The 237249-nt window shown below is 32.9% G+C and overlaps 34 protein-coding genes, 1 long non-coding RNA gene, 2 other non-coding genes and 1 pseudogene across 59 annotated transcripts in view; 18 read left to right on the top strand and 20 right to left on the bottom strand.

The window, feature by feature from the left end:
* Nucleotides 1–1499: 1499 nt before the first annotated feature.
* LOC121224007 (small nucleolar RNA snoR1) lies at nucleotides 1500–1591 on the bottom strand. The gene has a single exon (XR_005921470.1). It is a non-coding gene; the product is annotated as a small nucleolar RNA snoR1 (small nucleolar RNA).
* Nucleotides 1592–5018: 3427 nt separating this feature from the next.
* Nucleotides 5019–9110, top strand: LOC107911228 (uncharacterized). The gene is made up of 2 exons (XM_016839103.2): nucleotides 5019–5103; nucleotides 8330–9110. Exon 2 carries the CDS (start codon nucleotides 8340–8342, stop codon nucleotides 8865–8867), a length of 528 nt encoding a protein of 175 aa, XP_016694592.1. The 5' UTR covers nucleotides 5019–5103; nucleotides 8330–8339; the 3' UTR covers nucleotides 8868–9110.
* Nucleotides 9111–15417: 6307 nt separating this feature from the next.
* On the top strand, nucleotides 15418–20600 carry LOC107911776 (proline-rich protein 4). Of its 2 annotated transcripts, XM_016839700.2 has the most exons (4): nucleotides 15418–15627; nucleotides 17561–17836; nucleotides 18379–18657; nucleotides 19235–20600. In XM_016839700.2, the coding sequence occupies exons 2-4, from the start codon at nucleotides 17579–17581 to the stop codon at nucleotides 20396–20398; spliced, it is 1701 nt and encodes a 566-aa protein (XP_016695189.1). In that variant the 5' UTR covers nucleotides 15418–15627; nucleotides 17561–17578; the 3' UTR covers nucleotides 20399–20600. The 2 variants fall into 2 exon arrangements, with proteins under 2 accessions (XP_016695189.1, XP_040961660.1); XM_041105726.1 differs by lacking the exon at nucleotides 15418–15627 and having other exon boundaries at nucleotides 17531–17836.
* Nucleotides 20601–34540: 13940 nt separating this feature from the next.
* LOC107911774 (zinc finger CCCH domain-containing protein 41) lies at nucleotides 34541–39936 on the top strand. The gene is made up of 5 exons (XM_016839697.2): nucleotides 34541–35681; nucleotides 35755–35864; nucleotides 36722–37936; nucleotides 38272–38583; nucleotides 39022–39936. Exons 1-5 carry the CDS (start codon nucleotides 35240–35242, stop codon nucleotides 39493–39495), a joined length of 2553 nt encoding a protein of 850 aa, XP_016695186.1. The 5' UTR covers nucleotides 34541–35239; the 3' UTR covers nucleotides 39496–39936.
* A 161-nt stretch (nucleotides 39937–40097) lies between these two features.
* On the bottom strand, nucleotides 40098–42351 carry LOC107911775 (pentatricopeptide repeat-containing protein At5g40400). 2 transcript variants are annotated; one of them, XM_016839699.2, is made up of 2 exons: nucleotides 40501–42343; nucleotides 40351–40424 (listed from the first exon to the last, which is right to left on the bottom strand). In XM_016839699.2, exons 1-2 carry the CDS (start codon nucleotides 42035–42037, stop codon nucleotides 40372–40374), a joined length of 1590 nt encoding a protein of 529 aa, XP_016695188.2. In that variant the 5' UTR covers nucleotides 42038–42343; the 3' UTR covers nucleotides 40351–40371. The 2 variants fall into 2 exon arrangements, with proteins under 2 accessions (XP_016695187.2, XP_016695188.2); XM_016839698.2 differs by having other exon boundaries at nucleotides 40098–42351.
* A 2583-nt stretch (nucleotides 42352–44934) lies between these two features.
* Nucleotides 44935–46688, bottom strand: LOC107911227 (LOB domain-containing protein 25). Its single transcript, XM_016839102.2, has 2 exons — nucleotides 46336–46688; nucleotides 44935–45625 (listed from the first exon to the last, which is right to left on the bottom strand). Exon 2 carries the CDS (start codon nucleotides 45613–45615, stop codon nucleotides 45124–45126), a length of 492 nt encoding a protein of 163 aa, XP_016694591.1. The 5' UTR covers nucleotides 45616–45625; nucleotides 46336–46688; the 3' UTR covers nucleotides 44935–45123.
* Nucleotides 46689–47717: 1029 nt separating this feature from the next.
* On the bottom strand, nucleotides 47718–48494 carry LOC107910863 (uncharacterized). Its single transcript, XM_016838788.1, has one exon. The coding sequence runs from the start codon at nucleotides 48492–48494 to the stop codon at nucleotides 47718–47720; it is 777 nt and encodes a 258-aa protein (XP_016694277.1).
* Nucleotides 48495–65134: 16640 nt separating this feature from the next.
* On the top strand, nucleotides 65135–70180 carry LOC107911772 (mitogen-activated protein kinase kinase 3-like). Of its 3 annotated transcripts, none has more exons than XM_016839695.2 (11): nucleotides 65135–65307; nucleotides 65741–65891; nucleotides 65993–66247; nucleotides 66372–66590; nucleotides 66673–66810; nucleotides 66983–67150; nucleotides 67261–67374; nucleotides 67663–67770; nucleotides 68262–68353; nucleotides 68723–69112; nucleotides 69679–70180. In XM_016839695.2, exons 2-10 carry the CDS (start codon nucleotides 65790–65792, stop codon nucleotides 69081–69083), a joined length of 1557 nt encoding a protein of 518 aa, XP_016695184.2. In that variant the 5' UTR covers nucleotides 65135–65307; nucleotides 65741–65789; the 3' UTR covers nucleotides 69084–69112; nucleotides 69679–70180.
* Nucleotides 69456–74854, bottom strand: LOC107911773 (denticleless protein homolog). The gene is made up of 16 exons (XM_016839696.2): nucleotides 74698–74854; nucleotides 74501–74607; nucleotides 74251–74359; nucleotides 74076–74140; nucleotides 73536–73574; nucleotides 73341–73437; nucleotides 73169–73265; nucleotides 72858–72921; nucleotides 72711–72787; nucleotides 72518–72599; nucleotides 71506–71570; nucleotides 71270–71354; nucleotides 71011–71079; nucleotides 70855–70922; nucleotides 70284–70332; nucleotides 69456–70091 (listed from the first exon to the last, which is right to left on the bottom strand). The coding sequence occupies exons 1-16, from the start codon at nucleotides 74768–74770 to the stop codon at nucleotides 69702–69704; spliced, it is 1536 nt and encodes a 511-aa protein (XP_016695185.1). The 5' UTR covers nucleotides 74771–74854; the 3' UTR covers nucleotides 69456–69701.
* A 10040-nt stretch (nucleotides 74855–84894) lies between these two features.
* LOC107911771 (serine/threonine-protein kinase D6PK) lies at nucleotides 84895–89235 on the top strand. Of its 2 annotated transcripts, none has more exons than XM_016839692.2 (3): nucleotides 84895–85397; nucleotides 85858–87326; nucleotides 88276–89235. In XM_016839692.2, exons 2-3 carry the CDS (start codon nucleotides 85882–85884, stop codon nucleotides 89147–89149), a joined length of 2319 nt encoding a protein of 772 aa, XP_016695181.2. In that variant the 5' UTR covers nucleotides 84895–85397; nucleotides 85858–85881; the 3' UTR covers nucleotides 89150–89235. The 2 variants fall into 2 exon arrangements, with proteins under 2 accessions (XP_016695181.2, XP_016695180.2); XM_016839691.2 differs by having other exon boundaries at nucleotides 85739–87326.
* A 534-nt stretch (nucleotides 89236–89769) lies between these two features.
* LOC107910862 (SUPPRESSOR OF GAMMA RESPONSE 1) lies at nucleotides 89770–92297 on the top strand. 2 transcript variants are annotated; one of them, XM_016838787.2, is made up of 6 exons: nucleotides 89781–89916; nucleotides 90437–90563; nucleotides 90656–90842; nucleotides 90927–91411; nucleotides 91504–91800; nucleotides 91878–92297. In XM_016838787.2, the coding sequence occupies exons 1-6, from the start codon at nucleotides 89909–89911 to the stop codon at nucleotides 91929–91931; spliced, it is 1158 nt and encodes a 385-aa protein (XP_016694276.1). In that variant the 5' UTR covers nucleotides 89781–89908; the 3' UTR covers nucleotides 91932–92297. The 2 variants fall into 2 exon arrangements, with proteins under 2 accessions (XP_040961659.1, XP_016694276.1); XM_041105725.1 differs by having other exon boundaries at nucleotides 89770–89916; nucleotides 90656–91411; nucleotides 91878–92177.
* A 722-nt stretch (nucleotides 92298–93019) lies between these two features.
* Nucleotides 93020–97280, top strand: LOC107911769 (SAGA-associated factor 29 homolog A). The gene is made up of 9 exons (XM_016839690.2): nucleotides 93020–93411; nucleotides 94662–94755; nucleotides 94978–95054; nucleotides 95774–95883; nucleotides 95974–96056; nucleotides 96134–96187; nucleotides 96560–96713; nucleotides 96862–96875; nucleotides 97054–97280. The coding sequence occupies exons 1-9, from the start codon at nucleotides 93294–93296 to the stop codon at nucleotides 97154–97156; spliced, it is 807 nt and encodes a 268-aa protein (XP_016695179.1). The 5' UTR covers nucleotides 93020–93293; the 3' UTR covers nucleotides 97157–97280.
* Nucleotides 97281–108849: 11569 nt separating this feature from the next.
* LOC107911768 (cystinosin homolog) lies at nucleotides 108850–111478 on the top strand. The gene is made up of 8 exons (XM_016839689.2): nucleotides 108850–109144; nucleotides 109240–109372; nucleotides 109660–109749; nucleotides 109844–109968; nucleotides 110064–110106; nucleotides 110479–110596; nucleotides 110687–110736; nucleotides 111085–111478. Exons 1-8 carry the CDS (start codon nucleotides 109026–109028, stop codon nucleotides 111229–111231), a joined length of 825 nt encoding a protein of 274 aa, XP_016695178.2. The 5' UTR covers nucleotides 108850–109025; the 3' UTR covers nucleotides 111232–111478.
* A 1460-nt stretch (nucleotides 111479–112938) lies between these two features.
* LOC107910860 (uncharacterized) lies at nucleotides 112939–113520 on the top strand. Its single transcript, XM_016838786.1, has one exon. It carries the CDS (start codon nucleotides 112939–112941, stop codon nucleotides 113518–113520), a length of 582 nt encoding a protein of 193 aa, XP_016694275.1.
* A 631-nt stretch (nucleotides 113521–114151) lies between these two features.
* LOC107911767 (protein WVD2-like 7) lies at nucleotides 114152–117385 on the bottom strand. 2 transcript variants are annotated; one of them, XM_041105724.1, is made up of 5 exons: nucleotides 117219–117385; nucleotides 114935–115792; nucleotides 114784–114842; nucleotides 114628–114702; nucleotides 114152–114427 (listed from the first exon to the last, which is right to left on the bottom strand). In XM_041105724.1, exons 1-5 carry the CDS (start codon nucleotides 117285–117287, stop codon nucleotides 114394–114396), a joined length of 1095 nt encoding a protein of 364 aa, XP_040961658.1. In that variant the 5' UTR covers nucleotides 117288–117385; the 3' UTR covers nucleotides 114152–114393. The 2 variants fall into 2 exon arrangements, with proteins under 2 accessions (XP_040961658.1, XP_016695177.1); XM_016839688.2 differs by having other exon boundaries at nucleotides 114152–114214; nucleotides 117219–117382.
* A 2693-nt stretch (nucleotides 117386–120078) lies between these two features.
* On the bottom strand, nucleotides 120079–120151 carry TRNAV-UAC (transfer RNA valine (anticodon UAC)). The gene has a single exon. It is a non-coding gene; the product is annotated as a tRNA-Val (tRNA).
* A 560-nt stretch (nucleotides 120152–120711) lies between these two features.
* On the bottom strand, nucleotides 120712–123567 carry LOC107911766 (alpha-soluble NSF attachment protein 2). The gene is made up of 9 exons (XM_016839687.2): nucleotides 123316–123567; nucleotides 122742–122791; nucleotides 122569–122641; nucleotides 122417–122496; nucleotides 121869–122020; nucleotides 121530–121689; nucleotides 121410–121457; nucleotides 121091–121171; nucleotides 120712–121008 (listed from the first exon to the last, which is right to left on the bottom strand). The coding sequence occupies exons 1-9, from the start codon at nucleotides 123458–123460 to the stop codon at nucleotides 120928–120930; spliced, it is 870 nt and encodes a 289-aa protein (XP_016695176.1). The 5' UTR covers nucleotides 123461–123567; the 3' UTR covers nucleotides 120712–120927.
* A 3512-nt stretch (nucleotides 123568–127079) lies between these two features.
* LOC107910859 (myb-related protein 315) lies at nucleotides 127080–128193 on the bottom strand. Its single transcript, XM_016838785.2, has 3 exons — nucleotides 127961–128193; nucleotides 127764–127893; nucleotides 127080–127624 (listed from the first exon to the last, which is right to left on the bottom strand). The coding sequence occupies exons 1-3, from the start codon at nucleotides 128091–128093 to the stop codon at nucleotides 127126–127128; spliced, it is 762 nt and encodes a 253-aa protein (XP_016694274.1). The 5' UTR covers nucleotides 128094–128193; the 3' UTR covers nucleotides 127080–127125.
* Nucleotides 128194–131643: 3450 nt separating this feature from the next.
* On the top strand, nucleotides 131644–133389 carry LOC107911765 (E3 ubiquitin-protein ligase TRIM7). Its single transcript, XM_016839685.2, has 6 exons — nucleotides 131644–131973; nucleotides 132078–132160; nucleotides 132249–132406; nucleotides 132512–132561; nucleotides 132677–132751; nucleotides 132844–133389. Exons 1-6 carry the CDS (start codon nucleotides 131669–131671, stop codon nucleotides 133280–133282), a joined length of 1110 nt encoding a protein of 369 aa, XP_016695174.1. The 5' UTR covers nucleotides 131644–131668; the 3' UTR covers nucleotides 133283–133389.
* A 1036-nt stretch (nucleotides 133390–134425) lies between these two features.
* LOC107911764 (probable carboxylesterase 11) lies at nucleotides 134426–137282 on the bottom strand. Of its 2 annotated transcripts, XM_016839684.2 has the most exons (3): nucleotides 136074–137276; nucleotides 134886–135261; nucleotides 134426–134801 (listed from the first exon to the last, which is right to left on the bottom strand). In XM_016839684.2, the coding sequence occupies exons 1-3, from the start codon at nucleotides 136865–136867 to the stop codon at nucleotides 134724–134726; spliced, it is 1248 nt and encodes a 415-aa protein (XP_016695173.2). In that variant the 5' UTR covers nucleotides 136868–137276; the 3' UTR covers nucleotides 134426–134723. The 2 variants fall into 2 exon arrangements, with proteins under 2 accessions (XP_016695173.2, XP_016695172.2); XM_016839683.2 differs by having other exon boundaries at nucleotides 134426–135261; nucleotides 136074–137282.
* Nucleotides 137283–138128: 846 nt separating this feature from the next.
* On the bottom strand, nucleotides 138129–142209 carry LOC107911761 (serine/threonine protein phosphatase 2A 57 kDa regulatory subunit B' theta isoform-like; annotated as a pseudogene).
* A 5366-nt stretch (nucleotides 142210–147575) lies between these two features.
* On the bottom strand, nucleotides 147576–153342 carry LOC107911760 (AUGMIN subunit 6). Its single transcript, XM_016839676.2, has 13 exons — nucleotides 152820–153342; nucleotides 152679–152735; nucleotides 152511–152605; nucleotides 152138–152288; nucleotides 151820–151945; nucleotides 151109–151265; nucleotides 150958–151018; nucleotides 150614–150872; nucleotides 150018–150143; nucleotides 149205–149366; nucleotides 148832–149084; nucleotides 148226–148702; nucleotides 147576–148021 (listed from the first exon to the last, which is right to left on the bottom strand). Exons 1-13 carry the CDS (start codon nucleotides 153033–153035, stop codon nucleotides 147981–147983), a joined length of 2181 nt encoding a protein of 726 aa, XP_016695165.1. The 5' UTR covers nucleotides 153036–153342; the 3' UTR covers nucleotides 147576–147980.
* Nucleotides 153343–158126: 4784 nt separating this feature from the next.
* LOC107911757 (glyceraldehyde-3-phosphate dehydrogenase 2, cytosolic) lies at nucleotides 158127–160986 on the top strand. The gene is made up of 11 exons (XM_016839673.2): nucleotides 158127–158350; nucleotides 158444–158544; nucleotides 158903–159018; nucleotides 159127–159226; nucleotides 159398–159544; nucleotides 159630–159690; nucleotides 159768–159865; nucleotides 160017–160159; nucleotides 160302–160385; nucleotides 160517–160606; nucleotides 160724–160986. Exons 1-11 carry the CDS (start codon nucleotides 158323–158325, stop codon nucleotides 160767–160769), a joined length of 1014 nt encoding a protein of 337 aa, XP_016695162.1. The 5' UTR covers nucleotides 158127–158322; the 3' UTR covers nucleotides 160770–160986.
* Nucleotides 160987–161970: 984 nt separating this feature from the next.
* On the bottom strand, nucleotides 161971–176614 carry LOC107911754 (actin-histidine N-methyltransferase). 8 transcript variants are annotated; one of them, XR_005920989.1, is made up of 13 exons: nucleotides 176034–176610; nucleotides 175868–175943; nucleotides 169577–169782; nucleotides 169395–169481; nucleotides 169210–169302; nucleotides 168793–168947; nucleotides 168573–168657; nucleotides 168261–168347; nucleotides 168063–168182; nucleotides 167648–167749; nucleotides 167386–167556; nucleotides 164903–166350; nucleotides 163632–164797 (listed from the first exon to the last, which is right to left on the bottom strand). XR_005920989.1 is itself a non-coding variant. In XM_016839667.2 (12 exons), exons 1-11 carry the CDS (start codon nucleotides 176346–176348, stop codon nucleotides 167389–167391), a joined length of 1494 nt encoding a protein of 497 aa, XP_016695156.1. In that variant the 5' UTR covers nucleotides 176349–176610; the 3' UTR covers nucleotides 161971–162560; nucleotides 167386–167388. The 8 variants fall into 8 exon arrangements, 4 of the variants coding, with proteins under 4 accessions (XP_016695156.1, XP_040961654.1, XP_016695155.1 ...); XM_016839667.2 differs by lacking the exons at nucleotides 163632–164797; nucleotides 164903–166350 and adding an exon at nucleotides 161971–162560; XM_041105720.1 differs by having other exon boundaries at nucleotides 163632–166350.
* LOC107911753 (serine/threonine-protein phosphatase 6 regulatory ankyrin repeat subunit B) lies at nucleotides 163763–166158 on the top strand. Its single transcript, XM_016839664.2, has 2 exons — nucleotides 163763–164473; nucleotides 164555–166158. The coding sequence occupies exons 1-2, from the start codon at nucleotides 163763–163765 to the stop codon at nucleotides 165866–165868; spliced, it is 2025 nt and encodes a 674-aa protein (XP_016695153.1). The 3' UTR covers nucleotides 165869–166158.
* Nucleotides 176615–176644: 30 nt separating the features above from the next.
* LOC121223677 (uncharacterized) lies at nucleotides 176645–178084 on the top strand. Its single transcript, XR_005920993.1, has 2 exons — nucleotides 176645–177101; nucleotides 177529–178084. It is a non-coding gene; the product is annotated as an uncharacterized lncRNA (long non-coding RNA).
* On the bottom strand, nucleotides 177270–178366 carry LOC107911759 (mitochondrial pyruvate carrier 1). The gene is made up of 5 exons (XM_016839675.2): nucleotides 178233–178366; nucleotides 177980–178083; nucleotides 177815–177869; nucleotides 177552–177687; nucleotides 177270–177471 (listed from the first exon to the last, which is right to left on the bottom strand). Exons 2-5 carry the CDS (start codon nucleotides 178070–178072, stop codon nucleotides 177417–177419), a joined length of 339 nt encoding a protein of 112 aa, XP_016695164.1. The 5' UTR covers nucleotides 178073–178083; nucleotides 178233–178366; the 3' UTR covers nucleotides 177270–177416.
* Nucleotides 178367–179342: 976 nt separating this feature from the next.
* LOC107911756 (uncharacterized) lies at nucleotides 179343–182754 on the bottom strand. Of its 5 annotated transcripts, none has more exons than XM_016839669.2 (9): nucleotides 182333–182754; nucleotides 182195–182252; nucleotides 181804–181871; nucleotides 181525–181704; nucleotides 181204–181300; nucleotides 180352–180461; nucleotides 180128–180261; nucleotides 179865–180046; nucleotides 179343–179605 (listed from the first exon to the last, which is right to left on the bottom strand). In XM_016839669.2, exons 1-8 carry the CDS (start codon nucleotides 182576–182578, stop codon nucleotides 179923–179925), a joined length of 1017 nt encoding a protein of 338 aa, XP_016695158.1. In that variant the 5' UTR covers nucleotides 182579–182754; the 3' UTR covers nucleotides 179343–179605; nucleotides 179865–179922. The 5 variants fall into 5 exon arrangements, with proteins under 5 accessions (XP_016695158.1, XP_040961656.1, XP_016695160.1 ...); XM_041105722.1 differs by having other exon boundaries at nucleotides 180128–180204; XM_016839671.2 differs by having other exon boundaries at nucleotides 180128–180204; nucleotides 181804–181874; nucleotides 182333–182722.
* A 664-nt stretch (nucleotides 182755–183418) lies between these two features.
* On the bottom strand, nucleotides 183419–186306 carry LOC107911758 (B2 protein). The gene is made up of 6 exons (XM_016839674.2): nucleotides 186101–186306; nucleotides 184866–185446; nucleotides 184582–184682; nucleotides 184105–184188; nucleotides 183895–184005; nucleotides 183419–183776 (listed from the first exon to the last, which is right to left on the bottom strand). The coding sequence occupies exons 2-6, from the start codon at nucleotides 185434–185436 to the stop codon at nucleotides 183732–183734; spliced, it is 912 nt and encodes a 303-aa protein (XP_016695163.1). The 5' UTR covers nucleotides 185437–185446; nucleotides 186101–186306; the 3' UTR covers nucleotides 183419–183731.
* Nucleotides 186307–190462: 4156 nt separating this feature from the next.
* LOC107911752 (protein transport protein Sec61 subunit gamma) lies at nucleotides 190463–191933 on the bottom strand. Of its 2 annotated transcripts, none has more exons than XM_016839663.2 (3): nucleotides 191737–191933; nucleotides 191528–191648; nucleotides 190463–190643 (listed from the first exon to the last, which is right to left on the bottom strand). In XM_016839663.2, the coding sequence occupies exons 1-2, from the start codon at nucleotides 191828–191830 to the stop codon at nucleotides 191533–191535; spliced, it is 210 nt and encodes a 69-aa protein (XP_016695152.1). In that variant the 5' UTR covers nucleotides 191831–191933; the 3' UTR covers nucleotides 190463–190643; nucleotides 191528–191532. The 2 variants fall into 2 exon arrangements, with proteins under 2 accessions (XP_016695152.1, XP_016695151.1); XM_016839662.2 differs by having other exon boundaries at nucleotides 191533–191648.
* Nucleotides 191934–196109: 4176 nt separating this feature from the next.
* On the top strand, nucleotides 196110–200635 carry LOC107911751 (putative serine/threonine-protein kinase). 2 transcript variants are annotated; one of them, XM_041105719.1, is made up of 8 exons: nucleotides 196110–197209; nucleotides 197742–197941; nucleotides 198040–198245; nucleotides 198740–198866; nucleotides 199039–199110; nucleotides 199331–199517; nucleotides 199595–199727; nucleotides 200091–200635. In XM_041105719.1, exons 2-8 carry the CDS (start codon nucleotides 197791–197793, stop codon nucleotides 200352–200354), a joined length of 1140 nt encoding a protein of 379 aa, XP_040961653.1. In that variant the 5' UTR covers nucleotides 196110–197209; nucleotides 197742–197790; the 3' UTR covers nucleotides 200355–200635. The 2 variants fall into 2 exon arrangements, with proteins under 2 accessions (XP_040961653.1, XP_040961652.1); XM_041105718.1 differs by having other exon boundaries at nucleotides 196126–197209; nucleotides 199307–199517.
* A 1053-nt stretch (nucleotides 200636–201688) lies between these two features.
* LOC107911750 (rRNA-processing protein UTP23 homolog) lies at nucleotides 201689–204613 on the top strand. Its single transcript, XM_016839661.2, has 6 exons — nucleotides 201689–202052; nucleotides 202147–202227; nucleotides 202453–202573; nucleotides 202928–203230; nucleotides 203733–203798; nucleotides 203962–204613. The coding sequence occupies exons 1-6, from the start codon at nucleotides 201862–201864 to the stop codon at nucleotides 204049–204051; spliced, it is 852 nt and encodes a 283-aa protein (XP_016695150.1). The 5' UTR covers nucleotides 201689–201861; the 3' UTR covers nucleotides 204052–204613.
* Nucleotides 204614–211721: 7108 nt separating this feature from the next.
* LOC107911748 (LRR receptor-like serine/threonine-protein kinase RPK2) lies at nucleotides 211722–215966 on the top strand. Its single transcript, XM_016839656.2, has 3 exons — nucleotides 211722–215266; nucleotides 215442–215519; nucleotides 215636–215966. The coding sequence occupies exon 1, from the start codon at nucleotides 212153–212155 to the stop codon at nucleotides 215189–215191; it is 3039 nt and encodes a 1012-aa protein (XP_016695145.1). The 5' UTR covers nucleotides 211722–212152; the 3' UTR covers nucleotides 215192–215266; nucleotides 215442–215519; nucleotides 215636–215966.
* On the bottom strand, nucleotides 215892–222956 carry LOC107911749 (uncharacterized). Of its 2 annotated transcripts, XM_016839659.2 has the most exons (11): nucleotides 222658–222899; nucleotides 221707–221775; nucleotides 221088–221444; nucleotides 220861–220997; nucleotides 220473–220586; nucleotides 220279–220362; nucleotides 219807–219983; nucleotides 218889–219045; nucleotides 218255–218415; nucleotides 218045–218171; nucleotides 215892–217767 (listed from the first exon to the last, which is right to left on the bottom strand). In XM_016839659.2, exons 3-11 carry the CDS (start codon nucleotides 221403–221405, stop codon nucleotides 216406–216408), a joined length of 2637 nt encoding a protein of 878 aa, XP_016695148.2. In that variant the 5' UTR covers nucleotides 221406–221444; nucleotides 221707–221775; nucleotides 222658–222899; the 3' UTR covers nucleotides 215892–216405. The 2 variants fall into 2 exon arrangements, with proteins under 2 accessions (XP_016695148.2, XP_016695146.2); XM_016839657.2 differs by lacking the exon at nucleotides 221707–221775 and having other exon boundaries at nucleotides 222658–222956.
* A 3639-nt stretch (nucleotides 222957–226595) lies between these two features.
* On the top strand, nucleotides 226596–228083 carry LOC107911747 (protein COFACTOR ASSEMBLY OF COMPLEX C SUBUNIT B CCB1, chloroplastic). Its single transcript, XM_016839655.2, has 4 exons — nucleotides 226596–227087; nucleotides 227199–227323; nucleotides 227452–227604; nucleotides 227725–228083. Exons 1-4 carry the CDS (start codon nucleotides 226737–226739, stop codon nucleotides 227909–227911), a joined length of 816 nt encoding a protein of 271 aa, XP_016695144.1. The 5' UTR covers nucleotides 226596–226736; the 3' UTR covers nucleotides 227912–228083.
* Nucleotides 228084–228278: 195 nt separating this feature from the next.
* On the bottom strand, nucleotides 228279–230505 carry LOC107911745 (cytochrome b-c1 complex subunit Rieske-4, mitochondrial). The gene is made up of 2 exons (XM_016839654.2): nucleotides 230121–230505; nucleotides 228279–229143 (listed from the first exon to the last, which is right to left on the bottom strand). Exons 1-2 carry the CDS (start codon nucleotides 230305–230307, stop codon nucleotides 228500–228502), a joined length of 831 nt encoding a protein of 276 aa, XP_016695143.1. The 5' UTR covers nucleotides 230308–230505; the 3' UTR covers nucleotides 228279–228499.
* A 4079-nt stretch (nucleotides 230506–234584) lies between these two features.
* On the top strand, nucleotides 234585–235601 carry LOC107911743 (light-regulated protein 1, chloroplastic). Its single transcript, XM_016839652.2, has 3 exons — nucleotides 234585–235007; nucleotides 235103–235261; nucleotides 235364–235601. Exons 1-3 carry the CDS (start codon nucleotides 234817–234819, stop codon nucleotides 235437–235439), a joined length of 426 nt encoding a protein of 141 aa, XP_016695141.1. The 5' UTR covers nucleotides 234585–234816; the 3' UTR covers nucleotides 235440–235601.
* A 956-nt stretch (nucleotides 235602–236557) lies between these two features.
* Nucleotides 236558–237249, bottom strand: part of LOC107911744 (transcription factor ICE1) — a 2859-nt gene continuing 2167 nt past the window's right edge. Inside the window, exon 4 of the mRNA XM_016839653.2 lies at nucleotides 236558–236862. Coding sequence (XP_016695142.1) covers nucleotides 236779–236862 — 84 coding nt within the window. The 3' untranslated portion in view covers nucleotides 236558–236778. The remainder of the gene's footprint in view (nucleotides 236863–237249) is intronic.

Genomic DNA, 237249 nt, shown 5'->3' with positions numbered 1-237249 from the left:
AAAACTTACTTTTAAAAGTTGAAAGCCAAAAAATTAAAATGAGTTAAATTAAAAATTAAAGTTTGAATTTTAGCTTGATTAGGATTGGTATTGTTGTTAGTGTAAGAGGTTGTGGATTCGAGTGTGTCAAAATGTATTATTATCTTATTTAAAGGTTGGAAAGGGGTTATGCATTGTATCAAAAATAGCAGATTTATAAGAACTTATAATGATATTAATATTAAAAGAAAAAATCAAAGTTTTTGTTGTATAGCTTAAAAAATTAATTTAACTTTTTAAAAATACATACTTTTTGAGTAGGTTAAAATCTACTATAGATTTTAGTACTCTTCACAAATTTAGAATTTAAACTCTATACTTTTATCAATTAAGTCCTTTTTAATTTTTAAATTTTAAATTTAATTATTAACTGTGTTAAACTTGTTAGTGTGACATTTTAAAGAAAAACACTCGTTTAGTAGGAATATAAAAATTTGTTGTCAATGATTCATGTTTAAGGGTCTTTAACGTGTCAGTCAATTTTTATGGCTAATCAATATAGAATGTTTAAAAAGCAGTGTTGCATAGGATCCAACTTGTCAGGCTTATGGTTGCGAGTTAGAAATGATATTGCACGTTTTACGTGACGTGACTGAGTTTGCATAGGCTATTAGATTTCGGGTCTTACTTGCTCATTGCGTGGCCGGCTTTCCTGCATCGAGGTCTACTGATTGGATAGTTGGCAACATTCGAAATTGCCTTAACATTGTGACGCCTGGTTTGGAATGGGGCTTACTCTTTGGTATGTTGGCTTGGTGTCTATTGCATACTCGTAACAAATTGGTTTTTACTGAAGAGAACGTGTTGCCTGAGGAAATTATTTCTTATTGTCGTGCTTTGTCCACAGATGTTTTGAAGGCAGACCAATATACGTATGTTGGTGCTGACAGTTTGGGTTTGAATGCTCACTTGCTAGCTCCAGATATTGGATGGGTTAAGCTCAATTGTGATGGAGTGATATACCCGATTTCGAATGAAGCATCTCCTACTGGATCACCATGGTAACTAGTTAACGGATTCAGCGGGTATTTGGGGATGAGCTCGATGCTGCAAGCGAAATTACACGCTATTAGAGAGGGGCTGCTGGTTGCCTGATCTGCTGGTTTTCGACAGGTCATTGTTGAGACTGATTGTGCCCATTATAACATATATCAATTCTTCTCTGAAAGCTTCAATTGCGCTGGGGGTGATTAGTAGTATAGGGGAGCTGTGCAATCGACAATAAAACATACAATTTAGACAGGTCTGACGGGAGGCAAACTGTGCTACAGATTAATATGGCCAATTTTTTCAGTCATTGTAAGGTATGAAGCTGAGCTGACAAGTTGTCCACGCAAGAAGATGTCTATTACCTTTCTTAATAATTAAAAAAATTAAAAAATCGAATAATATTAAAAACTAAAAAAGAAAATCCCAGTGCAAAAGAAACCCCAAAAAAGGAAATTGAGAGAATTCAAAAAGAATCAGAGAGTTTGCTACCTCTGCTCAAAGAAAAGCTTTCTCATACAAGGGGTGTCAGAAATTATAAAAAAAAGCACTCTTCATCGTTGCCTTCATATCATTAATTTCTTTCTTTCTTTCTTTCTCTTTTGTTTACCTTAAATGAAAAAAAAAAAGAAGAAAAAGGAATGAACAAAGAAAAACGGCAGTGGAGGAATTGATACCGTGAATGAGGGATTTAGGGTACGTTTGGTTCACTGTAATGGAATATAGTTATAATGGAATAAAGCCGTAATCAGCAAGGAATGACTGTCAGTGTTTTTGAGGTGAGAATTTGGTGAGCGTAAAATAGGATTCTTCAAGCACCGAATCAGTAATCGGCGGAAAGGAGAGAATAGAAATCAACAAATTTCTCTGCATAAGCCCGGAATGGAATACACCTATAATAAGATATTTTATTGAACCAAACAGTTGTTTGTGTGGGCCTATAGAATAGATTTGTAATGGCTATTACATTGAACGAAACATTACTTTAGGGTTTTAAGTTTTAACCGTTTGATCCGAGAAGAATTTGGGGATGAATTTTATAAGTTTTTTTAATGGGCTTTTTGGATTTTTTTTGTTCAAAATGGGCTTTTTAGGTTGGAAGATACTTTTATAATATTTTTTAGACAAAGTTGTTTGGTAAACTATACCATTAGTTACTAAATTATGGGTAAATTTTTTGTTTTGGTCAATTAAAAAAATTAAAAATTTGATCATTAAATTATTTAAAAGTTTTCGTTCAAGTCACTGGACTGTTAAAACCGATGCTATATCTTTATCTATTTGCATTGTCTGCACCAATCGAAAGCTCTCTTTCTCCTATATTTTATAGTTATTTTTTTATGAAACAACTTTAAATGTTATAAATCTGTGAACTAAAATTCAAATAATTTTTTCTTCAATTTTCGACACTGATTGTTAGATTGACTTAGATCATCACTTGTAGCTTGATGGCAAAAAAAAAAAAAACTTCATAGCCCAATGACTTAAATGAAATTTTGAATAGTTCAGTGACTTAAATGAAACCATTTGAATAGTTTAGTGACCAAATTGTAATTTTTTTAGTTAAGTTACCAAAATAAAAATTTACCCTTAATTTAGTGACTAATGGTGTAATTTACCCAAAAATAAATTATTGGGAAAGTGGCTAGAAAATTATGAAATCGTAAAATTGAATTTCAAGAGATATATGTTCAAATTGCTTTGCTTTCAATTTTTGTATATTGAATTTTGACAAATTATGTCTATGGGACAAAAACTCAAAACGTTACTTAAAACTGCTATGATCATCCAGTAGACTTAAGATGAGGAATCTGGTGTTTCCGCATGATGCTGGATTTTATGGAGTTTCTTTGGGGAAAAAGGTTAGAAAATTGTTTTTGCAACATTGACTTTTGTCTTCAAAGGAACAAAATGAAAAAATGTCCTCGAGAAAGAAAACAAACAATGAAAGTAGAAATAGAAAACACTTTTCTCCCAAAAAACAAACTCTCTAAACCAGTTAGCTAGCATCATCCGAAGACACCAGATTCTCCATCTAGGCTTGAGGAATTGAGCGATCCCCCTCCTGATTTCTACAAGCATCCACCATCCCGGTTCAAATATGTGAACCTCACGTACCATTAGTTTAAAATTATGATAAAAGAATTATTATTTTTGGTATTTTTTATGGTCCATATTCAAGGTTCGTAGTTGTCCCTCCCAACAATGTCATCTTTAAAGCTTGAATATGAATTCTCTCCTCAAGAGTGCAATATACCTTACTATTACACGTAACTTTAAATAAACTTTTAAATAATATATCTCGTTAGCCTCACTATTTACTTTAACTTAAACCATTACATTTAAATTTTATTTAAATGTAATGGATACGATAAACATGTTACATCACTTAAATTAATCACAACAAATTTTAAATGAATGCGCATCATTTAATTAAGCCCACCTTACAAAATAATTATTAAATAATATTTTTAATATATTCTACACTAGATTTGATCATGGGTTGGATCGATATAAAATTTTAAGTCTATTTTTCAGGCTTGGATTCGGCTCGAAAAATAGACTTAAAATTTTGCCCAAACTTGAACCAGATTAAAAATGCTAAATTCGAGCTTAATACGACCTGCTCATATTAAAAAAAAAGTAAGATTATTATTTTTATATAAAACAAATTTAAAAATATAATACATCTAATACATTAAAAATATTAAAATAAATATTTCCCAATAAATTAAAAACACATAAAATAAGTTTTTATACTTAAATAACACTAAGATAATTGCAACTTAGTAAACAAGTGCATCTAAAATAGTATCAAAATTAACAATAGAACAATAGTTATATAATATTCAAACAATAACAACAAAATAGTAACTTTATAGTAATGAAATCACAGCAAAATAGCAACGAAATAACAACAAATCAACAACGAAATAATAACAGAATAAAAGATTTAAACTGATTCGAATTAAATCGAGTCAAGGCTAAGTCAGAAATCTCATTTAAAGCTAGCCACATGTAAAAATCGAACATTAACTTTTTATTCAAACTTATTTTTTTAGATATATTTTGACTTCAATCCTCCGAGGCTTAGAGCCTGAGCAATTCACCCGACCATCATAACTTGTACTCCACCTGCCCTGGCCAATTCCCCTAAAAGCAAAAAGTAATAACTGTTAGAAGTGGGGGAAGAGCTTAAATAAAGAAGAGTGAAAAAAGTGGGACAATTCCCTATATTTGCTGTCATCGGGACTTATCAAATTCTTTTATTCTACGCTTTCTCCACTATTACTCAATAATTCAAGGATCTAAGACCCTTATTATTACATAATTACATTAATTAAATATAATACGACCAAAAAATAAGTAATTATTATAAATACATTAAAATACCAATTTTTTATATAATACGAATTATACTTTTTTAACTAATATTGGATTGTCAAAATCTATGTTAACATAAAATATTTTTAATATATGTCAGAAGAAAAATAAACACAATATAATTATATAACCGAATCATTTGATTATATATTAACTTGTAACACATTGAATTAATCATGTAACTGTCTTTCTTCTAACAAAAAAAGAAAACCCATTCATTGAATACATTATAGTTTCATTACTGCTTATTCCCAATATTTCTTTCACTATTTTCTAGAAAGAGTTTTTAGAGCATTAATATATTAGAGATAATATTTCGAAATTTGGAAATGATATTATTAGAAAAAAAAGCATAGTTACGAATTTTAAAATAAATTTAAAAAATATCAATAAAAATATAATACATGAGATAGTTTTTAAATGGATAATTTTTTTTTATCCTTCTTAAAATTAACTATTCCTTTTTAATCCTTTTAAAAATACCTGAAATTCAGGAAGAGAGAGAGAGAGAGAGAGTGGAGCTCTGATTCTCATGTTGAGGAAATGCTAGAAAACCAAAGAGCTTAAAAAGCTCATTCTGATTTTGAGATCACATCAAAAGCTTTTCTTTCTTTCTTTTTTCCTTTAAAAGAAAATTCGTCACCATTATTTCCCCTCGAAAGCTAAAAACAGGAGCAGCCAATCCAACCAAAGGTAAGTTCATGTTAATATATTTCATCATGAAATCAATCATAATGCATAAAAAAAAAAAATCTCGAGTGTGATTTGTATCTTATTAGATTTTTCATTTTATAAATTAAAATTTTCGATCAAATTTGATTATATTTAACTTGGTATATTATATTTAAATTTTATTTATATACTCGATTATACTCTATATTTTGAAATTTAACTTTTAGAATACTATTTCAGTTTTTTTTATTTACTAAAATTATTATTTTTGCTTTTACAAAAAAATGTGTTTTTTAATGGTAAACTACGATTCCTTCTAACACTTATAATAATTATTTTAAAATTTTAATCTTATTTTCTTTTCTCTTTTTTTTAATTGCGAGTTTTGTGAACGGTTCATCTTTCGTTTTTTTATGAGCTTAAATAAACAATAAAAAAAATACAATAATTTTATGGGGGGGAGGGATTGTTAATAAGCATGTAGTGACATGGATTAAAAATGATAAATACAGAAAGAAAAGTTGATAAATGCATTATTCTTTTCGAGTTCAGTAAGAATATATTTCTAAAATAATTATTAAATAATTCTTAGCTGGATTTTATAGAGACCATGTACGTTTTTCTTCTGTCTTTTAAATTTCCTTTTTCATTGATAAGACATTAAACAAATGTTGGCATTTCAAAAAAGAAAAACTAAAAATATTAAATATATTTGATTTTTAAGCGTTACAAAATAATTTCAGTATATCACAAACATTATTACTTCGTTTGTTTTATGATTTTAATTTTTTTTAAAGTTAAGAAAATGAAGAATAATTTTGTGAATTTGATTAATTAATCCTATAACATTAATTAAAGATAAATAAAATAACATTAAAGTGAAGACTGTCACATTTAGGTGTATTTGATAAATTATTAAAGTTACTGTCACATTTAGGTGTATTTGATAAATTATTAAAGTTTTTAAATATATTTTTTTAACATTTAATATTTTAAATATATTTGATAATTATTTTAATTTTTTACTTCATATAATATTTTCAACAATAAAGTGTAACTACTTATGTAAAAAATATTAAATTGATTTTATTTTATTAAAAATTAAAATAAAATATTTAAAAAAATAAGATATTCAAATTATCATATTTATTTTTAATCCAAAACTATTCAAAATAATATAAAATATTATATTAGTAAGATTAAAATTTAGAACTAAATATTTTTTTATTTTACTAATCGTTTTTTTAATATAAATTTAGCACTTTTAAAATTTAGCTATAAAAAAATTAGTACTTAATTTTTTAGCACTTAAGTTTTCAGTTTATCAAATACACCCTAATATACCATTTATGTTAAATTATAAAAATAAATAATATATTAATAATATTTTTCTTAAATATCATCATAAATAATGTTTAATGTTCTAATATATATACCGTTATCGTATCTTGAGTAGACCTGCTTATGGGTTGAGCCGCTCGCCTAGACCCAAAGGCCCATTTGGAAAATGGGTTCAGTAAAAATTTAAGCTTTTTTTCTATATAGGTCGGGCTTTGGGTAAAATTTATTGGCCCGAGCTTGGTCCTGATATTATGTTATAAAACAATACTATATTAATCATATATGTTAAATAATAATTATATATATTTATATTTATATTTATATTAAATTACTCACTTAATAACAATTAAACTTATTACCCAAAACCTAAAAAGAATTACCCAACTAAAAATATTAAATATTATATTTAATACAATAAAATATTTATATATTTATTTGTGTTTTTTAATACAATAAAAAAAGTTATTATATTTATAGTATTGTTTTTAATATAAATACTGATAACAAATTTATTTTAGCATTTTTTTAGTCATTATTTTTTTTAATTTAATTTTAAATAAAATTTAATCTTAAAAATTAAATATGGACGGGCCAAATCTAAATTTTTTTTAGTCAAGTTTGAAAAAAATAAATCCATTTCTTGTTTATATTATTTCTATAACTTATCAACATTTTTCAGATTTTGGTATCACAACATTGTTGGGATCAAAGTTTAAAAAAAATTTTAAATATTGCTTTATTCCAATATGAAATAATGGAAAGTATCGATGTTGTGGGTCTAGTGACATGGAACTTTATGTACTTTAAGTGAAGCTTTTAAGTTTTGTTGATAGAAAATATAACGTTAATGGTTGAATTTATCCAATAATAAATTTAATTATAATTTAATGTGATTATTGAAGATTAAAAAATTTAATATATATAGTGTTCGTAAATAAATAAAATTTATTTTTTATTTAATGTTATGTGCTAATCACTCAAGATAGTAATATGTTATATTAGTATCCCGTTAAAAAAAATAAAATTTTTAATAGTATTGACTAATTCACACAATTATTTTATTTAAAATGATTAAATTAAAAAAAACCAAAATTGAACCGACTTTATTTTAAAGAGATCAGGGAGGTAATTTTACCCTTGTTTCAAAACTAAAATAGGTACGCCGAAAGAGACAGACATTTGCTTATTTATTTATGTAATTCAAAACTAAAATAGGTACGCCGAAAGAGACAGACATTTGCTTATTTATTTATGTAATTTATTATGATCAGTAGTAATAGGAAATGGAAAGAAAAATATTATTGAACGGGGTATTACTGTCTCCGGTGTCTCGTCTCAGTCACATTTCCATTTTCAAGCACCCCACGCCTTCCTTCTTTTTTCTTTAATTTTCTTGTTCGTGTTACATATTTTTTAAATTATTTTTGGGCTCATATTTTAATTATTTTTTCGTTAATAGTATTATATCTACCATTTTTACTATTTAAGCTAAAAAAGCTTTAAATCACAAGACAAACTTGGTTACAAGGAAATTTTATTTTAAAAAAAAAAGGAAATAAGTTGGCATTTTATTGTAATTTAAGAAACTTTCCATTGTTGTTAACCTGCTAAAAACAGGGAGGTTTAGGTAATCTCAGAAAATTTTACAAAAATTGCATATCAAAATTCCACGCGCCCAATCCAAATTCTCACACACTCTCCATCTATGTCAAACCTTCATTGGTTCTTCATCTCACCCCCACTTATGCGCGTGAGGTTTCCGGTTAACTACAAGTGTTGCTGAATTATTACAGAGATAAAAATGCATGTAAGAAGGGGGGAGGGGACTCAGTTCACTGTACATATAACTTTATAGCATTTAAAAAAAAAATAAAGCTCTAAAAACTTTCATCTCAACATTGTACAGATTTTATTCAATGCGTCAGATTTTAGAGAGAGAGAGGAAGAGAGAAATGATTGAAGAAATTCAAATGGAGGGGAATTCACATAGAGGAAAAGGAAGATCTGCAAGGAAAAAGAAGAACGCCATTGATGAAGGAGAAAAAGAAGGTGGGGATTTGATGGAGTGTTCAGGCAAGTATTGTGGATCATGCACCGCTGCTGTAATCGCCGATTGTGTCGCAATCTGTTGTTGCCCTTGTGCTTTGCTCAACTTTTTGACACTTGCATTGATTAAGCTACCGTGGAAGATGGGGAGGAGGTGTTTGGGGTTCGGGAAAATGAAGAGAAAACGCAAGAAAACAAGTGGTACTGTTAATGAAGGTGACGGGAATTTCAAAGGGAGGGTAAGGGTAGAACAGGAAATCTGGGAATTTCCAGCAGGATTTGAAGAAGAAGAAGAAATGGGGAAATTTGGTGCCAGATTTGAAGCCGAGAGTGTTTGGTTAGAGCTGTATCAGATTGGCCATTGGGGTTTTGGGAGGGTTTCTTTCACTGGTATTTAATCTTTTTCTTTGTTTAAAAAAAATAAAAATATATGTACATTTGTACTTAGGATTTTGTAAAGTTTGAAAGTTTTCAGAATTATTTTCTCGGAAAAAAGAGGGGGTATTTTAGTTTAGGGTGGGAAAATTAACATCAGAATTTAGCTGGGATTTTCTCCCTTGATTAGATTAATACATGGTAATTTGTAAGGAATTCGTAAGAAAAACATTATATATATAGTAGTTTTTATAATTTCTCCTGCATTTGTGATTGTTTGAATTGTAGTTAATAATAAAAACTTGTAATATTAGGATCTTTGACTTTAAACTCTAGGATTTATGTTTGAGTTGTAGTAAATTTTTATTTTTATTTTTATTTTACAAATCATAAGCTACGCTCTGATTATTGAAACATTATGTAGCACGAAATCTAGCATGCATAATCTCAAATTTATCACATGATAGAGGTTCTCAATCCTCAAAGGTTCTCGTGAAACTAAAAACCTGTTATCTAAAGGTGTATTAATTGTTGGATTACATGCGGAGCGCCCCAACAGATGGATAGGTTGAGTTGATCAATTCTGATGGAAAACTTTTTACTATCTAATATTTTAGACATTATATCTAGATGACATTAAAAAAATGAATCTAGATAACATTCAAGAAATATAAAGTCAAAATAGGTAGATACGTAGAAAGAGAAAATGATTTGAAAAACAAGACATCCAGATGCAAACGAATTGCAAAGTGAAACTATCATCAAATCAATAATCAACTATGGAAATAATCATGATGTGATCAATGATGAATGCAACCATTAATAAAGACAAGCTACCATTAAAGCAAGTCAATGACGTGAAAAAAATCATTAATTCAACTATGCAACATGAAAAAAACCATGTTCATGACAAAGATAAGATCCTTATCAACAAACTGTGCGGGATTCAAAAAGAATTAAATAGAGTTTTGTAATTATATTATAAATAGAGGATGAAAGAGTCTAAACAAGACATCGATTGTAACCTTACCTTTCTTTTCTTTTCTTTACTTTTCTTATATAGATCGTAAAAAATTTTCCTTTTGCTCTTGTAAAACCCTTAAAGATTTCCGCAAAAATACCTAAAGACATAAAAATATCTATCTATCGAAGAAGACAAACTAGATATAAACCTTCCGTTATCTGTTTCGGCTATTTAGGCGACCTTTAACTGCTTGATTTCATGCGAAGCACCCAACAAGTGGGTAGGCCAGGTGGACCATTTGTGATAGAGGAGCCCATGATGAAGGAAGTAGACAATGTGGATTAATCCTATTAGATATATCTTTTAGGAATGGAAAGTGATTGGGTGGGAAGAATGTCACGTCAAACGCTCTAAAAAAATAGATAAGGTACGTTGATCCACATCGGAAAGAATATGAAATTCTTGGGGTATATAAGCCCATCCTATTAGACAACATCTTTGCGAGGCTTGTGATACAATCTTAACCATAAAAGTTGATGTTGAGTTAGTCCATCTAAATACAATTTTCTTCCAATCAACCCTTGTAGTATTGCAGTCTCGAAAGTGCATGTAAATTTCAAATTTACCCCCACAAAGCATACATGATGTATTTGTAGCCGAAGCAAATCTTCAACTCGTTGCTGGGACTTGACTCCTATTATTAGGAGTGGTTAAACTTCAGTTAAAACAGATCGAATTGATCTATTTTAGTAAAAGAATATATATAAATTTTGATTATTTCGGTTAATCGATCGAATTAATCGAAATATTTAAGTTCAGTTAATTTTTAAAAAATTTAGTTCAATTAATGGTTAAAAAATTAAAATTTTTGATTAATTTCAATTAATACTAATTATGTTCAATTAACTGTTTGAACATCCTAAATATTATACTATATGTTAGAATTGTGTGACCCAAATTCTAAGAGATTGCTTGCAAGTCAAGTTAAACAAAAATATATTTTCTTTCTAGAAGATTTAGTATTTATTAGTATAATATATTTAGCATTTATTAGTATAGTTTATTTGACTTACTAATTTAGCCTATAAATAGGCTCCTTTACAATCTTAGAATTAAGAGACACCCATTAGATTAGAACTCATAACACATTCAGAGAATTTTGTGTTTACGTTTGAGGGTTCTTTGTTTTTCGGGTTTTCGGGGTTTAGTTTTTATCTCCATCTTTTGTACTCTTCATTCTTTTGCCATTATAGTAAAATTATCTTTGCCCGTGATTTTTTATCCTCTTTTGAGGGGTTTTTCCACGTTAAATTTGTGTGTTCATCTTCTCAATTTCTTCTACTATTTTTACTTGTTCGTTGCTTAATCGGGACGATCCTAACAAGTGGTATCAGAGCTAGTTTAACTTTCATAGATCAGCCCGGTCAGAGATGGCAGCAACAAGGTTTGAAATTGAGAAGTTCGATGGTGAGACAAATTTCAATCTGTGGCAAGTTCGGATGATGGCAATTCTAGTTCAAAATGGCTTGAAAAAGGTTGTTACAGGGAAAAAGCCTGAGAATCTAAATCAAACAGAATAAGAAGAGCTTGATGAAAAGGCCTTGTCTGCAATCCAGTTGTGCCTCGCGAATACAGTATTGCAGGAGGTATTGATGGAGAAGACCTCATTCGCCTTGTGGAAAAGGTTAGAAACTCTTTATGCGACTAAGTCTCTGGCTAACCGTTTAGTGTTGAAACAATGTCTATTTACGTTTCGCATGAACGAAGGTGAGCTTCTTAAAGATCACATCAGTCAATTCATTACTCTTTTAAATGATTTAAAGAACGTTGAGGTTCATATTGACGATGAAGATCAAGCTATGCTATTATTGTGCTCTTTACCCTCTTCATACAAGTCTTTCAGGGAGACCCTGATTTATGGCAGAGACAAACTCTCGTTCAAAGATGTGAAGGGTCATTTGTTGAGTAGAGACAAACTCGACAATGAGTTTGATTTGAATAGCAAAGCAGATAGACAAGCTTCCGTTTTGGTAGCATCAAAGAAACGAGACAAAAGGTGTCGCTATTGCAAAAAGTTAGGTCACGTCAAAGCAGATTGTTATAAACTGCGAAATAAAAGAGCTGCTGAGAGTAACGAGGAAGATGTAGCTGGTGCTAATTTGGTCGATGAAGGCGGTGATGATTTCTTGTTAGTGTCAACGAGCGATAACTCCAAGCTTACGTCTGAGTGGATCCTAGATTCAGGATGTTCTTTCCACATGTGTCCCAATAGAGAATGGTTCTCCACATACAGTTCAGTTGAAGGTGGAGTTGTGCACATGGGAAACGATTCATCTAGTAAAATAATCGGTATTGGTACTGTTAAAATTAGGATACACGATGGGACGATTAGGACACTCTCAGATGTCAGGTATGTACCTGATTTACGAAAGAATCTCATCTCATTGAGTATTTTAGACTTGAAAGGATGCAGAATCAACATCGAGTCGAGCAACATTAAAGTATCTCGTGGAGCTCTCGTTTTGTTAAAAGGTAAAAGAACCGGCAGTCTTTATATTCTAGAAGGTTCTACAGTGACCGGTGAAATCAGACATCCCTCGTCCGTTACGGAGTCAAAGTCAACTCATTTGAAGCGGAGGCAACTTGGTCATAGGAGGGAAAAAGGTATGACCGTTTCGTTGAAGAGAGGTTCTCTTTTGGATGCAGGTTTTGAAAAGTTAGGGCACTGTATTCGTGAAAATCAGACCCGGGTTAGTTTTGATTTGGCAGTGCACGAGTCGAAGGCTAGAAGTCTTCCAGCTTCTAAGCATAGATTCGACTCAGTTAATTCCCTGCATAGTTCAAGATAGGCCCGTGGCGGGTTTTGGCAAAGATGGCATTGAAAGAATTCGTGTCAAGGTGGAGATTGTTAGAATTGTGTGACCCAAATTCTAAGAGATTGCTTGCAAGTCAAGTTAAACAAAAATATATTTTCTTTCTAGAAGATTTAGTATTTATTAGTATAATATATTTAGCATTTATTAGTATAGTTTATTTGACTTACTAATTTAGCCTATAAATAGGCTCCTTTATAATCTTAGAATTAAGAGACACTCATTAGATTAGAACTCATAACACATTCAGAGAATTTTGTGTTTACGTTTGAGGGTTCTTTGTTTTTCGGGTTTTCGGGGTTTAGTTTTTATCTCCATCTTTTGTACTCTTCATTCTTTTGTCATTATAGTAAAATTATCTTTGCCCGTGGTTTTTTATCCTCTTTTGAGGGGTTTTTCCACGTTAAATTTGTGTGTTCATCTTCTCAATTTCTTCTACTATTTTTACTTGTTCGTTGCTTAATCGGGACGATCCTAACACTATATTTTTATAAATGTATTTAATCTTACCTTTTGGATGATATTAATCAAGATGATATAAATAGATAATAGAGTATTTATTTTTAAAGTGATTTGAAAAATAATATAAAATCCAATGAGTAGATAATTTGTTAGCTTTAAAAAATAATTTAAAAAAGTATTATAATTATAGTTTTTAAAAAATACTTTTAAAACATTTTTTAAAATGTTACCATTTATCAATTAATTGTTATCATTTTTGTGTAAAATAAGAAAAGTTAACTAAACAAGAAATCTTATCACTTGCGTATGCGTATGCGTATGAAAACCATGAATTTAAAATACAGATGTGTGTTTAAGAAATACATACAAAAAAATAGTGAAATGTATAGTTTGAAACTAATTAATCATAATAACACATGAAATATGTATAATATTAAAATAAAAAATAGATTAAATTGTGAGTAAAACGAAATTAAAACACATAAATACATCAAATTAACAATATTAAATGCACTACAAATTTTTTTATCACAGTGTTGTTATCAATTGTGAAATGGTGTTGAATTGACTTGTGACACCAACTCAATGGTGACATAATTTATATACACAAATTTGGTGAGGAAATAACATTCCAAGTTAAAAGTTAATATTTTTAAAGTTTACTAAAGAATTATTATTGGTGTAGTGCTAATAACTAATTTGTTTATAAATTCATTAAATATAGATTTAATCCCTAAATATGTTAATTGTAGTTTTTTTATTATTTAAAAATTATATAAATGCATGAAAAAATAAAAAGACTACCAAAATAATAATAGTAGTAATTTAATAAAAATATATTAATACTTTATTAATCGAATTGGTATTATTAACCATTAACACCAATCTAATCAATATCTTATTAATAATATAAATATTAGTAAGTTACGCGTAACACTTGTTACAATATTAAAACGATACATTACATTGTTACTTAAAATGTTTGTATATCTTATTATATAATATACATTAAATTTATACCTTATAAAAACAAACTTTCAACAATAATTTTTTTAAAATTTGATATATTTTAAAGTTTTTAATTGGTTATAAGCTCCATGTTATCAAATAACTTGTTTTCTCTCTCTCTCTCTTTCTTGGTCATGGTGATTCCAAATCTGATTAGAACCGGTAGTTTTTTACCAGAAGCTTGTAATTTAGTTTTTGATGCAGTTAGGGAAAACAATTCTTAATTGTTGGTACCAAAAATAAAGTCGTTGATTCGGTAGCGCGGGCTGCAATAAGGGCTCGGTGTCATTATGTTAATAAAAAATGGCTCAGTTGTATGATAACAAATTGATCCACTACAGAAACGAGGCTTCATAAGTTCGGGAACTTGAGAACAGAACAAAAGACGGGGGACTCAACCGTCTTTCGAAAAGAGATGCAACTATGTTGAAGAGACAATTATCTCGCTTGCAAACAGATCTGGGCGGGATTAAATATATGACGAGATTTCCTGATATTGTAATCATCGTTGATCATCAAGAAGAATATACGGCTCTGTGAGAATGTATCACTTTGGGAATTCCAACAATTTGTTTAATCGATACAAATAGCAATCCTGATCTAGCAGATATTTCGATTCCAACAAATGATGACGCTATAGCTTCAATTCAATTAATTCTTAACAAATTAGTCATCGTCGTTCGTTTTAGATAAATTAAGTGAAGTAGTCAAATTAGAATGTGACATGTAGACAAAATAGGGACCTTCCACTTTAATAATTCTAAATTTTTTTTAGAAAAACTTAAAAATTCCAGGAAAAATATAAGAAATATATATTATAAAAATTTAAAAATTAATGTATATAATTCAAAAATAAAAATAAGAAATTAGCTAATATTTCAAAAAATTAAAAAATGGGAAAATATTAAAAAAATAAAAAAATAAAAAATTATCGATGTTGATCAATAACGATGCAATGAGAGCCATTTGTTTGAATTTTTATAATATTTTTTCCCTTTTCCAAAATTTTGAAATCTAAATATTCTTTTAATTTTCGAATTTTATTCATATTCAATTTTTGAATTTCTATAATATATATTTTTAAAAATATATATTTTTTGAATTTTTAAATTAATTAAGGAAAAAGATTAAAGCGAGATCAGGAATTTTTTAAAAAGTTAAAATTAAATTATAGTTTTTATGATAATAAAAATATAATTTTGTTGTTTTAATAATCTATATATTTATTAAGCGAATTTATTAGTTGAACGTGTCACATATTTTGACACTGTTAAAGAACCTAAATTTGATCGGGGTTGGGTCGAAAAGACTACAAATGTACTGCGGCTTCCTACCTCTTCGGTCTTTCTTTCGTAGAAAACACTGCAAAAGTGATAGAATAGAAAAACTAAAAAATAGCAAAAAGTAAAAAATAAAAATCTTATTTCTTCTCGAAAGTGCGATCCTCGTTCATCTTCTTCGAACCGGCGCCGTCAGGTACTTCGATTGCCATAAATTCTCGCTTCATATTATCATATCTGATTTTTATTTTTGTGGTTTTAATTGGTTCTCTCGATCCCTTGATAAAAGAAGGGGTGGGAATTAGGGTTCTAAGTTATCGTTTACCACCTTTCCCAATTTTAGGGTTAGGGTTTTGATTCCTTATTAGCAGAATATGATGGAGATTTTTTTTCACGTTGTTCTTGAACCTGAGTTTGATTGAATGCGAATGTAGAGTTTTTGGGTTGTTAGTTTATTCTCGATTTTAATGCTTTTGTTTCAAATTAAAATAAATAAATAAAATATAAGGACCAAATTCAATAAAAATGTAATATTAAGTTATTGTATAATGCAAATTGACTTGTAACTCATAAGATATTATAATAAAAATTTCTAACATTCAAATTTGTCAGAAGATGGAAAAGAACTCGATCATGATGCTAAAATGTAATAACTTAATGTCGGAGTTGAAAGTTTCACTAGTCTATCGAGATAGGATACAATTAGTGATATTACCGCGACTGAGCAATCAAAGTAGTGAAAATGGCTTTGTGTTAGGCTCTAAGTGGTGAGAATTGACAAAATTTTTAGAGAAGTGACAATTATAAGCAAGATCTTATATAAAAACCACATAATTAATCAACATTGCTTGGATTTAAATGTCTCATACATGCATATATTTAAAAATTCTCCAATTTCCTTGTCTCTGGATGGTCCTAACAGTATCATATCCTTTTGCCTGTTTTTTGAGATGCATCAGTCACCGATGCTTAAAAATGAAGAGTCAACGCAACTTAAAGAGTAAAGTCAAATAAATGAACGAGACAACATTATAAAATCAACATAAATTTGAATCAAAGTTACTTGAACACAAAATTTCATGATTTCAAGGTCTTCTTTTTCCTTTCTTTTTGTTATTAACACAGAATGTCATTAGCAAGGACAAACTATAAAAGCATAGGAGAAAATGATTAGTCTGTGTCCACCATTTTAGCTGTGTTTGGTAGCTGGTTCTAGTGTTTCAAGCAAAAGAAAAACTGAAACATTTTCCTACACTTTTAACCTCCAGAGAAATGGTTCTCTTTAACGAAGCAAAAGCAGAACAGAGTGTTTTGCTAAACTGTTCAGCCATAAGAGAAATGGTTCTAGTTATTAAAACAAAAACAGGACTGACACTGAACATTTTGCTTGACTGATTAGCTGCCTGATAATAAGGGTCTAGTTTTTACCTATTTATAAAGAACGAAAAAGAATCTCATAAATGAACTGACTTTTCCATCTCTCACTTATTATCCATTCATGGAATCATAAAGCCATTGTTTAAGAATTGCAATGGACAAAGGAGAAATTTGTGAATGATCCTAGTGCTGTAATCTAGGATCAGGAGATGTGAATGATGTTTCTTTACAGATATCATTTTTGATACATTGACATACAAATTTTCAACTTCACAAGCAGGTCACATGCTTTCTTCGTTTTAGTTTTTATTTTCTTAATATATGTTTCTTAGATAGGCTAATTTTTTTTCTTGTTCACAAATTAACAATATCTATTTTTTTTACCCAATAATATTTATAGGCATGTTTGGGGTTTTCTCTCTCTTTTTTTTAATGGATGTATTAGTTCACTTTTTTTTTGGATTATATTTAATAAACTCCATTTTCTATGCACTCTTGGAGTTTTAAATTTCTATCAACAGGAATAAGAATCTAACATATGTTCTCTTTGTTATATTAATTTTTTTAGTATTTTTTTATTATTCCTTACAGAAATGTGTTATTTTGCTAAATTTACTAGTGAAAATTTACCATGTATCGGAGATAATTCTATTTAAACAGTATAAAAACTGGATTAATTCAACCCTTAAAAAAGAGAAAAAACCAAAACCAAAACCAAATAATTGAAGAACTTCTTAATGAATGCATTGCAGTTCTTGGAAGAGCAAATAATGGACTTAACATCCTCATCTTCTTCACCTCCCCAAAATTCCAGCAAAGATTTTGTCAATATGATTAATCACCATCAAAATGAAGATATTCACAATCAAGGCTCTGGGTTTAGTTCTGGTAATAAAGGGATTAATAACAAAGAAGAGATCCTTCCCAGCTATGATTTCCAGCCACTCCGACCTGTTTCAGCTAGCCTTGATGCCCTGGGAGTTAATAATAATTCCAGGTCTTGCAGTTCAATTGATGCTAAAATTAAGGTAAATCTTTAACCTCCTATTTTTTCTACTTTTTTGTTATTTAAAGTTTGGGTTTTCCGAGGAATTTATTTTTTAGTTTTATTTTGTGTTATTGTTTGATCAATAGATATATATGTATATTTTCAAATTGATTCAATTAAAGTTGCTTGTAAACTTTTTTTTTCTTCAATTTTTTTAGTTTTGTGGGATTATTTTATAAAATGTAGTTTGAGTAATGATCTTATGTATCTGGTGATAATTTTTTAGAAGTTAACCTTACTATGTACTACTTGGAGTATTTTTTATAATTTTTGGGATTTATTCAATGAAATGTGGTTTGATTAATAATCTTCTGGGTTTGGAATTAATTTTTGACAGTTAACCTTACTACATGTGAGTTTTTTGAGATTGCTATTTTTTTGGTTAATGACTTTTTCTTTTTTGTTATGGTTAGATTAGTAAACTTTTATTGGTATCAACTTAATTTCTTAGTAGTTAAGAGATACAGTTGGGTTTCTTCTACTGCATTATTGTTTACCTGTATTTTTCCTTGCTTTGGGCAGAAGTATGGTTCTCTTGACTCTATTGAACCTGTAAAAGACATTTTAGAAAAGGACCAAAAAGGCTTTGACACATCTTTAGTGGCTGCAATTGATCGAACCATGAAGAAACATACTGATAATTTGATGCACATGTTAGAAGGTGTTGGTGACCGACTTACACAGCTGGAGAGTAGAACCAGTAACCTTGAGACTTCTGTGGATGATTTAAAGATGTCTGTAGGAAACAATCATGGAAGCATTGATGGGAAAATGAGACAGCTGGAGAACATTTTAAAAGAGGTATTTTCTTTTTTTTGGAAAAGTAAAAGAGATGTTTTCTTAAACAAACTTATGGTATTTGGTTTTGTTGTGGCTGCCGTTGGTATGTAACGGAAGAATTAGATGTAAATTGTTTAGCTTGTTAGCTCAAGTCCCACAGCTGTGATTGATGATGATTTTAAGAGCTGTCAGAAATAGATCTACGTAGTGTATTTTTTTAGCTCAAGTGGCCGTTATTGACTTAGCAGTCAAATAAGTAAATTGCATAGGTATCCTTGATATATTATATGAAGTTGTCACACCATCTAAACACTTGATTTTGTGTTATGTTCTTGGTCTCTTTAAATTGGAACCTGATTGTCTATATCGCTCTATGTCTTCATCCATTATCAAGAAATCATATCTAGATTCCAAAGCTAAGGTGGATTTCTCATCCACTTTCACTAAATCCTAGGGATATGTTATTCACCAGCAAGATCTTCTTGTGACTCCATAGAAAATATGTCTGATTATTCATGGCACTTAAGAGACTTGCTAAGAGGAGTAATTTGATCACTGGTTTGAGTGATTATTTCTTGTTTTGACCAATCATGTGCAGGTGCAAACAGAGGTGCATGTTGTAAAAGAAAAGCAGGAGAGTGTTGAAGCTCTTTTACAGCATGCAAAGCTGCAGGAGACCAAGATGGACCAGCCATCAGAAACTCATAACACTGCACATATAGGTTCCATGCAACAAGCTGCATCTGCTCCTTTTCAATCTCACCAACAGCTTCCATTGGCTGCCTCTTTTCCGCAATCGCTTTCTTCCGTTCCTCCTCCTCCGCCTCCTACTGTTCCTCCTCCAGCTCTTCCCCAGCAAAATTTGCCACCTCCAGTCCAGCATCCAGACCAATTCCCTCAGAGCCAAGTTCCTTCTGTCCCTCAACGAGATGCTTACTATACTCCCCCTGCCCAAACTCAGGAGATTCCAAGTCAGCAATTCTCGATGCCTCCTACTCAGCAAGTTCCTTCTGTCCCTCAGCGAGATGCTTACTATCCACCGCCTGGCCAAACTCAGGAGGCTCCAAGTCAACACTTCCCAATGCCTCCTACACAGCAGCAACATCCCCCTCCTGCAGCACCGACTCATCAGCCATATCAACCGGCCCCTCCACTGCAGTACTCTCAACCACCACAGCCCCTTCAAGGCCAACCTTCCATGGGCCACCATCCTGATGAGGCAGCTTATGTTCCTTCTCAGACCTATCCACCAAACCTGCGCCAGCCACCCTCTCAGCAACCCAGTGGCCCTCCGTCCTCCCAACAGTATTTTGGGACTCCACCTCAAATGCATGAGCCACCATCTCGAAGGCCTGGTCCAGGATTTTCTACTGGATATGTCCCACAATCTGGGCCTAGTGAACAATATGCTTATGGTGGATCACCTCCACAGTATGGCAGTGCCTCCCCAATGAAATTGCAGCAGCTCCCCTCTTCTACTGGAAGTGGTTATCCGCAGCTTCCGACAGCTAGGGTACTACCACATGCATTACCTACTGTATCCGGGGGTGGTGGTGAATCAGCTCCGTCTGGACCTGGAAACAGGGTTCCCATTGATGATGTGGTGGACAAGGTAACCGGCATGGGATTTCCTAGAGACCATGTTAGAGCAACAGTTAGAAAGTTGACGGAGAATGGCCAGTCGGTTGACCTCAATGTGGTGTTGGATAAGCTAATGAATGATAGTGATATACAGCCACCGAGAGCTTGGTTTGGCAGGTAAACCTGTGGTATCTTTAATTCAGTCATGTATAGAAATTATCACTTGATTCTCATTGTACTTGTTTGGAGCTCAAGGGCCTATTTCACTCCCTCTTAATTGCTTTTAGGTTTTCCACTTACCCCTCTTTTTCACCTTTCTTGTTTGACTGTCGAGGTTTTCTTTTTAAATAACATTTGTGTATACTTCAATAATTTGAATTGAATTGTGAACTTTTCATTTTGTTAACAATGACCCCCCTCCCAAAAAACACGTGATTCTTGGGATGTTAATCGAATTTAAACAAATCTGCTTTTGAATTTTTTTTTACAAACTTCGAATAAGTTCCTAGAAAATGTGAATGGAGTTCAAACATGATTTATGGCATGATTTTAGGTAAGTTTGCTTAAAATTATTATTTATGAATAGAAATATGTCAGTTATTCTTTTTAGATAATTATGTCGAATAAATTTGGATAAATTTCGGAGAGTAAGGATCTACCATATTTCAAGAATTTATAATGGAGTTGTCGGTATTATGGTTAAAGCTTCCGGAAGTTTAAGTTTGTAGGTATACGAAGATCTCCCGATTACGATAAAAGGATTATTATCTGCTGATTTAGTTCGGTCGATACCGAATTAAGGTTTAGCCGATTAATATTTTCGTTTTATGTTATTATTTTTTACTAAAAAAATGCAAATATTAATGATATAAAAGAAGTTTCTATAATAAAATAGTGTTTTGAGTGTCTGACTCTAAGATTAAGATTCAATTTATTATTTTGCATTATTAATATTCAACAATTCATCATTAAATGTGTAAGATTTATTTATGAAAATCATCTTATAAATGTCGATTAAATATATATTGAATAATAATGGAATAGAGTTAATTTCGGTTATAGATTAAAAAATTTAAAAAGAAATTTTTGGTTTGTGATCTAATTTGAGTAAAAGTCTAAATTCTCAACATTAAACCATTGGTTAGTTTTTGATACAAAAGATTGAATTATTGAAGATTAGAATTTTTATCTTTGCGATTAAAAAAGTTATGTTGTATTTATTTATTTTTATTTTGTATACATATCAAGTAATAGCAGGTGACTATTCTCCAAGACACCAAAACTTCATGAAAGCAAACATACTAATGAAACAAGCAACAAATGAAAAGAAAAAGGCACAATAAAATTTCCACACAATGTGTTTTAGTAAATGTTTTCAGAGTGTTTAATTATTTTTTAATTAAATGATTACAAATGAGGGAAAGACTTTTATTTATAGTTGAGTTCCTTTTAATTTAACAATACAGTTTAAACTACATCAACGACTGAGATAGCCGTGGAGATGCACGGGTTGGATAGAGTGTTGCGGCAATTCAAGTTCAGGTAAATGATTTCATCAGACATTGAAGATCTGCATCATATCGACTTGTGGGAGAGAGAGAACGGATGAGCATTGACTTACATTCCACGCGCAATATATCAACATTTGGAACAATAGGTACAAGTTTTTACCTACTCGCGAGACTATTGTCGCTCCGGAGTTAGCCTACTATCTGGAGTACAGGTCATGGTTTATGGTACATGGCAAGCCATATCTGATAGGTGAAAAGGCGAGGGGTAGGCAACCACATATGAGGAGGCCACGACGGGTGCCTAGGCATCCAAAGTCTGGCAGAGTTGCCAAGACAGGTCCATCGTATACACCTATGCAAGAACCAACATCGATGATCGCACCATACCTGGTTAGTATGACTCGACTTATTCTAGTGCTTATACTAACCCCGTCATTTTTATACAAGCACCGCATATTACACCACATTTTTCTGTTTCTACTTTGATGCCAAGTTTTATTTATGGACCTCCGTCTCCGGTATATTACACGCTGATGCCATCGATGTTTCAGAAGACAACAATGTAGCTGAAGACGTATAGTCCATTTATGTTTAGGGCACCGACCGAAAGTCTAATCATTATGTCATCGGTGTATGAAACACAATATAGTTGTACCTCTTATGTCAATGGTGTCGTAAACATCTTTGGGATAATTGTTCTACTAAGGTGGACCATCTTCGCAACCACCTATTCCTAGAACAGTACACGATGCAATCGAGGAGTAACCGATCGCAATCAACTACGGATGAAGACGAAGAAGATGAGAGGCCGAGACCACAACTTGTACTGAAGGTTGAACCAAAAAGGAATTTGACTCGCAACCGCCGACCACCCCGATGTGGCACACATTCTGACCGGGGATTGGATTGATTTATTTTTTTGTACTTCTCATGTAAATTTTTAAATAAATATGAAATGAAATATGAAATGTTTTTATTATATCAATGTTGTACATCCTTATGTTTATAAATAAATATTGTTTTTGCATCAAAATTGATTGTCGTTGTCATTTCATATTATTAAATCAAGTCTGCACGGGAACAATGGAACAAAGTCGTATATTTTATTGATTTGTATAGTATAATAAAAATGCGTGTTTATAAATTACAACAAACTTTGAGTATGAATGAAAAAATCAACAAACAAATTGCAGTTAAAAAATTAATAAATATGTTAATGAGATGTTGTCATTATATCATCTCGTCGATATGGACATGACGATATTGTATACCTTAGGTTCCTACACCACCCACATAGCCTCGATTGGTTTGTCTTCTCCTGAATATCCATGTTGTCGCGTATCCGTGTCGATGTCGATCGACCTTTTAGTTTGTGACGCAATGATTTGTCTAGTAACAAGTTGAATGGAGCGCTCGATATTGGCAACCACATACCTTCAATTGGGGACGGTGAAAATACAATTCTTCACACGTTATACATGTGTTCTAGTTTGTACATTTCGTCCACAAAGCTCATGTGATCTAAACGTTGATTGCTACATGTTGAAATTGCATGAACACATGGAAAACAAAGTGCGTCAAATCTCCTACAGTTGCAGGTCCGTTCTCTCAAGTGTACACGGTACGCTCCCTCGGCGATACCTCGGTCCAGTTTGTCGAACTCCGTAACCTGAAACAATAGATAATCGCACGAGTGACACACTAGATGCATACAGTTTGCTCGTGTTGTAGCATTACTAATTTCTTTCAGTACGTCCTCACTCTAAACATGGTTGCCCTTCATTTGTTCAACATATTTCTCCGCTTGTTTTGAAAAAAGTTCAGCTAAACGAAAATATATTTATTTGACAATCGAAGTTATCAACAAATGACGCGTTCTCTTCAATACGAAACATATAATAAACTTAAAAAATATAAAAAAAACTCAAAACCCTAAATCAAAAACCTTAAAAATTATAAAACTTTAACCCTACTCTAAAAAAACCCCTAAACCTAAACCTATAAAAACGACAGGAAAATGCTTCCGATTTAGCTGATGTGGCAAAAAGCAATTTTAGATGAAAGTATTTTTTACAAATTAACTTAAAACACTTACAGGAGTGTTTTAATTATTTCAATCTAATCCCATCATAAAAAAACCCCTAATCCGATAACTTTTTTTTTTAAAATAAGTATTTTTCAGATATCCTATCCCTCCTCCCACACCTTCGGCAAAGCCTCCAAAAATATTCTCATAAACCCCTCTACCCCTTGATTATATCTTTATTACAATCCTGCCCTCGCCTCCCTTCTCTCCACATTTTCTTTTTTCTCTTTCTATTCCCGAAATACCCCTCCATCGTCCCCTAAATTACCTTCTCTTATTTCTGCGTCGGGTGTCGGATTCAATCGGGAATCAGAACATATCTCCGAAGACATCGCTCCTTCTGTTCTTCTAGAATATTCTGTAATTTCTTTTGCTCCCTAATTTATATAATTTATTTATTTGTGAAAACTAGAAACTTTTTTTCTAATTATTCGAATTTCGTCTGAATTTCTAAAATTGTAAATGTGGAAATCCATAGGTTTAAGAGCTCAGTTTTAATATATTTTTAGTAGTTTTTGGGTTAGTTTTTGCATCTTTAGATATTGTTCTTTGATTAATCTACTAAATTTACGCTAAAATTTTCGTCGTTTTCAGCATTATTGTACTTTAAGTTGGAAATTATAGTGAAATTTTTGTAATTAACTAATCGATGTTGTTGCAGTAACTGATTGCTGAATGCCTATTATACAGCTCGTTTTTTTTTTTTAATTTTTTGTTTTTGGGCCATGATATTTGTGTTGGAGCTGACTGTTATTTTGTAGGATTGAATTTTCACTGGTGTGTGGATTATTGAAATGATTTTTTACTGTTGCACGATCAAGCACGATCAGTGGCATATTATTTGGTTAAGTTTTTCTTTTTGAGGTTTCGAAATGGTAAATTCAGTATATGACTGTATGCTAATTTGATAATTTCGAAGAATTTTGAGCTAAAAAGAATTTTGACCATTTCGATCTTCAAATAGTGTTTTTGTTAAAGGCATTTGGTTTAGGCTTAATTTGGATGGATAGTGTGTTTACCTCCGATGAGGTTAAAAACAGCAGTGGCGGTGAGATTAGTTACTGTAGCGGTGAGATTGGATACTGTAGCAGTGAGATTAGAAACAGCGGTGGAGTGGGTGTTTGAATTCAAACGCAACTGTAGCGGTGAAGTGAAAATAGAAAATGACTTTTAAGGACATTAAATTAAAAATGATATATAATAGAAGTTTTTAAAATTATTTAACAATTACAAAATTAATAAATGATTAAAAATTATTACAATTATATTTATTTTCAATAATAAATAATTAAAAATGAATTAAAACTAGAGAAAAATTCAAAAAAATATTTTATTTAATATTTCAAAATTAATCATATATTTAATTATAGGAGAAAAACGAATTACATGTAGTCCGGATTACATGAGTTGGCTTTTTTAGCAAAAAACTAAGGAGAAAAAGAAAAAACGAATGCAAAGAAGTTTGAACAAGAAGAAAACTGAATTTGATTTCAAAAAATCAGATCTTTTTCATTGACTTGAGAAGCATTTATGTTACAATGAAATATAGCAGTTAACTAATGTATAACTGCTCCCAAAGCCTAGATAGAATTACAAACAAAATGTAGCTGACATACCAGCTATAACATCAAACATAAATCAACAACTACTCCTACAAACTTTTAAGTATAAATTACATTGCAACTAAATCAAGTTACAAATGAACAAAATAAACAAAATGCTGCTGCTTATCTGGTTCAGCTAGGATGCTGGTCTGCATGCTGGTTTGCTACTGGTTTCCTGTTACAACAAATTAAGTAATGCATCAAATTAATGTTGGTATTCAAGCAACAAATTAAGTAATGCATCAAAGTATCAATATATGAAGAATACTCTCAACTTCCTAGTCTTGAAAGCTGAGAAGATAGCAATAGAGATGCCATGAACACTTCGAAATCATAATTATGAATGAACTACAGGCTGATGTCATTGATATGTAAGTAGCAGATTTATATCAAACCATTGAAAACACAAGCGTGATAGCAGAAATGGAGTCCTTGCTGAAAGCAACTGCCAGACTACAGATACAACTGCAATTTCCCTTCTTTTATACCAATTTATCAGATACCAATGATCATTACTTTATCTTGTTGGATCATTTAAGCTCTTCAGCTACTGATACAGCATAAGAGGAAGTCCAGCAGCTGGAGCTGCTACAAATAGACTCACATACTAATAATATGTATATATCTATCCTTCTTGTTATATAACAACTAACAGGCTCCCGATTCAGGGATAGCCTATCTCTGCTTGATGAATCTGCAATCCAAATGAAAAACGAAGTTTGAAAATACCTGCAAATCCAAAATGTTATAAGCATTCCCAGACTCATCAAATTCGCATGGTAAGTTTGGAGCATATCTCCTCAGCTCATCTACAATGAATTGGTAGTGGTAAACACCAAATGGGAGCATCTTCATGATAATGAAATCTTTACCCAAAGAGTGCGAGGGTTCTCTGAAAGGAGAAGAAATAAAAGTTACTGCAACTTAGATTGTGAAAAGAAAACTGCTCAAGCTAAAGAATGGAACTTCAAACATAGACACCATAATAGAGATTCCAGTACATGGTCTTCCAATTGTCCCATGATCCAGTAATAGCTACTTGCTTGCCACCAAAACACCATGTTATCATCACTGCTCTCTTCTGCTCTTGGTGGAAATCCTTGTAGCGCGTAGACTTTTGTACCAGTGGATGATTTCGGATTTGCATCATTTGACCAGGTCTGAGCAAGGGAGCCTCAGAGATCTGGAGAAAGAATTGCAACTCGATTGGATTTTCCATTACATGTATCTCTATCAACGTGTGTCCTTAGATATGCCAAATCATGTGGTAGATAATAGAAAGCCTTCATAAACAAGCTTTTCTTTTCTTTTCTTTTTTACGAATGTTGTACAAATTTTCAAGCAATTTCATTTCCTTTTAGCATAATATGCAGAAACCGATCTCCTTCAAGTTTACAGCATAACCAGGGACATTAAGAGTAGAATGACACCATGCCAATGGTTTTTAAGGCCAAAACTGTTAGTTTTGCAACAATGAATATTGCTATAAAGTTTAACCCTTCTAACATGAAAGCATGTAACAAGAAGTCAACAAGCATCATTGTATCACCTTAAAGATTCAAATGGAAAGATATCGTACATACAGTGAAATAAAATATTCCATTTACGCAAAACAACAACTATTATGATAAAGAAACAAAGAATTAAAAGCCTATTCCTTCGAAGCAAATGAGAATACAGAAATGCAGACCATAAAATAGGCTGTAAATTTGAGACCCTACAAACATAGCAGGGTAGCAGTAACTAGTAAGAGCCAAGGTTTCTAGCTCAGGGCACCCAATCCCTGCCTTCAATACACCTAGTGTTCCATGAGTTATGCAGAAAGTAAAAGGTTTATCTTTTCTACGATCTCAGCAACCATAGATGATATAAAATTATCTTTTTTGGTAATGATTAAAGAGGCAAGCAGCCAAATTTAAGAGGGGGGAAAAGAAAAACAAGACAAAAGGTACAAGAATACATGATCTAACTGTTTTTGCACGTAAGAAGCAACATTAAAATTTGTATGGCAATGTTCCAATCTATGTGCAGCAGTAGAATATAGTATAGTCGAAGCACAATGAAAAGGGAAGTATAAACTGAAATGATTCTTTAGAGAGCTAGTAATGCATCCCAGGCTCTCATTTTTCTTCTTGAATTAAACAATTCCGAACATTCTGGCCATCATACTGAAGAAGCCTCATATTAGCATGTGTGAATGATCTAATTCAAGATAGCACTGCATTTTCATACACTATTTGGTGACAGTTCAAAGATAAATGTTGCGTCTCCATTCAATATAGGCCAAAGATTCCACCTATCTACCATTTGGTTCTTTGAAATGATTTAAATCTTGAAGCATGTTGAGATCCTTTTCATGCACTGATCTTAACTGTAAATCTAATGCTGAGAAGAGAAGATGAAGAATGGAAGAAGAAAAAGGAATGAAGAACGGAAGAAGGAGAAGGAGCCTTACCTGGATGAAGGAGGAACCGGAATGTTGGAATATTTTCAAATATTTATAGTATCCCAATAACTATAAATGAATGGGTGTAATTAATCAAAAGATAAAACTTTTGGTCATTGGTCAAAAGTTATATCATTTGATTTTTTAAAAAAGAATTATAACTATTCAAAAAATATTATTTGAATAGTTACAAAATTAAATGAATAATTATTATTATTTATTTATTCATAAAGACACCTATTGAAAGATGTCTCTATGAAGAGACATGAAAATTCCTATAAATAGGAATGAGATTTCATTTTGAAATCATATCAACAAATTCTAATATTATTTCTTCTCTTCCTTCATTTTCTAATATTATTAGATTATTCTATAAAGTATTGCTGCAGAAATCCATTGTAGAAATTGAGTTTTTGTTATACATTACTCAGTGCATAGTAGACTATTCTCGTCAGTGCAAAATGCAAATAGTCATTGGCTTCATTGTATCCTCGAGGTTAATTTGCTTGGAACTCGTTTGCACACTGAAGATAAGTGGGGGCGAATATAACCTTAAAGATAGTGGCTTGATACATGCCTTGGAGCCTGTCCTATTTCTTCTTTTTCTTTTCGAGTTCCGATCGTGTGTTCGAGTTTTTTCCTTACCGGAGTTTTGTACTAACAATTTTAAGGTTATATTTCATGATGACTACCACAACACATGAAAGTGGAACACTAAGGGAGTTGGCTTCCAACTTTGTTAAACTTGATCGTTTTGATGGTGGCAATTTTCGACGATGGCAGAAAAAGATGCACTTTTTGTAATCAACTTTGAAGATTGCTTATGTTTTGGATACTTCAAGACCTGAAGAGAATGAAAATGAATCTGTTGCTGCAACCCGAGAAAGACAAAAATGGGACAATGCTGATTACATGTGCATGGGCCACATATTGAATGGTTTATCTGATGGTTTGTTCGACACCTACCAAAACGACGTCACCGCTAAAGAATTATGGGACAAATTGGAGGCAAGATACTTGACAGAAGATGTTACAAGTAAGAAATTTCTTGTCAGTCGTTTCAATAATTATCAAATGGTTGATGGTCGTTCTGTTATGGAACAATTTCGTGATATTGAAAAGATGCTGAATCAATTTAAGCAATATGATATGAAAATGGATGAAATGATTGTGGTATCCTCCATAATAGACAAACTTCCTCCATCTTGGAAAGACTTTAAAAGAAGTCTAAAACATAAGAAAGAGGAAATATCTCTTGAGGCTTTGGCAAATCATCTTCGTATTGAAGAAGAGTATCGAAAACAAGATCAGAACCTAAATTCTGAAAATGCCAAAGTACATGTTACGGAGGAAGTACAGACTACTAAACCATTCAAGAGAAAGTTCAATCAGACTGATAGAGCACCTAAGTTCAAAAAGAAACAAAAGGGCTCATGCTATCATCTTCTAAGGCTGATAATAACGAAAAGTTCGTTGCAATGATATCTGAAATTAATATGGCACAAGATGATAATACATGGTGGATTGATACCGGAGCAACCAAACATGTGTGCAAAGACAAAAGCATGTTCACAAAGTTCACACAATGTGAAAATGACAATGTCTTGTACATGGGAAATTCTTCCACCGCAACAATTAAAGGCAAAGGGTCTGTTGAACTACAATTCACTTCTGGAAAGGTTTTAACCTTAAATGATGTATATTATGTACCAGAAGTTAGGAAAAATTTAGTGTCTGGAAGTCTGTTGAATAAGTTTGGTTTCAAACTTGTTTTTGAGGCAGATAAGTTTATTTTGTCTAAGGGAGGAATTTTTGTGGGAAAAGGGTATATGTATGAAAGCATGTTCAAACTTAATATTATTAATAAGAATAAAAATACTATTTCTGCTTATATGGTTGAATCATTTTGTTTGTGGCATTATAGATTAGGTCATTTGAATTATAGAAAATTGAATGACATGTATAAATTAGATTTAATTCCTGTTTTTAATAATAATATTGAAAAATGCAATACCTGTATGTTGACTAAAATTACAAGAAATCCTTTCCCTAAGGTTAAAAGGAAAACAAAATTGCTTGATTTGATACATAGTGATTTATGTGACTTGCATAATACTCCTACATTAGGTGGAAAGAAATATTTTGTTACTTTTATTGATGATTGTTCTAGATATTGTTATGTATATTTATTGCATTCAAAAGATGAAGCGCTTGATAAATTTAAAGTTTATAAATCTGAAGTTGAACTTCAGTGTGAATCATTTATCAAGTGCTTAAGATCGGATAGAGGTGGAGAATACTATAATCCAAGTTATTTTGAACTCACTGGAATTGTCCATCAAGTTTCAGCCCCTTACACACCACAACAAAATGGTGTAGCTGAAAGGAAAAATAGAGTCTTGATTGAAATGGTAAATTCAATGTTATCATATTCAGGTCTTGGACAGGGTTTTTGGGGAGAAGCTGTTCTAACAGCTTGTCATATATTGAATAGAGTTCCTAATAAGGAAACTAAAATAACCCCCTATGAACAATGGAAGAAAAGGAAACCAAACCTTAATTATTTAAAGGTTTGGGGTTGTAGAGCTATTGTAAAAGTTCCAACACCTAAACGTAAAAAGTTAGGTGAAAGAGGAATTGAATGCATATTTATAGGTTATGCACATAATAGCAAGGCATATAGGTTCATAGTAATTGAACCAAATGATTCAATTTCAATTAATACGGTTATTGAATCAAGAGATGCTATTTTTGATGAAAATAGATTTAATTCTATATCAAGACAATTACAACCACAACAATTGATTCATTCTTCAAATGAGAATGAGATTCCATTGAAACAAATTGATAATAATGATGAATCTTGTCAAGAATTAAGAAGAAGTAAGAGGATTAAAAAGGTTAAAGATTTTGGACCAGATTTCATTATGTTTCTTGTAGAAGGAAAAGGTGAAAGTATATGCAATAAGATACCTTATTGTTATAATACCGAATCTGATCCTATTACATTTGAAGAAGCAGTGAAATCTCAAGACTCTGCTTTTTGGAAAGAAGCAATAAATGATGAAATGGATTCAATAATGGGAAATCAAACTTGGATCTTAATTGATCTTCCACCAGGTTCCAAACCAATAGGTTGTAAATGGATCTTCAAAAAGAAAATGAAGGTCGATGGAACCATTGATAAATTTAGAGCAAGGTTGGTAGCAAAAGGTTTTACACAAAGACAAGGTATTGATTACTTTGATACCTATGCTCCAGTAGCAAGAATTGCTACAATTAAACTATTAATATCACTTACCTCTATATATAATTTGGTTGTTCACCAAATGGATGTTAAAACTGCATTTTTAAATGGTGAATTGGAAGAGGAAGTGTACATGGAGCAACCGGAAGGATTTGTTGTTCCAGGACAAGAGCATAAGGTATGTAAGCTTGTTAAATCTTTATATGGGCTTAAACAAGCACCAAAACAATGGCACCAAAAGTTTGACAAGGTTGTTTTAGCTAATGGCTATAAAATAAATGAATCCGATAAGTGCATATATAGTAAATTTGATAATGGAAAGGGTGTTATAATTTGCTTATATGTAGATGACATGCTCATTTTTGGCACGGATTTGGAACAAATAGAAAACACAAAGAAATTCTTGTCAAACAACTTTGCTATGAAGGATATGGGTGTAGCAGATGTTATTCTTGGGATTAAAATAACCCGAGATGAAAGCACTATAGCTTTATCACAATCACATTACATTGAAAATGTGCTTAAAAAGTTTGATCTTTTCAACTGTATACCAGCATCTACACCCATGGATCCTCAATTAAAATTAGTATCTAATGCTGGTAGGAAAATTGATCAATTGAAATATGCAAGTCTAATTGGTTGTCTTATGTACATAATGACTTGTACAAGACCAGATATTGCATATGCTATTGGAAAATTGAGTAGATACACAAGTAATCCAAGTAGTTTGCATTGGCAAGCTTTAAATAGAGTACTTAGGTACTTAAAGAAAACTATTAACTATGGATTGTGTTATAATGGATATCCTCTAGTTTTAGAAGGGTATTCGGATGCTAGTTGGATTACAAGTTTGGAAGATCATGCATCTACTAGTGGGTGGATCTTCATTCTTGGTGGAGGAGTCATTTTTTGGGGTTCCAAGAAACAAACATGTATTACTAATTCCACCATGGCAGCAGAATTTATTGCATTAGCCGCCGCATCTAAAGAAGCAGAATGGTTAAGAAATTTGCTTTATGATGTACCTTTATGGCTTAAGCCAATTTCACCTATTTCTATCCGTTGTGATAGTGAGGCTACTCTAGCAAAGGTATATAGCCAAGTATATAATGGAAAGTCTAGACACATTGGATTAAGACATAGTTATGTCTGACAATTAATCTCTGATGGAGTAATCACTATTAATTATGTGAGGTCAAGTGAAAATTTGGCAGATCCTTTGACAAAAAGTCTTGCCAGAGATGCAGTAAAAAGGACCTCAAAAGGGATGGGACTCAAGCCTATTAATTAGAGTCACCCATGATGGAAACTCGACTCAACGCTTGGTATAACGTCAAGTCTTGAGTTCAATGAGACAAAGTACATCATTAGTATGTGACTGTTAGCACTATAAATAAATCCATCCTAAGATTAAAGTGCTAGGTACCCGTAATGATAAGGGAAGGATGAGTAATGTACTCTTAATAGACCCATAACATAAATATGTTAGAGTGTTATAATTACGGGAACACTTTTGATGGGATCTACCTATGTGAGTGGAAGTGTGGCCGCTTCTAGGAGCTTAAGGGCTTGGCTCTGACAGCACTCATGAAAAGAGGACATAGACACATGGCTATAATAGTGTCCCTAGATATTATGCATTGACTGATGTTGAAATCATTGTGTGAGATGTGTTCAGTTAATCAAATGGAATAGTTGGTTCAAAGCTTAGTCTACCATATAATTTCGATTAACTTTAACATGTTTTCACTAAGTGAAGGTTCAATCGTAAGACACCTTTATTTATGCAAATTGATTTCCAAGAATATCAAAATCTAAATATTTTGAAAATGGGGGAGATTGTTGGAATATTTTCAAATATTTATAGTATCCCAATAACTATAAATGAATGGGTGTAATTAATCAAAAGATAAAACTTTTGGTCATTGGTCAAAAATTATATCATTTGATTTTTAAAAAAGAATTATAACTATTCAAAAAATATTATTTGAATAGTTACAAAATTAAATGAATAATTATTATTATTTATTTATTCATAAAGACACCTATTGAAAGATGTCTCTATGAAGAGACATGAAAATTCCTATAAATAGGAATGGGATTTTATTTGGAAATCATATCAACAAATTCTAATATTATTTCTTCTCTTCCTTCATTTTCTAATATTATTAGATTATTCTATAAAGTATTGCTGCAGAAATCCTTTGTAGAAATTGAGTTTTTGTTATACATTACTCAGTGCATAGTGGACTATTCTCGTCAGTGCAAAACGCAAATAGTCATTGGCTTCATTGTATCCTCGAGGTTAATTTGCTTGGAACTCGTTTGCACACTGAAGATAAGTGGGGGCGAATATAACCTTAAAGATAGTGGCTTGATACACGCCTTGGAGCCTGTCCTATTTCTTCTTTTTCTTTTCGAGTTCCGATCGTGTGTTCGAGTTTTTTCCTTACCGGAGTTTTGTACTAACACGGAAGAGGTCCTTGACCAAACTGATTTGCAACCCAAGGGGAAGGGGAAAGGGGAGAAGAAGGGTAACAAAACATCAGAAAAGCCGTAAGCTTTTACAAGTTATCAAACAGAAGAAACACAAGAAATAATATATGGGTAAAAGAGGAAAAGAAAAAGCAACTGAAGTTGCTAAATTTTTACTGGACCAAATATCTCCAGTTGATTTGGGGCTGACCAACGTGGTGGAGATGGCTTCTCACCGGACTGGCATGCTGAACCAAACGGCTGACCAGTGAGGCTGCTACCATTTTTTCCCCCAAACTGCACCTCACTGGTATGCAATGACAAACCAAAGGAAGCCTTAGTCAGCTGTTCTTTGGTATTCATGTTAGTCTGAGTTTTAGGCATTTGCATGACTCGGTTTTGTTGACCATAGAGGTCTTCTTTAGGGAGCTTAAAACCACATATCTTCAAATAGATTTTTTTTTGGTAAAGGTATTTGGTTTATTGAGGATGTTCTTTGGTATTCATGTTAGCATGAGTTCTGGGCATTTGAATGAGTTGGTTTTAGTGAGCATAAGGTTTTCTTGGAGTTTATACTTCATATGAATCATATTTTTTTGAAAATATTACACAAAGAGGTTCATCTCCGAAGTCAGTAATGACACGCTTTTGATGGAGACTAAAAAGTACTGTTAGATGTCAGACATACCAACTTGCCAGTGTCCAACTATGGTGATACAGGTATATCTCCGTTCTTTTTGAGTTCCAAAACATTTGGGTTTGAAATTGAAAACTAGCTTCTAGTATTGGATATGGTCCTATGGCAGTTTCTTTGCACTGAATGTAATATTTCTTAGTTGATACTTGGGCTGGAAAATGGAGTTATTGCAATATCAGGAACCTCATTAAGAGGCATTAGAAATGCAGTCAGCCTCTATAGAAGCTATCTTATTGGCCTTGCTGCTCAAATTGATTCTTTGTTTCTTGGTTCTTGAGTTATATGAATTTCGTTTGGACATGTGGTTTTTAATGTAAGTGCATCAGAATTTGTGTTAAAACTTAAAAACAGATTAATCTTCTTAAGGAACAAACACAGTTCAATCAAAGCTATAGATTGATAAGTTGAAAGAGATTGTTTATGGATTCAACTTCTGTAGCATATTGATGTCTGCTTGTTGAACCAGTATTGGTGTAATGCATGTTGGGTTATATACATGAGCTCTTAAGCTGGTTACTACCGTTCTAATGGTTGTAATAGATTATGTTCTGTTGTCTGTGATGCTATAGATCCATTCATGTAAATGTCCTTAACATCTGCAAATTTAATTTGCATTTTGTATGAATTGCTTTCTTCAATACTGTTTTTTGTTGTTTTACCTACCTTAACTCTTTCCCAGTTCCTAGGTTTTTGTTCAAATTGCTTCTCAAGTTGTTTGACTACTGCATCAGGTTAGAGTTTAGAGCTTTGCATGCTCTAAAAGAACACAGATTTATTATTTATTTCAAAAGGATCCAACGGAGCTGAAAGTTTCATCACCTAAACTTGGTGGTGGTTCTCTTCCTGATTGCATCAGTGATCCAGAGGAGAAAGAGGTCAGTGATGAGGATGATGATGATCGCAACCATAAGCATCGCAGGCGAGACAGACACCCTCAATCATTAGAGAGAGATTCTATGGACCCACTATTTACAAGACCATACGGAAAGCACAAGAAACCTTTTGAAAATGGACATCCAGTCAGAGAAAATGTATCTCTAGCAGGTGAAGCCTGGAAAAATTCTAATGGTTTGCCTTCAGAAAATGACTTGACATCTAAGTTTGATAGAAAACACCCTGGATTTGCATCACTTCCTCGAGGAAATTTGGATCTGAACCAGAGAATTAGGTCAAACCAAATATTCAACAGAGATTCTGGTCCTGGTAGGGGAAGAGGAAGGGATAACGCTTCTTGGAATCAACATGATTCTAGGTTCAACTTTGTTGATATTGCTTCTCAAATGGTTCAGCCAGGTTCTGTTGCTCCAGGTCTCTTCGCAAGAAGGGGATTACAAAATGTTTCAATTGCACAAAGCCCATCATGGAGCACCTTTGGGCTTATGCCGGGAATACCTAATGGTAGCCTAGATACACTCCATCCTCTTGGTTTACAAGGGATTCTCAGGCCACTGACGAATTCTTCGTTGAATAGGTGCATTCCTCGCCAATGTTGTTGAGACTGAGGAGCGTGGATTTTGTCTAAGAGGAGATATGTGCCCAATGGAGCATGGTATCAATCGTATTGTTGTTGAAGATGTTCAGGTATGCATTTTGATAATGTGATCGCTTATAAAGTGAGCCTTCACCAAATTGCTAAAAAACTGTCATGTGGCAATTTAGTTTCACTGATGACCAGCCTGGTAGGTTGCCATATTCCTCCACTTTATCATCTCTGGTTGTCAACAAAAACCATAGGGTGAACAATGTGTTGAAAATGTTTTTGATTGTTTTGTTCCTTTTTTAACACCTTCTAATTGCTTTTGTTGGCATTACATTGCTGCAGTGCCACCAGAGGCAGGGTTTAACCTTGTGCTTTGTTGTTATGTTTTAGTCTAAATATTCTAATTCTGCAAAATATTCTCATGTTACTTTCTAATATTTTTGCATAACACCTAGTAACTGTATTTGCTGTCATACGTATTTTCCCTTCTACTTTTTCTTATCTTCTATTTAATTTTCAACAATTCCTTAACCAACGAAAATAACATGCATGCTGCATACATCATCTGCTTCTACTCTTTCTGCTAGATTAGCTTCCTTGCCATTGGTCTTTAAATATCTTCTTCAAGGGAAGCCCCCTGAAGAATATGGCGGTGTTATGCCAAGAAACTTCATGCTTATAGATCAATTATATGCGTTAAGCATTGATTAAGTGTACCACATTAATAGGGATCTCTGCAGTTGTACTTCTCTAACATCATTGGTATTTGCTCCATATTCTATATTGACTGGTGGAGTGGGTTCTTTTGCAATTAATGGTGTCATTTAACTTATCATCTTATTCATAATATATACACCATTCTGAAATCCAAGTAGGGAAGTTCCTTCCTTGGCTTTGATTCTTAAACAGCTAGCATTCACCATTTGTTCTACATAACAGTAACTTTTCTGATTTGCAGAGTCTGTCACAGTTTAACCTTCCTGTTGCAGTTCCAACTGCAAAATTATTGCCAACACCTGCTGGACCTGGAGCACTACCTTCAGGTGTTCCTCCTTCAACCACTTTGATGAACAGCAAGGATCTACACAGCAAAAGCTGCAAGCCTGGAATGACTGAGGAAGACTTAGGTATGAATGATACTTGTTCTACCAGTGCAAGTGGTGCTGATTTGTATGATCCTGATCAACCCTTGTGGAATAACAATGGCCTGGAAGCATCAGCTGCACTCTCAGGACTACATTCACCCACGATTGATGAAGCAGAATCCTTGCTAAATGATGATATCTCTGATCATCATCATGGTAGGTTATGTGATAGTACTCATGATATATTGCCAATTAAAAGCACTGGGTCAGAGGGCACAAATTTTTCTGTTTGGGGTAGAAGTGGTAGCTCAAGAAGTAGAATAAATACAAAAGATAAAATTGACCTCACACCCTTGGACTGTCTTGAGAATGAAACCAAGGTAGAACAACAAGCCTTTCCTACCTCTCAAGTTACTTTGAGTCATTTGAAGTGGATCAGCAGTGAGGATGATGGATCCAAAGTTGTGGATTCATCATTGAAGTCACAGCCTGATAGTTTATGTAATAACAGAAAACCAACTCAAAAGGCACTGCGTACACTGTTTGTCAATGGGATTCCCCAGAAAAGCAACAAAAGAGAGGCCCTTCTTTCTCATTTTCGTAAGTTTGGAGAGGTTATTGACATTTATATTCCACTAAATAGTGAACGGGCCTTTGTACAGTTTTCAAGGAGGGAAGAGGCAGAAGCTTCTCTGAAGGCACCCGATGCTGTAATGGGTAACCGCTTTATTAAGCTCTGGTGCACAAATCGGGATAGAGTACCTGATGGTGGCATAAACAGTGGCAGTGGTGTGTCAGTAACTTCACGTGGTCTAACAGCTTCTGTTATTCCAGCTCAGCCTGCTGCTAATAGAGGAAAAGATAATTTTCAACCTATTCCCCAGAAGAGCAATGTTATCCATGGTGTTGATCTGCCTTCTCTGAATTCCCCCAAGCTTCATAGCATGAATGGTCTCATGATTCCTCCTGCACCGCGGAAAAAATTAGAGACTTTGGAGCAGATGAAAGAGGAACTACGCAAGAAGCAGGAACTGCTGGAACAGAAGCGGAAGGACTTCCAGCGCCAGTTGGACAAACTTGAGAAACAAGTACTGGGAACTTAGTTTACTTTTATATACTATATTCCTAAATATGCAGTATTTTGAGTAATTTTACATCTCAAGAATCTTATGTGTAGAAATCAGGTTCAGAAGTTTCATGTTCATGGTATTTTTGAAATCAATCAGAATGCTATTGGCGGTTGCCAAATGGGCATTGTCAAACATGCATGCCTTTTTTTTTCCAATAGCTCGACTGCATGTACATGCTGATTCAAGTTGAGAGAGAATGTTGAAATAGAACATTAGGTTTTTTAAACTATAAATGTGGGATATGATCCCATATTAAGGCAGGTTGAACATTTGTTTATTTCCACCTTTTGCAGTCTAGTGGTGTCAAAGGTGATACTGAACAAGCTGCCAAGAGGCAAAAGGTGGACATTGCGGCTGATCCTGCAAACGCTTCAACTCCAAGATCCTCTGGACCTTGTGCTTCTGCTGCAACACCATGCACAATGGGGGTGACAGATACGGACAAATCAACAGAGAATATTCTGTCCCACAGTCCTAAATCAAAGCGGCAGTCTTGTCAATCAGCACCAGTAGGCATCCATCCATTCGTGTTGAATAAATACAAATTGGATAACAGACCTACTGCTTTTAGAGTTATTTCACCATTGCCTCCTGATTTTGCACATGTGAGTTGCTCTCTCCTTTTCCTCGTCTGAGGATATTGTTTTCTGGCTCCATCTTTTGTGAGGATGAAATTTACAATGATTCATCATCTTTTATATATTGAAAATGAAAAGATGAAATAAGCACATTTTGCAAAAAATCTATGTCTCTTGTGCTCAGATGTTAGGGATGCATGTGTCCGGCATGGATATATTCAATTTCTCCAAGTTTTTCATGTATTCGGAAAAACATAGGCAGATCATATCCCTATACCTATGTGTGTATGTGTTGGATATAGGTGTTAGGCTCAAGTACTTGAAAAGAAAAATGATTAGTCATATAGTAGCATAACTTATTAGTATGTCTAGTTATTTGTAAATTATTCCAAAGTTCTTCGCTTAATGGCATAAAACTCGATTGGCTCTTCTGTTTTTCATTGTCGTCAATGAAACAATTATTAGGTCAATGTTTTGAAGCACTTCTCACAATATGGTGATCTTTTCTCTGTGGAGCTGGAAGATGTGGAAAATGAAGATGATGTTATGGTATCTGAGACACTGAATGATTGCTCAGCTCATATAACTTACAGCACATGCCGCTCGGCAGAAAAGGCATATGCAAATAGTAAATGCTGGCAGGGTCACAATTTGCAGTTTTCATGGTTGATATCTAGCAATTCAATCAATGATCCGATTAGCAAAGAAACTTCTTCCGCACCAAAGGAGCCTTTGGAAGCTGATGATAACCAGACAGAAGAAAAATTAGCATGCAGCATCTCCCAAGAAGTTGCGTCAGACGATGGGGAATCTAAGAATTCTGATGTAAAGAGTTTTGTAAAGCATAAGTATTTAGCTGAAGTTTCAGAGCATAGTCCATCTCCAACATCTAGAAGAAAAATTAGCACGCAGCATCTCCCAAGAAGTTGCGTCAGATGATGGGGAATCTAAGAATTCTGATGTAAAGAGTTTTGTGGAGCATAAGTATTTAGCTGAAGTTTCAGAGCATAGTCCATCTCCAACACCTAGAGTGAAAGAGTAGTCACCTAAAGGCAAAGCATGTTAAATATAGGGGGCTGTTTCTGGTTTTTTACAGTAAGGTAAAGTATTCAATTTGTTGAAGTCTAGTTGCCACCAAGGTTTAACAGTTTCACTTGAGTAGCAAATTGTGTTGTCTTTTGAGATTAATTTTGTAGGACCAAAAGGATTAAAAGAATAGGAAAAAAGAACAATACATTAAGATTTTATTACATGAAAAATGATTGGGAACTGATTCCCATTGTAGTTGGGAGTTTGGGCTCATTTTAAGATAGGAAATTAGGTATATAACCATGCAATATTTCCTCAGTTAAAAAACCTATATATTTAAGGGTCGAATTATTTATCCATCTCAATAGACTTGTATGAGTTAGTTCTTGAAGAAGACCAACAGACTTGTATGAGTTAGCTCTTGAAGAAGACCAACTTGATTCACTAATGATTTTTTTAAATTTAAATTTATTATTCAATAACTCTTTTCTAAAAGGTAAAAAGATTGAGGATGAAATGAAATATTTGTACATTGAAATTATAAGCAACCGGCTGGTTATTGCAGCTAAGAACCAAGCAACTTCTGCTTATACAATCTCTTGGCTTTCAATAAACCATGGATTACATATTTGCATGTCAAGCTATTAGGTGCAAACCCTAGTTTCATCATTCTATCTTGAAGCTCCATTAACTTCTCCATATCACCACTCTCTGTATATGTACTCACAAGAACATTGTAGCTTTCGGTATCAAAAATCCGGAATTTCTTGGCAAAGAAGCTCAATATTAACTCTGCTTTATCAATATCCATTTGGTCGCAGTAGCACTGGATAAGCACCCTGCATATGTGTGGATCCGGAAGGATATCAGATTTAAGCATTTCTTCCATCAAGGATTCTGCTTCGTGAGTTTTACCTATTCTACATGATGAGCATATAAGAGCTCTGTATGCAACAAGATTGACTTTTATTCTCTTACGAACCATCTCAGCTTTTACGAGCAATGCATCGGCCACATTATTGCATCTGCAGAACGTTTCGATCAATTCGTTATAGATATCTGGTTTGGGTACATAACCATCCTGAGAGATTCTCCCAAGGATATTCTTTGCAGCGAATGGTCGATCCTCACGACATAAAGAAACAATCAAAAAATCATAAATGCTGGATGATATGGAAACCCCAAATCTCCTTAGCTCTACAACCAAATTCAAAGCTGAAACCAACCTTCCCTGTTTTCCATATCCTTCCACGAGAACTCGACAAGTAAAACTATCAGGGGAAATCCCATTTCCTATCATCTCATGCACCAAATATTTCGACTCTTGCATCCTCCCCTCCTTGCAATAACCAGAAATAAGAGTATTATACGACACAATGTCCGGATTCAATCCTCGATGAACCATTCTATGGAATAACTGATGTGCCTCTCTCACCCTCCCTTCTTTACAAAGACCGTTCATCAGTGCGGTATATGAAACCAAATCTGGCACAACACCTCTCCGATACATAATCCGATACAAATAGAATGCATCATTGAGTCTCTCTTTCCTACAATAGCTACTAATCAGTGTATTATAGGTCACCAAATCAGGATCAAACCCTTCTTCTTCCATCCTCTCCAAGAACTCATTAACCTTATCAACATTCCCATCTTTGCAAAAAACATTAGTCAATATATTAAAAGTGTACGAATTTGGTCGAATCCCGACTCTCCCCATCTCTTCATACACTAACCAACACTGATCAATAAAATTCAACCTCAACAATCCATTCAAAAGACAATTGCAAGTGATCACAGAGGGCAAATAGCCGACTTCCAAAACGTTCGTAAAGGTTCTAATCGCTTCTTTAACCATACCCTTTCTCACATAACCCTTAATAAGCATATCAAAAACAACAGGATCAAAGTTACAATCTTTACTACAGCTCACCAAACTTTCAAAAAGATCTTCACAATTTGAACAGTCTTTAACAAAATCAATCAATTCACATAACAAGTTCATTGCCAAAGAGAAATTTTTAGACCAAGCCAATATATGAACAATGTAACAGTAGTTATGTGAAGAAAGTTTAATACCCAGATCGTTTTTCACCCAGTTGAAGAAGGTTAAAGCTGAAGAACAGTCAGACTGGAATCTTAATAATACCCTTGTGATTTCATGACAGCCCAAATGAGGAATAAGGGGTTTTATGTGATTTTGGAGAAGGGTTAATTGAGAATTGTTTTGTTTGAGAGAGGATGAAATGAGGTCTATTATTTTATTAGGGTTTCGGGTTTCAGGAAGAAGATTGTAAAGTGGATTTAAGAGCGGTTTACACTGAGAGTTTTCAATGGTTTGAAGTGAAGAAGCTGAGGATGAAGAAAAGGGTAATTTTGTTATGAAGTTCCCATAGAAATTGGCTGAGTTTACTAGGCTCTGGTTTAAGGCACTGAGCGAAGCTCGAGTCATGAAGAAGAAAAAGATAGAGAAAGAGCAAGGTATCTTCAGCAGCAAATAAACAAAACAAAAAGTGCTATAATGACCCCTTAAGCTCACTGCTGAACCATGAAGAAACCAAATTGAAGACTACGCATCATTACAAATATCACTAATTTTAGTAGGAAACCTGAAAATTTGCTCAAATTCAAGCCATCAAAGTTAGCGGGAAACTAGAAACTCTTACCCAAAGCAGCAAAGAGCACAATCAACCCGAAATCAGAATTTGATATGAAGGGTACGTTGCTGAAAAGAGACCTGCTTTGCATTGCGGGGAAGCCCTCCTAGGCTCCTACTAGATGTGAAGAACCATACATACAATATCTGGCAGGTTTTTTGGGCTAATAGGTCCATGAATTTGGCAGATTTAGAATTGTTAGTGGCCCAAGAGAGGTACACGAATTGATGGCCTACTGGTTGATTCTTCTGGCGTATAATTTGAAATGGATAATATAATTTTTCACCTTCAACTCGCAACTAGGTCTATTTTGATATTTAAATTTTTTTATTTTGTTATTTGAATTTGACAATTAGATTTATTTTGATTTATAGATTTAGATTTTGTCAAAGATTTAATGATGTGACTAATATTCTTAGAACATGACTAAATTAGATGGACCAATTGGACTAAGAATTGACTGGTATATTGTTCCAAATAAAGGGGTTGAATCGATTGAATCAGAAACGACTTGAAACTTGTAAAAATTGAAAAAGTACAAAAATCGGTAGTTGAATAGATTGAATCGTTTTAATAATTTAAATTTTTTTATGAATTTTTAGTTATTTATTTAATTATTTTTGGTCCAACAGTTGAATCGATCAAATCGTTTGAGTAGAAAATCAGAAGTCTAATCGGTTCAACCACTAGTTTGGTTATTAGAACATTGTATGTAACACTTTAGTATTGTACTATATTATCACCTGAAAATTTATATAATTTTTTAAATTTTTTGAGTGATAATGTGCACAATCTGAAAGTGTTACATCATCAAACTTTTATATTTTTTCAAGTTTCAATGACTAAAATGAATCAAATTATCAAATTCAAGTACCAAAGTAAATTAAAAAAATACATATACCACATTAGACTTAATTACGAAATTCAGAGACTAAAAATTATATTATCCCAATTTAAAACCAGCAAATATGAATATAAATTTAAAAATTTTAATAAACATGAACACTAAGTTAGTTCATATTGGTTTCACTTACAAGTGTCAACCCAAGTTTATATGCAACGTTGAAGTTAATTTTCAAGTATTTTTTTGTACTACTACTCAGTGGCGAAGCCAGGAAGAGATGGCAGGGTTTGGAGCCTTCCAAATTAAAAAAAATTCTATTTAGATATTTTTATAATATATAAAATTTTAAATTAGTAATAATAAAATTACACTTTAACCCCCAAATGATAAAAATTTGATTCAATCTTTTAAAAATTATAAAAAAATATATAAACTATTAAAATAATAAAATTACATTTTTATTACTATAAAAATATAAAGTCCTTATCCATCAACTTTTTTTTGTTTTTTTACTTAGCCCTACTACTCCTATCTATACTGAGAAAACCAAGCAATACGTACCTTTTATATTTTTATAATGGTTCTGATTCCTTTCATGCACCCTAGTTTTTGTTTGTTTGTTTATTTATAATCATGTTAGGTTGAACAATATTATATATTAGTATGGTGCATTGTTGTAACAAATTTATTTAAAAAATATATAAATTAAATATAATCTTGATTGAAATAATACAATTAATATAAAAAAATAAAAATAAAAATAAAAATAATTAATAATTTTACAACTAAATTAAAATTTATTGATAAGTGACATTAATTTAAATAATAGTATACATATCAAGATATTTACATTGTTACTTTGTCTGTACTTTGATGAATCATGTTCTGAAATTGTATTTATATTATGTTATTGAAAAATTAAATGTTAATTTTTTTATTGAATTTATACTGTAAAATTGTTTGATACATTAGTAAAAATTAAGTTTTAAATATAATTTTGTTATTTGATAAAAAATAAATATTAGGTTAATTATCAAATATTACTTAATATTTTCAACGAAGCTAACTACCTATTTATCTTAATTCAATATTTTATTATTAAATAAAAAAATAAAATATCAACCAACAGATTTAAAATATTAAATATTAAATGATTTGTAAGCATTTTTTTTTCATTTCGCATATTACCTACTACCAAGAAGTTTATATAAATCCAGATGCCTTGCTGATGACTCAGTAGTAGACGTGCAAAATTATTTGAAAACAAGTAAATAGATAGATAATCTTATGAAGTTTCACTTGGGAAAATAAAAGAAAAATCACTTTAGTTTTTTGCTGAAGATTATATATAATATATACATCTATAGTGTTTTATCACCTCAAAATCATGTATATAATCACAGCACAGTTGAAATTAGGTTTGTGTTGCTGTATACTGTCAAGGAAAGGAAAGAAGAGGAGAAAATTCAGAAAGTAGATCAAAGATTAAATTGTAATGATCATCAGAAAAGTTTGGAAGGTGGTAATAATGCAAACATGATGTTAGAGCATCAAAATGATTGCATCTCTATCATTTAATTATAAATTAAAACCAATACAGATGATTAAGAACCCCTTACTTTATATAAGCTGCACGCCCACATATAAACTATGGAAGGTTGGTGGTAGCTTCAAGAGTAGAGTACTGAACATGAAATGATCAGTGCCTTATAAAACTATTGTCAGCAACAAATAATATGGGAAATTTTTACATTAATCTGGGTTTGGCTTTCTATATCCGGACTGCTTAAACTCAACCAAAATAATGAAAAATGAACCTTATAATGCTAGCTTCAAAACCTTCTCGCATCATAACTTCAGGTATAGAATCATTGAATAAATATAGCAAAAACAGTGCATGAAATGACATATATATATATGGAGATCATGAAGATACCATAATATCACAATTATCACCTATGAGATTCCATAAATAGAAAACCCTAAAGCTAGCATAGTTTTTGCTTTATTTAATTACAAGACACTTCAATTCAACCATCAAAGGCTTCCACCATCTGATCTTCCATTGCCTTCATAAGGTTCATTCCAGTGAGGATTAGGGTAGTAAATATTACCAGAAGTATTATGATGAAAACAAGTTCTTCCCATTGGCGGTGGCATTTCATTGCAGTTGCAGGTGGCGGTGGCATATCGGATTAAATCAGCATGTATGGCATCCAATTCCCTTTGGAGTCTCAAAACTTGTCTTTGGAGAATGGAAATGGCTCCAACACAGCCATAAACAGGATCTTTCAACCTTGCTTCAGCTTCATATGCAAGGGAGTTCACTGCATCTTCTCTTTGATGGGGTGCTACTTCATTGATCAGTTTGCTAACATTGCTTGCACCAAATATTTTGTGAACATTGATAAATTTCTGGGGTTCTTCAGGTGGAAAATAGGGTGCAAAAACACAATCTGGCATGCATTTTCTCCTCAAGAACTTGCAGGCAGCACATGGAAAATTTGATGAATGGCTGGAAGAAGCCATTTTTCTCTGCCTGCGATTTGCAAAGCATAAATCAAAGCATTATAATTTGTCTGTTTCAACCATAATTCTATCTCTTCTTTTTATCAACTTATGTTCTCACATATTATCTTTTCATATTTTTAAACTGGAAAAAAAGGGGGGGGCCTTCTAACAAGTAGGTTAAGTACAAGAAATTGCTTAAGAAAAACCCTTTCTGGCTCTCTTCCATTTTCTTTTCAAACAACTTTTGATTTTTCTCACCTGCCAAGCAGCTTTTATTGAATTTAAATACCACACTGTCAGAAACATTTTCTTCTTAAAAATTGTAGACCCCCAAGAAAAAGTCAAAAAATAAACCAAGAAAACAAAAAACATGCATCATTACATTAACATGCACAGATTCTATGGTTCTTTCTTGAATTTGGTCAAACATGTTGCAAAAATTGAAACAAAACCCTTTCATCCCATATCCCATGAGGACCACAAAATTTCCCAATATTCCAAATTTCCAATAATATGATAGATCGTTTTTTTCATGTGAAAGAAACATATATACACACATAAACTTAGTTTTCAAATTCTTTGTGGGAAATAGCTTAATCATCACCATATAATAAGCAAGCATGACACAAGTAAATATCTTCAAATGAAACAAAAGGAAAGGGAGAAAAACCAGAAGAAGAATCTGTATAAATATAAAAAGCATTAAGCTAAATTAGGGTGTTTTGTAGCTGAAGTTACCTATTTATATGATTAGGGTTCTTTCAAGAAATCTCTGTCCTTTTGCCTTGTTCGTCACTTTGTCCCAATGAAAAAGAAAAAGGACTATGGAACCATAGAAAAGATGAAACCCTAGTTCCAGGAAAGGGAGAGAGAGGCCTGCAAATAAACAAAGTGAGAAAAGGTAAGGAAGATTGAAGAAAAAGAAGCATAGGCAAAGAGCATTTTGAGTGAGGAATAATGTTTAAAAAAAAAAGGCAAAAGAGAGAGGGGTAATACTGGGGGCTAAGGCTACCAAGGGATCACCTTGACACTGTACTTATAATAATAATATGAAATTAAACCACTGCTCAAGAAACTGTGTACTGAAATCAAATACTCGCATCTCTGTCTCCCTATAACAAATGAAATGTATGTGTATATATATATACATATATATAAATGCTAAAGTTTCATTGTTGCGGCTACGACAAATAGCACTTGTCAAAACCAGATTAGCAAATTATCACAAACTGTCATATACATATATAACTTGTAATGTGATGTCAACTGATCATCCAATAAACACTTGTTAACTTTTTTTTTTCTTTTATAAACTATAAACAAACACTTGTCAACTCAATAATCAATAGGGTTGGTTAAACAGATTCTTTCCAATTATTTTTCATGAGTGAAGTTAGAAAATATTTTTAGAGAGTTCAAAATTAAATTGTAATTTTTGCGATTATAAAAATATAATTTTAAATAATTAAATTAAAATTATATTATTTTTAAGAGGATTAAAATATAATTTTATTTTTATTATTTTAAAATTTTAAAAATTTTAAAAGACTAAAAAAAATGTTCTATTTTAGGGGCAAGCCCCTGCCGGCTCCTCTAGATTCGCCCATCTTTATATATGACTCCATATAATATGATGCAAGTTAGAGAGTATACTATGCGTCTATACTTGTATTAAGCATTTAATTTTTTTTTGAAAGGTAAAACCGTGATTTCCATAAACCAAAACCAAAATCAGAGTGCAGCTTTAATCAAAAACAAAACCATCTGAAATCAACAAAAACTAAAAAACAGGAAACCCGGTAGAAAAACTTCAGAACATCCTTGAATCTTTTTCGTTGAACTGAATCATAGCCTACAATGTAAGAATCAGGCCAGTCCGAATGAACCCATCCAAATCAGTCATCCGTTTGGGAAGCCTCTCTCATCTCTTCTGCAACCACCATGTCCCTTACTGCTGACGGGGAATCCTCCATCCAAAAGGTATTTTCCGATCTGCAACTCCCCTCCCTTGCAATAAAGTGTGCCACCCGATTAGCTTCCCTTCTTACATGTTTAAAGCTAAGTTGATGAAAAAATCGCCCCATCGATTTGATATCTAAGATGACAGAATCCAAGTTTGCTCAACCAAACCCTTCCTGGTTAATTTTCTCAATTACCGTTCTCGAATCTCCTTCAACTTCCACTGTGGTAAACCCCGTCTCTTTGGCAAAAAGAAGCCCTTGAAAGCAAGCAACAGCTTCTGCCATGAATGCATCTAAGACATTGTCATGATGAGTAACTCCACTTCCCATTACCTTTCCTCTCCCATCTCTAATAATAAAACCTGAACATGATTTGTTTGTTTGGGTTTTGTAGGCTGCATCAAAGTTCAGTTTAACCCATGGCTCTTGAGGTGGTCTCCAACAGTCTGAACCCACTGCCTTTATTACAGGTAATTTCTCATTCAACACTTTCAATTCTTCAACCATGCTTAGAATTTTTGCTATTGTACTCTGCCTTGTTGTTGAGATACCTTCCATCACTTGTTTGTTACGAGCCCACCATATTGCCCAAATTGCTATGACCACCTTCTCCCATATCCTCTCTGCCTTATGTTGAACCAGGTGAATAAACCAATGCCAAAAAATCTCCAAATTCAAATTACTATCCCAGGAAATGCCTATTCCATCCCAAATTTCTTTTACATTATTACAATCTGCGACCACATGTAGCAAAGATTCTGAACCCAGATTGCATCGAGAACAAATTGCAGAGTTTCTAATCCTTCGATTAAACAGTACTTGGCCTGTTGGCAAAAATCTTCTTAGAGCTCGCCACATCGTAATTTTGATCTTAGCAGGTATAGATAAAGACCACAATTTTTTGAACACCATTTGGATATCCTCTGATATTTCCATAGTGTCGCTTTGAGACATGAGCATTTAATTAATTGACTTAGTGTCGACAATTAATCATGTATCAATATAGTTAGAAAATTATTAAAATATTATTTTGTATAGAAAATTATATTATTATGAAAGTATTTTTTATTTTTTATGTTTATTTATATAAAATTAATAAAAACTCATCAATACTAAAATTTAAACCCGTAACATAATAAATTTTAAATATTTAATTTTACAATTTCAACCAAAAATTGATTTAATTCTTATATAAAAATTTAATAAATATATTTATTATCTTTTGTTTCCACCAACACCATGAGATATATTTTTGCTTAGACAAAGTCATAATTTAATGGCATATAATGAAAATATCTTCCAAAATGATAGCATCTTCTATACATTCTTTTTACTTTACAAATGTAAACAAATTTCTATCTTTTGAACTATCAAATTCAAATTAAAACATTAAGATAAACTATCAAAATAGTTAATTTTGTTTGTCTCAAGGTATATTTTAGTCATTTATGTTTAAAATGTTACGTTTTAGTCACTTACATATTATTGTGTTGTAACATTTTAGTTATTGAACCGCTAATTTTCGTTAATAGTATAACGGTAAGCTGATGTGACACGTTAAATCATTATTTCAAATGAAAATTTTAGGTTAAATTATACAATCGGCTCCTATATTTTTTTTGTTTTGAGCAATTTAATTTTTTCTTTTATGTTTTTAACTTTTTTTTTCTTTTTTTTTCTATACTCTTCTGCTTCTCCCTCTATTTTCCTCCCTTCTCCATTTCTTTCAACATAGTTTTTCTATATTTTCCATTTGTTAAAATTAGTCCCTGTACTTTTATTTTTTTGAACAATTTAATTTTTTCTTTTTATTTCTTTATTTGTTAAAGCTAAATATCTTTGATTACTTAAAAAAACTACATTAAAAGAAATGGAGAAGGGAGGAAAACAAAGGGAAAAGCAGAAGAGAATGGAAAATAAAGGAAAAAAGAAAGAAAGTTAAAAGAACATAAAATAAAAGAATTAAATTGCTCAAAATAAAAAAATATAGGGATCAATTGTATAATTTAACCTAAAATTTTCGTTTGAAATGATGATTTAATGTGCCACATCAGCTTATCGTTACACTATTAACGACAATTAACGGTTTAGTGACTAAAATGTAACTTGAGGCAAACAAAAGTGACTATTTTAATAGTTTACCCAAACATCAATTATAAAGACATCTAATGTTGTAAAGAAAATTAATTACATTGGATGGTTTGTTGAACTTGTGAAATTAAAAACTACACAATCATCATATAATTATTCGCATTATATTTTGAAAACAACATACCAACCAAAAGGGTATGATTATGATGTTAGATCATATAATATTCATCTTGACAATGAATTATCTACATAATATGATAAAATATGTATCACAAATACAAAGCTATAACTCAGTTGGTAGAGCACCTCTTTTACACGTACGCCAATGTTTTTCAAGGAAGACTATCATGCAATAAAAAAATTGAGCCTTTTGAGAAATCAATGTCTTACTCCATTACTTTGAAAGAAGAAAAAGAGACAATTTACAAGCTTAAATATAAATTGTAAAATTAACATAAAAATTATTAAAAATAAATTACCACATAATTATCCACATTATACCTTAAAATTGAGAATTAAAAGAAAAGGTTTATTCTTGGCTGGTGACATGTTTATGTTTATCCATAAATAAATGGATAGAAAAGAAATAAAAGGAGTGGCCTGTCTTTTAATATTGTTAATGGTTTATGTCGGTCGAAAATGCATTGTATCATATTCATAGCTATTCATTTCTAAATTATTCGTCTGAATATCGTACATATATATTATTCAACAGTCAATGTTTTCGTCCTACACTAAAATGCAAAAATTGAGAACGTAGTGGATATTGCTTATTACCAAATGTTATTTTAGGGCATGATCAAATAATTAAGTAAGGATATATATTAAATTAAATGATTTATATTTTTTTTTATTTCTCAAAGTGTTTATTGGAGCGAGCTCAATGATTAATCTTCCACATTCTATAAACCCATTAATGAGTAAATGCTGGCCACGAGTTTTGAAACTGTTTCATACCCAGAACGAGGATTGAACCCTCAATTACAAATTAAGGTAGGAAAGACCCTTGTCATCTCACTTAACTCTTGTGATTATTAAATGATTTATATTTAGTGTCCTAGTAATGTATAATTTATACATCATCAAAACACAATGATGATACATCATAAAAAATTTTAAACTTAAGTTTACTTAATTTTATTTATACTATATATAATGTGTTTGATAGAATTGATGTCAATATGTTATAAGTCAACTCAATAGCAATTCGATTAATAAAATTACTTAAAAATCCATTTTTAATAAAGTAATAGATATTAATGCAATAATATTTTCGATTTTTATTATTTTTATATAAAATATTTAAATAAAATAATTAAAATAAAATATCTAAACATTATAACCATTCCACTATTGTACTTATAATCAGTTGTTAATTTTTTTTAAAAATATATAATTATATTAATTCATTACTTAGGTATAAAATTCTACATTCACAATTCATCAAATATTAAACCTAAAATAAATATATCATTGATGAAAGAAAAGATAAGTTTAAGCATATAAGAGGAGCTAGAATCATAATTTAGATTCTACAGCACACTTCAATTCTTAACTTAATAAAGATTCGAAGAATAATACCTTATTAATAAAATTTCTGAGTATCACAGGTTAATCGAATATCAATTCAGTTAAGAAATTATGGAAATGTCTTTCTATAATTAAAATAAATTATTATTCAATGGTATTTTAATCTTCTCATTTAAAAAAAATAAAAAAAAAAATATGTATATGGTAGAATTAGAACCCACGCCAATTTGATGAGTAAAACTTTAAATTTGTCACTCAACCAAAATTATATTTTTAATGTTTTTTTTGTACATTTTATATGTACGATTTATTATCTTTACCAGTTGTATATTTATACTATTAATAAAACCCCTGATTGAGCTGCTGTTATGAGTCAACCGAGTACCAATTCGGTTAGGAAAATTATAAAAATGTCCTGTAATTAAGATAATTTATATTATTCGAGAGTATTTTAGTCTTTTCATTTTAACAAGAATCAATAAAAAAAACATACATATACATATATATATGATGGGATTTGAACCCATGTCAAATAAATTAGTAAAACTTCAAATTTATCACCCAACCCAAGCTTCATTTTAATTTATTTTATACGTTCTTACTAATGTTGTTAATTGAACGATTGATGGCAACATCGTGACAAACAATTGTAGTGCATTTAATATTGTTAATTTGATTTATTTATGTGTTTAAATTTCATTTTACTCACAATTTAATCTATTTTTTATTTTTATCTTATACATATTTTATGTGTTATTATAATTAATTAGTTTCAAACTACATATTTCATTATTTATTAAATGTTATTTTTAAACACACATCCATACAGATATACATGTAATAGAATTTTTAATATGAATAAATAAAGAGAAGTTGGAAATGTTACGTCTTACTTTTTTTTTTATAAAATACATATAATTTACGTACATACGTAAAACATGTGTCTATTTTTTACTAGTGACCTGCGTATATAATGTATAATTAATTGTGATAGTCGAAATAATATGAAGGTACAAACAAGTTTATTTAAATTAAAAGATGGAGTTAGTGTAACCAATGATTGAAGATGATGATAATCTAAATTAGATTATGGGCTACGATGATTATGATTATGATACATTGGATTGGATATCTCACTACCTCTACTTTTTCTTTCTTTCTTTTTTTTGCAATGCATGCGCTTTACGGCCATATTCTCCATTTGCAAGGTATAATGTATAATATAGATTTTTCCATAAAGTGGATTTTGGGTAGGATATTTCTATTATTTAATTATATATAACATTCTTTTTAAAATTTTATTATAGGTTCTGATAATATTTTTTTTTGACATAATGCTTAGAACTATTAATAGCTCTTCTTTAACCCATTAATAGGAAGATAATGCATTTCAATGCACTTTTCTACAATTAATTAAACTAAAACTCAATCAATATATATAACCTTATTTAAATAGTAAAACGACTGGACACGCTAACAATAATAAGTTTGTACATATATTTTCTTTTCCGAAATTAAGCCACAAAGATCTCTATTGATTGCTCTAATTTCGTAATCAAATAATTTAATTGCATAAAGTATTTTTTTTCTATCATAACATTTACGCAATAATGCAATGATTGCTTAAGAAAATAATAATGGGGAGATTCAAATCCAAATTATGGCGATAAAACATGTTACATTTTTAAAGAAATATTTTAAGTTAAAACTTTGGAAATAAAGATAATTATAAATATAAAAAAATTAATTTTCATTAAAAAATATGAAAGATGCTTTAATTCTAAGAAAAACAATAAATACATTTAGAATTTACTAAAAATAGTTTTATACTATAAAATTGTCTTTAGCTATCCTTAATGACAGTATTTAATGTTATTAAATATTAATTTAAGATGCAATTTATAATTAAGTTAAATTAATTTTTCTAATAAAATATATAGTAATTTGAATTCAGTTAAATTTGTTTAGAGGTGTTCACGGGTTAAATAGGATTAGATTCGGGTCAGACTTAAGCACGATATTAATATATTTTAAGCACGAAAATCTTACCCAAACTCATGCATATTTGTAAATATTTATTAAAATTTTATAAACAGGCAATCAAACATTTTTAGTATGTTTATATTATAATATTATTTATTACAACAAATTTAGCTTTTATGCGTCAGACGAGTCTAATTTTTTTCGGATTTGGGTGAGTAGTTTAACCCATAAATAGGTTTAGATTTATTATATCATTTTTTTATTGGTTTAAAGTTATTCAATACATTATTATCATATTTCAAAATGTTTAAAACAAATGTGAATAATATATATATATTGAATGTGTCTATATACCTTTAAAACAAATGTTGTCCTTAGTAAAAAACATAAATATACGGTTTGTGAAGTTTTTTTTTTATAAACATGTTTCACAAACAAATTAAATATATGAAATGTGTTTTATAAATATAATAAAAAAAGTTAAAAAATATAATAAGACATATGTCATATTTTTAATTTGTTTATAAAGTCTAAAAAATTTCCATAAATTACATATGAGATAATTTTTTTATACATACTTGAACTAAACTTATTTGAGAATTAAGCTATTCACTTAAACTTGAAAATTAACATAATATTTAGAAGGGTTTAAATGAAAATATTAAACTTGAAAAATGAGTTTTGAAAAAAAAATGTCTATTTAAAATATTAATTTAAGAGTTAATTACACCAAACATCCTTAAAAATCTTGTTTGAAATTGGTTTTTGAACTTCTAAACGATCTAATTACATCCCAAACTATCAAAATTCTATCATTATTAAATTAGTTAATATAACCATTAAATGACACATAGTTTGATGATGATTGGTTCATATAAAAATAATTGGCTTTTTTTTTTCGCCTCAACAACACTCATATTATTACTAAATAATAAAAAAACTGATATCATCTCTAGTACTAAACATAACCAACACAAAAAATAAGAATCTTTTAGAGGAAGGAAGGATCAATGTAAGCAAGTAAGATGGATTTCGCCTACAGTTGGTTATTGGATTGTTAATTGTGATGGTGCCTTCAATTTATTATCGAAGGAAGTTGGAATTGGGGTGATCATTTAGAGATTCTATGGGTGCTTTAGTTGCTGAGAAGGGAAGAAGTTTCTTAGCTAGCTCTACCCTTGAAGTTGAGGCTCTTGCTATGCATAAAGGTTTGTTACTTGCTGACAACAAGGGATTCAGAAATACAAAAGTTGAGATGAACTCTAAAGTTTTGTACAAAGAGATCATTATTATTAAAGGATAGGGTTATTGGTGTATTTGTCCAATTGTAAAGAATATGTTGGGTATGATACAAAGGCTTGATAGTACACGTTTTGTTTATGAAGAGAAGCCAACAGAGTTGCAGATTAGGTTGCATCTCAATTCAGGAAGGTTGCATCTCAATTCAGGAGGAGGATATGTGCCTTTCTAACTGGGTGGATTCATCCCATCTTCTCTGGTTCCTATTCTGAGTTGAGATGAATTACCAACGCCCCATTGAGTGTATTTTCTTAATCGAAATCTTAGAGATAATCTATAACACTTCTCTAAAAGATTCTTATTTTTTGTGTTGGTTATGTCTGGTACTAGAGATGATATATGTTTCTTTTATTCAGTAATAATATGAGTTCTATTGAGGAGAAAAAAAATGTCAATTATTTTTGTATGCACCAATCATCATCAAACTATAGCCATCATTTTAAATTGGTTCATAAACATGAAAATATTCTCATTACATCTCAAATGATTGAAGTTATATTAATTATGTCATTCTATTATTAAAATATTCAATTTAATCATTAAATGATATGTCAAATCTTATGTGATTTAATTTAAAATGAAATTTTTAACAAAAAGTGAAACGTTGCCACATAACTTTTAAAAGTAAAAACTAAAAAAAAAGTAAAACTAGAAAAGAGAGAGAGAGTAAACAATAAATCTTCTATAAAATTTTCGAAAATCTCAAAACTAATATTTTTAAAAATCTATTTTTGCAATATTCAGTTCTTTAAAAAGTCACTTTAAATTATGTCATATAAAATTGTTGATACATTTTTAAATGGCTTATTTTCCATTCAAAATTACTTATTCAAAATTTAATATTTTTATTAAATATTTTTGAAATTATTATATAGATGAATTGAATTTTGAATAAGTAATTTTATCGAATTAGTGACTAATTAAGATATAAAGATTAAATCGTAAAAGTGAAAAAAAATTAATTGCTAAATTTTTGATTTGTTAAAAGGCTTAAGTGATAATTTAACAAGATTTTAAATGGAAAATAGGTCATTTTTAAATATATGGGACGGTTGGTAGATGTTTCTTTTCTTTTATATTAAAAAATTGTTTTAATTAAATAAATATTATATGTTTAAAATATGAAAACAAAAGCCAGTTTTATCTTTCTTTCTCCTCCACCGTTTGCATTAGCTAAAGGAACCAAAGTATTGGCCTAAGGGTTTCAAGCTTACCATCTCCAATTGGTTAGTCTAATTTAGTCATTTTCTTGAAATTTTTATATTTTTAAGGTTCAAGAGCTTGATTTAGCTAGCTCGGGTAAAATATTGTAAAACTGTTAAAATTTATAAAAGTTGTCATTGTTGAATATTGAAACTTTTGGTGCTAAATTGTTAGATTTTAAGCTTAGATATGAAAAAGGACTAATTTGTAAAGTGAAAATTGTTAGTTTTGAACTTAAGGACTAAAGTGTAAATATTTCAAAATTTATATGAATTTTATGTAATTATAGATAATTTAGGGTTATAGAATGATGAAATCGAAATCGGATTGAAAAACAAAGCTTAAATGTGAAAGATATAGCTATTTTGGTTTTAGGGGATAAATTGAATAAAATGCAATACTTTAGGGGACATCCAAAAAATAAAATTGAATTGATACATGTTTATAATAGGCTATTAAAAGATATTTAGAATTGATAAATTGAAATTAATTATTATAGGTCGGGATTTGAATCAATCGAAAGATAATTGAAGAAAAGGCAAAATTGTAGATTAGTCCTCGATGTTTCATTTGTTGTTGTTCTTGTCAGGTAAGTTCATATGGGACTTACTTTATTAGTTCATGTTATGTTTGTATTATATTGTTTTACCTATTAGTTCGAAATGTTAGGTGAATAATGTTTTTTAACATCAAAGGGACTAAATCATAAACATGAAATAAATGACTATTATGAATAAATACATGATAATGATTAAATTTGAAATTGATATATAATTGAGTAGTATGTATATGATGATGTTACAGGGTTAAGAATGTATATGGATTGTAATTCGAAATGTGAAAAGTGGTTATATAGTTTCAAGGTTTGAAATGATATAGAAATGATAACAGTGCCCATGTGAACTTAGTAAACGATTAAGATATGAATGGAATGCAATTAAGGTTTAAAAAGAAATCGAGTGCTGGTCAGGGGTTTCTTTATCGATGACTAAGATCGAGGATGTGTTGTGAATTCTCGACAACTTAAGTAAGCAGCATCAAATAAAGTTTGCAAAAGTAAACCTGACCTATAGCTTGTGTGAGCTACCCAAATATCACAACATGTGTGAGTAAATCAAATTATTCCTATCGATGGTTGAGATTCAGCACATGTTGTGAATTCTTGACAGCTTGAGTGAGCAGCATCAAATAAATTAGTCTCGTGTATAAGTAAACCAACTCTACAATTTGTGGAAATAAATTAGTCTCGTGTATCCGAATTTAAATCGCTATAGTTCTCCGAAAAAGAAAACGAAAATTATACGGTAATGAAATGATTGAATGTGAATTTCATTGATGTGTTTTAGTATCGAACAAAGTTGAATAGTATGACGTAAAGTAATTTGGTTGTACATATATATGAATTTAAATCTCATGATCTTGTTATGTGAAGTACTAACGTATAGGTTGTCTTATGGAATGGTTTATGAATATATAAATAAGGATGCCAATGATATGCCATATTGTGCCTTTGTGTTTCAATTACTTAAATTGTTATAATGACAAGGTAAGTTAAGTTAATTTATTATGAGATTACTAAGCATTTGATATGCTTACTCTATTTCATTTTTTGTTTCTGTAGTGGTCATTTTGCGGAATGCGTCAATCGGATCGGATCGAATTGTATCGGAGCTCACACTATCCAATTTTTGATTCAGTAGATTTTTAAACGATCCGAACACAATTATATGGCGTGTATATAGGAGTTGTGTTGTGTATGTGCTTATTTTGAATGTTCTTGAATTTGATCCTTGAATATGCTTGATTTTATACCTTAAACAAAGTTTGAAAATGAATGGTTATAGGTTATGCATATAAATGTGCATATTGGTAACATGTTTAGCTATATTTGAAATATATGAATAACCGAATTGAGAATGAAATGGTTGAGTTAGATGATGCAATTGAGGGGTATCAAATGTTTGAATAGTTGATGATTTCATAGGTTGTTATGGTTTTACAAAGTGTCTAATTGATGTGTAATGACTTGGATGATCTTGCGAATGGTTAAATGGCTGCCTTGGTATATTTTTTAGATTGGCTTTGTGTAGGTTTAAGTGTTCATTTATGCACCAAACGAACTATTGGTTTGGTTTGACACGAAATATATATCAATTTGTCAAAATTTACCAAAAATAAGGTTCTCATCATGACGTGGAATATCCATCGTTGCAACATCGTTCAATAGTTTGTGACATCGCAATGTCGTATGGCTTGATGTCGTGACGTGACAAATTATTTGGCAACGTCATGACGTCAAGCCCAACTTTTAAAATTTTACAATTTGGTCATAATTCGTGCTTAGATCACCAAGAGAGCTTTCGTAAGCTCGATCAAGGTTTGGATTTATTTGTGTATCATTGTATTTGAGTGCTTATGACATGGTTGAATATTTTAGAATTTATTTATGATATATATTTGATTTGAAATTTTAAGAATGTTGCAAAAAGGTCCCTATTCGATCTCGGGTTAACTTTAAAGCATTCCTATGCCCATATAAGACCTGGAAAAGAATGTTCAAGATATTCAATGTTGTATTGTTATTGATTGCATGATAGATTATGTGAAATGATGGTTTTACTGTGAAATTATTCGTAGTTACTCCGGCAACGAATGTGGCATCCTATTGCTCGAACCCGGCAATCGGGTCGAGTAAAAGGTATTACATGAATCTCCTTAATAGCTCTAGCAATAATTTCACAGACTTTACTTGGATGATTAAGCCCAGAAATATCCCTAAACTCAATGACCTCGATTCCTTGAGGAAATCTCTCCAAATGTTCACCTCATTCCCATTAAAATCATGCCAAATAATATTTTCCTTGAGAAAATCTTTACCCTCAAGCAGGTTATTCCAAACCCATGAAGTTCTAGATCTCTTTCGAGCTTCCATAAAAGAACCATTAGTAAAGTACCTACCCTTAAAGATCTTTACCTAGTACAAATTAGGTTGTTGGAGAAGCCTCTAGCATTGTTTAGCGAGCAGAGACTTGTTCAATAGATTGAAATCTCTGAAGCCTATACCTTCTTTTCCTTTTCTCACAGTTAACTCCAACCAATTAAGCCAATGTATTTTCTTTTCTTCTTGACATTGTCCCTTCCAAAATTTTTCAATCTCGTCATTAATCCCATTGCACACTTTTTTTGGAACCTTAAAGCATTGCATAACATATATTAGAACATCACTGGCATTTGCCTTGATCAAGACTTTCTTTCCACTTTGAGACAACAATTGTTGCTACCAGACTTGTAATTTCCCCTTGAACCTCTCCTTTAAAAACTCCATAGCTTTGCATTTTATCTTGCCCCAGAGAGATGAAATCCCAAGATAAGATCCAAGATTTGTTATAACTTTAGCCTGCAATCCATCAGCCACTTTCTTTCTTATCGCATCAGTGGTATTGGAACTAAAGATGGCACTGGACTTTTGAAAGTTAACTTCTTGTCTTGAAGCTTTGCAATAAAACCTGCAAAATTTTCTTCATCTCTTTACAATTTATTGCATCAACTTTAATAAGAACAATGAGTTGTCATCAAAAAGCAAATGTGAAAGAATATGACTTTCCTTTCCTAACTTAAGACCTCTAAGACTACCAGACTCAATAGATTTGTTTACAAGCCTAGACAATCATTAATGACAACAAGAACAGGTAAGGGAATAAAGGATTCCCTTGTCTAATATCTCTAGATAGGAAGAAAGTAACAAATTGTTTATGATAAAGGATGAAAGCGAAAGAGGATCATATTCAAGTTGTTCAATTCATTTGGATCTGACTTGAAAGGAAAATATCAAATACATTTAGAAAAAAACGAAATAAAAAATAACTAAAACAAGATATTTAAGAACAAAAAGTAAATATTCAAAACAATAAATAAATAAACAAAAAAAATTAAAAGTGGAAGATGAATCAAATAAACTTGTAACACCCTCTAACCCTAAACTGTCACCGAAACAGGGTTATGGAGCATTACCAGACATATCGGATAACTTATAACTAATTCACAAATAAATAACAGACATAGCATACTTTAATCATTTTCATTTCATATTTATATAAATTATGTCATTTTAGTTCCAATTCATACTTATAACCAATTTAAACATCATTCTACAACCGTAATAACAAAACTCTTATACTTAACCTATACATCACCTAGGTACATGCCACATTATCAAAACAAAGGTACATCACTAAAATTTCTCTGAGGTGGGGATTGCTCTGGATGCTGGACCGGACACTGACTTTCTACTAACCTGTGCACAGAAACAACCGTACGCTGAGTATAGGTATACTCAGTGGTATTACCATAATTCAAATTAATAACATTAATCGATAAATTATATAAATTTAATTTATGTCTACAATTATTCATTAATTATCTCATACTTTAAATCAACTTGATAATTAATAACAATAAACAATATTTCAAATCTTGTATTTAATTGTATTCATACCTTATTTCACTATCTCAATTCCATTGGATTTTTCACATCTCATTCCAATAGCTCATTTCAATTCATGTACAATTCATTCAATTTATCACTATATTCAATATCAATTCTATTACAATTTGTACTCATTAATATCATATAACAAAAATTTATTCTTAATCACATCATGAACTTTGGGTTCATATCTTCAAATCTCATATCTCGATTTTCAATTCACCTATCAACTCACAATTTCACTTTCTCATTTCTTTCCATAGCTCAATCAATCACACTTATTCAAATTTTCTCATTCCAATTATTTACCCCTATTAACAAGACTCGGACATTGGCGGATACACGGATCTAACCAAACACACCAGAATGGCACCCAATGCCTCATCGGATAGTTCGAAGCAATAAAGTGACACCCAGTATCTCATCGGCAGAGCCGAAGAAAGTTGGTACCCAGTACCTCATCGAATCTATCCGAAGTAACAGTATGGCACCCCGTGTCTCATCGACTCAAAGTCAAAGTATCCCTGAACACTTCCAATCCTATGGCATGCCAACTATATCCGACTCAGCCCGACTAGTTAACAGGGTATTCAAATCATTTTTTTATTTCAAATTCACTTTCAATTCAATCACAATTCAATTCAGATTTACTTCCCACTTTCTAATCAATATACAATTCAATACCAATACATATTTCAGATATTCACATATAATCATACTTCGGTTCTATTCAAACCACTTTTCAATCAATACACAATTCACATATTCACACATATTCATAATTTAATTCACTTTTATTCAATTCATATACAATTCAATATCATTTAATTCAATATCGGTATTCACCTTTTTTTTCTTTACTAAACATATTATTCAAAATTCAACAATTGCTATTAATAAATTCAATACCAATACGTATTTATCATTCAATTCAATCGTGATACTTACCTCAATTTGCTTATCATATATATTAATTTAAAATTTAACAATTAATAATTAAATTTGAATTATAGTAATACGAACCGAAATTTCTCTCGAGTCACTCCTTGTTCGCCTTCTCCTTTCCTTTCTCGGACAATGACTCTTGCATGACATTAGCTACATAATTAAACAATTAAAAATCATTAATACACAATTTCATTAAAATATTTCCATTTATACCTAAACTTTACCTAAATTCTAATTTAATCCCTTATCAATGCTAATTTTATTTTTCCAATCTAACTCCATATTCTCTCTTAATTCTTACTATAAACTCATATTAACTCTTCATTTCCACCATAAATCCCTAACTTCAAAATTTTCTCAATTTAATCTCTATTAATTCAACTTATGTTTTATTTTACAAATTAACCTTTTACTAACTTCTAACTTGAAATTCAATCAATTTAATCCCTAATTCATCAATTAATTCAACATGAAAAACATATAAAAATTTACTAACTTTGAAAATTTCAACTTAAATCAAGTAGTATTTTGTTCTAGGATTCTAAAAATATCAAAATTATAAGAAAATGAGCTAAATTAACTTACCAATTGAGCTTGGAACTTCAAAACCCCAATTCTCCTTCTCTGTTTCGTTTTTCAATTCTGTTTCTTTCTCTTTTATTTCTTGTTTTATTATTATAATAATATAATATAACAATATACTTATTATTTAAGTAAACATAATATATAATATATATATTTTAAATTAAAAATATCTTATATATTTCTTTTCTTATGCCGCCTCAATTTAGGCTGATGGCATAATTGCCTATTTGGTCCTTTTAACTTTCTTTAATTTATAATTAAACTTTTATCTCTATTGCAATTTAATCCTTTTTCATAATTAACCTCAATTTAGACAAATTCACTTAATTAAAACCTAATTAACTACACAACTAACTTTGTAAATATTTATCATAAATATTTACGAGTCCATTTTACCGAAATGGAGTCTCGGGAATATTTTTTTTCAATTTTATCCTTTTTAATCAATTAACCATCGAAACGTTAAAATTTCTTAACGAAACTTTAATACTACCTTAATGACACTCCGTAAATATTTCAATTTATAATATCGAGGTCTCGATACCTAGTTTTCGACCCAATTTACCTAATAATTTCTTTTAAATCACAAAATTCACTAATTTAAAAATATTTCTAAAATCACGCTTAACTTATAATTATTAATTAATAAATTTTTCTAACTTTTTCATCGAATTTAGTGATCTCAAATCACTGTTTTGACACTATTGAAAATTGGGCTGTTACAAAACCGATTAATAGATGGGTAAGTGTTTAATTGAACCCTTTAATATATAAATCCCAACAAACTCAATTAATGGTTTTAATCATCCCTTTAAGGAATAATCCTTAGCAAATTGAATGATGATGAATGAATTCTCATGACCCTTTGAAGAAAATCGAGAAGAAAACTACTTCTAATTGAAAATTTTATTAATGAAAACAATTGTGTATCTAATGAACAATGAAGAGGCATTTATATATGATAACTAATTAAATCCAAGTAAAACTTTAAAGTATAATGAAACTCTAATTAATCTATGATAGGCGTCGAAACCACCAAAAATAATTCCTACAAAATAACTCTAAATAGTAGTAAAGAGTGGTAGTAGGGTTGAGCCCACAAGGATTTGTGTTCTAATCAACTTTCGTGTTTAACTTGTGATCAGAATTTCTGTCGTGTCGATAGTCGTGGCTATAGTTGTGCCCACAACTCCAAACAGACCTGCTAAAAAATAAACAAATAAATCAGGGGAGTTTTGAAATGTTTAGAAACTAAATAATTGAAACAACATAAATAAATAATTAAATAAATTAGAAATTAAATTGGAAATTAAATTTGGATTTTTTAATCAAAGATAATAAGCCTTAGCCCTAGACTCAGTGGATTTCGGATTTTTGAATCGATCCTTGAAAATTAATTTTCTCCTCCAAACAATAAGCTGGTTATAGCAGTTAAGAACGTCATAACCACCAATTCTTCTTCTCGTAGTTGGTCTGGTACGACCTGCAAACCAACCTTTACCGATTATCTAATCGAGATACACGTGTTCCCGGTTTAAGATTACGGCAGCCTTGCGCTCTGAAGAATCGAACTCGAATTAACAGTCTCAATCGCGTGGGTCGTTTAAACCCGTTCACTTATTCCTTGATTTGTTCTCGGAGATCCGAATACAGCACGGCTGACTCGTTTCTCCAACTGTCAGCAGACACGACTCCAACCCAACATGCACTTTTTCGACTTGAAATCGAGTTAACTTTAAGGGATGAGTTAACTTTAAGGGATGAGTTAACTTTAAGGGATGAGTTGTCAATCTCGATACTTAGGAAAGATGTGAAAACAGTTTGGAATGATTTTTAGTACGGATACGTATCTCACGATTCCCGACCGGAAAGAATACCGACCTAAAGCTAAAATAGAATTTAGTGAAATATGAATTTAATCATGCTTGTAGGTAATGGAAGGTGATTTGATGATAATGGAGGAAATTGAAAAAAGAAAGGACATAGAAGGCAATTAAACGAATTTTGAAATAACAAAAAAATGGAAATGGAAGTAACAGAACTTCACGCCCAAATTGGAAGAAAAAAAAAGAATAACTCCTCTTTAATTCTAAATGAAAATCAAAATGTAAAATTAAATGTGTCTTTCCTAAGTACATTAAAGTCCTATTTATACACATGGTATTTACTAATTTTGGCTTTAACCACTTCAACACATAATTAAAATTAAATAAATAAAATAAGATTTTTCTATTTTTGGCTTTTTTTACATTTTTTATTCAGCCTCACTTTATTGATTGTGTTTCAATTTGGTCCTTTTCTGCTCGTTTTTTACTCTTAGCGTCCTAATTGCATCCCTAACAAGATTAAAACATAAAAGCACTAAATCAGCAGGGATCAATTCAAAAATAAACCGAATTAAACACAAAATTTCATGCAAATTAACATGTTATCAATCTAAAATTAAATATTATTCTTTGACTAATAAACATACAATTGCTAAACAACTTAAAATACTTGAAAATATATTTAAAATTCAAAATAAATAAATAATAAAACCTAATAAATACAATATTTGGCTCATATATAATAAAATTAAACCCAATATTATTTAAACTTGAATTAAAAGCTCGAAATTCATAATTTACCATAATAATCCCGTCCAGAAATTCTGTTCGCGCAGTTTTCATTAAAATGGTTACAATTTGAGCTCCCGAGCTTGAAATTGAGTGATTTAAAGTGCGTTTTGAAGCTAAAAGATAGATTTTCGAATTCTATGAAGACATCTCAACTCAAAAATGCATTGATCACATCCAAAAAGTCGTCGCAAGTTGATTGATTTTACAATTTTAAAAATTGGCCACTTTTGTAAATGAAATTTAATAAATTTCAACCCATCCATACATGTATCAATTTACCATTAACAAAAAGATTGTAGGAAACAAATGACAAGCACTCCAAAGAATAAGATCCAATCCCATTTTAATCATTATAGCTTCTAAAAAAACCCCTCCACCCTCACATGCTTTATCCATATCAACCGCTCTTCTTAAATTTCAGATGATGAAAGGTTTCATTAGCAACTAGGATATTATCATGAATAATTCTGTTCTCCACAAAAGCACTTTGGTTCGAAGTGATACACCTCCCCATAAGCTCTTTCTGTTTGTCATTACTTTCGATATGATTTTATAAGCAAAATTGCAGCAACTGATAGGACTGACTTGAGTTATTTCTTCAAGTCGTTTCACCTTTGGAATAAGCACGATACTAGTCTGATTTAGTTCTCGAAGCATACGGCCATTTTGGAAAAAGTTCTTCACCGTACAACAAATGCTCTCCTTAATAATATCCCAAAACTGCTGAAAAAATGCACCACAGAAACCATCAGGCCCAGGAGCCTTCAGGGCCCCATCTAAAACACAGTTGCGACAATTTCCTCTTCAGTCACTTCTGAAACTGGTGGGCTAGAACTGAGTCTAGATCATTGGGCCGAGATTCAACACTATAATCGAGATTTGGGAACAGTTATTACAATTTTCATGGTGGTTGTCTGTACATTAGTCAAAAGATAACAACTGCAAACAAGATAACTGCATCGAACTGAACTCCTGCGTCGGATTGGGAAGATAGAAACTAAAACAAGTAACTATATCCTCTGATGATAATTCTCTACTTTTTTGCTGATTTTAAAGTTTTTCAATTTGAATTTTTAATGCTATTCTTATACAAGTTTCCAATTCTGTTATAGTTCTTCCGTTTTTTTAACTCAATATCCACTGATTTTTAGAAGAAAGCTTACAAGTTTTTCTTTTTCTTTTTCCCCCTTTCTGATTTCATGGGAATTTGAATTGGATCGTTGTTTCATTCGATGGGCAATGATAATTACAGAACAATTATCCCTTAATTTCGTTAGATTAGTGAATCACGGTTGGTTAATTTGAAATTCCTTGTGCGTGGGCAGTAAAATCTGTTCAATTATTTCCTTTTTCTTTATTGTTAGGGAATTTTTGTTTGTTAAAGACATGTTATTACAAGATTTTTATGAGATAATGAGACTGGTTCTGCATTTGGACAGTGTGAGAACGAATGCATCATTGTCGAATTTACTGTCATAGTGAGTTATAATGTCGGGATTAGAAGAGTTAAGGAAGAAGCTAGCGCCTCTGTTTGATTCCGAGAAGGGATTCTCGGCTGGATCAACACTTGATCCTTATGATTCTTACATGGTAAACTTCGCCATCGATGAGTTTTATGTGATTATGAAGCTAGTTTTTATCCTTATGATGATTCTTACATAAAATGTTTCTGTTTTGGGATTTCTTTGAAGCTGTCGGATAGTGGAACTGTCAACTTGTTGAGTAGATCTTATGGAGTGTATAACATTAATGAGCTTGGATTGCAAAAATGCACATCTTCACCTGTGGACGAAACGGATCAAGGTGAAAAGACGTATCGGTGTGCATCTCATGAGATGCGGATATTCGGGGCAATAGGTAGTGGTGCAAGCAGTGTTGTTCAAAGAGCTATGCATATTCCATCTCATAGAATTCTTGCATTGAAGAAAATTAATATATTTGAGAAGGTAATTTTGTTACAAAGATATGCTTGTTTTTCGTTTAAAAATCGGCTAGATTTATTTCAATCATGAAGAGCACCATGGGGTTTATAGATTTGGTTTATATCCGAGTTACATTTTTGCATATTAGGAGAAAAGACAACAACTTTTGACAGAAATACGGACACTTTGTGAAGCACCCTGTTCTGAGGGTCTGGTGGAATTCCATGGAGCTTTCTATTCCCCGGACTCGGGACAAATAAGCATAGCTTTAGAATACATGGATGGAGGGTCACTGGCAGATATCTTAAGATTGAAGAAAAGTATACCAGAACCAGTCCTTTCATCTATGTTTCAGAAGCTCCTGCAGGTAATAACATCTCATCTTGTTCCGGGATCGGCCTATATATGCTACATATTTTTAAGTTGAAACCACATTTCCTATCATCTAGGGACTAAGCTACTTGCATGGAGTTAGGCATTTGGTTCACAGAGACATCAAGCCTGCAAATTTGCTCGTAAATCTTAAAGGGGAGCCCAAAATAACAGATTTTGGCATAAGTGCTGGCCTAGATAATTCAATGGCAATGGTTAGTGATTAGATATTAATCAGTTCATGCTTGATTTTTTTCTTTGCTATCATTACGTTTGATTATTTTAGTTTATTAAAGAGATGTCTTTGCTGGAGTTGCTCTCAAAGATGATAATCAGTTATTAAAATCTATGATAAATGTCTAACAACTGCTTCGGACTTGTTACCAGTGTGCTACCTTTGTCGGAACTGTTACATACATGTCACCCGAGCGAATTCGAAATGAGAGTTATTCTTATCCTGCTGATATATGGAGCCTTGGTCTTGCTCTCTTTGAGTGCGGAACTGGAGAATTTCCATATATGGCTAATGAAGGACCTGTTAATCTCATGTTGCAGGTAATATACCAGTGCCTTTAATACAGAACTTGACATTGAATGTTGCTTGAAACTTATATTATTTTTTAGTTCATTTAATCTGACATTATAATTTCTGAATTTCATGGAAGATCTTGGATGATCCTTCCCCATCACCGCCAAAACACAAATTTTCACCAGAGTTCTGTTCATTTATCGATGCTTGCCTGCAGAAGGATGCAGATGCCAGACCAACAGCTGAGCAGGTAACTTATACTCGATGAATATATGACCTATGTTACTCAGATTCGGTTGTAAGTACCAAACATGGTTATGTATCTGACATGGGTATGTTCAATTTTTCTAAGATTTCCATGTATTTTGAGAGTCCTTAGAGCCTGGCTGATCATATCCCTGTACCTATGTCCAGACGAATATGTGTTAGATACAATTGGCAGACGTAGGTACTTAAAAGAAAAACGAAAAGTTGGAACAACATAACATGTGACAATTTGAGCTTAACAATATGCTGAATTGATATTGTCTGATTGCAGCTTCTTTCCCACCCATTTATCAAAAAGCATGAGCATGATACAGTAGACCTAGCAGCATTTGTTCGAAGTGTTTTTGATCCAACTCAAAGACTGAAAGATTTGGCTGATGTGAGTATATGAACTCGTATTTTAGATTATATTCCAAAAGTTAAACACATGTTTGGTATTTTCATTGTGGCATAGGACGTAGGCACGAAGTTTGAGATATTTAAACTTGAAATATTGTCCATATTGTTACATAATAGTATAGCATTTCAAGGTTCTTACTTTAGGGGCATATAGGACCTCAAATGCTGCTGCGGATTAGATGGTCAAAGTTAGAATATCAATCATACATTATGGCGGTTGGCAGATCAATATCTGTTAAAAGAATTCTCTGTTAGTTTGCATCCATTTACTTTCGCTGTCTAATATCCGTATTGAGCATCTTTTTCAAAACTTTGGAGGTAAGATAATAGAACAGGTTGTCTGGTTATAATATGGTTAAGCATTCAAGGTAAAATATTTGATTTAACATTGAAAAGTTACTGGAACTTGGAATTTGTGTATTGTTTATCTTTTTTTATTTTTTTAATGGATACTAATGTTTGCATGATCAGATGTTGACATTACACTATTACTTACTATTTGATGGACCGGACGAAAACTGGCAGCATGCAAGGACCCTATACAATGAAGATTCGACTTTTAGGTAATGAACTAGCAACTGATAGATTTCCTATCATTTTTTTCATGGTAAATCAGTGGAATAATTCTCATGCTTACATATTTCATGCTTTTTAGTTCTCTTCAGGTTTCAATAACATTATGGTTCTTAATTAATTTACTTTTATTCTTCCGATAAATGTATCAATATGGTTATAAATACCCCATTAGAGTAATCTCGATCAAAAACATTTCTGCAGAAGAAGATACCATTTAAAAGCTTTACAGTTGAATGTTCATATGGCAAAAGTATTTTAGTTATGGAATATGTTTGAATACGGTTAAATTTTTTTGGGCAGCCTGATGTGGCTTTATGGTTTGCATTACTAAGAGGAATTTCTTTTTATATATTCAGTTTCTCAGGGAAGCAGTTTGTTGGTCCAAATGATATCCATGCAAAGTTGTCCAGTATCCGGGGCACATTAGCAGGTGACTGGCCCCCTGAAAAGCTTGTACATGTTGTAGAAAAACTCCAATGTCGTGCTCATGGTCAAGACGGAGTAGCAATCCGTGTCTCAGGATCCTTCATTATTGGAAATCAGTTTCTAATTTGTGGGGATGGTTTACAAGTAGAGGGCATGCCTAACTTTAAAGATCTTTCTATCGATATCCCTAGTAAGCGAATGGGTACATTTCAGGAACAATTTATAATGGAACCAGGAAATGTCATTGGTCGCTACTTTATAGCTAAACAAGAGCTTTACATTATTCAATAGACGAACTACGAGCATGCTCTCCGCTTGAGGTTAGTAGTTCTTGACTTGTTCACAAAGTTTACATTAACATTCGGTTTCATCTTGCTACCGGATTGATTATTGCAGTCATGGAATGAGAAATTTCCTCATTTTTGAGCTAAATTACTTTTTTCTTATTACAGTTTCTACAACTTTTTCAACTTCTTCCATTGACTGTTGATCTCATGTAGTGCATGTTGGTATCACGTATATTGGTGTAAACCACATGTTCTGCTTTTGAAACATATAAGTATTGCCATTGTTATCGATGTTATTTGCTGGACTTACCATACAGACATGTGTAGACCGACTGATAATGACTTTTATTATCTGTATTCAATTTTATCCGTGATATATTTAAATAATCATATACATACCCTATATTGATACTTGAATGTGTCAAACACAAATAAACACCCATGTGTTTTTACAGTTGGCTGTTTAGTGATTAATTGACCTCTCAAGATTACATGTGTATATTATCATATACATAGAGTCCGAGCAACAATTAAACCTATGGATTAGAATTTAGAAGGAACTTGAGTTGCCCATCTGAATTTCAAGTACTTTTATACAGTCTGGTTCAATGTGGCGCAAGTTTCATTGAATGGCTAGAAAGTAATCGCGGATGGTCTTCCGTTTCAACGAGGAAGGAGGATTCAGCACTGAAGTCGGACTCCTCATTGAGGCTTCAGGTGTTTTCTCAAAGGTTTCATTTGAGTCTGAACTTGATGGGAACTTTTTCTTCTGGGCTTCAGGAGTTCTAAGTAAAGATGCAGTGGCAGGACTTGATGAGTAAATTTGGGGTGCTTCATCTGAAGAATATGAACTACCAGTACCAGGTTGCTTTATTTGATCCATTGGTTCTACAGTCTCATTCACCAATAGCTTACTACTTTCTGCGCTTGGAACTGCCATTACTCTTCTTCGGACAGAAGATGGCAATCTTGTGCTTGAGCAGTATCTGGGTTCAATGTTCCATAGTCGAACCTGAAAATTGTACGCAGTTCTGGTTAGAACTGAGAAGCATAAAAATTTCCAAATAATGTTCAATCTCAGCACATGCCATTTAAATTCAAGTGTGAATATCGTATACAAACATGCTTAAAACATGCAAGTTTTTTTTCTTTTTGAAATTTTCACACAGATTTTAGACGCAAATATAACAAGCTCAACACTGACCGTGAAATCATCTGAACAGGTTGCTATCTTCCCAATTTCAGATGGGCACCTGCAGAATATGAAGAAAAGAAAGATATAACATTTAAAACTAACATTCTAGCAATATGGGGCTAAAACTTAGTTTCATAAACCATGCAGCTTTAGGCAAAAATTTAATTTCATATCTGCCTAAATTAACTTAATTTTTAAAAGTTAAATTTCAGAAAAGAAATTCTCTAAACCATCAAAAGTAAAAGCAGACTCAAGTGAAAAAGCAACCAACAAATAACAAAAATTATAAAAATAACACAAGAAAAATCTTTGAACTATCACAAATCTAACGATACAATTTAAATGACATCGATAGTCGAAATTAAAATCTATCTACAAAATGAGAGTCTAAAGAATTTAAACTCTATACAAATTTATGTTCTAAAATTATAAAATTAACCATAATAATTCAAAATTTTACTAATGTATTCAAATAGATAGATTTCTATTTGCATTCATCATAAATTTCGATCTGTGACCAATAACATAATGACATAATAAAAACAAAACAATAACAATGGTTGCAATGAAAGGAAATTACCAATCTACTGCCGTAACTTCTCCTTTATGACTTTTCAAGATGATAGGCTCCGCTAGAGGCTTGTTTACCTGCTTTCCATTGTTAGCTATATTATGTTCTGAAATAAAAACAAGAAATATTTATTCCAAACATATATTTTCATTTTAAGAACCCAACCTTCCATATGTAAGCATCTCCATCACTTGAACCACTTAATACATGATCCCCATCTGGACTGATTGCAGCCTGCAATTTCATATATATTCAAAGTATAGGAGAAATTAGCAATCAAACAAAAGAAATCATCTGCAATTGCATGTTCAATTTTCTTTCCATTTATTTTGAGGATTTTGTTAAGATACCCGAATATGCGCTGGGACCGAACATGGATACTTCAAACATAGATGAATAGTACATAAAATTAAGTAGAACGTACGTTTACATAAAAAGATTCTATTTGGCATCCAGAGAAAGTGTGAATCGGGCCCTTATCAAGCTGAAGTACATTATACAAATATATCCTGGTAAAAAAGAAAGAAAATTGCAGCCGAATTAGACATAACAGTTAATGTAATGATGTTTTTAGTTAGTGCAAAGCCAAATTAAACAAATTCTGGCTGTACGGTAAGTACAATCAGACTTAAAGAAACAGATGCTTGTCAGATTCATTACCTGTTATCCATGCAAGATGCTGTGAGAAATACTCCTTTCAAATCCTGGGACAAGCTAGATATACCCTGAAATGGTAACATTAACATGTTCAATATGAATAACTCTAGTTAAAATTCTATCTATGAATCTATGTTGCTCGAATTTAAGTGTGAGTTGAATATAAAAATGCATCTGACACTACGTTCAATCTTATTAGTTTTTTTATGCATTTGAAGAACCGTATCCTTATACCCATATAACATTAGATATGAATGTTAAGCATGACTCAAAAATGAGAGTAGATGTGAGCAGCTATAAATCTCAATTTAAGAGTGAGCGTTTGATCGAATCGAGTTGAATGAGTGAAAAAATTTCAAATTAATCAAATTGATAAATACTATTTTATCATCCTAACTCGATTTGAAATTTTTTTCGAATCAAATCGAGTAAATGAAATTTGAGTCAAAGTAAATCGAATAAAATTGTTTGAGTTAAATTAAAAAATTAAACATATCAAATTAAAATCTTGTTATAATATAACTAATTTCATGTTAGAGCACGTAAATTTAAAGCAATATATAATTCAAAAATTTTTCAAAGCAAAATAATAAAAAAACAAGATATTTTAATATGATAAACTTAAATAATTAATTAACTTATTTAAATCCCAAAATTATTATTTTAGAATTTTTTTAAAATTTAACTTTTTTATATATTTTTAGAATTTTTTAAGATTTTTATAATATTTTAAAAATATATAAAATTTGGAATTTTTATAAATATTTTAATTTTTAATTATTTTAAAAAATTAAAATTATTTTGAATTGTTTTTGTTAAGATAGACTCATTTGTTAATTTTCAAAATTAACAAGAAGTAAAAAAATATTTATACCTATCAGTTGTGCAATATTCAATGGACAATTAACAGTAGCTTGCTGGGTTGGACACCAATATTCCTTTCATGTATGGGAGTGAATTTTCTTATTTAGTAAAATACTGTTTTTGAAATATATTGCGGGATAGAAAATCCAACCTTTTGAGTTGAAGACTCTGGATGTGGACATGCCTGAGTAACATTAGATTTCAGATTTCTGGTATCCCAGAACTTCACAACACTGAAACAACCACCAGGATTAAGCGGGAGAGGGTATTAAGTAAGCATGATATAGCATATGCACAAGAACTCAAAACTTGATCTTAGTAATGTCACTGAGCTTCTAACGTACCTGTCTGCTGCTCCAGATGTGGCAATGGAAATCTCATCTTTGAGATAAATAACTGATGTAATGCTGGCAGCAGCAGCCTGAAAAGATATAAATAAAGCATTAAAATTTGCTTACAGTATATTGAATAAACCTCAGCAGTGAGCAAACCTTGCCACGCCTCCCCCGCCTTGCTTGAGATGAAAGATGAGCTCCTTTCACCATGGAAGTTGATCTGAATCAGGTGAAAATAACAACGAATGGAGGTATTATTTCCTAATATCACAAATATAAACTCCTAGGCTCAATTTCATTTTTAAAGTATCCATATCCGACAATCGTGTTTGATCCATATATACAAAGATATGATCTCTAAGAATCTTTTGCGTATATGAAAATACTTTTAAAAAATCATATAAATACTCTCACACAAAAAACATAGTCCTAGACCATGTATGAGAAAATAAGTTGCAACAACTTACGGATGGCATACTTCATCACATCTACTTTTCGAGTTACTCTTGCATCTTAGATCCCAAATGGCAAAGGACCCATCTCTCGACCCAGAGAGAACAAGATCTGTTGGACAATCAATGGTAAATGGCCAGCTCTTTCTGAACAAACAAGGAAAAGAAATATGTTCAAGAGAGCTACCAGAATTGGTTGGATGAGAACTCAAACATTTAACACTTCCCGTATGCCCCATCAACACTCCTGCGCATTTCTTATCCTGAGCATCCCATACCTTTATCTGCACAATGTTCAAAAGGAAAATTAGTTCATTTGGTTTCTTTGTTTCTTTCTCATTGAAGCAATAAAATAAACTGTTTTCTACACATGGCTACTTACAGTTTGATCCCCTGAAGCTGTTAAAATGTGGGTATCTTCCTGCAAGAAATATCAGAATATTAGCATAAAAAAAGCATAAATGCATTGGCTAGAAGATTTTGTATGGTAATTATCTCTTCGGTTCAACCAAAAATAGGTTTAATAGATACGAACTGATGTTACTCGCATTTGGACGTAGTATCAAATATGAGTGAGTGTATCTTGAAAGGTTATATTAATTTTCGAAAATATACATTTGACATGAGTGTAATGAAAAGCAAGAGCAATATAGGCATATACAGCACTCCTCTATCCTTGATGATTATTTCAAAAGATTGGTATCAACCATCCCAAGGATGTTTTACAACCAACAATTTTTAATGCAAGCACAAGAACTATTCTCAGGAGTCTAAAGCCTGACGATATATGATAGTTCTAAGATATGTATTTATAGGACTGCCTATCTAACATGGATAATATCTTCATTTGAAGTTTCAAGCTGAAGCTACTAGCTTATGTCCAATTCATAATTGCGTAGAAAGAATAAAAAGTGTGACCTACCTTGATCCAACATACATCAAATATGGCGTTGTGATGTGCTAGCCAATCATCGATTCTTGCTTTTTCTATACAAAATTTATTAGGTGAAAGAAAACACCATTATTAGAACTGAAAGTAAAAGTGGTATTTGAAGACGAAATAAATTGGATTTTAATGAAAATCCTGACAATCTAACCTGCATTTTCATGATAAGATGCAGCAGAAGAAAGCTCCCGCCGAGAATCAAACAGGTTTACATATCCAGCCTCATCAGATACAGCGAAAATATGGGAATTTTTACTTGCCTGAAATTAGGGATTTCATTCAAAATACAATAATTTTTATTAAAATCACTTACACTCTTTTTACATGGGGAAAAAACATATACTCCATAAATTAAATATTATTTGTACAGTTTTAATAAACTAACAAAAAAAAAAGAGTACCTTACAAAAGGAGACGGCCAAAGGAGGCGTTTCTAAAACATTGTTTTCAATCGCTCCGATTTCAGTAAAATCCGAAGCTAATTCGTCAATCCATGCTCGTTTTCTAACTGAATTTTTTCCATAAAATTGAAATAATCTTAGATAGATTTCTTTGAAAAGAAATTCAAGATATGAAAATAGAGAAAAATAAGCCTTACCTCGAAAGGTACTGAGTTCTCTGGATCTGATACTGTGGAAAAAATATTGGAAAGTTGACGAATCGGTTCGCATTTCTTCTTTTTTTTCTGCAGAAATCACGAGCTCAAAGAGAGATCTAAAGAAGACGATATTAGAAAGAAAAATGAAATTATTTGGAGATTGAAATGTTTTATATATTTCATTTGGATTACGCGCGAGGGAATGTTTGGCCGTGGTTTGAGCTGGCGGGAAATTTCAAATTTCTTTTTTCGCAGTTTACCGGCAGTTTCTCGCTGAAAAATAAAAAATAAAAATACTGGTAGAATTCATACTTAATTACCAAAAATAGTTTTCAAGTTAGATGGGGTAACTTTTAAGGTTAAAATTTGTGAAATTTGATCCTTATAGGAGTTCAAAATTTAATCTTTTTACTTTTTCAATTTAAAAATTTTAATTTAACTGTTGACATTAATGGTAGTTTCTGTCAAATTTTATTAATTTAATATATTTATTTTATGTCAATCATATATCATATTATTGAGGATAACTTAATCAAAATTTTAAAATGACAATTTAAAAAAAAAAACTTACAATTTTAATGATCAAACTTAAATTTTAAAATAAAAAATAAAAAAAATTAATTTTTCAAATACAAAATTTAAATTTTATTTTTTATCAAATTACGAAAACTAACATCACATTTTAACCCAATTTTAAATATGTAATCGACCAACCTTTTCTTACCGTCATTTATTAGCCTCGTTGCCTCAATATATATAAGAAATAAAAATCATCGATATTTACATTATTGGTGATTCTTTTGAGTGTTGATTAATTAGTGAATGTTGAGAATAAAATCTTGTTCTGATAAAATAAAAATAAAGGTAAATTATATCGGATATTGCTCTAAAACTGTATTGCTTTTATTTTGGTCACTTTAATTAAAATGATTGTTCGAATTATTTGTTACTTTTAAAATTTTCGATAATCCATTAATGGATTGTTGGTGTGGGCTTGTTTTTTATTTTATTTTTTACTTTTAACTAAAGTTAAGTACCTCTTTATTATAATTATTCCAAAACATCATTTTAAGGTTTGTTTGGAACATGAATATTTCAATGATGACATCATTATCATTTAAATGCTCTTTAAGGATGGTGACTCTAATGATGACAACAATTAACCATGGCTATAATCCCCACCCTTTACGATGAGTTTGTCTGCAAACATAATAGAACCAGCCACTTTTTCAATGTTGAAACCTCTGAAATGTAATCTATTTTTAATATTGAGATTTTTTTTTCCTCTATTTGATTGTCGAAAAATAAAGAGAAAAAAGAAACTCGAATCTTGAGTTTTAGAATCAAACAAGTGAATTAGCTAAAGCTAGACTTAGGGTCTGTTTGATTGCCAGTAAAATGTTTTTCGTAAAATGATTTCTGAAAATATTTTACTTTTCTGTAAAATGATTTACTGGAAAATATTTTCTGGTGTTTGATTGAATCTGTGTAAAATATTTGTTACTGGCAGATTTCTTGAAAATATTTTTCGAAAAAGTTATTTTTACATATATTAATATTTATTAATAAATTTTTATATTTTAAATTTTTTTACATATATTGCAATGATTTATTTATAATAATACTCAATTATTAAGCTACAATATTAATCGTTATAAATTGAAAAAACTAATATCAAATAAATTATTTGTAATTGTGTTAAAAAAAATAAGTATTGAATAATTAAAAAAACAAGTTACTGGAAAATCGAAAAACAGAAGCAGTTTTCTACCGGAAATGAAGGAAGGAATGAAAGAGGCGATAGAGAGGAAAGCATGGAAAATGTCTTACGGAAATTGGAAGGGTAAGACATTTTCCCTAAAATGTAACTCATTTTCTCTTGTTTTGGAGTTCATTTTCCAAATGGAAAATGTTTTCTGCCAATCAAACGCTGGAAAAATTGGAAATGATTTTCCGGAAAATCAATTCCGTCAATCAAACAGACCCTTAGTCAAGGTTATTATTTTACCTCTTTTTTTATTTTTCATACCCCTAATGAACAAATCGAATAATGAAAATCCTAATATCGAAATTCAATTTAAAAAATGTCAAAGAAAAAGAAGAAAAAAACCGCTTTACGCCTATACTTTAAGGAGCATTTTTGAGTTTAGAAAGTTTTTTTTTTTTTTAAGTGAAAGAGTAATATTTCCGGTAGCTTGTTTGGTCAATTTTGTACAATCCCTTAACAATTTTGATGGTCGGTGGTTGTTTTATTATTCATTCTAGAATCTTTTTATCGAAGAGATCTTTGATATAAGGTTATGATGGAAAATTTGTAGATCTAGTTAACAATATATAAAAAGTAAATTTAATTGGTTATTTTACATGAATGATTTTCGTTTTTTTAAACAAATGATACGTTAATAATTTCTGCTTCGTCAAAAACTTTAACTTGGTAATGGTAATCGGTGGCAGTAAGGTGGTAGATGGTGTTATGCTAACAAGTAGGCTCATCGGAAATGGTGTGGGTATGGTCATGGTCCGTATTGAATTCCCTATTCTTAAAGATGATTCAAATATTGATGATGTCACCATTGAAATATTCATATTGCAAATAAAAAAACAGTTTTCGACTAATTACAAATATGTCTTTAGCTTTAGTAAAAAAAAATACCACTTTAGCAATCCATTGTGGATTAATAGATTTTTAACAACGGTGACAAATTCAAATAATTGTCTTAATTAGAGTAACTAAATTGATAAAAAAATTAAAGTGACCAAAATAGGAGCAACTCTATTCTAAAATAAACTACAATATAATCTACCCTGAAAATAAAATCTTGTTAATGTAATTACAAGTGTCACTAATGTGTGATTTTTGTCAATAAAAAATTTCAGAAAAACTTTAATGGAAAAAAATCATATTTACATTTAAATTTAAATGTCAATATATATATTTATAAAAAAAAATAAGCATTTATAAGTATACGCAAAAAAAAATTCATATTCACATTAAATTTAAATGTTAGTTTATATACTTATTGAAAAGGGCTATGATAATATTTTATTAATTCAAAATCTTTATTAATTGCTTAAAAGAACACTTAATTATAAAAGTTACTATCACATCACAAATTAAAAATATGAATCTTGCAATCCTCCATTTATAATTTAAACATCCCATACCAAAGTTTCGTGGAATATCACGTTACCGAAGAAGATTGTGCAAATACAGTGGTTAAGCTTGTTCCAACATTATGATTACAGCATTCCAGCACATCACTATTTTTTAGTTGGTAGATTTTGACTTCATATTTATGGTAATTGTTTAGGGTAATTCCTCAATAAAAGCCCTTTTTTTTTAAATTTATCGAAATGGGCCAACTATTTAATTATTTATTGGAATGGTCTATTTTCCGCGAAATCGCGTCCATGTCAGGGCGATGTCAGGGTACGTGTCAGGACAGAAATCGCGCCCTAGAGGACGCTATTTGCTGACGTGGCATGAACAGTTTATGTTTTTTAGCTTGAAAAACTTTGAAAGGCCATAACTTTTGGCTCGGTTGTCCGATTGAGACGATTTTTTTTTAGATTTCGAATAACTTTTCGAGATCTACGCGCTGACAAACTGCTTAGAGATGAATAGGGACTAATTTGTAAAGTATAATTTGTTAGTTACGAGTATAGGGACTAAAGTGTAATTATTTCAAATTAGCATGAAATTTTTGTATTTAAGAATATTTGAATGTTATGGAAGGATGAAATTGAATTTGAATTGAAAAACGAAGCTTAGATTTGAAAATATGACTATTTAGGTTTTAGGGACTAAATTGAATAAAATGGAAAATTTTAGGGAACTTCTCAAAAGTGGATTGAGCTAACTTATATCTATAACAGGATGATATAAGACAATTTTGTAAAAAAAGATCCGGTGTTTACTTCAAATAAATAAGGAAAATAATGATTTGAAAGTTTCAAAATTCAATTTTAAACTGAAAAAATCAAAATTTAGGGGCAAAAAGGATCTTTTTCGATGAAAACTGCAGGAAACCACATTTGGCTGTTTGTCAGCATGTAGATCTCGAAAAGTTATTCGAAATAAAAAAAAATCGTCTCAATCGGACAACCGAGCGAAAAGTTATGACCTTTCAAAGTTTTCCAAGCTTAAAAACATAAACTGTTCATCCACGTCAGCAAATCGCGTCCTCGTAGGCGCGATGTAACAGCCCAATTTTCAGTAGTGTCAGAACAGTGATTTGAGATCACTAAATTCGATGAAGAAGTTAGAAATATTTTTGAATTAGTGAATTTTGTGATTTAAAATAAATTATTAGGTAAATTGGGTCGAAAACGAGGTATCGAGACCTCGATATTATAAACTGAGCCGTAAATATTTTTATAAATATTTACGGAGTGTCAATAGGATAATATTAAAGTTTCGTTAAGAAATTTTAATGTTTCGATAGTTAATTATGAAAAAGGATTAAATTGCAATAGGGATAAAAGTTTAATTATAGATTAAAGAAAAGTTAAAAGGACCAAATAGGCAATTATGCCTTTTTCCAAAGTTGAGGCGGCATAAGTATAAAAATCTGAGATTTTTATGTGTTAAAAAATATTATATTATAGTAATGATTATGTTTTTATATTATATTATTAATATATTATATTATATTATATATATACATAAAACAAAAGAAAGAATAGAAAAAAAGAAAGAAAAGAAACAGAATAGAAGAGACGAAACAGAGAAAGAAACAGAGAGCAAAACGGGCAGAGAAGGAAGGAAAGAAAGAAAGAAAGAAAGAAAAAGAAAAAGGGAAATTTAAGGTTTTAAGGTTCCAAGCTCAATTGATCAAGAAGAACGAAATTCGGGAGTAGATCGGGGAAAAGAAAAAGTAAAAGACTAAATTGTAAAGTTTAGTCACATTTTGTATCAAGGTAAGTTTACAGTAAATAAATGCAATATTCTTTTATTTTACATTATTATTGTCAATTTCCAGCATTTATATATTTATGTTATGAAAATATTTAAAGTCGAATTTAAGGTGAAGTGACAGAGGAAAAGTGTTAGAAAGCTCCGGTTGAACCCTAGGAATGTTAGGATATTAGGGTTGACAGGACAGAACAGAAATGAGCCATGTAAGTCCATATTAGAAATATGGCTTTGGAGACAGGATTGAGCCATATAAGTCCATATTATATATGGCATTGGAGACAGGAATAATTCATGTAAGTCCATGTTAAAGACATGGCATTGGCAGGATATTGATAGACAGGAACGACCCTAGTATCCTTAGTATTCCGAGTGGTTCAACGGGTCAGGGTACGAGTTAAATTACAGTGAATTAACAGCAAAGGAAAAGTAGATTATATTTATGAAAACGGAAAGGTCAAGTAAGAAATAAGGTAAGGGAATAAAGAAGAAGATAGAAATTGAGAAGTAAAGAAATTTATGATGTTAGATGATATTATGCATAATTATCCATTATGTTGAATGTTGTGATTTATTTGCTTGTAAGCTTACTAAGCCTAGTGCTTAATCTCTTTATTTTCTTCTTCTTATAGTACTTATCTAGCCACTCGGGGATCGAAGGAAACGTCGGAGGCCGATCACACTATCAAAGAAATAACTCGGTATAATTAGACGTTTTGTTTTGTGTATGGCATGTATAGAAACTTAGCTACTTTTGGTATAATATGAATAATGAGTGATGTGTAAGTAGTTGATGATGTATGGTTATTAAAATGATTAAGGATGAAGGTGTTTGTTGTTATGAAAGATTAGGTGATAAATTATGCATGGAAATCATAAAAGGATAAAATTTTGCAAAGAAACAGAATTCAGGCAGCACAGTGACGTGAATTTGAAAAATCACCCAAGATAGTATAAAATGAATTAGAGGGTGAATGATATATGGAATTAAAGCTTGTTGAGTCTATTTTCATGGAAAAATAACGGTGTAGGAAAAAGAAATTTATATTTTAAGATATGTGAATTTTAGTAAGATAGGGTCAGAACTGTTTTTGGAGTCCCCTAATCTGAGTTTAGAAAATAATTACAAATTGTACAAAAATGGTTATGAGTTGAAATTTACATGCTTAGATTCCTTAATGAGTCTATTTTCTATAGAAACAAGTAAGAACTTCATATGAAAATCCTATAGCGAGAAAACTTATTTTTAGTGACTAGAGGTCAGGGCAGTCTGGTGGTGACACAGGGGAGACTTTAACTAATAAACTGTACTAATTTGCTGAACAAAAAATTCTAAAAATTTTATGGTGAGTAGATATATGAGTCTAGTTTCAGGGAAAATTTACGGGATTAAATTTCGAGTTCTTTAGCTCAAGTTATAATTAATTTAGTAACTGCTGCGCGACTAGACAGATTTGCTGCGAATAATGAAATAAATTTTCAAACCTAGTTTTTATGCTCCGAACTGGTAAGATAAGCCAAGTAATGCCTCGTGCTCGACTCCAGAAACGGTCTCGGGTAAGGGGTGTTACACGCGATTTGTGTCCACGTAAGCAAATCGCACTGACGTGGACGCGATGTCCTGACACGTACCCTGACATCGCGCTGACGTGGATGCGATTTTGCGGAAAATGGCACATTCTGGTAAATAATAAAAAAATCGGCCCATTTCGATAAATTAAAAAAAACGGCTTTTATTGGGGAATCACCCAATTGTTCAATTGTAATATGCAACAAAAATAGATAAATAGATTATTAGCTAGAGGTCATCATGGGTTGGGCTACCCGACCTGGCCTGATGGTCCGCCCGAAAAATGAGAAGTTTTGAGTAAAAATATAGGCCCGAAATATGGGTTTGGAAAAAAAACGAGGCACGTTTAGAAAACGGGCCGGGTCTCGGGTAAAACTTTTTTTGGCCTGGGCCCGGCTCGGCCAATTTATATATTAAATATATTTTTTTTATTTTTAATCAAATATATATATTTAAGTTTTTTTATGCTATTTTGGTGTTGTAAAATATAATATGGGCCAAGCCGGACTCGGGCTTAGCAATTTTTTCGGGCCGGGCTTGGACAAATTTTTAGGCCTATATTTCGAGTCGGGCCAGGCCGGAGCCTAGAAAACGGGCCTAAAATTTTGTCTGGACTCAACCCGGCTCATGATCACCTCTATTATTAGCAATGGAAATTGTCTTTATGAGATAAGAAGCTATAATACGGAAATTGTAGTAATATTGAAGTTGAATTATGAAGTATTTGTGATGGATTAATGTTACTAAAGAAGATGAAGGTGAGATGGGTGATTCTTGAAACGGATAGTTAACAGCTTTGGATTTTATTTGTATGAAGGGTGCTACGAGCATAAAAAATTAGTTGTTTGTGATTGGAAAATTGAACTCAAACATATATTTCGTGAAGGGAATCAACTAGCATATTAATTGACGATAATAGCTTTTAATTTGGAATCAAGTATTTGTATTTTTTTGAAATCATCAAATGTAATTTTTCGAATTTTACATGAAGATTTAAATAAATTTATAATACCTAAAATGATGACAGATTAATTCTTATTATTTTATCTATTTATTTAGACAATATATCTTAACAGTTACCAACTTAAACAGAGGTTTTAGAGAGGATTATTTGCTTGAATATCTGTTTATGTAAGGAACACTTTTATTTAAAGAATATTTTATCATTTAATGATTTGAAATAATCATAGTGGCTTGTGAAAATCAAAATAAGGCCTAAATTTGAAAGAGAAAGAGTTGAGTTTATTTATTTTTATTGTTTATTGTTTATTTAGTTGATCTAAGGTTTTTTATATAAAGTTTTGTAGATGTAAATTAAATTCTTAATTATTCTGTGTAAAATATATGTAGTCTACTATGAAATTAATTATATTGTAATAAAATTTTAATTTAATATTTTTAATTTAACTCGAATAATTTTATTCAATTTAATTTAACTTAAATTTTATTTTATTCGACTCAATTTGAAAAAAAAATTAAATTGAAGTAAAATAATAAAATAAAACTCATCAATTCGATAAATTTAAAATATTTTCATTCGATTCGATTCGACTCGATTCAGTCAAACGCTTACTTAAAAAAACTCTAAAAGCTTTAAAAGACTGAAGCCGCTTAGCTGCCGTACCTGAAGGGCTGAACGAGGGGATACAGATTGTGCTGTCCTACGTGTCTTCTGAAGCTGTTCAACCTAGTTTATTTCCATAAAATTTGTTTAAAATAATTCGTTGTTCATAAAAAATAATGATATTTAAAGTGTGTTAGAAAATGATTGCAATTATGACATTCTTCTTCGTATCTGTTCGGATGTTCCTTAAAATTGTAACATACTTTTCTTTTTCTTTTTGGGTTAGACATAAACTTTGGGAAATAATAATTTTCACTTACAATCTATGTTCACAGTATGTATGATCAGGTGAAATAATTCATATATTTTTAAGGTATTTTTATAATTTACTATGTTTTATATATTAACAATTTAAATATTCATCAGCCTCTCCATTTGGAAGTGGCAGACCGAAATGATTAGTTTATCACCTAATAAATACACGTGTCAAAAATCAGAAAGCATGACAGAGTCAGTTGGCAATATCAGACATCCCTTCAATCTCACTAGGCTAGGGACCGTTCGATTTTAGAGAAATTCCCTCATCACCGTGGGATCATCATAAATTTATGTGGTCAAAGACGATGGTTTAGTTAATTCAAGGGATACCCTTAAAAGAGAAAAAGGTCTTATAATTAGGGCGGGATTTAGGGTTACCAGTCTACCCTTTGTCTAACATAAGTACCCTACGAATTCTCGAAAAGACCCTTAAGGAGGGCCCCACACAGTGCCATAGCCAGCCATACAATAGAAAAGCAAATTGTGGGACCCTCCAGCGTGGCAGGGTGCCTCCATTCGTCTTAAATGAACTCCTTAATCCTATCAAAAATTAAAAGACATAGATATTCCCTCTTTTCTTTAGGCAATAATAAAGAAGATGGGGTCAAACGTGAAAAGGCAGATTTACCCCCGGTGATTAACGGCGTTAATTACTGAATTCATGAGAGGGTGCCCCTAAAGCGATCATGTTATGTGATCCCCGTTCCCGCCAAAAGAAAAAAAGAAAATCTATTTAAAATATAATACAATTATTGCATTAAAAAAATCTATATTGTTTATAAATACCCGGTAAAAGATACCCATGTAAAAATAAATAAATTGTAATTTTCATTGGTTTTTTTTAAATAAAATAAAATGAGAGAATCTTATTGTTGACTACTGCTTTTGATTATCAAGATTGATTGAAAATGAATTATTGAGTACTTAATAATCTTTTGTTAAACAATATTATCTCTTTATAAATTATTAAAAATTTACTTTGACCAAACAAAAGGAATTTATAAATCAAGTTTAAGAGTAAGCATTGTAATCATTTATAAATGTATTGTTGAACGCATTAATTTTTAAGGGGAAATTCCAATACCTATCTCAATTTTGTTGACTTTTTATCCAGTATTATCAATATATTTATATTTTATTTTATTTTATCTCAAGTTAAAGCATATAAAATTTTGGGTTTGATTTGCTAATTTATTTATTTAATGTATTTTTATATTTTAATTGTACTACATGTGTTTTTTATAAAAATGAATTTTAGTCAATTAAGAATATTTTAACTCATATGATTTTAATTTTGTGGTCAAGCTTTACTAGTTAATAAATCATTTATAACTATAATAATGTCTTTTAACAATTTTTTGGTATTTTTATAAAATTTAATGCATTTTAAAAAATAAATTATCACACGCTTATATTGTGAAAGAAAAAAAATGATATGAGTTAAAATCTTATCATAATATTATTTTATTAAAAATATATTTATAAAAACCATGAAAACTAAAGCATATCATTTTATTATTAATTTTAAAGTAAAAACTCAGTTTTGAAAATATTTTATTTGAAAAAAATACTTAAAATAATAAAAAAACATATATGGCTTCCTTAAAAAATAATTTATGATAATTTTAAACATAACACACAATACAATATGAATGCAAAAAGTATTTTAATAATTTATATTTGTACACTAAATACATAAATATATTAATTAAAAATAATTACAAAAATTCGAATATAATGAATGAATAAGCATAAGATAGTGAAAAAAAAAACCGAAAGCTGGTAGTAGGAGGGAGATTATCAAAAAGCAGGGTGGCCAAACAACAAAACAAGAGCAAGAAAAGTGAGGAAGCAAAGCAAAAAGGGAAAAAAATAAAGTAAAAGAAAGAAAGGAAAAAAAATAGAGTTTAAGAGTTTTATATTTTATTTATTTATGCTTGAGACTTGAGTTGAGAGGAAGACCAATCCAAGGATAAAGGACGGCTTTAATCTTCGTTAATTGTTAAGTTTAGCTTTGTTTTTTCTTTTCTTTTTTCAAAAAGCGACGGAAAATAACATAGAACATCAACTTCCATCCATAAATTAAGATTTCGTTTAAAACGAAGTTATTATCATTGTTTTCTGATTCTTTCTCCTATTTTTTTTGCTTTCTTTCTTTTCTCTTGTTTGGATCGGATCTGTAATAGGCAAAATCAACCCCCCAAACAATACAGGAAAGCTCTTTTCACTTTTCTCTTCAAAGAAGAGCTTTTGTCTCCTTAGTAATTTCTGGGTTTTTCATTTCATGAAAGATATCACCTTGTCCTGCATTCTTTTATCTGTTCTATGATCAGGTAACTTGCTTTTGGCCTCTTTAAATTTTCTTTTTCGATGATGGGTTCTTTTCTTTTTCTTTATCGATCAAGATTACATACACACACGCAGACACACTAAGCTTGTTTCGTTTTTCATGCATTTTCTTAGTAACCAAGGATTATATATATATATTAAGATTGTTAAAATACAGTTTATTGATTTCTTAGTATACCTGTAATCATATTTGGTCTTTTCTTTAATCGTAAGATGTGCTAGTTGATTATATTTTGTTTTGAATTTAAGACTGCTGTTTTAAATTTTCATTTCTTGGTTTTGAACTGATTCTCTTAGCATTCGATTATTTTGTATTTTGTAACAGTTTTTGTGTGCATTTGGGATATTAAGTTGGTTGATTCTGCAATTATGGCTTTATCAAAGAGTTATCATGTAGAGGAAAAAAAAAGTTGAACGTTGCTGAATTTCACTTTGGTTTGGCAGTGATAGGTGTTGTTGAATTGTTCAATGGAATCCCTTGCTATTTCTTCATCAAAGAATCAGAATCTAGGTTCTGGTATAGGAAACAATGACCCTCCTTCAACATCCGGGATACCTAGGCGGCCTTCTCGGCTTCCATTACCGAAACAATCTGAAAATGAAGGGCTTTCTTCTGCATATCATGGTGTAAGGACCGTTCAAAATCATGATGGTTCAATTGGCTCTCAAAAGCATTCATGCAAAACAGCCTATGACAACTTGGTCTGTGAAGAAATGCCTAATATGGCAAAACACTATTATGATTCAAGCAAGATGAAATCTGAATTGACGGGAAAGATTTTGGCAGTGGCAAGCAAATCTTCCTTCAAACATCCCATTGATGACCATAAGAGTTCCAATTCCACTGCTTCATTGGAATACGAACAAACTGTATCTGGTGTACACTATTATGATTCTAGTAAGGTAAAATCCGAATCGGTGGGAAAGATTCTGACAACTGCAAGCAAGTCTTCCTCAAAGCATCCCATCGATGATCATAAAACTTCTGATTCCATTGCTTCGTTGGAATATGAAAAACCTGTGCCTGGTGCACACTATTATGATTCGAGTAAGGTAAAATCTGAATCAGTGAGAAGCAAATCTTCCTTCAAACATCCCATTGATGATCATAAGAGTTCTAACTCCTTTCGTTCATTGCAATCTGAAAAAACTGTGCCTGGTGTACACTATTATGATTCGAGCAAGGTGAAATCCGAATCGGTGGGAAAGATTTCAACAATGGCAAGCAAGTCTTCCTTCAAACATCCCGTTGTTGAAAAGCTTGTGCCCAGTGCCATTCAGTTGAACAACCACATTGTATCTCAATCAGAACCAAGCATTTGTGTGAGTCGTTCGAGTAGTATGTGCACCAGATCTCTGTATGCCGAAGCTAAACAAAGTTTCACCAATACAGAAGTTAGTGAATGTGCAAGCAGTGATGAAAGCGGTGAAGTGAGTAGGAAGACGAGCATCAATAGGGGGAGCAATTGCAGTGATATTAGTGAAGAAAGCAGCTCAAGTTGTTCAATCAGTGCCATTTACAAGCCCCACCAAGCAAATGATATAAGATGGGCTGCAATTCAAGCTGTTAGATCACGGAAAGGAGAGTTGGGCTTTAAGCACTTTAGGGTGTTGAGGAAACTGGGATGTGGAGATATAGGCAGTGTTTATCAATCTGAATTGACTGGCACCAATACTTATTTCGCCATGAAAGTTATGGATAAAGCTCTTTTGGCAAGTCGAAAAAAGCTTCTTAGAGCCCAAACAGAGAGGGAGATTCTCCAATCTTTGGATCATCCTTTCCTCCCCACCTTGTATACACATTTTGAGACAGAGAAGCTTTCTTGCTTGGTTATGGAGTTTTGCCCCGGAGGAGACTTGCATGCTCTCAGGCAAAGGCAACCTGGAAAGTACTTTTCAGAGCAAGCTGCCAGGTTAGCTGTCGCTCTTCTAATGCTTTTTCAAAGTTAATTTTTCCCGTCTTTGGAGGACTCTTGGAGGTCATATATCACCCTTGTCTGGGTATGTATCCTTTATTCATTACTCTTTATGCTCAAGCTATGTTACTCGGACTTGGGTGGAAGTTTCGAACATGGACAACTGTCCACTGTGAGTATGGTGATATCCCTATATCCTTATCAGGTTATGTGAAGAATGGAAGCAGCATAATATTCAAGTTTGCATTGCTGCATTTTCTAACATAACTGCTGCATGCATTTAAGGTTTTTCATGGAAACCTGTGGATCCATTTCCTGTTAACTCTATTGCCCCATCAGGTTTACAATACAACACTTATAGGAAACTCAATGCTGCAATTTTGTTGTTACTACATTAAGATTAGGAAACCACCTTTTTTTTCCCTTTATGTACTTGTATCCGACACAGTTGTCCTTAATACAATACAACACTGCTAGGGAAATCATGTTACAATTTTGGTTTTACCACGATAAGAACAAGAAACCTCCTATGTGGAAAATGGAATAACTTGTATCTAGTGGCTTTGCTCGAATCTGAATCCATAACATGATCATCTCTAGTTGGCGGCTCTAAACACACCTTTTGGCTGTTCTTGGAGTTGTTAGGCTGTTTATATCCCTCCTTTCCTTTAGGTCTCAATTATAGTCAACTTTCATCGATAACATCTTCTCCAGGTTTGTTTGCTGTGATCCCTGATTGATGTTTTGTTAGTTCAGGTTTCTTCATATCAGATGTTTTAGGAAGTATTCATGTTCTTATCCCACTCATCTAGTTTTTACGACATGCAATTTGAATAAGTTGTGTTCTTCAACATATTGGATGATAACTAGGTCCGATACGATGAACTGATTGCAGCAAAAATATCATCCATATTATTGGCATTGATCTTCCTCTGTTGTTTTGCAGATTTTATGTGGCCGAAGTTCTCCTTGCTTTGGAGTATCTGCACATGCTTGGGATTATTTACAGAGACCTTAAGCCAGAGAATGTTTTGGTTCGAGAAGATGGACACATAATGCTTTCGGATTTCGATCTCTCACTAAGATGTTCTGTCTCGCCGACACTGGTTAAGTCTTCAAACTCGACTCTGGCGTCGAAACATTCAGTGTACTGTGCTCAGCCTGCATGCCTCCAGCCAACTTGTGTAATGCAGCCAGATTGTATCCAACCAGCATGTTTCGGACCGCGTCTTTTTCCGAGCAAGTCCAAGAAAGAAAAGAAGAGCAAAATAAAGAGTGAAACGAATCAGCAAGTTAGCCCTCTTCCTGAGCTCATTGCAGAACCTACCAATGCTCGATCAATGTCCTTCGTTGGCACTCACGAGTACTTGGCACCTGAAATTATTAAAGGCCAAGGCCATGGAAGTGCTGTCGATTGGTGGACGTTTGGGATCTTTCTATACGAACTTTTGTTCGGAAAAACCCCGTTTAAGGGAGCCGAGAACCGGGCAACTCTGTTTAACGTGATCGGCCAGCCATTGAGATTTCCAGAGTATCCAAATGTGAGCTTTGCAGCGAAGGACTTGATCCGAGGCTTACTCGTAAAGGAACCACAGCATCGGCTTGCATATAGGCGTGGGGCTACTGAAGTTAAACAGCATCCGTTCTTTCAGAGTGTGAATTGGGCACTCATTCGATGTGCTAATCCGCCAGAGGTGCCAAAGCCGTCCATGACGGATTTTTTTGCGGGAACCAACATGGCAAAAGCTCCAACGAATAACATGGTTCCGGGTTTAGATGTGAAGCCTTCTGGTAATTATTTAGAGATTGATTTCTTTTGATTCTTGTGATTATTTTTCCTTTCTTAGAAACCAGTGTTGTAAACATCTCTTTGAACAGAAATGAGGAATCACAAGTTGCTGCTCAATCTCTATTGATCCAGGTGTAATATACTCATTTAACCGGGCAAATCATTGGTCGATTAATCTATTTTTCTATATATAAAAAAATAGTAAAAAATAAATATGAAAATACATAATTATCACACCGATGAATTCAAACAATCATCAATGGATGACATAACAATGTTATCGTAATAATGATAATATAATGCTAACCGCGTAAGCATCAGTGGAATTTCAATCAAATAAAAAAAAGTAAAAGGGAAAAAAAAGTACTAATATGTGATTTTCTTAAAATTTATCAAAGTGTTCCAACCGACCAACGTCCCCATTATCTTAAAACTTGGGATGCAAGTAGGAAATTCAAGTTAATTACCAAAAATGCCATGAAACACCTGCTTTCCATTTCGAACCTGCCAAGTAGTCTTCGGACATTAGCTTCGTGTCGTTAATAGAATGGTTTGGATCTAGGTTCAGTCAACGGTGGGACCTACATATGTCTTTCGCCGAAGCTGAGGTTCAGCTTCCGAATCTCTTATCCCGTTCCGAAGCAACCGTTTCCCGCTCTGTCTCTGCCTCGAGTTGACTCAAGTAATAGCCTATTGTAGAAAGAAAAGGCAAAAAGGACAAAGAAGAGAGAGCTTAAAAGCTTCGCTCACACTCTCTTCTTCTTACTCTGTATTTCTTTTGTTCTTGTTCATGGCGAGGTAAGGTTAAGAAATTAATTAAGAAAATCCAATTAATTAATTAATGAATTAATTTCGATTATGCGAGATTAAAAGTAATCTCTTCTTTAATTTTCTTTGACATGGGGATGATTTTGGTTTCTGGGTGTTTTTCTTTATATAAATTCATGGAATTTAACTTGAAATCCAATTCCCAAAGAAAATATTTTCTTTTTTCTTTTTGGTTCTAATAAAGTTCTGTTTTTCTCTTCCTCTTCTTCTTCTTCTTTTTTTTTTTTTGTTTTTGTTTTCACTTGAGTTTGAATGTGTAGGGAGGTTATTATATGCTAGAGTTTCATCATCTTTTATGAGCTGCATTGTTGAGGTTGATATGATTTTAATGGAAAAATCTTCCATAGTTCAGTTAAAAAGAAACCCTTTTTCAATTCAACCGTAATGAAACATCCCATGATTCATTTCTTACAGATTGATACGATTTTAATGGAAAATTCTTCCATATTTCATTGCATCTTTATTGACAAAAAATCATTGTAATTTGCAGCAGAAGCTGGCTCATTGACAGTAGATCAATTGCAAAGAAAGTAAAAAACGCCATTCAAATCACTGACCCTGACTGTGGAGCAAATCGTGAATGTCCGAACTGTCATTGCCGTATTGATAATAGTGATGTAAGTTCGACACTTCGAGTGTTTCATAGCATGAATTTTTGGCCTCAGTAACGTCCACCTTGAAGCTGTTTTTCTTTGTTTTTTTAATGTAGGTTTCGCCTCAGTGGCCTGGCCTTCCAATTGGATTGAAATTTGATCCCTCCGATATCGAGCTTTTAGAGCATTTAGCTGCCAAATGCGGCGTCGGAGACTTAAAACCACACCCCTTTATCGACGAGTTTATCCCCACACTGAACGAGGATCAAGGAATCTGTTACACTCATCCTCAAAATCTCCCTGGTAAGGGTCCATGCCCGACATATTCGAGTCTTTTAATGGTTTACAAATTTGATTCTGAGGATCATTTTCATTTTTTTTTTGCAGGTGTAAAGAAAGATGGGAGTAGTATCCACTTCTTTCATCAAACCATCAATGCTTATGCTACTGGTCAGCGAAAGCGCCGCAGGATCCAGAACCGACATAGTACGATCGAGGAGCATGTTCGATGGCATAAGACCGGAAAGACCAAACCTGTCATAGAAAATGGAGTTCGCAAGGGCTGGAAGAAGATCATGGTTCTCTATAAACGTTCGAACCGAGCTCACAAGCCCGAAAAGTCGAATTGGGTGATGCATCAGTACCATTTAGGGGCTGAAGAAGTAGAAGTTGGTGGGGAATATGTGGTTTCTAAAATTTCATGTCAACAACCAAAACAGACCGATAAGAATGATGGCGTTACTAGGATGGAAGATTCAGATAACTCAATGATTCGTGCGAGTCCAAGGACCCCGAAAACGATGACTCGGAGTCCACCTCGGCCATGGGAATCAATGATATATGAAGATGACATTGACGAAAAGGTGCACCAGGTACTTGGAGTTTTGCTGTTTATGAATTGAAAGGAAGAAATTGTCATTTGAATTCATTCGATCCTCACCGAAGTTTGGATACCGTGGAACAGGAATCAAAATTTGCTGCAGAAGGATCTAATCTACCGATCCAGGGTGTTGAATGTGAGGATCATTTGGAGTATCCATTATGGTTGGCTGGGGAATCTCAGGCTGCTGTAAATTCCGAGATGAATTGCTTGGATAATTCTTCCCTGCAGGTAAAGAATTCGGTAAAGGATCGAGTCTCGTACGCCGTTCATGATCCTGGCACGATGGAGATGTCGGCCGGAAACAAAGATACATGCACTTGCGGAATTTCCGAGCTTGAGAACTTGGAATTTGATACACCACCAGATGTGCAACTATCTGTAAGTTAGCCTTTCAAAGTGTTCATCATATGATTATCATAAAAATCTCGAAATTTTCTCATCCATATGTTTTGCAGGATCTACAATTTGATTCCCAGGAAAGCATAAGTTCATGGTTAGACCAGTTATGAGGAGGATGTTGCAGAGGTGAAGTACCCCAATGACAAAGTCAAAGTTTTCGAGCTCCTTGAATCTCTTTCATGGCTGTTTGAGGCTCTTGAAGTTGTTCATCCCACCGGCACTGCCGGACTGCTCTCCTACGTCAGTTTCCGATGATATGAACTCCAATTCTATGTCAAATGTTAAAGTTTCATTCTTGTATTGTGTGTGCGAACAAATACTATAAAATTTATAAACACAATTCGAATATAAAATTATCGCGCTGAATGATCTCAGTTAGAGTATAATCTTGTTTAGTCGAGCAAGCTTGTTAAATTGAAGGATCTCAATTAAATTAGATTAATCAATTAATATTAGGACTAAAAAATTTTAATATTAATTGTTGAGGAGTTCAGCTTTCTTGAAAGAAGTTTCAAAGTGCTACCTATTGTACAACTAGTCGATTCCAACAATAGTTTGATATTGTATCCATGCTAGAGTTTTATCCCTTGCTTCTATTTAGTGGTACCCACTTTATTTACAAAGCATGGATTGAAACACCATCAAGAGCAAATACTTACATTCCTTAGGTGAGTGAAGGATTCTGCTCTTCAAAACTCTTCATGGAATTGTCAAAATTGAGCACAAAAGTTTCAAGCATAATACTAGTTATGGTTGAAAAGCCTGTATATTTTTATAAATGATATTTTAAAAAATTATTTTAGAATAAATTTGACGTCCTCCCAATATTAATTAAAATGAAATATCTAGTTAAAATTTTAAGCTATTTAAATTAAGTATCACAATAATTAAATTAAATTCACTAAATTACTCAATTCAACAGTAACAGGAAATTTGAGGTTTCTTTACGCCCTTGTTTATAATACATTTCCATTTTATTTTTGGACCATAAGATTCTTTTCCCATTTTGCCCAAACTTCAATTCAAGCGAGGCCCAGAAAAAACCAGAGAAGAATGGTATTTGAATCTTTTATTTATTTATTTAGTATTGGCATTTGAATCTAACAAGTGGCAAAGATGGAAATCTAGACATAAAAAACCATTTATATTTTCTCCCACGTGTCAATAATTAGGGCATGACCATAACGAAAAGTACAAAAAGGTCAAAATTTTATCCACCATTAACTTCTATTTTTTTAAAATTATAAGTTTGATATTACTATTATTTCCCTTTTCCTGAGGTAAAAGAATATCAATTATTATTGAGTTATAAATATTTTATTCAAACTTCATTTGAAAAAAAAAATAGTTACTTTTTGATCAAATTAAGGATTTGATTCATTAAAGAAAAAAAAATCCAAGCTTCGAACTTGAAAGTAATCTGGCAAAACCGGCAACATTGTATTTCCGACGAAGAGAGGAAACAGGAAACGATGTCGTCTCCGGACATTGCTTCAATCTTGGAAAACTCGAGGGAACTCGATCGGTTAAGGAAAGAACAAGAAGAGGTGCTTGTCGAAATCAACAAGCTTCACAAGAAGCTTCAAGCTAGTAAAATTTCTCAACCCTATTTTAGTCGTTTAGCTTCAAATTTCATGATCTGGGTTGTTTCATTTGGTCCCTAGTATTAATGGATTTTGTTTTAGATTATTATTACAATATATAATTGTTTTGGTTCTCTAGGTATTTATTGTTTCATTCAAAAAATTGATTTTGGAGGTGGGTTTGGTTTAAAAGATCTTAAATTTTGTTGATAATGGATTTTATTGGATAAATAAGCTAACATTTTTGCACATTATTGCTGATCGCTTAATCCATGAATATATATATTCGTTTTTAGGAGAAAAGGAAATTAGAGATAATCTTAATAACAAAAGATAGGATGGTTTGACTATTGACTTTTGCTTTAAAACTTAGCTGCATTTGTTTTATGGTGAAGTAGTTTACAAGGTTTTTATGATCTAAATTAAGGTTTAATGCTAAGTGTGGTTATCTGTGTCATGTAACTTTGGTGTTAAGGATTTGCTTCTAGGATAACAAAATATGATATCAGTTAACATGGCTGCTTATGGGGCGTAATTTTCATGGAGAATCAAAGTTGCGTTGTTTTTCGCGCATTATTCGTTATTTAGTAGAGAGTGGTCAAATTTGTATGCAATTAATGGTCAAATCTTCATGTATGATTTACCTTTTAATTAGTGAGCCTCATGATTATTCTTTGAGTTGTTATCGCATAATTCATATCGTAACTTTGAGATTGTTTGCACAAAAGATATCAGAAATCAGACTATTCTACAAATTAACAACTAACTTTATGGATTGGAACACTAAATATGTTGTAGTCAATTTGATATGGTTTAAGTTCGATCAGCAGTTTTTTGGATGCGGATAGCCTAATCAGGAGTGTAGAACAAGCATAGCAGGAATTTCGAGATCCATTACTTATTATCATTTAAAAGTCATAACAGAAATTACGAGATGCATTGTCAAGTTTGTGGTTTGGTTTTGTGCATCCTTGATCCCAACCCACCGCATGAAAAAGTCCCAGATTTGAAGCTTAGAGATTTCTGCAAATACTTTATATAATTGCTTTTTGAATTGTTGTCTTGCATGAAGTGATCTACTACACCTTTAATGGAGAGAAAATTTGCTTAAAGTATAGGACACAAATGATTAAATTGTATTGTTTAAGATTCGAGAATTGTTTTCCTTCTTCTTTAACCTTCTTTGGCCTTATTCTTGTTTAACTATTACTGATAGTGACCGTTTATAACTAATCTAGAACTTCTATGTATATGCAGCTCCTGAGGTAGTTGAGAAACCCGGCGATTCTTCATTATCGAGGCTGAAAAGTTTATATATTCAAGCTAGAGATCTTTCGGAAAGAGAAGTAACGTATGCACATTATCTCTAAGGAAGTCTTGTACAATTTGCTTTTTCCTTCTCTCTCTTTCTCCCTCCACATTTTCTAGTTAACCTGGGCTTCTGCAAATTCACAATTCTTTCTCTATTGGTATTTGGGGCCAGTGTAGCAACGAACTTTCTGTCTAGCCTTTTATGTTTTCCAGTACTGTTTCTGTTGTTTTTGACAAACCCATTGTTATGGCATTGATACAGGATTTCGAACTTGTTACTAAATCAACTTGATGCTTTCTTGCCATCTGGACCTCCGGGACAACAACGAAGAAAGATGGGTACGTGCTACTACCAAATATGTCTATATCAGACATTTTGATTGCTTTAACCTCTATATTCATTTCTCTCTTTGCATGACAACATTTAAGCTTGGTTTGATTGGTGCTTTGCTTTTTAGATATTCACACCTTTTTTCTTTTACATTTCGCTTTTTATCGCGAAAAAGGAAAAGGCAACCAAGCACTTGACTTACCCTTTAACCGTGGTTATATAATAATGAAAAATATGTTAAGATAATGCTGTAATCTTGTATGATTTGATTTTCTCCGTGTTATGTCGTCTCTTTGTCCTATCGGAAAGTACAATAGGTGAGTTGTTTAATGAAACATACATTTGCTTGGTTGATGACATGAAGGTTCTTGAAGTGATATGACTACAGGTCCCGAATTATTTTGTGATAGTTGAAATTATTAAGTGTTTATGTTCTTTGTATTCTTCCAAAACTTGGACATTGAATGTATGAGATATGCCAAAAAGGAAAACTCATTTCTTTTTGTGGATTTTGGATATTAGTATAAGAGTATCGGAACTTCCCTATTTATGTAGCTGACATTAAACAAACTGCAGATGGTAATGGTTTGTATTCTTCCAAAACTCGGACATTGAATGTATGAGATATGCCAAAAAGGAAAACTCATTTCTTTTTGTGGATTTTGGATATTAGTATAAGAGTATCGGAACTTCCCTATTTATGTAGCTGACATGAAACAAACTGCAGATGGTAATGATCAGAAAAGGAAAAGAATGAAGTCTGATTCGGATATTTCTCGCCTTTCTCCTTCAATGCGGAGTCATATCGAGGCATGTGTTAGTCTCAAAGATGAACAGGTAAGTTTTTAGATGATGTAGCAAACATAAAAAACCAGATTTGTATTGATATTTGTTCGTAGACCTAATTTATTGCATTCATATACTCAGGTAGCTGCAAGAGTCACCTCGGATGCTGAGAAGGATGAGTGGTTTGTCGTAAAAGTGATAAATTTTGACGAGAAAACAAAAGAGTAAGTACGGTTCCTGTAAGATGTTTCCATTTGGAGTCTTCTTTGTTCTTGGTTAAGGTTTCATTTCCCATTCGCAGATTTGAAGTACTCGACGAGGAGCCGGGTGATGAGGAAGAGGGCAGTGGCCAAAAGTACGCTTTTATGCTTTAGTTCTTTTTAAGTTAAGTTGCATCGAAATAGTTTTCTATATTATGCTTGTTCGAGTTTTGTTACTCACTGGTAAGAAGGGACTATCATGTTTTATTGTTTCTGTAAATTAAGACTGGAATTGGAAATCAGTTAGGAATTTACTTGTATACTACTAGAGTTTATTTTTTCGACCTTTTATATTTTAAAACATAAGAAATGGTGGCTCAATTATTTGTGTTGACAGCATGCTTTAACTGTAATTTTGAGTTATATTACCCATATTTGGATGTGTTGGACATAGTCAGAGCAGCATAGATTTCAAGAATACTTGAAAAAATACAAATAATATTCGGTTTTTGTTATTGCAACTTCAGGAAGTACAAGCTGCCTGCATCTTGCATTATACCTTTCCCGAAGCGGAACGACCCAGCTAGTACTCCAGAATTCCCTGCCGGGAGACAAGTTTTGGCCGTTTATCCTGGAACAACCGCACTGTATAAGGCAACTGTCATCAGCACTCCTCGAAAGGTGATGATTCCATGCATCACTCATCAGTGCCCGAAAATTGATTCTGGGTCATTTGCTCCGGTTTTTATGTTACTTTTTATATATTGAACTGACTACTAATTTCTTGTGTGTATCGATGGGGGGCTGTCAACCATTTCTGTCTTTCCAGAGGAAATCAGATGAGTAAGTGACATCCTCAATTCTTTCCGTAATGTAGCAGATAAATAGGTCACTTGTTGTCTGCCTGATAATGTTCTTCCTCGTTTTATCGATCTTCTCCACGTATCTGAGCATGAACTTTTCATTTCGGACTGTTCGTTATTGTTATTATTAGTTAATTAAATGTGGGTTATTTGTCTAGGTATTTACTGGAATTCGATGATGACGAGGAAGATGGAGCTTTGCCTCAGCGGACGGTACCGTTTCACAAGGTGGTTCAATTGCCGGAAGGACATCGGCAATGAGATTTTTGTATAAAAATGTGTATAATTTAGAGCTATATAGCTGGCGTTTAAACCTGTGAATTTAAATCCTGATTTTTCACGTCATATTGGATTAGTAAATGAAAGATTGTCACTGTTATATCTATTAGTGATTGTTAATTCAGTTCTTCATTATTTGTAAATGGCTGCCGTTCCCCAAATCGAAGCACTAAAAAGTAGTAAGACTGATGTGAGATGAATTCTAAATCTTCTAAAAAATGATTTTATGTCAAACAAATATAGATGTTTTTGGAAAAAAAATAAAAATAAAAAGGATTTTCGGCTTCTTTTCCTGCTGTATATCGGTTTTTTACCGATTGAAGTAGTTTAACACAGTACATTTGTGGCGGATGGATATTAATTTAAAATTTTTGGAGGATTTAATAATAAATTTTGAGAAATTTTTCAAAAGAGATTTAATTAAAATTAACATTTTTAAGAGTAATGGGAATTTCTAAAAGCTTTAGGCGAAAAGGTCTCAATTCTTTTTAATTTAATTGATAATTTTATTTTTGGTTATAAAAAATTGGATAAAACTAACCCTATGTTACAAAAGAATATCCTTTTTCCTCATTTGGATAGTTTTTTTTTTTAAGGGAAGGGAAAGCTAACATTATTTATATTTAGAATAAATAACATCTATCTCATTAAATTATTAATAAGTTTATATTTTAATTAATTAATTTTAAAAAGTTACAAAATGATCATTGATTTATTTAAAAATTTTCATTTAAGTTATTGAATTATTTGAAGGTTTTTATTTAAGTGATTGGGTTATTAAGGTTTTTTTTTCTTTCCTTTTTTAAGTTTAGCTAACAAGCTCTAAGCGATAATTTGACGATTGGTACAATGGATCAGTATCCATTGACGAATAGAACATACCTTAGATCTAAGTCGATCTGATAGTCAGTGTCAGATATCAGAGAAGAAAGTTGTTTGAATTTGGTTCGTAGATTCATGATGTTCAAAGTTGCTTCGTAAAAAAAAAAAACTAAACTGTAGAAGAGAAGGGAAGCGAGAGCTTTCAATTGGTATAAATGTTGTGAACAGAGAAGATCATACGACGATGATTTTAACATTTTAGTGACTTAAATAAAAACTTTTGAATAATTCGGTAACCATTTAGTAACTTTTTGAAATTGAGTGACTAAAACATAGACTTACTAATAGCTTAGTCACAACAAGCATACTTTACCCATCTAATTAAAAAAAAAAGTAAAGAAAGTAGGGGAATGTTAAAAAAAAGGAAAGTATATATTTCTTATTCGGGTTGTTAAAATTTATAACGGAAAAGAACTCTTAACAGCTTTTGTTTGGGTATATTGTGAAAGGGAAATGAAATATATAATTTTTTTTTGAAAAATTTCTTTATATAAATAATTAATAACAAAATTAAATTAAATTAAATATTATAGAAAATACCAATATTCTTCATAAAAGATAAAAATTAATGACGAGGTTGTTAATTTTTAAATACAAATTTAATAAATATATGCCTAATTATAAAAAAATATTAAATACATTTGATACGATAAAAGAGTTCTTTTTAAATTTTTTTGCAAAATTAAAAATAAATTGTTAATAATAAAATCCTTAAAGAACAAAATTAATTTTTTACATCATCTAATCTGTTTTGTGTTTCTTTCCCTCAAATTGAGGCATTAAAAAGTAAAAGAAAACAAGAGATTCCCAATTCCCTTTTTGCTTAATCACATTTGTTTTATCATTTCCCTTCATTTACTTAACTTTCTTTTATTTTAAGAAATCCGAACACACTCTAATCATTTTTACCTTCTGAAAATATTACTATCAAGTTGGTTCTCGTTTTAGTGAAAATACTTCTCCATTTGAAAAATATTATATTGAATGAGATATATTTAAATGTGTAGATATTAGGAGGTTAAGTCTTACCTCAGTTGGCATCATTATTGTTATTAGTGTAAAAATACGTAGGTTCAAGTGCGTTGAGGCGTACTATCATTTTATTTAAGGATTAGGCATGACATCAAAAAAACAAATATTAAGAATCATGATGCTATACTCACATAACAGAAAGTAAGTAATATATATAAATATATTTAAATATATTTAAATATGATTTTATTTTAAAAAAGAATGAGTGTAATATATGGATGATGCTCTTAAATAGTGTATAATATAATTTATAATTTCAAATACCAAATTGTTTTTATAAATTTAATATTTAACTATAGAATATAATTTTCCAAGGTTCAGTGACAAATTCTTTTGTTTTGTTCACAGGTTAAATTTTGCTATTAGTTTATATATTTTATAAAAATTGTAGATTTAATCTATGTATTTTTATTTAATCAATTTTAGTTCCTGTATTTTTCGAATTGATAAATTTTAGTCCTAGCTCATATAATAGTAGTTAAATTTGTTAGTTTAAACTTAATTACTAGTCTAATAGTATGTGTATTGTTGTAGATTTAGATCATTTTTCTCCAATTGGATCATTCTATGTCTCTACACTTTTTGTAACACCCCTAACCCGTAACCGTCGCCGGAATAGGTTAAGTGGCATTAACGGACTTTCAACTCAGTTCAGATCGGTAATTCATCAAACATTTAACAAATATCATTCCATTTTAGTAATTATCAATCATTCATATTCATAACATGCTTAAATCGAGCATGCAAAGCTTAATTCATACGTTTGGGACTGAATCGATAACATATAAAAGTTTTGAAAAAACTTAGAAAAATTTTCAAATAAGGGTCACACGCCCATGTACTTAGGCCGTGTGGCATGAAATAGGCTTGATTTAAGCCACTTTTCACACTCCAAAACACATGTACCTAAACCATTCATATAGTACCAAATTCACATGCAATATGAGCAACTATAAACAACCATTTCAATGCACATATATGCCATTTCAAAACCAATCATTTACATACTCAAATCAATACCATTTGTGTATTTAAACACATACCAAACTAATATGATTCAACCTCATACCTATCCTAATATCAAATAACATTCAAGCATTTTCCAATTCACCAACTCATCACATACCAATATTATCATATGCATCAAATCCTTCATAAGCAAACTTGCCAAAACATACCATCTTATACACATTTGACCATTATAACAACTAAGCCAAATCTCATGGCTTAAGAACATCAAAACACATAACTATACAATAAGCTAAAGTAACCAAAAACATATTCCCATAAACTAGCCTATACATGTCATATTTACACAACTTCCATGAGTTCAAAAGTACCGAGAAATCGACTGGATAATGTGATGCTTATCTCCGACGTCATCCGAATCGAGCTAGCTAACAAACCTCTATAAAACACGAAGAAATAAACTGAGTAGGCATTAAAGCTTAGTAAGTTGATATGTAAATAATAAGCAATCTATTAACATGCTTTTACTAATCCTCACAACATGTTCTCAAGATAATACAATCAAAATTGCACATAGTTCCACTATTTACTCATGTTCACATCAAGCTGTCTCCTCGAGTCATAGCCACTAAATTATTTATATATTGCGCTACGGAACTCCAAATTAAGATCCGCTTGATTTTTCCAAAACTAGACTCATATATATTCTTACCATAAAATTTTTATAATTTTTGGTTTAGCCAATAAGTATAGTTAATTCTTCAAAATCGTCCCTGTTCTGCTGTCTGACAGTTCCGACCATTCTTCTCTAAAAATTAATTACCTCTTGGTACGAGATTCGGATGATACTTCCGTTTGTTTCTCTTGAAAATAGACTCATTAATAATTTTAATAATATAAATTCTAACCCATAATTATTTTTATACAAATTTTAATGATTTTTCAAAGTCATAACAGGGGATTCCGAAATCATTCTGACTTTATCTCACAAAAATTCAAATATCTCATAATGCAAGATTCTTTTGCTTACACCGTTTCTTCTATATGAAACTAGACTCAATAAGCTTTAATTTAATGTCTTATTCAACCTTTAATGCGATTCCCACAATTTTTAGTGATTTTTCAAATTTATATGACTACTGCTGTCCAAAACTATTTTATTGTAAATTTTACTCTTTCATGATTTCTTTCATACATTTCATAAAATTTCGTTTCCAGTTCCATACGTCCTCATAACACATATCATATTTCATCTATACAATTCACATAGATCATATTCTATTTCATTCTCAATCATATAATCGGTAACAGTATAATGCTCGTTGAACCTAATAATATCGAAGGATACTCGGGTAATACACACTATGTACATTAATCGGTAATCTATCAATTCATTATCATTTCCGCTCTTTTGAACCATGATCGATAAGCTCATTCCGAGCTAAAGAACGGTAAGCTCATAAGAGCTGATATATCGGTAATGTAACACCCCTAACCCCAAACCGTCACCAAAACAGGGTTACGAGGCATTATCGGACATATCAGATAATTTACAATAGTTCTTAAATAAATAACAAACATATTAAAATAAAATCATAAAATCATATAATATTTATACTAATTTACTTCATTCATTTCTTTTCTTTTCTTTTTTTACTTTTTTTTTATAAAAATTTCGGCAGTACTTCTGCTTATTTTTACATAAAACCCCCTGCAATTAAAAACCATAACATTTTCAAATATAATCAAATCAACCAATTCATATCACATTCTCATTTTCTATTCTAAATACCTTCTAATCAAACTCAATCAACATAATATCAATTTAAATTTAATAATGTACTACTTAAATAAAAATAGATAAACTTCTTTCATTATAATTCATAAACTTATAATACTAACATTTTTAACCATTTATATTAAAACATAATAATCTTTATACACATTCTATGTACATGCCACATTACCAAAAGAAAATATACATCACCAAAGTTATGCTGAAGCCGGGATTAATCTGGATGCTGAACCGGGACCTTTGACTTCTATTGACCTGCGCAAGGAAACAACCGTACGCTTAGTATTTCATACTCAGTGGTATTACCATAATTCAAATTATAACAATAATAAACATATAATGCATAAATCTTATATACAAATTTTAATTCAATATCTCAACAATAGCAATTCATCAAACAATATCATATATCCATAATTTAAATTTGGACATATCATGAACCTTAGGTTCATTCCTCTATCTCATATCACATTTCAATTCACAATTCAACCTTTTCATTTTATTTCAGTAGCTCGTTCGATCAACTCGTTCGGTTTATCATTTCATTAATTACCCTATTAACAAAACTCGGACTTTAGCGGATACACGGATCCAACCAAACACACCAGTATGGCACCCAGTGCCTCATCGGATAGTTCGAAGCAATAATTGACACCCAGTGTCTCATCGGCAAAGCCGAAGAAATTTGGTACCCAGTACCTCATCGAATCTATCCGAAGAAATATAGTGACACCCAGTGTCTCATCGACTCAAGGTCGAAGTATCCCTGAACTCTTCCAATCCTATGGCATGCCAACTATATCCGACTCAGCCCGACTAGTTAATAGGGTATTTAAATCACGTATAATCTCAAGTCAATCACAATTTCTCACATTTCAATTCAATCATTTTTCCACCTTTCAATCAATAATTAATCCACAAATTCACACATTTTCACAACTCAATACATTTCCATTCAATTTAATATCAGTCACAATTCGATTCAAATTCACTTCCCGTTTTCAATCAACAAACAATTCAAATATTAATTCATATCAACTATTCAATTTAATTCCCACTCATCTTAATAATAATAATAATAATAATAATAATAATAATAATAATACTAATATTTACCTCACATTTTATTTACTAAACACATAAATTAATATTTAACCTTTAATAATAAATAACTTGAATTATAGTAATACAAACCGTAAATTTCCCGTTTTAATCCTCGATAGCTTTCTCCTTTCCTTTTGATGTCGATGCCTCAGGTTCTTTGTTAGCTACGAAAATAATAATAATTTATACTATTAATTACAACACTAATTATAATAAATAATTAAATTTCTAATCGTTTCCTACCTTGTTCTCAATTTAATCCTAACTAAGTTTACTTACTTTCCTAATTCAATTCACACTCTATTTCTATTCAAATTTCATCCATACTCAATTTAACTATTAAAATTTCAGCATATTTTTTTAATTTCGAATTTCCCTCAATTTAGTCCCTAAAGCATAAAACTTATAGTTTCTTTTACAATTTAATCCCTTTATCAATTCTAACTTAAAATTCATTCAATTAAATCCCGAATTCAACAATTTATTCAACATGAACCATTCTTAAAAACCTATAAACTTTCAAAACCTCAACTTATTTTCAACAAAACTTTGTTTTAAAACTTCTAAAACATCAAAATTAAAAGAAAAGGACTTGGTTGACTTACCAAATTAACTCCAAGCTTTAAAAATCTATTTTCCCCTTTTTCTTTCTTTTTTTTTTCTTTCTTTCCCCTGTTTCGTTTGCTTCTCTGTTTCTTTGTTCTTTCTATTCTGTTTTTTTTTCTTTTGCTTTGTTTTTATTTCCTTTTATGTTTAATTAATTATTATTTATAAAATATATATTTTAATAACAAATATAATTAATACATTTCTACCATATCATAACCTTACAATTGTCACTACTTAATTTGTTTATCAATTAAAAATCTCATTATATAATTATTTAGTTAATTAATATCTTTTACTTAAATTATAAGAACATATTTTATTTTATTACAAGTGTGTTTTAATATATTTTACACATGTAATATTCTATCACCACACAATTGTCTTTATTTCATTTATTTCTTATAATATAATATTTATAATATAATTAATTTAAATAATATACTTTATAATTAATTTATATATTTATATAAATAAATAATATAAAAATCTAAGATTTTTACAATCTTATGCCGCCTCAACCTCCAAATGTGGCTTAATTTCCCATTTAGTCCCTTTTAGTTTCTTTTGATCTATAATTAGACTTTTACCCTTTATTCAATTTAATTCCTTTTTCCTAATTACTCTTAATTAAGCTAAATTCACCTATCTAAAACCTAATTAAACACACAACTAGTCTCGTAAATATTTCTAATAATTATTTTTAAACTCAATTTACTAAGACGGAAGCCCGATATTATACTTTTCCGATGCCCGTGAATTTTGAGTCATTACAGGTAAGCTCATACGAGCTGTGGTGAGTCTGCAACAAATGCAGGAGCTCGACCAAAACGGTAATCCTAGTGACTTGTCACTCGTATCCTACGATTTTCTATAGTTCAAATGGGGCTCGGTATTACTCAATACATTTCAAATTAAGCAATTCAATATCGTTTATTTCAACCATTCAATTCACATATATATATACATATTCATTTCATATAATTGCAATTAAATGAAAGTTCGATTCTAATTATACGAACTTACCTCGAGTTGCTCGGATGGAAATTATCGACTATTCGTCCACTTTTCCTTTTCCCAGATCTAATCCCAATCTCAACTTATCTTGATCTATATATTATAAAAATCAGCTTATTTAATCAACTATTTATTCAATTTAGTCCAAAACACACATTAGTGCTATTGTACACATTTTCCCCTAAACTTTCACATTTTTTACAATTTAGTCCTTATCACATAAAATTGCAAATTCATGCAATTTAGTACACCCATGCTTAACCGAATTTAATACATGTTACTAGCATATTTTCAATTTATTCACACTTTTAACCACCACATTTCACATTTTATCAATTTAATATCTTTTTGACATTTTTGTCAAAAATCACTTTACAAAACTTGTATTTCTAACATTAAACCTTCATAATCTATCATTAAACACTTAAACAACCAAGCATTCAACAATGGCATCATTTGAAATCTATTACAGTTTCAAAAATGAAGGTATGAGCTAGCTAGAACACGAAGCAACGATCTCAAAAATATAAAAATCAATAAAAATAGAACAAAAATACATACCATGCATAAGAATTTAAGTTGGCCAAACCTAGATTCTTCAATGGCTTATTTTTCTAATGAAAATTGGTTGAAGAAAGGTAATAGATGATACTTTGTCTTTTATTTTATTTAATTTTAACCACTATTTATTTATTTACTAAAATACCCTTTAAAAACATTTAATACTTCAATAATGCCAAGCCATGTTCATCCACTAACACCATTAATGGTCTATTTACTATATAAGGACTCATAATTTAAAGTTCTATAGCTATTTAATATCTTTAGCTATTAGAACTCAACTTTTACACTTTACGCGATTTAGTCCTTTTTATTAAATTGAGCATGTAAACGGTAAAATTTCTTTACGAAACTTTCACCTAATAATACTATCACGCTGTAAACTTTAATATAATAATAAAATTAATATTTTAACTTTGGACTTGTGGTCCCGAAACTACTGTTCTGACTTAGCTAAAACCGGGCTGTTACACTTTTCAGATTTTGAAATTTCAGTCTTAACACAAATGATAGCCGGTAATCTGTTAATTAGATTTTTAGTAAGTAATATGTGAAAATAATAAGCTGGCATGACATTAAATATATGATAATATGTTTGACAAATCAGATTTTGAAAATAGCAGAACTTTACTTAATAAATTTAACAATTATTGTTTGGTGAAGACTAAAAGTTCAAAATTTAAAAAGTATAAGAATTAAAAATAATCAAACAAAATTATAAGAATTAAAGCTATAACTTTTACTAAATATAGGGACTAATAGCATAATTTAATTTTTTTATGCATTGGTTTCATTTCGTTTCGCTCATAAATTCCAATTACTAAAAATGTTAATATCAATTGAGTTAAGACTCAATCAACATATTTATATTTATATTTAATTATACAATATTATAAATATTAACAGAAAATAATTTTTAATATATTTACTCTCATAGCCTAAAAATATATATTTACTCATAAAATATAATTTTCAAATTTAGAAGCAAAGAAGTTGAATATAATGTAAAAATATAGAACACTAACACCCATTTAATCTAAAAATAGGGAAAAATATATAACTACCCCCTTATTTATCAACTAATTTAAATAAATAAATAAAAACCCCACGAAAATCGGTAGATCAAATGGTTGATTTACCAAAATAGAAGCCACGATGACAGTCGCATTCCCTATTTAAACCCTCAGCCTCTGCCTTCTTTTCAAAGCATTCAACCGTTTTGCAGTGTTTCTCTATTTACATTAGAGAATATATTACTGCATTTCCCTTGAATCACATTAATAAACTATATTTCCTTTATTTTTAAATTTTAACCCAGCAAATAAAGATGGCTCGCCAAGTTATGCTCGTCGTCGCCCTTGTTCTCATTGCCGTTGTTGGGGCTTATGCGGCGGATGTGCCCAAGACCTCTTCTTCTTCATCACCTTCAACATCTCCCGCCTCATCTCCCTCCTCCTCCATTAGCACTAGCAGTTCCCCTCCTACACCAGACGGCGGTGCTCTCGCTCCATCACCATCTAGTGCCGTTTCTCTCAAAGCCTCCAGCTTCGTTGGTGCTGTTACCGCTGTTGCCGGACTGGGACTCTTTTACTTCTAAGGTTTAACACGCCACATGCATGGCCCGTGGATCAACGCTTTTTATTTATTTATTTATACATATATATGATTAAAATGTATTTTGCTTGCGAATAGCCGCGGCATAGAATGTGTGAACAGTCTTGAATAATAATAATAATAACAAGACTTTGGCGAGTGTTTATTTATTTATTTTTATTTTCATTTTTTTCCATTTTGTTTGCCTTTACCGCATAGGATATTTCAGAGGATATAATAAAGTTTTTTTTAATTACACATTTGTGTTTTATTTGATTTAGGTAAATACAAATTGAATTATTTTAAATAATAAAAAAAGCATTAAAAATCTTAAATAAACATATCTATATTATATATTAACTCTATTAACTGAATTAATATTTTTTTAAAAAATTAATTGAATCGAAATATTTTAGTTAATTCGGTTGGTTAACCGAATTAATTGAAATTTATATGTTTATTTTTTGTTTAAAATAAGTATAAAATATATTTAAAAATAAATTGGTAATGTTTAATTGACCGAATTATCTGAATTAACCGAATTAAAACTATATATATATTGTATTATTAATTATTAAATTCGGTTAATTATTCGATTTTGAACTGAATTAACTGATAATTGAATTTTCAAAAAATCATTGACCTCTACAAATAACTATATTAAATATATTATTATATTATAAATACAAATACTAAAGTAAATCACTTTTAATAAAAATTGTTCCATGTGTCCCTTTAAAAAATCGTTCCATGTATAAACTTTTTATTGGTTGATATGTGCTTTGAGTAAAATAGAAAAAATAAGAGTTTAAATACCAATTTTTATTAATACTGCTTTAAATATTTAAGTGAGAATGACTTAATAACAAGAGGAGGAATTTTACATTTAAATTTACTAAATAAATGATTAGTGTAATAGTAAGATACAATACATTTTTAAAAGGAGGATTAAGTTCAAATATTGAAGATGATATTATTGACCGATTCGGAATTGTCTTTCATTTCAAGGCATAACTTGCATCCATGTGTTTCATATTTGCCTGGAGTTCGCTCCTAGAAATATAACCATCCCTACCCTCTCACCTCAATCCATTCAAGAGTTTTTATGTGTTTTCACGACCCTTTAAAACTCCAAAATTTTGACAAATTTCTATTCTTTTTTTAAGAACACATACAAGATTCATCATTACAAACAGGATAATGATTAGGAGTGTGTAAAATTCGGGTAAAATCGAAAAAATTCGGTTAACCGACCGATTAACCGAATTCGGTTGGTTAATCGAATTTTTTCGGTCGGGGGTCGGTTAATTATTTTTTGATTTTTCGGTTAACGGTTAATTCAGTTTAACCGAAAAAATTAATAAATAAAATTATAATATATAAATAGGCCCACTATTCACCTAAACCCAATCCAAACCCAAGTATTCAACCCAACCCAATTACCTAACCCAACCCAATCATAAAAATTACAAATAATTTAATAAATAAAAATAAAATTCTAAAACTAAAACTAAAACTAAAGTCTAAAAGTCTAAAAATAATTTAATTATGTAGTGATTCAATTCGGTCAATTTAGTTAATTTTTAACCAAAAATAAAAAATATATAATTTTTGGTTAATTCGGTTAACCGACCGAATTAACCGAAAAAATTTTGGTTTGGTTAATTTTTTTGACAAAATTTCAGTTCGGTTAACGGTTAAAAATTTTGAAAGGACGGTTAATTTGGTTAATGTTATTTCGGGTCGGTTAACTGGTTGGTTAACCGAATGAACACTCCTAATAATGATAACCCTATGATTAATTACTTCATTTATGAATTTCATAGTAATAAAAATACACGTCCTACCGAAACAGAAGTTACATTTAAATTTTAGTTAATAAATTTTTATTTATTTTTTAAAATCACAATTATTTGATTTCATGGAGTTTTACAACCAGATTAAAAATAAATCTTTAAATTCTATTTCAAAAAATAAAATAAATATGGATATTTTTCGACCTGTTGACAGAAAAAAATGGCCTCTAATGTATAAAATAATATATATTTTCAATGCATAATATTTCAAAATTATTAACAAAATATTTATTTTTAGATTATAGAAAATAGAATCAGTGTTTCAAAAAAAAAAAAGAAAATAGAATCGAACACTTCGATTATAGAGGTGGAGAACGCAAAGAACGAATATATCCCAAAAGAAGGACCCGATACAGAAAAAACATAACTCCTTTGGGTTTTTAAAATTTCCATCTCTGATTTTCTCCAATCCAACCGGGAAAATCAGAAAAAAAAAATGGCTTCTTGGAATTCAATTCCACTGGAAATCACGTACGACACTTTTGGTTGGCTAGCCTTTTTTTCGTGGTCCATTAGTTTCTACCCTCAAGTCATCTTAAATTTTCGAAGAAAAAGGTACTCATTATAATTCCTTGAAATCCCAAATTTATAGGTTCAAATTCTTTTCCCTGATCCTCCAAGTTTTTGCTTTTGTTTGTTCCAAATCACAGCGTTGTTGGGTTGAACTTTGATTTCGTGCTGCTGAATTTGACAAAACACTCCTCTTATATGATCTACAACGTTTGCCTTTACTTCAGCCCTGTTATTCAGAGGCAATACTTTGAGAAATATGGCTCTGGAGAGGTTTCTTTCCAATTATTCCTTTTTCCTCCTCCCCCCCCTTATTTTGTTATGTTTTATTTGGTGATTTAGTTGTATTTGTAGAGCAAACTAGTAAAACAATTGAAAACAAACTTCATTTCTGGTAGTTCGTTTGTATAAGTTTGGGATTTTAGCTTAGTATCACCAAAACCCAATAACTTATCATGAATTAATGCCTCTTGTTAATGGGGATTTATGAAATATTTTCACTGAAATTTATATGGATTTCATATATCTATTCATTTCTCTTTTGGTTTATTGATTGGCAGATGATCCCAGTAGCTGCTAATGATGTCGCGTTCTCAATACATGCTGTTTTGTTGACGGCTATTACTTTGTTTCAAATTGTGATTTTTGATGTAAGTTTCACCAGTTTCTTTGTTGCTTGGGTGAGTACTTATCCTAGACTTTGTAAGTTGAATACCAATGTTTCATTGGTTCGGTTTTATGCAGCGTGGGACGCAAAAGGTTTCTAAGATTTCTGTGGGAATTGTCATTGCTGTGTGGTTAATCGCCGCCATTTGTTTCTTCATAGCATTGCCTAGCCAATCATGGCTTTGGTTAATCTCCATCTTTAAGTAAGTTCGTTTTTAACCCTTTTTATGCATGTGAGAAACCGAAAGTAAACGACATGGTAGCTCCAATGTAAACTACTGTTTAAATTTTTTTGCAGCTCGATACAAGTTTTCATGACGGTGGTCAAGTATATTCCCCAGGTTAGATATCATCTTGTTTGATATGTTTCGAATCATTTATTAGATTTTCGTGTTGATGAAGCTGATTGATGATGCATCATTGGCTCAATTATGGAAAACGTCTATTAGCACAAAAGGTAGTACTTTTCCTCTAGCAGTTAAATTTCAGATCTTATGGAGGAAAATGAGGAAAGAAAGAAAGAATAAGAATGATTTTGAAAAAGAAAAGCTTCTTGGTTTCCTTGAATCACATGAGGGCACGATGTCGGTGCCCATTATTTAACTAGTCTCTTCTAAAAACCAACATGGTTGCATAGTGTCCTTCGCTGCACTCGTAACATAGGAAGTTGCTTGATTTTTATGCTTACAAAGTTTTATATTACTGAATTTCAGGCAGTCATGAACTTTGCACGAAAGAGTACAGATGGGTTCAGCATCGGAAACATTTTGCTTGATTTTGTTGGAGGATTGGCAAATTACGCACAGATGGCTGTACAGTCTATAGATCAAAGTATGGTTCTTCTTCACCGATCAATCTCACGGTCCAACATTATGCTTCATATTATAATATTATTAATTGTGAGATTAATTTCTTTTTCAGATTCTTGGGTGAACTTTTATGGAAATATAGGGAAGACATTGCTTTCTTTGGTATGTGATATTCTCCCACCTTATTTGCTTTCATTATTTACTCCACCAATGCTACTGTCTTGGTGCTCGGTGATCTTTTGCCGGTTTATATGTGATAAAGAGGATCTGCCATTTTCCTTAGCGTAAATTCTCCCCGGTTTTAACAAGTATTCCTTGAAAAATGCATACGGAAGTCTTGCATGTAATGACCCGAGCGGAATACAGCAAGCAAGAAGGAAAAAGTTGAACTCAGCTTGCAAATTGGATTTATTGCTTCAAATTTTTGTCAATGTCACTGCATTTTAAATCAGATTATGTAATTCTTGTATGTTCTTTGTCATGATTAACTGTGGTGTAACTCTTTTTCAGGTATCCATATTCTTCGACATTATTTTCATGTGTCAACATTATTTGTTGTATCCTGCTAAGAAAGCAACCTTTCGTTCTAAACTTGAACGAGAGGGCAAGGAGCCACTTGTCAAGTCTCTCGAAGAAACCGCCTCGGAAAATGTGTAAGTCTTGGCAACTCACATAGTAGTAAACAATGCAATTCTATATGCAGGAAAAACAATTACAATGTCATAATATGTAAAAGTCATAATCTTTTTTATTTGTTTTTCTTTCCCTGTTGTATATAGAAAGAAGATCATACATCTGAATTCGTTGTGAAACAAACAAATTATGCAAGTTTGCAGAACATCTGTACTTATTAACTTTGCTGTATAACTTTGATTGTGATCGAATTGGAAAGTTTGTTGATATAGATTAACACTACTAGAAGCTGAATATGGGCACACTGCTGATGATGTATGGTAACAAAATTGGAAAGTACATGCAGCACATGTATTAGGATTTAAATTGTATTTTATTTTCACTATTTAAAAAATAAGTAAATTAATCCTTGTACATTAGATAAAAAGGTAAATTAATCATTTTGTTAAAATTTTTATCCAATTTTACTTTTAAAAATTAGTTTCTGTATATTAACATGAGGTATATATGTTACATCACATGTTACTATCTGATTATTTCATCAATCATGTTAGTTTTTAACAATACAAATGGATAAATATTTTCACTTAAAAAATTTATTTATTCTTTAATCTAACATATAAGAACTAATTTACTAATTTTGAGTAGAAAAGATAACGTAATCTGACTCTTAGTATTTTTACTTAATTTGATTTTCGCAAGGTATAATAATAATTCAATTCTGTTGGGTGCGTGTGATTCTAAATTTTTTTAAATACCCAATTGAATATCCTAAATAACCGAATCTTAAATTTCATTATGGATTCAATTTTATAATTTTTTAAAAAAGTTTAAATTTTATTTTTTATATAGTTTTCTTTTGAGTTGTTTTGTTAATTTAAGAAAAAATATTTTTATATTATAAAAATAAAATTCTAATTAGTTCAAATAGTTATGATTTTTTAAGGTTGAAAATTAAACCAAACATTATAATTTAATTTGATTTTTGAATTTTTCTGGTGATCACGAAAAAAAAGTAGAAATGAGCGTTTAATCGAATCATGTGAAAATATTTTAAGTTAGTCGAGTGAATGGTTGAATTTTTTTTTTCCAAATAAAGTAAGTGATTTCGAGTTAAGTTAAATAAATTTGTTTCAAATAAAATAAAAAGATTAAAACGGTCATAAATCTTGTTGACAATATAACTAAATTTCAAATTAAAAAAACATAATTACATAGATACCATGTATATTTGAAAACAAAATAAAAGTTTATGGTCTCAAGATTATCATTTTATAATTTTTAAAAAAAATTATAATTTAGCATTTTTAAAAATGATTTTTAGTAACTTTTTAATAATTTTTAATTTTTTTATAAATATTTTTCAAGATTATTTTTAATTATTTTTGTATTTTTTTTATAAATTCAAGTCACTTAATTTCGGAAAACTAAATTACGTTATTAGAAAAAAACTAAATAAGTTTTGCTCAACCCTAGAGAAAGGGATAAGATTTCTAGCTGGTCAACACTCAACAGCTAAAGCAGGGAAAAATCATTGACATGTTTTCGTTGTTACCAAGCAAATGAACTCCTTGGCTAACAAGAATCATGACCAGACAAAACGAAAAAAACTCCTTGCTTCCCAAGCATATATGGACACGGACCCACTTCTCTGCTCTATAAATAAAATGATAATTAGTAAGATAACCAACCTCATTCATCTCACTCATCTTTCATTTCTCAGGCCCTCTAATGAAGAGGGAGGCTCCCCAACAAGGCGTGGTTCGGACTTATCCAGTCCACCTATCTCCTTGGAACCCCAAACCCAAAACCCGAAGTGTACAGACACTCGATTCCCTCCCGGTTTCTGGATCGTTTTCCAGGGTGACACCAAAGGCCAGCAACCATTCCAAGTTTAGTGGAAAATGTGGGAGGTTACATTGTGTTGAGTATCATTTGAATCCGGTTAGTAAGTCCAAGGGCAAGTCAAAGGGTACTCAAAAGTTTAGGACATGTAATTTGGCCGGTTTCAATTTTTCCGGGTTTTCTGCCACTGGAGTATTGGAATATTTGTATAGTTTTAATGATGATGATGATGATGATGATGATAATGATGAGATTGGTAATCATGTCAATGATCATGATTATGTCTATGAGGATGTTGGTAGATGCGTTCTTAACGACAACGACAACTATGATGATTTCCTGGCTAAGTTTTGGTCTCTGCATGACAAGCAGAACGATGACGACGACGACGATACGAGTTACTGTGATGTGGATTTCATGCTAGACATTGAGGAAGATGAAGGGTGGTGTTTATTGAGAGAACTGTGATTGGCAGACTCTCTATCTTTCCATGTATTGGCTTTTGTTTGTATTTAGCCTTTTTTCTAAATAAAACAATGCTCTATTAAATACCCAACCAAAAGGTGCGCATACAAACATGACTTAAAAAGAATTAAAAGGGAATTTCCGGACAGCCTTCTATTTCCATCCAATTTTAGGCATCCAAACTTGTGTTTAATCTTATCAAATGTGATTAGCAGCCATTGCAACTGAAATTTGCTTCTTAAGTGAAGACTTTTGATGGGGAAATGATTATTTGCTTTCCTGGGAGTGGATTTTCTTCCTACGCCAGCTGATTCTGGTCGTGTCAATGGAATCTATGAAGATGAAGGCGAGAAACTATATAATATACTCGAATTCAAGTGTAAGTGTATTTTTAGTATCATCAGAGATAAAACTAGATTTGTATACCTTTTGCATTTCATCTTTAACTGTTCCTTCTTTCTTTATAAAAATCTGGAATTGGTCTAGCCTTGACGTAGTTTCTTCAGTTCTGTTTCAGCTTTTTTCTGCAAATGTTTAATTAGCTCTATAGAACAGGACAAGGTGGTTTTGATTTTTGATCCTATGAAAGATAGAACAAACGATGCTCAGTTCAGGATTTAAGCACACAAGTTACCTTGAGTGTCGTTTGCTGCTCTACTTTTTGTTCTTGACTTGCATTGAATTTCTCTTCCAGCCTCTGAAAAGGGAAATATGAAGTAAATTTGAGTGAGTGAATACATACATATGGTAACAACACAAATGTCCATGCCTGTTTTCTTCTTGCAGCTCTCTCTTCAGTTCTCAAACTGAAAGGTGCAAATATCGCAGGGGACTTGGATTTTTTCATGCAGGCACCATTGTTAACACTTACGTATGTTATTCGGATGCAAGTGTCGGGTAAGATATGTAACTGACAAGGGCACGTTCAAAATTTTCTAGTCAGTGGTCATCCCTATATCTGGATTTGCATCCGACATGGACGTGCCATACTAATACTTCAAAAAATTCATAAAAACATAGTCTCTTACAATATTCTTGATCACTATGAAAATTTGTTACTTCTTTTCTGGTTCACAGTAGTGAAAAAAAAGAAAAAAGGAAGTTCCTTACTCTGTTGGAAGAAGGTTCCATTTTCCACGAGATGTTTTGCTCACACTGGCTGAGGAATTAAAGGGCGTTCTAGCACTGTAACGCATACATGTGGAAACATTTCTTAGTAGTTTCAATTTAACTAGCATTTTTCTTAGTCATTTATATGTCTGATACCTTCTATTTTCCAACCATGGAGTGGCTAAGGACTGCTTTGGTCTTCCACTTGTAGAGGCCTGCAGAACATATTAAAAAAAAAAAACCCAAGTTATCATCCATGGCAAGAACTAGAAAACACAATGACAAAGTTGCAGAGAAAAAATGATACCATGTTTGAAGTCCTTAAAGGCGTGGGGCATTCTTTAGATGGTTTAAAATTGGAAGCAATTCTAGAACCATCTATCTTTCTAATAATGGTGGAAGTTAATCTACTGATTTCTTTTGCAGGGGTGGAGTTGATAAACTTATGGCTTGATTTTGGAGTTGATCTCTTTCTATCAGAAATCTTCATTGCAGACTTGTTGGACATTGGAGTGACATTATTCCCTTTGTTGGGACGAATAGCAGATGAAGATGGCACTTTGGTTCTTCTTCCATAACTTGACACCTTAAGTAGAGGTTTCTCCATCTGGGTTTCTTCACTGAGCTCCAATTCCATTCCTTCCTCAAGCTTTCTCGACTGGTTAACCTTCTTCTCGAGATTCTCCACATGGGTTGCTTCACTAAGCTCCAAATCTTTAATTTCAGCTTCATTCTTCAAATTAATTTCCACAAGAACATTGTGTTCACCAACTGAGTCAGCTCCTTCCACTAAGCTGCTTTCAAACTCGACAAAATCCGAGTTATTATTCTCTTTACCATCATAAATGGAGCCAGTTTCTTCATGGCCAAGGGCTGCCATTTGAGAGCTTGAGTTCATTATCTCTGAAACTTGGGTTCCAATATCCTGAACCATACCTTCATTAGCTTTGGCTTGCTCAAGCAGTGCTTTCCTAGCTGCAAGGGTCTTGTAATGAGCTTCAAAGAAAGCTTTCTCTTGAGCAACTGAACCGGGTCTAGCATATCTCTGAGCCTCTTCTACATATTTTTTGTGAGAAAAAGTTGACCATTTCTCCCAAGCTAAGGACTGATCTGACATAAATCTCCCAAAAGATATTGACTGTCCAAGAACAGCAACTGGGTTGCCCTGCATAGTTTTCGCATTTCTACAAGTTTCAAACTCAAAAACTTTGAATAATCTAAAATTATACCCATTTTCAGAAACTCAAAAGTTCCATAACAAAAGCAAGTTCAAAACCAGCAGCCTTCGCGCCAAGCAAGACCGCCCTTGTCCCTTTCCTTTCTCCATTTTGCCTATTTCTTTGCTTTATTCTAATAGAGTCTAAGGCAAAGCAAAAGTAAGTGGTTCGTATGCCTACTTGACGAAAGGGAACGAACTTTGTTTCGTTTCCGGGGTAATGGATTGGATTCAGTCAGCGTCACGACATAATCAAAAGGAGGGAGTGACGCTTTGGTTACTGGCGAACGCTTCCAAAGTCGACCCTCTCGAGTTTCCGACTGTTTCCTAGATGGAAGTAGCCTTTCGTCGCCCTAGCAAATGAAAGAAGTCACTATCAAACAGCTTGCCCTACTGAAGTACCAAAGGTGCGCTCCGCCCGGTGACTAAGGGTGGATTTGGATGAGCGATTAGGTGCGGTGCATTTAGCTTACTTTTTATCTCACGCTACAGTATCTAATCTCACTGCTACCACTGTTTTTACACTAACGGCAGGTAAACCTACCACCTATCCAAACTCAATCTAAAAAAGAAATGGGTTTGCGCTTAAATTGAAGTGATGAGGTCGCAAAGAGGGAAGTAGGGCTCCTACTGACTGAAGGTTGGTTTTTAGGTTTCCTTTAGAATTAAAGTAGCTATGAAGCCCCTACTACCTACTTACTTTGATTCAAAAGGCGAACAGCCCCGAATAAAGATATCCCCATAGTCAATCTATTAACTTAGATTGGTATCCCAATAGGAAAAGCATCAATAAGAAAGGGTGAATCACCCATAAAAGCTATGGAAGTAGGGGTTTAAGCGAAGAATTGCCCTGCGGAGTTAAGTTGAGAAGTAATAAGCAGCTTAGAAAGCTTCCTTACTAAGTTGCAACTTATTATCCGATTCGCGTTGACCCGGATCACATGGCATTAGCGGAGCGATAAACAAAGCTGTAGGAAAGATCTTCTCGATTACATAAGAAAGATAAAGTAATGTTTGTTAGGTCTCTTGAGGCTACTTCTAGTGGTGACACTGAAAAAAGAATGAACATTGACTCTAATCGATGGAAGATTGATTAATTCTTTTATAACCGCTTTCTCCTCTAAGGCACGTGAAAGTCAACCCTTCGTGTTCAAGCCCCACGGTCTAATAGATGTCTCAAAGAGTGAACTAAAAGAGCGGATATTCACCTAAGAGCAGAAATCCCGCGTCCAAAAGACTAGCAGCGTATTGGTCGCAAACAGTCAACAAAAGCAAGTTCAAACCATGATTATATTAATTAATACCATCCATATGGTGTGTTTGAATGAATTCATTATTTGAAGTAGGACCAATACAGGGAGGAACCTCAACTGACCTCCTTGGATTCATTGGGAATGCCTGCAGTGTAAGAAAATGGTTGCTTGAGACAAGCTGAGTCTCCCATATCTGTTGGCAAATGTTTTTCCAAACCTCAAATTTTCTGCAATATATATTATTCTATGTGTTCTCTCTCAAAAAAAAGAAAAAAAACAAATGGATTTGAAATTCAAATAAATAAAGGTAGGATCATAAGGAGATAATAGAGAGAGGAATGGAGAACAATGTTTTTGGATTGTGTTTCAAAGTGGCGTCAACTTTCTTCCATGTCTAGAAGAAAGCTCCAAAGCTGCCTAGCCGTCAGCAAGTGCAAGCAACCTTTTTCATGCAGGAGGCTGTGGGGTCACTTGTTTACAACGTCCATTTATCATTGGGATTTTTTAATTTAGAGAGCCCAAATGATTAGTTAGTTTGAATTTGGACATAATCCACTAACATGTTCCCAAACCCCAAGTTTCATCTTTGGTCTCAATTTGGTTTTCTTTTGTTTTTTAAGTAGGGAGGTAAAATGTGTCTTATCACTCCATTTACTATTTATTAGTACAAATTATCGGATTTAATTATAACTTTTAATTTCCTTGAAAAAAAGAATTATGGGTTTTTAGCATATATGGGAACATGAGAGAGGGAGTGGGTGAATTTTTCATGGATGTAGCATGTTGAACAACCAGAAGTTGGAACATCAGTGGTGTTTGGATTCTTAGGAATTCTTGCAAGTTTTATTTCCATCTCTACCCATCTAATTCTAGGAAACATGCACCAACAAAATAATCATTTATGTTATTCGGATTTTTTTAACATATTTTAGATATCGATATAGACATAATTATTAAGGTAGGAAGACGTAAATTTAAGTACATTAAAATATATTATCTTTCTCTATAATGCGATTGTTAAAAGAAATATAAATATAAAAAATAAATTTATTTATAAAAAATCAATCATTCAAATTACCTACGTCACCGTAGTTAGACAAATTCTTTTGTAAATCAAGAATAGATATACATTATCTATCAGGCAGGTGGGGAAAAATAAAATACATCCATCAATATTTAGTAAAGAGTATTTGGTCCTTTAATTATATGAGATCCACGGTTTATCTAATAGTTCCCAATTAGTCCTTATAAAATTTTAGGGGCAAAATTTATAGTTCCAGTAGAGATGATCATGGGTTGGGCTACTCAGCCTGGCCCGATGGCTCGCCCGAAAAATGAGAGGGTTCGGGTAAAAATATAGACTCGAAATATGGGTTTAGGCAAAAAAATGAGGTCCGTTTAGAAAACAGGCTTGGCCTCAGGTAAAATTTTTTTGGCCCGGCCCGGCCCAAATTATATATTAAATATATATTTTATTTTTATTTTTAATCAAATATATACAATTTTTAATCAAATATATATTTAATATGGGCCGGGTCGGGCTTAGCAATTTTCTTTTAGGCTGGACTTGGACAAATTTTTAGGCCCATATTTTAGGCCGGGTCGGGCTTAGAAAACGGGCCTAAAATTTTATCTGGGCCTAACCCGAATCCGAACCTGGCCCGGCCCAACCCATGATCACCTCTAGTTCCCAGGGATAGTGGCATAGTGCTTTTATTTAAATGCCCATAACAACGACAATGATATTATACTTAAAGTAATTAACTTATTAGTAAATTTACGTTTTGATCATTAAATTATTTAAAATTTTTTTTTAAGTCATTAAACAGTTAAGTTTTTCTTTAAAAGCTCGACTAGTGATCTCTAAATGATGATTCGATGACCGATACGATGAATCAGTATCCATTGACGAGTAGAAGAATATATCTTAAGTCTAAGTTAATTTGACAGTTAATGTCAAAGATCGGAGAAGAAAGTTGTTTAGATTTTGATTTACAAATTTGTGACTTTCAAAGTTATTTTATGAAAAAAAAAATCAAATTGTAGAAGAAAAAGCGTAGAGTTTTTGATTGGTGAAAATGATGCAATCAAAGAAAGCTATACAATAACAATTTTAAAAGTCTGACGACTTAAATGAAACCTTTTGAATAATAAAATGACTTTTTTTATAACTTTCTGAGTTAAGTAACAAATACTTAATAATTAGCTAAAAACTTTCAAGACAAATATGTTGTAACCAATACTAATAATAATTAGCTAAAAATTTCATGACAAATATGTTGTAACCAATACTAATAAGAGTAAACTATCAAAATAGTCATTTTTATTTACCTCAGGTTAATTTTAGTTACTGAGCCGTTAATTGCCATTAATAGTGTAACAGTAAGCTGATGTTGCACGTTAAATCATCATTTCAAATAAAAATTTTAGGTTAATTTATACAATTGGTCCCCGTATTTTTTTTTATTTTGAGCAATTTTTTTTCTTTTATGTTCTTTTAACTTTTTTTTTCTTTTTTTTTTCATTCTCCTCTGCTTCTCTCTCTATTTTCCCCCCAAATTTTGACGCTCTTCATGTAAAAGCATTTCTACATGGTCACTTCCAGCAATCAACAACTCTATGGCATGTGCAACCATCCTGATGAAAAGAAAACACAGATATATATATGTCTCAAAAGAATGTACAAGAAATTTCAAGCTCTAATTTCATGATAAGCTCTTATTGTTGTAGAACAAAGATATATTGAAATAGCACCCATATAAGGCTCCAAAATTGCACTACTAACAAACAATAATATATGAAGATGAAAATATTACAACTCACCAGGGACCAAATCCTTTTAAGCATTCTGCTAATACAACCTAAGAAATATCCAAAGCACAATTTAATTTAAGGTTAAGGAATCAAAAGGAAAATTAAGTCATTGGTTTCAATTGAATGCTTTTGAGCCAAGTTGTACAAAAGTAACTATTTTAATAATCATGTTGCTGCCCAGGATCGAACTGGGGGCCTTTAGTGTGTAAGACTAACGTGATAACCACTACACCACAGCAACCTTCATGTCAGCCGTAAAAGAATTAATTAATTCACTGCATGAACTTTTGGAAACAAAGCAATCATCCAGTTTAACTAAGTGCTGCCATTAACTGACCATTATCGAAACTAATTTGTAAAATTCAAATATTTTCGGTGACAACAACTTCGATTCACCGAAACAGATGGAATAATCATTATACCTATGGGTAGATTTTAGAAAATATTTATTCAAAATATAAGAAAAATATTTTTAAAGAAATTAAATATATTTACTTATGAATAATTTTTGATAGCCTTTCATATTGTTACAAGGCTGTGACAATTTATATACTCAAATTCAAGTGCAAATGTAAAATATAGATATATTTTTTAAACAAATACGATTAAATTTTATAATTTTTTTTTACATATTTAAAAAATAATTTCAAAGTCATATCCTTATGTCTGAAAATGCATCAGACGCGGAATTCGGATGTATGGTCCAAGTTAAGAGTTGAAACATGGGCAATCAGGAAGCATTTCAGAAACCCATGGATCACCCCAGCTCTTTTCACATCTCTAACGAATCGCGCTTAAGACTTGTATTCAATTATTTTAACTTCATTTAAAAACATGAGTATTCCAATTACAAACTCATTTGTACCCAATAACCAGCGCAGTTCTAAAGTAAAATCTCCTAAACCAATACTTGTAAGCAAGTATAACAGTATAACCGGACCCCGACTCTTAATATGAAGCAATCACTGTTAAAATACCGGAAAACAATAACAATGGCGTTTATGACATGAAGCTATTTTAGGTAAGATCATCTTCCTCCAGCTCTTTAGCTTTCAGTTTTTCCTTCACTCGAAGTAAAAGGGTTGTCTTCCATGAATCCTGCAATGCATATTGTGTATAGAGAAAACACATTGTGATTGTAATTTCATCCAAGAAGCAGTTCTAATTGAGATCGACATACCAATGGGGTCATGCTGTCAAATTCCTTGACAACATCTGTAAACTTCGTGACATCTTCCTCGTCCAGAGCAGAAGCAATGTCCTGTCACAGAAAGCATAAGCTCGTTACGATACCGGATTCTTAAAATTACTACCATTTAAAGTAAATGAATTGTATAGTTGACAAGTTCTTTGGTTTGGATGTATGGCAGTAACCGGATAAACCATCAGCCAATGCACATGAAGGATCAAAAGAACCAAAAGGAATCTGATAAATTCCTTTAGTAATAGAAAAATAAATTAGAACAAAATAAATAAACGGTTTCCTTATGATAACTTACAGCTAATAACCTATACTCTCGTGTTCCAGAAAAAGTTGGATCCAGATCCTGAAGAAAGCAAATGCAGATACAAGTTCAATATAACCCAATGTAAACGTTTCACAATGGAAAAAGGTAAACCTGATATCGCTCTAATGCATTGGTGATAGCAACGACATCGCCTTTGCAGAGTTGACAAAGGCCAGCATTAAGAAGATGCCCTTTAACTCCATACTTCAGCAAGTTATTGGTAAGTGACTGTCGTGCAATCTCTTCGTAGATCTCAATGGCTTTCTGGTATCTGGAGAAATATCAGAACAGAGCTATAAAATATATCTCGAATTTTACAAGGGGCGCTGTATTTATGCAACCGTGTTAGCAAGTAAAGTAATACACCAACAATTATTAGAAATCATATTTAGTAGTAGATAGCACAAAATAGTTTCCCGAACAACATATATGAGAATTGAGTATGCTTACTGTTCTATCTGAGCAGCAAATTGTGCAACTTTCTGCTTGCACTGATTGGCAGAAGTAGATACTTCTTCACTTTGGAAGAAATCTGCAGCCTTTTCGTAATGATCAATGGCCTGCTCAATGTTTTGTTCAGACTCGTATAATTCAGCAATTTCCTGCACACGAAAGAGGCACCAATGCGTCTATGAATAACCACAAGTAACATCATGATACAAAGTTGTGGATATTGTGGAAAATCACTAACGGTAGTACAGAAAAACATGAATGCCTAGAAGGCTTAACACCACTGGCAACAATGTGAATGAAGACTGGAAACAACAAAAATATGTCACTCGATTCTTTGTTGTTCTTGAAGCATCTGTGTTCAACATCCGTATGAGACAAGTCTACGGACATGGATATTGGACATGACCTTCTAAATACATGAAAAAACATATTTCTACATCTAACACTCACGCTAACATATATAAAAATTCAATCAAAACAAAACAAAAGAAAATGAAAAGTGCTCGCTATAAGATTACTCTTGCATATGAATGAAGAAACAATACCTTATAATACCTTGCAGCCATACTGAGCCTTCCAATATCACAAAACATGTTCACTGCTTGCTGCAAGCACGATATCGCCTCTGTATAGGAATCACAATTTAGAAACGGGTAACAATTTTCACAGTGAAACTATCTATGCACAATTCACTTACCCTTTGTCGATGTTTTCTTATAGCAATGAGCAGCACTAACAAAAGCTTGAGCGGCTTCATGGGTGCTTTCTAACTACAAATAGAAAAAAAGGAAACAAATAGAAGGGTCAAGTTCAATCGTACAAGACAGTTTAATCACTATGAATTGAATGCTATTTTGCCCAACTGCTTACTTTCAAATGACAATTTGCTAACTTTACATAAATTGATCCAGCTCTGTCCCCTTGAGAAAAAAAATATAGAGTAAAATTAAAAGCTTTATTGAAAAAAAAATCAATTTAATCATATATCAAATATCTATCAAATTATAAATTAATTAATCAATAAGCTGATTTTAAAGAAACATTAAATTTCACATTCTCTGACAGAATCGAAACAACAATAATAATTCTTTGACGCAAGTGGGGTTAACCAGCAACAATAATCAATAAATTGAAAGAGAAAATAACCATTATAAGTTAGGAACAAGAAGAATAATAAAAGTCTTTGATCGCGATAAAAAATAATTTTCTAATTATGATCGCATCTTAGCAACGTTAATGTTTCCACCACTTTTTTTCCTTCCAACATTTGCCCAACAAACAAACATATAATCATGAATTTTAGATTACGATTTCTGTATCAGCAAAATTAATAAGTTGATCTCGAATTTTCATTCATATATTTTAATCCAGATTTTCTCGAGAAACAAACAGAAAATATATACTCTTCAAAAAATAAAAGATTAAGGAAAAAGGAAAGAAATACAGGATTTGGCGAGCTTGAAGAAATTGGCAGCTTTATCAAAGAGATCGGCGGCATCTTCATATTTCGAGCCAAAAAAGCTCCAGCTGTTTAGCTTTTTCTCTGCGTTTTTCTCGAATTCTTCTCCTCTGGTTGATTGATCTCCCATTTTCCTCCTATTTTTTCTTTACCTTTGTTTGATCAGAGATCAATTTAATAAAAAAAAAAAACATAAAATTTGAGAAGCCTTATGATTTATTGGGGAAAAAAAAAGATATTTGTGAAAATTGACTGATTTTTTCCTTTTTTTTAATGAATTTTCTACCTTTGAAGTAGTTAGAAAATATATTTTTACACATTACATTATAATTAAATAAATATTTAATAAAAATAAAAGTTTAATTTAATTTTAATACTCAAATTCAAAAAAAACAATATATATAATACTCCTATATCCTGTTTAATTTAAAATAAAAAGTCGAAAATTTGAATCCTTGTTAAGTTATTTTAATAATATAAAACTTAAAATAAAATATTTAAATTTGGTATATTTAAAATATAAAATCAAATAATTATCAATTTAGAGTTCAATTAAACCAAGATTAATGATACCAAATCGATTTCTGAATGGGTGGATGTAAGGAATGATAATTGTTCATTCCGTTTCATGTGTTGCTTATACAAAATTACCATTGTATTTTTATGTATGTCTATATATTTTAAAAGGGTAATAATATAAAAATATGTTAAAGACGTTAAATTTAAATTAATTGTCTAAGCGTCCGTTTATTTCATTGAAAATGGCTTCCGAAAGATAATTTATAGAAAATAACCTTATTTTCTAAAAAAATTAATATTTTCTGGTATTTAGATGAATTTGTGTAAAATATTTTCTATTGTTTGTAGATTTCTTGAAAATATTTCATAAAAGTTGTTTTCATAAAATAAATTTATATTTTACATTGTTTTTCATATATTAAAAGTATTTTGTTAAATTCAAGTTTATTACAATATCATTTTTTAGTTACATGACTACCAAGTGAGTATTTTTATTTAAAAATGTGATATAAACCAAATTGACAAAAAAATTTAACAATGTTAACAATTGGACTTGATTTTCAAATATGAAAAGTAGAAGGACTAAATTATTGAAAATAAAAATACAGGGATTAAGTTTCAAATTTGTGAAGTGTACATAGACTTATGGAATATTTTAACCTTTATACTACAAAATATTTATTATTAATATATTTATAATTGTAGAGAATATTTATTATTAAAATATTAAATTGAATGTTTTCAATAATATGTGAAGAATATTATTTAAAATTTTATTATTAAAATAAAATTAAAATATTAAATAATTTATTAAAATGATACATTATATTAATTGTATTAATAATTTATTATATGATTAAATATAAATAATTAAATATGTATGTTTAATAATATTGAAAATTATAATATTTTATATTAATATTTTAAATATTTTAAAAATAAAAATAAAAATTATTAAAAATATAATAATATTAAGCTTAATTTAAGTTAATTTTTATATAAAAATAAAATTAACTAGAGAGAGGTTCTTTTTCGAAAAATGACTTACGCTTTTTAAAATGATAAGTCATCTTACAAGAAAAGTGGCTTATTTTTTGTTGATCTGTAAGTTATTTTTCATTGACCAAACTGTTTTATTTGAAACAAACACAATAAAATGTAGAAAACATTTTCTGTGAAACATGCAAGCGAACCCATGCTAAGAGGACATGTGCTGATCCTAGGAGATGATACGTATTAACATGCATGAAGTATATTTAAACATAATATGTAACATCAAAAGGACTGTGAAAAAAATATTAATGAGAGGACAAAGAAAAGCAAACACTCGACAACTTTCCATCCAAATCCAATTTTTTTTTATATACGAGAATTTTGTTTGAAATCATCAAGATTATGAAAATAGAAATCGTTAATAAAAATCAAATAACAAATATGAAGGTGAACAGTGGAATTTGAAACAGCATCTCAACATTGTTGATTTAGCAAAATCAGTGCTCTTGATTTTTTCTATTTTTTTTCTTTTTCAGTTTTCTTGAGAAAAAAAGCTTTGGAAGGGTAAAACTGTGTAACAATTATAATTATTTGATTTTAATTTGGAAAAAGAATAAACTTAATTTGCATCAAGCTCAATAAAATAAATTTGGGTATTTCTTTAAATAAAATTTTAAAATAAATTTTGGTTAATCTTAATTCGAATGATATATCATTGGTTGAGGGAGAAATACAATTAAACATTAATTTCAAAGGTGTTCATGATCAGATCACCCCAAAATTTTATATAACTCGAAATTGAGTCCAATAAGCTCAAATAGTATATTTCATTGTTTAAATAGTCATGTAAGCTTTTCATTAGAAAATAATTTAATTAAATTTAAAAAATGAATACCAAAGTAATAAAAATGATAGCAAAATGATGAGAAAATAAATAATTATCTTAAAATTTTTAAACAAGCCTTTATATTAAGTGGCAGAGTCAAAAAAAGTTTTTGAGGAGGACGGAATTAAATTTTATATTTTTACGATAGTAAACATACAATTTCATCATTTTAATAATTTATATTTTTATCATTTTTTAAAAATTAAATCAAAATTTTATCATTTATGAAGCCAAAGTGTAAATTTATCATTACTACTAATTTAAATTTTATAAATTATAAATAGCCTAAATTAAAAATTTATCATTTTAGAGGTCATTTATTATACTCTGCCACTTTTTATAATAAAAAAGTGAAATTAAAAAAAAAAACCTTAAAAGGTGACAAAATCTTTGCAGACACCCAGGGACATTTTCATGGTATCTTTTGTAAAGACAAGTAAAATGAAATAAACCTGGACATTTTTCAGAATGACATGTGACAGTACAAACACATTCACAATTTAAAAGGGAAAAAAAATAGATTATGGGTTGGATCGAGTTTGAGTTAGGTCAATGTTAAATTTTAGTTTCGTTTTCTAAGTTTAAATCTTGATTCGACTTAAAAAATGAGTTTAAAATTATGCCTAAGTGTGACTCAGATAAAAAACACTAAATTTAAGCTTGATCCAGCCTATCAGTATTAAAATTCTTTATATTATTTTTTAATAAATATAATACATCAAATACACTAAAAATATTAAAATAAATATTACTAATAAATTAAAAATATATTTAAAAATATTTATACTTAATAACACTAATATAATTGTAACTTAGCAAACAAATGACTCAAAAATAGTAATAAAATTAATAATAAAATAAGAGTTATACAATATCTAGATAATAGCAACAAAATAATCGTAATATATAATAGCAAAATAGTAGCAAAACAACAACAAAGCAACACCAAACAGTAGTAGAAAAGAAGTTTGCGTTTCAAGCAAAGTCGGGCCAAGCCTAAGTCAAAAAAATTCTTATCCAAGGCCCAATTCTTTTAAAAAGTAAATCTTATTTTTTGTTTAAGCTCATTTTTCGACTCATGTTTTTATTTAAATGCTCTCACTTTTTGAGCAAGCCTTTGAACCTGTACAGGTGAACTAACCCATGATCAAGTCTAATTGAAATTTGACGACTTGTATTGAATTATGTAATCCAAATACATATATTTAATTTTATTTAAAATCTTTATGTACTTTAAGAGTGGTTAAAAAATTGTTAAATATGTGCGAAACATAAATATCAAATATAATATTAAAAAAAATGTTGCAGACATCATCAAAATCTGAAACACTTTCTTTTTTTTTTCCCTGAACTTCCTTTATAGCTAAACTAAAAAGATTTTAAGAAAGAAACTATGTTCAATTGCCTATTTCCCAAGAAGGAAAGAATTTATCTTCCACTTGAACAAAGCTATCCCATGAAAGAAATGAATCCACACCATCAACCCAATATTCTTCTTCAACACATGCTGTTTCACCCATTGAAACATTGTTGGATTCCTTCAACCAATCTAAATCAGAGCTTCCACATAACATCCGGTAGTTGTTCAATGGATCATTTGTTTCATCCACAGTTGCTTTCATTTCTTCTGGTTTTTCAGCTTTTTTTGGACAAATTTTCATGCCATGATCATCCTCAGGCCTTGATTCTAAGCTAATTGCTTCTTGGTTATTTGATGAACTAGAGTCTGAATTCATGTTGTTTTTATTACCATAATTTTTCTGGGATTTCTCAATCTCAAAAGGTTTTTGTGAGTCTAAACCGAGCTGCTTTAGCTTCTTCTTGATTCGAGTATTCCAATGATTCTTGATTTCATTGTCTGTACGGCCAGGGAAATGTGAAGCAATCTTGGACCACCTGGAAAATATTCTTTCTTGTGTTACAAGAAACAAATAATTAACTGGTTCAATGTGTATTGAAACATCGGTATTGGATATGTTCCTTCTAAATACATGAAAATTAGAAAACAATCACACTCGAGTTCAAAGATATTTACCTATTTCCGAGACGTGAATGAAGTTGAATAATCTGATGTTCTTCAGAATCTGTAAAAGACCCTCTCTTAAGGCCAGGTCTTAGATAGTTTATCCATCTTAATCTGCAACTTTTTCCACATCTTAACAGCCCTACGACATCACCATACGGCCATTAACTTTAAAGCATATGGTTATGATCATAATGTAACAAATTTACCTGCAAGCTTGGGAACCTTTCGCCAACAGATAATACCATTGTTGAGTACGAAATTGGTGAGCTTATGATCTTCTTCGATTGTCCATGGACCTCGCTTTAATCCAACTTTATCACAACAAGGTTGTCTTCCCATTTTGAAAACTCAAACAAGCAAAATCGTAAAAAGGGAAGGTGGTGTTGTAATTCATGATTGAATTTGAAAGGCAAAATTTAAGACATGAAGGGTTTGCATGAGACAGTGGAAATGGTCCAATTTGGTTTTGGTTTTTACGTAAAAATGAAGTAAGAAAATTTATTCCTGCAACTAACGTCTATCTTCCTATTGATTTTGGAGTTTACATAAAAGAAAATTTAAATCATTTGATGCGATTCTTTGGCCACTAATGCTGGCCAGTTTTGTCGTTGAAGTCACTTTTTTCCTCTGTGGAGGAGAATCAAAAAATTTTCCTCGTATTTAGATATTTGTATTTGGTAATATTATATTTTTCATTCCAATCCAGTATATGTACTTGTCCTATCACTTGATATTTAACTGCCTTGGGCTGAGATTCCTGCCATGGATTTACCTGGTGAAACTGTTCTACCTATTCATGCTTATAAACTTAAAAAATAAAATTAATTAATCAATGTTTCTCATGTTTATATGTTTTTAGCAAAGCATTAATTCAATGGGCCTTCTAGGGTTAAGTTTAGTTTAAGAAAGGTAATATTTTTTAAATTAATTTAAATTTCAAACATTAACTTAAACCCACAACGTCTCATTTTCAATAATATTAAAGATTTCAGAACAGGGGTGACGTTAGAAATTTTTTTTGAGAGAGCTGAAATTAAATTGTATATTTTTATGATAATAAAAATATAATTTTATCATTTTAATAGTCTATATCTTTATAATTTTTAAAGGATTACATCAAATTTTTATCATTTTTGAGAGACTAAAGTACAATTTCATCATTATTAATTTATTTTTTTATAAATTATAAAGAGAATTAAATAAAATATTTCCATTTAAGGGGATCGGGGACATTGTTTCAGAATGTATGTGAGTAATCTCAATATCTTCTTTTTCTTTAGGTATTATGACTTTTTCTTTTATATAATTTTACACTATTTTTAATGATTTTAAATTATTTACTTAAACTAAAATCGAATATTAATAATAACTAATGAATTAAATTCTCCAATTTTTTGATGTGTTCTTCAAATTATATTTTAACTATATATATTTATTATTATAAGTCGAGAAAAAATAAATTTTATTAACAACATTATTATTTTTATCATTCGATCAAATTTGCCTGGAAATCATGTCAAATAACATGTTTTAATAATAAAAAAATTCTTCTTTCCTTTATCATTTTGATTAAAAGAGAAGTCCTAATGGCTTTTCTTTCTTTTTTCAATTTCAACTTATTTATTTGAAAAAGGTGATATAAAATTAATTTATTAGAGAAATACATAAAATAAATATTATATGCTTCAACTTTTGTATAGTACACAATTAAAAAAAAATTCTATGAGGATAATTTAATAAAATGCATTTTTAGATCATGTTAATCGATCATCAAAATTTGACATTTCAATCGAATGAACCAAATAAAATTATATAATAAGCAATTTTACATTCTAATAATTTTATAATTTTTTTAATCAATTACAAAGTTTAATTCAAAATTAAACATCCATAAGCATTGACTTAAAATTGTTAATGCTCTTTTTTTTATTAATGTAAACAAAGCTATAAATGCTCTAGAAAATCTATTTTTAATAGTTTTTACAATGGTATAGTTGTACGATAATATCAGTAGAGGCAGATACAGGGGTTGACAGGGGCCCTAGCCCTCTTAAAAGGGAAAATTTCTATTTAGGCTCTTGAAATTTTTTTAAATAGTAAAGGTAAAATTGTACTTTGCCCCCCTAAAATTATAAAAATTTGATTTAATCTTTTAAAAATTATAAAGATATAGACTATGAAAAATTAAAATTTCATTCGCCCCCTAAAAATTTGTTCTGGCTTCGCCCCTGAATATCAGCCCTTCAAGGCAAAGCAATAAGAAAGAAAAATAAGAACACAGATTTTATGTGAAAACCCCCTATCGATAAAAATCACAAAAAGAGGAGAAGAAATTCACTAATGTTAAAAAGTAACAATATAAAAGATTTACGGTTATGCACAATTTTTAAAGGTTAAACAACTCTAACATATGTGTATATATATTTTCATTCAACATTTACTTTTGCACCCGAAAAACATATATAAAAAAAATAAATTCGATATTATTATGAAGGAGTTTTTCTTAAACCAAATGTCTAAGAACAAAAATTGATGATGAAACTTTAATATTCCATTTATGATTTAATTGTTGAATAATTTTTTTATAAATTTATTTTTATAATATAGTTTTTTATTCACATAGTGACAATTTTAGTGTATATATATATCCCTTTCTACATGCATGAATCACAATATATATGTGATTTGTTTATGCATGGAGGAATAAATATTCCTTATAATTGCACGATTATCCATTACGAACAAGTTTATATTTTTGAGGCCAGTGCTGGCTTTGTTGGGGTTTGAGAAACTACAAGCTATAGAATATAATACAAATACTGAAATAGCATTGTTTGACATGATAATGATGGATGAAAAAATTATTATTATTTTAACATTTATGTGTTATTGGATCATTATTTATGGTTGAATTTTTAATTTTACAAACAATGTTAAAAATTTGTTGTATATTTCATTTAATTGGAGAAAAAAGAATTTAAATTTACAGGTTTTAATTATATTATTATTTACAGTGGTGAATTTAGGGGCTGCCAAGGGTCCTAGTCTCTCTAAAATGAATTTTTTTTCATATGGCTCATTTAAAATTTTTAAAATTTAAAATTAATAAATGTAAAATTGTATTTTGGCCCTGTTAAAATATAAAAATTTAATTTAATCCTTTAAAAATTATAATGATATAAACTATTAAAATGGTGAAATTGTATTTTTTTCTATTGTAAAAATTACAATTTAATTTCGACCCCTTTAAAAAAGATTTATAGTTTCGCCCCTGATTATGATTTAATTTGTTTATTATTTGTTTAAAGAAAATCTCCATAATTAATATATCAAATATAATTAACTGTTCTTGTTTTATTGTACAATTAAAAGTATCTATATGTATTAAGGGATAAACTTCAAAACTATATATAAATTTTGGTCCGACATGCAATGTTTATCATGAACTTTAATTTTATGTCTTTTTATATATGAAATGTTGTTTGGTTCAATTTTCACGTACAATTAACATCGCTATCGATATATCATCATTACATATTATATATCAAAATAATTATACTTATCGAATATAAAAATAAATTGATGTCTTTATTTCTTTAAATGCATGAAATTGAATCAAAATTAAAATTTCATGTATATATCTACACAAAAATCAAAGTTTTATGTATAAAATTACACCAACTCAAAATCTATGTATTGAGTTGTATATTAAATCAAAATTTATGTATAATTTTGGTATTTATGTCAAATAACTTTGTGCTCAGTGGACTTTTCTTTTATGGGCCACTATTGGCCCAAGACCCTTTGACAAAATCCGTTAATTAATGCTCGCAATTATAGCCGTTACAAAAGCCAACAGCTCAAAACGAAATTCAAAATTTTTTGACCATAATCTCCCCCCTTATAAAGCTTCCATGGAAGGAAACCGTTTCAGTTTCTTTCTGATTAAACCCAGAAAAAAATCCAAGAAAATGGCGATAGAAGAACCAAAACAAAGATCTCAAGATTCGAAGCAGGAAAACCCTAATGAAAATATCCAAAATGTTGATGCTTTATTGTTTAGTCCCAGATTCAAATCCGCGGCTGCCATGGCTGGGTGGGACGAGGAAGTCCTAATCGTCGCTTCTCTCGTCGTCGAAGACACTCCAGGTCGACAACCTAAACACAAGAAACGCTCTGATTTTGTATTTAAAACCCCACCATCCACCAATTCAAGAAGGTAATTTGATAAATAGATAATCCCAAAATATTATAAATCAGTCCCTTTGTTTGCTTTTTTTATTTTATTTATTAGTGATATCAATTCCTCCCCCCCCCACCAAGGAAACGTAGGGTTCAGAGAAGGAGTCCCATTTCAATTCCTGTTGCTCCATTAAAGCTTGATGAAGAAGAAAATTCACAACAAGGTGTTTAATTTGATCTTTTGCTTCTTAGAATCTTTGTTGAGAACGTAAAAGAAAACTGGGTTTTTATTGAATTATGTATGTTGTTTAGAGTGTAAGGAGGAGTCAGTGGAACAAAGAATTGATGTGAAAGCTGAGAGGAACACAGAAGTAAATGAACCATTAGAACAGACCCCTGATGTTTCTTGCTCCAGTCCAAGTCCAGCTCTTCAGTGTATGGATAAACTTAGAGAAGAGCTTTCTTGTGCTGTAAGAATCTTTAGATACTTTTCTATATTGTTCGACTTGTTCAGCTTTGATTGATTAAAGATGATGGATTGATTTTTCTTTATCTTATTGATATTTTCTTGGTAGATTTGTTTGGATATCTGCTATGAACCAAGTACCACTCCTTGTGGACACAGGTAAAAATAAGACCCAATTTCATAATCTAATCCAGATAACCAAAATTCGATATCTGGAATGGTTTTTTGATTGACTTTTGTCTCTTTAGTGAAACCCTTTTCTCTTTAATTATAGTTTCTGTAAGAAATGTTTGAGATCCGCTGCAGATAAATGTGGGAAAAGATGCCCAAAATGCAGGCAGATAATAAGGTAAAATCCGTCCAAGGCCCCGATTTCCAGCTATAAATCAACATCATTTTAATGAACTTTGGCGCTTATATAATTCCTCTTTGCATATGCAGCAATGGAAGATCTTGCACTGTGAACACAGTTCTTTGGAATACAATACAGCTTTTGTTTCCCAACGAGGTTTCTGAAGCAAGGAAGTCTGCTGCCGGAGCCTTAAATAGTCAGGAAGTTGAGCCTGGAAGTCCGGAGAGTGGAAGGCGAAGTAACAGAAGGGCACGAAGTGTTAGACCTCCAATGGTCATCTCTACCAGAGATGCAGCTTTGGCTTTTAGGCAGCAGAGTGAGGATCTTTCGCGGTTAGTAAGCACGAGGACAAGAAGAGGGACACCAAGCCAAAGTGAGGATGTTGCATTAGCTTTAAGGTTGCAAAGAGAACAATCCATGGAGTCTTTTCGGCGGATTCGTCAGCAAACAAGAATCCCAACCCCTCTTTCTTTAGCTAGAGCAAATTTGAGAGCAATGACTTCTCGAGCCATTAACATTCATAGGTGAGACTGGCCCGTAACTCACAATGATCAAACTTTGTAGTTAGTTCTTTCTTTCATCTTCTAAGATTTCATCCATCATATATGAAAAACTTATTGGATTGGTTGAGTTTAGCATTTTGTTAGTTGTTGATAGCAGCATCTTCTAGTATTATCAAAATTTGAGAAACTCAGATGCTTTCAAATGGTAGAAACACAGTATCAAAAACAGTAGCTGAAGTAGATGGATAATGTTATTAAGATGTCCCCATCAAAGCTTGAGTAGAAAATAAAGTGTCCCAAGTCTCCAACTTTAAACTGTCATTTAGTTCAAGTTTATATTCATACAGCTATTTCAACATGCTTTGAATAGGATAAGAAGTCTGCCATTGCCAAATCTTTCCTCTAATGAAAATAACTTGGTAGCTTCAACCAGCTTTTGGTAACATACATGGCAAAAACGTAGGTGATTTAGGGGGGGTGATTTAGGGGGTGATTGTTCCATCAGATTGTGGAGGAGGTTTGAATCCTTGTAGTTTGTCCTCTACGTTTTTAACTCTCCCTCAAAGATGCTTCCGTTATAGGGGGCGTATCAACCAGAATATCACGATTCACACCAATGTTTATAGTATTGTCCGTTTTAGCTCACTGGGGGCTTCAAGATTTTGTCAACAAAACCGCCTCGAGATACATGGCTCTTCCGTAGGATCATGACATGGGATGCGTCACTGTCCGTGGATGCATCTTTAGCCTCTCCAAGGCAGGCAAAGCTTTTGAATTTGAAATGATGCAATGATGCCCGGGGTTTCTACTGGCTTGCAAATGGTATTTAAATGAAAATTGGGAGTTTATTTCGCGGAAAACCAACAAAGGGACTGAAATAAAATTATTTTCTTGTCAACAATGGAAAAGACATTGGGCAAAACAAAAACAACTCAGCATTGGAATGTATACAAGGTACTGCCAGCGAGGAGTTTTTAAACTTATTTTCAGCATCGGTAAAGTGACAATGTTGTAGGACTAGTTTGATGTCCTTATTCTTAAAGAATCATCCATTGTCTCCCAAACACCAATCACTAATACGTGTTTCAAAAATGTTTTTGATCATCTCTTTCAAATTTCCCCATATTTACAAGTGTTTCTTATGTCCGACACTCAACCCAAATCGAAATCCGGGTAACATAGGTGGTTGCCATTGCTATTTTAACAGAGTGGTTCATTGAATAAAATTTTATGATGAAAAATAGTGTACATTCTAATTCACAGCTCACTAATCTATTATCATACAAAAAGAACAAAACAGGATATGGGATAAACATTACTAGATGATGAATTAGTGAAAAACAAAGAATGCACTATATTATCTCCATCCTTTGTATGGCATCCTCGCATCATTTTCTTTTTTTGACCAAAAACGGAAATGATGGTTGGCCCCGAGTCTTTTTTTTTCTATGTTTAGAACTTCCTACCTAATACGAGAACTCATGACCTCGCAATGAGATGTACTTCTTAACCCAGATGGCAATGTCCTCGGCACAGGCCTGAGCCTGAGGTGTATTTAGAAGCATGTCAAGGGTTGCAAATTCATGAACTGCATCTTTATACTCGAGAACAGGTGCATCGACATTTACCTTGCGAAGAGCCTCTGAGTAAGCAATAGCCCGGTCTCTCATCCAGTCATGTTCCGCTACAACCGTTAGTGTCGGGGGCATGAACTTCAAAGGGGGGCCCCTGTCTGGGACGAGTGGATTGGCAGCAGGGTGGTCGAGGCTGAACTCTTCCTCGGGGAGAAAGAGTTTCCATGCAAGTAAGCACATTGGCTTGTCATAGAAGTAGGAGTTTGCCAAATTTATTTCGGACCGTGTCGGAACATTTCCTATGAAGAATGGGTACATTAAGACCTGTGCTACAACCTTGACAGGATCCAGAAGCCTTCCAGCCTCGACGGCTTTGCGTGCCACATAATCCGCAATGTTAGCTCCACAACTCACTCCAAGCAGAACACATCTGTTTCAACAATATCACAATTACAGATCAGGCAAAATAACTTTTTATAAAAGATAGAAGAGGAGAATATTGCACGGTTATAGAACACGGAACAACAACTTCAAAAGCCTCTACAACCAACCGGAAAGAGCAATCAGGCTCGAGACACACTTCAGATATCAAAGACTTATTGCCAAATTTAAATGATACTCGAGAGCACAATCACAAGTTATGTTATCAAGCTAAATTACTTTCGAAAAGGTTTACAAGCGAAACCTCATTTACAAGTATGCATTTTACCTGTATCTATTTAACCAAATCTTACAAATTCAGGCTTACAACAAATCACATTTCCCTAATCAAGATGTACTACTTCCTAGTCCCAACCATCTCAACCGAATAAAAGAAAGCGATGAATGCATGTTGAATCTACACCCGAATCATCGCAACAAATATAAAACCAATTAAAGATTGAAAATTTACCTACATTTCATACATCGGTATTGAACGAATTTAAGCTTATAGAGTCAAATTTCCCTGATCAGATTTCACTATCTAATCCCTATCCTTTTAACCAAATTGATGAATAAACACAACAAATCTAACAAAAAAAACAACAATGACAATAAAAGATCACAGATTCACAGCATACATCAACTAAAAACAAAGATCACAACCGCATCACATTCGTGCCCGAGACAGATATCGTCAGATTTTTCTAAGTTTTTAAAGGATGCTTGGAGGTTAACTGACCACTACTTTTTCAACCAAATGAACTCATTAATGAAAACAATTAGAATCAAAATGAAAACTTTTTATGAAAAAAAACCAACCTTGATGGATCTCCATGAGCAGCCAACCATGGCTCAACCATAGAAGCCCCAAAAGCATCCACAAGATGTCTCTGAACTTGAGTCTTGGTAAACTCTGCTCCAACCCCAAGCGCCCCACTCCCCATAGACTTACTACACTCAGCTAAATTCGCTTGCTTTGCTAACCAATACAACACCTTCAATCCATCCTCAAAAGCCGCCGGATACTTATTCTCCGGCGCCAACCTGTAACCGACCGCCACGATTATAACATCGCACAGTTTCGCTATCCTCCGACAAAATATATCGTTAGCTACCGAGTCATTACTCCCACTCACCCAACCGCCGCCGTGGAACTGTAACATTATCGGCAATCTTCGACAATTTTGAGGTAATGGCGAATAACCTCGGTAGACATTATCGTCGGATCTTAACTTCGACCCTTCAAGACTGCTCCTTCTAGAATCATTAGTCGGGGCTCCGATATTAGGATAACTATTCCTACGGTGATTAAGGGAGTCGGACTCATCCTGTTGAGATGATCCGGGCTTGGATTTGGGCTCGGGTGGGGAAAGGGACGATTCAGGGAGGAAGATCCGAACCGAAAGGGCCGTGGAAGGGTCGATGTGGATGTCTTTAGTGGCGATACCGTCAGTGAAAGAAGGGTTAGCGGCGGAAACGGATTCTTCGGGTCGGGTCGTGACACCGTACTGGTTTGATGATTCGTCGACATGGGTTTGGATACGATTCTGCAAACGGTGCTTCAAGAGGAACTTGAAGAATACACTGTATAATTTTACAGCTATGCTTGGCATTTCCCTTAAGGATCCACTCTTTGATGGGAAAAAAAATCCGGGTCTTGAATTTTTTTTCAGGGTTTCTTCTTGATGAATTTGCAGAAACCGGAAAATAAGACTCAAATACTTGAAATTTTTTTTCTTTTCTTTTCTCCTTTAGCTTCTGAGTTGTGGAGACTGGGTTTAAGGCTGAGGTAAATTCATGGTTTAGGAGAGGGAAAGTTTGAAACTAGAAATGATTAGTTATTGATTGAAAATTCACATGTGAATTAGGTTATTAGGGTTTCTAAACTTGGGAATTGCTCAAGCATTGGGTTTCAAATGGCTAATTGTTGCTTGAAATTTTAAATTTTTTTTTCAATGGCAAATCACATGCAAGTAAGCAGCAACTTTTTTAAGCTGCTTTTATTTTTTAAAATTTAACTTTATTTTTAGTGCTAGTTTGCTATACCGTATGATTATTCTAGTGAAACCATGAGAAAATTTAAATTCATAAGTTGTACTCTTATGACAAAATTGACCTTAGAAGTTGAAAGTACAACAACTGGAAAGGTGGATTTTGTAATTTGATAAGATTTTCTTGGAAAATGTTAATAGAAAACATGACTAAGAGAGAAGTAAAGACATGCCCATTTTTTAATTTATGATTGATCTTTAAAGTTTTGAAAATATTAATGAATATATTAATAACACAAATAAATGCAATAACTTTTTTTTTGTTTACATTTAAAAGTTTTTTTCTATCCAATTTGAAGACAAGTTCAAAAAACAATGAAAATAAATAAATAAATAAACTTTTCATTGGATAATAAAGTATGACTATTAGCATTATTTTAAAATTTTAACCCATTAAAGAAGAGAAATGGTGCTTCAAAATTTAAATTAACACATAAACCAGCATCATCAATGGTACAACATTATAGGCTATAATTTATATTATATACAATACATAAATAATAAAATGATTAGTAGAAAAAAAATATAGGAAATAAGAAGAAAACTAATCTTAATTGTAGTTTTTCTGACCAATAAAAATAAGAGTGGATTAACAATTTGATATAATTTCATTTTAAAAAAAATTAAGTTGCTATTATAACCTTACAATTTGTTATTTTTATTTCATGTTTTGATTGGTATAAATTATGATTTTTTTTTTAAAAAAAAGAAGCCTTCTATTATTTGAATAGCCCTTCAAATATTTACATATGCAGCCATCATCAAAGTGCTTTTGAAGAGAGAGAAAACTAGGAGGAAACAAACATAAATAAGTAAAATGATATAAAACATGTGGAACCCATCCTTAAAAAAGATTATGAATGGAAAAAAAGTCTACTTTACAAGCCAAATTCATTTGTTTCCTGTCTCCAAATCCATTATATATACACATTTTATGCATATATGAGCAGAAGGGGTTTTAGATTTTACCCCCCACATGTTGATGAATCCAAGTGACACATCAAAAAATCCAGCAAACCAGATTTTCAGAAGGTGTGAGTGAACACTTGATATGATGGAAAACTCGGCTTCATCTTCATTTTTGTTCTTGAAACCATCATGTCCACCTACCTACGGTTCCCCGAACCGTTCTTGACATGAAAATGTCAGGTAGCTAAAACGGCAATCTCTTGTCCTAGCAAGACGGGTTGCGAGTAGTTGCTTTCGGGGAGACGAGCACGGGTTCATTACTTGCAGCTTTCATTGCAGCAATCTCTTCTAATCGTTTCCATGTGGCTTCGCGTTTCGATTTGACCTCGTTCTCTTGAGCTTGGTCTTCCTCAAACTTATGCAAGCACTCCTCAAAGAGCTCAGGGTCGGTATCGGAGAAAATCTTGCGGACGTTTAGAGTCAAGCTCTGCACTGCTGGATTCCAGTGGCTTCTAGCATTCTTTTCCAAGGAGGGGAAGATAATGGGAAGTATAACATTTCGATTCTGTTTTATTAGGGTTTCAATATGATCATTGTTCCATAAGAACAAAGCCCTCTCTGCCACCTGCAAAGAAAGTAGTCAAGTTTTTTAAGCTAGTAAGGAAATAGAAAGACTACAAGAAATAAGCACATCATCTTTACAACTTAAAAAATGCTAGTTCTATACATAAATTTAAGCGTGTATATTCGATAGTAGCATAACCGACTCGACACTAGTTCCCAATCTAACGTCCATGTTCAACACATACTTGGTTGTACGCATGGGGATATGATCCTCCAATGACCCTCCAAATGCATAGAAATCTTAGAGAAAAAATTGAACATGCCCATGTCAAACACATACCCATATCCGACAATCACACACGAATCTAAGCAACATAGATATCTACAACCATGATTGAAAAGTTTTAAGTACTTAGGAAGAACATCTTGACATTTTCAGACAACAGCATTTCGTTCATATAAAAAACCAGACAAGGAGATATTCCCTTGATTGCTATAAATCCAACCTAAGTTCAAATCCATCCTCTTGTCAGCACATAGCAAACCAACTAAATTATAAAGGATATCAGCAAAAAGATTTACAGATTTTTACGTGGATGCTAACACGCTATAATTAAACTTACTAAACACATACAAATCTTGTAACCACAGTTACATGCAGGTAAAGTGATGCAGAACTATTCTACTAGAGAACACCTATTAATCATAAACAACTATTTGGTAAGTTTGACAAGAGAGCTAATTACTTTCAAACACAAACCATTATTTCAACGGTACGAAGACTTCATCTTGCACGGTTATAAGCAGTCAAAGATTACAGCTTATCGTAATGCATCAGTTTCTTCAAGGACTCTTTCAGACAATCAGTAAATTACAATTGTAAAGTACACCAGCAAAAGATGAGAAAAAAGAAGATTTTATCGTGCTAACAGGTGAAGGGATAATCAAAGGAACATAACAAGAAATAAAGAAAACCATGTCAACAAGCTGCCATTACTTTAATGAAGTCACTTCATGTAAACAAATAAGACTGCCTCTCCTTTTTAACTTTTGATATGCTTACATAGTTATGCTTTGTCAAGGGACTTTCACCAAAAAAAAGAAAAAAGTTGTAAGTAGTGGACTGACGAAATTCCTACCTGAAAATGCGAGCTACTCAAGCAACGGCCTATCTGGTGGAATAAGGGTACCATGCAGCGTTGAAACTCAGCAAGTTGTGTGGCTTCTAAAACTTCCTCCAGTTCACCCAAGAACATGACTTCTTTTGAGCTATTTGTAATTGGCCAATACTTTAGCAAGCCTCGAATAACAGAATCAGCAAGCTTGCAGTCTTTCTCCACAAACTGAGTAATGCAGTAAGATAACTGCTGATGGTACATGGGTATGCACTTTGGTTTGTGAAGTGGTATCAATGCACGAACAAGAAAGAGCTTATGTTCTTCTTTCAGTGGCAAAGCGAACCCATTGATTATACTTCCAAGTATTTCTAATAGCTCTGCGATTCCATTGTGTTTTTCGGTTTCAAAATGAATCGGTAAAAGATGTTGTTGATTGCTTTCCTGATGAACGGACGATGGACCATAAATTTCCCATAGATGCGATGCAGAACAGTTTTCAGGTACTCCCTTTCTCTGGGGTCCTCTGAATCGAAAAGATCTAACAACCTTAGAACAAAAGAATGATCGATATATCGCTTGGCCAATTTTGCATCCGTCTCAGGTGATGCCACAAACCTTAAAAGAAATTCATAAACAACTTGTAGATGAGGCCATGCAGAATCCATTGAGGGCTCCTCCTCTTCCAAATCAAACGCTAATAGAACCTTGTTCTCACGTGGTGCAGAAGTAAGTGCTCTAAACAAATTTCTAGACACCATCTTGACAATTTCTTGCATAACGATCTCCGAAAATTTCCCATTAGCAGATGAAACATAATCCATGATCTCTAGCAAAGTCTGCCGCTTGATATCCTTCTCTTTGACGTTTTTTGTCGGGTCAGTGAAGTCAAACACAATGCAACATATGTTCAATTTTCTGATAAACAAGTTCTGCTTCTCGGAATTTGGAACATCTCTAAAATTAGGCAATGCCTCAAAAGAAGCAGCAACAGTGTTCCCATTCAGCTTTGCATTCACCACTTGAGAAATCTTATTCCCTTGATTCAGCCCAGAATTTGTAGAATGAAAGCCAGAAAACGATGCACCGCTTGAGTTTGCATAATGATTACTCGCTAAATCGCTGTTTTTTGAACTGGTGTAAGCATTTGATGATGAGGTAGAGGTTCCTCCCTCACGATTATCACTCGACTTAGATGGTTTCCGAGGGAGCCTATTAAGTATTTGTTTGATCATCTTAAACAGGAATCTCTTCTCACACGCAAATCGACCAGATGTGAAAAGAAAAACCTTTAAAGCAAATGCACCATCAAATACCCAGAAAGGAAAGCATGGATACCGAAAACCATCAAGTCATGAACTGAAAGCCATTGATGAATCCATTCACCAATAAAATTGCAACTCCATTTTCACCAGCAGAGATATTCCTTGTTTCTTTGAACAGCAACATCAACCCAATTCATTTGTTGAAAAAAAAAATCTAAAGAACAGAAAACCAGCCCAAGCTAGAGTACATCAATCAACCATGACAAAAGGCCCCAATTAACATAGAAAATCTAAACAAAGTTCATCTTCTTTTCTCCAGTTCAGTGGCAAAGCATGCATAGTTTTAGACTTATATCCCCTAAAACCCATACACCTAAACCAGTAAAAGATAGAAAAAGAAAACCCAATCATTATCCCCATTCAAACCATAAATTCAACTCCAAAAGCTTTAATTTCTCTAGCTGAATTACTTTAGAAGTAAAGGAACAAAGAATATTCACCTGTTGTCTCCTTGAAACTAATTTTCGTTAGCTTTCAAAGATTAGAAGAAAAAAAAAGCATTCAGCTAGATCAAAAGATAAAGATCTGGGTTTGATCTTAAAAACCCAATCAGCATTGTCCACCAAAAGCAACCTACAAAATTAACAAAACAACATAAGAAAGAAAAGAGAGCTTTGGTCCTAAATGAAGAATAAAAAAAGAAAATGAAGGTAAAATCCTACACTTACAAACACTCTTTTCTTTCTCAGAAAGAGAAATGGAGACATTTTAGAACTTAAAGAAAAGTAATGGATTGAGGGGGGGAAAACTCATCGATCGACCTTCGTTTGTTGTTGTGGTTGATATTCTGTTTTTCTAAGGAAAATAAATGTTCTAATTAATCCCATTTCATTTTTTTAGATTTGATCTTTTTCTTCTTTTTTTCTAATCTTCGGACTTCCTCAGAAAAATTTCGCTTTTGATATCCTACGGATGAAGATGGAATTCAATTGACTAAATCACCCTTCACACTTTTGAAGAAAACCCGCCTTTATCAGCTTTAGGGGAAAAAGAACCGAAGGTTAAGAATGAGAAATGAAAAGAGTTATATTGAGGTGGTGGTTCTCACGTACTACTTAAAAGCGAGTGGTATTTTTGAAGACATAGGACAGATCCATTTTCACAGCCTACTGTCTTGTCAGCCCCCAAAGCTTCATAGATTACCATATCGACATCTTAGGTTTAGCACGGTTTTCCGTTGTGGTCAGGCAAACGACCCCACGTGCGTGTTCTGGCGCGTGTATAAAAACTATATTTATTGGTTTTTTTTTTGAGAAACATATAATGCATTGGCACGTCTTTTAGTATAAAAATTTTAAAAAAAGGAACTCACAATAATAGGGTTTTTTACTAATATAGGTTAAAAAAAATTTTTAGTACTGAAATAAGTCGTCAGAAATATTATTTACGAAAATGATACATTTTTTGTATTAGTGTCTATCTCAGAGGCGCCAATGAATTAAAAAATATTAATTTTTTTCTAATGGCATCTATCTAATAGGCGCCAATGTATATTTTATATTAATTTTTTTTAATAAAATATAATTAATTTTTTTCCTGGGTCAGTAAATGACCCAGTATAATAAAAAGTAGTGGCGCCTATCTCAGAAGCACCAATGGTGGTGCCTATCTGACAGGCGCCATTAATGGTGCTATGTTGAGAGGCGTCAATGGTCTTATTTTTCCTTATATATACCCCTAAACACAGACATAATTTTTAGCAGAGGAATGGAAATATACCCCTAGAACCACACCATCAAACCATCAATTTTAGGGGGTTTTGTAATATAAACAACCTCATATTTATATAATGAATTTTGTTGACATTTTATTTATCAGATGGAGATAATTTTTTTGCGTTTGCAATTTAAATAGTCAACTGTGTATTTATATAATGACTTTTTGCCTTTTATGTAAATAAAATTTTATGGTTTTTTTTATTTTGCAATTTCAAATTGCTCCACAACTGCAACAATTTGTAGACAAATTTTTGATTCAAACCATCAATTTATGTAATGGACTACATATAAATTTCTACCCGATTGAGACGATTGTCCAACATGGTAGTTTAGGAGCGGGCATTTACTCCGATTATGACCGGTTAATCTGCATACGCCATACAGCTTCCCGTCAGATTTCTCCCTAATGTCCATTTCGTTATGGATTCTGGATGATTGCGGACGACCTTTCGGGTTCTTACGCAACCTTTTGTCTGGGACAAACTCGAAGGTCGTCAGAGGTACCTCCCAAGTAGATAGGTTAGGAAGCACGGGGAACTCGTTTTCCCATACACGCAACGTTAGTTCAATGGTGTACACTTCATCGATAAATTGTTCTACATTGAGCCCAACTTTAGCACAAGTTGCCACGACATGTGCACATGGATAATGAAGTGTTTGAAACCTCCTGCAGTCGCATCGTCTGTTTCGGAGATCAACTCCGTAGGACCTAGGTGATATACCGGGTCGACGACCGATGGTCTCTATAACTCGAAACGTTTCATTATGTCGTGAATATACTTCTACTGTCATCAACCTTGCCATCTGACGGTTTGCAACCATTGCATCCCTAACATCTTCGATAAAGACGTGTCCCGCCTCCATCTGGTTCACTTGTTGCTGACCTATTTTTGGCATCAAGGTAGTCAACCTGTAGAACGTAGCCGAGAAGACAGATGAAATTGGAAGATGCCGTGTTTTTAATAACACAGCGTTGATCCCCTCCACCAAGTTTGTGGTCATTTGACCATAACAAAAGCCCTCGTCAAAACTTTGAGCCCATTGCCACTGCTCTATGGTACCCAACCACTGCTGTAAAGATGTGTTGGTTTGACCCTCCATGTCACTCTCAACTCGGGCCATTCTTTGGCGAAAATGTGTGGCTCTAGCTCACGCGCTGCATATGTATTAAGAAAATTTAAGTTACAGTATTGCTCTAAAACATTTTACCTTATATTGAAAAGATAAGGTAATTCTTTACCTATTCACACAACTTGTCTCTTCCAGTCTACATTCTTATAATCTCGCTAGAAGTTAGTTGCAATGTACCGGATGCAGTAAACAGATCTTCATGGTACACTGGAACGCCTAATAGTTGCAATTAATCATTTCCCTCTATTGGAGATGATGCAAATATTATCGTTGCTAATAACATATCTTCGCAAGTTGGTAAGGAAGAACTCCCACGATTCTATGTTCTCCTTATTGACGATGGCAAATGCTATCGAGAGCACGTTCTTGTTGCCGTCTTGAGCAACCGCAAGAAGTAGGATCTGTTTGTATTTTCCATATAGCTAGGTTCCATCTACTTGCACAAACGATTTGCAGTGGGGAAATGTGCGCACACATTGATAAAACGTCCAGAAATCCGATGGAAAATTCTTTTTCTCGATTGTAGTTGGTCATCCGGCCCATAATAAGATCGTGTCTACAACTCAATTATAGTCCCCGGCACGTGTTCCCTCATAGCGGCTATCCATCCCTGTAATTCATTGTACGATGCATCGATATCTCCGTACAATTGCTCCATTGCCATCTGTTTAGCTATCTATACCTTCTGGTATGATACTCGATACTGGAATCGTGCTTGTATTTCGATAATCAGTACTGAAACTTTAATGGTCGGCATATCTTTCACCATTGGCATGATGCACGCACAGATAGTTTTGGAGTCAAGTTTTCGATGATCTTCTGTCATACGTGTTGAAGTGCATGTGTGAGGCCCAACCAATTTTTGTATCTCCCACATCTGCGACTTCTGGATAAATGCAGCTTGTATCCGCCAATTGCAGCCTTCTGCCGACCTCCAACACTCTCCAATATATAATGTTGGTTTAGACACGATGACTTTGTAATCTACTGATATATTCATGCTATACCACTTAATGGCAAATATGCATTCTTCCTTACTTCCAAATCTCTGGCCCACGAACAACTCATCTAGATCAGAATATACGGCCATTCGGTTAGTAGTTAGTATTTCAGGGTACTCCAAAAACTCGGCTGCTCGAGCCGCATCGGGGTTTATCCGAGACATGTGTGCCTCAGGATTATTGTGTATCACAATACGACGAATCTGGTTTCCGACTGAAGACGCGTTAACTTTTCTATCCTCATTCACGCCTTCATCGTCAATATCATCTGGGACCTCATCCACGTCAGGATCACTCTCACTATCAACTTCGTAATCAACAGGATCACTACTATAGTATACATTATCACCAACCACATCAGTCTCGGCTGCAGCATTAAAATCAATATCAATCCCGTGTATAGTTGATTGACTATCAACATATGATATCGGAACCACCATACACGGCGCTTGAACTCTATCTTCTTCTCCTAATGGAGTGGGATCTTCAGTTGCCTCCACACCGGTTAACTCAGCAAATAACTGAATCAGTGCATTTTGGTTGCTCCGAGTCCCATAATAAAGAGCGACCATTGTCTCCACGTCTTCATCGTTTACAAGTTCCATTTCGATAAATTTTATTGGATCTGCCGAAACTGGAAACTTGCAGAAAACTTTTGATATCCTTCTCCCACAACGTCTATAAATTTGTTCACTAATTTTTTCCTTCATATCATCAAACGAGATATTTCTATTAAATCTTATTGCTACTTGTTTTCGACATTCAAATATACATCCCACGGTTGTTGTCAAAATTTCCCCATCGAAATAAACGCATACAAAAAACTGATTCTCCATCTTCAATACTAGATCTGTTAAAAAAATTTAAATTTCTTAAAACATTTTTGAAATGTAAAAAATTACATAAAATTTTTAATGCAAAATTTTTCATTTAGAAGTTAACAAAATTAATAACCTAACAAAATAACTTTCAAATAATAAAATTACTAATAAGACTCTACATTATATTTAAAAAGAAATAAACCAAAATACCTTATCCTTCTTCTTCTTTTCCTTTCTTTTTTTCTTCTCCCTTCCTTCTTATTTCCATTCCTCTACTAAAAATTATGTCTGTGTTTCGAGGGTATATATAGGGAAAAATAAGACCATTGACGCTTCTCAATATGACACCACTAATGGCGCCTGTCAGACTGGCACTACCATTGGCACCTCTGAGATAGACGCCACTACTTTGTATTATATTGGGTCATTTACTGACTCGGGAAAAAATAAATTATATTTTATTAAAAAAATTTAATATAAAATATACATTGGCACCTATTAGATAGGCGACATTAGAAAAAAAAATTTAATATTTTTTAATTCATTGGTGCCTCTGAGATAGGCGCCAATACAAAAAATATATCATTTTCGTAAATAATCTTTCTGACGAACTATTTTAGTACTAAATTTTTTTTAAACCTATATTAGTAAACCCCCCCCCCACAATAATATTATAATATCACTTAAGAAAATTTTCTATTTTATTATCAGAATAGTGATCCTAATTATATTTTGTAATTAATTTGTTTCGCTTTTTAGCAAGTGTATATCGTGAATTTTAATATTGATTTATCATCATTAATAATTATATATAAGCCAGCGAAGTAATTACTTTCTATCACCAAATGACCCCAGTAATTACAGACATTTTAGGTGAAGCGACAATGAATTTAATCATGCAATTTATAAAAGATTTAACATTTTTCTTTTTGGATTTAACGTGAAATTGTAGACTACTCATTTGACTTGACAAGCCTTGAAACACAGTATTTTCTTCAATTCAAGACAGGTCCATCTAAGCCGAATTACTAATTAAAAATAATGACATTATTTTATTTAAAATTTATCACAAAAATATTAATATTAATATTTAAAAATATTAATATGAAATGGCCTATCAAGCTCGGCTTGATTTCAGCTTGAGCAAGGAATTTTAAAATTTTACTAGCTGCTGAACACCTTTAAATTAAATCAAGCTCCAAATGCAATACCTTTCTTTATTAATCAAAATTAAACTCCTTAGAACTTAAATTCTAAAACCATCAAAAGAAAAAAAAACACAAAGTACACACGTAGGCATAAAGGAAGTAGTGAATTTTTTTTAGCTACTTGGAAATAAATTAAGCATTTAAAATCCAATGAGGTAAAGAATCACAATCACAATCACTCATCACACGTCGGACTTGTATGACTATAATGAATGAAAGTTTGTCTACATCGTCAAGCACCGAACAAAAAGAAAAGAAAAGGCCAATATATCAAATCTAAAACCACAACCACCCCTAAGAGATCATTTCTAAGCTAAGCTAAAGCCTATGTAGAGCACACTCTATCCCCAATCCATTTGCACATTCTCAAAACAAATCTAATAAAACATACTAAGTTTAGTCAATAAACCTCCTTCATAAGCAATGATTGTCACCACTATAACCTTCCACACAAATCAAAGTACTTGGAGAAAAAATATATAATGAATTTAAAGAATACTTTTGCTCGTCTCGATTTTATCTTCATATTGTAGCAAAAAATAATCAAGAAACTTCGAAGAGGGAATCTTAACACAGTACTCATCTGTACCAAAGAAGTCTTTTAACATTCAATACACACAGTATGAATAATAATCAAATTAAAGAAGATATTAACATTATGATCTCAGTGTCGGCAAAATAAGAACTTTTGTTGAGCTTGCGTTACCTTACAAAATAATACCAAGAAGCCTTCAAGATTTCAGTGGGGGTAGCTGCTCTCGTTGTAGATCTGTCCCTTAAAGTACATACAGGTATCGTGTCAAGCAACAAAAATCAATGTGCTGCATGTCCCAACCAAGGACCAAAAGCGAAACCATCTAAACATAATTGTCCAAACTCCACCTCAGTGCTCCATCAAGGCCGTTTCTGTTTCTGAAAGTGGAGCTGCACAAACAAACCTCCAAATAAGCAACAATCCCATGAGGTAGAAAGCAAGAACAAATAGAACTCTGCTCATAAGTCAAAAACCATAGTAAAATTCTCAGTTTCGGCACTAGAATCTTGCATTGATTTGGTGCATGAGATAATTAGTGGATAAACAAAGTAAAACATTAATACAAGAATCCTATTACCGGAGGGCCTACATACCGAGCAAATCTTCATAAGAATCGACAAACAGGGACGTGCCCATCAGCAAAGGAGGAGAGAACACCTGACCCTGCGCTTCTTCCAAATCAAAAAGTGACCTTTGCCAATCAGAAGCTGCAGAACTTGAAGCAGCAGCTGAGAGGAATCCATTATCTTGATCATGATTATCAAGAGAATCCAGATTGTTCAACATGTTTGGTAAGTCATCATAGTTACTCCTAATGTGACCATCACTGGGATGGCTGTTGAGAAAGGAATTTTCTGTTTGTGTTGAAAATAATCTCTTAGTCCTTATCGAGCCTAGTTTATTTTCTGGTCCCACACGAGAATGATTAGTTAACAAAACAGGTACAAAGAAATGTTCAGAACTTTCATCAGATTGACTGTCCTGTGATAGCTCTGAATTGCAGGATGGCACAGACATTGCAGCTTGCCTAACAGATCTCTTTAGATTCTGAACATAAGAATTATCACTATCTGCACAGAAAATCAAGAATCAAATTCTTCAGCTAAAGGAATTAAATTACTTCTCTTTCAACTCGTAAAAACAAAGGCATTAAACCAATAACATGTAGGGGGACAAATGGAGCACAAAAAGCAACAAACCTTGGGGTGGGTTATCTAGGTGATTGTTTGCTAGAGGCTGTTCCATAGAGCTACTTTTATACAAAGTGTCAATTTGGTTGGTCTGAGGAGCTACTGTATGTCGCTTTTGCATGCTTCCAACCTTTCCAGATGAATTTGGAGTTAAACTAAATAACTGTGGGAGCTTTAAAGCAGGAGGACTAGCTGAATTCTTCTCAAGCTGAACAGCAGACATTTTTGAAGTAATGTCACCAACATCATCAGAGCTACTTTCCTGAATGATCCAGAAAAAGAGATCTTAGAATGAGTCATAAGTTCTACATACACAAATATTCTAAAGTTCCAAAATATTTTCAATATTTGCATTACAATGAAATAGTGTTTGAACATTTACCAAGGTCCTTCTACTGCTCTGAGCTAGCATAGGTGAGGTGGTTTGACCACGATGTTTGGCCATTGAAGGTAAGTTGGAGGAAATGCCATTTAATTTCTCTGTGCACTCTGATATTGACTTTTGAATTGATGGAGCAACTTCTTTTAGTTGGTTAATAAGCACCTGCATTTTAAATGTATTAGGAATTAATAATAGTAGCATCTTGAGTCCACATGTAAGTGTGAAAAAGACCCTTTAGATATAAAAGCCATAACAGCAATTTATGGTAGGAGAGGCACGTGTAAATGTACTTGAAAACGCACAAGCGTGCATGTATGAAGCAAAGTGAAGAAAACGAGAACAAAACTCATATTCCCATTCTATCATCTCTCAATCTCCAAATAATTAAACTAAAAACTTTTATAAGCTAAATAGTTGCCAGATTCTCAGGGTTCTATCATCAAGATTTGACCATACTTTAGTGATTGCCAAGAGAATTTGCCAATTCTGGGCTGTCAAAAAGGGGGGGGGGGTTGTTCATCTCTGTGTCTGCTAAATTCTATACCAAACACCAAGCAAAGAGTAAATTAAGAACTTTCAAAGACTTCAAAAACCTACTTACTTGCCAAGTATTATTTGTGTTTCTAAGACCTTCAGCCCAACAATTAAGTAAGCTGAAAATCCTACTCAATGAGGATAACATACACAAGATATGTACAATTGCCCCCGATGTTCATCAAATTAGAAAAAACAAGAATTGCTCAAAACTGTGCTTCAATTTCCAGTACTTAGAGCAAGTAAATAGCTACTCAATGTATCATAGCTATTTTGTACCTGAAAGCTAGCCAGGTGTTGCTGATGCTCAGTAAGAGTTGCGGCTAATGACTCAGCATGGCCACTTGTCCCACCATCGTGTGCATTTCGTAAAATATCAGGACCCTCTCCATCATTAGCCTTTGCCTGCAAAGCAATGGCAATACAGTTATTGCATACTGGCACCTTACTTCAACACTTATGATTAGAAACATGTAAGCTATGGTTGCATGAAACTGTGAAGCATAATTTTAAATCCACAAATTACTTTTAAATGATTTAGAAATTGCAAACCAAAAATTGCTTATTTCTCACATACCATAAACATATCTAGTTAACATCTCCAAAAGACAAAAAATATTAAATGAAGGGTTTTGCTTATAACTAAAAAGGATTCTGTGCATAGAAATAGAACACAGCGAATATTTCACTGCTGCCACTTAAAACTTAATGTTGAAAAATAAGTATTTGGTCAATAAAATTTACCATATTCATAATTAGTACTATATAGACATAATGCTATTCAGAAGTTGACTATATAACTGATGGCCAAGTATTAGCACAAGCGAAGGCATCTCACTTCAAAAATTTATATAAATTAAAATAAAACAGCATACCAGCTGAAGTGACTGTTTATGAATCCGTTGTAAAGCATGCGTCCAACGTCTGATAATTTCTGCCACATCTACAGTCTGGTGGACTCTTCCACTTCTATCATCTACTCGAGAAAGCCTCTCTTCAAAGACCTGTGTGTGATATCCATCATTCTGCTCTTTGTTATCCAAATCACCAGACTGGACAGATAAAACATCTGTGCAAGGAACTTGAGAACTCTGATCCATAGCTGCAAGCAAAGACGACCCGGAGATGCGGTACCTGGAAGATAGTATTATGAAAAAAGAATAAAAAGTATCATATGCACCATCTAAAAGGACCATAATGAAATGTGGTGGCAAATTACCTATGTTCCCGGTGAGCAATCAAATCCTCAATGGGACCTGAAGCAAGAACTTCATGCTGACCTGGACATATTGTTTGATTATATCAAGATTATGAAAATCGAACAATCTAACGAAGAGAAAAATGAACATGGTTGATTCCATCTTACTTACTTTTACGAGACAATATAGAGTCCCACAAGCGAGTGGCCTTTGAAACCAAATGAGAATTCTGACTTGAAGTAGAGACAAGATCATCCCAGAGCTCACCTTCCAATTTCACTTTGTTCCTCAAGTCATGAAGTTTTTCCAGCTCTTGCTGCAAATAAGCCTAAGATCCAGGTTTTCCAAGGCATTAGTTAAAAGATATAAGTAAAATCATCCCTTAACAAAAAGGAAAAAGGAGCAAAGGGATTGTATTGATAATTTGACATTAAAACTAAAAAAGAGTTCAAATGAGTGATCGAGGTTTTCCAAGATATTAGTTAAATTTACTAAGTCAAAGTCATCCCTAACAAAAAGGAAAAAAAGAGCAAGGGGTTATCACTTATCAGTGTGGTTTAGGGAGAAAACAGCAGTAAATAAATAGAATCAAGACTGGAAACCATGTATGATAGAAGTTGGAACTCTTGAAAACATAGGGTTATAAAAACCTCTAGATTCTGAAGTTTATTAACTCAAAGGAAAATAATAATGTTGTGGCTGTGAACCTATACAGCTTATTTATAACCCTACATTTTCAAGAGTTCCAACTTCTTACTCATTTTTCAGTCTAATTCTACTAACTCATTGCTGTTTTCTACCTAAACCACACCAACTATATTGATAATTTGATATAAATACTCAGGAAGAGCTCAGACGACTGATTAACTATTATTTACTTACCTCCTCAGCACAAAGACCACGGAACTCTGCAGTCATTTCATGAGCCAAATTTGACCACATCGCCTGTCTCTGCACTGCTGTTTCTGCATTTTCCAGAAATCTCCTCCTTTCAAGTGCAATTCTAGCCTGTTTAGTAATAACTATGTTACTTTACTGCTATGGAATTCAAGAGAAGCAATTTTGAAACTAATGTTGAAACTCTACTTGAAGTGAACCATGATAAGAGAAAACCTAGAAACACAGAACAATGACGTACAACTTGACGGAAAAAAAGGATATAATTGTACTTCATATGAATAGTCAACAGAACAGCATTACCTTGGTTACAGGAAGTAGTGTAGCAGCATGAGAAAATGCAACATCAGTCAATGGTGCAGGCAATGGGTTAGAAGCAACATCTGAAGCAAAAGTCCGTCTATGAACCTCTCTCAATGCGTGCAATGAAAGCTGCCACAAAAGTTCAACAAATCTACAACCAAACACATAAGAAGATCTAATGTAGTAACGAATTAAGAAATTTCATTACTTGCACATAAAACAATAAAACAATTCAGACAACTCTACACTAGCACTCAGTGCCATTGTAAAATATTCACTGTAACGAGCCTAGTGAAAATAGAACCAATTATACACTTTTCCAATTAACTTTATTGAATTTTCTTAGCAACCAAACAGAAATTAGCTAGCTAACCTTGGTCCACAGCAAGTAGCAAGCGAAGAAACCCTCGAATTACTCCTTGGTAGAGCTCCTTGAGCTTCCAGCTCACTAATTATCCCTTGCACAACCTAAATTACCAATAAGTAAATAGTACTTCAAATAAATAATAAAATGAAAATGAAATAAATCGAAAAAATCAACCTTTCGAAAATCACGAGATTGCGCTGAGTCAAAAATCGGCCAAACTCTATCGAAATCCTGAAAGATCCAAAAGCAAAACTGAACTCAGAACCAACACGGACCAGATCAAAAGTAAACCGAACGGGAAACAATGATAATTACTCTGGCGGATTGAGCGGGGCCACGAAGAGAAGAAAGGATGAAGTAAAGAAGCTGTTCGCCTAATTTAGGGTTGGAGTGACGGAAGAGTCCCACCCGAGGGGTACCATTGGATGTTCCGAGACCAATTATAGACGGATCCAAACCTAAAAGCAAGCAATTCGTGTACATTGCGCTTTCGAGCTCTAACTCTCTCTCCTTCTCTCTGTCCATTGTCATCGCCCTCTTCCTTTTCTCGGAAAATCCTTTTCATTTGAGAAACGAGAAAGTTTCAAAAATGGAAATCTAGAAATGGTGGGGCTTTTAATTTTTAAGGGGCCAAATTTTAATTTTGAGAATCTTTAGGGGGCTTTGTTTGAAAATTTGGGATGGGACAGGTTGGAGGGGATAAAGGGAGTCACGTTTAGCCGTTTGAAATTTGACAGAGAGAAAACGAAAGGGTTGACGCTAACATGCGCTGGTGAATAAAAAATAGAATGAAGGCTTGACGTGTTCCTTTTGTGAAGTAAGACATTGAGCCTAACGTGCGCAGCGTGAAAGAATTGTCGCCCTGTCTGTCTGCTTTAAACATTACAAAGCCTATTGCCACCAAAAGCCATTTCTGAGCTACTTTAGCTAAGGATAATAATTATTTGTTAGGGAAAAGTTTTAATATTAGTAGTGGAGTTAAGATTTTATGTGTTATTAAATTTTATTTTAAAAAATTACAGATAATTATTTAATTATAAAAAAATTCTATTTTAATTATATAAAATAAAAAATTTACAATTTAAATATTCACATTAAAATTATAAACGGTAAATTTAATCCCCACATTTATATAATATATTGATTTAGTTATAAATTTTAAAAATTAACTTTTAAATTTTATAAATATTTTCAATTTAATCATAATTTTAAAAAATTAAAAAATGTATATAAATACATAAATATTTTAAAAAATATAATAATTAATTTAAAAAATAAAAAAAAATATTTTAAAAAAATATAATAATATTAAATAAATATAATTGTATTAATATTAAATAAAATAAAAATCCCCACCCGTCCCTCTCCGTCTCCTCCACCGAACCTACCCCCACCACCGTCCCCATCCCCCCACCTCCACCTCCACCACCATCCCTACCCCTCCCCCACCCCAATCCCAGTTCCTCTCACCCCATCTGGATTTGAACAACGAAGGCAATGGACCAATTTTTGTCACTCATGGACATGGTGAAATTGGTGAACAGTGTCAGAACCACTGTTCCAGAGTTGAATGTTGTCTCCACGACTCCACCATCCCCAAACAATGATGCTGATAATTTTTGTATGTAGAATCAATCAAGGCCATTCTAGTGGCCACAGGAGCCCTCTTCTGTTATGGATAGTTAAAGCCAGTCGAATTAGCTGATGCAAAAGCTAACTTTATATTCCTTAATTTGTAGCAGCGGCAGAGAGGGACGGGGTGGGAATTTTTTTTATTTAATAGTAATATAATTTTATTAATTTAATATTTATTTTAAATTTATTATATTTTTAAATTATTTATTTATTTTATGTCTTGTGAAATTTTATATATTATTATTTATTGTCAACAATATTTTTTTAATTTTTATATATTTTTAAATTTATTATAATATTTTTTAAAAAAATATTTATGTACTTTTATATATATATTTTTGAATTTTTTAGAATTAAGATTAAATTGAGAACATTTATAAATTTTGAGGGTTAGCTTTTTAAAGTTGTGGCTAAATTGATATAATATGTAAAAGTTTAGGGTTAAATTTGTTATTATACTGATTTGTTAACTGCAACGTCAACTTATCAATTGTAATTTTAACGAGAGTGCCAAAAATGGTCGAACTATGTACCGTAAATGCTTAAATTGCAAACATTTTTATTTCGAGTGCCTAATGTGAAAATTTTTTATAATTGGGTGACTATCTATTTAGTTTACCCAAATAAAAAAGATTGTGTTAAAATTTTATAAATAGATAAGGTTATAAAAAAGATTGTGTTAAAATATTCTCTTGATTATAATTTTAAAAAATTCAAAAATATATATAAATACATTTCAAAATATTATAATAAAATTATGATAAAAAAAATAAAAAAATACATAACTTTAATGTACTAGTCAGTATTTTAACTGAAAAAAAATAACAAACAAAATTTGATTTTTTTACAAGATTGAGAGGTTAATGATTAAATTTAACTTTTTTTACAAGATTGAGAATAAATTTTAACTGGAAAAAAATAACAAACAAATTTGATAAATGGCAAAAACGTTAATGATTTACTTTGACAATATATGAATAATAAAAGTCAATATTATTCCTACTCAAAGCTCCAATACCTTTAACTAAAAAAAAAACCCTTATCCACCACCTTTTATTTTGTTTTTGTTGTTGTGGTCGGTCATTGGCACCATCTTGAAAGGTGTTGTTTGCACTCCTATCCTCCCCTCCCCTCCCCTCTGTTTAAACTATTATCATATCACTTTTCTCCATGTTTTGTTTCAAAAGTGTTTTAGTAGCCTTATTAGATTCAATGTCACTTGTCGTTTGACCACCTTGAGAAACTTGCCACATGTCCCTCTTATCCGACCAAGAATATTGACCATTCGGATCTCCATCCAAAGATCCCGAACAACAGGATCTGAGCATGAGATTTAGAGCATTCCAAAGCTTCATTGAACGGTCGGTTGCCACCCATCTTCGCCACTCCTTTTATCGTTTATGGTGTCAGCCATCGACCATTTTTCAACTCAAATGAGGATGATCTTTTGGAATAATAAAGTTTTTTGGGGTTCACGTGTTGGACAGTGCTCTGGCTTCACTTGTTGATAGCTATAGAATTAATGTCTCATGGTGACTCGATTTCTCTAATCCTCAGTAAAATAATTTGATTTGAGTCAAAGATGTTTTTGTTGCCACCACGACAAGGATTTGCATAGAGACTCACTATTTAAGGTTCTTTGATGCTTGAGAGTGCTTTCAATTGAGAGGGACATAAGTACATGCTCGAGTCTCTCCTTGTCCCCACTTATCGGCAAGGATGCCTAATTTCTAGTAATGGAGGCTTGTTTTCTCCTTCACTGAGTTTCAGGTTTTACTTGTCTTTTGGGATTCTGTCTTGTATGGAATTAAAGACCTCAATTGCTCTATTGAGTTTGTGTAATTGTGTTTATGATATTGTCCTCCTCTATCTATTATTCATTTTTCTCTCATGGAGTGAAATGAATATTTGATTAAAAAAGAAAAAAACAAAAGGTTAACCAAAAGGTTCCATACAAGGACGAAGGCAAAAGAAGTAGACAGACGCTTTGGTCTTAAAAATTGGTAGATTTGTCATTTAATCCTTAATTTTTTATGAAATTACATTAATATAATGGTAAAAATGTATCTTAACCTCTCAATAATTTATTATTCATCTCTGTCCCCTAAACTATTGACAAATGATTAATTAATATTTGTAACAATACTGAGACCTTTCCTGTGAGCTTGAAGGTCGTATCTATATCAATCGAGACGTTTCCAAAACTCGGTAAATCCAATTGGGCTCTCCGCAAAGTGCAAGAGCCAAAATCCTCCGAGAGAGATAATACATTCCGTTGAGGGTTCGAGACCCAACCCCCCTCAATAGAATAGTATGTAAAAAACTCGGGGCGATTTTGAAGATTTCTTTTACTATTAAATTACATTTATACTAATATTTCAAATAAAATAAATCAATATATGTATTAAAATAATTAATTAATTCAGCAATTAAATTTATACAATCTAAATGCTGAAAGTAATAAATACTTAGCTGTGCAAATATTTTGGCATGATTGTAAGGATAATGAGTTAAGATCTTATCATAGAGCAAGATGGTGTTGGATTAAAAGAAATTTATGCTTAAATATTATATATTTTAGTATCTAAAACACTGAATTAAAATCAAATTGAATATTAAATTAATTGAGTTAAAATCTATTGATTTAAAAAATATCTTTTAATTATCTTTAAGTTTCTTTTATAATTTAAATTTTGTTTTCATATTGTAAAATAAAAATTAAAAAAATAGTAATGTAACACCCTCAAAATCCCTTTAGTAGAAAATAATATGAGATAGATGTAATGAAATAATATATAAGAAAAAGTAAAGGATAAGAGATATTAGAGAAAAATGAAATAAGAAATATGTTCTGAAATATTGATTTGAGGCAGAATCTAAATCGATTTAAGCTGGATCAAACCAAAGTGAGAATCCCTTATCTAAACCTGGATGAGTCGGTTGGAGTATTTTGAATTGCACTTGCCACCCAGCCCTTGAACAGTTTTGTGACTTTTTATTTTTTTGGAATACTTATATTTAGGTAAATTACACTCAATATCATTAAACTATTAATAAGTTTATGCTTTGATCACTTAATTTCAAAGAGTTACAAAATGGACATTGAATTATTCGATAATTTTTATTTAAGCAAATTGGTTATTAATTTTTTTAAAAGAAAGTTTAGTTAGCAAGTTTCAAGTGACAATTCAACGATCGATATGATGATCAGTTCTCGTCAGCAAGTTGAAGAATATACTTTAGATCTAATTTGATTTGACAATTAGTGTCGGAGATCGGTGAAGAAAGTTGTTTAGATTTTGGTTGACAAATTCATGACCTTCAAAGCTATTTTGTGAAAAAAAAACTTGTGGAAGAGAAAAAGAATTAGAGCTTTTAATTGGTATATGCGGTGCAAACATATAAGGCCATAAAACAACGATTTTAACAGCCCATCAACTTAAATGAAAAATTTCAAATAGTTTAGTAACAATTTTATAACTTTTTGAACTCGAGTGATCAAAACACGAACTTACTAATAATTTAGTGACCTTAAGTGTAGTTTACCATTATATTTAGAAACTTCCAAATGTGATCCTGCACTAATACTATTTTGGTAAAAAGACCTCTCCAATCCCTCTCAATTTTGATATTGAGCAAATTTGTCCATCTAAAAAATTTTGAGCAATTTAATCCCTTTCAATTTTGAAAGTGAGCAATTAAGGACAATTAGTCTCAACATTAATGTTTTCCGTCAATTGTATATAATTTTGATTGGTATAATAACAAATTTAGCTCTTAAAGTCTAGAGATTCTGTTAATGTGGTCCTAATTTAACAAATTTAGCTTGCAAAATTTGTGTAAATGTTGAGGTTTGGAAGGGATTAAATTGCTCTGATTTTTTTTAGAAGGGGCCAATTTACTCAATTTCAAAACTGAGAGGGACTGAAGGGGTCTTTTTACCTATTATTTTCAGTTTTTTACCATTTCCAACGAATCAATCGACGGTTACTAATTTTTGTGGTCGCTACTTTCCACTAAAAATTTCCGTCAATCAGTTATTCCTTCATTTAGGTTAAAGTCCTCTCATAAATAAACTACCCTTCTCTTCGTATGCTACAGTTATCACTCACTTAGCGCTTCACCCTCCGATCTCTCTACTCCTTTTATCGTCTTCATTAAGGTTTGATTTCGTTTCTCCGTCATGGCAAAGATCAAGATCGGAATCAATGGTATTTAATTTTTATTCTTTTTTTGGATTTTATTTTGATTTCATTTCCTTTTACAAAATTGTGATCTGATTTCTTTTTTGGTGTTTCGTGAAGGATTCGGAAGGATTGGACGTTTGGTTGCGAGAGTTGCTCTCCAAAGCAATGATATTGAGCTCGTTGCTGTTAACGATCCTTTCATCACCACTGATTATATGGTTCGTTTACGCACATTTGTACTTTCCTTTGTATTTGCTTGCTTGCATGTTAGTTGATCTGTCCTTTGGATTAAATCTCGTGTTGAATTTCTTTTAGTAGATGAAGAGCTGATCTGGAGAAGTGATGATCGACTTTAATTTTCTTGATTTGAATCTTACGTTTTCTCGCTTACCTAACAGACATAATATGTTTTAACTGGAAATAATTTAAATTCAATTTATTACAGATTATTTAAAGATGATCTGTTAACTATTTTACTTGTTTTAAATTTTAAAGGCAGAGAATCTTATTGTTTATTGTTTGAAGTTTAACTTAATAGTTTGCTTATCGATTCAATTTGGTGAACGTATTGTACAGACCTACATGTTTAAGTACGACAGTGTTCACGGTCAATGGAAGCACCATGAACTTAAGGTGAAGGACTCAAAGACCTTGCTCTTTGGCGAAAGGCCTGTCACTGTTTTTGGCATCAGGTGGTATTATGTGTTCTTTTTAACAGAGATTTTGTAATTTACTTAAATGTCGTTGTGATTTTTGTCACATATAAACTATTTTATTGATTTGTTTTCAATTGATGTTAGAAACCCTGAGGAAATCCCATGGGGTGAAACCGGAGCTGATTATGTTGTTGAGTCTACCGGTGTTTTCACTGACAAGGACAAAGCTGCTGCTCACTTGAAGGTTCGTGATAATTCCTTGATAATATGTTTATTTGATGGCTTGGCTATATGAGAAAATTTACTGGAACTAACATGTCTATTGTTTATCCGACCCAATTAAAGTTCTGTGTTTTGAACTGATTCTTTTCTTCATATTTTCATGTTTGGTATTCTTATCCAAAATATTTTTCAGGGTGGTGCAAAGAAGGTGGTCATCTCTGCTCCCAGTAAGGATGCCCCCATGTTTGTTGTGGGTGTCAATGAGAAGGAATACAAGTCTGACCTCAACATTGTCTCCAATGCTAGTTGCACTACCAATTGCCTTGCTCCATTGGCTAAGGTAATAATGATTTCTCTTATTCCTTAGAAGCATTGGGTAAACTTTTATCGTCAATGTGTTACTTGATCTGTAAACATGGTGACAGGTCATCCACGACAAGTTTGGCATTGTTGAGGGTCTTATGACCACTGTCCATTCGATTACTGGCAAGTACTTATGATGTTTTATTGCTTCTTGTTGCAAACTTGTGTATTGTTGAATTAAACTGATCTTTTTAATTTAGCAACCCAAAAGACCGTTGATGGTCCATCAATGAAGGATTGGAGAGGTGGTAGAGCTGCCTCCTTCAATATCATTCCCAGCAGCACTGGAGCTGCCAAGGTATATTTTGGTTGTTAGATTTTCACATGCTAGTACCTGTATTTTACCTTTGAATGAATGAGTGATTATCAGCATAAGGTATCTATTATATGATTAGTTGCTGGAATTGAATTGTGATGGTTGATTGTGGCGTTATCTTGTAACTGTATAGGCTGTTGGCAAAGTTTTGCCAGCATTGAATGGCAAGCTCACTGGAATGGCTTTCCGTGTTCCCACTGTTGATGTCTCTGTGGTTGACTTAACAGTGAGACTTGAAAAGGCTGCTAGTTATGAAGATATTAAGGCTGCCATCAAGTAAGGATTAGAATGTTTTTTTAACTTATAATGATAATGGCATTTCAACCTTTAGGGTTCACACCTTAAGTTGCCCTCAAGGTATTTTCATTATTAGACAAATTATATAACACAAGTTCTTGCACGTCTTTTGTTTGTGTAGGAAAGAATCTGAAACCAACTTGAAGGGAATTCTTGGTTACGTGGATGAAGATTTGGTCTCAACAGACTTTGTTGGAGATTCCAGGTGCGAAGCTACATCCCTTTTGCCTTTTGTAATGTTGATACTTTTTCTCGGACGTGGGAGTTTTACGTATCTAATAACTTCAGGAACTGCAATCGGGACTAAGATTCTATGGTTCTGTTTTGTTTTAACAGGTCTAGCATTTTCGATGCTAAGGCTGGAATTGCTTTGAGCGACAAATTTGTGAAGCTTGTTGCTTGGTATGATAACGAGTGGGGTTACAGGTATAAACTATACATATCCTTATTTTGATAGCTCGATAATACTTTCAAATATCAAACTCGTTTATGGCTTCTCCTTTGCTGCTTGTCTAATGGCTTTCTTTCTTTTTTTAATTGTAGTACCCGAGTGATTGACTTGATCAGACACATGGCTTCTGTTAACTGAGTGATTTTCGTGTAACAGTCGTTACATCATGGAATTTTTAGCCTCTTTCTTGAAGCTTTTAGGAAACTGAAGAGATTTTCTTGGAAATAATAGAATTGCACGGGACATATATCAGTGAACCCGTATGCATCTTTTGAAACAGTTTTTATTTTGATTGTTAGCGTAAGTTCTCAACTTTTAAAGGCAAGTGATTTGAGGCTGGTGACGTTTGTGCCAAGAGATGGTAAGAGAAAAGGTGCTGAATCAACTTTTAATGAAAACTGCAAAGATGCAGCTGACCAAGATGAAAATATCACCTATAACAACGATTACACGTGTACAGTAAAATCATGAATTCTGCTTGTTCTTAACGATTGATTAAAACTTGTATGAATAATAATAATGGATGGTAAAAATGTTGAGAGGAAATTGACCTGACATCATATCCATGGTAGCAATTGATATTTTTTGGGGGGGTTTAATCAATTATGAAAATTTTTGGTAGAAATAAATTTTAATTTTCTATATATATATTATCAGATAAATTATATCATTATATGTAAATTTTTTAAAGAATATTAGATGAAGTTGGAATCAAAAGATCTGTGCTCTATTATCATGTATGCTACGACTATCCTCTAGATTATTGGAGTCGTGGTGATGAAGGGACTCAGCCATATTCAGCCCAACTTTTTGACATTGGGTCCATTCCTTTATTGGATATGACTACATGAGCCATTGAGACTGAGCAATCTTCATATTTCGGTTCAAAATTCATGAGCCTAAACAAGCCCAATTTTGGTCCAGTCCAATAAAAATCAATTGATCTCCATTCAATTTTATTCCAAATCTAGAAACAAAACCATTTCTTATTTTTTGAACTCCTCCCGCCCACCCGAAAAAAAAAATTCTTATTTTAACTCTTTTTTTCCATTATACAATTATTGACATATATTTTACAGAGATGCATAAAAATCAGATCGGATGAGATCGTTGAGAAGTGTGATTATTGGCAAGGACTAAATGAGGCAGTTAGGATAGGGCCAAGCAAGTGCAACAAATGTAGGCTGCCGACCGGGCACGCAAACCCAAGAAGGGTTCTCTAGGGGCAGCCAACGCTGCGCCAAAACCATCAATTCTCTCAGCCGAAGAAGTCAAGTCAGCAACAGTAGTTGGTCGGGACCAATATATAATCAAGGACGGAGCAGTTCTAAAGATCATATGAGAATAGCAATGAAAAAGTGCGTCTGGACAAGGGATGATACCACTAGTTCTATAAAGTTATATAATCTAATTAAATATCTGTCGCAGTCCGATAATCCTCAACATTAAAAAAAGAACACACACGTCTGAAGAGGATTGTTGCACAGCTGCTAGTGGTACTTCTTCTATTTACATTATATTGAGCTAAAAACAAAAGATTGGAAATTATGAGATAAAGAGTTACAGATCAAATCACAAAAAATCTACTCTCTACGTTAAATATACCCTACATTTCAAGGAATCAATTGGTTGTTGTTGCATTCCTCTGTGTCTCCTCTACTCAAATCAACACATTTATCATATACAGCTACTTTCCATGTGCAATTGAAAGGTTCATTGCATCATTCAGTTGGGTCCCAAGTCTCTAATATTTGCCATTGTAACTTTAAGTGGAGGTCAGAATCCGAAACTTCCTTTACTTTATGTATGCAATGAGACATCCAATAAGTTTTTAAAATCCCAAAGGAGATTTGAGAGACCAATTGGTGTGTTTTCTGGCAATGTGACGATGAGTTTCATAATACTGGCCATTGAAGGTAAGAAAGAGACCTGTAAGAAGATAATTTAAGAACAAAACAACAATGGTGGGAAGCATGAAAATGATACAAAAGCAAAGCAAGGGATTTGACATATCACATGCATTATTGTTGATAAAGCAGGGAACCCCACTCCTCTATTTTCAGCCTTTTTCAATGTATTAGTAGCCATTAAAACTATATATATTGTTAAAAAGCTGCTTTTCACATGGCATTCTTTGTTTTCGAAGCTATGAAATCCAAGTATTTTTGAGTAGTTGGATATGGTTCCACCTCACTATGTCTTAATTTTTATCTTTGAAGTAACAAATTATTCTAGTTTCAATCTTGAATTTGATCTTGCATGTTAACTTTTTTAAAGTCTAAACTTAAAGCAAAGGTCTTGGAATCCAAAATTTACAGCAGAAGGTGACATTTTTGAAGGCTTTCACTCTTTATGATGTAAAATTTTCAAACTTGACAAGGTTTCTCATAAACCAAACCTTCAAAACCCGAACTTCTTCTGTTAGCAGATCTGGGAAAATATATACAAATATAACTACAATAATATCATTCTTCAATACTTCCAAGTTTCTCAAGAGATCAGGTTGGAAATTTACAATTAAGTTCCTCAACTGTCAATATCATAGGAGGAGAAGAAAGCACTAACATAGTGGTAGTGGTAGGGGTTGCCCTGTTGACTTGAATCAACATTAGGCCAAATGTTTGTTAGAAGATTAACTAGATTAACCACCAAATTAAACAATAAACTTGATGGACCATTACACAAATGGTAATTAACTAAATCTTAGATTAAAGTAAGCACAATTTACCCACTTCATAATATTTGAAGATTAACCGATATGATCTTGGAACAGTTTATTATTCCAATTGAGGAACATACCATCTTTTCATGTTCTTCACCTTTTTGTGAGACTGATCATTGGCTATTCCCTTTCATACACCATCTTATAGTTGATGTTATTTATCATTAACTCTCAAACTCTTGGCTATCAAGACCAGAAAGAAAGCATTTATTCACGGCACATGCTTTCTTGATCTACTTCATTTCTTTTCAGGGTGATTCAATGGTTTTTGATGCTGGTAGTTCAACTGCTTGAATATTTTCATTAATGAAGCTTTAGTTTCTTACAGTGGTTAGTTAAGCCTTTTTCCCTATTTGACTTGCTTTGTTGCACTGAGTCCGGTAGGGCCTTTGCTTTGTTAATCTTCATAATGCTTCCTACATACTTCCCTCTTCGCTGGGAAAGCACTGGAGACCAATGGTGGTATGCTTCTCCCATTGATTGGGCAGCAGCTAATGGCCATTACGACTTGGTCAGAGAGCTTCTACGGATCGATGGGAATCATCTCATCAAGCTGACCTCTTTGAGGAGGATCCGCCGGCTCGAGACTGTATGGGATGATGAAGAACAGTTCGATGATGTTGCTAAGTGTCGTTCTGAGGTTGCTAGGAAGCTTTTTATCGAATGTGAATCGAAGAAAACAAAGAATTCCCTTATCAGGTGTGGCTACGGTGGATGGCTTATGTACACGGCTGCCTCAGCCGGAGACTTGGGTTTCATTCAAGAACTTCTTCAAAGGAATCCTCTACTTGTTTTCGGAGAAGGAGAGTATGGTGTTACTGATATTCTTTATGCTGCTGCCAGGGGCAAAAACTCTGAGGTTTTCACGCTTATATACGACTTTGCAGTCTCACCGAGGTTTATGACAGCTAATGCAGAAGGGTTCAAAGAGCACATCGGGGAAATACCTTCTGTTTATAAGTGGGAGATCACAAACAAAGCTGTTCATGCTGCTGCTAGAGGAGGAAATTTAAAGATTTTAATGGAGCTTCTTCATGGCTACTACAAAGATGTATTGGCTTATAGAGATAAGCGTGGTTCGACCGTATTACATGCTGCCGCTGGCCGAGGCCAAGTCGAGGTTAGGCTCAAGTATTCTATGTTTATGTTAGTGGTTAAGTTTCATTACCTTGACTAATGCAAGCATTGTTTCATTTTATAGGTGGTTGAAAAGCTTGTTTCATCTTTCGATATCGTCGCCTCCGTAGATGATCAAGGCAACACCGCGTTGCATATCGCTGCTTACAGGGGCCAAGCAGCCGTTGTTGAGGCTTTGATTCATGTGTCTCCCTCGTTGATCTCCGTAAGAAACAATGCCGGGGAAACATTTCTCCATTTCGCAGTGTCTGGTTTTCAGACCCCAACTTTTAGAAGAGTTGACCTACAGATCAATCTTATGAAGCGACTGGTACACGAAAAGAAGTTCAACATGGAAGACATTGTTAATGCTAAAAACAATGATGGAAGGACTGCACTTCACTTGGCTATCATTGGGAATGTCCACACTGACCTGGTGCAACTCCTTATGTCTGCACCATCAATTAACGTGAACACCAGTGATGCGAATGGAATGACTCCGCTCGATCTACTTCGACGAAGGCCGCGTTCCGCTTCATCGGATATGCTTATCCGACACTTGATTTCAGCCGGGGGAATGTTTGGTTGTAAGGACCACACTGCGAGAAGAGCCATTGCTTCACACTTAAAGATGCAGCATGGAAGCAGTCCCGGAACTTCTTTCCGAATATCGGACACCGAAATCTTCTTGCATACTGGTGTTGAGACTACATGGGATGCTTATGATGCTAATGATCCCAGTAGCAGAGGAAGAAGTCGTTCATCCTCAATTGATTACGATTCTGGTGATGAAAACAGGAAATCATCAGTCAATATAAAACCAAGTTCGAAGAATAAGGCAGCACAGAGATTGAAAAGTGTTCTCCGTTGGCCTCATATGAAAGGGAAAAAACCGAAAAGATTGAAGAAATCAATTGAAGGTTGCTCTGAAGAAACTCCAATCCCACTTAGACAAAGATTTTCAAAGCCTTCATCATCACTTCCTAACAACAAGAGAACACTATCCGTGAGGAGTAATCAATCCAGTCCAATTGCAAAGAAAAAACTTGCATCAGGGATTATGAAAGGTGTTATGCAAGACATGCCGCAGTTAACAATTCAGGGAAGATCTCGATCGAGTTCGTTCTCGAGGTCATCCCTTTCTTCTCCGAGCTCATTGGATAAACAAAAGGGAATTTTCACTGAGGATATTGGTGGACCATCTTGCTACATTCCAAGTACTGATGATGAAAAACCAAGTACAATTGAGAAGCAAAGATCAAACAAAAAGGGGTTAAAGAGACAGTATTTCTGTTTTGGAGGTTCGGGCTTGACTATGAAAACCACAGTTAGCAGGCAGAGGCCGAACCTGAACCTGAACCAGACTACCGTAAATCCAGCCATGGCCTCAATGGCTTGATATGGTTGTCTCTGACAGGAAGAGTTGGGTCCTGAAATGATCTCAAGACCAACAATCTGAATCTATATAGGAAGCAACTTACAAAAGAAGAAAGATCAGCAATATCTGCATCTTGCTGTCTGGTTCATATATAACAATTATATAATAAAATAAACCTGTATGTGGAAAATAAACTTTTATGTTTCTAAGCAGTTGATATGATGAAATCTGAAGTTCTCATTTTAGATTGCATATAAGCATATAAACCTTTGTATGAGAAAGGTATAAAAACCAGCCTATCTATTAACTCATTTTATTGGGTATTCGAGTCATTGGTTATATTATAAACAAGTTTGTAGTCTCTATGAATCAACTGAACTAAACATAAGGTTATAATTAAACTGACTTTTTTTCAACTAAATATTGTAAGCTGAAAAAGGCATCAGTAAGAAACTTCATGCTTGTTTTACTGTTAGAAGGTCTCAGCAGATTGATCCCAGAAACTGAAGAAATGTGGGAGAGATAGAGAGGTGTCAAATTTAAGACTGCAAATTATATGAATTAAAACAAGATACACTTTTTTGTTTTGAAAAACAATAAACATAAACATAACACGAGTATACAAATTGCCAAGTTAGAGTCAGCTCTAATACAAATTGAGTTAGAAGTGAGGGTAAATTCAACAAGTGAAAGAAATCTGATTAAAAAAAAAAGGGTCATCTAAATCTACAGTTACAAGAACTGGCCAACATTAGTGGCTGGAATTATTCTATGCAACCGTTAGGTGAAGATTCTTGGACTCTTTCTCTTCTCTGCAAGACTACAACTAGAAGACACTCTTGAAGTTAATATGAATGTTGAAGAACCATTCACTAAAGGCACACCATGGCATCCGATAGCTCGGAAAAGAAAAACCATGATACTCTCTTCTAAAACCCTATTTGATCCAGCAACAAACTTCCCATGTTCTGTTCGAGGTGCCAATTCTTAAACCTACCTGCCAAACATCCCAAGAAAAGATGTAGTACCCAATGTGAAAATGTCTCTGCATAAGTATTTGGACACTTGCCATTGTTAATAGATAGTCCTTGTTGCTCTAGGATTAAGATTCTTCTATACATTTTTTTTAGTACATTGTAAAAGAGTCTAGAACTTCTCAAGCACCCCCATTTTTTGAACATTATTTTTTGGTTTAGTTGAATCAAGTTCATATAGACAATGGATTAATAAAGGCTGGAAGAATCATGAAATGCGATTGGTTATACGGGGACAGATGACAAAGGCCAAAGGGTGCTAGTAGATTCAATTTTTAGTTGGCCGGTGGCCATGTTACTCGGACTCGAGTGCAAGTGTTGGACACATGTACATGTCTAATATGGGTATAATTGAATTCTTTTCAAGACTTCCATGTATTTGGAATGTCCTTTTTAAGATTTCATCTGAGCAATATAGGCTGCCAGAGACAAGTAATTCTGAAGAAAGTTCATTCCAAATTAACAAGAAAATGAATTAGAAGTACAGAGGGTGAGTGGAGATACCTTTCATTTCAACAACAGGGCATAAGGTGCAGGGCATGGAGACACAGTGTGATCAGGTAACTCATCTATCAGTTCAGTTGTTGCTTGCAGACAAGCATGGAGAATTTTCTTCTCCAACCTAACTAGCTCAGTGGCAACTCGTCTCCTGGGATTCAAGTTAGGATCTGACAACTAACATAACAAAAAAATATGTTAATCAAAACTAACATTCCATAAGTTCAGATCTAATCGTCAACTTGGTCAAGAGAACAACAAAAATCACCAATGACTCATCTTCGTTCAGTGTAGTAAGGTAGCCGGCCAGACGTCTATTGAAGTAATCAGCAAGCTGGGCTAGCACCGCTCGTTCCATACAGGGACTCACCTATTACGAAAAGTATGTCACCAGAATTTTAGTGGAGGAAAAAGGAATTTCACTGGTTCTAAAATGATATCGGGATTTTAATTGGTCTATAAAAGGTGAAACTAGAAACAATTTTTCAAAGGAAGAAAGGGCCACTGCTGAAAACCTTTTTTTCTACAAGTAATGATCTTTCTCAATCACGTTTGTTCAGTCATCTAACTGAATTAGCCGGATTTCAATTTGAGTAGGACATAAATCTTAGATTCAATTACGATTAAGTGATGCAGTTAATAAAGCATGCAAATAAATAGCAGTTTGCAATAAACAAACTTACTGGGCACACTGGACCTTGAGAAGAAAGAACAGATTGCATCTCAGAAGGATCTGAAACATAGCCCAATCGCAAATATGGAAGCATATCAGAAACAGCTTCTTTTTCCTTCCCTGCATAAACCTGCAACAGGTACAAAGTAAGATCAGAAGGATAACATCCTATAATATAATCCAATTAATACGAGGTTTGAGTTAATACATGAAAAACTTGAACTGATAGTTTGCCGTTTCTTTGAACAACCAGTCTCTTGTCCTGATATTGAGGATCTTCGGTATTCAAAGCTGCCTGAACATACAGTAAATAAAAATATCAACATGGTTGAATGAGAAAAACACAAAATCTCAATCTCATCAATGCCATATCGCATCACTTCAATAAATCAAATTTTCAACATATATTAGACATTCAAGCACAGAAGCATAAATATCTTTTCATTCATTAAGCATATTAGCATGGTTGACAAAGAAAACTATGAAATTGCATATACAAGTTAGAAAATCCAGATTTTACCTCAACAACCAGGCGATCATAAGAATTATCATCATCAACAAATCCGTAGTTGATGAGCAGTTTTGAATTAGGCTGTGGTCCACACCTGAATAGACAACAAATTCACCAATGTCAACTTTTGTTCTGAGTGATAAAGTTTCATTGCTTTGATGCTAAAGCATGACAGAGAGAAATCAATGTTATGGACAAATAATAAGACTTTATATGTTTATATTTATACCAGACAACAATGGGTTCCCCAGCCTTACATGCGCGATCAACCACTAGTTCAACAGCACCATTAACAGCACTTAACATTGCCTTGCAATTGCTTCTGTAAGCTAGCAATGGGGGTCCAAGAGGAACCAATGCAAATCTCTGAGCCAAAGGTACTTTCTGAGTAAAAACAAGTTTTCAGTTTATCATTCAAACATATTGTTTCAAAATTTTCAAGAAAGGAGAAAAAAAAGAGGGTTTTGGTGTATACGCAAAGCTATCAAGAAGGTTTAGCCAATTAAGTTTTTAAAATTTTATAAAACGCGAACCATAAAGACTACTCCCAGAGAATAAGTCAGTCATGTCCACAAGGGTTGAAAACATATTTCTCGAAAATTAGGGGAAATTGGAAATGTTTATAACCATCTAGAGAGAAAATGACCTGTAAATGCACCACACAAGACTGAACAGCAACAAAAGCTTGTTTGAAAATCTCAAACGGAAAAGCCTCAGTAGGTATATCATATGGATATTGCTGCAATGCAAATAAATAAGAAAACATTTACGATCACGCTCTGAGCTCTAAGATTCAGAAATGAAAAACGAAAAAAGGATGAAATACAATACCTGAAAGAGAGACCCAGCCATAAACCAGACAGTATCAAGCTCATTATACTCTCTTTTTATTCCTTCAGCCCTTTCAAGAACTTCGGCCTAACTTATGCACAATATAGAACACAGTCATGAAACAGTAAATCGGGTATAGAAAAGGGAAAGCAGATAAAAGAAATTTGTGTCGTCCTTGGTACCTTAGTGGGGCTACCAGTTAGGTAAGCCAATTCTTCTTCTGACCATAGAAGGGGAGATTCCACAGCCAGCTGGCCCCTTCCTCGTTGGCGATCGAGCTCTCTAATATAGGGATACCAGAATGATTTCTTTCCTTGCTTCTTCTCATACATTAAATATAAAGCTAAGCATGCCAATTCGGACAACTTGTTCGTTGTCAAAAGTTCAGCTGTAGGCAAGTAAACATAATTACAAAACCAAATCAAGTTGAAAAAGAAATTTGAAGCAGTTTGTGTTCTCCCTTTTCCACTCAATTTAAATCTATAGTTAAATATAAACATAAATGCATAGATGTTCCACAAGTACTGCAAAGACACGTAAGCTTGCAAAACAATTAAATCCTACTTTATAATTTCTTGTTTTGAGAAATTTACATGGAAACTGTTGTAACAACGGTCTAGTGTCATGGGTTGCACATGGGAGCCCGCAACCATGACACATTCGTGCGATCCATCAAGTGGGAAGGAGGTCATTTGGCCCGATCGGACTGACCATTGCTTGAAGAGATTGAAGGCCAATCTACAAGCTTGTCACATATGGAAATATAATCTTCGAGGATATGCAATCGCAGATATGATATGTAATCTTAGAAAATATGATTTTGTAATCTTAGAGATTTGATTTGTAGATACCTTTCAATCTTAGCCGTTGATATACTTGATCTGTACCGTTGGATTTGGGGAGGCTCAACTATAAATAGAGACCTCTCCCCTCATTGTAAATCACTTGAGTTTTGAAGAGTAATAAGAATTTTTGAGAGTATTCGCTCAAACTTCTCTCTTTGTGTTCTTGATATTCTGAGGCTTGTTCTTATTTCGTTCTTCTTTCATCTCTGTTTGATCCTTGAGTTGCTTTCGTTTGTGTTGGTTTTCAAAGGGGAATTCTCTTGAATCCTTAAATCGTGAGAGTTATGCTGACTTAGGCGTTTTTGGGAAGCAAGAAACTGCCTAAGGCCGCACAAATCGTGAGGCGAAAATTTTAAATCCGTGACAGTTGGTATCCGAGCCAGTCTTACGAAAGCACTATTGAAGGATGTCGAAAGAAGTTGGTGAGAATGAGCCAATGGAGACCCGTGGGAGGGCTAGAAAGGCTAGTCGATCGAGGAACATGTTGTCGAGCTTGGAAAATCGAGTGGTCAATCTTGAGAAGTCTGTTGGTGACATGAGGGAGACACTCGAAGTGGTCCTGACCCGTATGGAGGAACTGAGGGAAGACAGCAAATAATTTATGTTGGATACTCTTAGGTCCACTTCGGACAAGTTGACGGTAAGGGACGAAGCTCCTGAGGCCCTGGTGACTTCCATGAAAGAGGAGATTGCTGAGCTTAAGGGGGAGCTCACAATCTGTAAAGCTGCTCTGGGAAGTGGGATGTTGGCTTCGGGACCGAAGCAACGTCATGTAGATGTTCCAAAACCCGAGAAGTTCAAGGGGGCAAGGTCCGCAAGAGAAGTGGATAACTTCCTGTGGGAATTGAAGCAATATTTTTGAGCAATGGGCATTGAGGATGATGCTACTAAGGTAAACACTGTTTCGATTTACTTTACTGATGTTGCTCTCTTGTGGTGGCGACGTAGGTCCACGGATGAGAAACGTGGAGGAACGGCTATTGGGACTTGGGAGGAGTTCCAAAGAGAGTTAAAGAAGCAGTTTTATCCGCAGCATGCTGAAAAGGAGGCTCGTGCTAAGTTGCGTCAACTTACGGAACAAGGCACCGTTCGAGATTATGTTAGGGAATTCAGTGAGTTGATGCTTCAGATCTCAGACTTGAATGAGAATGAAGCATTTTATTGGTTCGAGGATGGGCTAAAAATGTGGGCTAAGCAAGAGTTACGTCACCTAGGTGTCACTGATTTGATCGTAGCCATGGCAGAGACAAAAAATTTCTACGATGTTGGGGGGAGAAAATTTGATAAAAGTGAGTCTTCCAAGCCCAAACCAAGACCCAAAGGCAATGGTGGGGGAGACAAAGATCAAGCAGACCGTGGAATAAAAAAGGGCCAATGAAATGCTACTTTGTCAAGGTCCACATAGGATAAGGGATTGCCCAAAGAAAGTCGCGTTCAATGCCATGGAAACGCGCGAAGAGGCCGAATATGACACCAAAAGTCTTAGCAAGATATTGGGTGGTGTCGAAGACAATGCGAGTAATGGACTGATGTCTGTGGACATTATCGTGGCAGGCAGAAGATTGAATGCCCTTGTTGATACTGGTGCATCTGATTTATTTATATCCAAAGAGATGGCGAAGGAACTCGATCTCAAAATAGAGGAAGATTCGGGTCGAATTAAAACGGTAAACTCGGAAAGCATTCCCATAGCAGGTGTGGCTAAAGGAGTGGAACTCAGGCTTGGCGAGTGGATCGGCAAGGCAACCATTAAGGTAATCCCACTCGATGATTATGATTTTGTGGTTGGATTAAGCTTACTTGATCGACTTAATGCGGATATTCATCCTTCTGAGAATTACATGACAATCTCCGATTCGAACCATCGATAGATGGTGCGAGTGAAAAGAAAAGGAAGCATGGAAGGAAAAACATTGTCGGCAATCCAATTTGCCAAAGGAGTACGTAGAAATGAAGTCTCCTATTTAGCCACCTTAAGGGACAATGTGGATGAGAAATTCGAGGGGGAAATTCCAAAAGAAGTGAAGCAGTTGCTAGAGTCATTTCAAGATGTGTTGCCCATGGAGTTGCCCAAAATATTGCCACCTAAGAGGGAGGTGGATCACAAGATTGAGTTGTTGCCCAATACTGAGCCGCCAGCAAGGGCACCATATCGAATGTCTCCGCCTGAGTTGGAGGAGTTACGGAAGCAGTTGAGGGAACTTTTAGATGCCGGGTTCATTAGACCTTCCAAAGCCCCATTTGGTGTGCCAGTGTTATTCCAAAAGAAGTATGATGGGTCCTTGAGATTGTGCATTGACTATAGGGCCTTAAACAAGATCACTGTGAAGAACAGGTATCCCATTCCTCTTATTGCAGATTTGTTCGATCAACTTGGTAGCGCGAGATGGTTTACTAAGTTGGACTTGCGATCGGGGTACCACCAAGTGAGAGTAGCCAAAGGGGATGAGCCCAAAACAGCCTGTGTGACTCGGTACGAATCTTTTGAATTCCTAGTGATGCCGTTCAGGTTGACAAATGCTCCGGCCACGTTTTGCACCCTAATGAATAAGGTATTGCAACCCTTTTTAGATCGCTTTGTGGTTGTTTATCATGATGACATTGTGGTGTATAGTAAGACACTTGAGGAGCACGTGAGACATTTGAGGGAGGTGTTCCAAGTCCTACGGGAAAATGAGTTGTATGTCAAAGAGGAAAAATGCTCATTTGCCCAACGAGAGGTGTCATTTCTAGGCCATATTGTGGGAGGTGGCACGATCCGAATGGATGCAAGCAAAGTTCGAGCAATTGCCGATTGGGAGCCACCAACCAAGGTAACGGAGTTGCGGTCCTTTCTTGGGTTAGCAAACTACTATCGACGTTTCATTGAAGGCTATTCTAAGATCACTGCACACTTGACGGACTTGTTGAAAAAGGGTAAAGTATGGGACTGGGACTCTCGGTGCGGAGAAACATTCGACCAAGTAAAGCAAGCAATGATGAGTGAACCTGTACTTGCTTTACCGGACTTTTCAAAGGCATATGAGGCACGTACAGATACTTCAGACTATGCAATTGGGGGAGTATTGATGCAAGAGGGGCATCCAATTGCTTTCGAGAGTCGAAAGCTTAATGAGACGAAACGGAGATACACGATCCAAGAAAAAGAAATGACTGCTGTGGTGCATTGTTTGCGCACATGGAGGCACTATTTGCTTGGTTCCAAGTTCATGGTATTCACTGATAATGTCGCAAATAATTATTTCCTAACCAGAAAAAATCGTCCCCCAAACAAGCTCGTTGGCAGGTTTTCCTAGCGGAGTTTGATTTTAGCATAGAGTACAAGCCGGGGAGTGCCAACACTGTGGCTGATGCGCTTAGTCAAAAGATGGAATTTGCAACGATAAGCCAACCCAATAGTCCCTTATTGGAGCGCATTCAAGAAGGGTTGTCCCACGATCCCACGGCCAAAAATTTGATTGAGCTTGCCAAAGATGAAAAAACGATGCGATTTTGGCTCGAGGGAGAATTACTATACACCCAAGGACAACGTCTATATGTGCCTCAACATGGGAACTTGCAAAAGGAAGTTATGAAAGAATGTCATGATTCAAGATGGGCTGGTCATTCGGGCATATATCGCACTTTGGCTCTCTTAAAGGATCGGTTTTATTGGCCTCACATGGGTGACGATGTGAAGACTTATGTGAAGACTTGTTTGGTGTGCCAACAAGATAAAATCGAGTTGAAGGCTCCTGCTGGCTTGCTACAACCTTTACCTATTCCGGAGCGCCCATGGGAGAGTTTATCCATGGACTTTATTGTAGGTTTGCCTAAATCTAACGGATTTGCAAGCATTTTTGTTATGGTGGACAGGTTTTCGAAGTATGCAACCTTTATCCCCGCAATCAAGGAGTGTCCTGCTAAGGAGGCTGCTCGCTTGTTTCTTAGACATGTGGTGAAATATTGGGGAATGCCGCAATCTATCATCAGTGATCGAGATGGGCGATTCACGGGACGATTCTGGACGGAGTTGTTCAAGTTAATAGGCTCGAACTTAAACTTTTTCAACCAGCGTGCATCCACAAACTGATGGGCAAACTGAACGAGTGAATGCGTTGTTGGAGATGTATCTTCGGCACTATGTGAGTGCCACACAAAGGGACTGGCCAAAGTTGTTGGATGTGGGTCAATTTTCATACAATTTGCAAAGTGGGGCGACAAACCAGAGTCCGTTCGAGATAGTGACAGGGCAACAGCCACTTACACCCAATGCTGTTGCAACTCGTTATGCGGGATCAAATCCAACAGCTTATCGATTTGCGAGAGATTGGCAAGAGCAAAACGATTTGGCTAGGGCTTGTCTACACAAGGCAAGTAAGCACAATAAGAAGTGGGCGGATCAGAATCGAAAGGATGTGCAATATCAGGTTGGTGACTCAGTCCTTGCTAAACTAAACTTGATTTTGCGACACAATGAGTTGCATAAAGGGTTTGTGCGACGATATGAGGGACCGTTTCGAGTGGTGAAGAAGGTAGGCAAGGTGGCCTACAAGCTTGAGTTGCCTAAAAAACTCAAACTCCATCCAGTGTTCCATGTGAGTATACTTAAGCCATTCCATGAAGATGGGGAAGACCCAAAACGAAATGAGTCCAAACAAGCACCAATGGGGGTAAAAGTCGCCTATGATAGAGAGGTTGAAAACATCGAAGGGGATCGTGTAATAAGACGGAAGTACTATCAACCGCGGCTTGAATACTTGGCCCGATGGAAGGGATTTCCCAATAGTGAGACAAGTTGGGAACCCGCTGAAGCCTTGTGGCAATTCCAAGACAAGATAGATCAGTACCATGCGGAGGATGCGACGAGGGCGTCGCTAGATTCGGTGGGGGAGAATGTCATGGGTTGCACATGAGAGCCCGCAACCATGACACATTCGTGCAATCCATCAAGTGAGAAAGAGGTCATTTGGCCCGATGGGACTGACCCATTGCTTGAAGAAATTGAAGGTTCATCTACAAGCTTGTCACATATGAAAATATAATCTTCAAGGATATGCAATCGCAGATATGATATGTAATCTTAGAAAATATGATTTCGTAATCTTAGAGATTTGATTTGTAGATACCTTTCGATCTTAACCGTTGATGTACTTGATCTGTACCGTTAGATTTGGAGAGGCTTAACTATAAATAGAGGCATTTCCCTTCATTGTAAATCACTTGAGTTTTGAAGAATAATAAGAATTTTTGAGAGTATTCGCTCAAACTTCTCTCTTTGTGTTCTTGATATTTTGAGACTTGTTCTTATTTCGTTCTTCGTTCATGTCTGTTTGATTATTGAGTTGCTTTCGTTTGTGTTGATTTTCAAAGGAGAATTCTCTTGAATTCTCAAATCGTGGGAGTTAGGTTGATTTAGGCGTTTCGGAGAGCCGAAACGCAAGAAACTGCCTAAGGCAGCACAGCACAGATCGTGAGGCGAAAATTCTAAGCCCATGACACTAGACTATCATCCAGGGCCATAATCAGCTTTACAAGTTGAGAGAAAAGAAAAACAAAACAATGTCTATATATGAACCAAGTTTCCAATATTGAAAAGAGCATTCAGTGCTTTATAAAATGTTCAACAATTTATATAGTGCACCTTACCAACAGTCTCGTTTCCCAGCACTCTCTCAAGCGTAACAACCAATGAATTGGGCACCGAAAACGCCACATCACCTGCCTACAAAACCCAGAACAGGAAACGCGAATTTTACAAAACCCCATTAATAAAAACAAAGAAAAAAACCAAAAAAAAAGCTATTTTAATTACCCGAAGATCCTCACTGGCAGCGACATAATGTACAGGCATATGCTTCTCATCGTGTGAAGTGCTCTCATTGAGCACAACTTTACAACGGGGCAAGCCATTTCTGTGCATCCAAGATTTCAAGTCCCCAAATTCATCATCTTTCTTGCTGCCAAGTTCCTTTATTGAACTAGCCACAACAGTATCCGAAGCCGAAGCTAGAAAAAGAATGTTTATTTTTCGACGGAAGATTCTGGGGTTAGGGTTCTTGAAGAATGGACGTGAAAGGTGAGGTAAAGAAGGAAATTTGAATTTGTTATGCAAACAAGTGAGCTCCATTAAGAAAGTCTCTTGAGAGAAGTAAAAGTAAAAGCTAGGATTTTAACTTACTGAAGATATTAGAATTAGAAGAAGGATTTAGGGATAAGAGAAGAAGAATGGGGTCTGAGGTTTGAGATAAAGTGGATTGAATTGGAGGGAAGCAAAAAATCTTTGGGCGTTTTTGTGTGTTTTGACCGGTAGATTTTGAAGCTACACAGAATACCAAGAAACTACTTCCGACTGGGTTTATCACAAATTAACTAGCCATTTGAAAAATAATTATTTATTTACAAATAATAAATATTAAATTAAAAGTATTTTATTTTTATATAAAACTTTTTAAATTTTTTTATTGCACCATAAGTTTATCATAATCTGCTTTTTCTATTTATTTATTAATGCAATTGAAATTATTATTTCTTCATTAATCGCAACTATTCATTTCCTATGGAATTTTTAATTAGATTATGTGGCATGATATGGGTAAGAGAAAAAAAAATTATATTAAAATTTATGTAAAAACTAAATGAATAAATATTTTATAAATACTTTTAATATAATTTTATAAATAAGTAATGTTAAAAATTAGATGGTCAGATCATGATATGTGTGAACTTTTTTAAAAGAGTAATAATATAATTTATTTTTATAAAAATAATAATTTTTTAATTATCTTCCAATTGGATTTATACGTAGCTTGAGTGGTGGATTTGGTGGCTTTCTTTTGATGTTTTTTTCCTTGGGATTAATATGGTTTCACTTTCGATGAAGGTACTCTTTCTTTAATTTGTATATCTTTGAGTTTAATTTCAATGTATTGAGACTTTTTCTTCCTTTCTTTGTAAAAGTTTACAAATCAATTAATACAGTTCATCTTTAAGCTAAAATATTAAACAAACCATAACCCTGCGAATCAAAGGTTAAGTAGCGCAGATAAGCTAAACAAAAAGATATTTATAATTTATGTTGGGATTAAGCTTTGTTTACTCAAGCTTTATAGAAAATTATACTTCATCTTGTTGAGAAAGAAGCAAATTTTACAATAGAGTTTTTATTGAAGATCAAGGTGTAATGATCATTGTAGTACTAGTCATCTTTGTTGCTGTTTGGTGCCTCAGTTTCATCTTTCTTCTGTGAATTCCTGTAGATAACAACTTAATTTTATTTATATAAATTTTGAGTTGTGTTTCTCTTATAGTGCTTAATATTACGAAGGCTTACTGTTGAGCCTTGATCCAACGGGAGAGCTGATAAAGCTGCACAGTTTCATTACAGGCATGGCAGACAAGAAGATGGAGGTTGCGTGGCTGTACCACCCATGCAAACCTCATGAATAATGCTGAGTAGCCGCACATTACTTCAAAACACATCAATCACTTTAATTTAGCAACGTATATCTATATTACTGGGATTAGAGTTGGATATGGTAGGAGTAAGTTTGAATTAAGAATAAAAAGAGGGGTCAAACTTAGAGATTGGCTGACCTGCAGTCATGTTGCCCGATATCACTTCTGGGGGTTTCTTTGTGTCTAAAAATGCCTTTAAAAGAAAGAAAGCGATAGACACAAGAGTACTTGGATTAATCTCATAGAAATGACATAAAACAGCAGTGAACTATGTTGAAATGGATTTGAATTTTTAGCAAATACTGCAATAGGGAGGCTCCAGTTGAAAACAGGGCCCCAGAAATGAGTTGTTTTAGGGCCAATGGGACTGTTCACAAAAGCTCTTAACACCTCCATTCCTCCTATTTCTGCAAATGAAAATCTCGTTTGTAAAACAAATAATAATGATACTAAAAAAAGAAAAAAAACCACAAGATTGTATCCCCATATAACAATTGTTTCTTTCCATTGTTGAAAATTCATGAGCACCATAAAAACACGCACAAACATATCTTACCAAAATATGACTATTGCAGCAGTTTGATGAACTCAAAACTTGAATAGGCAATAGTCAAAAATTGATGAAATGTCTTCCCAGAATGTGGAGGATATATACGAATATTCAATAGTAGAAAGATTCAATTGCGAGTCCAACAAGCAACCATTAACTGACATTTTTTTATATTTTTATATTTTTAAAGTAAATTACTACAACAATATTCATTTAGATCCAAGTGTATCTTCAATCCTTTTACTTCTTCCCCTCAAATCTAACTCCCTTCACGTTACTTTCCTTCTCTCTCTATATGAAAATGACAACTTGTTTATCTTCCATGTCATTTAGCTTTTAACACTCAATAGCTTTCATAGAATAATTGTCAATGGCGGCTCCTTCATCACATTAAATATAATCAATGGCGGCTACTTTATCACATTAAATTTTGTTTTTCCAATCTGATCAAATCCTTGAGATAAGGTTTTCTTGCCAGGTTTAGTATATATTTGGAATATGGATTGGCTTTCATGAATTATGCACTCACATTCACCCACTCTACTGGTCTAGCTGCTCAACATTGTTAGAGGATGAGTATTCACTCGGTACAGTTGATTCGGTTATATAGCAATAATCGATTAAACCGACCAGCCATTATCACCATAAACAGAGGAAATAATGTACCAATCTCTAACTGTTTGTAAGGTATTAACAATAGTTCACAACAATGGCTGCAGTGGAGATTGTCTAAGGCGTTTCAGCTGGCACAGACTGATAAAATACCTGTGAGGTGAGTTTATGGTGGAACTTCGTGCCGGATCAGTAGTTCAGCCCGGAAAGTTTTGTAGCTGATTCACGTGCAACCCATATCAATTTCTTTAGCAATAAAACAAGCCAGACACTAATCCAAGTAAAGATTTACCCATTAAAATCAGATCGATGATTACTGATATAATCATGGCCATGGGATTTAAGATATTTTTATTCAATCTTACTCTTGGAGACTGAACAATCTTGGGAGGCTGCTGCATCTTCAATAGTGCTAATCCTTGTTAGGAACAGTGGATTCGGAGCACACTACCATTGAAACATATTAATTAAGCAAGCATTGTATTTTACTACAGGATTAAGAGATTGCTTTAAGAGATTGCTATATCCGATTTTATCGTGTTGAACAGCAGGATACAGTGTTCTGTTCCTATGAGTATCAAACCTATGTTTCTGTAACTTCCCAGAATTTTCTCTATCGTGGTTTCAGAAAATCCAAATATGTTCGTCCCACAATTTAAACTATCATCTTTATGGACAAATGTTAGCTATAGATGCTTTTTACAAATGTTGCCTCCATTTCTGTGCTCTCCACTGCCTAGCAATATATCGTAAGGCAAAGCCGATATCTGAAAAGAATCCAAATGAAATCCAATTGATCAATACAAGGAAAGCAAAAGTTGTGATTTCCATGTCTCCATCAATATAAAAAAAATTGTAATAAACTGAAACACATACAAGGTGATAGCAATGCGAAATTGTTAATGGCATGTACAAACTCCTTATTATTAGGAAAATATGACTGTACTGTTACCCATGGAAAGAAAATGGATATATATTGCATCTAAAAAGGTTATGGAAATTTGAAAATAACCATTAACATCATACCTATTAAAGCTGTTTAAACTATGACTTTCTCCAGGTTCAGAGCAGTGCTAAACCTCTTCTACATGCTCATCTGTGTTGCACGTTCAAGAAGACTTCTGTATTCACGACTTCTTGACCACTCATCAATCTCACGAGCTCGTAGAACAGGCAGTGGATGTGAAAGTTGCCGTGTTTGGGCATTTCTAAAAATCATGAGGTAATTAGACAATCAAAGGGGAAAGCAATATGTGAGTTTTGAATGCTTCACCAAAACCATTCCTCACCTTATATACCACCCGATTGGGCTTGAAGAAGCCTTTTCATAAGAGTGAGCTTGCTCCAAAAATGCATCAACATTTAGCTGATCAGCCATTGATGGGCAGCCACCAGTTAATTTCATCAAAACAGAGATGGCAACCTCTTGTATGTGCATCACAATTAGAATTAGATAATGAAATCTCAACTATTTTATCACAGATTATATTAGCTCGGAGATGTTTTGGCAAACCTTGGGATCTTGTGCAACAAGAAGGGCTGCACGATCACAAGTTAGCTCTGCCGCCCTAAGCCAGCGGATTAATTGTTCCTCTAACCTCTGAGCTATAAAGCCACCAAGTCCTGTGAGAAACTAAGGTATTCAAAACCGTGTTGTTTAATAACTGCAGTAGAGTACTATAACCAAAACCAAAGGTGGTTCAGAAAATATATATATATTTGAGGATAACATGCCATCTAAATTCCCTTTTTTCTACTTCAGTAGATTGGAAACGTTATTCCTATTTCCTGTAAAGACAACTATTATAAGATGCATGCTAGCAAATGACAAGCAGGCCAATTTATATGTGTACTGTTAATAACTTAATATATATGCACCCACACCAATACATAAAGTACTCTTCTAAAGGTAAAGTGCAATGGGATTAACTAAGAATCGCTTCTAGAAGTCCATTAGCTTGGACAGTCTTGCCTAAGATCTTGTTTTCCCATACATACTAGTTTGAACTTTTAACTAAACATTGCACATGAAGGATATTAGATATAATTAATGATAATGCACAGTATAAGAACAAAAATATTAAAAAGATGTATAATATTAAAATATAATTCTATTTTTCAAAATAATAAAAAGATAACATTTCAAGGATTAACAGTCCTTATATACTCCAATAATTAATTGATTAAAATGATTTGGTATATTCATTGATTATCAAGGCTAACTATGACATAACAGATGTGGATTATATAGAAGAGGTATTACAAGATACTTATATTACAAAATAATATAATGTGCTGTCATTGAACTAAGAATGTACCTAGTAGCTAAGTTGCTCCAACTGATGGATAGAACCAAAATACATACCAGGGAAACGATAGGATCCAAGAGTGAGAAGATTTGCAAAAGTAAGCCATACACCATGATCGCATTTGAGATGACCTAACTCATGAGCCAAAACAGCCTACCTTGAAGTAGCACAGGAAAAAGAAAACTAATGACATTTTATCATTCAAATCACAATACTGCTATGGATGATAAAGCACATACAATTCGATTTAGACTTTTATAATCACATATATAAATAGGATTGGAGCAGCAGTCAAGACACTAAAAGGAAATAACAAAAAAAAAAGGGAAAATAAGTTTTGGCTCGTGATGGAAACGGAGTGAGAAAGAAGTGAAGACCTGTAATTCTTTTCGTGTCAGAAGCTCCACAAGACTAGTATGGATAATAACAAATGGTTTTTTACCACTTATAGCCAATGTATAAGCATTCGGAATGGGACTTTGTCGAACATAGAGATCAGGAGGTTCAATATTCAATATTCCCGCAGCCTCAATCATCATTTTATGGAGTTCCGGAAGCTGATACAAGGAAAAAAATTGGAATAATTTGATGCAATTTACATAGGATACAACCAGGAAAACAACTTCAAATAAAAAACACTCTAAGCATCAAATAACCTGATCTTTCGAAACAAGGATTGAGGTTCCTATATTCTCAAGAAGCATGATTTGCTCAGTCACGGTTCCTGCTATAAAGATTCAAGTTAAGGCTTCTTTAACATCGAAAACTCACGCAATTTACAGTAATGCTGCATTTTGGACTTTAGGTATTCGATTTTCCTACTACTTGCTTTTTGCTTTCAGAATAGAGAAATCAATGGCTTCGAAGAACTAAATAGATGACAAAATCACATGTATATGAAGCACTAATCTTCGAATTGACGTTACATCTAACTAAGTTCCTTGGTTTTAATCAGATTTTAATTTTGTTTTTAACTAACTAATTTTGGAAAAAGAAAAGGAAATCAAATTACAAAAAGTAGATAGAAAAAACAACAATTGAAGTTACCGAGTATAGCTCTTCCTATTTCGTTAAGGCCTGGAATCGCTCTCAATAGCAACGTATTCTGCATCCAAAATCCAAACAATATATCTCTTTAATTGTGTATAAAAGAAAATTTATTAAAATTGTCATAGAAAACCGGACCTGTTTATCGAGCGGGTGCCGGAAATCGTCGGCGTCGAGGTCACGAAACACAAGCGGATGAGCTGTGGAGTCAACCGACGCCTCGATTCTTCCATTTCTCTTCTTGACCGATCCGAATCCGACAAATAAAGGACCACCGAACCTAGAATCAGTCGGAGCTCTGATTCTGAATCGGAGAGAAGAAGACGTAAAAGAACAAGACTTTTGAGAAGGGAAACAGAAAGAAGAGAGAACCAAAGAAGCCATTATTTTTTCGAACAGGCCAAGCGAATGACATGAGCTTTGCGTTAAGTAAGAGATTGAATTTCTTTCTAAAAAAATCTTTTAAGGTAATTTTCCGAAGATTTTTTTTTTTGAATTTCTTTGTAATTTTATGGTTACCGTTTGGCGCCACTTCGTTTTGCCGTTGGTTTATAAGCTTTTTCGTAGTTTCAGGCTAAGTTCAAGGAAAAATCCGGTAAATTACTTTCACTGTCTTAAAGCACCCGGACGTTGTCGTTTTAACGGACTGCGTCGTTTTTTTTTTCCTAATTTTTTATTTTTCAGAGCTTTAACATCATGTAAATATTTTTTCCCTTTGCAGGAAACATTCAAATAATCGACCACCAACCCCAGATGCTACAGAAGATCAAGAAAAAGAGTTAATTGAGAGTGGGAAAAAAAAGAGAGTTTAATAGAGATGTGAATGAAAGCTCTTTTGCTTTCTACAAGTTATTTATGTTAGAACTTTGAATTGCCTTGCTGTAAGAATCCAATTTTCCTCCAGAATTATTACCATTCGATTCGATAGCTTGAAGCACAATGGATCAATTATAGCAACGAAAATTAGTTCATAAGGTGGGAAAAAAAAGCTTGGTTCGACAGTCCCAGCTCCTGCTTGTTGATTCACTTACCCGCTCTTAAATTCATGATTCCAGTTGTCATTGAGATACGATAATAAAAAGGGTTAAAATACCTGAGAGGTCCCTGTATTAGGATTAAATTAGCCCCTATACTTTGCTCTCTGATAAAGTATTCTCTTTTACAACTCTACTGAAGCCCAGCTGACCTAAAAGGAGACAGGAGACAGTTATAAAGCACAAAAAAGACATCAAATTCAAGGCCTTCATTTCTTGAGGACTTTAAACATTACACATAGTAGTCATTCTCTTTCACATTTTGCAATTCTATCTATATAGGATTTTTAATACATAAAAATATAATGCAAAAGTTTAAAAAAGTATCTTTCACAAGACACAAACGCAATTTTATTCAGCTGGCTAACGCCATTTCCCACTTTTCCTGAGTTGATTCACCAACTGGTCTTTAACCCACAGCTTGCGCTCTATGGAAAATCTGCGAAAAGCAGGCAGCCTTAAGCCCTTAACCCTAGCACATTTGCACTCAGATAACTTTTGCCTTATGGAGAACCTGCTTGTTCACAAAGGTCTAATAGATCCAACGTCTGCAAAAGAATGATATGAAGCTCTTGAGCTTCAGTTAAAAGGATCCAATATTTTGATTACCAGAAAGTTCGCATGAAATAAGAGACCAGAAGAAAAAATTATAATTGCTTGCAGTACCTCAGGAACTGAGAGCTCGAGACGAAACTTGGGGCCATCATAGTGGTGCAAGACTGGCCTAAACGCATCCTCTTCCAATGCCTTGCAGAGTTTCCTAATACGGATTCTCACCTATTTATTTGGGGAACAAATTTAAAAGAATTAGAGCTCATGCCCTCTTACAAGGGAATAAGCAAGTAAGTTACTACAAATTATAAACACAAACTTTACCTGAGCAGGAAACCTTGACTCGCCTTTGCATTTTTTGTCTTCCCAAGCAGTTGGATCGATGTTAGAACCCCCAAAAGTTGCTGCCTGTATGTATAGAAGAAAACATCAATGACACAAGAGAGGAAAACAAAAGATGTTGAAATGATTTGCTACAGTATTATAAACATCAAACATCCAAGCCCTTTTTTTCCCTTTGGGACTGAGGTGGAGGTGGAGCGAAGGAGAGAACAGTTATAATAGACCACACATCAAAAGATTACATTGATGAATCTTATTGGCTGTTGGACAACCAATTAAAAATAAATAACATAATCATAATTTGTTCCCTAATTATTCCTCGTCCAGCAAAAGTGCGCAACATGCAAACATTCAGAGAAATAAATGAACTCCTAATAGAACAGCAGCATCAATCATTATAGAGGGATTTCTAGGATTTCTAGGAATGTTAATTTACGAGTATGAAGTAGGTGAACAAACCTCAAAAATACCATGCAACTGATGAGTAGTATAGTTATAGAGAAATAGAGGTAAGCCAGGTGTAATTGCCCGAACAGAGTCCCTATATCTTGGTGGTAAACCTATCAAATGAGAAAACAGCAACATGTAAGAAATCCCACCTAAGATGTTAATAATAGAAATCACTTAAGTGATGATTACATCAATGAGAATGGGAGTCTTCAAACAGACAGAATAACTTATTTCCAGAACACTAAAACAGAAAGAATGAAACAAAAAGGTTGGCAAGAGAAAATGACAATTACCAAATAGCTGCCGCTTTAGATCTTCCTGCATTGTATCATTGTTACAAACAAAAATGTATCCTCCAAGCACCTCATTTCTCGGGAGTGTCTCAGCTGGAGGCAATGTCTTGAACCGTTTGTCAACAGCATTGTTTGCACTGTTCTCGTTGCTGTTGTTATTGCTGGTGCTGCTGTTATTATTGACATATTTGCTGCTATGATTATTGCCGCTATATTTGTTGCCAGCCAGGTTTCCCAGGCTATTGCTATTATTTTTCTGGTAAACAGCATTTATATTGTAGGTACCATTTCGGAATGAGCTTTTGCTTACATTATCTCCAATCTTGGAGTCCAAGTTTAACATATTGAAGTTAAGGTTCTCGAATTTGTTGTCTTCCCGGAAACCAAATTTATCCCTTGTCCTTATTTCGGCTGGACCCTTCGAAAGATCAAGATTGCTCAGGCGTTCACCCTTTGTCCTCGTCTGCTCAGCCAATTTAGAGGCAACCATCAGCCATTGGTTATCCTCTGAGGCTTTTGATTGTCCTCGAAGATAATCCCCCAGCTGCCAAAAGCTATCCATGCTCCCCATCTTGCAAACTCTAATAAGAGAGGAAACGTAATTTGTAAAGAATTGTTTAATTACACAAAAGAGGCATAGAAACAGGGCAAAGACTAAGCAAAAATAAAAGGAAAACAAAGGCAAATATAATAATTCATCAATTGATTTTGTTCAAGATTGGCCTAACAAATAACAATAACAATTAGAAAAGAGTAAGCAAATATTAACCAGTCAACGCCAAGAAGCTTCAATGCCTACACAATAACCATAGAAAATCTCAAGAATTAAGCAATAATTTGATAACCAACCGTAACGCACCAAAAACTTGAAAGTTCACACTTCCTTTTTCTTTCCCGCACTTTTCACAAACACACAAACATAAACCCAGAAATTCTAAAACTTAAAGAGTCAACCACACTTGACTCAGAAAAGAACCGACAATTTTTCTAATCCAAACCCAACACAACAAAATTAACCCCAAAAAATAAAACCCAAAGTATAATCGTCTTTAAAACAATACCTACAAAGGCAAAATCATCAAAAAAAAGAATACATATTAAATGTAAAGCATTGAACATAGAACTAAACAAAGAGATGCAGACTTCGCCAAGCAAGGTAAAGCTTCAATGTTTTAACCCATATTTAGGGATCGAATGAACCCTAGATTTGGGGGATCCAAAAAAGAAAAAAGTACCTTTAGCTTTGCTAGCTATGCAAGTGAAACCCGTCAGACACGACACAAGAAGAAGGGGGTGGGAGAGAGAGAGAGAAATTATGAAAGAGGGGTTTTTAATTGTCTTGAACAATTTGATGACGAAAATGCCCCTCAGGAGATTGAGTATTTTCTGGCTTTCCGAACAAAAATTGTGGTGCGGGTGGAGTTGTCGGAGACGCCGCGTGTACACACTTTTCCCTTGCCTTTTTTGGAGTAATTAAATCCAATGGACTTTTTGACCGAACTTATTAAGTGAGTTATTAAATTGTGATTAGTTGTTTTAAAATTTTTAATTATTTTAGGTTTAGATTAGTTTAAAATTAAATAATCTTCCATTTATGTTATTTCGTATAGCGTTGAATGTTTTTATCATTATAATTTTAGATAATTTTAAATTTTGATCACTTTAAATTTATATTATTTTAAGTTTAGAATATTTCGGATTCAAAACATTTAGAATTGTAGTTAGTTTGAGTACAAATTAAATGAATTTGAGTTTTTGGCTTTCTTTGTTCAAATCAAGTTAGATTGGGTTTGAACGGTTTTGGATTAGTTTTAGTCATTTTTTATTACAGGTATTTTATGTCTAAATCATTTCAAATTTAAGTTATTTTGAATTTATGTTATTTTATATTAATTTCCTTTTACATGTGGTGTGTTCTTTTAGACTCAAGTAATTTCATGTCAATCTTAAAATTCAAGTGAGTCATTATGCTTTTTTTTATCAGCTCAAACTGAATTAAATTTAAATTCAAATGAATCAACGGATTAATAATTAATTGAATAGTAAATTATCAATCATGTTTTTAATTTTTATTATCGTTGAATTAAATAAATAATTTATGTTCTGAAGATTGAAGGGTGATTGTTATTGTATTAGCACGACATGTTATGTGCATTTTAAATCATACTAAAACATGATTCCAACATGTAATGCACAAAGTGAGCACTAAATTATAAATGGTGAGTGTGGCTGACAACAAGGATGAATGGATGAATGCATTTTGTTTGTTGGTAAAATTGCACACCATGTGACATCTTCATAGTAAATTAAATGGTCAAAGTGAGCATACAGTATTATAATTATAGGAACAAAACATTTTAAGCTGTCCATTCAATCCAAATAAATATTAATGTGGCAAACATCTATCTAAAATTAGCTGGCAAATCAATTCCATTTGTCCCTTTTTTTCACTTTCATCAAGGGAAATGGACCAAATCATTAATTTTACCAAAGCTCAATTGTCATTTTAACCCAAAAGAAGTAACAATAAATAGCATCCAACAAACAAGGGATGCGGCCAAAAAAATTTAAGTGGGAGGGGTGAGATGAAAACTTGTAGAATTTAATTTATATGGGGATAATTTTACAAAGTTATTTTTAGTCATTCAATAAAAATGTATTACTTTATATGTACATATATTGATATAATGCCTAATTTTAAGCATAACATCTCAAACCTTTTGGAATTGAATTATAAATTTTTTAAAAGGTCAAAATATAATTTTATCATATAATATTTTATAATTCTATATTTTAAAGGGAATAAATAGAATCATTTTTTCACATTGAGAGTTAAAGTGCAATTTTATTATTTTTAAAGGGATTAAACTACTTTTTTTTTCATTTTTAGAGGATCAAGGTCCTTGTTATCCCCTCTTAATATTGCCTCTTCAAACCTTTAAATCAGAGGAAAAAAACGTGTTTAAGCACGCTTGAACTCACATTCTTCTTATTGTTGCAATCAAAGTGAAGTCAGAAAATGTTTTAGGGGGCCGAAATTAAATTTTAAATTTTAATAGTTTATATCTTTTTAAATTTTAAAGAAATAAAATAAATTTTTGTCATTTTTAGGCGTCAAAGTACAATTTTAATTTTACTAATTTTAACCACCAGTTGCAATAGCAACAAGACTAATTGAGTTAATGTACAGTCAACATCACTTTATATTTTTTTAAAAGAGTTTTTAATTAATATCAATCACTTTTTAATGTGAGATAAATTCTCTTTAATAATATTTTAAAATTTAACTTTAATTAATGTTGATTAATTAAATAAATTAATAAATAATAACAGTAACACAATGTTTATTCGGTTTATGATATATATTATGTTTAGAATTTAAAATCTTAAAATTTACGATTTTAGGATTCTAAAATATTGGGTCTTGAGTTGAATTTATAAAAAAAATAAATTTATTTTAACGTATGCTCGCAGCCGGAGAGACGGCTAGAAATTTATATTGGGCCTAAATACAGTTGTAGAAACAAAACCCAGACAATTGTGAGAGTAGGGCACAATACCTGATAAAGTTTCAACAAATGTATTTTATTATTATTAGAAATTCTAATATACGTGTATGTGTGTGAAAATCACGGATTTAAAATATAAATATGTGTTAAAAATAACATGTAATAAAAAATAAAATTTATAGTTTGAAACTAATTAATTATAATAACACATGAAGTATTTACGATATTAAAATAAAAAAATTAAATTTTGAATAAAACGAAATTTAAATACAATACATCAAATAAACAATATTAAATGCACTATAATTATTTATTATGATTTTTTCAACAAATGTGAGTTAGTGTTAAGTTGACTTGCGATACCAACTTAATTAACAATATTATTAATATATATAAAACCGATGGAGATAATAAATTATATATATTAAAACAAAACTGTATAAAATGTATTAAAACGAAGTTTTGGTTAAGTGATAAATTTAATGTTTTATTAATCCAATTGGCATGAGTTCAAATCTCATTATATATGTATATTTTAATTCATTTTTGTTAAAATAAAAATACCAAAATACCCTCAAATAGTATAACTTATTTTAATTACGAAATAATATTCTCATAATTTCCTAACCGAGTTGGTGACTCGATTAAGGGTGACATCAACTCAAAAAAGCATTTCATAGATATAAATAAATATTTATTATTATACCGGATCAGACGTTGGGATCTAAGTGCAACATAACATGCAAAGATAACAATAGAAAAAGAAAATAAAAGTGAAAAAGATTAAAATATGCTATTAATGTCTGTATTATTATAGAATTTTAGATGTAATCCCTATATATTAAAAGCTAAAATTTCAATATTTTTAATTTTTTTTAATTTAAAAATTCTAGTTCAATTGTTATCATCATTGATAATTTCAATAAAAATTATTAACTTAATATGTTTATTCTCAATTAATCATATGTCACTTTACATGATGACAGCTTAATCAACATGTTAAATTGATAATCTTTTACGGAAAAATACATATTATTATAATAATTGAATTAAAATTTTAAATTGAAAAAATAATTTACTAAATCTCAAATTTTATAAAAGTACTGAAAAAAACAAAACATTCTATTCCCGACACTACACCCTTCACTCCAAACTGCCCTGCTGGCGAGGTTGATGAGTGGTCTCTTTGTTAAACCTCCTTGATTATTGAATTTCAAACCCCACACCCTTATTGCGAGAGATCATGTCCAACCTCTGGTTTGGTGGAGTTACCCAACTTTTCACCAAATTGAGGCTCCACTTCCCCACTCCCCACATAATGCAATTAGATAGATTCTTTGACACTATTTCCAGTACCACTTTCCTAACATTTGCACAAAGGTTAACTTCAGTTAAATAAGAATATTTTCGAGAATTGGTCCCCACTAACCCCCAAAACGTCAGAAAAAAGGTGTAGATCTCGTATCAATTTTTCCTCCTTTTTCTTTTCGTTTTTTCATTTTAGGAGGAAAAGTAGGAATATAGGGCTCCTGCTCATTGATTAAAAATCATGACATCATTTCCTCCATAGATAACGTTAATTCATTTACTAAAAAGAGATGAAATTTTAGTACAAGGGTGAGATTCGATGGTAGAAAATTAAAGCTATCCCAAATGAATTTGATAGACGATGAAAATAGTAGAAAAAATATTATAAAAACTCTTATACTAATAAATTGATTATATTTTATCCCCTCCATTCAAGAAATAAGTAAATTAGTCACTGTATATTAAATTAAAGGGCAAATTGATCATTTATGTAAAAATTTTCATTCATTTGTATGGTTAAAAATTAGTGTGGTTGACAAAATAATCAAACAATGATACATGACGACTTATGTATATCTTATGCTGACATATAAGGACCAATTTTTAATAGCAAAAAATGGATGAAATTTTGAATAGGAAGACTCGTGATTTAACATACACGAACTAATTTGTCCATTTTTTTAGTAGAGAGGATAAAATGGAATTTGACTACTTGCACAAGGACATCCATGATACTTTTACCCAAGATAAGCATCGATACAAGGAAAAAACATAAATCAATGGACCAAAACTCAAGGATTGTATTTGCTTCAAGTAGTTTCCATTTCAACACTAAAAACTAAACCAAAATCCAACAAATATGAATATAGAGGAAAACCAAAGTCTATACTGAAATTAGTTCGAGATCTCAGACAATTTATCTCTCGATCTGTGCTGTTGAGTCAGTAACATGAAAGCAAACCTGCAATTTAAACAAAAGATTCGGAGTTAGCACAATGCCCCCAAGACTAGCAAACTCGAGTCCAAATGAAAAGCATGCACATTGCTGAGGTGCTTGTGATGTATTTCACAGACAGTTCTACTCAAAGAAGATAAATTAATGGCTATATCTATTTGTTAATCTGCAATTATTTGGTTTATTTGCTTATGGATGCCACCCAGATACAGAAACAAACTTAATCCAACATGATCATGTCTAACCCTGCTGCAGAATCCAGTATTTGACATGTAACAGATAATTGATACTTTATGTTTATGACCCTAAAACAGCTTCAAAAAATATGATCTACAAAAGTGCTCGCCTTCGACTCTTTCTTAGTTCTCACCCATTCTCATTGCCTTATCTAGAATGTGAGTTTAGACCACTTTATTGCTCATTAGATACAGCAAAATTGGAGCTTAATGAACTATTGCATGAACAAGTCGAGCTCGATACCGTCCAAAAAGGTTTCTAAGACAATCATATGAATCACCATAGCAGGAAAGGAGTTTTCCCCTTATTCTTTTACCATGACCAATTGTTTATTCCTTTTTTCTACATAATACCGAACCTGGGACGCCAAATGGGGATTCGTCAATGAAGAACAATACTATATAGTTAAAAACATTCAATTTCCAGGTTTTCCCTACCACTCAAGAATCTAAACTTCAGAAAATTTTCAATTTTCATAGTTGTGGAGAACAGATTTTCACAAGATCCCGAAGATTTCGTTTTCCAATGCATTAACTTCCAAAATGATTCACATAAATACAGATAAATACCGAATCAGTGACAGATCTATACTAATTAAGACAGCAAACCTCATAATAATGTGAAAAATAAAGTAAAAACAGAAGGAACCTAACCTTACCTAACCGGATCCAACAATAATGTTGTTAATGGGGATAAAGATGAGCTTGACGAAAAATCCTACAAATCCCATAACCACGAATCCGATCGCTGTACGGAGCGCCACCTTCGTAAATTCTAAAACAAAAAGAATCTTTCAATCAGGATTCTGACGGATCAACAAAATCTAATAATCGAGAGAAAACAAAAAGGAAACATCAGTAACCTTTGCGATCGGGCTTGTGGCATCTCTTGACGAGACGAACACTGTCCTTAGCGAACTCCCTTAGCGGATCAAAAACTGAGTCAATTGCGTCCATTTTTCCTGTTTATTTAGCTGATTTCTGCTTTGCAATTTGAAAGTAGTTTTGATTTCTAAGATCCGTTAATCTCTTATGAGGCTGTTGACGAAAATAGGATTTTATTTGTTTGGACACTAATAGCCCCATATGTTTATTTAAATGGACAATTTTACCCCTATATCTAGGGATATGATTGACCTTGGGTAGATCTCTATAATAATAACTTAGTAAACGAGATTTGGGTTCATAATCTTGATATTACATTTGATTGATGGAAACTTTTATCTTAACTGCTAATATTACCTTTTAAATTAAAATTATATTATTTTAATTCCTCGTAATTTTATATTTTCAAATAATGTTAAGACTAATTTCATTAATCTTACATTTTCGAATAAAAATAAAATTTAAGTATAGTTGAAAACAAAATTACTCATTTTTCTTAACAGTAGTCAAATTTTAAAATTATAACTATTATATTTATTTTAAATATTTATTTGTTATTATATTAATGAATTATAATTATGGTGGGATATGAACACCTTTTCATGAATTATCAGAATTATTTTAAATCATATATTTACTTATAATATAAATAAGAATTATTATAAGTTATCATAATTTCATGGAATTTGAAACTAAAAAATATTTAAAAAAAACTAAATTTGTATAAAAATAATCTATTCCAAAGACAGTTTAATAAAATATTTTTCTATGTAGTCTTAAGTTCCATCAAATAAGTAATTGATTTTTTTTTGAATAATCTATTATAGGTTCTAGACATATTTGTTTTTTTTTTCCTGAACTAATGTCCAAAATTACCCATAGCCCGACCCTAAACCATAAATAAGAGGATAATACACTTCAACACACTCGAACTCTCACATCCTTCTACATTGGTAACAATGCCTATACCAATCAAGCTAAGACTCAATCGACAATAAACAATTGAATCTTACATTACAACTAAATGAATCAAATAAGTTAATGCGGTGTACTATAAATTCCACCTTAAAATATTACATTCCTATTATCCTATTACGAAATATTCATTCAACTAAACGTTTTTAAAAATTATTTTAAAATAAAAATTGTATTAGCGTAATACTCTTGTTTGAGATTGTAAAATTCAAATTCAACTGGTAAAATATTTAAAAATTATTAATAAGTAATAAATATTTTTATAATTTTTATATTTTCATATAAAATTTTATTTATATAAAAAATTTAAAAATAATTAAAAAACACTATTTAAAATAATTATGAATTTAAAGAAAATTATTTACTTCTTCACTTAAAACTCATTCAATAAATAGTTTTTTTTTTACGAATATATTTTTGCAGCTTAGGTTCTCATTGCTTTTGCTTTTTTAAAGCCTTTTCTTTTTTGGGGTTTTTTTATTTGTTGATTTAACTTCACTCAATTCTTTGACAATGATGGGAAAATAATCAATTATTAGACTTCATCATGTCCGGATCACTTGTTCAGATTCAGAAGTTTATTTGAAATGTTGGAAGATTTAGATAAAAATATAGGCTCGAAAAATGAGTTTGGACAAAAAATAATGCCCGTTTAGAGAACGGGCTAAGCCCCAGGCAATACTTTTCTGGCCCGGGCCCAACCAAACCCGAATTTGACAAAAAAATCTATTCTTGTTTGCTGTTTTTTTTGCTACAATTTCACTATTATATTATTACTATTTTGTTGTTATTAGTTAGATATTGTATAATTATTATTTTATTGTTAAATTTACTACTATTTTAGAGCATTTGTTTATTAAGTTACAACTATGTGTTATTTAAATATAAATACTTTTTTATATGTATTTTCAATGTGTTTGGGAAACATTTATTTTAATGTTTTTGGTCTATTTGATGTATTGTCTTTTTTAAAATTATTTTTATATAAATATAATCTAAAAAATTAATACGAATGAGCTGGACCAAACTTAAATTTGCACAAATACAGCTCGACCCATGATAAACTCTAGTTAGAATTATATAACTCAGCATATGGTTTGAAGAACAATGGCTTCCATCATTTATCAAATGGCAGTCATCAAGGATGATATTTGTTTTATAAAACTTAAATAGCACCTCTTATTTAAACATTTCTTATAATAATTTGACGATTTTCCTTTTATAATTTTTTTTTTTCAAATTGAAATCAAAATTAAGGTTATTCATAAATCAAACTATTTGATCGAGTGGGATTTTGCATAATGTATTTTTTAATTCAAATCAAATTTCTACTAAATAATAAAAATATATTATTATCATAGAAACAATAAAATAGAGTAAAAGTATCATGGAAGCTATCATATTAGGAGTTAAGTTGCATTTTATCTCTTTCACCGAAAAATGAGTAAATTAGCCATTATATATTAGATTAAAGAGCAAACTGATCAATTCTGTTAAAAAATATATTTTTATTGTTAAAAACTAGTGCAACTAATAGAATAACCAAACAATTACACGTGACGTGCTACATGTACCTCATTTTAATAATAGAAATAGATGAAACTTTTAAATGGAAGGACCAATTTATTCATTAATTTAACGTACACGGATTAATTTACTAATTTTTAATGGAGGGGTAAAATACAATATAAATCTTAATATAGAGACCTTTATGCATGCTACTTTTACTATAAAATGGGTCTGTTAATATGATTTGGACTAAATTTCAAAACAAAATAGATAAATATTGTGAAAATTCTAAAATAAAATTATATTGTAAAATAATAAAAATTAATATCATCCTTTATTCAACATGTTATAACACTTAAAAAATAAAATAAAATAAATAAATTTCTCAACCGAATGAATTGAATATGGCAATAATTGTGTAGTGGATCCAATAATAGTTAGGATTCTTCAATTCAACAACAAACATATTTGGACGCATCTTAAGAAAATATTAAATCGAAAAAAGAACACAAAAATCAACCCATCCATCTTCAATCATTCATGTAAGACGACCAGAATCCAAAGTGTTATTCATCTTTATCATCTTCCATTCCATGTGAGAATTTTAGAATAAAGTACAAACAAACGGCACAGAAAGGCTAGCTTCGCTGTACATGGTAGCTGTGCCGTTTTTTCTGCTGCTATAATCTCACCTCATCTGGTCATCATAAAATAAATAATAATATAAAATAAAACATGAAAAAAATAGGCCATTTACCAATAAAAGCTTTTTTTTATAAATTTACCGAAATAGGCCCGGTATTTTATTGTTTATCGGAATGGACCATTTTTCGGCAAATTGCGTCCACGTCAGCGCGATGTCAGGGGACGTGCCAGGAAATCGCAGCCACGTCAGCGCGCTTTGCTGATGTGGCAACAAATCGCGTCCTCGAGGGGGCAATTTGTTGCATTTCCTGACTTGTAGGTTTTTGGATTTTAGGGTTTAGAGTTTTTAAGATTTTTAGGGTTTTAGAGAAAAAAGTAAATAGATAAGTTGCGCCCACGTGTACGCGCTTATTTATGGAAACATCTGCCCTTGAATCTACAAATGTTGAGCATGCATTCACTGAAATATTAACTCAAATACATCATGTGATCAGTCGAAAAGCACTCGAAGGAGGGAATGATCAAACAACATTGCCCAAGGGACAAACCATCAATGTCGGCTCTCGGGATGATGTTTCAGCTGTGAAGAAAGACGGCTGCTGTTCTGCATAATTGTTAGATGATTCCGAGTGTCCAAATTTGCTTCCTCATTAAGCACAAGCTTTCCTCACCGTGATCTTTCTCGAGATCTTTCGTTACAAAGAAATCACAGCATTCCAGAGATTTTCTTATAGTTTGTTCAGGCATATCTAGTTTTAACATTTTAAATGATTTTCATTAGTTGCGGAGAATAAATTTTAAATTAGCTATCATAATGTTTTGTATTTTTAAAGGAGTATTTTATGTAATATAACAAATAAATAGGGATAATTTAGGTATTATAAATAATTTAAATAATTTAGTGCAACTATATACATGAAATTTCATTAGATGGGCAAGTCGCGGCCATGTCAGCGTGATTTGTTGTTGATGTGGCAACAAATCGCTCCCTCGAAGACACGACTTGTTGCCACGTCAGCAAAGCGCGCTGACGTGGCCGCGATTTCCTGATACGTCTCCTGACATCGCGCTGACATGAACGCGATTTGCCGGAAAAGGCCCATTTCGGTAAATAATAAAATACCAGGCCCATTTCGGTAATTTAAAAAAAAACTTTTTTTGGTAAATTGCCCGAATTAAACAGCAATTTTTTTTATATACAAAATCAATGAGTAGAAGCAATATCAAAACATAGCTGGCTGGTGGGGATAGCAAACCCCACTGCTTTCAATCCCTCTCTCTTTCACTTGTTCTTCTTCCTCTTCTTCTTCTTTATTTTTATTTTTATTTAATTTGTTTTTGTTTCATCATTACATACATGTTAGTATCTTTAGTCTTTGTACTATTTTCTCCATAATTTTTGTAATTTGTTTGTTCTTTTATTTAAAAAAAATCGTGAATTTTGTGGTGGTTCTGTTCCAGCGAAGATGCTCTGTACAGTACACACCAATAAACCCCCACCCTTCCCTTTCAACTTGCAGTAGGAGACAACCATTTTATCTTGCTTTACAGCCCACAAATACAAAGGAAAAAAAAAACCCAAAAAGGAATTTCACAATTTCAAATCAAAACAAATCAAGAAACAATTACTACCCAAAAAAAGGAAGAATTGGGTTCCCTTTTTCTTTTTCTTTTATTTCTTGTTTATATCAAATTTTCTACTCTGCTTGTTCTTCATTATCTTTATAAAAAGCCTTTTAGCTTCCCAAGTTTCTCGAATAATTCCAATCAAACGAATAAAAACAGTAGTTTTTTTTTTCTTTACTTTGCTTGCTGTACATATACATATAGTATTAAGTATTGAACCCTGAGGGAAAGCGTTGTCGGCGCAGGGTCACTTTCTGTCGGCATTGTCTGTATCCAACGAGGGGTATTCGTTTCTAAGTTATTCATTCAATTTTTAAATTCAGAACTGAATTTGCATTCCAAAGCTGTCTCTGTGTTGTGTTTTTTTTTTCTTTCTCATTTGGTTTCGATGATTTGGACCTTCCATCTCGTTTATTAAAGAAAAAAAACCAACTACAACCATTCCACCAACTTCATCAACTATTGCTCACCTCGATTCCTCATCACTGCTGTCTCTTTTTGTCTGCCCTCACCATCCCTTCTTTTTTTTTCACCTTGATTTCACCCATTCGCACTTTATCTTATTCTGGATATCTCTCGGTTTCTTCCCCCAAATCGAGTTTCTTGTTTCTCGCTTCTTTCGATGTGGGAATGCGGGTGATTCTGCTCCTAAAGAGATCAATTTGATTTCTCATTGCCAAATGAATGGGAATACAGGTTTGAAGTTTCCGACTTTTCTTTTTCCCTTTCATTTTCCGTCAATGTCTCATTATCTTTTTTCTCTGTGATTTGACTTTATAAATAGTACCATTTTTTGACGACCAATTGGGTTGTGTATCTGTGATTTATATGTCCACTTAAATTCGAATGCCGTCAACTCTATGAAGGAGGGATACAAAATGCTCTGGGTGCTCAAAGTAAAATCCATTTTTGTTTCTGATTTGCAGCATTATTTGGATAATTACGATTGTTGAGCGTTTCCGTACAATGGGTATTCAGTAGTATAGAATTTGAAACGTTCTAAGCTGAGTTGCTTCTTTGAGATTTTTTAACTTTTAACCAATGCAAAGCATCTTTCTTTTATAACTAGCAACTTGCTTGCTTTATCCACATAATCTATATTCTATATAATTGGATCATATGTATTACATTTCATTATATTCACGCTGGCTTTTGTTGTCTGAAATTTGAATGCATATGTTGGTTCTGGATAAAGATTTATCCGGTCGTCTTGTCTTCTTTATTTCAGGTTAAATGTGTAATAATTTCAATCATAGCTGAAGTAGTTCCAATACCAGATGTCAACGAATCTTGCAGCAATATTAGGAGGTGCTGCAGGAGCCGTGGCATTGGTGGGGATAGTTGGCTTGCTTATATGGTTCTGCCTATTTCACAAACGGGGTGTTTCAAGAACATCCGAGACCGGATCTTCGGATCCCTCTGTTCAAGGTAGTAACATTTATGTCATGCTTGTTTCTAGAGTCCCTTAAAAGCCACAAGCACGGTGTACTAGATAACTTATTTGCGTTTTTTCCGCTGACTTTTAGGAAGACATATTGGGGTCCAGTTGTCACTGCAGGAAGCTAGACGGTTTGAGTTGAGGGAGTTGTCTTTGGCGACCAAAAATTTCAGTGATAGAAACCTGATCGGGGAAGGGAAATTTGGTGAGGTATATAAAGGTTTGCTTCAAGATGGAATGTTGGTTGCTATCAAAAAGCGAGCTGGAGCTCCTAGTCAGGAATTCATTGATGAGGTAAAAGCCACTTGCCTTGCCTTGCCTTTATTGCCTTGATCATGGTAATGGGAATCATAACTAACATCCATGGCCGGTCGAGGATTGCTTTTAGGTAGAGATTTTTCATAGGGTTCAAAAAATTCTAAAAAATTACTTGCTAATTTGAGTCCCTCATAATATTTATTTAGGGTTTCCAGCATCTGTCAAAATATAGCAAAGAATATCATACAACCCACACTTAGGTCTCAGCCTGGCAGGGTTTCATCCTAGTAATTAGTTGTCAACATTTTTGGTTAATCTTTTTCTTATTGAGCTCAATTTGATGACTCCATCTTGGGTTGTTTGCAAGCTTGTCATGTTCTTTCTTCAGCCTTTGGTATGATTTATTTAAGATGTAAAATCTGTATTTGCCTTTAAATTTTGGTCTAATATCGTTCCCTCTCCATGCTTCTTTAGTACAGACTCATTCACGGTTTGTCCTTTGATCTAATGGTACTCAACTTTACTCCTAGGCATGCTATCTTTCATCTATTCAGCATCGGAATCTTGTCACTCTTTTGGGCTACTGCCAGGAAAATAATCAACAATTTCTTGTTTACGAATATATACCCAATGGAAGCGTTTCCATTCACTTGTACGGTAACTCTCTATCCAGTCACAATTTTTGCATTTATGAACAAACTTCTATGTCCTACATATATGTATATGTCATGTTGGGAGAGTTCATCTAGGCAAATGTATGATGATTTAATAGTGAAAGTGAAATAGTATTTAGTTCTATATTGAACTTTTTTCTGGTTCATTTCTGCAGGAGTTGGTCAAGTCTCAGCTCAGAAGATAGAATTCAAGCATAGACTTTCAATAGCTCTAGGTGCAGCTAAAGGTGATCCTCTGCAAAATCAGTGAGCATTTGTGGCTTTCCTGGTATCAGTTTTTCTTTTCTTTAGATAAACTAATCCAAATAGGAATAAGGGTCCCACAAAATTGTTTCGTAAGCTTCTGTAACACTTCGAAATTCAGATGTTCATCTTCTATGGTTGTGATTTTCGAAAATTTACTGCCTGATTTTCGTTGCCTAGATTTGTTATTTGTCCCTTTTGCAGGCTTGGCTCATCTCCACTCTTTAAGTCCTCGATTGGTACATAAAGATTTCAAAACGGCAAATGTTCTTGTAGATGAGAATTTTATAGCAAAGGTTGCGGATGCAGGACTGCGTAATTTTCTGGGAAGAATTGATGTTGCTGGACCTTCTTCTCAAGTGACAGCAGATGAGATATTTCTTGCTCCTGAGTACTCTCTCTTCACTTTGTGACTCTTCTGATGGTGTATCGTTCATAATTCTTACATGTATGCATTGACTAATGCAGGGTGAGGGAGTTTAGACGTTTTTCCGAAAAAAGTGATGTGTATAGTTTCGGAGTATTCCTTTTGGAGTTAGTAAGTGGGCGAGAAGCATCAGAATTACCATCTTCAAACTCCACAGAGAACCTTGTCGAGTGGGTATGACATTGGCTTCATTTGTGCACCTTATTTATATGCTCTCGAACTTTCTTAGGGAGATGAGATGACAGCTATTAGTATCTTTCTATGCATGAAAGGAAAACGTGTAAGCTGTCATTTCTTTGGGCATTTGTTTGACTTCCATGGCTTCGCAAACGCCATGGATTGGAGATGTTATGAGTTGCTGGTTCTATACAAACTTAATCGTGCATTTCTAAATATCATAGTTACTAACCACGTGATTTAACTTACGAGTTTGCGATTTCTCCATGAGAAAGCATTTGAGCCTTGGCAATGAAATTCAGACATTAGTGTGAGTTGTAGTTAAATAACATAACTTTTTGGCTTTTGCTCTTCTGGAAGGTGCAAAATAGCCACGATTACAGCAACATTTCCAGCAGCATTGATTCAAGGTTGGGCAGTAGCTTCACAGCTGAAGGCATGGAGGAATTCATAAGGTTAACCGTCCGATGTTTGGAACCATCGAGCGAGAGGAGACCGACCATGAGCTATGTTGTAGCGGAACTTGATCGGATACTCGATAAAGAGATGAGCTTGACGACGGTGATGGGGGAAGGAAGCCCAACTGTGACCCTTGGAAGCCAGCTTTTTAGAGCAACAAAATAGAAAAAGGAAAAAAAAAAAGAAAACCTGTAAGCCTGCAGCATCCAAATATCGGGAGTGACATGCGTGTGAGATTGGTGAAGTACAAATTTTACTTTGAGATTCAGCTGTTTGTTAAGTGTATAAAAAACAGCTGTAATAATTTTTTTTCTCTTTGTTTTCTTTTTTATGTTCATTATTATTATTATTATTATTATAAGATAAAAAAGTGATGAGAAATCTTTGTTGTAAACCAAATATTTGTTGTTAATAGCAAAATTGGGTTGGTGTGATTTTTACATTAATCATACTATACACTGTTAATAATCGTGAACTTTGGATTCTGATTCATCCTTGTTATGTACTACGAACTATGGTAGAGAGAGTGTCATGCATTATTTATTGATCATTTTGGTTAATTGATTCTTCTTACGTAAAGTTTGTATGAATATGTATATTTTTCCTATTCAACTTCAATACATGAGAATAAAAGTTAAAAACATTTTCCTCACCATTCAAAAATTAATATTATCTACGATTATTTTAATCATATCTGTTATTTTTGACATAAAAGTCCAGAATTACTCATATCTTTTTCTTCAAGATAATGCCTTTCAACTCAACTTAGTTGAATTCATCTCCTCCTAATTTGACAATAATGCCTATGTCAATCGAGATAACACTTAGTAAAATAAGGAGATAACACTTACTAAAATAAGAAATTGAAAGATTTTGTTAAAATTGTTCCTTTAGAAATTTCCTGAAAAGCTAGTCATAGGTTCTTCTCTCCATCAAAATAATAGGACCATTATACTCATTACTAAACTCGTTGAAGAGATGAAATATAACCAAGCTATATTTTTTTTATAAGAAGTTGAATTGATCGTCATCGGAAGAATTAGGCAAAAAATTAGGATACATTATAGGAAAATAAAACTTACATCGAAGAGAAGCAAATGAAAGGTTTTTATAAAAATTCTTGTAGAATCAAGAATGAAGTTTTCATCCTGTAAATGTCATATCATGAACTAACAACTGCATCAAATCTCCAAAAAATTCTCAACTGTTTCAAACTTTATATTTTTGGAATGAAAATATTGGAGTCCTCGATCAAACCTTATTCTATGGTATTTACACGAGATTCCTCTTTTTTATAAGTAAGTTCTCGATAGGGCTTAGTTCAACCATTTAAAAATAAAATTGAAATCTGTATGTGGAAAAAATACAAACAATAATAAGTTTTTACGCAAACAATAATATTTAAAACACAAACACATTTATATTACGGAAAATATAAACAAACAATAACAAAATTTATTTTTCATTATTAATTAAATTCATTAAACATAAAAAAAAAAATCAAAACCCAGGCAAGCGAGGGTTAATTCAATTACGCTGAACACACCCATTATTGTAAAAGCAAAAACCCTTACAGAACCCTGGCGGCTTTAATCTGAAATCTTAACTTCCAGCCGATCGCTGTGGGTTACTCAAGTTCTCAGTTTTTCTTTAACACGAGAGAAGAGTAAATATGAGATTCAAGAAGCAGAAGCGTCACCGGAAGACAGTGAGATTTTTCTGCGTGTGCTTCGGTTTCAGGCAGCCATTCAAGGTTCTTTGCGATGGAACTTTCGTACACCACCTTCTTCACAATAACTTAACACCCGCTGACAAGGCTCTCTCCAATTGTCTTTCTGCCCCTGTCAAGCTTTTCACCACCAGGTTCAAACCCCCACTCTTTTGTTGGCCGAGTATCTAAAGATAATTGCTTTTATATGAAAACCTAACCCTTTTTTTTGTTGTGTGGGGTTTTCAGCTGTGTTCTCGCAGAGCTGAAGAAACTCGGTGCTGCTCAGTCTGCATCTTTCCAAGCAGCTCGTAAACTCGCAATTGCTAGGTAAACCCCTTTTTTTTTCTCTCTCTCTTTTCGACCTGGCAGGGGCCAAGTTACTGGTACTATCAATTTTGCTTCTGAATTGTGATGGCGTGGCTTCTCTGTTTAATTTTTTTTTTCTTTTTTGACAATTGTTTGTGGAAAGTTAACCGTATGCATAATTTTCCTAGCTCGGCCTTGTTTCTATGAATTAAATTTGTTTGAACAGTAATTGAATCTCATATTCAGATGTGATCATGAGAAGGTGGTCAGTGCTGATGCTTGCATTGCGGAGGTCATTGGAGAAAATAATTCTGAGCACTTTTTTGTTGCTACCCAGGATGCTGATCTCCGAAAGAAACTACAGAAGGTAACTTTCTATCCCTTTTTTCGCTTTTAAATTCTTAGCATTGCTATTCTATGCTAGCTGGACTTGGTTCCGGGTGTTAGATGTATTTATTTTTCTTCTTTGTTTTTACATGTCTTTGGGGGGTCCTTAAAGTGTTGTATCATTGCACTTTGGATGTGTTGGACATGGCTACATCACGAAAATAAAGAATCGGAGCAAACGTTGCTATTTTCTCTATTCTTTTTCCTTCAAGGAGACATCATTTTTTGCATTCAACTTGAACATTCATACTGTTATGCAGTCTCGCTTTTGGAGTTTGTATTATTATTTTCCTATGAACTTGTATTCTGATTTTGTGTTCTTCTCTTCCCTTAGGTACCTAATGTTCCTTTAATATTTGGCCTACGAAATGCCCTTTTCCTTGAGCAACCATCTAAGTTTCAGCGTGATTTTGTCAAATCTTCTGAAGAAAAACGCCTTCATTTGACTGAGAAGGAATATAAGGCATTAGAGAAGAGGACGACTAGTGTTTCAGCAAATGCGGATGAAGAAGATTCAGGTGATGAAGAAGGTTTGGGTCATCACAATCCAGGGTTGCAGGCACATGATACCAGGAATTATTCAGGGAAGGAAAGAGATGTAAAGGATAGAGTTCGATTTAAAAGAAAGAAAGCTAAGGTACTTTTCCATATCCATCTTCTGAGTTGTACCAATTTGGTCACGTTTATGCGATGTATGTCTCTAACCTAATCATTGCAGGAGTTTCTATGATTTGTGCATTTTTTATATGAGAATGCAAGTTTCCTGAACTGCTTTTGCAAATGTTACTGAGGATTCATGAAATTAGAACATGTTAGTTGGAAATACGAAAATGTCAATGAACATGCATTATGCAAACTTGACATCTACTGCCATCACCGATGTCATCCGACTAACATTACATGCCATTGGTTTGAAAAGCTAAAATCATGCAATAATTGTAATCATTTGAGGGATGAGGTCGCTTGGAGATTGTGCTATCACATCTTGAAACTGAATTCTAGTATTTAACATTAACTGGTTTATGGACCAAAATGTATAACTACTGCGATATCATTCCCATATAACTGTTTTGTTTAACTTATAAGGTGCCATCATAAAGCTCATGGGATTAACTTTTTTTTCTTCTCAACTTTTATAGGGTCCAAATCCGCTTTCAGTTAAGAAGAAAAAAGGCCATGAAAACCTGAATCGTGCATCTGGGAAGGTAAGCTTGTTTTAGTCTCTTTTTCAAATGTATTTACCTTTGTCCTAGGGATTGAGTCAAATAATCCAGCCTCCTGCAGCATTAGTAATCTATTAAGTTGAGCACTGGAATGAAAGCTAAATTTTGCTGTCATGCACTATTTGATATTGAAGTCTCTTTGCAGGAAGTTAAGGGTGATGATGGCAATGGTGAAAACAAGAGGAAAAGGAAGCGGTCTCGCAGAGGTAAAACTGTTGCTGGGGCAGATGTGTAGTGCATTAAGGTACGAGAGACAAAAAAAAAACTTGGTTGTAAGTATGATGGTACCCATTCCCAAAAAAAAAAAGTATGATGGTACCCTAACTGCAACGCAATCAATTGAAGAGATGCTACTGTGGTTTTATGAGGTTTTCACTCTCCAAAAAGACTTGATAACATTTTAGATACTCTCTAGGGGGAGTTGAGTTGAGTTGAGCTGAGCTAAGAGGGATCAATTTTGTGTGTAATGTCTTATCTCTTTGTTCATGGTGTGTTCGGAGAATATAAGCATGCCGATTCATCATTTTTTTTTTTCACTTCTGCTACTTTGCACTAAATTTTGCGATGGTTTTAGATAGGAGCCATGAATCCTATAGGGGCTACATACTCCAATTATTGTTGGGATACAAGTGTTCATACCGTATTCAACAAATGAGGGGTCTTTGTGGACAAACCCCTTAGGTAATGTTGATGGGGATTGTGACATTTGGTGTGAGGGTTTAGGTACTAGCGATTTACCATGTGGACTTTTGTTGTAGTGAGGAGGATGCCAATAAGAGGTCATGAATCTTACATTATGAGAGTAGATTTTGAATATAAGTGTTTCACATCATTTTCAATTTAGGAGATGTTGACTAATTGAAATTTTAAAAATCTTAACTATTAATCTAATTTTTTTTTTGAAATTCATTAACCAAACCAAATTAACTTTGGCTTATTTGGTCAGTTAATCAAGTTAACTGAAATTTATTTATGTTTTTTTTTTCAACAAGTTTAAAGCATAACCAAAAAAAAAAAAATTCAATGTCAATGTTAATGCTCTTTTTCTTTAATTTTAAATAACATAACGGCAACATTAAGTTAATAACATAGCATGTAAAGTAACGGTAGGTTTTAAACTTTTGTTAATTGTTTTATTTTAATTTTATTTGTCATAATATTTTTTTATTTGAACTATTGATCAATTTGGTCATGCATTGGGCTTATATATAATATAATATGTTGGGCTTATAAATATATAATATATAATATTAATTTTAGTTAAGCGATTAATTCAAGTAATTAGTCAGAAACAAATTTTCACAATTTTTAATCGATTGATGAATGGATGAATTAATTAATTTGTAATTGAAATATGGTAAATGCAGTTGTCCCTTCCTCATTGTTCACATTAATTCAATCATTGTGTCGATGGAAATTAAACAAGGATGGGATCTCATCACATGTTTTTAGAGTACCAACTTCCTTTGAAAGGACAAGCTTTAGATTTTAGTTAGATGAATGTAGTAATGAGTATGGCATATTATTTGGTAGTCTAATAAATAATATATACCCTTGCAGACACTAAGAAATCATATATACAAGCGATTTAAAGTTGGAACTTGAAATGTTGTGGAAGACCGAGTAATCTCTAATAACCAAGTTGCTTAACCCTCCCCAATTCTTTCTATCAAGTAATATATAAAAAAACAAAACCCCAACAAAAGGCATCAAACTTTATATATTTCGTAGGCATTCCACCTTGGTGACAACTGACAAACATTCAGCTCGATTCTTGGCCCATGCCCATGCCCATCCTCCCCCTCCCCCCTCCCTTGTGGTTTCCAAAGACCTCCTCGGGCTCCACCCATTTTATTTCATTCTCCCAATTACCTCTATTTATCTGTGTCATAATAATATAACTCTAGTACTAATAATATTATATGGAGGAGAAAAAAGGAAATGCAATCCAGTACATGGCCCCATCCCATCCCATATTATGCATCTCAATTTCTGATATGAATGCAGTGCAGAGCAGGCATCCACATGCTAGCAAGTTTCTTCACCTATATATGTATTTCATTGGTACGTCATGGGTTCAAATTCCACCGTCTCTCTCCCCCCTTCCCTGTAAACATATTGGATGCCAATTTCAGTGATTCAGCAGCTTACAGCACAACCCCCATGTGCACCATATAGATATAAATGAACAAAAAAGAAGAAGAGTGATTTGAATGGTTACCATTGGTCCGTTGAAGAAAAGTAGGGTCACTTTTTGTTAAGCTCTCATTTCTTAGTATCTTGTCAGCATGTTCAGAATCAAATGACAGCTTTTTATTTCATTAGTTTATTTATATATAATAACTCCTCAGGTTGCAGAAAAGGAAATAAAGTAGAGAAGTTGCAGAAAAAAAAGTGAGAGCAAGTTAACAAGTTCCGTTGCCAAAGACCAGTCATCGAAATTCAAAGTCAAATGAGGTTCATCATGCTTTCCATAATTATGATGTTGTCTTTGTCTAACAAAGTAGTACCACTTGTGACACCATTCATCTGTCTCTCCTCTTTAACCAGACAGTAACGGATACTCCCCCAAGTTGTAATTGTGATGTCTGGGTTTCTTTTAAATAGACGTGGATGAAATTTGAAGCTTTGAATCATGATTGTTGCCACTGTGTCTGTGTATGGTGGGTGAAGGTCTCCCCCTGATTGAAATAGATGAAATTATCTTAAATTAGCTTTTCTCATGAATCAATTTAGTCCTTTTTTATTATTAAAAAATCAAATAAAAATATATTTGAACTAAATTTTCTTTTATTAATTGAAAAAAAAAACTTTATGTGAATTTTTTTAGTTGTAAAAGTTTACTTTAGCATATTTGAATGGATTAAATTAATTCATATAATAATAAAAGACTAATTTGACTCATACCTATAATAGAGTGAACTTATATGTATCTAGATCTGATTATGAGTTGGGTCGGGTTGGGTCGGGTTAAAGCTGAGTTGATGCAAAATTTTAGATCCGAGTGTGATCTGAAAAATGAGCTTAAAATGTTGCTTAAGCTCAGTCCAGGTTAAAAATGCTAAACTCGACTCGGTCGACCTGTATTAAATTTTTTTATTTTTTATATAAAAACAAACTTAAAAAATATAATATATCAAATACACTAAAACCATTAAAATAAATGTCTCCCAATAAATTAAATATACATTGCTTAAATATCACTAAGATAGTTGCAATTTAGTAAGCAAATTACCTCTAAAATAGTAACAAAATTAACAATAAAATAAGAGTTATACAATATTCAAACAATAACAATAAAGTAGTAGCAATATAATAGCGAAATAGTAGCAAAACAATTGATTTGGGTTAGCCTCGGGCTAAAAAACCCTACCCGAAGTCCGACACATTTAGAAAACGGGCTTTATTTTTTGTCTAATCCCATTTTTTAAGCTTATATTTTTGCCCTGTAACAACTCGATTTTCAGTGATGTCGGAAATAGTGGTTTGAGACCACCAAATCTGACAAGTGAGCTCGTATATTGTATTATTTAGTGTTTTATGAGCCAAATGTGATTTTAGGAAGACATTTGAATTAGTGAATTATGTTTTAGAAGAATTTATTAGGTTAATTGGTTTTAAAAACGAGGTATCGAGACCTAGATTTTATAAACCGAGCTGTAAATATTTTTTATAAATATTTACGTAGTGTCATTAAGGTAGTATTAAAGTTTCATTAGAAAATTTTAATGTTTTGATAGTTAATTAAGTAAAAAGAACTAAATTGAAAAAGGTGCAAAACTTGTTAATTAAAGAAATAATGATTAAATGACTCAAGTGATAAATAAGGGATGACTTAAAGGGAAAATTATGCCAAAGAGGATGGCTGGGGCGGCGTAAGCAGAGAAAAAAATCATGAAATTAGGTGAAACAAGGGCAAAATTGGAAATTCTGTAAAAATTAAACAAATAAACAAACAATTAAAAGAGTTTCTAGCAATTTCTTCATAATTCTCAGCCAAAAACACCATAGGAGAGTCTCCAAAAGCTGTTTTTTCATAATTTTACATCAACTGAGTTCAATTCTTGCTCTTTTCTTGAAACTTTTGTGTTTTTAAGACTTTTACAATTAGGTCCAACTATCTATGTTATTAGTTTTTGATTTTATGGGTAAATTTGAAAGTTACCATTGATGAGTGCTGGATGTTTGTGATGAATTAACATGGATTTAGAGCTTTAATTTTGTTATATGATGATTTTATCAAATGATTTGAATAGAAATTGATTTTAGAACCAAATTGTGAAAAGATTAAATACTAGGGTTTGATACTTAAATTATGTTGATCAAAGGTTGTATGATAGTTTAGAATATTTAGATAAATTGACAATTGAGAAAAATTAGCTCATTCGATAGGCTAGTTGGTGATGTACTAAATTGCAAAAAAACTATAAAAGTTGAGGTAATTGTGTAATTTCAAAAATTGAAAGGTATTAATTGCGAAGTGAATTAGAATTGAAATGCATGCTAATGAATGAATAATCTTATATTTTAGATCAAGAGCCCGTAGATAATCTTGAAAAAGGAAACTTAGCAGAATAGTCCCTAAACTGCTACAAATTTCAAAATTTAACTCAGGTAAGTTCATATGGTTAGACTTTAATATTATATCTTAATTTGATAAATGGTATTTTGTATTCATTCATATTATTTTTTGAAAATAAATTTATTGTTTAAGTTATAAAATTGAATTGAATGTTCGAAACGAACGAACGCGGAATTGAGTACAGTCGTTCAGTGCAAAGGAGGAATTGACGACAAATTACCCAAGTAAACCGAGGTTCAATATTTGTTGCGAAATTTCGTGTTTACTTTCTGTTTAGCTATCATGAGCTTCAGTTAATTCATATGAGTTTTAGTTTAACCCTATTGGGTTTCTGTTTAGCTCTTTTGAGCTTCAGCTTAACCCTTATGGGTTCTGTTCAGCTCTTATGAGCTTCCGTTCAACCCTTATGGGTTTCTGTTTAGCACTTGTGTGCTTCTGTACAGCCTTCGGGCTTCTGTATATGATGTACTCATATCCATAAAGACGTTCTCCGATTTGGCAAGGTTGGTAAGTGACATATGAAATTTATGTCTAAAGATTTAAAATTATTATTGCTATTGACCTAGAATAAGTGAATTCATCGATTGAAGTGTGTTTGACATGAATTGTATATTGAGTGATTTATTTAAATGAATGGTTATAGTATATTTGGTAAGATTTATGTTTAAAAACCAACGAACTTACTAAGCTTTATTAAATTTACTTGTGTTGTTTAATGTTCTTTGTAGGTTTTTAAGAATCGAAAGACCGGATCAATACATCAAGCCACACTACCCAACCTAATCTGATAGCTTTTGCAACGTATATTTAGGTTTATATGGCATGTATAGGGTTGGATTGGAAATGAACTAATTTGAAGTATGGTTGTGATTGATATATGCTTGAATGTATGTAATTAGTAATAGATTTTGATAAATCAATGAAATCGGTTAAATAGGTAAGTTTAGGTAAATGAGTATTGTGATGTTATGTCATGTTTAAAACAGGGTTTTGGCTTGTGTTGAATGTTTGCTTAGGAGGTATTGATATATTGAAATGTTGTGTATAGGTTGATATCAAAATGGGTGACAAAAGTGGCCTTAAAATGACCTATTTTCGTCCACATAGGCAGAGACACGGGCATGCGTCTCAACCGTGTATGACACACGGCCAGACCACATGCCTAGCACACGAAACAGAATACACAGGTTTTTGCACACGGCCTAGCACACGAGCGGGTGGCTTGGCCGTATGACCCCTGCACCTTACACATGGCCTAGCACACGGGCGTGTGGTTGGCCATGTGACCCAAGTCAGAGAGTTACATGGGTATGGACATAGGCTGAGACACGACCGTGTGCCTCACATTGAATGCCCACACGGCCTACGGCACAGACGTGTCTCCTGGCAGTGTGTCCCTTGCTCCTAAGAATTTTTTTTTTTTAATTTTGGGAAAAATTTCTCTGAGTTTCCGGTTGAGTCCTGATTTATTTCAAATGCATATTTTGGGTCTCGAAGGCTTATAAAAGGGACAATATGAGTAATTTATGATTGGTTTCGAATATGTTTATTAAATGTTGTGAAATGTTTGTATTTAATTCGTAAAGTTCGGTAATGCTCTATAACTCTGTTTCGGCAACAAATAAGGGTTATGGATGTTACATGCCCAAACTCTCTCACTTTTCAAGCAAACCTTCAAACCTATATGATGACTCAATCCATGATAAGATCTACACCTCCATAATTTCTACAATTTATGACATTGGCCCAGGACCAAAAGATATTAAAAGAATAAATATATAATACCAAAATATATATAAAAATAAAAATAAAAATAAACCATAAGAACATATCAAGTGTTTCAATAGTTTTCTAATAGAAAAAGAGTGCTCCAATAATTCAATAACTTTCACTTTCTTTAAAAAAATTCCAATAATTTTAGGGGAAAAAAAAATCCGTTGTGCATACCTATTTATCCCTTTATAAAAGAAAATCATTACTAAACAGGTTGGATATGTAGAAGGTTTTCTATTCAATTAGAATGCACATAATAATTTTATAATTCAAATTTATGTTATTATAATCAAATTTCATGTTAAAATAACATTATTAAATAAGACTAATATATCATATTTTAGTCCAATCTGATATATATATTTGATAAAAATTATATAGTTGAATACACAAAAATTATTGTGTTAAATTTTTAGTATTTAAATTTTAGTTTTAAAGCTGATTTGATGAAAATTAATTGCTAATATTAGTATATTTGAGTTTTTATGATTTTATTAATAGAATAAATTTAGTGTTAATTGTGCATTTGTCTAGTTTTGTATTTAATTTGTCAAATTTAGTTCGATGTATGTGATTTAATTCTGATTTTAGGATTGATTTGACGAAAGTTAATTGAGCCAATTATGAATTTTCATGAAATCAATTCTAAAATTCAAATTAAACACTAAAAAAAGTAACATTGTTACCTTTAAGTACAAAAATGTATAACCAAAAAATAACACAGATATCGTATTAATTTTTTTTTGTCAAATTTAGGTATCTGTATTAAACCTATCAAATATCTAAATTTAATGAATCAAAAATTTAAATAATAAATATGATTAAATTTACATTTTTTTCTTTTAATCTTTTCATATAAAAATGTAAATAAAACAATTAGAAATCACAATATAAAATAAATCAAATGTTAAATGAATTTTTCTGTAAATATATTTTTATATGATTTTTTAACATAATCTAGTATTATATAAATAACTATCTCCCACTATAAAGAATTGGTTAAAATACCTCTCTAGTCCTTCCCAATTTTGATATTGAGTAAATCTGTTTCTCTAAAAAAATAGAGTAGTTTAATCCCTGTCAACTAAGAACAATTAATTACAACATCAATGTTTTCTGTTAATTGTACGTAATTTTGATTAGTATAATAATAAATTTAGCCCTAGATGCTTATATATTTCGTGTAAATGTTAACAATATATGTAAATGTCATAGGCTACATTTATTAAACCAGTATCAAATTGACAAAATACGTAAATATTATGAGCTAAATTTGTTAAATCAAGATCAAATTGATAGAATGTATAAATTTTAAAAGACTAAACTTATCGGATGAATTAAGAAAAAGAATATTAAATCAAAGACTAATTGCTGACTTTATATGAAGTAAAATGCTGAAGGGGTGGAGAGATTTTTTGTGAAAGAAATTAAAATCACAGAATAATAAAAATTGAAACTCATAAACTGAAGAAGGGGAGTGAGTTTTACTGATCATCCGTGTCTCTGCATGGCATATTGGCACGTGATTGAGGTGTGGAGAGAGACGTCACAAACAAGAAAAAAAAATAAAAAAGGTAATGTAAGAAAGAATCCCGTTCCTCACGCCGGCTATGTTTGTCTTCTTGTTCCCCCTCTTTAATCTCACCGGCCAATCTCTCTTCTTGTTTCAATCTTCGTTTGAATTATTTTTATATATTTGTTTTCAATGGTTTTCTTAAAGTTAAAAACACTAACAAACAAAAAGTAAGAAAGGAAGAAAATTTGGTTTTCAAAGATGAAACCTTGACCCATTTTGGCTCCAATGAACAATGAAGCCCTTGCCTTTCATTTCATTTTCACTTGTGGTGTACCTCTCTGACACTTCTCATTTTTTTTACATTTCTCCCCATGAGTAGTTTCTGTGAAATTCTTGCCGGCAATCTCTTTCATCTTTCTTTATTCGTTACGTTCTAATCTGTAACAACGGAACCCCAAAAAAACAATGGCATTTCTCTGGTTTTTGCTCTTTTCTTTCAGCTTCACACTCTCAAAATCCTCCACTCCCGACTCTGCTATTCTTGTCAGCTTCAAAGACTCCATTTTTTATGATCCTTCAAACCTTTTATCCACTTGGAACTCTTCTTCAAGTCACTGCTCATGGTATGGTGTCAAATGCGCTAACTCCTCTGATAAAGTGATAGCTTTGTCGCTTCCCCACAATGGGCTTTCCGGGGAGATCCCTGGTGTTATTGGAGACCTTAAGTTTTTGCAGGTTCTCCAAGTCCAAGGCAACAATTTTTCCGGCCAGATTCCGGTCCAGATAAGCTCTATCTCTTCTCTCAATGTTCTCAACTTGTCTTTCAACTCGTTTTCCGGTCATATATCAGATAAACTCATCGGTAACAGCAACTTGAAAGTTATCGACTTGTCCAATAATCTGTTTTCTGGTAGGATTAGCGTTGATAATTCTAGCAGGTGTGAGTTTTTGACTCATTTGAGCCTGTCTAATAACTATCTTGTTGGCAATATACCCCCTGAGATTGGAAATTGCAAAAACTTGAGGACTTTGTTGCTTGATTACAACCTTTTAGAAGGCAAGATTCCAGCTGAAATAGGCCAAATTACTGACCTTCGGGTTCTAGATGTTTCTAGGAACAGTCTCACTGATGAAATTCCAAAGGAGATAGCAGACTGTAAGAAATTATCAGCTCTTGTGCTAACCAATTTGATAGATTTCGGTTCTGATGCGAAAACAAGTTACATGGATGGTTTTCGAGGAGAATTCAATGCATTCGACCTCGGTGTTCCTTTTGAACTATTTTCCCATTCTAGTTTGGAGGTCTTGTGGGCGCCAAGAGCCAATCTTCGAGGGCGGTTGCCCGCTAAATGGAGTGAGTTTTGCTCACTCAAGGTCCTAAATTTGGGGCAGAATTACTTTGATGGTATGATACCGGAAAGCATTGTGATGTGCAAGAGCCTTACTTTCTTGGATTTGAGTTCCAATAATTTGTTTGGGTACCTTCCTTGGAAGCTAAATGTTCCTTGTATGGCATACTTTAACATTAGTAGGAATAATATTTCTGGTAATATTCATGGATACAACAGGAAAGGCAGCTGTGATGGTTCCATGGTTTCTCATGTTCTAGCGTCTAGTTCCACATGGGTTGAATTCAAGTATGGTAATCTTCCTTTTTGGGGTTCTAAGATGGGGTTGATGATGGATGAGAGTTTTGCAGTAGTCCATGATCTAAGCTGGAATAGTTTCACTGGCTCGATACCGGTGTTCTTCATCGCAGATCAGTTATTGGCTAGTGATAGTAAATTTTCATACAGGTTGCTACTGAATAATAACATGTTCAACGGTTCTTCTCATAAGGAGCTAATATCTGATTGTGATAAGCTGCAGAGTGTCTCGGTTAACTTGAATGAAAACAAGATAGTAGGTGGGATGGGGAAGACCTTTTTTCTTGATTGTGTACGGCTAATAGAGTTTGAAGCAGCATATAATCAGATTGAGGGATCCATAGATCCTTGTATTGGCAACTTGACGATGCTTGAATGGCTAGACCTTAGAGGAAATAGACTCTCTGGATCTTTGCCAAATCAGTTGGGGAAGTTGAAGAACCTGACATGGATATCTCTTGGAGAGAACAACTTAAGTGGAGAAATTCCACCCGAACTCGGTCAATTGGCATTGCTTAAGGTTCTTGATCTTTCCCACAATTTTCTTACAGGATCCATCCCTGCTAGCCTAACAAATGCTGGAAATCTTGAAACCATTTTACTCGACCACAATCGGCTTTATGGGGAAATACCCCCATCTTTCTCTTTGCTTTCTCATCTGACTGTTTTGGACCTTTCTTTTAATGACCTTTTCGGTTCGATACCAAGACTCCAGCATCAGACTAATTGCAGTTCCTTTAGAGGTAATAGACTTTTGCAGGAGTGTTTATTTTCTGCGGTACCCCCGGGCGGGCCTAGGGGTCCATCTAAATTTCAGAAAGGGAGGAATTCGGAACCTCTCATAATTGCAGCCATAACTTCTGCTTTTGTTCTGCTTTGTATGGTTGCAGTGGTTGTAATTATCTGTCGATTTAGAAGGAAAAAGGTTAGAAGACTTGGTGCTCTTGAAGAAAAAGTGGTGGTGACTTTTGCTGATGCTCCAAATGAGCTGAATTATGATAATGTAGTTAGTGCTACAGGTAACTTTAGCACCCGAAACCTCATTGGTATGGGTGGATTTGGATCAACTTACAAAGCAGAGTTGGTCCCAGGCTATCATGTAGCTGTAAAGAAGCTTTATATTGGTCGATTTCAAGGTGTTCAGCAATTTGATGCAGAGATAAGAACACTAGGAAGAATTCGACATAAGAACCTTGTAACTCTTATTGGATATTATGTTGGGGAAAATGAAATGTTTTTAATTTACAATTACCTTTCTGGTGGAAACCTTGAGACTTTCATTCATGACAAGTCCGGAAAAAACGAACAGTGGTTAGTTATCTACAATATAACAGTGGATATAGCTCAGGCTCTTGCTTACCTCCATTACTCGTGTGTTCCCCGGATAGTTCATCGAGACATCAAGCCAAGCAACATTCTGCTTGATGAAAATCTTAATGCCTTCCTCTCGGACTTTGGGTTGGCTAGGCTTTTAGAAGTTTCTGAGACCCATGCCACCACAGATGTTGCTGGCACATTTGGTTATGTAGCACCAGAATATGCAACAACATGCCGGGTCTCCGACAAGGCAGATGTGTACAGTTTTGGTGTTGTAATGTTAGAATTGCTGTCAGGAAAGAAGTCCCTTGATCCATCATTTTCCAAGTATGGAAATGGATTCAACATTGTTGAATGGACCAAGTTGTTGGTCAAGGAAGGGCGTCCTTCAGCGGTGTTCTCTGCTCAATTGTGGGAAACTGGACCTAGGGAGAATCTCTTGGGAATGCTTAGGCTTGCATATGCCTGTACAGCGGAGACACTTTCTGTTCGGCCATCAATGAAGCAAGTTCTTGAAAAATTAAAGCATTTGAAAAACTGAAAAAGAAAATGATGACAGGAAACAAAAAATTGGCTTTTGTCCGCAGATTCTTCTGCTTCCATATGTCGAAATGAGGTAATGCAGAACTAGAATTCTTGTCAATGCCAATGTTAATAATCTATCTAGTTCTCTTTAGAGGTTATTCTGGAATATTTTCTCATACATTAAACAAGATCTAGATGCTGTTTTGTACGGTTACCGTGCAAAAGTACTGTGATTCTAATCCTTTTTTGGTTTGGTTTGTTTGCAGATGACATTGGAATGGAACACTATTCAGTCTTGCCTCGGCAGCCATATTAATTGATGATCTTTTATCACGTTTCCTAAGGTTACCTAACTTGTCCATTATACTATTTCTTTTATTTCTAGGTTAAAAAAAAATCGATTTTGAGATTAAACTGCTCTCACAAATTAATCTGCTTGTCTGGTTTTTTCTTTTTGCAGAACGGATTTGCAGACGGTTGTTGACATAGTGCAATTGCATAGTTCATACTAAAACATCAATGAACATTACAGCTACGAATAATGGCAACTTGGATCGTCATTATTTCTAGATTCAATACAAATACATGTAGATGATAGGTTGATTGTAAGTAATAGAAGTATATGATATGCAGCAATTATGGTGATGACATTATTACTGCAAAACTGTCAAATGTGGCAGTGACTATTTGTTTCACACTTTGAAATTCTTTGTAAATATTTAAATACAAAGTCCTTGTCATTCTCTTGTACTGTTACCAAATCCACAACACCATAGAAACACATTATTCAACTAAGAGACAGAGAAGCAGCTGTAATTAAAGCCTCCAACATTATTGAATGTACTTGATATAGTCAATGGGATCAAAAGAGGGAATATGAAAAAAAGAAAAAGAAAAAGAAACCTAAGTTGTGATATGTAAATCTACCAAATATGAGATGCCATGCCAGGGTTTTTTCATCCTTCATAAGTCACGACTTACCTCCCACCATCCCACCTAATAGTTTGTGTTTGTTTTGTGTTGAGTTCAGTTGGCTCTTTGTATAGGTATGTACAGAGATCTATCTTTGGAATCTTGTAACCTAGAAAGTCGATTTCTCTACCATCCCTCTAAAAATAATTATAGGAACGAACCACCAATCACATGAAGTATTTGTTCAGCATATCTCGCAATCATCCAAGCCAGTTCATGAATGATGAACTTTAGGCCTTCCACTCCACAGAAACAAAATTAAAAAAAGGACCCTTTCCATGACCTTAAATATGGTTTCCCCATTGGATCATGCAAAGCAGGATTCTGATGTTGTATGTTCATCCATCCTGAATCATCAGCAGCCATCAATGAGGAAGTTGTATCACAAGTACCTAAATAATCGAACGGAAGAGCAGCTTGCTGCATACTATTTCCAATTATTCCAGAAGGGCCCCCCCTCACCATTCCATTGTTCCTCTGTGGAATGAACTGCCCGGTAGAGCCCATAGATTCATAAGGGCTGCTTGAATGAAATTGGTTACAGTGAGATAGAACACCAAAAAAGCTCTGATCTGCATTGCTTGCACCCATGATACTCTGACTTTGGCCACTAAAACCATCTGAACCAGCCCATCCACCACGAACTGGAACTTGATGCTCTCCAGTAAACCAGTTTTGACTAAACAGTTCTCTACTGTTCAACGGATGTTGGAAAGGCGCTGGCACGCAGGCAGGAGTGACTGCCCAATCTTGCATATTTTCTGAAGGCAGGTGTTCTTGCCTCAGTGACAAGTACCTACCCCCAGTGGAGTAAATATTTTGTGGCATGTTCTGTCCCATATAAACCTCATTCTGCCTCTTTTGCCTCTCCTCTAACAGCAATGATGACTGCAACTGCTCCTGAAATTGCCCATTAAAATGACCATCTCCCATCAATAGATTTTTTGGGGGCTGGAAATCTAGCCCTGCCTGTTTCTGCTCAATATGATATGGCGGCACTCCCTGATCTTTGAAGAAAGATTGAAGCATCTCATTTCGGTCCTGATTTGTATAACTAAAGGAACCATCTTCAGAAAGTCTATGCAACAAATCCTTTCCAGTACTTTCTTTGTGCGAGTCTGATTCCAGATCAATCATTCGGTTCTGTTGGTCTTCATTGTCTTGATGAATAAATGGCAATCCACTGGTAGATGTGCATTTGTGGCCAGCAGTAGAATCATGGTAAGAGTGTGGCATGCTATCTGCTGGCCAAACAATTTCAGCAGAAGAGACGGGAACTTCCTGACTAACGGTTGCATCAGCAGTGTTCAAATTGTCTGAGTGCTCGGATACATTTGAAGATGCAACATCTGATTTTGAGAGGTTCTCATTGTTTTCAGACTCCGCATAATTGCACAACCGGCCACTATCAATAGAAGAAATCTGCTGTGGAGACTGATTCTGTGGTAAGGCCAGACTAGACTCCCCATCTTCCATGCTGGACTCACTTTCTATTGCTTCAGTATCCTTTTGATATTCGAGCAACTTCTCAGGATTCTCTTCCTCTACATCTAGAACAGGCAAATTTGTAACAACATTGTCTTCCTGATTCTGGACCAATGTATCTTCATCCTCTTCATCCTAAAACACCAAAAAATATCAAGATTATAGTAGCATACAGGATGTTCAAAGCTGCTAAAACTTCTTAGCAAAGTGTCAAGAAGATAAGTTGTGAAGCATATGCTAGGGCTCAACAACCACCTCCCCCTAAAATATCAGGAAAAAAAGCGGAAAAGATGTTCAAAGCCCATAGAAAAGAAACACAGATCCAACGAGTTTGATGAATATCAAACAACAGATTGCAAGTGAAGGAACTATACATATACAAGTGGTGAGAGTTAAAGACATGCAAACAAACCTCCAGCGGCGTATCTAGTTTCTCTTTCATCTCTTGCTCCAACGACCTGGTTATTTTCCATTTCTGCGACTGTATCTCTCTCCAGTTTGCATATGATGCAGGGAGGTCTTCCTTTACCAGTCTCAACCTATTTAAACAACATTATTTTGAGCAGAGGTATAGTGAAATTTTCCAGAGTTCAAGAAAGGATTGTTTACTTTCAACACTCACCAATGTTCATGCAACCTTCTCTGTTCTTCTTCCATGAATACCTCATATGATTGCACATGCAAGGTATCGATGTCACCTAAAACACGGGTGAGAGACCTAGATTGAATGCTTTTACCAGACTGTTCCATATTCTTAAAAAGATCATGTTGCTTCTTGCTTATCTGAAACATATCAAAGGCAAATTACCCCTTAATAACCTTAGGAAGAACATGAAAACGAGAGAAGGCTGAACAGTAATAGACACTAAAGAAATCCTCAGTTAAAGAATATAACAGGAGGGTATAATACAAGTATCACTGGTATGCTATAGTCGTTATTCCTGCCCCACAGTATAATGGTGATAACTGAGAGTTTAATATAAACTCTAAAGGAGTGACAAGTTAACCAAGCAGCAATGACACAATCATATCGCAGTAGAAACAATATTCTAGGAATCTGGCCACTGGTTCGGCTCAGAAAAGGAAGCTTTCCAAAGTTGCATGCTTCCATCAGCCAATCAAAAGTTTAACTAATAACTAATCCTATATCAGAAAGGGTTATTCTAATCCAAGGAGATATTTGTTCAAGATAAAAGGCACCTACTCAAAATAATCCTGTAATTTATAATTTTATACCAATTAAAGCAGCTGCTGACCTTAAAACATGACATGTATTTAGCACCATCACAGTGCTGAATATTGTGCTTGCGTATCTTGTCACCTTTTTTGGGTCTTGCTTCCACAGTCGGTGCATAATCTGGTGCAGTCAAGAGCATTTCACATTTGTCCTTGATGATCCTTTTCTTGTACATACTAATATCCATGACAACTAATAAGATTATTCACCGTGAAATAAATATAAACAGAGTAAAACTAAGAGAAAACTAGTCCAGCCACCATTACAAATTCCGACCAGGAGATCTAAATGCTGCAAAAGTTTCTTAAACATGGTTATGGTACACATGAGTGTTGTCAAGGCATGCACCTAGGCACGCTCAACAAAAATGCCTCAGACCCTTCAAGTCGTGGCCCAATTGATCAAGTGCACGCTTGGTGTGCCTAGGTACACTATTTGTAAGACTATAGGCATAGAAAGTCTGCCTGATTGAAATTCATTTTAGTTTCCTTTGCTTTTCACAGCTTTCATTTGATATACCTTTACTAGTAAGGAAGGGATGATAACAAACTCTATAATTCTCAATATTTGAGCATTAAACTCTATAATTCATCATGCAAATTGACCGATAAAAGAGTTGCATGTTCTGTAGATAAACAAAACCACACTTTAGAGTTTATCATATATCTTAAGCCTTATATATTATACACATACAGACTTGCAAAAACTCACACATATACATATTGCGCTTTACTTCACTCAGACTAACACTTTTTTGTGCCTTGTGCCTGAGGCAATAGAAGGGTTTTAGCGCCTAGAGTGCACCTTGTGCCCTTGACAACACATAATTTCTAGTTCAGCAAAAATGACAAGATTGAGAACCACCTAAACCACAAACAAAGGTAAGAAATAATAATACATGCAGCATGGTGGTTCGTGATGGAAAAAAAGAGACTACCTTCTTTGTATCTTTCCATCCTTCAGAGCAGAAGAGTTCTGGTTATCACTACTGCATACTTTCTCATCTGCAACCCAAGAAGAAGATTCAGAAGTCGCTGTAACATCTTGCTCAACGTTGCCAAGCCTAGATTCATTCGAATGTGAGAAAACCCTTTTCTTACCAACCCTTTTTGACCTACCAAAGGAATTGATTGTAACCCAAAAATGAGATTCGATTTTTGCACATAAAAAGAACTAAATGTTCAATAAAAGGGTAAACACAAAATTTCAATTCTTCATTTTTGTTTGGAACAACCAATCACAGGGGAAAGGCTCAAACTGAGAAAACCAATGCTATCGTATTCCCTATCATGATGATGTTATGCAATGAAGTAGAGAAACAAGTTACACCGACCAATTTCACAGGGAAGAACCTTCCTCTGCCAAAACCAACCCTTTCCAGAAAATTGAAACACGTGGCAAATACAAACCTCCATAACTTCTGCACAATTTCTTGTTCTGGGTCTTTGCAGCTTTCCCATTTTTCCTTCAGTTTTTGCAGATAATCTATGGTACTGCCACAAGAAGCAACAAAATTGTTGCAACCACATTATTAGGCACCAAATGCACCTTTGCCAAAAACAGCTTATATATTCATGGGTAAATTTCATTATTTTTCACGTACTCATTATGGTAGTCCTGTAACTCTGAGTAGTAAGCTTTCTTCTCGGCCTTCAAACGCCGTTCCTCCTTAATAACTTTATCAGGGTGAAGATGACCCGAACAAAGTGATGCACCCCTGTAAGCAAAAATTCCAGTCAAATCTAGCAGATTCAAACTCTACATTAGAATCCTCGAATATTATATCTCCTAAAATAGAACTAGAGATACAAATAGAAAATACCCCAAAAGCTATAACTTCTTTCTAAAGAAATCCAAAGTAGTAAAGTTGCAAACTATATGCTCATGGGTAAATGTATTTGCCAAAGCACAGCCAACAGAAACTACAGGAAGATAGGATCCATCATCCACAGAATGAAAAAAGTGTCAAGAGGGAATATATATATACTTACCATTTAAGAAAATGATTTCCGAAGTGAAAGTTATCTCCAGAAAATAATGCTCGCAGAGTCTGCTCTTTGTCTATCCCTGTGGGAAGAAACTGCATCAGAAGATTTCTCTCATTTTCAGACAGATGAGTCTGCCAAACCTGTAACAATTTCATGTAAATTCCAAGAGGCGTGAGATCAGAAGACAGAGGAGATTAGAAGCAACTGGTTATGACTAACAAGAATATTACCTGATACGAAAGCACCCTTTTCAAGTTCTCTAAGTCAAAAATTTCATGAGGAAGAGTCAAAACATCTGCCAAGACTTTGTGGTAATGTACTGTGGAATCTGTAAATGGTCTTAAATGCTGCCAACTTATGCCAATTTGTTCCCTTTTGGCAACAACTTTTTTTTGGTTCCCGTCCCACTCAAGGGAAATACAACATTTTGTGTTTAGATCGTTTCTTGGAGACTCTAGTTTTTTCTTTTTGGTTCTGTATTGGTCCCAAGAATTGCAGCCAGCAATGCTTGCACCATTCAGTCGTTTTCTCCGTTGGTCAGCTGCCATTGATATCAGATGTCAAAAGAAAAGGCAGCAAACATTTTCCTGCATGTGCAAACAGAAAACCAGTACTAAATTGAATGCAACTGAGGAAAACCATTGAACCATTAAAAATAAAAGCAGCACACCCAAATAAGAATCACCATCAGAACAATTCATAAGACTGCTTAATTAGGCAAAGCACAACCAATCCACTGCCTTTAAATGCAAATATACACAGAAAAAAATATATCAGGAAAAAAATTTTAAGCATGTTAAAAACAAAATTCTAATTTGGTTTCTGCTTTGCATAATAAGGGACCCCTACTGCTTTCAACCAATAATAATCCACCAGAAAAGGAGCTTCACAACCATAGCAGCAGGCACAACACATAATCTGAAGAAAGCAGTACACCCACATGTTAATCAACTTTGAATTAGAACAATTCATAAGATTGTTTAATCAGACAAAGCACAACACATCCACTGCTTTTAAATGCATATATACACAAAAAGGTGCATCAGAAAACAAATCTTAAGCATGTTAGAAAAGTAAATGTTAAAGTAATATTGTAAATAAAAAAGATCTGAAATTCTAATTTGGTTTCTGCTTTGCGAAATAAGGAACCCCAATTGCTTTCAACCAATAATAATATGCCAGAAAAGGAGCTTCACGACCATAGCAGAAGGCACAGCATCTAATCCGAAGAAACAGTCCGCCTGCCTCGCAAATTAACCAAAAGAGGAAAATTGATTCTAATTTTTTTCTATTCAGTCTTACTAGTCAAAACATGAGCCGGATCCAAATGAAGTAAGTACAGCAATAAAGCTAAGCAAGTTTAAAATTTCCCCTTTACACCAAGTATTTACTCAACTAAATATTTGCAATTCGATTTAACAGAGCATTCAGTGTGCAGCATATAGTAAACAATGGAAGATATAGAAACTTTATCCACAATAAAAATAACTAACAACGGCAGTAATCCAATACAGGGCAACAACAACAACAACAAAAAGAACACCTTTATAAAATTCAAACAATTACACTTTAAATTAAAATAATCAGCAAGCACCCAACAAAAAAAATGGCCCGGAGTCAGACAAAGAAGACACATGAATAACAAAAACACATTGAATCAACAAACAGAGCAAAAAAGAAAAAACTAACTGCCGAGTCTTGAAGAGGAGATATATTGAAATAAAGGAAACCCTTTTTTGTAAATAACAAAACAATCAAATCCGAAAACGATTTCTTATGAAAGAAGCAAAAAAGAAGTACCTTGGAACGAGTGGATTGAGAAAAAGGCAAAAAAAAAAACAGAGGGTAAACGAAGGGGGAGAGAAAAGGGACGTGAAGAATTTGGGATTAGAAGAAACGGCGAGAGAGGAAAAAAGAGGAAACAAAAGAAAGGGTTTGAAGTTTATCCAATAAACAGAGAGAAAGGCAAAGAGGAGAGAATGTTATGTTAAGAGATAGAGATAGAGATAGAAGGGAGAAGAGTGGAATAGAATTAACATTGCATTACATTACAAAGAGGGGAGAGAGAGAAGGGGGAGGGGGGTGGGGACGGGTGCGGTTTTTCGGAACCGTTATGTGAAGCCATTGAATCGCTCGTTCTTTGGCGCCTAGCCTAGCCTCGGCTCTTGGCTTCCACAGTCCAGCCGCTTCCTACTCCTCGCCTCGCTTATAGAATTTCAGTTCCATTTAGGTTTAATTTGTAATTATATATATTAATTTTAATTTTATATAAGTTTATACTTGAAATTTTGATTTAATTTAATTTTTGTAAATTATTAACGTAATTATTGATATAACATAATTTTATGTTTATATATTGCATACATAAATAATTATATTTTTTCAATATAAAAATAAATTGATGTATTTATTTAAATGTGTATGATTAAATTAAAATTAAAGTTTCAAATATATATTTAAACCACAATTAGAGTTTCACGTTTATAGTTGCATTAAATTAAAGTTTATATATGCAATTTTACATTAAATCAAAGATCATGTATAATTTTAAAATTTATCTCAAATAACAATTGTAACCTATTAGATTATGAGTTTTTTAAGGACTATACCAAATAGAATATTTATTTAAAAATAAATTAATTTAAAGATTTTTTAAAAATAAACATTTTCTTACATAATAAATTAGAGTGATAGCATAATTAACTAAACAATAGCAAAAAAAAAGTATAAATAGAAAATATATCAAATTAATAAAATGAAAATGATATTTAAAATTATATGTCCTAATGTTCTAACTGTTGCATGTCGTGACCATCATAAAAGTCTAGTGGAAGAGAGATACGCATGATAATAACTACTAAATGGGCAATACTAGAAAACTATTAGAGATGGATCATCGTGGTCAATTGTTAATAACAATATCCTAGTCTTACCATTGTTAAACTATATTGACAATAAACTCTAATTAACAACAATAACGCAAGATGCTTCCCCAAAAGCTCTTTAACATTGATGATGCATAAAATCAATCATCAAAACTAAAATAATAGATATTATTATGTAGGTCCAACCTTCGAAATTTTTCAAAAAAAATATAGCTACAAAATACTATAAACTACAACTATGGAGACCAAAGTACTTCACTTCACTTGCACAATATCAAACAATTTTTAAAATAGTTTTTAAAGTAGTTTTTGTTAAAAATAAAAGAAACAAAAAAACAAATGCACCTTTAAATTATTATTTATTAACATATAAAAATAAAAATAGTTTTTAAATTATTCTCAATTGAGTTGGTGTGGCTTGGTCAGGTAGCACTGAACTCACTAATTTATACCATTCTTTAAATGCTTATTTGAGTTAGTGTCATCCATCAATCAAATTCTAACTCAATCAGAAAATAATTAAAAATTATATTAAAAAAATAAATTATATTATTATAAAGATGTTTTCATGTTTATATTTTTATATATAAAAAATAACAAACAATGATATTTGAACTTGATATCAGAAAATTTAAACCTTCGATTTATCATTTTAACCAAAATTTTATTTAATCCGAATATAAAATTTTAATAAATGTACTTTTTAGATAAATTTTTCATTTCATAAGTGTGTTATAATCGAATGGATCTTACATAAGAATGATATATTAGTGGGTCCTATCGAATTGTGTGTAATTGAAGCACCCAATTACACTTTCAATTTCTTAGAGCGAGAATGAGAATTGGAGTAATTACACCAAAATCTATTTTTTTTTAAATTTTTTTATACAAATTATAATAATTACATTATAAGTATAAACATGTATGGTGTTTATGATAGTTTTGACAAAAAAATGTATTATAAATCCTAAAAAATTATATTATAAAAATAATTCGTGTATTTTATAAAGTTATGACTGAAAATTTTATTATAAAAAGTTATGGCTAAGAAGTATGGACATAATTTATTTGTGTCCATACTATATATTATAAAAATAATATATTTATTCATAAAAAATGTTATAGTTTTTTTATCATAACTTATTTATAAAAAATATATTTCTAGAGTTATGACAAAAAAATTTATATTATTTATAAGTGTTGTGAAAATTTTGAACAATTTATAAAATATTTTTCTATAAAGGTTATATATTGTATATTTTATTTTATTTTTTACTTAATTTACGTATTATGAAAAGCGATATAACCTAGCATATATATTTTTTCAAATTCAATTTATATAAGTTTTTACAATTGAAGTTTCAAATTATTTGGACTGTGAATCCAAATATTTTAATGTCGATACTAATAATGCAAATATGAAAGATTTTTTTGCATCATATCGTGAGGTATAATATCATTTGAGAGAAGGATATCAGATATAATATAAATTAAAATTTTAATTTAAAACATTTGAGGCTTCTAAATATGGTCAAGAAGACATTTGTTGTTCTAAAAAAATTATTTTTCATATTAACAACATCACCTTAGTATAACATGAAAAAAAAGAAGAAGGTTGAATCATATTAGTATGCTACATATTTCTAATTTCAATCATAGGTAGAATCAAGATTGTTTATACTTTAAAGAGCACTTGAAAGAAAATCTTAATAATCTTAATTATACAAACTCAAATTCAAATGATGATGAACTCGGTTAATGACCAACATATGATGATAATGAACATATGTTAAATATTAAAGAGAAAATAACCCAACAAATACAAACTAGCACATTTGGATAAAATTGCATATGATGTTTATTTTTTTGTTATTTTTATTAGTAATAATCCTATTATCAACTACCTTTTTAGACTAACACAATACATATGGTGATTTGACTTTTATTTTTGTTAATTATTTAAAAATTATTTTTATCATACTGATATTTTTATAACATTTAAAATATCAATTATATAATTATATAATTACGCTCTATCAACCAAATGCTAATTCTTTATAATTATAAAAAAGTGTAATGGTTGAATTATTTTGTGGTAGAAAAAAAGAAGTTTGGCATCCTAAGAAAAGAAATAAAAATTGATTTGATTTTTTGTTGAAGTAAAAAAGATCGGCTCGGCTATTAGCCTAGTAAGGAGGGGAGGGGGGTTGACGGAAAATAACATAAAGGTCATTGGATCGCGTGGACTTTTAGTTCTCAAAGTAAACGTTGTATATTTTCTTTAATCTTATATTACTCTTCCCTTATCTTCCACATTGCCTTAACCTCCACCTTTTCCCCTTTTTTCAATTTCATCCCTCACTTTTCAATTCTTGATATTTATTTCATTCATATAGTATCATCCTACTTTCTTTTTTTTTTCCAAATATGCACACTTAATTTATTAATAAATAAAAGCTATTTTTAAAAATTAATATAAATAATAATTTTTAATAGGTGCTATAATATGATATAATATTTCTATACTAACGTTTGGATCGAAAAATGTCTGATTACCTCTGTATTACTAGGATTTACGTTATTTAGATTACTTATTTGTATGTTAATTTTTTTATTTGGTTCGATTAGTTAAAATGTAATTTCTTTTATTTGGTTGAGAGAATATGAGAAATCAGACATAACGACAATTTTTTACTAAATTATTTTTAATCACAAATAAAAATAAATAAATAAATTATGAAGAGAATAAATAGATATAATGAAAATAAAGGAAAAATTTTAAGGCATAATAATAAAAATTAAGGAAATATGATAGGTTTAACTTTAAAAAAAATTGACTTGTAAGATCGATGTGGTTGGTGCAAGAACAGATGGTGAAACCTGGGCCATCCAAGTGGCTGACCACTTAAGCACCAAGCCTGGGGCAAAATACACTGCTTAAACCCAGGCAGCTCAAGTGGCTGAGATAATACCTCTTGTGCTTTTGGGAGGATAATGGCAACAAAGATCCTATCCCCACATCCACACGCTATCTACTCCTTCACCCTCCCTTCCAAGTTCACCAGCACACACACCTACCACCTACACCAGCCATGGCTAGGTCGGGTCTCAACCCCTTCCAGATCCCAAAGACATCATCTTCGTCGGCTGTCCTTGCAGCAAACCATTGTGTCTTCTTCTGCTCTTATGGACCATCTCCAACATTACCAACAAAACCCAGATTCCATGTTTTTTCTTGCAGAGGCTGCTGGCTATTCATTGTCTAGCTACTACACTTCTCTTGGTCTCTTTGTCATCTCTGTTCCTGGCCTTTGGTCCCTCATTAAACGCTCAGTTAAATCCAAGGTATCTTCAAGTAGTTATAACTTGTTTCTTTCCTTTTTGTATTTAATTGAATGCCAAACTATGTCCAAAAAGTTTGTGCTAAGCACTACTTGGCTGCAAACTGGTTTGCAGATAGTGCAGAAGACATTCATAGGGGAAGGAACTGAGAAGAAGGCACCAAATCAAGTTGCTGCAGAGATTTTATCTTTCTTCACTCGCAACAATTTTGTGGTCACCGATAGGGGAGAGACTATCACGTAAGCTTTATCAGTTAAACACCACCCCCATTCATCCTCTTTTTAATTATCTTTTAAGGATTACAGAAAGACAAATTTTTATGAACTTAAAATGAAGATGTGCCATTGACTCTTCTGTTATTTTCAAGGTTCGAGGGGATGATGGTTCCCAGCCGAGGACAAGCAGCACTGTTGACATTCTGCACCTGCATCAGCCTTGCAAGCGTTGCCCTTGTGCTCACCATAACTTTTCCAGATGTTGGAAATAACTGGTTCTGGATCACTGTTCTAAGTCCATTGGCGTAAGCACGCAAGCTCTATGAAGATAAACCATTTTCCTTACTACTATTTTTTTTTCTGGAATTGTACATTGAAGCTAATGCTATCTTATTATCTTGGATGGAAAATACATATATTTGCAGAGGAGCTTATTACTGGAAGCGGGCATCGAGAAAGGAGCAGATCAAAGTTAAAATGCTGGTTACTGATGATGGGACTGTGAATGAGATTGTTGTTCAAGGGGATGACCAGCAAGTAGATCAAATGAGAAAAGAACTCAAGCTCAGTGAAAAAGGCATGGTTTATGTAAAGGGCCTATTCGAGAGATGACAAGATATGTGATATTGCAGATTTTGACAGTTCATTGAGATGCACTCCACCTGCCTATATGTATGCTTTAGCCATAAATTTAGGCTTCTGGGAGTAGACTGTCATCTGTGTTACTTCACCTGCAAATTTTGTTACAATCTATCTATAAATTAAAAGGTTGAATTGTGTTGTATACTGCAAATGTGGTGTCCCTAACTGGTTTATTCTCTTCCATAAATGATGATGATTGTTTTTTGCCTGTTAAATGCATTTGATAGGGCTTCATGGAAATATTCAACAACACAGTGAAGCATCATTATGTTGCAATAAGAAATCAAAATAATTTAAAACACACACACAGCATCCACGTATAGCGAATAGCCAAGTCTAAAGAACAATTATATTTGGTTCTCCTCAAAATCCGGGAAAATTATTCAGAGTTCAGAGAAATATCAACTGGCTGCAGTTGCAATTATTCCAGTTACAAAAACAACACTAACAATGCCCTCAAAGTCCAAGGCAAGGAAAAGCAAAATTCTGTAACAAACCTTCGGCATTATCTAATAAAATTATAAAACTTACGAAAACCCAAAGGAACGCTACCAATTCTTAACCGATAAGCAGTTTGCTCTCATCCAAGAAGGTGTAAGTGGGTACTTCCAGGTTGTATGGTGCTGGACCCTTGCGAATCCTGCCAGAGACATCATAATGGGAACCATGGCAAGGGCAAAACCATCCACCATAATCACCAGCATTTGGCAAGGGAATGCAACCCAGATGTGTGCAAACCCCAACAACAATTAACCACTCTGGATTCTTAACCCTTGCTGCATCCTCCTGTGGATCACGAAGAGACCCTAGATCAACACTGTTTGCTAACTTGATATCCTCATCAGTTCGGCGCCTGATGAAGACTGGCTTTCCACGCCACTTAACAGTTACAGTGCTGCCAGGTTCAATGCTGGAGAGATCAACCTCGAGAGAAGCCAGTGCAAGAACATCCTTACTGGCTGACATGCTCAGGACAAGCTTGAGGATGAGCAGACGGATAACAGATGCGTAAACAAACCTACCACCTGTCAGGACAAAATAGGCAAATGCCCGCTTGCTGGGGTCACCAGGAGGAAAACGTTCATGGTTGTATTCATCATAAACTATTTTAGAACTGGGGTTCTTAATAGCAGCCACTGTTGCTGGAACATCAGGAATCACACTGTGGTCACTTTTTGGGGTGAGTGACTCAGAAGCAAAACCTGAAGCAAACAGTACAAGCATATCTTTAGTTAATAAGCACAAAATAGAAAAACAACTTTTTTCAGCATTTTAGTATTTGAATTTCAGGAAAGGAGGAATATTGAATGGAAAATATCATTTCATGCCATGGAATTGGAAAGGTACAGGCAACAAGCACCATTTGGGTAAAGAAATCCAAGAGTCAAGCCTCCATTGCACATGGCTTTGTAAATACTGGTGCTCAAAAGGAAAAAATAAAAAGGCTTCATAACCAGTAGGTTTCACTTGTCAATTCTCATTCATAATACAGGATCATAACCACTTTCAGACAGTATTTATGTTTCCAAACAAAATAGGAATAGCGAGCCACTAAATAAGGACCAACAGATAATATCAAGCATTAACCCTAATCTTGTACATTTGAAAGATGCTCTAACACAGGTCTCTCTCACATAACATACTAAAGAAACACTACAACTGATGAATCATCTGTTGATCAAAGGCAATATGCTGTAGACAGAAGCGAAAAAACCATAGCTACCAAATTAGACCAACAAAGACACCTTTCAATCCTTCTTCTTCTTTTTCTTTTTTTTTTGGGGGGGGGGTCATAGAGAGATGCCTTGCCCCAAACATCAAATTCTTTTTTCACCTTAAAAAATGGGTGCCTAAATTAGCTAAATCTATAACCTTTAAGACCATATTTTGATCCAATTGTACTATATTTTAAATAATTGGAGCGATTTCCTAAATTACATAAGAGTGGTAAGCAACTTCGATTAATTCACACATCCAAATCAATAAAACGAACAAAAGTAAGAAATAAAAAATTTCAAAATGATGCAAAGTAAAGCATGTATTATCAATTAGAATTTGAATATGAAAACGGTGTCACAGCGAAAACCTAACCAATAATAGTATTTGATATGACCGCCATATTAGGACGAAAAAGTGAAACAAAGCGGAGAAAATTTGAAAAGCAAAAGGAAACCCTAACCTCTGGTGGGAAGAAGGAATTGAGAAGCGAAAGAGAAGGAAAATGAGGAGGAGGAGAAATTGGATCTGAGACAATCAGAAGAATCGGAGCCGTCGATGAAAGGACGAGAGGCGATAGCGGAGGTGGCCTGGTGCGACCTCCACGCAGACGAACAAGAAGTGAGCCGCCTCGTTGCCACTCTCAACATCTTCGATTTGATTGGATTCACAAAGAGAGAGAGCGCTTTGTTTCTTCGGTTTTTACCTTCAAGACTCTTCCAATTAGCTCGGGAAATCGAGAGGAAAAGTAGAGATATGATTTGTTTAATCTGTAAAATAATAAAAATAAAAAAACTCTGTATGCGGGTTTTTACTCTCTCGCTTTTTTAATTGAATAGTTAGTATTTAATATATTTTTTAGCTGGGGAAAAAACTAATATATCTAAATATCTCTATTTTTATTTTTTATTTTTATATATAGAGGATTTCTTATATAAATTTTAAAAATATTTAAAGTAATAATTTGTGTTAATGGAAATTTCAACGATTATACTTAATTTTGAAATTGAATACTTTATTTTAATTTGGAATATTTTTTTTAATTTCATAACTTCAATTATTTATCCAAATAATTACCATATTAATTATTGTGATTAAAATGTTTATATTATTATCAAATAAATAATCAAATTTTTATATATACTTAATTTTATATATGTATTATTATATTTAAAGAATATATGTAAGACAATTTTGAAATAATTTTAATTTCAATTAAAATTAGGGTAAACTACAAAAATAGTCACTTTTGTTTGCCTCAGATTACATTTTAGTCACTTATGTTTGAATTGTTACGTTTTAGCCACTTATGTTATTATTTTGTTACAAAGTGGTCACTATTCCGTTAAGTTCTATTATCTCCCTAACGGTAATCCTACGTGGCAGTCTAACTAGATTTCTAGTGCCAACTTAGATTTCCTAATGGGATGAGAATAGAATTTTATTTAAATAAATTTAATTAATTAAAATTTTTAAACCCTAAATCTTAGTTAAAAACCGTTCATCTCCCCCATTTTTTTAGTTTTCAACACTAATTTAATCCCAGTAGATGGCTCAGGAATTCCTAGCTTCTCAAGGGAAATCGCTTCCCATATATCATCCAAGATCACCACAAATCTACTCTTCCGAGACAATGTTTCAATCAGCATCCGTGCCCTTCTTGTTTCACATTGTCACCACAAAAAGTTACTTTAATTTGACTTGCAATGGCCTTCTGTAGCTTAGCAATACTCATCTCCTTGGATGCAGTGATCCAAATCACAATATCGAACTTCTCCCTCTCTTGTAAGAGTTGATTGTTTATAAGTTTCATGATGCTTGTTTTCCCCACACCACCCATCCCTCAAACTCCAATCTTTCCAACCTCATCATCCATCAAGCACTTCCAAATCTCTTCCATACAGACCTTTGTAGCTTCACCTGATAATCTTGTTGTCGACAAAACCTATCCAATCCATTGAGGATTGTCAACCACCAAATCTTCCTGAAATTTGCCTTGCTGAATAAGTTCCTCAACTTCTCTTGTCCTCTTTAACACATCGTCTGCATGAAATCCACATGTAAGAGTACTGCTTTCATCGATTCGTTCATTGAGGTTTTGAACTTCGCCATTGATTCTTTCAACGTTTTCTAACCATATCTGGACCTCCCTCTTGAGTTTCTTTCTTGGCTGCAGCTCTGCTTTCATTCTAGAATCTATATCTTCCTTCACACCATTCAATTCCATTACTTTCCTTTTCAGGTCATTCATATGCCAATTAAGGCTTTTGTTATTGTCCCAGTGTTTATCAATCTTATCCAGAGCAAATTCCATGGCTGTAAGTTAAGAGTACTGCATAACATGTAATATGTTAGAAACTAAATAATAATGCATGGTCAGCTGTGTGTATCTAACCATGGCTAAAAAATAACTTTCTTAGTCAACTGAAAAAGAAAACTAAAAAAAAAGGAGATGAACGGTTTTTTAATTAAGATTTAGGGTTTAAAATTTTTAATTAATTAAATTTATTTAATTAAAAATCTATTCTCATCCCATTAGGAAATCCAATTTGGCACTTAAAATCTAGTTAGACTGCCACGTAAGATTACCGTTGGGAGATAACGGAACTTAACGGAAGAGTGACCACTTCGTAACAAAATAATAACATAAGTGACTAAGACGTAACATTTTAAACATAAGTAACTAAAATGTAACCTGAGGCAAACAAAAGTGACTATTTTTGTAGTTTACCCTTAAAACTATAAATTAAAAAAAATTAAAAACAATCAATTAAATTTCATTAAATATTTAATCCAAATATTTGTTAATAATAAAATTTATTATAAAAATTAAATACATGAATATTATATTTTAATTAATAAAAATAAATTCATAAATTATTATTACATTATTGGAAAAGAATTTAGTAAACCAAACGTAATAATATAACTTTTATGAGATCGTAAATGAACATTGGAATCCTAAAACATATTAAACTTCTTATTATAATGGGCATCCACTTTATAATAATAAAATATTTATAACATTTGCTATTGGATGTTCGTTGATTGATGATGTGCCTCCTTAAAACTTTGCTAAGATAAAAACATATGGGAAAATTTTGTAGTGAAGGAAAAAAAGTACAAACATATATAACACGTGTAGTTACTTCATTCATGATAACATCGCATAATATCTTATATTTTACGTATTTCAACATTGAATACTGACTTTCCAAATGATCACTTGAATGAATTTGATAAACGTTTATGTCATCATTCTTCTGAAACTCACGAGTAACGAAGAATTTTGATAAATATATTTTGATCTCTTCGGAAGTCCCAATAACAATCACAACAAACTTTGATCATTATGTCTTTGGAAGTCACAATATCTTTTTTATAAACGTTATATATATTATAAATTTTATTATATTATTTTTATCTAATTTACATATTATGAAAATAGTTATGATATAACATAAGTCTTTATCTAAATTATATATAATCAAAATTATAATTTGTTTACGTCATGAACCCAAATATCTTGTGGTAAATACTAATTATGCAAATGCAAAAATAAGAGGTTTTTTCTGCACTCTATCGAAGGGTACAATCCTGTTTGAGAGAATTGAGTCAAATACAAGCACTAAATATAGGTTGTGAATTCTTTAATTTGAAACATTCAAAAATTCAAAATGTGATTGAGAGAATATTTGTTGTTCTAATTCCATAATATTAAAATCATATCTGTGCAACATAAAAAATAAGTTTAGATCATACTAGCATGTTGCATATTTTATAACTTCATTGTAGGAAGAATTGGAATGATCCATGCTTTGAAAAATATATGAAAGAATGAAAATTTGATAATATTAATGGTATAGATTTAGATTCAGATGATAAACAACTCCATTAAAAACCAACATATGATTACAAGGAGTATATGTTAAATGCTAAAGAGGTAATAGCCCAACAATGGAATGATAGAACAATTAGATAAAATTGCATATAATGTTTATCTTTCGTGTTATTTTTTATTAGTCGTATTATCGACTACTTTCTTGTACTAACATATTACATGTGATGATCTAATTTTATTTTGAATTTTTGTTACTTATTTAAAAAATTTTATTGTACTAACATTTTTAACAATATAAATTATGTAACTATGTGATCACAATTTGTACTACCAAATATGTTATAGAAAATTATAAAGTAATTATACTACACACAGAGAAATTACACTTACTCTGTGATGTCAAAACAGTGTCTAATGTTTTATTTATGTATAAAAATTACGAGATTTAATAGTCACACGTCAATGTATGATTTTGAGGCATCAACAAATGGATAAGATTTAGCTATGATCCTCATGGTGACAGGCCTTATCAGGGTAATGGGCTTAAGGAATTTGTAGTGTTTTCCCTTATCGGCTTTATCCTCCTCCTTTGAGTCTACTACAACCGGCCTCCTTAACGAGGTTGGTCCCGGGCTACAACCAAGCGCCCATAGAGTCCATAGACCGATTCAATCTCCACTTCTTGTTTTCCAACTTCGAATCAAATTGAACTTGTGTGTTTCAGCTGGGAATCTTGGGACATTATTATCGTCTTAATCAATTGGAATGCCGCTGTATAACCTAACATTTTTTTATAATAACATGCAATTATATCTTCCACGACTCTAAGAGGAAATGTTGTTTGGATTAAAAAGGATTTAAGGTACAACCCCATGGATCCAATAACATTGCAGACCTTTCGACTTAAAAAACAATGACTAATGCATATATAAAACCTCTAATTAGTATCAGCAGTTCAGCACTAGTGTTTCCTTCAATCGGCACTAGTGTCAACTGTCACGTCGTGTCAAACATTGTGAAACTTCCGAAACATGACAAAAACTAAACCAGATATTTTTATCCTGCATGGATTAGACTCGTGGAAATATCTTAAAAGCTTCATAAATATCTCCAACACAATCGAGCTTTTTGCCCCTCATAAACTCACAACGAGGAATCGGATAAAAAAGATCCCTTATCTGGATTGAGTGGCAAATATCTTTGCTTTATACTATAATTTCCAATCCACCCCTTCCCTATAAATTCATTAGCATCTCTCACAAGCTTACTCAACACTTTTTAATTTGATATAATCCATTATACAACAAAATACTCCAAAATGCAGTCAGCAGCAGCAGCAGCAGCAGCAACTCTCAGCATTGCACCACCCCTTATTCCTAATCTCTCACCCTCCAAAGCCTTCTCCCCAAGGCTTGGCAGCTCCATTGGTTCCCCTCGGCGCGGCCTTCCAATCAAAGCAACCGCCACCACCTACGACACTTCCATGGTTGACTACAGCTCTATGCTCTCGTAAGTCTTTTTTTTTTCTAGTTGAAAGTTGTGTTGTTTCATTTGACACGAAAGCTTTTAACTAATTTGGGCTCGTGGGGCATGCATTCATGCAGTGTGTTTCCAGCAGAGGCGTGTGAGACAATCGGCGGAGATGCATGCCGGGCAGACATATACCCTGAAGTAAAGCTACAACCGGAGGCCAGAAACAACTCCCCGAGGACCACAACAGAGTTGATGGACAGAGAATATCTGGAATACAATGATGCCAAAACGTATTAATTACTTTCTCAACAAACTATAACCCAAATCTCGTATTCTATTTCTTTATACAAATTAAGTTATGAAAGCTGTTTCATTTCCATATGTAAATGCAGGGTTTTCTGTGCTGAGGCGTGCGATGATTTGGGCGGAGAATTCTGTAGCCGAGAGTATCAAAGGGGAGTGTATTAGAAACAAGTGACCATGTCGCCAGGATCCTTTTCAGCTATCAGGATTCAGGACTGGATATATTTATATAGAAATATGCGATGTATATAACAGACCTTTTACTTGCTGTGTAACTACATATAACTTCTTTAATGATATGATATAGTTTGGATTTGGAGCAGAAAAGTAAAGTCGTATGTGTTATTTCCGACAGATTCTATTAGTGATGATAACTAATATATATACTCGTTTAGCTGTAATAAGAATATTCTAACTATTTGATACACAAATCATGGCTGAAAACCAGATTCTGGAATGATCCAAGATAAGAAAACATGAGAAAAACACAAATCTTAACCCAATATCACTGTCATTTTCCTATTCCACGTACGTAATCCACTTCCAATCCACACATAATAAGCAAACAAAGAATATCAATAAATCAGATTTCATTCCTGGTAAAGCTTGTAACTTCTTTGAACCTAAAGAAACAACACAGTAAAAAGAAAGAAAACAAAAACAAAATAGAACCCAAAAAATTTGCTTTTCATTTTTTAATATTAGTTTTGGTTTTACTTGGATTTCTTGTTAATGATTTCATCAGGGACAGCTTGAAGTAGCTTCTTCTGCTTAATTTGTGGTCTTCTTCAATGTAATCTATCTCTTGAAACTTAGTTTTAGACCTTCTCTTCACACTTATTAGCTTTGCTGTCGCACACTGCTTCCAGTTCCGGCCTGCAATCACGCCATTGTAGGGTGGGTCAACCGGAGGTGATTTGTTGGGGCTATCCAACAAAGGCACAGTGGATCATTTCAGAGGATGCCATCACGGCAGGGGCAGCATCACTTGTTCATTTTGCCGCCAAAACCTTCGTCAAGGAGGTGGAAATCAATTGTGCAAGCCATGGCGGTTGACAAGGTGGAGCTTTTAATTTAAACCCTAAATAACTAACTTTTGAAGGAGGGAAATGTGGTTAAGCCTTATGTAGCTAGGATTTGCATCTATGGGGTTTTAGTAAAGCTCATGAAAATATCAAGAAACGAATTCAGCCAATGGAAAGAGCCGTTGCTTACTTGCCTACTGTTCATCCCCTGGACAGCAGCAACAAATATGACAGAAAAGGAAAAACTAAAAAGAGGTATAAAATAAGGAGATATTTTTATTTAAAAAAGCTGAAATTACTAAATAAAAACTGCAAATCAGAATGTTGTACTTCTCAAATAAACACTAAGTAATTAACATTATCAGCTAAAGATGCTTTGCGTGCGCCACCTACAAATGTTCTGCTTGAAATGGGTCCTTCACCAATGGGATGCTGCAGCAAACTGAGTTTATAAACTACCCCAAGACAAGCTACTCAAGTCACATTATACCATGGAAACCAGCTGAATCAAGAAGTACTGCTTTGATTTGCTCAGCCATTAACTCTTGCTCTTCCCTGCATTGCTGTTGAACAAATAAACCAATTAACCAACAATTAATCTCTCCATCAAAATATATGAATGGCAACCCCATGCATGCTTAATTAACACATCAAAACTTCGTAATGCTTTCCACAAGTACAGTTGAGATGATTTTATTTCACAGCTTTCAGCTTCCACATTTTCAAATTCTTTCAATGATCTACGATCAACAATCATTAAGCATTAATATTAATTTGGGGCCGGTGGAAGGTTTTAAAAATGTGACAACAGAAAAGGGGGAAAAAGTGTATCAATGCATTGTCTAGCATAGGTCCCACTATAAACCATGATTCAATTACATCAATCCATGTGCAAAATAGTAAATGTAGTCAGAATACTACACAACAGGACAATAAGAAGAGAGTTCTCA

Source organism: Gossypium hirsutum, chromosome D11, assembly GCF_007990345.1.
Source record: "Gossypium hirsutum isolate 1008001.06 chromosome D11, Gossypium_hirsutum_v2.1, whole genome shotgun sequence".
Lineage (NCBI taxonomy): Eukaryota > Viridiplantae > Streptophyta > Magnoliopsida > Malvales > Malvaceae > Gossypium > Gossypium hirsutum.
The sequence above is the reverse complement of the archived record's forward strand: the minus strand, read 5'-3'. Positions and strand labels throughout refer to the sequence as shown.

What these genes read in the sequence shown, in the direction of transcription:
- LOC107911228 (XM_016839103.2), top strand. Translation starts at nt 8,340, where the DNA reads ATGCGTCAGATTTTAGAGAGAGAGAGGAAGAGAGAAATGATTGAAGAA.
- LOC107911776 (XM_041105726.1), top strand. Translation starts at nt 17,546, where the DNA reads ATGAATGCATTGCAGTTCTTGGAAGAGCAAATAATGGACTTAACATCC. An exon ending in CAATTGATGCTAAAATTAAG is followed by an intron (nt 17,837 to 18,378) that starts GTAAATCTTTAA and finishes TGCTTTGGGCAG; the next exon opens with AAGTATGGTTCTCTTGACTC. An exon ending in TGGAGAACATTTTAAAAGAG is followed by an intron (nt 18,658 to 19,234) that starts GTATTTTCTTTT and finishes AATCATGTGCAG; the next exon opens with GTGCAAACAGAGGTGCATGT.
- LOC107911774 (XM_016839697.2), top strand. Translation starts at nt 35,240, where the DNA reads ATGGACCCACTATTTACAAGACCATACGGAAAGCACAAGAAACCTTTT. An exon ending in TATGCCGGGAATACCTAATG is followed by an intron (nt 35,682 to 35,754) that starts GTAGCCTAGATA and finishes TTCGTTGAATAG; the next exon opens with GTGCATTCCTCGCCAATGTT. An exon ending in TGCCTCCTGATTTTGCACAT is followed by an intron (nt 38,584 to 39,021) that starts GTGAGTTGCTCT and finishes AACAATTATTAG; the next exon opens with GTCAATGTTTTGAAGCACTT.
- LOC107911775 (XM_016839698.2), bottom strand. Translation starts at nt 42,037, where the DNA reads ATGACTCGAGCTTCGCTCAGTGCCTTAAACCAGAGCCTAGTAAACTCA.
- LOC107911227 (XM_016839102.2), bottom strand. Translation starts at nt 45,615, where the DNA reads ATGGCTTCTTCCAGCCATTCATCAAATTTTCCATGTGCTGCCTGCAAG.
- LOC107910863 (XM_016838788.1), bottom strand. Translation starts at nt 48,494, where the DNA reads ATGGAAATATCAGAGGATATCCAAATGGTGTTCAAAAAATTGTGGTCT.
- LOC107911772 (XM_016839695.2), top strand. Translation starts at nt 65,790, where the DNA reads ATGTCGGGATTAGAAGAGTTAAGGAAGAAGCTAGCGCCTCTGTTTGAT. An exon ending in ATCCTTATGATTCTTACATG is followed by an intron (nt 65,892 to 65,992) that starts GTAAACTTCGCC and finishes ATTTCTTTGAAG; the next exon opens with CTGTCGGATAGTGGAACTGT. An exon ending in AATGAAGATTCGACTTTTAG is followed by an intron (nt 68,354 to 68,722) that starts GTAATGAACTAG and finishes TTATATATTCAG; the next exon opens with TTTCTCAGGGAAGCAGTTTG.
- LOC107911773 (XM_016839696.2), bottom strand. Translation starts at nt 74,770, where the DNA reads ATGCGAACCGATTCGTCAACTTTCCAATATTTTTTCCACAGTATCAGA. An exon ending in ACATCTGGAGCAGCAGACAG is followed by an intron (nt 72,600 to 72,710) that starts GTACGTTAGAAG and finishes TGGTTGTTTCAG; the next exon opens with TGTTGTGAAGTTCTGGGATA. An exon ending in GCATCTTGCATGGATAACAG is followed by an intron (nt 71,355 to 71,505) that starts GTAATGAATCTG and finishes CTTTTTTACCAG; the next exon opens with GATATATTTGTATAATGTAC.
- LOC107911771 (XM_016839692.2), top strand. Translation starts at nt 85,882, where the DNA reads ATGGAATCCCTTGCTATTTCTTCATCAAAGAATCAGAATCTAGGTTCT. An exon ending in TTTTCAGAGCAAGCTGCCAG is followed by an intron (nt 87,327 to 88,275) that starts GTTAGCTGTCGC and finishes GTTGTTTTGCAG; the next exon opens with ATTTTATGTGGCCGAAGTTC.
- LOC107910862 (XM_041105725.1), top strand. An exon ending in GCCGTATTGATAATAGTGAT is followed by an intron (nt 90,564 to 90,655) that starts GTAAGTTCGACA and finishes TTTTTAATGTAG; the next exon opens with GTTTCGCCTCAGTGGCCTGG. An exon ending in TTGACGAAAAGGTGCACCAG is followed by an intron (nt 91,412 to 91,503) that starts GTACTTGGAGTT and finishes ACCGTGGAACAG; the next exon opens with GAATCAAAATTTGCTGCAGA.
- LOC107911769 (XM_016839690.2), top strand. Translation starts at nt 93,294, where the DNA reads ATGTCGTCTCCGGACATTGCTTCAATCTTGGAAAACTCGAGGGAACTC. An exon ending in TTAGTCTCAAAGATGAACAG is followed by an intron (nt 95,884 to 95,973) that starts GTAAGTTTTTAG and finishes TCATATACTCAG; the next exon opens with GTAGCTGCAAGAGTCACCTC. An exon ending in TTTGACGAGAAAACAAAAGA is followed by an intron (nt 96,057 to 96,133) that starts GTAAGTACGGTT and finishes TCCCATTCGCAG; the next exon opens with ATTTGAAGTACTCGACGAGG.
- LOC107911768 (XM_016839689.2), top strand. Translation starts at nt 109,026, where the DNA reads ATGGCTTCTTGGAATTCAATTCCACTGGAAATCACGTACGACACTTTT. An exon ending in TTCAAATTGTGATTTTTGAT is followed by an intron (nt 109,750 to 109,843) that starts GTAAGTTTCACC and finishes GGTTTTATGCAG; the next exon opens with CGTGGGACGCAAAAGGTTTC. An exon ending in TGTACAGTCTATAGATCAAA is followed by an intron (nt 110,597 to 110,686) that starts GTATGGTTCTTC and finishes TTTCTTTTTCAG; the next exon opens with ATTCTTGGGTGAACTTTTAT.
- LOC107910860 (XM_016838786.1), top strand. Translation starts at nt 112,939, where the DNA reads ATGAAGAGGGAGGCTCCCCAACAAGGCGTGGTTCGGACTTATCCAGTC.
- LOC107911767 (XM_016839688.2), bottom strand. Translation starts at nt 117,287, where the DNA reads ATGGGAGACTCAGCTTGTCTCAAGCAACCATTTTCTTACACTGCAGGC. An exon ending in CTTTAAGGACTTCAAACATG is followed by an intron (nt 114,843 to 114,934) that starts GTATCATTTTTT and finishes TATGTTCTGCAG; the next exon opens with GCCTCTACAAGTGGAAGACC. An exon ending in CCATGGTTGGAAAATAGAAG is followed by an intron (nt 114,703 to 114,783) that starts GTATCAGACATA and finishes TATGCGTTACAG; the next exon opens with TGCTAGAACGCCCTTTAATT.
- LOC107911766 (XM_016839687.2), bottom strand. Translation starts at nt 123,460, where the DNA reads ATGGGAGATCAATCAACCAGAGGAGAAGAATTCGAGAAAAACGCAGAG. An exon ending in CTTCAAGCTCGCCAAATCCT is followed by an intron (nt 122,792 to 123,315) that starts GTATTTCTTTCC and finishes TTTTTTCTCAAG; the next exon opens with GGGACAGAGCTGGATCAATT. An exon ending in TTTGCTGCTCAGATAGAACA is followed by an intron (nt 121,690 to 121,868) that starts GTAAGCATACTC and finishes ATATTTCTCCAG; the next exon opens with ATACCAGAAAGCCATTGAGA.
- LOC107910859 (XM_016838785.2), bottom strand. Translation starts at nt 128,093, where the DNA reads ATGGGAAGACAACCTTGTTGTGATAAAGTTGGATTAAAGCGAGGTCCA. An exon ending in AAAGGTTCCCAAGCTTGCAG is followed by an intron (nt 127,894 to 127,960) that starts GTAAATTTGTTA and finishes GTGATGTCGTAG; the next exon opens with GGCTGTTAAGATGTGGAAAA. An exon ending in CATTCACGTCTCGGAAATAG is followed by an intron (nt 127,625 to 127,763) that starts GTAAATATCTTT and finishes AATATTTTCCAG; the next exon opens with GTGGTCCAAGATTGCTTCAC.
- LOC107911765 (XM_016839685.2), top strand. Translation starts at nt 131,669, where the DNA reads ATGGAAGGAAACCGTTTCAGTTTCTTTCTGATTAAACCCAGAAAAAAA. An exon ending in AGAAGAAAATTCACAACAAG is followed by an intron (nt 132,161 to 132,248) that starts GTGTTTAATTTG and finishes TATGTTGTTTAG; the next exon opens with AGTGTAAGGAGGAGTCAGTG. An exon ending in ACCACTCCTTGTGGACACAG is followed by an intron (nt 132,562 to 132,676) that starts GTAAAAATAAGA and finishes CTTTAATTATAG; the next exon opens with TTTCTGTAAGAAATGTTTGA.
- LOC107911764 (XM_016839683.2), bottom strand. Translation starts at nt 136,867, where the DNA reads ATGCCAAGCATAGCTGTAAAATTATACAGTGTATTCTTCAAGTTCCTC. An exon ending in GCTCATGGAGATCCATCAAG is followed by an intron (nt 135,262 to 136,073) that starts GTTGGTTTTTTT and finishes TTGTTGAAACAG; the next exon opens with ATGTGTTCTGCTTGGAGTGA.
- LOC107911760 (XM_016839676.2), bottom strand. Translation starts at nt 153,035, where the DNA reads ATGACAATGGACAGAGAGAAGGAGAGAGAGTTAGAGCTCGAAAGCGCA. An exon ending in GTGGTCTTTGTGCTGAGGAG is followed by an intron (nt 151,266 to 151,819) that starts GTAAGTAAATAA and finishes CCTGGATCTTAG; the next exon opens with GCTTATTTGCAGCAAGAGCT. An exon ending in AACACCTGGCTAGCTTTCAG is followed by an intron (nt 149,367 to 150,017) that starts GTACAAAATAGC and finishes TTTAAAATGCAG; the next exon opens with GTGCTTATTAACCAACTAAA.
- LOC107911757 (XM_016839673.2), top strand. Translation starts at nt 158,323, where the DNA reads ATGGCAAAGATCAAGATCGGAATCAATG. An exon ending in AAGCTGCTGCTCACTTGAAG is followed by an intron (nt 159,227 to 159,397) that starts GTTCGTGATAAT and finishes AATATTTTTCAG; the next exon opens with GGTGGTGCAAAGAAGGTGGT. An exon ending in CACTGTCCATTCGATTACTG is followed by an intron (nt 159,691 to 159,767) that starts GCAAGTACTTAT and finishes TTTTTAATTTAG; the next exon opens with CAACCCAAAAGACCGTTGAT.
- LOC107911753 (XM_016839664.2), top strand. Translation starts at nt 163,763, where the DNA reads ATGCTTCCTACATACTTCCCTCTTCGCTGGGAAAGCACTGGAGACCAA. An exon ending in CTGGCCGAGGCCAAGTCGAG is followed by an intron (nt 164,474 to 164,554) that starts GTTAGGCTCAAG and finishes TTCATTTTATAG; the next exon opens with GTGGTTGAAAAGCTTGTTTC.
- LOC107911754 (XM_016839667.2), bottom strand. Translation starts at nt 176,348, where the DNA reads ATGGAGCTCACTTGTTTGCATAACAAATTCAAATTTCCTTCTTTACCT. An exon ending in GCTGGGAAACGAGACTGTTG is followed by an intron (nt 169,783 to 175,867) that starts GTAAGGTGCACT and finishes ACTTGCCTACAG; the next exon opens with CTGAACTTTTGACAACGAAC. An exon ending in GGGGAACCCATTGTTGTCTG is followed by an intron (nt 168,658 to 168,792) that starts GTATAAATATAA and finishes TTGTCTATTCAG; the next exon opens with GTGTGGACCACAGCCTAATT.
- LOC107911759 (XM_016839675.2), bottom strand. Translation starts at nt 178,072, where the DNA reads ATGGAGGTGTTAAGAGCTTTTGTGAACAGTCCCATTGGCCCTAAAACA. An exon ending in ACTGGAGCCTCCCTATTGCA is followed by an intron (nt 177,870 to 177,979) that starts GTATTTGCTAAA and finishes TTTCTTTTAAAG; the next exon opens with GCATTTTTAGACACAAAGAA. An exon ending in CGTTGGATCAAGGCTCAACA is followed by an intron (nt 177,472 to 177,551) that starts GTAAGCCTTCGT and finishes TGTTATCTACAG; the next exon opens with GAATTCACAGAAGAAAGATG.
- LOC107911756 (XM_016839668.2), bottom strand. Translation starts at nt 182,578, where the DNA reads ATGGCTTCTTTGGTTCTCTCTTCTTTCTGTTTCCCTTCTCAAAAGTCT. An exon ending in GGCACCCGCTCGATAAACAG is followed by an intron (nt 182,253 to 182,332) that starts GTCCGGTTTTCT and finishes TTTTGGATGCAG; the next exon opens with AATACGTTGCTATTGAGAGC. An exon ending in AATAGGAAGAGCTATACTCG is followed by an intron (nt 181,875 to 182,194) that starts GTAACTTCAATT and finishes GAATCTTTATAG; the next exon opens with CAGGAACCGTGACTGAGCAA.
- LOC107911758 (XM_016839674.2), bottom strand. Translation starts at nt 185,436, where the DNA reads ATGGGGAGCATGGATAGCTTTTGGCAGCTGGGGGATTATCTTCGAGGA. An exon ending in TCTAAAGCGGCAGCTATTTG is followed by an intron (nt 184,683 to 184,865) that starts GTAATTGTCATT and finishes CTCATTTGATAG; the next exon opens with GTTTACCACCAAGATATAGG. An exon ending in TCGAGCTCTCAGTTCCTGAG is followed by an intron (nt 183,777 to 183,894) that starts GTACTGCAAGCA and finishes ATTCTTTTGCAG; the next exon opens with ACGTTGGATCTATTAGACCT.
- LOC107911752 (XM_016839663.2), bottom strand. Translation starts at nt 191,830, where the DNA reads ATGGACGCAATTGACTCAGTTTTTGATCCGCTAAGGGAGTTCGCTAAG. An exon ending in CCACAAGCCCGATCGCAAAG is followed by an intron (nt 191,649 to 191,736) that starts GTTACTGATGTT and finishes TTTTTGTTTTAG; the next exon opens with AATTTACGAAGGTGGCGCTC.
- LOC107911751 (XM_041105718.1), top strand. Translation starts at nt 197,791, where the DNA reads ATGTCAACGAATCTTGCAGCAATATTAGGAGGTGCTGCAGGAGCCGTG. An exon ending in CGTTTCCATTCACTTGTACG is followed by an intron (nt 198,867 to 199,038) that starts GTAACTCTCTAT and finishes TCATTTCTGCAG; the next exon opens with GAGTTGGTCAAGTCTCAGCT. An exon ending in AGCTCTAGGTGCAGCTAAAG is followed by an intron (nt 199,111 to 199,306) that starts GTGATCCTCTGC and finishes TTCGTTGCCTAG; the next exon opens with ATTTGTTATTTGTCCCTTTT.
- LOC107911750 (XM_016839661.2), top strand. Translation starts at nt 201,862, where the DNA reads ATGAGATTCAAGAAGCAGAAGCGTCACCGGAAGACAGTGAGATTTTTC. An exon ending in CGTAAACTCGCAATTGCTAG is followed by an intron (nt 202,228 to 202,452) that starts GTAAACCCCTTT and finishes TCTCATATTCAG; the next exon opens with ATGTGATCATGAGAAGGTGG. An exon ending in TCCGAAAGAAACTACAGAAG is followed by an intron (nt 202,574 to 202,927) that starts GTAACTTTCTAT and finishes CTCTTCCCTTAG; the next exon opens with GTACCTAATGTTCCTTTAAT.
- LOC107911748 (XM_016839656.2), top strand. Translation starts at nt 212,153, where the DNA reads ATGGCATTTCTCTGGTTTTTGCTCTTTTCTTTCAGCTTCACACTCTCA.
- LOC107911749 (XM_016839657.2), bottom strand. Translation starts at nt 221,405, where the DNA reads ATGGCAGCTGACCAACGGAGAAAACGACTGAATGGTGCAAGCATTGCT. An exon ending in TTACAGGACTACCATAATGA is followed by an intron (nt 220,363 to 220,472) that starts GTACGTGAAAAA and finishes TTCTTGTGGCAG; the next exon opens with TACCATAGATTATCTGCAAA. An exon ending in AATACATGTCATGTTTTAAG is followed by an intron (nt 218,416 to 218,888) that starts GTCAGCAGCTGC and finishes GATATGTTTCAG; the next exon opens with ATAAGCAAGAAGCAACATGA.
- LOC107911747 (XM_016839655.2), top strand. Translation starts at nt 226,737, where the DNA reads ATGGCAACAAAGATCCTATCCCCACATCCACACGCTATCTACTCCTTC. An exon ending in GATAGGGGAGAGACTATCAC is followed by an intron (nt 227,324 to 227,451) that starts GTAAGCTTTATC and finishes GTTATTTTCAAG; the next exon opens with GTTCGAGGGGATGATGGTTC. An exon ending in ACTGTTCTAAGTCCATTGGC is followed by an intron (nt 227,605 to 227,724) that starts GTAAGCACGCAA and finishes ATATATTTGCAG; the next exon opens with AGGAGCTTATTACTGGAAGC.
- LOC107911745 (XM_016839654.2), bottom strand. Translation starts at nt 230,307, where the DNA reads ATGTTGAGAGTGGCAACGAGGCGGCTCACTTCTTGTTCGTCTGCGTGG. An exon ending in ATTCCTTCTTCCCACCAGAG is followed by an intron (nt 229,144 to 230,120) that starts GTTAGGGTTTCC and finishes TGTTTGCTTCAG; the next exon opens with GTTTTGCTTCTGAGTCACTC.
- LOC107911743 (XM_016839652.2), top strand. Translation starts at nt 234,817, where the DNA reads ATGCAGTCAGCAGCAGCAGCAGCAGCAGCAACTCTCAGCATTGCACCA. An exon ending in GACTACAGCTCTATGCTCTC is followed by an intron (nt 235,008 to 235,102) that starts GTAAGTCTTTTT and finishes GCATTCATGCAG; the next exon opens with TGTGTTTCCAGCAGAGGCGT. An exon ending in GAATACAATGATGCCAAAAC is followed by an intron (nt 235,262 to 235,363) that starts GTATTAATTACT and finishes ATGTAAATGCAG; the next exon opens with GGTTTTCTGTGCTGAGGCGT.